The sequence below is a fragment of the Rhinolophus hipposideros genome (genome assembly GCF_964194185.1).
Source record: "Rhinolophus hipposideros genome assembly, chromosome: 21".
Taxonomy (NCBI): domain Eukaryota; kingdom Metazoa; phylum Chordata; class Mammalia; order Chiroptera; family Rhinolophidae; genus Rhinolophus; species Rhinolophus hipposideros.
This window is the reverse complement of record NC_138067.1, coordinates 173,706-453,319: the sequence shown is the minus strand read 5'-3', so window position 1 is coordinate 453,319 and position 279,614 is coordinate 173,706. Positions and strand designations below refer to the sequence as shown.

The following is a 279,614-nucleotide window of genomic DNA, read 5'->3' as shown; positions in this document are numbered from 1 at the left end:
GGTGGATGGTGGATGGATGGATGGATGGATGGATGGATGGATGGATGGATGGATGGATGGATGGATGATGGATGGGTGGTTGGATGGGTGGTTGGATGGATGGATGGATGGATGGATGGATGGATGGATGGATGATGGATGGGTGGTTGGATGGATGGATGGTGGATGGATGATGGATTAATGGAAGGATAGATAGATGAAGGATGGATGGATGGATGGATGGATGCTGGATGGATGATGGACAAAACAAGGAATGAACTGCTTAATTAACCAATGATTTATTAATGAAAAAATGAGTTAATTCATTAACAAATGAGTGAATTAATACAAAGAAATTGAAGGACTAATAAATAAATGCCTGTGAGAGAGTTTGGGGACAGTAGAGTTGAAAGCCTGCCAGCTTGCCCTCGGTCTTCCTGCTGCCCAGGTTGCAGGCAGCCCTCTGGAGGAAGAGGCAGAACCCTAAAGGGACCCCGGGGTGTGGATAGGTGCCCCCAGGACAGGAGCACCAAACAGCACCCATGATGCTTCCACACACAGAACAGCAGAGAGTTTTATGTTCTCTACAAAAATGTCAAAGAATTTTTGTATGTGCCCTACACAAAAATTAAACAATGATTTGGGGGGGAGTTTTCAACATCTGAAACAAAACAATACAGGCTGCTGAGAAAATGGATGCTTGCCTCCTCAGTGAGCAGAATAGATTTTCCAAATTCCCACCAGGGAGCAGAGACCTGTGCAGTGAGGGCACTGGCACCGCCTTCCATCTCACCTCTGCTCACATCCCCACCTCCTCGTAGCACTGGAGGAGAAAGCCGCTCACTGCTCCCCCCAACCCAGAACACCCCGACCCACTGCACACAGTGTGCAGGAGGCCAGCCTGCACCTCCCAGAGGTCAGAGGGACAGTGACATGTCTGGAGTCCCCAGACCGCTGGACAGGGACCCTGGTTGGGGTCTGTGCTATCCAGTTTGGAAGCTGTGCTCAAACCCTGTTCCCTGCTTTCTCAGGGTTCCATTGGCAATGGGTGGGACAAGCCCCTAGACCCAGTGGCAGAGAGAATACACCACAGTAAGTGGAGGTCTAGGCCACAGGCCACAAGCAGGGGACACCTCACTGTTGGGGAGCAGCGATCCCCACCTTCTCAGCAGCTCTAGTTACGGGTCAGCAGAAAACCCACAGCTGAAAATCCACAGAAAACCCACGAATTACACACTTTCATACATCATTCCTGCAACGTGAACACGAGTGGCCCAAAGCCTGGGCAGATTTCCTGAGGGTTTGCTCTGCTCCCAGCGCCTTTAGCACTCCCCACCTTACGGGCGGCTGCAGTGGTGCAGCCGCCTCCGACCTGCGTTTCCCTTGTAAGAGTCTGAGCACCGCCACCCCGTCATTTTCTCATTCTGCGGCACAGAAAGGCAGAAAGGGCTCCGGCTCACCTGCTCCGTCCCCACCCAGGAGGTGAGCAGGGCGGCCAAGAGGCTTCCTGCTGCTCCGCCTCAGCCCAGCGGCTGCCCAGCTGGTCCAGGGCTCTGCCCTTCCACCAGCTGGCCTGCGCCCTCGTCTTCTGTGACCTGTCCAGCCTGCTCCTCTCCCACCAATGTTACTTGAGCTTCTCATCATAAAACGAAATGATTCTGCTGTTTATCCTGCTGGCTACATTTATCTTTAAGAGCAAGATGTTGAGTTTAGTTTTAATGACGAAAAAAGCCTTTCTAAGGATAACTCATTGGAACTCATTATGTATATAAAGGCCACTGTTTAAAGATTCGGTAATTCCAGTGATGATCTTTTTAAAGCAGATTTATAGCAGAAAATAGTTAGATTCTTTCACTTCGGTTATAATTTTCCACTTTGTAATTTAATACTCCTTTAGTTTATATTTGCACATTAAAAATATAGCATCTAAAAGTCCATCATTAAATACTTTTAATAAGTGCAATAAATAAGTTTTACACTGTGCATAAATCTAAAAACAAAACCCAACATAAATTGTTAATCTTACACTTTTTCTCATTAATTGCAATACATAAACATATGTTTTATACAAAGATATTTGCTACAAAATAAGTATAATAAATACAGTTTACCACATGTATTAATCTTAATAGTTACAAGCTGTTAATCTTATATATTAGGTAATAATTTGCAATAAATAATTGTTTATTATCTTGATGTTTGCTTGTCTTGGGTTTTAGCAATATGCAATAAAGAAATTGCAATTTTGAGTAATGTGATTGTAAGAGTGCTGGGGAAATACTGGATGTTGTAATTAGCTCAGAGAGGTTCTGCTCACAAGAAGAACCATGGAGATGGGTGAAAACAAACCGTACATTGGTGAATCCATAAATAACTTATGAAGTTAGGTTCAGTGTCAAATAATACACAGTCTCTAAAATTTAAATGCAGGTACAAGTCGGGGGCATGTCCCATTCTTTAGTGCTGGCATCACTGAATGCTCAAAGGAGACCGAGAAACCAGGCACCCATTGGAACTGCAGTCCAGCAGCCCTCAGCCGAGCGGGCAGGCTCCTGGGCAGCAAGTGGCAGTGCACACAGAGCGCCCTCCACACCCAACCTTCAGGCACCGCTCGCCGAATTCCATGTGAAGACAGTGCATCCATTTTTCAGGGAGGGGTTGTCTCTTTACTGAACTTAATAGAAACTGTTAATCTTATATGTAAAGGTAATACTTTGTCATAAATAATTGTTCATTATCTGGGTATTTGCTTGTCTTGGAGTTTGGCAATATACAATAAAGCAGTGCAATTTGGAATAATTTGATTGTGGATGCTGGGGAAGTACAGTGGATTGTAATGAGCTGAGGGAGGGCCCTGTGGGCAAGAGCCACCAAGGCAGAGCCAGCCGCTGTCCACCAGACAGCATACAGCTGTGGTCCTCCTGGCGGTGCCATGGGCCTTGAAACACGCCCTCCAGGCACAGAGCCAACCAGCTTCCCTTCCTTCTGTTCCTGAACCTGGAAACCTCAGCCGGAGGAACCAGCTCTGGCTGAACTGGCTGGATTCCTCCTGACGCTGAGGTACCTTACTGCAGGGAGGCTCGGTCATAGGTGGGGGGCTGGATGTGCAGCCACAGAGGAGGGTCTTCATCAGGATGCCATGAGGCCCTGGTGCTGTCCAGCTGGCACCAAAGGCTCACTTGTTTGCCTGACACTTGCCAGTGCAGCAGCCACAGCCTGCAGGCCCAGAGTGGAGCAGTCCCCGCCAAGATGAGAGTATTGTATGCGAGCCTCATAGGGCACAGTCACTTTAGGAAAACCTCCTCCAGCCAACAAAGTTTTGAAAAGAGGGAGGGAGGGAGGGAGGGAGGGAGGGAGGGAGGGAAGGAAGGAAGGAAGGAAGGAAGGAAGGAAGGAAGGAAGGAAGGAAGGAAGGAAGGAAGGAAGGAAAGAGGAAAGGAAGCAAGGAAGGAAAAGGGAAGGAGGGAAGGAGGAAAGGAGGAAAGAGAGAGGGAAAGAAGGGAGGCAGAAGGGGAGGGAGGGACACGGCAGAGCCCGGACCCATTAGCAGCACAACCACTTCTCCTGCTGTAGGTAATACTGGCCGTCGTGCGCACTCACACACTGACGCCCGAGGAGCCGAGGTGTCCCCTGGAAGCACACGCCACTGCCCCCCCCACGGCCAGCCTGGCCTCCCCGGTCACGGTCGCGCACGACTCCTGGGACGGCCCTGCATCCCCCCCTGCCCTGGAAGCCCCGGCCCCGCTGTGCGCAGGCCGGGAGGGAGCTGCTCCCAAGGGCGACGGGCCGGCGCAGCGCGTGGGCGCTCCCGCGTGGCCTCGGGCTGGGCTCAGGCAGAGCGGCTGGGGGGGGGGGCGCAGGTTCCGGCCTGAAGACACCGGTGGCCCGGCTCCTGCGCCCCATGCGACCCCCGCCGCCGGGCAGGGACAGCCACGCAGGGCGCTCCGCGTCAGGCGCCCCCACCCGCCCGGAGCTCCAGGGCCGCCCTGGGTGTCAGGAGGCCCTGGTGCAGGGCCCGCGTGAAGTGGGGGCCTCACGCCCGGAAGGGGATCTGAGAGCCTCACAGGGCGCGCGGGGGGCTCTCGCCAAACTCCAGGGGAAGGAACACACGTCTGGGGACGCCGGCCGCCCGGAGGCAACTGCCAGGCAACCCGAGGCGGCGCCGCGGAGCGCGGGTGCGGACGCGCCACCCACGCGCAGCATCGGTCCCTGGGCGCGGCGACCGCGGGAACCTCGCGGCCAGATGAAGCCCGTAAATTTCCCCCATGAGCAATTGTTTTCATTTCCCTCCCATGCCACTAGATATTATAAGTGGAAAGCAAAACACAAGTGAATGTGTTCATTCCACTCTTGTGATCCGTGATGAACGAGAGGCTGCGGAGCGCGGGGTCAGCGCGCGGGTCTGCGGGAGCGCAGCGCCACCCTCCGGCCGCGCGCGGGACTGCACCCCGCCCCCCTGCACCAGGGCTCTGGTTCTGGGGTTGGGGCTCCGGGAGCGCAGCGCCACCCGCCGGCCGCGCGCGGGACTGCACCCCGCCCCCCTGCACCAGGGCTCTGGTTCTGGGGTTGGGGCTCCGGGAGCGCAGCGCCACCCGCCGGCCACGCGCGGGACTGCACCCCGCCCCCCTGCACCAGGGCTCTGGTTCTGGGGTTGGGGCTCCGGGAGCGCAGCGCCACCCGCCGGCCGCGCGCGGGACTGCACCCCGCCCCCCTGCCCCGGGGCTCTGGTTCTGGGGTTGGGGCTCCGGGAGCGCAGCGCCACCCTCCGGCCGCGCGCGGGACTGCACCCCGCCCCCCCTGCCCCGGGGCTCTGGTTCTGGGGTTGGGGCTCCGGGAGCGCAGCGCCACCCGCCGGCCGCGCGCGGGACTGCACCCCGCCCCCCTGCCCCGGGGCTCTGGTTCTGGGGTTGGGGCTCCGGGAGCGCAGCGCCACCCGCCGGCCGCGCGCGGGACTGCACCCCGCCCCCCTGCCCCGGGGCTCTGGTTCTGGGGTTGGGGCTCCGGGAGCGCAGAGCGGAAGCCTCGGAGCGGAAGCCTCGGAGCCCAAAGCCCCCAGCTCGCCGCAGCGCCCACCCCGGCACCGGCCCCCTCCGCAGACACACGTGCTGTGACGAACGGTTAGCACAGTCTCCTGCTGTCTGCGATGCGCAGGGGAGCTACACGCACAAAACGTAGGTTCAGGCAACGCTCAGTCCTGATTTTCTAGGGGACGTCGAAGCTATTGTCATAGGCACCTGCTGACTACCTTTTTAAGGGCTGCATAATATTTCAGCTGTGCATCAAAAGCGAGTTAACGGTCCCCCGGCTGCTGTGCGCGCTGCAGATGAGCGGGCGGGAGCCTCTGCAGGACGGCGACACATGGCGGGCGGGGGTCACTCAGGCGGGACTACTGCATGGCGGGGACCCGGTGGCACGACTGCGGCCCAGCCGTGTGAGGGACAGCGCAGGACAGTGCAGGAAGCAGGCTGAGCGGACGCGGTGACCGGCCAGGCACCCAGCGGACACCAGGACCCAGCCTGTCAGTCCCCCACCCAATTGCTCGGCCGACTGCAAGTCCAACCAAAATTCCATCACAACTTTTTATGTTTTCTCACGTGACTTCAAATTTCATTTCAAAGTATAAACAAGTTAAAAATATCCAAGGAACACTTTCTAAAGGGAAAAAGAAAGAATAGTGGGAAGGGGTTGCTCAATCAGATATTAAAATACATCGCAGAAAGCTACAATAGTTCAAACAAGGAGGCAGGAGACGGAGAGTGTGGGAACACACCGAAGCGTGCACACATCCCTACTTTTACACAAAGGCATTTTATCTCAGCGGGGAAGGATGGCCAATCAGTAAAGCAGAGGTACAGTCTGCCACTCGTCCAGAAAACAAACAAAATCAGTGTCCCACCTCATACCAGGTATTAAAATAAACTCTGTAGGAATTAAAATTTTAAATTTTTAAATGAAGCTATAAAAGCACCATTTACATAATGTAATACTAGGGAAGCTCTTTCTAAGTCCAATTCCAAAGGCAGAAACGGGGAAGAAAAAAAGATAGCTAGATTTGCATTGTACAAATTTAAATATCCATATATGAAAAATGGAATTTTGAAATTCAAAGGTAAACCAAAACCAGGAGAAAATATTTCCAACATACATAACAGAGGGGTTAATGTTCTACCAGTGAATAACGAACACAAACATTTCAGAGGAAAAAAATGTGTTGAGGCCATGAACAGCAATCCACAAAAGAATAAATACAAATGGTAAATACACATAAAAGGTGCCCAACCTTATTAGTAATCAAAGACATGCAAATCGAAACAAAAGGCAGAGGTGCTTTTTACCGTGTTGTGAAGATTGAAAACAAGGCTACTACACAGCATTGTCAGCACCACTGGTGGGGTAAGCGTCATGAAGGGGAATTTGGAAATATTATCAAAATCCTTAAAAATCAATCATGAATGTGTATAAAATTTCAACTGTAGTGTTGATCGCTATTGGAAACAAACCAAATGTCCAACAAAAGAAGAGTAGAAAATTACACATTTGTATATGTATATATATGAATTCTTCACACAATATATCCTTAAAAGTAATGTTACAGAAATGTACTTAATAGCAGTTAAGGATTTACCCTAAAATTCTGCTATGTAATAAAATGCAAGTTATGGACAATGTAACTAAGACGACATCTCCATGTACGAAGTAACAGCAGCTGAGGTTACAAGTAATTTGCAATATTCTTTTGCTGATTGGTGTTTTCTTTCTACATTCAATGATGTCTCATCAACTCTTAATGAGAAATATAATTTGGGGTGGTTTTCTAGAAATGTACTAACTTACATTCTCACCAGCAGTGCATTCCCAGGCTCGTTCATGTTTTCATTGAACACTCTCAGAACAAGGCACATTCCGGAAGCTGAGCTGTGCACAAACGTTATGGTGCTGGGAAGGCAGACTGTTGCGTGGGACACTCGGGGAGGGGCTCTAAGTGTGGTGTGTGGGGACAGCAAGGAGGCTGTGTGGCTGGAGGGGGCAAAGACGAGGTAGCAGAAGGTGGGGTCAGGGACACGGAAGGCAAGGGTGGTAGCAACATCCAGGAGAACCTTCTGGGCCATAGTAGAGAGTTTGGATTTTCTTCTGGGTGTAATGGGAGCCACTGGAGGGTTTTGTGCAGAATGACGTGATCCAATTTTGTTTTCCCGGGATTCCACGAGCTCCAGGTTGAGAACAGAGGGCAGTGGGCAAGGCCAGAAGCAAGGAGACCGGCCAGAGGGTCCCTGCTCATGCTGGGCCTGGACTCACGGGAACCTAGTGGCACTGGGCACGACACTTGTCAGTTTAGTGAACAACCATGAGGAGTACATCCTGGCTTTGCAATCCTGACACATTTCTGCTCAGGGCGCCAGTTGATTCAAACACCAGACAGCTCATCCCTCAATAGATCTGCACGTGCCCCCAAAGAGAGAGCAGCCTGAGGGGGTGTCAGCCCCACCCCCAGCCCCTAAGTCACCCTACAAAGCAGACTTGAGCCCAACCAAAGCATTGACCAGGGAGCTGCCAAGCCAAGAAAGCACATGAGTCACTGGGTCATCACTTCACCTGCCCCTGCACCTGCCCCAGCAAGAGGATTCATGTCTATCCGCACACAGACGGCACCTTTCCCCAAAGATCTCCTGCATCCAGTGTCCTGTGTCATGGAAGGGGAACCCTGTGCGAGTTATACACCTTTTCAGGGCTAGGAGATGACTAGTGGATTTCCACAATTTATTTCCTCCTGGGTTCCAGTGTAAGCACTCTGCATTTACATGGGGAAAAATTCTGGTTTTCCTACTAAGTAATTTTAAAATCATTATCATCATTTGTGGGATAAAAATTAACCTAATGTTTTCTTAAATTTATCCTTGTAAAATTGAGTTGTCTGTTTTAGAACTACGCATCTCATCTGCCACCAGTCACAGGAAGCCTTAGCCTCTCCTGGTGCCACGTTCTCACTTCCCTGTGCGTGGGGTCCCCAGTTACTGAAGAGGTCTGTCACACTCTTCTCTTGGGGAAGCTGTTCCTTTGTACCCAGAAAGCCCCAATGGGGTGGTGGACGATGGGGAAACTAGCTGCCAGGCCCTGGGGACAGTGTGAGGCTAGCTCTGCCTCCTGGGGCTCAGACTCCAGAGTCCAGCACCTCTGTGCAAACCCGTCGGGGATGAGCGTGTGACTCCATCATCGTCACCCAAAGGAAGATCTGGCTGCGCTGTGTGTAGCTTTCGGGCCACGTATTGAAGACGGCGGGCGGGGGCTCTTTTGGGCAAAGCAACTCGGGAGCTAAGTGAGTCCTGATGCCCAGGTCGCCTCCTGGTTGAGCAGGTACAAAGGCACCAGAGGCATAAGTACCTTGGGGTCCTCTCAGCCACTTTACTGAAAATCCATCTGTCCCCAGTGGGAAAAGAAGGGCATCCGCCTGAGGCCTTGGGCACGGTGCTACGTAGAAGCTGACCTGGACCCCTGCACTGGCAGCGAGAGGTCTCACAGAAGTGACACCAGGGCTGACCAAGGACAGCATAGAACCAGCAGTCTCCGGCCCCTGGAGCACCCCAGCTGGCTGAAAGCCACAGGCCAGCCCGAAACAAGTCACCACACCAAGGTGGCCACGGCACAAAGTCAGGAGGCCTTTCCACCTTTTGCTTCAACAAATGAGCTGTGAGAACATCCAGGGAGCATGCATGTACCTCGCCTCTGGACTTGAACCCCATCGCTCTGCCTGGTACTCAATATGAGGCCTGGCACACGCGGACACCTAACAGGGTGTTTCCCAAACGTGGGAAGGTGCGGGGACAGTGGAGGACGTGCGGGCACAGCCCAGCTTCTCACCCAGAAGGCAACGCGGCGTGTCCGGGTCCAGCTCCAGTGCAGTCACGGATTTCACTCTGAGCATCCGCTGTGGGGACGAGAAGTCCTAGCCACAGTCGGGTGGCTTTGCCTCTGTGACAGAGCACATTCCAGAAGATACTGCATGTCTGCTGAGCAGAACACCATGGTCAGAGCTGCCTCTGGTAGGGCTGCAGAGCCCTGGCCACCCACTTGGCAGCAGGAGAACCGGACAAAGCCGGGCCTGCTTCCCCATCTGTGAGACGATGCTGATGACCAGGCTCGTCCCAGGACTCCAGGGACAAAACCAACACAGAAGCCCCTGGTGAGCTGGGAACAAAGGCACCTCCTCACAGTGTCCAAGAGAAGTAGTTTGCTCCTGGCCAGAGCGGCCGGGGACGAGGGGATAAGTGTGTCCGACTCACAGCCTGTCAGCGTCACAGGCCTGGGGCTGTGACGTCACTGAGGCCCTGGGGCTCGAGTCCGCCCCCACCTATGGCGACCAGAGCAACTGGTGTATGAGACCTTCTGAGGGCTCAGGCCTCGAGACCCTTCCTCCACCTGGAGGAAAGGGAAGGCCACGGCTGGGGCCCAGTGGGGTCTGTGCTCCAAGAGAGCTCCTTCCTCCCAGTGCCAGCAGGTAAAGGGAGAAAAGGGCAGCGTGTGTGCCCAGCTCAGCTGGCCTCTGCACCGGCTCCGCGGTGGCCTGCCCAGGTCCTTATGGGGACGGGGAGGGGACCATGCCCCTCAGAGAGCAGCCAACCCCACGGCCAGGTGGCATGGCGACAGTCTCCATCAGGGGCACCTCAGCTCCTATCTCATATCTGTGACGGCCAAGAGGTGCTACCAGTCAGGGAACAGAGAGGCACATTTAACAGACACAGAGCTGATCCACTCACTTTTTCCCTGAGCATCACATTCCCAAGCAGACCCCCGCCACGCTCGCTGCACAGGTTAGCACCAGGAGCACCAGAAACGGGGTCACATGTGCCGCCCTCACTCTTTCTCCACCAGCCACCTGCTCCAGGAATGCCCTGTGTCACACACTGTCCACGACTGGGGCCCCCAGAGTGAGACCCACAGCACACTCTGCCTATGACAAAGGCATGGCCACCTCCTCAGCCACAGGCCTGCTGGGGGCTGACCCCATTCCAACGGAGGGCGTCCGGCTCAGTGACCTTCACCACACGCAGGCTTGCTGGAGAGACACCACATATTTTAACCGAGAACGCCGGCCCTCAAGCGGTTCCTGTAAGACAGCCAAGGGCAACCTGGGAAGCTGGAGGTGGTCGGGAGTGTCCTGAGTGGCTACCACACTCCCATCCACTCAGGCCTGATGAGGCCACCAGGGGCTCACAGTGAGTCTGGAGAAGCAGGACCCAAGCCAGGAGGGGATGATGGAGACGGCGGCATGCCTGGCGTCGCTGAGCGGCCCACACAGGCCCACACGGCTGGGCAGGCGGGCACGTCCTGGGCGCGGCCCTACGTTAGGCCCTGTACACACAGAGCTTCACTTTCAAGAGTGGCCTTGGAAGAATGTGGTTAGACTCCCGGCCCTGGACAGGTGGCCTGTTGAGCTGGCTTGGCTCCTCCAGGAGGCTCTTTGGAGAAAAGCCTAAGAACCCCCTGGAGACGCCCGCCGTGGGAGCACAGGCCCTGCACTGGCCCAGAGTCCGTCCTGTAAGGCCACCCTGCCATCCGGCAAGTTCCATTTTTGCCTCTGGAGACCAGGTTGCAAGGGACGATGGATGGCGTGCTGCTCACAGGACAGCACAGACTGGGGCAGGGCATTTTGCCGGGAGGCAACCTGTTTGAAAGCAACTGGCCTGCACCGGTGAGGCCCACGCAGCCCCTGCAGCTCTGGCCGGCCGTCCGGGGCACACCGTCTTCCTGGCCCACAGCGGAGCCTGCTCTGCCTGTCCTCCGGAATGGCCTCCCCTGGTGCCCGGCTCCTGAGCTCATGTATCAGCTCCAGGTCCTCAGGGCATCCTCTCCGCCCTCCCCACACCTGCCAGCCGTCCCAGTTCCCAGGCCAGGACCCGGATGAGGACAGCAGGGCACTCACCTCAAAAGTTCGGGGACCCAAAAACTCAACATTCGGGAAGTGCAGTGTTTTAAAAAGTCAAAAATAATGGGGTGGGCGGAACATGATTAGCAAAATCTCAAAATTTTAAATAAAGACGCTCTGACCTGGCCCAGCACAGCCCTCATCCAACATGCCACACCAACCCTGAGCACCTGTCCCAACTGTGTCACCACATCTGATGCAGTATTCAGGCACAGTCCCCTGTGCCTGGTACCTGGCTGAGAGCGTGGCACACCCTTGGGTAGAGAGTGTCCCAGGGACCCTGGAGTGGAAATCACAGGTGCTGTGAGTTCCACTCAGACGCCAGGACAGGCTGGAGGCTTGCACTCCCACCGTGGGGACGCCCCCACTGGACCCATGGCTGCCACCCAATAAGCCCCTACCTTCCTGCAGGTAGGACCCGGAGCTGGGCTCTGATAGCCCCCTTGCTGTCATTTATAAAGGGAGGTATCACATGCAGAGCTGACAGGATGAGTGAACACTCGCAAAACAGTCAGACAGACCCTGAGAAAATGTGTGACCAGCTGCCTTTGGTTCCTTTTCTCCACCTTTCTCACAAGGGCCACTGCCAAATGGCCATGGGGGGCTGTGCCCTGCTGTCCCAGCCACTTGGGTGCCAGGCTTTGCGACTGGAAAGCCAGCCTGGGTCCACTCCAGGGCGTCTCTCTCTGTCCCCTTCTGCACAGAGAGAGCGCCTATCTTGAGGAAGTGGGTCTTCAGTCTATGGGTTTGTCTGAAACGTGCTAACATGCAGGCAACCGCTAAATAAAACTCCCCAAATAACCACGCTCTCTGCTTGCATTTTTATAAATTCTTTAAAAGGAAAGGAGCAAAAGGGAGATTTAAAAAATGCATGATTTCCTCATTTTCTTACCTGATGTCCCAGTTGCAGGAGCAGCAGGAAGGGGACAGGTGGGCTCCACATGGCCGGCTGCCCTCCCGCTACCTTTCCGGGCACTCTGCTCCTGGGCGGGCATTGTCCCATCCTTGGCTGCACATGCCTTTCCCCGCCAGTTTGGACAGGTGGCTGGATGGAAAGGGGGACAGGCACCCCAATTTTCACCATTCATTCCCCCAATTCTGCTGGCTGCTGGGCACCCAGGCCCAGCCACAGCCCAGCCCGGGCGGGTGCACTGTTGAGGGAAGATGGATGAGGAGGGAGAAGCCACACGCTGCTGTGACTCTTTGTTACAACTCACCAGCCCTGCCAAAGGGTCAGTCTCCCTTTCAGAAAGGACATTAGGTGCTGTTTTCCTCCTGGAAGCGCCATAAATCCCCACGTCTCTTCGATATACAATTCAAAAAAGGCCTCAGAATGGCCACTGCTGTCATGCTAAGCACTGAAAGTTCTGCTTGACCTTTTATTAACATTTTTCTAAACCAATATGGGTTTTGTTTTGTTGGTGTGTTTTTTTTTTTTGCTACAAGCACCCTGAGGAATTATGAAAAATATTTTTTTCTGTAGTTTATCCCATATGCACTTAATAGGCTCACAAATATAATACCATTATAAAAAAGAAAAACTGCCAACTCTGCTAAAAAAATTGTCATAACACTAAATTATTATATAAATATAAAAGGAGTGTGTCTGTAAAATATTCAGTCAATGAGCATCCCAAGGTGACGGTTTTGCTATGTTGTTTTTATTCCTGAGAGATCCATAACGCGTGTGGGTATGCTACATGTCACCACATGAATCAGGCAGTTAATGCACGTGCTTCTCAAAAGCAGGGATGTCTCCCCCATAGAATGTGCTATAAAAAAATGTCCAGATCTGGCTGCTTTGTCTGATAGGCATAATTTAATGTCTTGCTCATAATACTGCATCTTAAGGAAAAATACACACTGTCCTGTGTAGTTATTTACAATATATTGCTAAGTCTATGCAAATATGTTTCCGGAGCCCGGGATTATACAACAAAGGTCAACAATGTTTGAAATATTTTGAAGCATATTCCCAATATGCTTAGTGCATGGTGCTAATGTCCAACGTATGCACATATATCTTAATATATTTCCAGATGCTGCAGCTCATTGTTCTCTGTAGCTTCCCTCAGAACACTAGTAGAGAAACGTTTCCTTCTGCCGGAAGCCAAACATTGCCTCCCACCTTGGAAAATCTCACCGAGGTGGGTAATGGTGTGGCCCTTAGCACTGCCGCACAGTGTTGGTGGCTCAAGGCCACGGCAGAAGAGGAGAAGGTGGGAGCTGTTCCCATGACACTGACCCAAGGTTCGAGCCATACAGAAACAGATGTACATCCACATGATGGTATTCTTCGGTCGCAGATTTCCAAATTGGGCAATTATACTTAGGCGTCACACACATGCACGCACACGCACGCACACATGGACACACATGGACACACATGCACACGGACATGCATGCATACACATGCAAAGACGTGTACGTGCACAGACATGTGTGTGCACGTATCTACACAAGTGTGTGCACACATGTACACACATGCACAGACATGTACACACTCCTGTGTGTGCACGCACATGCACCCACATACACATGTACACAGACATACATGCGGTCACACACCCATGTGCACACATGCACACATACACACATGCACACACAAGTACACACCACAGATACACAGACACACATGCATATGGGTTTGTGATTTGGTGTATGCAAAACAAAGATTACAAGCCACAGTTTCTACTTCTCATTTCCAAATATTGCACATTCTGTACCCAGTTTTCTGAGGGGAATTTTGTGATCACATGGAAATTTCATTTGGATCGCTTTCATTAAGGATGGGAGGTTTGGTTAGTGCCATGAGAACGAGGGAAAAGCCATAAGATCAGACTTCCAGTCTCCAAGCCCAGAGAGACCTGTGGGTACCAGACGGCCGAGCCCCTGCCCTCCCTTCCAATCACGCCGCTCTGCTCCATCCTCCAGGCTGCGCCTGGACCAAATGAGAGAAGACTGCAGTCACCCAGACACCAGAACAAGCACTGGTGCGTTAAGAAGACATCAACTCTAGGAAAGATACACATCCTGGAGTGTGGACCAGACTGGACTGATCAGCTGGCTTTTCATTTCTGTGCTGCTGTGACACCATGTGGCCATCACCAGCTCTGGGCCACAGCACCACTCCAGAGGGTCCCTCTGCCAGCTTCAGACCCCCCTGGTCTTTGGGGTCCTCAAAAACCCAAGGCAAAACCCTTCCAACCAATCCACTTTCCAAACACTGCAAATGTCGCCGCTTACCAGGACTGTGCGGTATGTCTGGAGCCGTTCCTTCTAGTAGAATCCTTTCCCTTCTTATGAATCCAGCCAAGCACACAGCCCACCCGCCAAGGCTGCCGAGAAGGGCCCATGGCCGTGAAGCCGGCCGTTCCCCAACCACTGCTCCACTTTCTCATCAGCAGACACGATGTCCAGTGCTACCCTGGTCCTGGCGCTCTCACAGGACAGCCGCCACACACACAGCATGCAGGGACCCGGGGACGGCCTGGTCCCCTTTTCCCCAGGAACAAACATCATCAACAGACCTTGCTCTGGGCGACCTTCCCACTGGACTCTGGCCATGGAGCTCCCTGAAGCCCAGTAATAATCCCATAATCCCACATGTGGGGGCAGACAGGATGACAGGCACACGCGTGTACACTGTTTCCTGCCAGCCACACACAGGCTTCGTGGAGCATTCCAGAAGGTTTTCACAAAGGCCAAGCGAGCTGTGAGCAATTGTTCTCCCCCTGGAGCCCCGACTGTGTATGAGGAAGAGCAAATGTTAAATCATTTAGAGAGTGATTTTTCATCGTTTCCAGCACATAAATGTGTTTCAGTTATTGTAAGATAGTGTTTCTACTTACGTCCTCACACATCTGTTGTTGTGTTTCCTCATCCTCTAGTTCTGACTTTCAGAAATAGCGATAAATCTATTTTTTAATCCCCTCTCCTGATGACTGATTATTCACAGCTAAAAGGAAGGGGCCCGGCAAGGAGCGCCCCACCTTCTAGAGCCCCCTCCAGAGTCTGGGCAGACGCCTCGCTGCTCCTGGGCCGTATACAAACTCAACAAGGGGTTGGTGGCAGCTCAGATAAATACGAGTCACCCTCAGTGGACACTCCCTCCACTTGTTACCGTCACTTTCAGCAAGGAGGAGCCCATGCTGACACGTCCTCACACCTCGTTTTTATACTGTGTGTGTTTCGTGGGGAGTCAGCCAGCACTGAGCCTAACAGGCAGGAGGAGAAGGAAGAGGAGCCCCCACTGCTGGGCCCTGGGGGGGTCACCACTGCAGGTGCCTGCAGAGGTGTTGAGCAGGTGGGTTGTGCCGCTGTGACCAACAGCCCCAAATCTCAGTGTTACTTTCTTGCTCTCATGACACCTGCTGGGAGTCTGGGAGACTCACAGGACAGATGTCTACACACCATGGGACTCAGCGAACTTGTGGCTCCTACATCACAGAGCAGAGGGGGCGCGAGGGGGCCACCACGACCCTCTTCTCTGCTCTCACCTGGAGAGCCCTTCGACTGGAATGAGGCAAACGCATGTGTGCAGGGCAGCTGGGAGAGTGGGGACCACAGAGGGAATGTCTGGTGGACATCGGCACCTTCGCCACTGGTGACAAAGCATCCCAGACAGTCATCACACAAGGAAGCAGAACACAATAAACTTTTGCTAAACACTGTTTTCTCCCTTTGTCTCCAACTAACTGGAGTCCTTGGACTGAGGGATCAAGGAAACATGATGTCCTCACCATTATGGGGGTGTCAATGCCAGTCTCACAGCTTACGATACAGACTGCAGCTTTGCAGACCACATGAGTTCCTGCAAGTCACAGCCGTAGCACCGCCAGCAGCTCAGCAGCTTGGGACGTGCCACCGTGCACTGGCTCCCGCCGTGGAGTCCAGTGTGGTCACCAAATGCTGACGCCCATCCATCCTGTCCGAGCCCAGCTGGTTGCTGTGGCGTTTCTGTGTCTAATGCCTTTGTCGGCTCGCAACCTTTAACAGCTCTGCCACCGACAGGCTCGTGCCTCTGCTGTGTGTGTGCATTTTTACCGAGCTTCCCAAGGTCCGCGTTGCACAGCCTGGAGCCACAGCAGGACGCCTCGGTCACTGGCTGCAATTCTGGTTCTCCATGAACCGCAGCTCTGCCCCGTAATACCTTGCAGCTGGGTTTCCTCTCCAGGTCTTAGATTTGCACTTGGCACAGGATTAGGTTGTAATCCCCAGCCCCAGAGAGTTAATTCTAATAGTACGTGAGAGGAACACAGCACCCCGCTGTGTCTCCAGTGGTCTAATGCTGATGTTCTTGGTTTTCTGATTACCGTATTGCAAAGCATTGTGCCTAACTCTTCCTAACGCTTTCCTATGATACCTTATCATCTCGGAGCAACATTAGAAACGATCAGCTGCAAACAAACCACCTTGAGACTCGACAACAGGAAAGGGATGAGGTGGGACCTTCCTCACTGGGTTCAGTGGAGGTGGCACAGCACAGCAGAGCGCAGGAATCTTGGCTTTGAACTTGAGTTCTGAGCTCGATGCTGCCATTCACGGACTGGGCCGTGAGCCCACGGTGTCCTCTGTTTGGCTCTCCTGGCAGGAGAGGACGCGCGGTGAGTACTGAGCACTCAGTGAGCCCACTCTCCAACTCAAAGCTCTGGTGACATGCTCCAGGCACCCAAAGTGCGATGAGACTCCACACAGGTGTCATGGGCACACTGGGTCAGGGTGTGCGTGTGAGTGGGTTTCTCTTTGTCACTGTTGGTGACATGGAGCCACTTCTAGAAAGGAGCCCGAGACCCTCCTTGTACCTTGAATTGTGGCCCCAGAAGCAGCCAACAGCAGGGCCGTGTGGCCCAGCACTCACAGGTCGGAGCCCGGCCTCTGCCGTTACCACATCTTCCAACACTATGTGCTGGCGTTTGTGCTAAAAGTATGGGTCCATTTCCAGGCTCTCCCAACCCCTTCCCATCTCAGCCTTTTTACCCATTTCAACCAAATACCCGAAACACAAAGATAAAATTAGAAGTGCTAACTTGTCACTGAAAGCCTGGCAAGCAGGACCTATATTTTGGAGCAGTTTTAATATTATACTTTTGTGCTTTCCTAAACTAATTTAGTCTACTAATTTTCTATAATTACCTGAATGCTCTTAGCTTCCGCTGGTCAGATGAGTTTGGAGACACTTATGTAACCAGCATTAAAAAGATGCATTTCGCAGCTCAATTGTTACAGTAACAAAGCCTATAGAATCAGGAGGTTATTGTATTCTCCCAAAAGTACTTAAATAATAGCCTAAAATCTGAAGAATTACTTTAATACTTCAATAAAAATAACCCAATTCAAAACATTTTCAAGGAAACAGAGCTCTTTGCTCTAGGCTACCACGTAATGGCTAAGAGAAAGTGGATAGCCTGTCACTTCTGATTAGAGAACTGTGCCTCTGTGCTTTGAATGAGGGCCACGTCTGGTAATAGGAAGTGCAGATATTAAAGTTAATAAAATAATGTGGAATGCAATAGATATGAAACTTGACCAAGTAGAGCACCGAATGTACCACACATTGCCCTGTTCAGTCACCTCCTGTGGCCCGGCACCTAACGACAAGCTTAATTTCTGTTTCCAATGCGAGTACCACTAAAAACACAATTTCCAGATTAGACAAATATTTTATCCAGCTCCCTAACAAATGTGACCAAGAATGGCTGTCATGTGTACCCGGATGCCCAGCAAACACAAGAGGGAATTACCAGGACTGCAAACCGCTCCTCCTGGAAGTCCATGCAACCTCGTCGTCTCTGAGGACAGCACCCGTAATTAGTGCAAGCACGGTGACGTGCAGCCTCAGCACGAGGACGGGGCACCTCCATCCCTCTCCCACCCTGAGCGGCTCACAGCCCCGCGGCGATCAGGCTCCCCAAACACCTGGGTGTCCAGCCCCGCACACCATTATTGCCTCTTTAATCTAAACCCAATGCCGACCGTAATGGTTTTGTTTTTCGATACATTAACCTTCAACTTATATTTTCACTATTAAATAACCAGCTTGAGAACCTCCTCGAATTTTTTCCCCAGTCACCTACAGGAAACCATACGGTACCCACGATGTGACCCTCTTAAGGGATTTAAAAGCAATTCTACGAGCTAATCTCAGTAAACCTAGAATTAAAGTTCTTGTTTCCATATTTCACTTTCAAAATATTTAGAACTTTGACAGATATGACATTATGTTTTCATTAAAACAGCTGATTTCAAAACGCTGCCCTGTGCAGGAACGCCATAAACAGTTTATGATGAACTGCCGTGCTCTTAATTAAAACAATAAATCCAGCGCACAGCGTTGGCTCAGCCTCGGGTCTGACCTTTGCCTCTTGCTATCCACAACCAAACCGCGGCTGCGTTCCAAACGCCAGACGTGGAGGGTTTTAAAACATGATCTGAGAGGCACTAAAGATAAAATAGGAGAAAACGTACCATTAGTCTTTGCAGTTATGATTAATTCAGTTCATATTTTACAATCTGGTTATGGAGTAAAACTGCAGACTTTACATCAAGTATTTGCCATTCACTATACCTAATGTATAAAAATGCCTGATATTTTAGAAAATGGCACCGAGCTAATTCTCCACAAGCCCATGAACGACAGGAATTGAAACCATGAGCAGAGAGCTATTCGCTTCCCACCGAGCAATGCACAGGGTGCAGTGGTCGGACCATCAGGCTCGGACGTCACCCATGTCAGCTGGAGCCCAGCCTCAGCCCCTCGCCGCCACGCTGGAGATTTCAGACCAAAACACTCCCCTGGACCTCTGGCACCTGCCACTGGGCAGCAAGGGGCGTGGTTAACAAGCAGGAGCAGCAGTATATTTGTCACACTGGCCCAGAGTCACCAAGTTGACCTGGGCCTGCCAGCTGCCAGGTGGGAACCATTCCGGGCTAGGTCTCACATGCAGCCATTGAGAGGCAGTGGGTGGCTGCGGGAGCCCATCCTGCAGCCTTGGACCCGATGGGTGGACAGAGAGCTGGCATCTGGGCCCCAGCGCGGGAGGAGAGGCTTCCCGCAGCAAAGCCTGGGGCTGTACCAGCCCCTCCGGGTGTCTGAGCAGGGACCCCACCGTGCCCACTGCAGGCTGGTCCCCAAGCACCTGCCCATCACACCTCACATGAGCACACGTTCCCATCCCCCACCCAACGTTGCACATTCATATGACAATAACATGCATGAAGCACAGAGACGTCCAGAGCAGAGGACAGCAGCGCCTCCAAGGCTAGACACCAGGCGCCACAGTGAGCTGGGCCGCCCTCTGCAGGTCTTTGTTGGAGCTGCAGGCAGAACCCTCAGAGTTCAGAAAGACTGAGGAGAGAGAGAGAAGCTGTGCTGGCCACAGGGGGCCATGCAGGCCCTCGGCCCAGGACCAGGGTCCATTCTGCGTACGCTGGGAAGATGGAATGCCAGGTGGGCCACCTCCTGTACTGAGGGCACGAGCCCGCTATCCGGGCCTGCCCTGCACCCAGCTCTGCAGCCCCATCTTGCCGGTCCTCTCCGGGGGCTGTCCCAACCCACGCAACACTGGGGTCTCACAGTTCCTGCCTGGAAGGGACCCGTGCTGCTGACCCTGCTTCTGGGGCCCCCAAGGGTGGTCTCAAGGGGGACACGCCGCAGCCCTTGTTTGGTCGGGGTGTTCTGTCCAGGGGTCTTAGCAGGAAAGGGTCCCCAGGAGGCTGAGCACCACGCAGGCCCCCATGCCCTCCTGGCCCTGCCCCTGGGTTGACATGGCATTTGGCAAGCACCAGCACCCAGCGTCCTCGCCCTCTGAGGCAGACACCATAGCTGGCCTGGGTCCCATCCACCACCCCCTCACAGAGCAGGTGCCACGACAGGAGTCAAGCCCCTTCCCACCAGTTGCCCCCAAGCCGACATTGGGCACCTGCAGTTCCCCCCACCAGTGCCATGCACCACCCTGGATGACAAAGGTCACACTGCATGTGTCCTTGTGGTCACACTGCACTCTGCCACCATTTTCAGAAAACTAAGGCCCAGATGAAGGAAGTGTGCATCTTAAAGTCCCAATGGAAATAAGTCCAGCCCCTGCCTCTGGGGGTCGCCCTCAGACGGAGACCCTTGGATAGATTTTCAGGGGTCCACAACTCCTTTTGGTAATTCTTAATTTTTTTTAGCATTTTCATGTCAGTGAAAATCCCCCTAAACGACAATGAGTGTAAACATATCTGGATCATCAGGTGACCGTCTGAGATTTCCATGCCAAGTGTGTTTCCATCGTGTTCCCTCCCCCAATTGTCAAAGTCTAGGGGGCAGAGTAAATGGGCCCTCAGGCGGAAGGAAGCCGAAAAGAATCACAGAATCCTGTTCACAGCAGCCTGAACCCTGAGTTACTTGAGACTCACAGTGCGGAGGGGGCACAAGTCCTAGACAATTGACCGGGACCAGCAGAGGCGGAAGGCAGAGCAGGCAACATGTGCTGGTTTTCTCCAGCATCACCTCCTGCCCCAGTGGGCACCTGGGACCTTTGCACACCTGGTTGCGCCGAGCCTGTGACCCCCCCACACACCCATGTCCCACATTGCAGGGGCAGAGGCAGAGCTTTCAGACCGTGTGCTTCTTTGAGATTTCAGAGACCTCAGATTCTCCACACTGTATCAACAACCTTTTCTTGCTAATCTTAGAGCATAACTTTCATGTGTTGTTATGCCAACAAATCATCTTGTGTTGATTGGTTCCTCATCCAGGAATGAGGAGGTCAAGACAACAGGCCTCGGTAACGTTTTCCCTGAGCTGTCTCCTGGGAAAGGGAAACAAAAGACAAACGGGTTGACATCAAACGAAAAAGTTTCTCACAGCAAAGGAAACCATCAACAAAGTACAAAGACAACTTATCGAATGAGAGAAGACATTTACCAATGATACATCTGATAAGGGGTTAATGGCCAAAATTTATTAAGAACTCATACAACTCAACACACAAAAAAACAAACAATCCGATTAAAAAATGGGAAGAGGACAAACATTTCTCCAAAGTGGACATACAAATGGCCAACAGACACATGAAAAGATGCTCAACCTCACTAATCATTAGAGAAATTGCAAATAAAAACCACAATGAGATACGACCTCACCCCAGTCAAAAGGGCATCATCAGTAAATCAACAAATAACAAGTGTAGGCGAAGACAAGGCTGTGGAGAAAAGGGAACCCCCGTGCACTGTTAGTGGGATTGCAGATTGGTGCAGCCCCTACGGAAAACAGTATGGACGTTCCTCAAAAAATTAAAACTAGAACTACCTTATCATCCCGCAATTCCATTTCCGGGTATTTATCCAAACAAATCTAAACCACTAATTCAAAAAAATATATGCACATCTATGTTCATTGCAGTGCTATTCACAATAGCTAAGGCATGGGAACAACCTGGGTGCCCATCAGTAGATGATTGGATAAAGGACATGTGGTACATTTATACAATGGAGTATTACTCGGCCATAAAAAAGAATGAAATGTTACCATTTGTGACAACATGGATGGACCTAGACGGTATTATGCTGAGTAAAATAAGTCAGACAGAGAAAGACAGATACCATATGTTCTCACTTATATGTGGATCTAAATAACAAAATAAATAAACAAAACAGAAACAGACTCATAGATACAGAGAACAAACTGATGGTTGCCGGAGGGGAGGGGAGTTGGGAGCTGGGTAAAAAGGTGAAGGGATTAAGAAGTACAATTGGCAGTTACAAAATAGTCACGGGGATGGAAAGCACAGCACAGGGAATGTAGACAATAATATTGTAATAATCTGTGTATAGCGCCAGGTGCTAGACTAATGGGGGGATCACTTCATAAGTTATATGAGTGTCTCCCCACTATGTTGTATGCATGAAACTAATATAAAATAATATTGAGTGTCAACCGTAACTGAAGAACGTGTTTTTAAAAGTGGGCAAGGAAAGAAGGAACCCCTGTGTTGTCAGTGATGCTTCAAACAGAACAAAAGCTGTGGGAGAATTGAGTCAACAGCCCCAGCCCACCCTGAGACGTGGAACCTCGGAGACATGGAGAGAACCTGGGCCACGTGTCAGGTCCAGAGTCGTATTGTGAGTCACGATTTAGTTTCAGTAAAACATCGTCCTTTCCACGACACAACTGCTGCTATTTGAAAATGCACTGGTTTTATAATTCTGTTTGTATTTAGTTTATGAGTGGGGCCTGGCTCTCCAGTTGTCTCACAGCTCTAAGCACAAGGAGGATAAACCAACTTCTGTAAGATTCGTCCGTGGTCAGGAATACCACTGAGTGGTTATAGGACAGATGGACGTCATGTGGAGAAATGCTGAGCCCATTTATTATGTTACAATAATAAATATCGTAGCAAAAATAACTGAAGTTCTTGTGGAGGGGCTGCAACATTTTTCATAAGCTACATTAATCAAGCTTGAGGGACACTGGGCTGAATCACACCCCTCTCAAAATTTACATGTTGAAGTTCGAACCCCCAGGACCTCAGCATGTGACTGTATTTGGAGACAGAGCCTTTAAAGAGGAAATTAAGTTAACACGAGCTCATGGGGAGGCCCTACCCGACTCTGACTGGGGTCCTTGTGAGAGGAGATTAGGACGCAGACACACCCAGGGGCCACATGAGGTCTACACGTCCAGGGGCCTCCCGAGCAGCAGCCCCGCCCCCACCTGCAGCCTGAACGTCCAGCCTCCAGGGCTGGGAGAAAACTAAATGTCTGTTGTTTAACCCCCTATTCTGTGGTGTTTTCTCATGACATCTCGAATTAACTGTAGGCCTTTGAACCCCAAAAGTAACGAAGTGACTCACATTTCCCAGTGTTCTCCATGTCATCCCTTCCACAGGTGAATCTGTCCCATTGGTGTGAGGAAGATGGTGGCAGCAGGGACAGGAGCGCCTCAGCCCTGCCCCCGCCGCAGTCCCCCCACCAGGGCGCTCAGCAGTCTGAGGCCCCTGGGCTGAGCCCTCAGTGTCAGTGACTGCATCAGGCTGGACATTTCTCAGCCTCCTGAGGGGACATTGTGTGACACTGGGGGCTGGCCTCTAGGGATGTGAACTCTTGCAGGTGGCCAGCCAGACCCTGAGCGTGCCCCTCACACTGCCCACCCACCCTGGGGGCATGGGCAGGGCGTGGGGCTCAGGGCTCAGCACGGCTTCATAAGGGGCACAGGGACCATTTCAGGTCCCTAAAGAGCCCTCCAGGGACACTCCCACACGAGGCGCAGGAGCAGGCTGAGAACTAGGAGCGTCTGCAGTGGCTTACGTCTGCAGCTGCCTGTCAAGTGTGCAGCCCTCCAGGGTCTCCGAGGCTGTGGGCAGGAAGGAGCGGGGGACAGCTAGACATGAGCTGGACTCGTCACCACCGGGTTTTGAGGTCATTCACTGAGAACCCCAAGTTTGCGCCTGGGTTCCCACTTGAGTGGACCAACTGTGGCGCCCTGTGACAGTAAGGGGCCTTCTGTGTCCCAGCCTGACCCCAGCTCAGCAGACAGGCCTGAGGGCCATGACAGGCAGGGACAGTGAAGGACAGCTCACCGCCAGACAGGGCATGCCCAGTGCCCTGAAGCAGAGCTGGCAGCCAGCTACGCGACGTACGGGGGCGGGCGGCCCCCTGCCTCTCGTCACCCGCTTTAGAACGTCCTGTCTGGGAGGCAGGAATCCCACTACCAGGCTTGGCCGGCCTGGAAAGACCAGCTGTGGGCTCCGAGCCCCGGGTTAGGGAGCACGGCCAACTTAGAGCGGCAGGGCAGGCCGAGCAGTCAGCAGGCCCGCAGGCCAGCCGCCCACCTGCTCAGTGTGTTGGTCACTCCCTTGGAGAAGCTAAGCCTCAGCAGTCTCATCTGGACAGTGGGGATGACCCCAGACCTGTGACAGCTTCACCGCCACATAAGCTCCAAGAAGAGAGCAGTGGTGTCCCAAAGTCTGTGTCCACAAGACTCAGAAATTGTCCAGACACCCTTCACTCTCCTGTGAAGACAGGTCCCTGCCAGACCTGGACCCACCTCCACGGCCCCCAACTGCCACCCAAAGCAAACCAGCAAATGCAGACTGTGGCTTTAAAGCCTGAGAGTAAGGAAGGGAGCGTGGTGAACTCCCACGGCAGCAGCGACTCGCTTGCTTGCACGCATGTGGGTTTGGAGCCCAGTGGGTCTTCTATTTATAACTCATACACAGTAGGTGCAATGGGGACAGTTAATGTTGCTATAGGAACATTTGGATCAAGGCTGACTTCCAGAGCGAAAAGAGAAAAAATAAGTTTTCCTCCTTAGTGTACTCTGCTTTGAGTTTCGAAGAGAGACGAGCAGTGTTCTCGAGTCAAATGAGGAGCAGGGGTTTCCCGGGGGGTTTGAGGAAGCATCTGGCTGGGGAGGGAGGCCCAGGGCCAACCCTGCCCAGGAGCCGGCCTGCAGGGTGGCTGTAGCCCTACCCCTGTGACCCCAGAACGTCCCGAAGACAGGCACAAGGCCCCGTGAACTCAGAGCACGATATGCTCAGCTCTCCAACACCACATCCATCCTTCCCAGGACAAGGTCAGGGTGGGGGAGGCCACGCAAGTCTAGTGGGCACTGGTTCCTGGGTGCGCATGTGGGGACCCACCTCCGGCTGAGGGCCAGAGCAGGTGACATGTTGGAAGTGTGTTTCCACGAGTCCCACTGCACCCGGCCGTGGGTCTGGGAGCAAAGGCCTGTGTCCACACGCGAATCCCCCGCACTGAACTCAGGCTTCTGGAGCTTTTCCTCACCAGTGAGTCTGGGTGCAGACTGAACCCCCATGTGCTTCCAAACGCAGAGGCCTTGTCTTCTTTGGGAGAGGTGGGGGTCCCCACTATCTGGGGGTCACAGCACCGCAGACATTTAGCCCATGAGAAGGGCCGCCCCAGGACACACGCAGGTTGACGGCAGCCCCCAGCCAGAGCCACGACATGCCCACAGGCTCACAGAGCAGGATGGCTGAAGAAGCGTGGGGAGCCCGAGATGGCAGCAGAGGGGAAGGAACTCCTCACATCAGTCCCCACGCAGCACTCCGGCCGCCACTGTGGTGCCCAGGGGACGCGTGGACATGTAAGACATTACCTTCGCCCACGCAGGGGAGGGGAAGGCGCAGCACGGACATGAAAACCAAGGACTGTGTCCTAGTCTGGCCCCCAGAAACTCAGTGCAGGCAGGTCCAGAATAAGCCACACGAGTGCCCGGAAATGAGCGTGGAGATGGTGGCACGGCAAGGACCTCCCAGGAAGAGGCGGCAAGTGTCTGGTGAGCGCAGAGTGGGGTATTCACTGCACACAAGGAGAGCCCGGCTCCCCCCAGCGGGGCGAGGGAAGTCGCATGTCCACGGGTGACCACGGCCTCCTCTCTCCATTAGGTATTTCGGACACGTCCCAAATACTGTGACGGGAAGAGGGGCTGCCATTCTGCATTTCATTTGAAGCTGTGTCTACTTTTAAGAGCACATATAACAGTGGAGTGGGGCATCTAAAGGCTCCCGGTGCACTGCGGGCGGGGGTGCTGGTTGCCTGGCGCCCTCCCAGGATGGGGGTGCCACGTGCCAGGCGCCCTCCCGGGATGGGGGTGCTGGTTGTCTGGCGCCCTCCCGGGATGGGGGTGCCGCGTGCCTGGCGCCCTCCCGGGATGGGGGTGCCGCGTGCCTGGCGCCCTCCCGGGATGGGGGTGCTGGTTGCCTGGCGCCCTCCCGGGATGGGGGTGCTGGTTGCCTGGCACCCTCCCAGGATGGGGGTGCTGGTTGCCTGGCGCCCTCCCAGGATGGGGGTGCTGGTTGCCTGGCACCCTCCCGGGATGGGGGTGCTGGTTGCCTGGCGCCCTCCCGGGATGGGGGTGCTGGTTGCCTGGCACCCTCCCGGGATGGGGGTGCTGGTTGCCTGGCGCCCTCCCGGGATGGGGGTGCTGGTTGCCTGGCACCCTCCCGGGATGGGGGTGCTGGTTGCCTGGCGCCCTCCCGGGATGGGGGTGCTGGTTGCCTGGCACCCTCCCGGGATGGGGGTGCTGGTTGCCTGGCGCCCTCCCGGGATGGGGGTGCCGCGTGCCTGGCGCCCTCCCGGGATGGGGGTGCCGCGTGCCTGGCGCCCTCCCGGGATGGGGGTGCTGGTTGCCTGGCGCCCTCCCGGGATGGGGGTGCTGGTTGCCTGGCACCCTCCCAGGATGGGGGTGCTGGTTGCCTGGCGCCCTCCCAGGATGGGGGTGCTGGTTGCCTGGCACCCTCCCGGGATGGGGGTGCTGGTTGCCTGGCGCCCTCCCGGGATGGGGGTGCTGGTTGCCTGGCACCCTCCCGGGATGGGGGTGCTGGTTGCCTGGCGCCCTCCCGGGATGGGGGTGCTGGTTGCCTGGCGCCCTCCCGGGATGGGGGTGCCGCGTGCCTGGCGCCCTCCCAGGATGGGGGTGCTGGTTGCCTGGTGCCCTCCCGGGATGGGGGTGCTGGTTGCCTGGCGCCCTCCCGGGATGGGGGTGCCGCGTGCCTGGTGCCCTCCCAGGATGGGGGTGCTGGTTGCCTGGTGCCCTCCCGGGATGGGGGTGCTGGTTGCCTGGCGCCCTCCCGGGATGGGGGTGCCGCGTGCCTGGTGCCCTCCCGGGATGGGGGTGCTGGTTGCCTGGTGCCCTCCCGGGATGGGGGTGCCGCGTGCCTGGCGTGGGGGCGTGCGGAGGGTGGAATCCTGGAGAGGGCCCGGAAGGCCAGCGCAGTGTTAGCACCCTTCCCACCCCAGACCCTCCCCACTGTGAAGATAAAGGTGTACGCAGCAGCCTTGAATCAACAATTTGTCAAATTTCACATGACGGGCCAGCAAGGGAAAACACGAGTCAAACATCCCCACGATGTTCATTGTTCTAAGACGGGGCCAGTGGTGAAGGGCTGTCTGCCCAATGGGCGTCCGGGCGTCCCTGAGACCCACTCGGGGCTCCCAGGACCCTACGTCAGCACTCTGCTCTGCGTCAGAAATCCTCCCCTTTGTTCCTTCAGCTCACTAACCCCAGTATGGTGCTTTTAGTTCTGTCTACCACACGATTTTGAAATTAAGCAGTTTGTGTGCTGACAGCTGGTACTACAAGTGGGTGGGTGCACAGGCCGGGAGGGACTCGCTCACCTTCCAGCCCCACATCTCCTGGGTGCAGGGGATGCAGGAGCAGGCGAGGGCACTGAGGGTGGGGGGCAGAGAGCTCTGGCTGCACTGGGAGCACCGCTAACACGTTACCCCCCTTTCCAACACACCTCGGAGACACGTCAGGGTCCAGACCACCTCTCACCTGGATGTGCCTCCCACGGGCGTTACAGATGAGGACTCTGGGCATGAGCAAGGCCTCAAGAGCCCTTTGATCCTTCACCCCATCTTGTCTCCACACAGCCCTGGCTGCCGTTAGCCTGGCGACCCCAGATGGGTGAGAGCAACCCCGGAGTCGGCTTACTCCAGGTGCTAAGATATGGCCCCAAACACAGAGGCAAGTTTGAGAAGGCGACTCCACAAGACGCAGTGACCAGTGCCCACCAGGGGCCAGCGCCAGCACACTCCCGCTCCGTCCTTCAGATGCCCTGCGTGCACAGCCCTGGAGAGCCTCGCAGAGGGACAGAGGCGTCCCCACTCAGCCTCAGGCTGCAGCGGTCCTGGTATCATCTGACTCATCACATCCAAGGGTGCCATCGCTGCTGCTTTGTTTCCTGTAGGCATTTGTATCTCTCTCAGAATTGAGACCATTTTGCATACTGTACACATAAAGTGGAAGTTTTTGAAATGATTTTTTTTAAGTACAGAATATTCTAGACTTCAGGATCTGTAAATAGATCAACAACCAATCTAAGGATCTAATTTCTTACTCATGTGAATGCAGAGTGGAGATTCTGAGTAACATTGCTCTTTGCAAAGTTCAGAAAACAGCGGGCCCGGCCCTTCATGCAATGAAACCTTTCACTGGCTCCATTGTTCTCAGGATAAAGTCCTGCCTGCCACTGAGGCCCAGGGAGCCGGATTGCTTGGTCTGAGCCTCCCTCCGGGCCTCCCCAGACCCCGCGCTGCCGAGCCCCCTCCCCTCCAAGGCTGGTCCCCAGGGCCCAGTCCCCTGCTCTGCTTGGTCTACCCTTGGTCCTCCCCATCCTACGTAAACGGTGCTCCTGCAGGGAGGCAGGCCGTCTCAGACTCTCACCCTCCAAAACCCCCACTCTTTTCTTTGACAGCATTTTTCACCAGCATATACCTACTTGGGAAATTATACGTTTCCTATTTGTCTAAGTTCATATGGGCAGGACGTATATACATTTTTCTCACCGTGGTATCTCCCACCCTGAGCAAGTGCTTGGTGCTTGGTAGGTCCTCGGGAAGTGTGTGTTTAATGGAGCTGGGTCCTCACCAGGCAGTCACACCCACAATCCGGCTCACAGGAGACTGAACCTCATTGGATTTGAAAACTTTTGCTCTGCAGAAGACTGTGTGAAGAGGGTGAACAGAACTACACACGAGAAAACAGCTGCACGGCTGAGTCCAAACATAGCCCTGCAGTAGACCAGCCTCTGTGACCCCTTTGGGCTCCAAGCCAGCCATCCCCCGGTGAGGGACACTGCCAGGGGGCAGCAGGAGGCCCAGAGACTGAGGGGGACACTAACCTTGGCCTGGCCCTGGGGGACTCAGCAGGTCACTCCTGGCTGGGCCGGGGGGCCTCCTACCACCCAGGGGAGAGGGAGAGCACGCATCTTCCCTCTTCGTAGCCAGAAAAGGTGTGAGGCGTGGTCCTCTGGGATGCTGGGCAGGAAGAAGTGCAGGGAGGCTTGCTCGTTACAGAACTGGGAGAACCGGACTTAGCAAGAGAGCTACGCAGCCCCGTCAGCCCTGCAAGCACCCACAGAAGTTATGGGGCCTCACATGCCTTTGCCCAGGACACTGTTCATTTCTGATCAGAAGTCCTATTACACATGAATTTAATTCTAAATAGTGCTACCAACAGATCCAAATGATTTACATTTTAAGCTATCTTCTTTCATTATCTCATACCTTGCTGAGTAGCAAAAGATGGATTTGTAAAGCCTTCCGTGATGAAAAATGTTTGACACCCCCCGAGGCGCCCTTCGTGACTCCAGCTGTGCTGGCGTGGGGGCCCACGCCTGCTGTGCCCGTGGGCACATCTGGGAGCTGGGAACAGAGATAGGGCATGCGGGACAAGCAATACCACTTCTCTGGAGTTGGATCTAAACAGGGTAAGTGTTTCCAGCCAGCGCACTGAGCCCCTTTTGGTACCAAACACTTTCTTCCATCCAGAGAGAAGCAAAGACAAAGAAAAAGAGAGAGGATGGCCACCCACTTATAATGACAAAAACTGTACGAAAGCTTGAATATGTGTCAAAGACATGGCCTAGCTTACCCTGGCAGGACAGGGGTGGGTGGGGAAAGTGGCCCTTGATGCCCAAACAGAAGCCAGTCTGCAATTCTGAATGCCCCGGTGCGCTAATGAGTCCTCCAGACCTGCAGCGACGTGAGGCACGCTGGGCCTCTCACTCGCTTTGTGTTTGCCTTTGGGTTCCTTCTTTCCAGGGACACCTGGAAAGCCACCCAGAAACATGAGAGAAATTGCTGGAGTAGCAGCTACCAGGATGCTTTCCCGGAAACCTCTGTCCACACACCACATTCCAATGAGACATCCTGGAGGGGTGGAGGCTCTTCTCCAGGTCCCTTCAGTTAATTTCCTCTCCACCTCTGGTCCAAAGAAGGGTCCTCAGGCTCGAAACGCCCTGACCTGAGGAGGTCTTTTGATTGAGGGGTTAGGTTACAGGCTGTATCACCTGCAAGGAAAACAGTGGGTGTGCCAGGACCACCCCACTTTAGGCTTCACCCTGGTCATAGCACAAGATCCCCACCCAAAACTTTAAAAAGCAAAAGAAAATGCATGAAACTCCAGACTTCCAAATTTTAGAAAACATGTCAAAACAGCTTCAGCATTGGGAACTGGCTGCCCTTTAGGTCTGTGTGGCCAGAGGTAGCCCTGAGGCACGACCCCAGATCGGGCATGACCCCACAGCACCAGCAGAGCACCGGGACAGGAAAGCAAAGGGCCTGTCCTGGGGGAGGGGCACGTCCTTGCTGCGGCCACCATGCTTGCCCTGAGCCCCCTGGAAAGCCTCTCCCTCCCCCAGTTCATGGGTCTTTAGAACCAAGGCTACAGACCACAGCAACAGTGAGTCATTCAATTAACTCCACGGTCTGAGCTGAGAAAGGGCCATTCTGCCAGCTCGAATGGAGCACAGGTTTAACCCTGGTGCTCAGGAATTCCCAGGCCAGACAGCATATTAAACCGGCTCTTCAACTTAAGAACAATTACTATCATTTATCAGCCTGAATAGCAATAATGCACAAATCGACAGCTTTCAGGAGGCCAAAAGCTAGCTAGGTGTAATGATATGCAAAGCCACAGTGCTCTGCATTCGGAACTGTCTCCATCTCATCAATACATCTTCTACTACCTACAATTTATCAATACAAATGGGGTGCCCAATGGAGGCGAGACCAAGAAATAAATATGGACGGGGTGAGGGGAAAAGGGCTCCAGAATGTTTGAATTTTAAAATGATGAAGTACAGATCACATTCCTAAAGCATTTTACATGCAATGACCTGATTACATCGAGTTCTCTCCTGAAGAAGGAACCAGAATATGGGGGTTTTTCTACCCAAGCTTGCAGGCAGCTGCAGCTTTATTTTCCATTCCCAGATCACGTCTTTAATGGAAGCGTGTGATGGTTCATGGCCCGAATAAAGGTGACAATGACACACACACACACCCACTCCCAGTGATAGCTTGGCAGAGCCTTTTTCCTAATTACTTTACATTTAATGTTTCGTTTTAATTTCATAATATCTGCAAGACATAAAAAGATAAATATTATTGTACCCATTTTGAAAGAAAGGGAAAGTGAGGCATGGTGTCACTTTGAGATTCCCTCCCTGTCAGTCAGGGTTGGCCCCAGGGTCTGCACTGCCAGCCCACCCCTGTGAATGCACAGCTCACTGGCACCAGATTGGGCTGCCCACAAGTGCTGGGGGGCTCGAGGACCCACACACACCAAGGGAGCGGGCTCCCATGGGAGTAGGCATGATGGAGGTGGGGCAGCATGGAGACAAACAATTTCAAGTTTCAAAACCAGACAAACGAATTTCAGGGCTGCAGCACTCAGGCACTGAGCCCCTGCTGTACGTGTGCCAGGGGTTGGGGACAATGCCACGGCTGACCCAGGCCCCGTGCGTGGGCCCTGCCACCCACACACCCACCACACATGGACATTTGGCTGAGCAGCACCATTAGGCTGGTCAAATAAATTGACTTCATGTGGAGGGCGCGGGGAGGCTGACAAGCAAGGTGGAAATCGTCCCCACAAGGCAGTGAGGCCCACAGCCCAACCCCCAAGAGCTCTTGACCAATCCAGGCAGACGAGGACCACCCAGCTGGTGCCAGGGGGCTCCTGGGGGTGTGGCCACTGTCGGGTGGTCAGCCCTCACCACCCAGTTATTTCTGCAGATCCAGCCAGGCCCCAGCCGGCCCATCACAGGTGCCCACCATCCCAGCCTGACACTGCACCGGCTCCAAATCTGGCAGGCAAACTCTTGGCCTTGAGCTAATGTTTTTAACCCATTTAAAAATGGAAATCATGATTGGTGATAAGATTTAGAGGATTTGCTTTCTTCATGCTTGTTTGAAAGGTTGGGGCTTTTTAATTCTGCTTATCTTTATTTCCAAATGTAATGCCTACTTAATTTAAAATCACCTGCACAAACAAAATGATCATATCTTATAAAACACTGAGATAATCATTTGGGGAAATGAAATCCTATGTCTTAATTTTTAAATGGATGGAAAAAGCCTTGAACAGATTCTTATTTTCTGACATCAAATAAGAATGTGCGTGCATTTCCCTGTCTTTGTAAGAAATTACACCTTGCTCCTACTATTCAATTAGCATCTCCTCTCCTCTTCTCTAAAATTTGGCTGCTTCACAATAAGTACACAAATCTAAGAGGCCTGGATCCAGACGCCAATTGGCAGACGGCGCTATGAAATCAGCACGGGGACACGAGAGTGTGGAAGTGTTACAACCTGTTCCAATCTGCTCCCGGTTCTCCTCCTAACAAAAGAGGAAGACAGTCCAAACCTCCCACACACATTCACAGAGCAAAGTTTGGGAGGTTTAAATAGAGCTGAAGCTGCCAGGAAGAGCCACCCAACTGCTTGGGACACGGGTTTCTCACTCTCACCGCTGAGCTGCCATATTTGCCACATCTTGCCAACAGAAGACCGTGCAAACTTGCCATGTGGTTGCTGAGAAGTTTGGGAAGAGCTGGGGTGTTGTCATCGCTGCCGTTGCCGTGGTCAGGCCAAAGGGACGCTGCAAGCCCTGGGCTAGGGCTTCTCCCAGCAGCCAGAAGAAGAGTGGTCGTGCCAATCACCTCCACTATTCATGCACAAGCAGGTCCAGACATAAAGGTGAGTCAGACACCAGATGGAGGGAGCAATTAGGACACTCTTGGTCTCCAGTGACAGAAAACCCAGCCCAAAGAGGCTTGAGGCAAAACAGAATGTATGGGCTCCCATTAGGGAAAAGTTCAAAGGGCACTGGCTTTGGGAGGGAATCAATCAGACTTACGTGCCGATCCCCGACTCTCCTCCCTGGAGTAACCCTAGCTTTGGCCAGGTGCCCTGGAAGTCTGAGGCTCCTGGCAACTCACGCCAGCAGGACATGAGTCCAAACCTGAGCTCAGCCTGGAACCAGTGGCCCAGGCTGCATTGACCTGGGTCGTGTGACATGGCTGAACCCATCACGACAGCCAGAGGGAGTGCACTGCCTGGCTTAGACTGAGTCACATGCCCTCCCTTGAGCAGAAAGGCAAAAGCTTCACCAAAGTCTGAGAAGCGGTGTGAAAGTCCCACCCAGTGAGTCCAGCTGCGGTGGTAGGATGTAAAATGCAACGAATGCCCACCTAGAGCATCACACGACCAGTCTGTGCTTGGACCACAACCTCCAATCCATTGAGAAGAGTCCACGCCCAGAGCTCAGTCACAGTGTGAGCAGAGAATATAGCCACTTAACTGGTGTCAGCCCTGTACTTTTCAGCAACAAACTGTGTGGCCCCTGATCTCCAGATTCAGATGGTTCCCAGACAGCATTCCTGGAGGTGACATTTTCATTCACTGCTGTCCAGAATTTTAATAGCTGTCACTCTTGAGTTATAAAGCTTGGGCCAGATAATTAAAAGCTCCCTAGTCAAGAACCAGAACGATGAGGGGAACCACAGGACTAAGTCACTGCTTTATATATTTTCTAAAATTTTAATTAAGATTACAAGTCAGATTAAGTAATTGCTTTCTATAAGATAGATAAACTCAGAAAGACAGCTATTCCAAGATTTTTTTAAAGAAGCCACTTAGTTTCAACTGTGATGTCTTTTTTTTGGTTTTGGTTTTCAGTACACTTCTTTGTTGAAATACAACATACATATGGACAAATGCACAAGTCGTTAAGTGTACACCTCAACTCATTATGCCAAAGTCAACATACTCGAGTAACTGCCATGGAGGTCAAGAAAACTCCAGCAGCCGCCCAGTCTGTGGTCATTTGTTTCAGCAGCAGAACAGACTACAACACTATGTATCCAGTCCATTCCTGAGACTATGACACTATGTAGCCAATCTATTCCTGATGGCCCTTTGGTTACGGTTGGGAACACTTGTATACACATGCAGACATTTCTCTTGGGTTTCTACCTAGGACAGCAACTCAGGTCACACGCTCACCTTCAGCAGACAGAGGCAGACTGTGCTCTGCAGCGATGTGCCAATTTACCCCCCAGCAGTCGTCCAGAACACCTTCACCACTAGTCTCGATTGGTTCAGCTCCGTTCCTAGTCATGACCCACCGGAAGAAGACCATGTACAAACCCTGGTTCCAGTCCTCACTTCACCACTTGCTAGCTCTGAGCGTTTCTTCAGAGAATTTCACTTAGCCTCAGATTCCTGCTCTGTAAAGGGACCACAATCATAACGGTCTTGTAAGAATCAAATTGGGTTTTCAACACTAAGTGCTCTGCAAACTGTAAGCTATACACCTATGTTAGGGGTTAGGACAAAGGCATGGGTTGCGTGGGCTGATACTACAGCCACCTGGTGTTCAGACAGAAGTCCCCCAGTAGTATTAGAAGTGCAGTGAGAGCCAGTCTGAGAAGCCCGGGCTCACATCCTATCCACAGCACTTAGGACATGACAAAGGACTCACTAAATCTCCCCGACCCTCAGTTTTTTTTATCTGTGAAAGAATAGTGAGACCTCCCTGATAGTTTTTGTGAGGGAAAAAAGAGTGAGAATGAGAGCAAGATTGAGAGGAGAGAAAGGGAGACTCTAAGTGTTGACTCCAGCTCCCAGAACACAACAGATGCTCTAAAAATGACCATCATTAGCACACGTCTGGAAAGCACGTACATGTCTGCCTCCATGAAATGTTTAGCTGATAGTCTTCTCTTTCATAATGAAGGTTGGCTTATGCAAAATCATCAGTTGATCAAATCTGGCCTTTCTTTATGACTCAAGATTTCCCTTTTTGGTTTTCTGCCTGTTCCAACCAGTCAGGGGCTCACACACCCAGGACTCTTCCATCGACCCTTCTAAGAAAATCTTGCTATCAGGAGAGAGTAAAAGGGCAGAATTTGATATGACAGTCCGAGAATATCAGAGCTACCATGTTTCCCCAAAAATAAGATCTACCCCGAAAATAAGCCCCAGTTAAGATTGTCAGCCAGATGGACGTATTTAGTATGTTATAACAATGTTCCAAAAGAAGATGACATGACTGTATTTGAATGAATATAGGCGGTTGTACATGAAAAATAAGACATCCCCTAAAAATACTCCCTAATGCGTCTCTTAGAGCAAAAAATAATATAAGAACCAGTCTTATTTTGGGGGAAACATGGTAGAATATCAGAGCTAGGAGAGACCTGAAGACACACACTCATTCAATTCACTTTCCGGATAAACAAGCTGAGGCCCAGCTCTCTTAACAGCTCAGTGTAACTGTTAGTATGTACCTGTAATTGTAAATAAAAGCCGGTTCTTTATTAAAAGCCTTTCATGTATCAGAGAAAGAGTTAAATCACATCTAATCTACCTGTAAATTAAATTAAATTCTAGTCCTACTAGAATTTAAAACACTAAAATAGACAAAAAACAGCAGCATTTATATTTTAAATAACATCTTCTCTTTTTAAAGAAGTTGGAGAACTTGTACTTCCAGCCATGACAGAATAACTGGTATGAGACTTGCCCTCCTGACAGAAACAACCATAAAACTAGACAAATATATGAGGCAACTGTTTTCAGACACTGAACAACATGACTGTAATTTTTAGAGAAGGCACATCCATGAGGGGACCCCATTAGTTCTCTGGCTTTCTGCCTGGGGTCACCCTTCGGCCATGCACAAGGATGAGATGTCCAATGAAACAGTTACGGTAAGCTAAAGATGTAGAGACCCGAGTTCCAGGCTGTTGAAGTGGCTGAATTGTGTGGAGCAGAACACCAGAAAGACGGGCCCTGTGAGTCCAGCTGGGGGTTCCCCAGAGGACCTCGGTTGAGGCTGGGAGGCGCACTCACAAAGTGCGATTCCAGGAAGCCTGGCAGATGTACCCTGGGGTGGAGCTGAACGTGGTGTAGTTGGTGAGGCTGAGGTCACGCTCTGCCACTGGATATGGTGGCTTCAGCCATGAGCAGGCAGTGACCACTGAACACGCCAAGTCTCCGGCTGAGATCTCCAAAAGGCCTTTAGAATAGCACCACAGTCCAAAGTGAAGGCAAGTTCAAAATTAAAATAGATGCTAACAACTAATAAAACCAACTCTAACAGGACAGAAAGGGTCCACTAGGAATGTTACTGCCGGGCAAAGCCAAAGCTCAAACTCTTTAAAGAAATGACTTAATCTGGAATCCCCACAGTGCACATTCACAATGTCCACTACCCACCCAAAACTTACTAGACATGAAATGAAGCATCAAAACATGATCCATAATTTTAAAAATCATTCAATAGAAACTGACCCCAAGATGACCCACATGTTGAAATTATCAGGAAAAGGTCTTTCAAGCAGCTGGAGAAATATATGTTCAAGGACTTAAAAACATCATCATGAGTGAATAGCAAGATACATTCCCCCCAAAAAATAAAGTCATATATATATATGTATATATATGAAAATTCTGGAACTGAAAAAAGTACAATGCCTGTACGGGGGGGGGCAAAAAATGTATACACATTTTAAGAAAGGAAAAAACTGTGTCAAAATTGTAATACTCAATATATACCAATAACAAAAGATGAATACAAATCACATTTGACTTCTGCAATGACAAGAGGTGCTCAGAGTGGTTCCCATCCGCGTCCAGACACTTCTGATTATGGTGAACTACTGCTTGAGTAAAGTTGACCAAAGTGCCCACTTGTCTACATTTTTTTGGCATCCTCAGTATACAGACTAAACAGAAAATTGGAGGCTGCAGACGAAACTTAGTGAATTTAAAGACAGATCAATAGAAATTATTCAATCTGAGAACAGAAAGAAAAAATATTGGGGCGGGGGCTGAATGAACAGAGCCTCAGGGACTTGTGGGAAAATGTCAAGCGGTCTAACACATATGTAACTGGATACAAGGATGGACAGGAAAGAGAGAAGATAGAAAATTAAGTGAAGGAATAACAACTGCATTTTCCACAAATTTCCTGGAAAGTATGAGTTTAGAGCCAAGAAGGTCAATGAATCCCAAATGGCATAAATACAAGGAGATCTACACCCCAATCATATCAAAGTCAAGCTGCCGAAAACTAAAGGTGAAGGAGCAGCTGCCTCCTAAGGCTGGTGGCACACAGGGCAATACCAGCGGGGAGGACGCAGACTTGTCATCAGAGAAGCAATCAGATCTACAGCAAGGAAAGGACAGCGTCAGAATGGTGACTACTTGTATGTGGATAAACCTAAAAGTCTTTGTTCCTCCCAATTTCTTTGTAAGACAGCTCTCTAAGCAAAAGAAAAAATATTAGCATGATGTTGTGGGTTAGTTAAGTATTATTAGAATTTGATACCAACAGCACAAAAGAAGGTAGGGTACATGGATTTCAGTGCCATAAACGTCTCACACTTTACGTGAAGTGGTACAATATTAACACACGTGGCACACTAACACAAAATAGACTGCGTTGATGCACGTCGTAATCCCTACACAATCAAGTAAAACAAAATACAAAGAGGTAGAATTATTTGTATTAAAATGTATAAAAAGAAGAATTAAAATGGAGTGCTGAAAACAGAACAGTATTGCAGGTGATCACTCTGAAATAGCCTTCTTTATCGGTGGTTTTAGTCTTTGTTCTGCGGTCTATTTGACAGATATTAATATGGTCTAACTAGCTTTCCTGTTTTCTTATTGTCATTTTTCCATCCTATCTATTTATTTTCGTTTGAAATGTCTCTTGTGGATAGCATATAGTTGGCAATTGATTTTTGAACTCCATCTGACTATCTGTGCTTTTTGATTGGAGAGTTTAGTTCACTGCACGTAATTTACTAACTGGTATCTACAAGTCTACCATCTTGCAATTTGTCCCTTCGTTCTTCGTTTCCTGGTCACTTTTGCAGGTCTGTACTGTTATTAGCAACCCATTTAATGCCCCAACTGTGAGCGCAGGTCTGCTGGCATTGGTGTGGCCCTGACACTGCCATTGCACCTGCCAGTCCACCTGGGAAGACTGCCGCAGCAGACCAAAGCTCATGATTGGAACTAGACGTGGGCTTGAACTTGGTCTGGGTTCTGGAACTATGATCAACAGTTGGGTTCCACTGACTGGCTGGGTGACCTGGGACAGGTTACGTCTCTAGGCCTCGATTTCCTCATCTGAAAAATGGGACAATATCGGGACCTACTTCATGGGACGGTGTGAGGATTAAGTGAGTTACCACTCGGAAAGGGCTTAGAACAGTGTCAGGAGCTGAGCACGTGCTGTCAAGTGCTCGTTAAATCCATTAGGAGCACTAGATAAAACTGTCTTCACGGACTTCAAAATGAGGACATTACCTAAGGGGAGAAAGTGAGTGGAAGAAGCCAAAATTCATGCGCTTCTTTGAAATACACCACTTGTGTGAACATTTTTAATTCAACTGAGCGGCAAATTAGATCCATACGTGAATGTACACACAGTTACTGTCAGTTTCGTCAACACAAGCAGAATCTTCAACGTGGCAACACAAATCACATCGACAACAATGCCCAAGGAAAGGTGAATGACAAAATGGGGGTCAAGTGGCCTTAAATTGAGGGCACTCTGTTGGCCCTACTTCTCCTCACAGTAAGAAATACAGCTGTGGACCCAGGGCTGCCTGCCTGGTCTGAGCAAAGACCTAGCAGGTGGGCTGTGGGCCGTGGAGGGACCGTCTTTGGAGTCGTCTTATGAGGCTGAGGGGCCCAGACTATCCACTACAGAGCCCTGATGCCTTAGCAGCATGAAGGTGTGAAGCCGGCTGCTGCCACTGGCTCACGTTCAGTAACCCCCACCTGACCCCCCAGGACAGAGGCCCTGGCTCCTCAGCTGGGCAGGGGCTTCCTGCAAATGGCCTCTCTGTCCTGCCCGCTTGGCCTGGCTACGGGCAGATTCACTCGTTCCACAGTACTGAGTACCTAGCATGTGTCACGCCCTGCGCTGGGCACCGCAGACGTCAGAGTCTAACTAGACGGGTCCCTGCCGCCGTGGTGCTGACCATCCTGAGAAGGGAGCCAAACAGCAGCAAGACACGTAACCAACCAACAGGCACACTGCACAGTGTGCTAAGTAAGGGGCTGGTGCTTCGGAAAACAGAGCAAGGAGAGCAGGACTGCGGCTGGAGGAGACAGCGGGCTGAAGAATCTAAAGGGACAAGCTCTCTCCCCAAAAGCTCAAGCCCCCAGCCCCCTCCCATGTAGCCCATGGGGCTGTTTTCTGGGCTGATAGGGCATCTCAGAGAAGCATTTCAGTCAGGACTGGCGGCATTTCCACTCAGGTGTAGGCCCAGCCCCAACGCAACATGCTCAGGACTCAGCAGAGCTTCTGCAGGGCCCCCGAGCCAGGCCTGACATTGCCCAAAACATCCCAGTTCCAGCCCATCCCAGGTGGTTCCGAGGTGGGCACAGAGTGGACACACGAGGACCCACGCTGCCATCACAGAGCTTCTGGATGCCGGCACCACCATGGCCCCAGGTCTTTCTGCATGAAGACCCCAGAAGCCCCTCTTCCCCAGTCCCGTGCTCCCCAGCCCGGCTGTGGTGCCACCAATTCTTTCCAGGCATCTGTGCCAATGGTATATTATCTAAGGATGCCGGGGACCCCATGAAGACAGTGACATGAAACAAGTCACCCGTTCCTCACAGGGGCCACCCCTCCTCCTGTCATGCGGGAGAAGCATGGCGGCTGGGAGACCACACGGCCCATGCAGTTCACAGCCACCAAGGCAGGCCCTGCTCCTGTGGGGCGTGTGCTGCTCTGGACGTTTGAAACCCTCAACCGAGCCCTCGCCATGTCTGTCGCCTTAAATGGAAACCAAACGGAAAGGGTCCTCACGACAGCCTGTCACTGACAATGCTACTTCCTCTCGGTGGTTCATGTCTTCTGTAATCAAGGTGACACTTTCGCAAAGGCCTACAGGTGACGGCCCCGCCTGTGGTGGGCTTGCCTGTGATGCCCCACCTGCGGCAGCACTTCTGTGCCCAGAAGTCACATGCAGAGTTCCCCAGCCTCTGTGCAGACAGTCATTTCAGACCCCACACTCTGGTAGCACTTTGTCTCCTTTGCTCCTCACCTGTGTTAATTAATTAATTAGTGCTATAAATACAACCAGCACACGGCTGTTCCAGAGCTCATCCATCACTGACTCAGTGAGGACCTGGAGCGAAATCGGGAAAATTGAATCTTTCCCAAGTTGGGCTGACTCTGTCCTGAGGGTCAGCAGGGGCTGCTTCAGCTCCCACTAGGCAGAAGAGCCATTTCCTTAACCATAAGCCAGGACCCTGCTTCAGGTGGCACAGACCTGTCCCAGGTGAATCGTGGGCGCTGGCATCTACGGGGCTGACTGCGCACCTCGGCCTGGGTAAGTGTCAGGGACAGGCCACGACACTGTTTTGCTGCGTTAAGTGAAGCCAGGGTGCAGCCTGCTCAGAAACTCCAACTCCCAAAACCAAGCAAAGGAAATCAGGGGACTAGGAGGTAAATTAAAAACAGTTACTGAACACCTACTGCTGTTCATGGCACAGATACCAGGAATGGTCTCTATGCCCGAAGGGCTTACGGCCACTGAGGAAGACAGACACGAGCCACGAGAGACGTGCCCATGGAGCCATGATGCCCAGAACCCAAGCAGGGGTGGCAAGTACAACAGAGGGTGTTTAACAGCCCAGTTTGCCCACTCCGGGGCCTGTCCAGAAAGAAGCTGAAAAACATGTGTCCTGTAGGTCAGCGGGGCCTCCACGGCTGCTAACTGCTGACCTGGAACCACTTCTGTTTGGTTCAGACCTTTCCTCAGACTTTCTGGGCCCCCATTTGCTTCTGATTCTGGGTTTGCCCCCACTGGGCCCTGCACACTGGGCCTTGGCCTCGTCCCGTCTGGGTCACAGGCAGATGGGGCCACATGGGCTGAGGCTGAGGAAGGGGCAGTGTAACTGACCCAGCATTACTTCTCCAGCTGTTTTCTTCCATTAACTGCAGAATAAAGAGCTCACCCAGCCAGGAGCTTCCGGCTGGTGTTTTCCTCAGGGAGTGCAAGCATTTCTTTGATCTCCTCTAGTCTGCTTCTGGCTTTGCCCACCTTGCCAATTAAATCCAGCAGTGCTGTGACACACAGGTGCTGGGCTGGGCCTGGGGGCACTGGGCTGCAAGGGCCCTGACAAAGGAGACAGACTGCCTGGGATCTGGCTGGGAGCTCCGGCCTCAGGGTGGGGTGCACTGACAGACAGCAACATCGAGCTCACAAGAAGCCCTGACGGTGCCGGTGGAAGAGTTAGGCTCGGCCTGCGTCAGGTGGGGAGTGGAGGAGGCACGTCGGAAGAGGGCCCCCCCGACAGGGAGGGTTAATGGGCGAGGGGACAGAAAAGCATCGCAAGGCCAGGGAGGCCTGTGGCCAGTGACAGGAAGGTGCAGGCGTGTGAGGTGCGACAGCTGGGAGCCCTCCATCGGGGCCCTCACCCTTCCTATCGGGCCTCTTCTGACAGCAAACATGTGGAGGCAGCCTCCCCCCGGCCCCCAGAGCCAGCCTGTGGAGAAGCAACCTCGTGTGGCGTGCTCCCCACCCTCCTTCAAGGAAAGGGGGTTTCCTTGGTGCTTCCTGAGAGCAACAAACCACCCCCAGACACTTGCTCCCCATCCTCCTGAAGAGTCCAAGGGTCTACATGCAGGTGTTTCACCTGCCCACATAGGAGGGGTAGGTCCTCGGACTGGGCAGAGTCTCTCAGCAGCTATAGGCTGAAGACTGTGACCCTGATAAAGTATCAGTGCTACTTTTTTCAAGTTTTTCACTAGCCTCAGGCTAGCAGGGGCCCTGGACAGCGTCTGGAGCCATGAGACTTGTGCTGAGACAGCCACGGACAGAGGCTGCCACCTCCAGTGGACACTGCCTCAAATTTCACCTGCCTGGTGAGAGCCACAGTGTTGTCGGCGCACAGCCAAGGTGGCTTTCCAGAGAGTGACTCGTCTGTGAGAGGTCTTCAGGAACACTGAGCCGTTGCCCTGGGCCAGGCAGAGACCCCCACATCCGCCAACAGGCAGAAATCCTGCTCGCCACTGCCTTTCATGGCCCAAGTCTCCTATGCCCTCCAGAGGTGCTTCTCCAGACCACCTACTCATGCCATCAGTGCCCTCCCATGGTGGAGGGCCTTTTCCAAAGACCACCCATGGCACACTGTTTGATCCCAGCTCCCCAAATGAAAGAATGAGTGAGTGAATGAATGAGCGAATCACCACACTGCAGCTCAGCCTGTGCTCTCAGAACAGCTCTAGAGGACTGGACACACGGGCTCGAAACCCAGCGTCCCGCAGCACTGCAGTAACGTCCACAGCTTCCAATTTACAAACCTACCTGTCTGCACCCAGCCTTCCATGAAACAGCAACTCAAAAAGGACTGAGCATGGGGGTCGGGGGGTTGAAACAGTGTGCGGCATGTAAATGATAAATGTCTAACTATTACATTGTTTTCTGCACCGGAAATTAATTTTTAAAAAAAGGACTGAGCAGCTCATCTCATGATGTGTGAGCAGAGGCCCAGGGACCACCTCTTCCAAACCAACGTTCGTCACCTTGCGCTCCCGCCGGTGCAGCCCCTGGACCGAATGCATCAGCTCCACCTGGCCCTGTTAGTGATGCAGAACCGTGTTGGAAATGCCCCCCGCGTCCGCTCAGTCACACTCTCGGCTTGATCAAGGTCCCCAGGGTGGCGTACGCACGTTGAAGCTCGAGAGGCATTGGTTCTCCTCCCCTTGCTGCCTGCAGAACCACCTGGGCAAGTTCAGTTTCCACATACCGACCCCTGGGCCCATCCCGACACCCACAGGACATGGTGAGGCCAAAAAGGAACCAAGCGAGCTGGATGCTCTGAGGCTGGGCCAGCCGCCTGTTTTTAAAAGTTCTCCAGGGCTGCAGTGTGGCAGAGTGAGCACACTGGCCTGGAGGAGCCCACAGCTCCTGTCCGCGGGGCGTGATGGCTTTTCTTACTCTTCCCTAGCATTTTTGTTCAAAACAGGAAACACATGAACATCATCTTTTAAAAGTCAGAGAATATCACGTTCCGGGTCAAGACAGCACAGTAGATGAACGTGATGCTCACCTCCTCCCAGGGCCACCTCAACATTACAGCTAAACGACAGAACAGCCAACACAGATCCGCCTGAAGTCTAGCTGATCAGAAGCCTTACAACTGCAGACATACAAAAGATGCCACGTCGAGACTGGTTGAGACACGGAACAGGCTGGCCCCACACCCACGTACGGCATTGAAAAATAAGGAGGGATATCTCAGCTGTTCCCCCGCCCCCAGGAGGGAGCACTCCCAGCCCCACACCAGCCTCCCCAGCCCAGGGTGCCAGTGCTGAGAAGGGAAGTCCCCACAACTTCTGGCTGTGAAAACCAGCGGAGATTGTGGCTGAGTGAGACGAGGGCTGCTGAGGCCCCAGACACCCCTCCTAAAGGGCCCGGGCACAGACTTACCTGCTGATAGACTCGCTGGCTCTGAGCTCCAGCATTAGGGCAGCAGCTCGAAGGTGCCAGGGACATACGGGGAGGAGCTGGTTGTGTCCAGGGTGAGGGCTGGAGGGGCAGCTTTCTCCTGGACGAACGAGCTGGTGGAAGCCACTTGTCATGCAGGGTGTCATGCGGGGTCTCTGCTCCCGCTCCCCACATTAGAACGCAGGACATGGTGAGGCCAAACAGGAACACCAGAGCCATAGATAGGGCAGTCATACCACTATATTCTCGCTGGTGGCCTGGTGAGACACACCAAGTAGGCTCCACACCATCTGCAATCCGCCACCACTTTTCTGCCTGGCAACCAGCCAACCAACCCACGCAGTCACAGCATTTACATCAGCAGCCAATTGGCCAACTGGCCACAGCCAGCAGCCAACCAGTCTCAGCTGACGGCCATCCAATCACAGGTGACGGCCATTTACTACCTGAGCCAGCACCTTTCCACGTGAGGACGAGAGCCTGGAAACTGCACTCCTGGCTCTGTCCCCACACCCCTGTTCCTTTCTTGAGCCCCCCCTCTCCTGGCGTGCTGACGCAGCTGGCCCTATATCTGAGTCTCCATCAACCTGGATGAAACCGTTTGCCCTGCCCTGGTAATTTCAAGACCCCGTTCCTCCCAACTTATAGGTCCACCCAAGCCACTTCCAGCAGCTTTTCCACACAAACAGTCTGTCTCAGCTTGGGCTCTGGAGTTTTCTAAAACCTCTCAAAGGTTCACAAACCTCAAACATGCAGCACCTGGCCTCAGCATATCCTGTACGTCTTGCTAAGCAGCCCCGAGCCCAGCACTGGTAGCAGCTGATCTCAATTGCAGTCAGTCTCTTCCAGGTGCCTCCAAGCTCAGAACAAGTGGCATCCACCTGCATGTCACTTTGGAGCTCATACCAAGTGGCCCCAGGCAGGGCACAGACAGCAGCAGAACTTGGCCTGCACCAGAGCCCCTCCCAAGAGGCCCCAGAACCAACACACCTGGTGGCCAGCTTCAGACCACACCACAGCACCAAGCAGCCACCTCTACAAGTAACACATGCAAAGAGAAGACTGGGTAGACACCAGAACCTCTCTAAAGTGAATCCTGCTCCATAGGGTCAGCCCCGGCACAACAGCTCCTCCCCTCTAGGCACGGCCAGTCCTTACAGCCAGTCAGCCTGAGGGTCAATCCCTCCCACTGATTTGCCAACAGCAATCAAGGCTCAACTATGACAGGAGAGCACACACATCCCACAAGGGACACACCTGGTGGTAGGGAGACGGCACCACTGGGCCCCACAGGACACCTAGTATATAAGGACAAGCTACTAAGACTGGAGACATAGCAGCTGAACCTAATAAATAGAAACAAACACAGGGAGGCAGACAAAATGGGGAGACAAAGAAACATGCCCCAAATGAAAGAACAGAACAAAGCTCCAGAAAAAGAACTAAAGAAAATGGAGACAAGCAACCTACCAGACACAGAGTTCAAGACACTGGTTATAAGGTCGCTCAGTGATCTCAGGGAGAACTTCAACAGAGAGACAGGAAATATAAAAAAGGAGATAAAAGACATTTAAAAAAAGAACCAGTCAGAAATAAAGAATACAGTAATTGAAGACTACATTAGAGGGAATCAAGAGTACATCAGATGAAGCAGAGACTGAATCAGTGATTTAGAAGATAAGGTAGCAGAACACCCAATCAGAACAGCAAAAATAAAAAAGAATCAAAAAAAAAAAAACCACATGAGGATAGTTTAAGGGACTTGTGGGACAATATCAAGCGTACCGACATTTGCATCATAAGGGTAACAGAGGAAGAAGAGAAAGAGCAAGGGATTGAAAACCTATTTGAAGAAATAATAACAGAAAACTTCCCTCACCTGGGGAAGGAAATGGACACACAAGCCCAGGAAGCACAGAGTCCCAAACAAGAGGAGCCCAAACAGGCCCACACCAAGACATGTCATAATTAAAACGTCAAAGGTTAAAGACAAAGAGAGAATCTTAAAAGCAACAAGAGAAAATCAATTAGTTACCTACAAGGAGCTCCCATAAGAATGTGAGCTGATTTCTCAATGAAACTTTGCAGGCCAGAAGGGATTGGCAGGAAATATTCAAAGTGATGAAAAGCAAGGACCTACAACCAGGATTACTCCATCCAGCAGGGCTATCATTTAGAATTGAAGGACAGATAAAGAGCTTCCCAGACAAGAAAAAGCTAAAGGAGTTCATCACCACCAAACCAGTATTACAAGGAATTTTAGAGGGACTTCTTTAAAATCAAGAAGGGGAAAAAAAAGATTAAAAATATGAATAAAATGGGAATGACTACATATCTATCAACAATTACTTTCAATGCAAATGGATTAAATGTGTCAATCAAAAGACACAGGATGGATGAATGGATAAGAAACAAGACCCTTTCATGTGCTGCCTACAAGAGACTCACTTCAGAGCAAACGACAAACACAGACTGAAAGTAAAGGGATGGGAAAAAGATATTTCATAAAAATGAAAAGAAAAAAAAAGCTGGGGTAGCAATATTTATACCAGACAAAATAAACTTTAAAACAAAGGCTATAACAAGAGACAAAGAAAGACCTGGGAATCTCACTTCTGGGTATTTATCTGAAGAAACCCAAATGCTACTTCCAGGGGACCTGTGCACCCATAAGTTCATTGCAGCCTTGGTTACAGTGGCCAAGATGTGGAGGCAGCCTGAGTGTCCAATGATGGAAGAATGGATAAAGAGGAGGTGGCACACATATACAATGGAATGTTGCTCGGCCATAGAAAAGGAATGAAATCTCACCATCTGTAACAACATGGATGGAGTTAGAGAGTATTGTGCTGAGTGGAGTAAGTCAGAGAAAGACAAATGCCATATGATGTCACTTATATGTGGAATCTAGAGAACAGGATAAATGAACAAAGAAAATAGAAACGAGCTCCTACATAGAGGGAACATTTTGATGTTTGCTGGATTGGGGTGGGGAATTTGGGAGGAATGGATGAAGGGGGAGCGGATTACAAAGTACAAATCGGTAACTACAAAATAGTCACAGGGAATATAGTCAACAATCTTGTAATAACTATGTACGGTATCAGATGAGGACTGATTTATCAGGCTGATCACTGCATAAGTTACATAAATGTCTAAGTTACATAAATGTGTTGTACACCTGTAGCGAATATAATACTGTTTGTCAACTATAACTGAAATTTTTTTTAATATTTTAATTTTTAGATAAAAGTCAGAGACTATAAATCAGTGTACAGTGGAAAGCAAGCCTTCCTCCTCCACTGACGGTCAGTATCCCAGTGTCCCTGTCCACACACCAGCACGGCTGCCAGATCTTCACGTGCGTTCAGAGCTTTGCTGGGCACACCACACGTGTGTCCACCTTCTTCTTCACGCTGAGCTGCACTCTTTACACGTCACACTGTCCCAGAAAGCATCCCAGAGTGGAACACAGGGCTCTGTCTCTCTTTCACAGCCACACAGATTCCAAGGCATGAATGTAACAACTTAGTAACCAGTCTCCAGTCCACGGACATTCAGGCTGTTTCTTTTTGTTTGTTTGGTTGGTTGGATTTTTGCTACTACAAGCTATCTGCAATGAAAAACACATAAAACAGAGCCCACTTCAGTCACTCCTTTCCTCTTTTTCTACTCTAGTGTCTTTTCATAGCACTTACCAGAACCACCTCAAAGCGACCATATGACTTATGGAGCAGACTGGGGCACCACCAACAAATATACCTAGGACATAAATGTGACTGTCCCAGGCAACCAGGATGCCTGGCCCCCACCTGCCTTCTGTGTGTGCATTCCTGTGTGTGTCTGTTCCTGCCCCCCCACCACATAAGTCCTGAGAGAGTAAGAACTAGTCTGTTTCTTTCACTACCGTTTCTCCAGTGCCTAGAAGAGCACCTGTGGCAGGAGCTCATTAAATATTTGATAAATGAATAAGTGAATGGGTAATGTGTCTGAATGTGCATCGTTGGTGTGGGTGTGTGAGTACAGCTTCAAGGTAAATGACTAAAAGTTGAATGGCTGTGTCAAAGGGTGCTTGTTTCTTATATTTCGGTAAACGTGACTATATCGTACTCCATGACTGTGCACTAATTAACATCCCAGAGACACAACAGTGGGACCTCTGCCCATCAACCCTTGTGCCCACACACATCCATGCTCAGTGTAGACCCACGGCCATGGCCAAGCTGTGAAACTCTGAGCCCCAAGGGCACCTGTTGTGGTGCAGGGGCAGGTGAGGGAGGAAGAGGCCCTCCTCACACCGACTGCCGAGGGTGTCTGGGGAGTCCTCTGCCCTCCCCAGGGCCCCTCACCAGCAGGGCCAACATTTGCAGATTACCTGCCAGGCGCCTGAGGATCAGACACAGCATGGCGGCCCCCAGCGCAGGCCTGGCTCAATAAATGTTTAATTAATTAATCCATCAAGCCAAATCAGAGACGAGGTTGATTATCTAGATCTTCTTATCTATACAGCACTACGCGACTGGGTAATTGCTTTTTCTTTTTTTAAGTTTTGTGCTCAAATGACAATATGCTTTAGAATGATGTAGATATAGCCTCAGAGGTCAAAAACCTGATAAGTACGAAACATTCCCAGGGTGCCCTCACGAGCAGATTGCCGCCCAAGCAACAGTCATTATCCCTAGAAGTCGATGCCTAATGGCAGCATAATGCTGAGGTCTCTACTCCCTGGCCTAGGACAGGATAACGGAAATCCAAAAACATGTTGTGCAAAAAATAAAAAGCCCACCTCAGAGTGTCCACCAGCACTGCCCCTCACTGTGGGCCCCGTACGTGTGCTGACACGCAGGACACAGGAGAGTTACTGCGCGAGAGCCTTCACTGTGGCCCGTGAGATGTGGCCAGATTCTCAGCGTGGCTCAGGAAGAAAACACCACGTTGGGTGAAACGTAGGGAAGAGAAAACCTGGTCCTCACGTAACCATAGTGGGAGGTGCCATGTGGCTCCTGTGTTTAATAAGCTTCCCAGGGAGAGTGGGCACCCCTCCTGGAGCCCCACATTCGCTTCCCCAAGTGTCTTCACACATTCACGTATGAGTCCGAAATTATCTGCCTTCGTTTCACTTACCCATCACAACTGCTGAGGATTTGGGGCTGTTGGTTTTCAGTTATAAATACCAGCCGAGGCCTTTCTGGCAGCCATGTGGTTGGAGCTGTGCTCTGGGTGGGTCTAGGCGTCCTGGGGGCCCTCTGTTCACATTCCTGAACCGAGCAGCCGGGACACGCCCAGGACCTGCCACTTCTGTGTCACAAGCAGCAGTGGGACTTCAGCAGGCCTCGATGGCAGGAAGGTGCAGGGAATCGTAGCCAGCTCCATCCAACCCAAAATTTCGGGTAACCTCTGAACAAAATGAACAAAACTACTCACAAAGGCATCTTTCCCTCACTTTCTAAAAATTTGTCTTTCTGTTCAACTGGAACAGCCACCATGCACTGGTCGGGAGTGGTGACCTGGCCACAACCCACACTGCCCATCCCCAGCCAGGGCCTGAACACAGAGACCGTGACCCACGGCGAGCCCTGCGGTGGGCGGCGGGCAGGCTCTCGGGGCTGTGAGCCCAGGGCAGCAAGCTGGAGGGCAGCTGCGCAGAAGCCACCCCCGCCACCCACAGCAGGGCCCACGCTCACAGGATCGCTGGCTGTCGCCGCGAGATCTTCCTCTTTTCCACATTGTCATCACAGAGTGAGGCCAGAGATACACATCAACACACACATTTGTCACATGTGGACCTTCATGGCCAACTCAGCCCCTTTAAATGGAGTGGGGACTTAGGCCTGGGCAGACACTGGTGCCCACTGGCTCTCAAGGGGTCCAGGGTCTAACCAAAATCCACTAAAGGCTTTGGGGACCGTGTCTAGGGCCTCGCAGGGACACCTGTCCTGGTCTCAAGTCTGGTCACCTGTGAGGGGACGTGACTGCTGGGCGGGAACAACAAATCACATGTCAGGAAGCACAGAAAGGGTGTCCAGCAGGGGGAGACTGAGGCACGAACCCCAGAGCTGGCATGACTCCTCCCGTGGGACCCACATTTCTACCTGCCACTCCTCTGCCATCAAGTGACCTCCTAACAGATGGCAGCTCTGGAACTAGTGGGTCCCAGACTCCCTGTGTCTGTCTGTTTTAGAATGAGGAAGAGCGGTCTGTCCTGGGGATTCTCACCAAGAGCCTTGAGGTGCTGTGGAAAGAACAAAACTGTGACAAAAGGCAGGCCTAGTGCCACGTGTCTGTTGTCAACGCCTGGGTGACCTCCAGCACATCTCAGAACCTCGGGTAACTTTGATTTCTTAATCTTTAAAACAGGGAATCATCCAATGTCCCGTTTGTTGTGAGGAGTAGAGACAATGTGTGAAGGACACTCAGCACCTCGTGGGGGGTGGTACCTGCACTGGGGACAGGAGGCCAAGGGCCACCCACCGAGTGAAGAAGCCAGCACACTGTGGCCTTGCCTCTGCTGCAGGGGACCCTCCTGGGACCCTCCAGGGAGCAGAGTTCAGGCCAGGGCACTTCTGTCAAGTGTCACAGCTTTGGGACCCACCACAGAGAAGGAGAGCCAGGAACACTCAGAGTGGGGTCAGGTGCTCAAGTGGCATGTGGGCAGGGAGCAGAGCATTCTCTGACCCGAAGGATGTTTTGTTTCACGGGGTTTGGGGCCATTGTTTCTTCACACCCCACTTAACCCTTAGCTATTCCTGCCCAACCCCGCCTCTCAGTTTCATCCCAGACCATCACTTACCAGGCACCTGTGAAACCCCCCGCAGTCTCCTGTTCATTGACCTTTGAGGTTAAGACTATGGAAAGGGCTGAGTGATTCGACGTAGGGGGAGAGTTTTGTGTCCCGCTGTGAGTAAAAGCCAGGTGTCTGAGCAGTGCTTACAGGACAGCAGGGGTGACCGACAAACAGCAGTCATTGGCAACCAGAACTTTCTACTGAGGATGCTATCGGGTCTTTGTGCTGTGATCGTCTCTGCCGCCCCAGTGCTCATGAGTGCCTCTGTGGGAGTGATGGGCAACGTCTAAACTGACACGTGAGCAAAATGCACACAGCACACCCAACACGGGAGCAGGGGCACAGGCAGCGCTGGGATGGGTGACAGAAAGAACACAAGGTGACAGACAGAGGCTTGGGGCAGGCCCGGCTCTGCAGCCAGTGATTTCTGAGACCCCTCCAAAAGTGCCCTGCCCCTCGAGGCTGTGATTACTCGACCCTGAAATGGGCTCCTGGCCCCCTCAGCCCTAACATGCCATGACTGTGACATTCGTGCGACACTTGCCACAACACAACGTGGGAGGTGGTGGCTATTAGCAGAGCGTTTGTGTGTTTACACGGAATATGTTTGCTACCGTCACAACATAATGAATTTTCTCACAGATTATACGTGCAAAGAGCTGCTCAGATTGAACTGGGGATCTCTTCAGATACACTATTGATTTCCATTGTTTCCATTTCCTCCATTGCTGAGTTCCCTGCAACCACCTTCCAGTTGGATTTCACCCAGCAGAATGGTCTCTGCCTGCTCCTTCTGGGAATCTGTCCATAAAAACCTCAGAACTGGAGACTCTGAGGACATTGGCTGGCTTGGACAGAACTTTATCCTTCCAGGGGAATGATGGTCTGGCCTCCGAGAGCCCGTGGGCATTTCTCAGGCTCGAGCAGCCAGCATCCTTCCATGGCCACCCACTCTTGTTATATTAATACAATAAAGAAAGAAACTTCAGCAAAGTTACCCCACTGAGGCACATGGTTGTCCTTCAGGGAGCAGTGAGCAGCGTGTCTCCACTGAGGCTCCTCCAGGGCCCACGTTCCCACCTTTCACCCCATTTCCTTGCAGTACCTGGGCCGCGCAGCGTCTGGGCAGCACTGGTTCCCCAGAAGGGCTGGCGAGCTCATTCCCTGCACAGGAGGCCTCTCCTGACTTTGCAAGGGCCGTTTGGGGGCTGGGGTCCGTCGAGGGTCCTTTTCAGCATTCCTCCTCTGACTCACTGTCACCCCAAGACAGATTAGCTCTACACAAGACCTGTGGTGTTAGTGTTGGACACCGCTCTGCCTGTGCTCTTGGGGAACAGTCACCAATGGATCTTCATGGAACGACTTCTGTGACACAGCAACGTCCCACAGCACGGCTGCTTCTCACAAAGAATAAGAAGTAATACTGGAAGGGCTGCTCACCTGACAACTTCCAGGAGAGTGGGAAGTAAGCAAAGAGACCATGATGGAGAAAAAGGTCACAAAGAGAGAGATTAAGGGCCCACTGGGTCTGAGACAGATGTCCGGGGCTGTTCATTCCTCCAACAGAGGCCCGGGCGCTGTCCTGGGTGCTGAATGCCCACCGCCGAGGACAGCTGACAAGAGGCCCCGGCACTTACATACTTGGAAGGGGAGACTGACAATTAAGTTATAAACATCACAGAGAAGACGAATCTGCACACTATAAATGCTGTGAAGAAAATAAAGCAGGGTGGCATGAGAGAGACAGCGGCAGGGTCCAAGAGCTATAGCCTGGCTGGTCAGGGAAGGCTTCTCTGAGGAGGTGACATTTAAATAGAGACCTGCAGGTTAGCTAAAACCAGCCATGCAAAGATCAGAGAAAGCATTCTGAGCACATGTAACAGCCCCTGCAAAGGCCCATCGGTGACTTCAGGGCAGAAAGCTCGTGGGGCTAAAGCCCAGTGGAGCAGGGTACTGGACAAGATCAGTAAGAGACAGGAGCCTTGGAAGAAGCTTGCATTTCATTCTAAGGGCATCAGGAAACCCTGCAGATTTTCAAGCACCGTGGCATGATCTGGCTGATGTTTTTTTAAAGATGACACTGGCCACTCTCAGAATGGATTGTAGGGGGCAGGTGTGTCAGCAGACAGACAGGAGGAGGTTTTCACAGATGCCAGGTAAGTGAGGGTGCCTGGGGTGATGGCGGTGGAGGTGGACAGAAGTAGCTGGACTTGGGTTGGTTGTTTGTTCATTTGTTTTGAGATGGAGCCAATAAGACCTGTGGGGTGTGAAGAAACAAAGAAACGGGCTAACTTCCAGAGTTTCTTGCCTTGAACAAGTTTCTGATGGAAATGAGTTGTCAGTGTGTCGGGAGTCCCAGCATTCTGGAGAGGGAGACAAGGGGTGTGCTTGTTTGTTGTTTCAGGAGTTTAGCAGCCAACCCATAAGAAATACAAGTGCTCATCACACTCAGCTCTGCAACAGGAGAAACGTTTTAGCTTTTATTTGCATAGGATGATTTCTCCCTGACTTCTTTAGAAAAACAAATGCTGAGCAGAGGTTAGGAACAAAACTTGGCATAACTGTAAACATCCATTCTGTGGAGATACCACCAAAGGCAGGTTCTTTCTGCCAGAAATGTGTTTGTTTCTGATCTGCAAGAGCAGGAGAGGCCTCAACTCAGCAGTGCGGTGGGGAACCCCACTTCACACCTCGCCCAGTGGGTCTTGAAGCAACGTAACAGAGCGTTTGTGCTAAGGACCCTAGTGTGTTTGGTGGGGCTCAGGGGAGGAGTCGTGAACACACTCACGAGGGTCGGTGGGCAGCCAGTAGCAAATATCACCTTGTGGGTCCTGGAAGGAGAGGACCATTCCCACGCTCACTCGCTTTACTGTGTGGACAGACTCTGAGAGACAGTTCCCAGCCAGTTGGTGTCATGTTGCTTGGTGCCAGTTTTGCATTAAACACTCTAGCCTGTTAACCTGCTGAGTTACGGTTCTGGGTGGGCAGCCAGAATCCATCACAGCACTTCAAACTCTTCTTAAAATAAAAAGAAGATGGTGATGGTGGTCGTGATGATAAGGACAATCAGCTCAATCTGGTTCCCATCTCGAAATCTTGAACTCATCAAACTAAAATGACCCAGATAATGGGCCTTTTTAAATCTTTTCTGGATTATTCCAAGGAAGAGCTCAATCCGTTTTTCAACCTTTCTCTGCCCTCTGCTCTGGAGAGAGGAACTAGGACCCTCCATTTCTTTCCTTTTAGGCTCAGGATCATTTAGAGCCCAGAGTGAACCAGACACTTTGGGAGTTTGGCCTGAGCCAGACTAGCCTGGGGAGGCTGTGGGGGGTAAAAATTTAGGAACAAAGGCACCAGACTTCTCTCATCTCAAATGTAAAAGTTCTCCTGTATGTGACACCCCCAGGAAAGTATAACTTGTCTGTAGGGGACAGAGAAAGCCATCCCCAGCAGAAGCAGTCGTTTGTGGACTCTCTAGATGGTCGCCATGAATTGAAGCCTTGGGTTGACCCAGGAGTCTGATCCCTGAGCCCGCTTCACTGAAGCTTCACTGCAGTCTGTGATTTACCCTGAAAAGTCTGTGGTCATGGTCCCCACATTCCTCCTCCTCTTTCCAGAACAGAAGGGAAGGTAGCAGGTTAGCTTTGATGCCAGGAAGTGTTCAGTACCGCCTGTCACTGCTCCTCCTACAATGGGACCCTTAGGGGAAGGAGGTCAGAGCCAGACAACTCTGGTAACAGTGTCTGTAGAAGGTGAACCTTGGCTTTCTGAGTTTCGGCTGCAAGTCAGACTCAGTGACAACAGCGCAGAGCTCAGTAGAATGAAGGCAATGCTCCACCAACGTGTGAAACTCGATGACAATAACGAAAGGTTTGGGTGGCAATAGTAAGAAGTGTTTTTGACTTACAATGGAAATGGCAGGCCTTCTTAGCTTAGAGAAGAAGTCAGGAAAGAACGTGTGCGCACTTACAGGCATATGTGTTTGTGAGTGTTGAGGGCATAAGTGTACATGTGTGTGTGACACTTTTGTACTGAAGCCAAATTATCCACTGATTTTCTGAAAAGCTGCATTGTCCCTTTCAGCTACCAAACCCAGAAAGATGACCTGAGCAGACAGATACTGCGGGGAGCTGAGGAAGCACCAGCAGGCAGCTCTGGGCACCCGACTCAACACCCATCGGCATCGATCACCGCGGAATTTCTGCTCCCAGCACAGGGCCCCACCACCCAGCCAAGAAGGTACAGAACTCGCTGGTCTACTCCAATGTGTGCACATTGGGAACTTGTGCCCTGGAAGTCCTGAGTTGTTCTGACGTGTTTGTGATTCAACATTTCAGGCAAATACAGCCACTTTCCAAAGGAGGATATTTCCCTATGTCTCCCGCAAAGAACCCAGTATTAGCAAGCCAAACTTACCTTTTGTTTGGTGATGTGTTTGTGAGATGGTTCCAGGACATGTCACCCAGGCAACATGTGGCTTTGGGAGAAGTGACAGACAAGAACTGCTCTCAACTCTGATGCAGATTGCCTCATGGCTGGATGCCCAGCTTCAGGAAGGTGACACGTACCAGCACACAAAGGAGCAGCCAGAGCAGGTCAATTCTGAAACACATACACACATGCAGTTGTTAGCATGTCACAGAACCTGTCGTATGAGACCATCCCACTCAAATTCTTTCCAACAGAGTCAACCAGCCCCTCCCATGGATGCTGTCATCAACATTAAATCAATACTTCTTGCAAGAGAGAGTATTTCATCTAATAATCAGCTTATCTGAGCCTCACAGTGCTGGCTGCTATCACCAAAAGGCATTTCTTCTGCATCCATTATTTACATTTAACTATCCATTCCGTTGATCTTTGTATCAGCTGCATTTGGATAAAATGTGAGCTTCTAATTTAATTTGGTTTGGATTTCCTTTGACGTATCTATTTATGCCAACTGCCCAAGATGAAAAGACCCTCAGTAATAATAACAGTCATGGAAACTACTGACACTTCTAGTTGCCGATTCTGGGCTCCAGCCACCAGTGGGGCTGTGTAATGTGACCTCCAGACAAGTCTACATGGAAGCCATGGGTGGAACCCTATTTGAGGGAGGATGGGCTGGAGCTGCGATGTTCGCTGGCCGTCTGGCTCGGCAGCCCGGTCCTGACCGCTATTGGCTCCCCTTCTTAGGGGCAAGAGAGATTCCAAGGGGAGACTCCCATAAGACTCCTTTGCACTCTGAGTCAGCAAATAACCAGAGGGCCAAGCTAGAGTGAACCTCACAGAGGACCTGGTCGTGCCTAAAGTCATGGTCACTTCTGTTTACTGTTCTCCAAGTTTAGCTTTCCTTCAGGTAAGCTGCCCCTTCTCCAGGAGTGTCACAGGACAGGTGGGGAAGCAGTCCATCACATCCATCAGAAAGGAGCATTTTCTTTGAGTGAGAATCAAAGGGAAGGAAAGAAGCCCATGGGTGTGGTGTGAAGAGCACCTGTGTGCAGACAGCAGCTCACCATCTGTTAACTCAGTGTTCCTAAAAGGGTGGCTCTCTGCACCTCACTTTGTTCACCTCTAACACACGGGTGGCCAAATTCCTCTGTGACATGGGGTTGAGGCAGGGCGTGCCCGATACAGGAAGGGCTCCTTCTGGTCACCCATCAGCCCACTGTGCCACGCATGGCACCTGCTCTGACGCTTACCTGCACAGCATCTTTCCCCACTGCCTTGCAGGTCCTTGTGGCCTGGTGTGGTCTCCATAGTCTCAGAACCCCAACCCCCAGCACAGTTCCCGGCCCACAGCTGGCACTCGTGAGTGCTGACTGCATATATGCACTTCTGTCAGTGGCAGCTCACTGCACAGACGCTCAGGGACCCCACGCCCCTCGTGGAGGCCACAGAACTGGATGGTGGCAGAGCTTCGTGGCTTCCAGTCTGTGCAGCACAGTAAAGAGCCTCAAGTTTGTATTTACTTTGAAAAGGTTAAAGACCAAGGCCAAGGTGACAACCAGAACCTCATTAATATTATCAAACTAGGGACACATTCAGAATCTATTTTTCCAACTTCCTATAACTTACATGTCAGCAATCCATCACAAAAAAATGAAAAAGAAAGTTGCAAAAATGTAAACATTGTTAGTGAAGAATAATTACACAGTAGCACCACAGTAGTATATTAGCAATTGACAGGACAAAAATGCATGCTAATCGTGAACTGTACCTGACGTGAGCATTACGTCACCTAATATCCTGCCGTTCACACAACTATGTCCCTACTTGGAAGGGGCCAGTAATGAATATGCTATCAAGCAGAGTTTTTTTTTCAATTCACGTATTTCTCTCACAGTGATTCTGCAATAAATTTTTCTGACTTCCTTCATAAATAAGTTACATTACGTCATATTATTAAAAAAACAACACATTCTCCTTCCCTGAAAGGATACCATATATTAGATGACCTTCCTATATAAAATCATAAATGAAAAAGGCCATGCAACCTGGAGGAAAATAAGTAATCAAACAATAAATAGGACACTAGCTACAGTTGGGTACACATGCTATAGTTAAAAGTCTGTAAAAAGAATACTTTACAATGCAAAGAATGAAAACAGAATGTAGTTTTATTACAGCATAAGATAAACCTCAGCTTTTGCACAATTCATCACCAATTTCTTCATTTTGTTGTTTTAATCACACTTTGAAGACATACTGAGTAACTAGTAAAAATTGTATCCAATGCAAATGACATTGCAGGTAAGTTTTATTGACTTAATGCTCTGACAATAAAATTATAACAATCAGTATTATTCTGATTGATGGCAATTTTTACTTTCACTTTGTAATGGACTTGGAGCGTCACAGACTTGTGTGTAGTGTTGCTGCCACCTCAAGGTCACTCACTGAAAATGAGGCGGCCCCCTTTAGTCTAAGGCACAAGCAAAGGCAAGTGAGTGGTGAAGGCTTCAGGGATGAAGATACCACATTGCGGTCACGTCACAGTAAATCTAAACTTTTCTTTGCAATGAAATAATGGGTTTTTATATGCAATTTGCAGTGAAAACACCCCAGCGATGCGCGTACCAGGTCTGTGAAGGAAAGCCTCATAGGGCAGAGTCTGGAGAGAAACATGGTTCGACAGCCATTTGTGCACAAGTGGGATGTTGACAGGGCACAGTCCAAACTCAGTGGCGTCTTTAGGAAAAGACATATTCCTTGAGTTTATTTTTCTTTCATAAAGCTCACTTGGCTTTTTTCCTCTCCTTCTCAAATCTTCCCTACTTGGTGACTTCTGTAAACCGGAGTCTCTTCCAAATGGATTTACCAAAACTGTCCATCACATGAGCAAACAGGTGACGGGAAAGGAAGTGCCAGTGAGCTGACTCCCTCGGAGACGCGGGCTGTGCCCAACAGATTGTCAGAGCGCCCCTCTGACTGCACTGGCGTGGCAAAGTGGCATTGTAAACCCAAAGGAGGGGATGTGGTGGCATTTTTCAAATTTTAAAGTGCATTTACCCTCTAACCAGCAATCCATTTCTAAAAATTTACTTTTCAGGTATATATATACGTATGCACAAGGATGTCTGTACAAGGAAATTTATTACATTGAAAACAAACTACATGTCCGTCAACAGAGGACTTGTTAGAAGTATGAAGAAAATTATAGTAAATCCCTCAGATGGAACCCTGCAGCCTGTGAGGTCAGCCAGGCAGCTGTCCACACACCAATAGGCCACAGCTGCCAATGTCATATGGTCAAGTGGGGGAAAGGAGTAACCGCAAAGCAATGTGTGCCGTACGTGTAGTGTGTGTGGCGTGTGTATGTGTGTGGGTGTGGGTGTGGTGCGTGTGGTGTGTGTGGCGTGTGTGTTTGGGTAGAACCTCATTGTGGAAAAGACGATGGGCCATTTACAATGGATCCTTTGTAGGAGAAGTGGGGGACTAGTAATGGGCCTGGCGAGACCATTTTCATCAGCTACCAGCTATGTGAGTCTTGATTTTTATACTGTGTATATGTATTAACAACTTGAAATGTGTAAACAAAAGTGAAATGTTCCTAAATCTGCTTTAGATTGTAATTCAAAGGCAAAGTCACGTTATGCAAACGAGACAAAGGAGGCCTGAGAGGTGGGGCAGGCTGGGAGCCGGCGGGTGCTGGCCCTCTGCCCAGGGCCCCCCCTCTGGTCCAGCCTCAACCCACGTCTTGGGGCCCCCTCATTCCATTCATTCTCCTGAGTCTTCTATTCATTGTTCTCATCCAGTTTCTCTGTAATTCCTGTGCTCTGCTTCTCTGGGGATCATCTCTCCGAGTCTCTGCTGTGAGGAGAGGCGCCAGCCCTCAGGCTCCTGCCGCCAGCACGTGGCCCCGCTGGCCAGGTACAAGCTGTGTGTGCTCAGGACGCACAGTGTGACCACGTGACGAAGAGGCCCCTCTAAGCGGCCCCAGCGGCCAACTGCCTTCTGCTGCAACTCCACGTTCAGCAGAGTTGTGCACACCTAGCTGTGTCTCCAAACCCGAATGACACAGCAGTGAATGCTGCCCAGCAAACAGCAGTGACAGGAGGCAGAGCAGTGCCTCTGGGCCACAGACCAGAGACCAGGACGTCTTCCCACTAGGGACAGGCAGCGGTGGGTTGCTGTTTTTACAGCTCCTTTCAATGACACATCACTACTAGTGAAGCCAGAGCTCTATCTGGCATTGCTTAAAAGTTCAAGTTCTGTCAAACATCCATCAGATACTTGGATAAGCCACCAATAAGCTGCATTTTAAAAGCACGTGCATTTCCCATCCAAACCCACGCAGGGATTGGCTGGATTTCTTCTGTTTTTAATTTGAAATGTTACAGTTCAAAAGACTATGAGTATTCCTCTATTGACCCAGCAAGTTTTACAAACTTTATCCATTTTGAAAAATCACCATCATCTTTATTATATTTGGAGTTATTGAAAAAGAGGCCACGCAATAAACAGAGGTTATTTCATTATAAAAGAATGCCTCTGTCAATTTCTGGCGTAGGGAAGTCCTTCCCCCTGTTTCTCAAGGATGTGTGAACAGAAGGTAATGGGAAGCCCTGCCACACCCTGTGAGCTGGTCTCCAGAAGGGAAGACGGTGCAGGCGCTGGGCGGTGTCGGGACCCCTGGGCCGTCGCCGCTGCTCTGTGGGCCCTGCAGCCCCACCACCTCAGAGCTCTTCCCACCCCCCCACCGCCAGACCTGCAGCTCTGAAATTCCGTAACATGCACCTGCCATGAACAAAGAAAGCAAGATGGAGAGCAATGAGAACAGGAATAGAGAATGCTGACATCAAGCCGCCCGCCGGGCCATTCGAGAAATAAGCCCCACTGTCTTGCCCTTTCTGGTGACGGCTTTCACACAGTTATGAATTGGGAGACAGTTTAACCCAGTGCTTCTGCCTACAGACCCCTGCTTCCACCTCTGCAAAACCGCCTGCCATCATCTCAGACGTACACAGACACGTTCTAAAACACCGCGCTGCACCAGGCGTTCCAAGCTCAGTTTTACGACGGCATTCTGGAAATCCAAGAGCTCCTAGGGACAGGTGTGTCCTGGGGAGGGGCCGGGGAGGGCCGGTCTGGTCGGTGGAGTGTGGGCGGCCGCCCTTAAGCGAACAAGCGGCCTGGCCGTGCAGGATGACGCCCCAGCAGAGGCGAGGGGCTCACACGGCAGGCTGGGGGTTCTCGAGCCGGGGGAACTGAAGACGCGCTCCACGTGCGGCCCCGACCTCCTCAGCCGGGGCCCGCGGGTGGGGCCCGCGGGTGGGGCCCGCCGTCCGACGCGGGCGCTCGCCGCTGACCAGTCCGGCATCGCACAGAAGTGGGAGGCCAGGATTAACGACGACAGCCGTTGGCTGGCAGGGTTTTGAAGGTTTTCATTCAGCATGTAAGAGATTCCCAGGACTCTCCAGGCAGTTAAGGCGACGGGCTCAGCTGGCTCAAAGCCAGCCGCGCGGAGGGCAGCGTCCATTCCTGGGACACGGAGTCCTGCCGTCGGAAGCAGGCTGACCCCAGTGAGGTCAGGGTCACGGCCCACTACCCTGGGCCCAATTTAGACACATAACTATGGCAATGACTGTGCCCAATCGGTGATTAGAGGAGATTTATTGACGGATATGCTTGAATAGCAGAGCCATTAATTGCAATTACCAGACAAGACACTGTGCACCTCGGGAACTGGATACCACAATGCCCTGCCAACTTTAAACCGCATTTGCTCTCAGGCGCTCGGCTGGCGTCACGCGGCTGCTTCAGCTCCCCACGCTGCGGGCCGGACGGGGGTGTAGCGGACTCCGCCCCAGCTGGAGAACGCGGCAGGTGCTGGGGGGGTGGGGGGCCGGGGCCGAGCCGTGGGAACGCACGCGGCCCGCACGCGGCTCACTGAGCGCACGAGGAGGCGGCAGTCCTCCCTGACGCCCCGCCCACGCCCCGCCCACGCCCCGCCCGCGCCCCGCCCACGCCCGCCGCGCCCCGCCCCAGTCCCGCCCGCGCCCCGCCCACGCCCGCCGCGCCCCGCCCCAGTCCCGCCCACTCCCCGCCCACGCCCCGCCCCGCCCCGCCCACCAGCAGAGCATCGCCTGCCGCCCCCGCTCTACCAGTCCACGCCGCCGGCTTCCTTCGCACACCCTCTGGGCCGCCTCCGGGCCTCCTGTCCGGGCCCAGCCCTGCCTGTGGTCCCCGAGCCTGAACGCTCCACTCCTGGCTTCGTCCTTCTGGTCTTCCTCGTGGCGGCCTCCCCTCGACACCCCCACTTCTCTACGACAGTGAAGACTCCGGGCTCCGCCTCCTGTCCCTGACCGCTGCCCGCCCTCCTTGCTTCCCTCCAGGTGTGAGGTTCACGGGTCTGCCTATCGGTGTCGCCCCCTCAGCAGATGTGGTCCGCCTCTGTCCGCCGCGCATGGCCCCTGACACACTGTCCATGTTCAAGAAACGTTTTCTGAGTGACTGGCTGGACCCAGTACATTCTGCAACTGTGCCACAGGGCACCTCTCTCCAGCTCCATCATGACCCTGAGCGCAGGGGTCCCCATGGCACCACGCCAGCACCACGCACACCACACGCACTTCACAACTCCTAACAAACCTGTGACAACTTGGGAACGCAAGTCCTGTCCACCCGCCCACTGCCAAGGGCACACCGCCCTCCCCTTCTCCCAGGACAGCAGCGGCCGGCACCAGTCATGCTTCCTACAGGGCCTCGTTCACAAAACCCGCCTGACAGGACAGTGAGGTCTGGACTGTTATTTTCCGCATGTTAAAGGTGACACGTTGGGGCACAGAGAGGTAAAGTGACATGCCCACGATCACACAGCTAGTAAGTAAGGAAGCCAAGAAATAGAGCCAGGCAACCCAGCCCGGACTCTGCGCCTTTAACCTCGAGGCTCTGCTATTTCCCTTCACTCTGAAATCTAGGATAAATGCAAAAGCCACTGGACAAATGCTCCACGAGAGGCCTTTGCGTGCTAGTGCTGTGTCCCCTGAGTCACTCTTATTTTCCTTTCAGAGTAGCTTACAAGTCACAAATCTCTGCTCCAAAGTAAGATGTCCCCTTGTAACCTTTCCCAGGTAGACAGAAAGGGCTACACTAGCCCGAGGTCAGTGAGGCCAATGATTTTTAGAAGTCCCTTCCATGTGGGGGAGGCAGCACTCCCCAGCGCTGCGAGAACACAGCCCCCACGCTGGGCCTCCTGGTCTGGGGGACAAGAATTCTGGGCCAACAGAAATGAGCATCCCTATCCATGCAAAGTTGGCCATTCCAGGGGCCTTTATTCTACACCGTCTCATTTTTAACATGCAGGAGGTCTTGGTTACTTAAGGCTGCTCAAGTAATTGCAATTATCCACACTCAACTCTGAGGCCCAGTGAGGTCACAAATTCATTGAAATCAGAATCTCCTCAGCGGGCCCCCGGGCCTCAGACATTTAACCCATGTTGTCTCTCATCTAGTTCTCTATCTCACACAATCGAATGGAGTCCTACAGACTGAATGCTGTACCCCCAAATTCCCATGTTGACACCTATCCCTTGTGACGGTATTTGGAGGTGGGGTCCTGGGAGGTGGTTAGGTCATGATGGTAGGACCCTCATAAATGGGACTGGTACCTTAATAGAGGACCCCAGAGAGCTCCCTTTATTGTCCCTCCCACAAAATGAGGACAATACAGTGAGAATACGGGTTTCTATGAACCAGGAAGAGGTCCTCACCCCACACCGAATCTGCCAGGGCCTTGACCTTGGAGCTCCCAGACTTCAGAACAGTGAGACGTAGATTTCTGTTGTTTACAAGCCCCCCAGTCTATGGTTTTCTGTTATAGCAGCCTGAACAGACGAAGTTGCAGAGTGATTTCATGCTGGGTTGATGAACCTGAAATACTACAAGAATCTCAGTCACCTAAGACAAATGCCACTGTATTTGTCATTCATTCACTCATTCATTGTTTGTTCCCCCATTAGCACGTACTGGTGCCCTTAGCGTGTACTGCTGCCCTTAGCGTGTACTGCTGCCATTAGCGTGTACTTGTGCCAAGCACGACATCAACAAAACTTGGTAGCCGGCCTCAAAGAACCCACCACTTATAGAGGGGCTTCACACTGCGGCAATAACCACGCACGAACTACAGTACTGCAAGAGCTGGGCCATACAAGGGCAAAGGGATTTGGCACATACGAGGGCAAAGGGATTTGGCACATACGAGGGCAAAGGGATTTGACGTGGTCACAGAGGGCAGGGAGGGGCTTCCCTGAGGATGTGAGGAAGAGGAAGAGGTGACCACATGTACAGGAGGGGACACCAGTTAGGCAGACACCAGTTATGCAGCTGGGAAACCATGAAGCACACCTGAGGGCAGGCAGGTGTGATGGGGCTGAAGCTGGCCAGTGCCAGGGACATTGGCCAGACTGGGAAGGCTAGACAAAGGTCTGGATCTTTATTAGAAGCCCCTGGAGACTTTTAGACACCATCAGAGAGGGGGAAATTCAAGGACAATTCAGAAGGTGACACTGACAGCTGGCAAGATATCAGCCCTGTATAGTCCACTTGTTAAGGCGGGAAACTGGACAAACACACCAAAGAGAGAAAAGGAAAGGTCAAGAGCGAGGGCTGAAACAAGCATTCCCCAGCCCACCTTAAGATGACGGGAAAGTCAAGTGGTCAGGGCGTGTGTCCCCAGAGCAGTACAGCGGGGCGTTAGCACTGCCCTGGGCTCAGCCTGCAAGCCAGAACGCAGGCCCACAGCCAAGGGTCAGTCGTGCTCAGCACGGACAGGTTCTGTTCCGCACTGTTCTCCCTAGGACATAAAAAGTCTACATCCCTGTGCTGACGACACCTTACAACCAGGATAACAGGGCACTCACTTTAATCCGCACAACAATCACAGAATTGAACGCTGAGAGGAACCCCAAATATCCTCTGACCATTTGCGAATTTTTCCAATATGTTCAGATATTTTCACGTATAATTTATTTCCCATTAACATGTGTGTTTGGTGTCCTCTAAATACACTATGTTTCTCATGGGCTTAACCCAAATGTATTGCCTTTCAGGTCCCTCTAATTCCCACCTGAACCTCAGTGGGGCACACACACACACAAGGCTGTGCCCAGAAGGTGCTCAATCTATACTGTTAGTTGACTGACTGAGTGACTGACAACAGACCAAAGGCTGCCTCTGAGTCTGATGGTCAAAGCCATTAAGTCAAGAGAATGATCCATCTAAAAGCATCTGGTAAGGGCAGATGGGTGGCTCAGTTGGTTAGAGGGCAAGCTCTGGGCAATGGGTCTGCCGGTTCAATTCCCACATGGGCCAGTGGACTCTCAACCACAAGGTTGCCAGTTTGATTCCTCGAGTCCCGCAGGAGATGGTGGGCTCTGCCCCCTGCAACTAAGATTGAACACGGCATCTTGAGCTGAGCTGCCGCTGAGCTCCCGGACAGCTCAGTTGGTTGGAGCGCGTCCTCTCAACCACAAGGTTGCCGGTTCAACTCCCGCAAGGGATGGTGGGCTGCACCCCCTGTAACTAGCAGCGGCAACTGGACCTGGAGCTGAGCTGCGCCCTCCACAACTAAGACAGAAAGGACAACAACTTGACTTGGAAAAAGGTCCTGGAATTATACACTGTTCCCCAATAAAGTCCTGTTCCCCTTCCCCAATAAAAAAAAAATCAACACTCATTAGTTATTAAAAAAGAAAGAAAGAAAGAAATAGAAAAAAAAGTGCTCTGAACTGTAACTTCCAGTTCACTTTCAAAAAAAAAGAAAAGGTCAGGGGCAGATGAGTGTACTCAGTAAACCGAGAGCTATTGCAATTTAGAAGCACGTCGCTCACAGACAATAGCAGGAGCCACTTCAGCCTTTTCCTCTCTTTGGTCCGTTGCCCTGGCCACCAACCAAGTTCACACGGTCGACATTCCGGGTGGAATTGACGTGCTAGCTTCCCTATTTCTCACAATGTAGAGGGTATATACGAAGCTTACACCTGTAGAAACTATCCCCCAGCTGTCATAGTCGCTGCTGAAATATCAAATCTTGAGTCTTTGAAATTTTAAATCTGAAGAGATGATGGAAGGGTTCACCTGAAGAAACCACTTAAATAATGCAAATTCAATTCACTTCCAATTTTTCAAAGCCAAGTCTAAAGGCTTCTGGACTTCTTAACCAACATGTAACTAAATCCTGGGTGTTAGCACAAATTCACTTGCCAACAAAAATCCGCAGTTAGGAAAAACAGGCTGAAACCCATGCAGTCACATGTGACATGACTAGCGGGTCTCACATCAAGTCTCGGGACTGGTGAGCGGGTTTCTGAGGGGTCAAGTGATGCTGGCCCTTCTGTGCGTGTCCTCTGCCTCCCATGCTCTCCTGGTCACTAGAGTGGGAGCCAGGGCCGTGCTGCTCACCGAGGGCACACGGAACGAACGGAGATGCTCGCTGGCCCTCCATCTCCCGTTCGGTATCACTCCAGTCTGAACTTTTGCAATAACAATAAACTGCTGTCTATAGACCGTTTACTACGAGCAAGTACACTGCTGCTTTGTAGGCATTATGTCCTTTACATTTTCAACAGCCGTAGGAGATAGATGTCACGAACCCCATTTTACAGATGAAGTAACAGAGCACAGAGAGGTTGAGTAACTTGGCTTGCATCACACAGCCAGTGGGTGCTAATAGGCTTTGAAGCTCGAGGTGAAATCCTGTCCACAGCCAGATCGTGAGGGCCTCCTCTCTGAGGCCAACCCCCAGGTCTCTAACAGGACGCCGTCTTTATCCTGTCTCCCAAGCCCCAGCTTTCACTCTGACACCCAATCTTCCAAAACAACTGCTTTCAAGTAGCTTCCCAAATAAAGTCCTTGCCTGGGAGTGCGTCTGCTGAGGAGGATCACTTTTTCACTCACTCACTGAGGATTTATTCTCTGTAGGTAACTCTCGGGCCGTGTTCTAGGCCGGAGGGTATATGGATGAACATGGCTGACAAGCTCGTGGATTCCTGGGGCTCAGGGCCACCAAGTAACGATCACAGAGCTAACTCCACAAAGACGTGTGACGTCATACAAGCAGAGCCCTAACAGAGCCCTGCCCCTGAAAGGCCGGCGACAGATGCTGGTGGCGGCCTCTGCCTGGGTCAGCCCCACCCCCACTCGCTTTTCTGGCTAGTGCTCTCCTGCTCCCCAACGCAGTGCCCTGTGCCCGGTGGTGTCCCCACCATGCCAACAAAAGTCCTGCCACCTCTTCATGTTGGTCCATTTCCCTCCACACACCAAGCCGATCAATCTATTTGTGAACTCAGGCTGCTCAGAATCTCCGTCCAGGTTGCCCAGAGGTGTGAGCTGAGAACAGGTGCTGGTGCAAGAGGGTAGATGACATGGGAGCCTAGCCACCTGTGCCTGCCTGGTCCTGGAGGTGCCACTTCCGTCTTACAGCAGATTTCTGCTGCACCTTCCCAACCTGTGGCCTGTTGGAGCTTATGACGAGCAGCTCTGGCCTCACAGGCAGAAAGCGTGTGGGGACAGAGCCCCAGAAAGCAGTTTCCAGGCTCTCGGCCTCACGTGGAAAGGTGCTGGCTCAGGTAGTAAATGGCCATCAACTGTGATCAGATGGCCATCAGCTGTGGCTAGTTGGCCGTCAGCTGTAACTCGTAAGCCATTGGCCACTAATATAACTGCTGTAGCTATGCTAGCAAAAGGATGGGGGCTAGCAAGAGCGGATTGCAGAGAGGCAGATGCCGCCGGTGAGAATATAGTGATATGACTCCCCTACTTACGGCTCTGTCGGTGTTCCTTTTTGGTATCACCATGTCCTGCGTTCTTATGTGGGGAGCGGGACCAGAGACTCCACAGGCCGCCCTGCAGGAGACCCCACACGATAAAGGGTATAAAAATTGCAGTGTGGCCCCATCTGCCTCTTCCCTACCCTTTCTCAGCCGTGTCTGCTTCTCATTGAAAGAAATGTCCCAGAAAGTCGAATACCACACCGTGGTCCACAGTACATGAGGAACTCAGAGCCGGGGATCTCAGGGGGTAGACAAATAGCTGTCTATGGTTACCCATTTACTGGCATTTTAAGGAAGCAGGACGTGGGACTCCCTGGCAGCTGGTGATGATGTTAGAGGCCTCTCCTAGTCTATCACCTCAAGAGGAGCTGTCAAAATAACAAATGACACATTTTTAGGTCACAGGATTACCCCTCAGCCAGGCCCTCCCGGTTTGATTAGCAGTTCCTTTTCCTTTTAGTGTCTTTTTTCATCTTCTTCTCCTTCTTTTCATTTTCTCCCTCTGCTCCTCTCATCAATAAAGGTCACCATGCTAAGGAAACTGCTTCTCAGCGAAGAATTTAACGGTCTCCTATTATCATCACGTTGTCTTGTTCAGAAGCAGGTGGTATTACCTGTCACCAGGGTTCTGGGCATAGCAAGCAGCTGCCACCCAACTCAGCTGAGGCTCCTAGGCAGACAGAGTGGCAAAGGACACAACCCTTTGGGAGCCTCAAAATCTCATTTCCATTCCCCTCCTGGAGGAAAAACTGTCTTTATTGACAAAAAAGACTGAAAACTGCTTGAGCGTTCCAGCAACCAGCTGTGCTGAAGCAGAGAGGCAGTCTGGCGGAGGCGAGCCCCCCGCACCAACGTGCATCTCCACCGAGCCTGGCTAAGCCACGCACAAGTCTGTGGCACATGCCAACCAGACTGAAAGCAGCCTGCTGGTGCCTTGCCTGGCTCCCAACCATAAAGCAACATGAATTCAGGGGATCTGTCTCTCCAGAAATCAAACTCAGGGGCTGGTTCAGGGGTCTGGGGTGCAGGCCTGGACAAGGCAATCGTGTGGCCATGCTTTCCAAGGGAGTGAGTGGCTCCATTGCATGTTCCAGGTAAGCCACTAGATGTCACCACCATGGATTCTTATTTTAATCCATTAGTAGTATTATTACATAAGTATCACCTGTTTTCTTTCTTTCTTTTTTTTTTACCACTATGGATTCTTGTCCCTGCTCCCAGAGTCCCAGGGGCTAAGGACCTCTACAGAATTCCATCCCAACCTGGCCAGCAGGGCTCTTTGAGAGGCCGTGACAATCTGAGCTCCTCTATGGGCCTTTTCTAAACCAGTTAACCGCTTAGACCCAAATAGCTGAGCTGAGAGTGAAGCAAGACCAATGTCTGCTGGAGCAAACCCCAGCCCTCAGAGCAAGCGCCCCCTCTTTCCCCAGCCCTTTCTAGTTGTCAGCGGTTGAGGTGTACCCTTCTCACACATACAGGTCCTCGATTAGAAACAAATTAATATGTGTGCCTCGTAGCATCAAACGTTTTAGATGTCGACGTGCTGCTGAAATAATGTGGGTCTCTGGCTTTTAGCAGACAATGAATGACAGATGGGTAATTTATGATGATTCCTGAGACCTGAAGTATAATTATGAAGTATTTCAGGCTGTATATTCAGGATGCAAAGTGTAAAGAACCCAGAGCTAATGTTAATGTATTACTGACAGCTGTACGTATAACAATATATCACGTCTTTTAATCTTACTTTCCTTCTGACTTACATCAAGCAATCTTTTCATTCATTAATGAAATCAAGCCTTGGCATTATTCTTAATGACCAAGTCTCATTTTGAACCCAGAAGATTCCTATAATTAAACTCCATATCTCCACATACTAGACATCTGAACCTCAGAAAAAGGAGAAATTGAATATCTTGTTTACAGGCAGGATGAAAACGTCAAAAAGATGGAGCCCACCTGCTCACAGCCCCACAGGACCTAAACAGGAAGTCAGGGAAAACGTCTGCATTTCTCTTCTCAGTTCACAACACCTCCTTTTTCACTCCCTTTTAGCCCTCCTGCCTCCTCTCACACTTCCACAATCTATCCGTTTTCGAGGCAGTATATTCAAAGTATATTTTTTAAAGGTCATAATAAAAATTACAATTAAAAGAAATACAGGCTAACATGCCTCCTCCAATTTTCTGTGCTGTGCCAAAGACTTACATGACTAATCCCTTCAAAAGAAACCTACTCTAATCTCATTACACCACAGACCAGGTATCCTGCATAAGGAACATTGCTGGGAACAAATTGGTTTTTCTCAAGTTTCAGTTGGTCCGGCATCTCATTCACCTTCCAACCAGTCATCTCCTGGCTGCTTACTCAGTGCACGCTTTAGTGTTCCCAAAAGTTAACCAGTGCTCTGCTGTAAGTTGTCGCGCAAACCACAGGTATCACCAGACTCCCTGGGCACTTTGGAAGATACAGACCTCTGATACTTGGAGAAGAAGCGAAACCTTTAACCTCATCAACCAATTAACGATCCCAAAGTGGAATAATGAGATGTGTGAAGATAGGAACTGTTATCTGGACAATTACCCATCCGGAGACAGAATCAGACTCCACGGAGTAGGTGCCAGATAACTGAATAAGCGAATTTCCTGTGACACTAAATCTTCCTATGAATGGTTAATTAAATCATGATAAGTAACGTTCAGTGGCAAGTGGAACGTGCTTAGGAGAGCTTCGCTGAGGTGGCCACAACTCCGGTGAGAGCACAGCTGAACGTCTTTGCATTCCTCTGACTTGAAAATGTTCACCGTGATTTTCTTAAGAGCTCTTGCATAGGAGACAGAAACACTCTGGTTTTGCTGCACTGGCTTTTGTAAGTAACCTAGGTTTTTCTGTTGGATTCTGTATCCTATAAGTTTGTCTTCAGGGAGGAAGGTCCTAATTCTTGCTTGAACAATCCTGTCTGGCTGGAATGGTCTCTTTCCCATGCTTCTGAACAGAGGAGTGTCGGTCCACAGTGGCTGTGTCACGCTGCAGTAACAAACGGCTCGGAAACCTAACTGACTTCCTCACTCTATTTATCCATTGTGGGTCAGCTGGGGGGCTCAGCCCCTCACTGTCACTCTGAAATGTAGGCTGACGGGGGCAGGGGGGCACTATTTCAAACATTACTGTCAACAGGCCAGCCGGGAAGAGTACTCTGGAAGGCCCTGCACTGGTGACTAAACGCCCCAGGATGGAAGTGGCTCCCCGCACTTCTGCACACAGTTCATCAGCCAACACCTGTCACAGGCCATACCTCCGAGCCGGGAGGACCAGGGAGTCCTATCAAACCCTGCGCTAGAAGGGGGACATCAGGGGCAGCTGGTGACCACCAGAAGAGACTGCACAGGAGTGTCAAGTATTCACTTACCTTCTTCCACTGGTTTTAGAATGCCCTTATTGTCCCTGGATTATAATCTCTGCACTTTGTTTCTGCACTCTCCCCTGATCAAAGCATTGTCTGACTTCTGTGTGTCCACTTTCAGATCCATAGACATCACGAAAGAAAAGCCTGCTTCAGGAGGTTGTGAACTATGATGTTTGTGTTGGTAGCAAAGAAAAGGGGAGGGAAGAGGCCTGCACATTCACTGTTTGGTCTCACTCTCTCCCTTTTATGTAGTTCTGGTTTTCCTTGGTTAGTTTTCCTTCTACCCATCCATGCTAGCCTCCTGCTCAGTCTTTTATTGGAAACAGTGACTGAGCCCTTTCTGTGTCCTTCTTAGCTATCTGGCGAAGGCTCCTGTGGAGTCACGGGCTGTAGCTTTGCCGGTTTGCGGCGCCAAGCTCAGCACGTGGACGCTGAGATCCTTCCTGGGCCCGAGGAACTCCGACCTGCGTGAAGGGCGACCGGCTGCGCTGGCGTCCCCCGGGCGCAGAGGCCGGCCCGCTGCACGCACTGTCTGCAAGTCCGGGCTGTCAGCGCCCCGCGCGCCCGGCCGACCGCCGCCCCCAGGCCCCACCCAAGCAGCCCCCGCGCGCTCCTCGGCGGCCCAGCCGGCGCGGCGGGGGTGCGCGCAGCCTCCCCCCGCGCTGCCCCGCGGGGCTGCCGGATCCCGGCGAGCGAGCCCCGGACGGGCGCGAACGCCGCCACCGGGGGCCCTCGGGCCGGGCCGCGCCACCGGGTGAAGCGGCGGCCGGGTGTGGCCGCAGCCCCAGGAGGCGCGGTCCGGCCGCCCTGCGCCCAGGCACACTGAGGCGGGGCCAGGAACCGCGCGGGCCCCCCGCGGGTCGGCCGCCGAGGCGCAGCGCAACCAGAGGCACCGCCGGATTCAGACCGCGCCCCCCGCGGAAAGGCCGCTGCGGAGGAGCGGGGGACGGCGCCGGGGCACAGCAGCCGCGGCGACGGGGAGACGCCGGGCGATGCGCTCTGACCGACCCAGGCGACCCCGAGGGCAGCGCGGCCACCTGGGGAGCCCACCCGCCGGCCCCTCGAGCCCCTCGGGCCCCTCGGGCCGTGGGCGGGGCCTGCGCGCGCCCCGCCTCTCGGTCACATGACCCGCCCGCCGCTCACGTGACTCGTCCCAGCGCCGCCATCTTGGAGCCCCTGAGGAGGAGGGGAAAGCGGGGGGAACCGGGGCGAAGAGGCGGCAGCCGGGTGGGAGAGGACGCGCGCCCGGGCACCGCGCGGCCCCTGGCCGGCCCGAGCAGGCCCGCGGGAGCAGCCGCCGCCGCCGACCGCAGGTACCGCGCCCCGGGGCCGCCCCTCCGCCCGCCGGCCATGTGCGCCGTCCCCTCGGGCCTCCGCCGGGCCAGCCGGGGCTCGCCCCACGTCCCCCGGCGGTGCCGCCACCCGGGGCCGCAGCTGACGACGGTCCCCGCCGCGCCTCCGCGCCGGGGTCACGCCCCGGCCCCTGGCCGCCGCTGGGACGGAGCGGCTGGCCCGGAGAAGCAGCCCCTGCCGTGCCCCCCGGGCGGTCCCTCCGCGGGAAGGCGGGTGTGCGGGCCCGGCTGCCTCTCGCCGGCCGCCTGCTGCCGCGGCCCCGCCGTCCCGCGCGGCGCCGCCTCGCTTCCCGCTCGCTGCGGGGGCCGCGTGCTTGTCCGCGCCGGCGGGGCCCCCCCGCGAGCCGAGCCGCGGCCCCTGTCCCGGGGGCTCGTTCCGGCGTCGAGCGGCGCTCGGACCCGGGCAGGAAGCGGCGGGCGGCGGGCGGGGGCGGCCGTGCGGCTCTCCGGGCCGGTGGGGCGGCTTCAAGTTCGCAGAGGCACCGTTTATGTTGTATTTTTGGTTGAGATTAAAATAGCAGTAGACAATTTTTGTTCCTAATTCATTAGACAGTGATATCGGTGAACAAGTACTATTTTGAGTCAATTCGATGGCTTCTGAGCTAAAACGTAAAATACACAATTATTGGACAACTTTCCACAGCTATTTTTTCTAACATGCAAAATCCTAACGTCTGCTTGTTAGATAAATTATGTAAATTTAAATCACATAATTGGGTTGCGTGAACATTTCCTCTGAAGTTGTTTTTGACATGTAAGACATTTTTCACTGCCCCCAAAAATCATGAGGTCGTTTCACCACGTAAGAGAAATGTTTGATACTACCTACCTCCCTTCTTGGCCACAGCTGGATTCTGACGATTGATCCAAGGGACTGTGTTAATTTCAGGAATTGATTTGAAAGACCCTGGCTCTGCCACTTAACAGCCATGTAACCTGGGGTAAGTCAAGTAAACACACTGAGTGTTTCCTTATTTATAAAGTTGTGTAACATCCACCTAGCCTGTCCCAAAGATCAATCACACTTGTTGATACAATGTAGCTGTTAGGGGCTGTTACTCTTTTCAATTTCGATACTTTATAATACTTTGTTCTCACTGAGAAATAAGAGGAAAATTCGTGAATTGACGAAGGATACATTTAGAATCAGGGAGGCTTGGAGTCCAGTTCTTACACAATTTATTACTTTATATATATGAGCCTACCAGGAATTATATGAGTAATGTACAGAATCTGCACAGGCCCTCCAGGGTGAGGACTCCCACTGGTCTTCCTACTCTCTAGCACAGTGTTTGGCAGTTATAGGTACATGTTCAGGGTAAATATTGGTTAACATTACTTAGACCTTACATCTTAATTGCAGCTGCCAAATTAGAATATTATCTCAGGCTACATGCCAGCTAAAAAATTTTATCCTATGAAATTCATATACTTGTGATGTTTATACTCAGTTTTTTCTCAGTGGCAATTAATAGCTACATTAACGAGATTTTAAGTCAACTGAATTGTAGCTGACATTAGGAAGGTAAATCTATAAATATAATATATAAGCATTTTCAGGGTGAATTTATAGACAGTTTATAATTCAGGGACATAAAAGTTTGTCCAGCACCATACTGTTTTACAGCTGAGGAATCAGAAACCCACAGAAACTGACTTGCCTAAGGTCGCCCAGCTCACTGAGGTTCCTCTGGGAGAGGAATCAGTGCGTTTATGTCCCCTGACTTTTGCTTGGAGCAAAATAAATGTTTTGTATTTTAGAATTACAATTATCTAAAAGAATGGGGTATTGCCATTACTTCTAAGAAGTTTATCTCTAGGAAAAGAACAAATTCTTAGTCTGAAAGAAAGTGTTCTTTATACATATTGAACTGTCTATACATACACAGAAAAATCACAGCCTTTCTCCAGGCCCATGTGATTTGTTCGACTTGATTTTACTTATGACAACCATACTGACCGACTAACTGAAAGGAACTAGTTAGATGTGCAAATAAACCAAACAGCAAATGATAAGGAGATAAAGACGGCTGAGCTTATTTGGCTCTTTTCTTGCAAAAGATGTTAATTATAAGCTTTTGCCTGTGGAATACTAATGTCTAAGAAAGACTTGAGACTCAGTGGAAAAGGTGGTAGAACTTTTCTGGTTGGGGATATACCGTTATTGCAACAATTTGATGTGTTTGATCTAATGTTGTTATGTCTGGCGACTGGAAACAAGACCCTTGTTTGGCTGATGCCTCTAGTCTTCTCCCAGGAAATCTTATCGGCCCTGCTGGTCTTTTCACCAAGCTCTAGACAGCGTGCTTGTTCTCACTTCTACAAGTAAAACACTGTTAGAGCTGCCTTCCTTGTCAGCCTTAGGCTTGTGTGACAGAGTTCCAAGAAAGCAAATGGTACACTCAAATTAGGAGAACTGAAGGGGATATGTCCGCAGATATGCTCGGAAAAAAGGCGCTGGGCTTGAACAGGCAACAACAGGGGCGGCAGCGTCGGAAGGAACCAGTGCCATGACCCAGAGCGTCTTGTAGAGCACCTACCTGGAGAATGGCTCTTCTGTTGGGGAACACGGCCAGTTCCAGCTGACCTGGAGGGAGGGGACCAGGGAAATGAATATGTTGACCTCGCTCAGCTGCCTCCTGATCTCCTGAGGGGGCTCCCTATTCGCATGAGCACTAGAGAATAGAGTGGAGAAGAGGAAACAGTGAGCCTAGAGGGGCATGGAGCCTGGCATGGTTGTCCTGGAATGCATGTATCTCTTGCCTCTTCAGGAAGCCTTTGCTTACCTTTCTAGACCAAAGAGCTTCAGTCTCTTAGGATCTGATCGCTGATGGAAGCCTTCTGGCTGTTTTACCTTGTGTACTGTTGCATTGTTTAAAAGCTGTTAATTTTTAACTTCTAAATATGTTTGTCTTATTCCGCTCAGTTTTACACTACAAGGTCTGACAATTAAGTTTGCTAATTGACAATGTTGCTAACGTTTTTTGATGTCAGAGGGATTATTCATTATGAATAACAAACAATTCACCAAGTTTACTAGTTGGAAGTGCTGAAAAGGCTGTGTGAAAAAGTTAGACGACATGAACTTTTCTCCAACAATTCATGGCTTTTGCATCATGACAACGCACCAGCTCACACGGCACTGTCTGTGAGGGAGTTTTTAGGCAGTAAACAAAATAACTATTGGAACATCCTCCCTACTCACCTGATCTGGCTCCCAATGACCTCTTTCTTTACCTGAAAATAAAGGAAATATTGAAAGGAGGACATTTTGGTGACATTCAGGACATCAAGGGTAATACAATGACAGCTGTAATGGCCACTTCAGAAAAAGAGTTCCAAAATTGCTTTGAAGGGTGGACTAGGTGCTGGGGTCGGTGCATAGCTTCCCAAGGGGAGTCCTTCGAAGGTGACCGTAGTGATATTCAACAATGAGGGATGCAGCACTTTTTCTAGGATGAGTTCGCGAACTTAATTGTCTGACGTTGTGTGAGTGCTATGAATTTAAATTTTTTCCTATTCCTGGTACTTTGCTTGCCTTGCACGTAACAGTTTGTAACTTTGATTTTTAAAAATGAAGCATTTACAGAAGTAGAAAGAATAGGGTAATGAACTCCTAAGTACTCATCACTCCAGTTACAAATTGGCCACTCTTCCTTCCTGCCCACTCTCTCCACCTGCTCCACTGTGGTAATTTTTTAAGGACATTTGCTTGGATCTCTTGGAGGCTGTGCACGGTATGCCCATTAGCACAGTCCATGTTGCCGTAATACTGAGCCAGTGGGACTGTGTTTATCCTCCTTGTTTTCATCTCTGTTATTCAAATAAATTTTACTTCACTTAACGTGCAATCCCATACATATGCACTCTGGTGGCCTCAGTGAAATTTTGTGAAAATTTGGAGTTGGCCTTCAGGTCAAGTTAACTCCCTCTCTGTGTTTGCTTTATCATGAGCTGTTCATCTAACCTGTTTAACTGAGACTTGTGCATCGATTTTTCCATGTGCACCTAAACTGGTTTTTCAAGTGTTTCTTGGTGTACTTTATGTTGTCACACTTTTGTAGCTGCCATTTCTGTACTTATCCCCAAATGTGTGCCGCCTCCATGATGAGACACTTACATTCATGTCCAGGGAGGATTGGGACATTGGCTGCAGATTTCCATCAGCTCTAAAACTCGAGGTGATTTGTCCAAGTCTTTTCCTTGAGGTGAAGTGAACTCCTTCCTACATTTTCCTTTCTTTTTAAGGTGTACACTGAAGTGCACGGTGAGCAGTTGGCCCCACTCTGCCTCCCTCCTGTTGTGTCGTGAAGTAAAGAAAGATAATGTGAGTCACCTTGGCAGTCAGTCTTGTGGGAGCCAGTCCGTTAACCTGCAGGGTATCAGTCAGCCTGCGGGGCGGGCAGGGGGTCTGAGCTTAGAACCACATCTGGTGCAAGAAAGTGAATGTTCAAGGATTCCTGTCCTTAACCCATTTGACATTGGCACGTAACCGTGAACTAGTGGGAACAGAGCTTTCAGGGACCGACCCCACAGGGGGTCAGAGTTCTCAGGAAGAGCCGCAGCTCCCCTGGGCCTAAAGATGTGGAATTCCTGGGCAGTAAGGTGACTTAAGTCACAAAGTGTTTTTCTAAAGAAACAGATTGTTCCGCCACTGATCCCCTCTGTAGTGACTTAGGGTTGAAGGTGGAGATTCCAAAGCACGTGTCCTTCCTACTCGAGACAGATTTAATGGGACTCCAAGCAGTCGTCGACTTAGGCTGTTTCAGCTTCACGGTGGTGCAAAAGCGAAACGCACCCAGGAGAAACCGTGCTTTGGACCCTGAGTACTGATCTTGCGCAGCTGGTGGTGTGTGGCTGGTCTCTTGTGGTTGTGGACAGTGCAGCTCCCAGGCAGCCATGTGGTCCGGAGCACAGACAACCGTGGTCTGCAATGTAGTAGTAAATGTATGTGCAAGGAGCCGCTGTCATCTTTTGAGAGGTGATGCCCTCAGGTTGTTTAGGGGAGAGAGTGGCCTCCGGGAGCTGGCTGGTGTCCTTGTTTAGGCTGTGGTGCTCATCTCCTGCTATGAGTTAATCAGGAAAGCAGAGAGGGCCGTATGTTAGGAAGGAGGGAGGAAGTGGTACTAAAGAAGCCACGTGTGAAGTGTTTGCACTTTTGCCTGATATGGACTTACGCATAGGGAGTTAGTGTGCCAGAAAGAGGAGGAAACCAAGCGGAGGAGGGTAACTGCTGTCGGGCTGGGAGGCAGTCGGTGCTGAGGCTGCTCCAAGCTCTTGGGGGGTCTAGTGGGAGTTTGGATGTGATCTTAGCAGGGCCTCCTAGGGGAAGGGGCTGTGACCCACCTGAAATAAGAGTGCAGATTCCGTGGCTGAGATTAAATGACAGCGTGGTCTTTGGTCTGCAGCCAGTGCCACTAAAACTTTACTGGCTTTTATTGAATGTTGAAGATTCTAAAATGCACCTAAAAATGTGGAAAAACAAAACTTGTTGCTGGAAGAAAGCCTAAACTTAAAAATGTGATCCAAGTCAAATTAATGTCACTTTAAGCCAAAGGAAATGTTTGAAATGAAAGGACTGCCAAGAAATAGAGTTTTAAGATTTAGACTGAAAGATACAAGTACTTTATGTTTCGTGACTTCCTTACCCATGACGTGTAACTGGGACCGCCACATAAACCGTGGTGAGAACTCTGCGTGTTTGGACCTGGACCACAACTAGCATGTCAGCTGTGTCCTTTGGCGCCCCTTTCCCTTTCAGAAAAAAGAAAATATGTGTGTATGAGTGATACTTGACCACTTATGTGACCTCTGGGAAAAACCGCAGCATAGTTTGTGGTTTATCTTCAAGAAGACGAACCAAAGGAAGTAAAAGGAGGAAGAGGATCATTGCTTTTATTTAGTTTCGTTAGCACAGTACTTCTCAAAATTAACTGTGCCCTTTAAAATAGGTTAATGACTATAGTTTCATAATTCCAAAGATTTGTGGAGAAAAGACCCGGAATATATGATTTTTGTAAACTACAGTTATATTGGTGGTAAGAAACTTTGTTAGTCATATTGGCTCGACGGGGTGGTACTTCGTAGAAACGAGGTGGTTCCCTAGGCTCTGGGAATGGCTGCGACCCTTTCATCAACTGTGCAGAGGACGGCGTACTGACTGGGCCTGGCTGGATGGCTAGGGGAAAGGAAGGGAAGAAAGGGAGAAGCAGAAGGTCAGTCTTTTCCAGAAAGAAATGAAGGATGGAAAGCTTTGTGCCCTCAGTCCTGACAGGAGACAGCGTTCCGAAGGGAAATTCCAAACAGTCTGCGTCTCCGTCAGGGCTGGTCAGGTGCACTGACGCCCCCCCATAGAGATTGTTGGGTGAGCTCACGCCGACTCGTGCAGGTTTCCTGAGCCACACACCTGCAGTTAGTCTTAACTGGTGTTTCTTTCTGTTGTGCATTGCCCCGTAGATATGGAAGAAAGCGGTGTTGCCATGTTGGTGCCAGATATCGGGGAACAGGAAGCAGTATTGACTGCTGAAACTGTCATCAGTTCACTGGAAATTGATGAGCCAAGAAAAGCTAAAACAGATCCATTAATCCATGTTATCCAGAAGTTAAGCAAGATCGTGGAACATGAAAAGTCACAAAAATGTCTTTTAATTGGGAAGAAACGCTCACGTTCCAGTGCTGCGACGCACTCGCCTGAAGCCCAAGAGCCCTGTGAGGTTCCAGCTAAGGTGGCCCAGCCGCCTGCTACCGCTGATGGGGGGGCCGAGGACCTGCAGGCCCCCGGCACCCCTAGTGCCCCCGCCCAGAGCGATGGGAAGCCCGTGTCCTACCAGTGCAGCCTCTGCCAGTTCCTGTCGCCGTCGTTCCCCGTGCTGAAGGACCACGTCCGGCAGCACGGCCAGCAGAACGAGGTGCTGCTCATGTGCTCTGAGTGCCACGTCACGTCCAAGAGCCAAGAAGAGCTGGAGGCTCACGTGGCAACGGACCATGAGGACAAGGCCGGCAGTCGTCCTCAGCCTGCACTCCCCCAGAGCGTGAGCCCCTCCAGCTCCGTGGGCCCCAGAGCCACAGAGACAAGCCGTGAAGCACCTCCTGACGTCCCGGTCGGGGTGAACAGTCCGCCGGCCCCCGGCCCCCGGGCATCCGTGGCAGCCGTGGGGCGGGGCAAGTGGTACGCGTACGAGCAGTACGGCCTGTACCGCTGCCTGTTCTGCAGCTACACGTGCGGCCAGCAGAGAATGCTTAAGACGCACGCATGGAAGCATGCCGGGCAAGTGGACTGCTCCTACCCGATATTTGAGAATGAAAACGAGCCCCTGGGCCTGCTGGAGTCCTCGGCAGCTGCCCCTGGCGGGCTAGACGCTGTGGTCATCGCCGTCGGAGACAGCGAGCTGAGCATCCACAACGGCCCCGCCCTGCAGGTGCAGATCTGCAGTTCAGATCCCCTGTCCCCTGCGTGTCCCCTAGCGCAGGGCGCTGACGTGGCTGTGGGTGTCGGGGGGGCGGCAGCCCTGGAGACCCATGAGGAGGAAGTGCTCGAGGTGATTTCCGAGGCGGAGGACAGCCTGGCGGCTGACAGCCTGCTCTCGTCAGCACAGAAGATTGTCAGCAGTTGCCCTAATCAGCAGGGCCACGTGAACGTGATCGTGGAGCGCCTGCCAAGCGCTGAGGAACCACTCTCTGGGCGGAGTTTCCTCGTGGGCGCTGACATGGACGAGGGGAGCAGCCCGACACCCACAGAGGCCCAGGGCGGGGACGCAGGAAGAGGTGACGGTCCCCATGCTGGGAAGTGCACTGTGGACATCGGGGGGCTGATCCTTGGCTGGAGCAGTGCGGAGGGGACAGACGGTGAATTCCTGCGGAAGGGGCTAGACCCCGATGAGAACGCGCCCCCGGGCCGCAGGAGGACCAATTCCGAGTCTCTCCGACTGCACTCGCTGGCTGCCGAGGCCCTGGTCACCATGCCCATAAGAGCTGCCGAGCGGGCGAGAGCCAGCCTCTTGGATCCAGACACCGGGCAGAGGCAGGTGGAGAGCACGTTGGCAGTGTATTCTAAAATGATGTCGCCGCTCAGAAACGCTCCCGGTGGATTAGCTGGTTTTAGCCAGAGCAGCTCTGCGCTGGTGGCACTTCCAGGGGGCAGGCAGGAGCTGTCAGGCGGGCAAGTGAAGACGGGCATCAGCACATCCTTGCTCACCGTGATTGAGAAGCTGCGGGAACGGACGGATCAGAATGCCTCGGATGACGACATCTTGAAGGAGCTGCAGGACAACGCGCAGTGCCAGCCCAGCAGCGACCCCAGCCTGCCGGGAGGCAGTGTCGTGGAGTACGTCCCCAGCGCAGAGCGGCCCTACCGCTGCCGCCTGTGCCACTACGCCAGCGGGAACAGGGGCTACATGAAGCAGCACCTGCGGGTGCACCGACAGAGGCAGCCCTACCAGTGTCCCATCTGCGAGCACGTCGCCGATAGCAGCAAGGCCCTGGAGAGTCACATGATCGGCCACTGCAAGGCCAGGCTGCACCAGTGCCGGCGCTGCGAGGGCGCATTCCATTACAAGGTGAGCACTGGAGAGCCGGGGTTAGAGCAGGGACGGGTCGGGACTCGGCACTCCAGCCCAGCCGCTCCCGTTACCAGTCAGCCAACAGGCCCAGAATCTTGGCGTGACCGGGGGCCCCAGGTGCTTAGCACCCAAGCTGGGGCTCAGACCTGGGGCAGCGGGTTTTGGGGTGGGACTCCCTGCCTGCACTCCCCCAGCCTGTGCCCATGCTTTGGTGTGTCAGTGCTTCGGTTCCCTGCTTGAGGGCTCGTACAAATGCAGGGCTTTCAAAGTACATGGGAGTGAATTGCACAGGAATGTGCCGTGGGCGACGGTACACACGCATGATCACATGTGTTTAATCCCACATCTTCCGTGGCCCCAAAATGCAGGCACTCCCTTCAGCTGCTGCCCCAGTGGCCATGGTGACTAATGGCATTGCAGAAAGGCTGAACCGTGTCACTGCGCTTGATGAAGACCATGCAGTGTAAATAGAGCCCTGTGGCTTATGTTCCGTGGGTGTTTCGAGGACTTTCAGGGATTACTCTGTGACGTTCATCGTCTGTACGACCTTAAAACCAACAGCCAGCAGGAAGTGCTGCTTTAGCAAAGGAAACTTGCATTCATTGAGTCACTGGTGTAGAACTTTTACTTTTCAACGTGCCAGTTGACTTTGAAAATTAATTTGGAGAAAAAAAAGGAGTGTCCTCATGGCTGACCGCAAAAACAGGCATGTAGCCTTTTCCTCTCAGATTACCCAGCGTTGGATCTAGCTGGTAATGAACAGGTAATCAGGAAAAGAAGCCTCCAAGTGACATTCACCCCATTCGATTATCCTCGTGAATTTCTGGACTGGCGTTGGGCCGCTGGACAGGCAGTGCACAGGCGAGTTCCAGGTGTTTCCAGGAGTTCCTTTGCTGCTGTACCCTTGACTTGAGGGGTGGGGGGGCAGGAAGGGGTCCTTGGAGCAGTGGTTCCTATGAGGCCTCCCCAACACTCTTAGTTGATATTTGAAGGCAAACTGGAGGGGACCAGCTGTCACCTGGGACTTGCTGCTTTGAGAGTGTTGCGTGTGACTCTGCTCTGGGCCTGTCGGGCTTCAGAAGCTGCACACGCCACGCACAGGCTCTGAGACAGCGGTGGCTTCCTTGTGGAGAACCTAAGAAGGGGACCTGCCTGCCTTTTGGGTGAGATCGTGATTTCCCTAGTGTATTTCTTTCCATCAACAGTCAAATGTGTCAAATAATCTTTAGCACATTTGATTTTAGACTTGGTGACGTGTTCTAGGTACCAGGCTGTGGAAGCAATTAACTCCTCCAGCCTCCTAGTGATGCGAGAGTGTGTACTGAAAATGGTATGTTCACTTCTCTTCATTTCAGAGTCAGCTGAGGAACCATGAGAGAGAGCAACACAGCCTTCCAGACACAGCCATGTTGACAGGGACCCCCAGTGAGCCAAGAGTGTCCAGCGAGCCAGCTGGGGGGACGCGTGCTCAGGAAGGTACCTGCACTGCCTGGCTTGTGCCGTGAAAAAGGCCCCTACCTGTCCTGTGGGTCACTTTGGGGACTAGAGCTGCATGTATTCTCCTGTCTTGTGCTGGCGTGGGAGGGAATCTTGTCTCTGTTGCCGAGGAACTTCCGAGCACTAAGTGAGGTACTGTGGTTGTAAGTACTCAGCCTCCACTATGGGCGTAGATACTATGGGGAAACTGCTGTCCCGTGAGAGCCAAGTGCAGCATAAACCCTGAGGTGACATGCCAGCGAGCCAGGGGAGCTGCAACCCAAAAACAGAGCCTCTCGCCCTCCCGAGTGCCAGCGGGCACACTGAGGACACAGCTTTGCAGGTGACAGGCCCCACTTCAAGCCTTAACTGAGGCTCCTGCTGTGATCCCACTCTTAACCAGCACGACTGCCAGTTTCACCTGCATTGTCTCCAAAAGCACCACCAGGTCTTTGTATGCGCTGGCTAGTAGCAATTGGCCGTGTTGCTGCTGACAGGAGGGAGTACTGGAATCAGAAGAGTGAGTTAGACTTCCGTGAAAAGGCAGGCGCCACGGATGGGGAGTTAGGGTCGAGTGTCATGAGCTGTGCATGCTGGCAACTGTGCCCTTAATTCGGCACACTTGAAATGTCTCGAGTGTGGTGCACAGTGTTTGTGGGAGATAAAACATACTGCGGTGGCGTTCCTATTTAGATTTCCTAGGAAGTAAAGTTAGAAACAACTGCAGAGCAAAAGGTTTCACCATAATGTTCATTAAATTATACCCCAGAAAGCATAACTGAGGCTGGAATGTTTCTGAAAGAACTGATTTGGACACCACTGCAGCACCAAAACCTGCTTGTCAAGCAGCTGTCCTCCCTGGGAAGCTCTCCCAGACAAAGGGACTTTATGACACAGCGTCTGCTTCTGCAATAGCTGGCTGAGCTCAGTTTGGTTCCCTGACTAGCCTCAGATGCCTCCCTTTATTGTAGCTCGTTGTGCTTGCACAGCCCCTGAAAGGAGGCGCTGAAACCTAAAACCTTGGCGTCTTTGCCAAGAATCCCTAAGAAGGAAGAAAGCAGCTGCTCAGTGGCGCCACCTGCAGTTGACAGCAGGCTGGAGTGACTCCAGCATTGTCTTCCAAAGCAGTGACATAAGACTGTCCACATAGGTTAACAAACTAACACAGTTTTAGTGAAAAGATTATAACGTCAGCTCAAAATTAAAATAATCCATTGGAGCTTTCCAGCCCTGTGTGGCCACCACCTTCCACTTGCAGCATCGTTTCCTGGTGGACCATACTCTCCCCTTGGGTCCAGTGTGTGCATTTGAAGTTTCATGCCACGCCTTCCCCCACCTGGCTCCACTCACTGTCATGGTGTGTGTGACCCTTCTGATGACGGCGACCCCCTGCGTACCTACACCTACGCTGATGCTTTATCAATTCAAGGTTAGATCTCTCAAAATCCATTTGTCAGGCCAAAGAACAAGTTTTAGTTCATAAAGAAGGTAGCAATAATTTGTGTTTCTTAAAACCTGTTTAACCATTTGGTAAACGTGCTCAGCCAGAGGGGAGACGTGTGCAATACACAGCACCAGTAACGGGGGGCAGTCTCCCCTACGAGGCGCAGGATAACGGTTCCTGGGACGTGCGTCCTGCCAGAGTCATGGAGCGGCCGGCTTGAGCTGGATCCTGGCTGCTGGGAGCACAGTGGGGGCTTCACTGTCTTTGTGACCAGGACAGCTGGCTGTGTCCATAAAGGTCTGCGTGTCACAGCGGCCCTGCCAAAGCCGGGGGTAGAGCACTCTCACGTGTAGTGAGATTGCCACGATTGCCAGCCCCGAGGACTCACTGTGAGCGCGGCAGGCATGGCCACCTCAGTGACCTGTGCAGGAGGACAGGGAGGCCCAGACAGGCAGGGAGTGGGGGGAGGCTTCTGACTCAGTGATGGCGCTGGGAGAGCTCCTGGTGCCCCCATTTTGGACGTGAGCAGACGAAGTCCTCCTGGGTAAAGGCATTTGCAGGTCACTTGTGCTGGTGGCAGGGCCGGGCCGAGGCCCGGGTTTGGAACTTTGCACCCAGTGTTCTTTCCGTTGGCACAGTTGCCCGAAGTAGCACAGGCTCAGGCTGTGCTACATCAAGTCTTTCCGTCTGTCATTTTCACTAATTGTCATTGATCTGTAATATTTCTCACACAAAACCATTATCCAATATTTCACACTTCATTTTTTTAGATTTTTTTTTAAACTGTATTTGGAATACTGCCACTTATAATCAAGTCCAAGTTTTTAACCTACCAATTAAGAGTAATCCTTAGATTATAATTATGATCGGTGTGTGTATTAATGTTATAAATTGATCCTGGAAATTAGGACGTTGTGTTGTGCCTGGCAAGAGAAAATTTCAGTGTTAAAGAGCTTACATTTAACTTACGGATTTCCTTTGTTTTGTTCAAATGTCAGTATGTGGGTTTCCTTTTGTACCCCCAGGTTACCTCCGTGCACTGAGCTAGTCAGGGTTCTCCCTGAGCTTTCTCCCTGCTCTGCCGTGTTCAGCATCTGTGCACGCTTCGTCCTGAGTATACAGCGCAGGCTTTGAGTGGCCTGTGGACTCGGTGCTGACACAGGAAATCAAGGGCGTGTGTTTAGGACTGCTTCATGTGGTCCCAGCTGTGTGGTCTCGAGCTCTCCCGGTTTCAGTTATAGGGTTAGCTTCCTGAGTCACAGAGCTGCATGTTCACGCTCCTCCCAGCATCTGTCCTAGTACCCTGTCAGGTTGTTAGATGCAGTGATGAGCGTTACATGGCACTTCACTGCGCCCTGGCTTTTCCCTTCGTTGTCACTGATAGCTGACAGGTTTACACAAAGGAAACTCAAGACTGAAACAGCGGGAGGCTTTTTAGATCGAGTTTGTTATATGTGCTCTGTGGCCATACTTTATAACATTGGATTATGGTATTAAATTACATCTCGCTGGCAGATCAGTGGTTCTCACGACGATATATCCAGTATTGATTAGACTAACACCTTTCAAATTAACCATGCATCTGCGGTTAATGCAGCTGCTACACAGTCAGCAGGGCAGCTGGCCTCCAGTTCACAACGTTAGACTTTTGTATGAGGTATGTCTAAACCAGCCCCGTGTGTCTGGCCACAAGTCAGATGATGTTCGGTTTATATTTGGTCCAGATGCAGGTGAGGCTGTGTTCAAACTTGGTAGCTTTATTAAACAGTGAGAAAGCCTTGATTGAATAATAATACTCAGTTAATAATACTGTGTGGTGTGACTATTCATTTACAATGGATTGTAAATGCAGCCATTTGAACCTAACCAGATCATATCACTAAAACTCTGAAATGCCTTGTCTAGAGAATAAGTCTTCAGTCCAGAAACAGTACAGATGTGATGTGTGTGATTATACAAGTACAACGTACGTTGGTGTCAGAAACCACAGACGGATCCACAACTCGGATAAGCCATACAGGTGAGTGTGATAGTCCTAGAGTCCTAATGCTTGTGAAAATACTGTAAGACCAAAGTAGAGGTAGTTACAAACTTCTGACTCTTGTTTGAACACAGCTTAAGCGCTAAGAAACCACTTAGTGGTTTCATGAGTATTGTTTAGTTTGTTTAAAAATAGGAATTTTAAGCTTGAGTCGTAGGACAATAGATATTTTGTCTAAATGAAATACAGGAAAATGCCTCAGCTCTGAGCTTTCAATTCCCTATAAGTGGTCGTAGCCATTTTCAGTGTTTAGAGGACCTTGCAGTAGGTCGGCAACTTGTCTCCATGTTCCACCAGAAGATCCTTAAAATTTAAAAGCAATGAAATTCCCTGTGAAAGATTCTATTTTTGAAAATTATCATGTGTAGTAGCATAAGGTCATTTAATTTGTTTTTATTACTTGATTTTTCACAGAAGCCAATTCTAATATACCGTTTCCTCGAAAATAGGCCCTAGCTGGACCATCACCTCTAATGCGTCTTTTGGAGCAAAATTTAATCTAAGACCCAGTCTTATATTATACCCAGTCTTATATTAAAATAAGAGCTTATATTATACCCGGTCTTGTATTAATTTTTGCTCCAAAAGACGCATTAGAGCTGATGGTCTGGCTAGGTCTTATTTTCGGAGAACCACGGTATGTTTTTAGAAAATATATGGGTTTTCAGTTATCAAGATAGGCTGGTAAATAGAAATCATTATTTCTTAAATACACTGCCTCTTGACAGTAAACTACTTGTTTATGCACATGTCGTCCATCTGTCACGGAGCAGCTTGGTCTCCTGTGGCCATGATGGGACACGGTTCCCATTCTGAGCTCAGCTGGGGAGAGCTAGGCCGTGGGCGTGAACTCTTTTAACCCCCTGTCAAAACTTGTTTCCTGTTTTAACTCTCTCCCCAGGTTTTATAGGTGTAACAAAGGTGAGTGTGGGAAAGTGACTGTATTACTGTCTAAGTGAAAACCTGACAGAAGACTATGCCTTAAAATGCCACTATTAGATCTTCTACATGTAGTTTTCAATATTTAACATGTGCTTAATTTGCTAACCGACAGACTTCTTTATAATCACTCTTCCGACAACATATCTGTTTGCTAAGGCTTCTGGCTCTGTGGAAGACGTCTGACCTTGCTGCCATGTCTGTTTTGTGGTTGTTCCCAGGGGAAGGACTTAGCTGTTTATCGATGTGGACTCAATCATTTGGATATAGAATGGGCTGGTATAAAAAGGCTATTTGTCTAGTTTTTTCATTGTGGTAGCAGTGATTAATAACCTTGTATAAGTTTTAGGTATGTGATGTTATAATTCCATATCTGTATACACTACAGCATACTCACCACCAAAAGCCTCATTTCCATCCATCATCATCTATTTGGTCCCCTTTACCCATTTCACTCTCCCCTACTCCCCTCCCCGTCTGGTAACCACCAATCTGTTGTGTTTTGTTTATGCATTTGTTTCTTTTTTGACTCATATTCCATATATGAGTGAAATTAACACAGTTTGGGGGTTTTTTCCATCTGACTTACTTCACTTAGCATAATTCCCTCAAGATTCATCCATGTTGTTGCAAATGGCAATATTCCATCTTTTTGTGCCTGAGTAGTATTCCATTGTGTGTATATATGCACCACATTTTCTTTATTTAAAACTAGGACCCCTAAGAAAGATTTTTCCCCCCAAATGTAATGAAGGTCCTTAACCATTATTTGCAATAATTCAATACCGTAAATTAAAGGTGGCAAGTAATAGATGGTATTTAACATGTATCCTTTGTGATTTACCCTAGGAAGTATTTAGGGGAATGTGATGGAAGCACTGGTTCATCTGATAGAAGGAGAAAGCTTTGCCTTTTTATTTTGGGTATCTTTATTCTTAAATTTGATGCCATGCCATGCCAAATTCATGCAATCTGGGCAAGAATAAAATGACATTCTCTGTGTCTAGAATTAGACTGTCCATTCAGTCATTGAGAAACATTTATTGAGCAAATATTATGTTCCAAGAGCTGTGCTAGGCTCTTAGGTTATTGCCATAATAAAAAAGATACCATACCTGGCTTCATGAAGCTTATAGACAAGCAGTGAACAAGTGAGCTGTCAAGTACATAGTAGTGGTAAACTTAGGAGAGAGGTTGATGACTGACCTGGGTTCTGGAGAGGAGTTTCACATCTACCTGGACAGATGAGTCTTGCAGCTTGACGACTCAATTTGATAGCTTTGGGTGTCTTGGGGACTGTGTTTTCCTCAGTTCTTAAAATAATTTACCGACTCAGGGTGGTTGCATTGTGCTGGTGTCTTCCTACCGGTGGGCAGCACCCATGAGAACCATCTTCCTTTTACATCAGAGAAGTCTCAGTGTGTGATCTCCAGATTTATTCACAGCTCACTTTGTCCTGAGTGCTTATGTGAGGGATGCTGTGCCCAGGCACAAAGTCTGTCACAGCTGAGGTCCCCAGGCGGTGTGACTGCCTTGGAGCACCCCAGTGATTGGGGGAGACTCATGCTTTAGAGTCTCTGGCCTGGGCCAGACACATCCTGTGCCCAGCTGGGGACCTTGGGCATGCTGGTCCCCAAATGTACCTGGGGGATGTACAGCCTGGCATATAAACCTTCGGGGGGATCGAAGGAGATTGTGTGTGCCAAGTATTCAGCACCCAGCCTGTCCCCGTCCTCTGCTCCTGAAGTCATGAGGTTGGGTCAGAGGCCCGCCCTCATTAAAGGAGGAGAACTGCTTTCCTCCCTGGGTCAGCTCAGGAGACATGAGGAGATGCAGTGCCATTCAGGCTTGCCACACGCAGCGCTTGTCTCCTCGTGCTTTATGAAAGAATGTTCCATGCAAAGCACACACCAGCTGTCGTAATGCCTGGTAGTTGCAGCATGGACCCCAGTTCCCAGCAGGTTCCCTTCAAAACTTCCAGATAGTACACTGTTCTTGGTTTAGTTTAACGTTGCAGGTCTAGAATTACCCTGGTTTACATCCCCAAATACCACTTTTCCTCAGGTGACCAGTATCCTTGTATGTGGCATTGAACCTGTCTTCCTTCAGAAACAATTATATTGGTATCGGTTCCAAAACCACAGCATGGCAGGTGGAGGGTGGGGGACAGTGTGACAGAGGGCGGCATGGGCTTGGGACGGAGAGCCCTCAGCACAGGACCAGGCTCCTAGGTGCCCAGTGAGGCGACTGGAAGCTCTCCGTACACCTCGGCAGTTCTCATCTATGAAGTGGCTCTGCTTCTGTAAGTTTATTGTATTTTGAAAATAAATGGATAGTGGTATCTGTGCCTTTTCTTCTCTAAATACAAGAGCTGCCCAGATATGTGTCTTGGTTTTTTAATAGCCAGTCCAAAATACCCAACGTTTTCTTAAATATTATAGTTCAAAACTATGCTTCACTGGCCTTGGACCTGACGTCTCAGGACGTGGAGTGAAAGATAATGGTGCCACAGCCACCGTAAAGGTCAAGGTGGCTCAGAATTCAGAGTTTAGTCCTTGCGGATTTCACTGTCATATTTGTTCTTAGGCCTTTTGATTTTTTTTTTAATTAAAATTTATTGGGGTGACAATGGTTAGTAAAATTAGGCCTTTTGATTTTGTGTTTCATTATCACTGGCCACGTCTCTTAACTGTTGTGCAGGAGAGTTAGTTCAGACAACTTACCTGATTTGTTAGGTTTGTAATTGTTCAACAAAAATGTCTTAAAAAGTACGTTTGCAGTTTTTTAAAAAAAAACAAATAAACATAATTTTACCCTACAATCCAGCAGTCATGCTCCTGGGTATTTACCTAAATGATGAAAAGTTATGTCCACACACAGCCCTGCACATGAATTTCTAGCAGCTTTATTCGTAATCGCCAACACCTGGGGGCTGCCATGTGCGCGTCAGGGGGCGATGGAGGAACACACTGGGAGCTCCAGACAGTGGGATCGTTCAGCAGCAGGAAGAGTTCTCAAAGCACGGAAAGGAAGACATGGAGCAACCTAAACACTTGTGCCTGAGGGAGAGAAAGCAGTCTGAAAGGCTGCATGCTGGACCACCCCAACTGGTGACACCCTCAGACGCGGTTGGGAATACGCGTCCAGCCCCCACACTTAGGGGTCACCTTGTGGACTGGCGTTAATAAATATGTGGGTGCTGCTTCTCTGTAACCGTGCCCCACGCTGACTGACACAGGCCGTCACTCGCAGCGATGACGCCGGAGGGGACACCCAAAAGTCCCTGGAAAGTGGAGTGTTTTTAAAGAACTTCAGACTTGACCAGTTGTGTGTGCCCAGTTATGGGAGACAATTCTTATTTTGAATAGAAGCTTTTTAAAGATTGCTAATGACCTGTTTTATTTATAAGCGCTAAAGCCTTGAAGCTTTTCAGGACTGCTCCTCCCATCTTCTGTGGATCTGTCAATAAGCACGTGGCTAGTGTTGGAAATTACCTAATTAGTTTTGCGTTCTAACGGAATAGAGTGGGGTAGCGCATTGATGTGTGTTTTTCCGTGTGTGCGTGGTTAAATATCTTAGAGCATAGATTTAGCATATTATTACTATGTCAGAAATGTACGCCCTAACAGCTGAATTATCTGGGTATGTGTCTTGGCACTCATAAGTTCTAAGCATAGAAGACTTTATTTCATTGTTTCTAGGCCATCCATTCTAGGACATCCTAACCTCTGAAGTCATATGTCTCTGAGGTTCAGTGACCCTTAGCCTCAGTGAAATACGATTCCTCACAGGCTTCAGAAGAGTTTCGTAGTTACAGAGTCATTGTCATTGTTAGAGGTGACACTGTGGGACCAGCTGACCCCCTCGTGCCTGCTTTCAGGTGCTCGTTGTGTGGCTATGTCTGCAGCCACCCCCCTTCCCTGAAGTCCCACATGTGGAAGCATGCGAGTGACCAGAACTACAACTACGAGCAAGTGAACAAGGCCATTAACGATGCCATTTCACAGAGTGGCAGGTACTTGACCCCGCCCCTTTTCAGTATAAGCAAATGAAAGTCCTCCATTCTAACCAACTCAAGGTTTGCTGTTTGTTGTTTGCTTCCTAAGAGTTCTAGGGAAATCCCCGGGAAAGCCTCCACTAAACAGCAGTGAGGAAATTGCTGGTCCCCTCTCTGGAACTCCAGAAAACTTGCAGTCACCCCTGGAGCTGGTCTCCCAGGCCCCCAGCGACAGTGAGAAACTGAGCCCCTCCAGCGATCCCACCGCTGACAGTTCAGAAAAACCCACGAGCACGGCTCCTGCTGGGATGGAGTATTGCGTTCTGCTCTTCTGTTGTTGTATTTGTGGTTTCGAATCGACCAGCAAAGAAAACCTGCTGGATCACATGAAAGAGCACGAGGGTGAGATTGTCAATATCATCCTCAGTAAGGAGCACGGCACAACCCTGGACACGAATTAGACACACAGTCCTGGAGACGCGCCCTTTAGAGGCGGTTCACCTAGGCCATCCAGTAACCCACTAGACACAGAAGAAGTAGTTGATGTGGTTTTTAAGGAAATGACACATGGCTTTGGAACCAAATCTGTAATGTACTAAAAGGGAGTCCAAATGGGTACGTGGTAGTAATATTATATTTAAACATTCTGAATGAGGGAAATGGGTTGAGGAGGGAGCAGAGATGTAATCCAGTATGAACCCTTTGCCACCTCTGCTCAGGGTTGAGCGTATTTGTTACCAAAAGCTTATTGGAGTGGAGCGGCACAGGCAAAGAGTTGAGGAAGGGTTTGCAGGAACTATTCTAAAACTTATCAGAGGGTCACAGTCTTAAGCAGAGCTCGGTTTTCTTCCTTCTCCATTCTGACGTGCCAGCTCTGGAATGACAGGCCTCCTGGGGGAAGTGGGAGGCAGTGGGAGGAAAAGAGGGTTTGGAGATAATCTGCCTAAATCCTTTCCCAAATGGATGGGAAGTAGTCATACACTCAATCTAAGAGATAACTGCTTTAGTCCTTAAGAAAAGACGTCTGCATCTAAATCTAGATTGTACATAGGCGTTTAAGGAGTAAATTTTTTGTCCTCACTTTACAGAGCATTTCCTGTGGGCACAGGAAGAAATAGGTGAATCCCCACCAGACACAAACCAAATCTCAAGGTTGAGGAAAACGGAACTGAGCAGTGCAGGTACTTCCCGAAGGTTCTGGTCAGTGTTTGACGGATCCCCACAGTTGTCTAGAAGGTTACACAAGCCTCCCAACCCTCTGTCCTGAACTAGAGCAGGCTTTTATCTGAAAGAGTCTAGGAAAGCAACAAAGTACGAAAATGTGCATTTGATCAGCAGAACTTGGAAATTGAGGCGTTTTAAATCGAAAATAAAATCAGTGGGGGAAGAGGGGCGAGGTCCAGAAGCCCCTGAAGGTGAGCGCTGCTACTGAGATTTTGCTTCCTGGGTTTAGTAAGTCGTTCCACTTAGCATAAGAGGAAAACCAAATGTGGCTAAAATCGAATGAGAATTCAGGTTGTTACAAACTTTTAGGAACAAACAGCATTTGGCAAGTCTCCGGAGTTTCTCCTGTCTAGGAAATGAGCTCCATTTTCTTGGCATGCAGGAGGGTCCGACATTAAAATGCCAGGAAGGAGGTATGATCTCATTAATTACACATTTGGTATTGTAATGTATCTCTGAGTGAAGAGAACAGGGTTTTTTGTTTTGGTTTTGTAGTTTGATCATTATTAATGCATCGTTTGTTGAATGCGTTGTGCCCACGGTCCGGTGGGTGCCACGGTGCCTGCCCTTCACGGTGCTGCTGTTTCTGAACCAGCGGCGGGAAGCTGGCAAACAGGAAACACAGAGCAGGGTTTTTAATGGGGTTCTCTGTGGACTCAGGGGAGACTTCTCGCCCCAAAGTCCAAGTGTGAATTGAATGAATTAACATTCTAAGGGAGCATTAGGAGTTATCTGAGCGGGGCCAGGCATCTTGAAGCACTGTCTGATTTGTTTTTCTAATCTCATTTTCATGATGATATTTAAACACAATGGATTGTAACTTTGCAGCTCTTTAATTTAGGTAGCTTTAATTTATTTATGAGAGTTCATCCATTTTCTGGTTTTTAAAAAGATAGGATGAATTTATGTGTAGTAAATTATATTCCCCAAATCCTTTACATATGGATATATATTCATTTTCTCCTGTTTTAAGAATTAAAACAATTATACTTCATTTCAAATTTAAATAAAATGTTTTAAATGGTTCCATTATTATCACTTACATTGTTGCCCCTCAGTCAGTCCTTTCATTGCTGGTAGCTGTGACTGTTTCTTTATAAAAATACTATTCTGAAAATTAACAACCTTAAAAAAAATTGTTTTATAAATGTTCTTGTCTTTAATTTTATATAATCATTTGGAAAATACTAATAACCAAAAAAATCCCCAAAATTCCAATGGTGAATTTTTTACATTACCTTTCTTCATTTTCTTAAACCACTTCCTCTGATTGTGACTTAAACTGTTTGGAATCATGAATTTAAATTTCCCCTGGCTCATGGGGAGAAAACTAACCCAGAAGTTCAGTCTTTAAACATTCGTGTGATTCTGGCCTGAAATGTCCTTACCAGCTTCCTCCCATCCTGCAGGAGGGCCCACGCGGCCGGGACAGTCTGCTCCCTCCCGGACCGCGTTGTGGCGAGCGTGAGGTTAGCAGCGCCTCTACCGAGAACAACTGAGTGCTTCTAAAAGTGAAAATGACTAAATTCACAATTTCAGTCGGAGAAGAGATAGGTATTGAAGTAGTCAGCAGGGACTCCCTTTTATAGGAGTAACATTTCATTTACGGGCCTTCGATCTTTTGCCATACACTATGGCCCATAGAATTTGTTTTCCACTCTGAACACTTACAACTCTACAATTTGATAGTGAAAATAGTTTTTTAAAGAAACTCACTGGGTAAGGCAAAGTTGGGGAGAAGGTAATGCTTCTGATCATTATAAATGATTCCTTTCAGGGCTTTGTCATTTCCTCTCTGGTGACCCATGGTGGTCTGTGTCCCCAGTGCCCTAACCATCCCAGAACTCTCTCCCATTGCTCTGTAGATTGAGCTCTGTGTCCAGCCCATGTGGTGTTGTGACACTTCCAAAGCCTTGGTTCTGCATCTGTCCTACATGAGGCAGCGATTGGTGGCTTCCTCATATTCTCTGTCTTTCAACACAAAGCAGGTGGCAGGCACCAAATGTTTACATTGTATCTTCCCGCGATGTACTAGGCTGACAAAGACAAGCAGGTTCTCTATTGAGACTTAATTGTATTTTTAGTTTTCATACACACTTATTTAATCTTTTTTATTGTACAGCAAGGTGCTCTAATATTCTATGAAATCTATTTAATAGAATTCTGAGTTTGATATTCATGGACATGATACATGTATTTTTTTAAGAAATAAGTATTGTGTAACACTATGGCATTGCTTCTGTAGCCAAAGTCTAGAAGTTTCTGGAACACTGACAGGTAAAGACTACCGTTATTCTGCCGCTGTATCCTGTTCCACCAGGCTGGTTTGCATTTTGTAAAGCCGTGTGGTCGAGCAGCGTGCCTAAGGCGGGCGCTACAGGGCTGTGTCCACGGGGCAGTGTGCCTGGTCGGCCAAGCTAGGTCTGCAGCGCTGCCTGAAGTACCTTTGGAAACACTGTGCAACGTTACAGTAACTTATTGTGCTTTATAGGAGTCTGTCATGTATTGACTCTAAGATTGTATTTTGGTAATAAATTTTTTGTTAAAAACACTTGCCTCTAAGTTATTAACAAGAGGGTATATCCATTCTTATCTTGGAAATGTTGATTTGATCACTTAGAAAGTTAAGTTTAGTTAATGAAGAACTTCCCACGGGTTAGATTAAGGTTTGCGATCACCCTTTGGTAACTTGTTCAACAACTGCTGACTAGCATCAAACTGTTACACAAACATAACCGAAAATGCGTTAGATTGTTTCGATTGGCTTAAAAATTCAATCTGATTTTGAAGCTTTTTTCCTTGTTACACAGTTCTTCATTTTATCTTCCAAATCACATCCTTACGTTACATGCTTTAAATTCTGGTATAGTCATGCTAAAGACTAGCTCTGTCAATGACAGGGACGCCAAAGGTGACATAATGTGGTCACGCCTGGGCATTTTGTGGTCTATAGCAGGTGTTTCTCACATTAGATTTGTTGGTTGGCAGGTGAAGCTAACATCATCTAACTGTAGCCTCGGTCTGTTTGTCCGCTTGTACCCTGGCAACCTGGGCCAGCTCATCTCAAAGCATCCGAGGCCACATGTTCCTTCCCAAACTGTAACCCCGTGTCCTGTTTCTCAAGCGGCAACACAATATGTCTCCTATCTTTTAAGAACCAAACCCCAACACGACACTGAACTTGAGGTCGGTTGTAGAAACCCCAGCATAGAAGGAAGACCCAGGGGATGTGGCCAGAGGCACGTGTGGCTGTTGGGTGCAGAAATAAAACACGAATGCTGAAAGCACATAGCTAACAGTTTCGAAGACTTAGCACAAAAATGTAACGTCTCGCTAATAGTTTTTTATATTGATTACATGTTGAAATGATATTTTAGATATTTTGGGTTAAATAAAACATTAAAATTAACTTCACTTGTTTCCATTGTTTTAGTGTAGCTACCATAAGATGTTAAGTTCCATCTGTGGCTCATGCTGTGTGTCTTGGACAGCGCTGGCATGGAAGGGGTTAGGTGACAGCCCTTCAAGTCTAGCTGCCCTCTGCTTTTGTAGACATCGTTCTGTTGGCATACAGCTATGCCCCTTCAACACTTATGGTCTGTGGTGATTTCTGCGGTACAACAGCAGCACTAAGAAGTGGCAGGTCACACGGCCCATGAGGCCCAGCTTATCAGCTACATATTTGATAGTAAGCAGTTTGATAGGGAAAGTCTGCAGCCCTCTGGAGTGCAGCAGTGCTGTGATGTGTGCCAGAAGCAACCAGGAAGGATGCTTTATATAGCCCCGTTTTATGACTGAATTATACCGTTTCTCTCTCTGTAATTTTATAAAGTCTTCCTGTTCTACAGGCCTCATCCGTAATCTGTAACGCACCGTTTCATCATCTCTGCTGCTTAAAGCCAAGCACAATTGGTTTAAAATAACAATGCACAATTAAGTAATAACACTGCTGTGAAATGTGTTATCTTGTTTTCCTCCTGACAGCGGTACACGCCAATGGCACTCTCGGGGCTCCCCCGTTGCAGTGCTAGAGACCTAGTCACACCGCTGGCATGGCCAACTGGTGCGAGGTGACCATCGTAGCCACTCCACTCATCTGGGGTGACAGTTCATTTGAATAATCCAGGACATAAAGAAAAGGGTTCTAGAGGCACCTTTCTATGGTGAATGGCTTGTTGACCTAGAGCCACATTCCTGGGTCGGGCCCAGGTGGCAGGTGGCTGTGGCAGAACCATTGGCCACACTGGTGGTGCTAGAAAAAGTCACAGCACTGCCTGCCCAGATTTCTTCCAAACCAATCAGCACAGATAGAAAATGAATATTGTGGCCTCATCGATTCTTAGAGAAGTTTCTGTGTTTAATCGTTGCTGTGCGATAGGTTTACTTAGCGTGCACTGGTTTGTATGTCAGAACCCACATGGCTGAGATGCCTGACCTGTGAGTGTCCTCTGCTGTGTGTGGGCCTCGCGGTGCTGGGGGCGCCCTAAGGAGCGCTGTCTAACCACGAAGCCTGGCGACAGCGACACACTGGGTGATTTCCTTGCTGATTTTTGTACAGTCTGGGTACTCACTGTTTAATTTGTTTCCTTACAAAAGTAGATTGTAGTAGGTCTTTCTTTGAATGAAGTTTCATTCTAAGCACCCCATATAAATTCTCACCATTACAGAAGAAAGTCACCAGCAGTGCTGTCTTCTGACTCCACAGTTCACCACATTCATACCAGTGTGTCACTTAATCCAGACAGCAGTAAGGCCGTTAAGTCCCACTTTGCAGAACTGAATGTCAGATGGGTACTTCATGGTCACTCTAAGGTCCAGGGGCCAGCAGAAAGGACATGTGAAGACAGAGCTTTGTTCACACAAACCGAGAATAATGAGTCCTTGACCGTGAGCTCAGAGCCAACTATTCCATCTCTCTGATTTCTCAGCTGTATCCTTTATTAAGGGAAAAATAATAACAACTGTCCATGTCATTGCCACTGGCATCAGGAGTAATGGTTTTTTAAACTGTTAGTAAAGTATGTCATCTTAAACATGTACACATGGAAAGTTGTGACTGGGAGAGACCCTCAGCCAAACAGGTTATTCACCCCTCGGGTCTTCCACGAGGTTTGGGACCCTCCAGTGCACATCTGCACATTTTCCTTTTTTCTATTTGTCATTTCACTAATTTCAGCGTCCATATTTCAGGAAGTGTGGCTGCATGTCCTGAAATAGGCACATCAATCCACGTCTTACTCTTTGTATCTGCAGTCCTATTTAAATTCATTATTTGCAACCACAAAGGTGTTAGAAAATACTGTTGCAGGCTTCTGAGAGGATGTACAGCCTCACCATTTCAGACTCAAGATTTCTTGAAGCTGCCATCACTGACAGCTGCCCTGGAGCTGGCAGAGCATCCTCCCAGGTGGGTCAGTCCTGTGGCGAGGTGTCTCTGGCTGCTGTCCATATCGCCTCCCCCATAGGCAGTTAGTGTCCTCTGGAACACGGTGGCTGGCATGCCCCTAAGTGAGCAACTCAAGAGCGGCCAAGGCTGAAGCTGGGACAACTTTTAGGACCTCGCCCCACAAGTCCCACAATCTCACTTCCACATGTTCTATCAGTCACACAGAACAGCTCTAAATGAGGGAGAGGGGAGTATATGAGGGTGTAAACCGGACAGCAGGGATCATTTAAGCTGAAATTCAAAAACTGAATAGTAGTTACATCAGGTAAACAGCACAGGGAGACCGCTTCTAAAACCTTTGAAGGACATTTATGAACAGGAAGAAGAGATGAGGTTGGAGAGGTGATGGAGCCTGGCTCCTGGCAGCACTTGGCAAGCACTCTTAAGGAGCTTAGTTTTTATACAAAGCTTGTAAGCTACCGAGAGTGTATTTAGATGTCTGGCTACTACATGGAAGGTGGGTTGGGCGGACAAGGACGAGTGCAGGAATGGAGTAAGGCAATCAGTCAGGAGGCTATTGAAAGGACCAGACAAGAAATGATAACTTGGATTAGGGTGGTGACAACAGAGATGGGAGAAAGTTGGGCATGTTCTGAGATATTTAGGAATAAACCCAACAGGACTCAATCTTTGACTGGACATATGTGGATTTGTCAAGGGCTCAAGTTTGGCTCCCAGGGCTGGGGGATTTGAAACAGTTCAATTTTTAACATTGCATTCAAGGTGCTTGCACACATGGAAATGTCCAATAGGCAGTGGACATATGGAACCTGGAGGTCTGGGGATAGGCCTGGACAAAAGAAAAACTATGAGTTATCAGAATATCAGTGAAAATTGGAGCCATGAGCCAGAGAATCATTGATTTCTAAGAGGAAGAGGAACTTGCAAGAGACTGACAAGGTCAGGCGGACAGGAGGAACACGGCCGAGTCTGCCGTTGCGGAAGACAGGATTTCAACTCGCACAACTGTTTCATGCCCGTCGTCTTCGTGTGAAAGGACTGTACCAAGCCACATCAGACAGGAACCGCCAGGGGAGAGCAGGAGCTGTGCCCCGCGGCCCCAAGGCGAGATGCCCCTGGAGGAAGGCGTGCGCAGCGTCAGTGGCCTCTCCAGGGGAGACGCACATACACCCCCGAGGACCCTGGCCCAGCGGGGTCGGGGCGAGCGTGGGAGCCCGTCTACCGCACAGGGAGGCCCCGGGGAAGGGCAACGCCGACGGCCGGTCGGCTGACCGCTGCTCCAGAGCAGCACGGCTTCCCTATTGCTGGAGGCCACGTGGGCTTCAGGACGTAGCGCAAACGAGCGTTCCCGTGCCCAGTCGGCGCCCGGGCGTGAGCAGGGCCCCCGTGCCCCGTGCCCCGTGCCTCCTACCAGCGCGGGCAGCGCGCAGGGAGTCGTCCGCCCCGGAGGGACCCACCCTAAGCACCGCGCGCACGGAGGGACCAGCTGGCGCACTGCTCGGGCAGCACGAAAGGTGTTTCGCGGGAGGCAGCTGCACGTGGAGGCGGCCGCCACGAAGCGCGTCCCGCTCCCAATCGGCCGAGGCGGGGCCGCGCCGTCCGGAGGCCAGCTCGTACTTCCTAGGGCCGCCCAGCTGACACCTCCCGGCGTGCGCGCAGAGCGCGTGCCTGTGGACAGCGACAGCCACAGAGGCCACCCACGGGGTGACCGGGAGCGCGTCCCGGGGAAGGACCTCCGTGCTGGGCGCGCGGATGCGCAGCGTTCTCGGGGCGGGGACGCGAGCGCCACGCCTGCTCCGCTGGGACCTCACACTTAAACGCCCTCAGCGTGGGGACGGGGGCCGCGGAGGCGACGAAGGACACGGCCCCAACACCAAGGGCTCTGCAGCCGCGATGGCGGCCGCGGCCTCTGCCACCGGCGGTCAGTGACCTCCCGCACGCACGCGCGGAAACCCGGGCACTGCGGCCCGGGCGGGGCCGCGGGGGACGTCCGTGTGCCCCGACAGCGCGGGGACAAGAGGGCCCGGGGCGCGGCCGAAGGAGCAGGCAGCCGCGCGTCCTCCCAGCGCCGCGCTCCCGCCCCTGCTGGGTGGTGAGCGGAAGCGCGCCGCTTCCTTCCGGCCGGGGCCGCACGAGACTGGGCGGGGAGTCGAGAGGGGCGGGCCCGCGCCGACGGACGGCTCCGCGAGCCTATGGGCGCGGCCGCAGCGGCCCGGCCTCCCCGGCGCGCCCCTTTCCGGGCCGCTGACGCCCCCAGGCCGCCTTTCCCGGACCCGCGCGAAGACGACCGAGCCGCAGGTCTGGGGCGGAGGGGCGGGCGCGGGCCGCTGGCGGAGGGCGGGCCTGCTGGGGTTCGGCCGCCCGGCCGCGCGTGTCCGGAGCTCGGCGCCGGCCGGGGGCGGAGGGTGGGCTGCGGGCCGAGTGCCGCGCCCGCTGCCCGGCCCCTTCGCGCGCACTGAACACGCAGGGCGTTCCGGTTTGACTGCGAGCCTGTGGCGCGGTCGGCGCGGGGCCCGCCGCGTGGGTGCCGGGGCGGCCGGGGACGCGGCTCTCAGGGCGCGCGCCTCCGCCTCTCGGGCGGCCCCCGCTCCGCGGGGAATGAATGAGCGACATGGCGGTGCTGGGCTCCTTGTCGCGGAGCGAGTTGTTTGCCTTTAGGACTTACGCCGCCCAAAGCGGCGGGGCCTTGTTCCCAGGAGGGGCCCGCCGCCCCGCCGCCCACGGCGCTGCTCCGTTACCACGCGGCTCCGGGCGCCGGCTGCCGTCCCCTCGGGCGTCCCCAAAGCTGCCATTCAAGGCCACGTGCCCGACGCAGCCGTATTCAGGTGCTCCCCGATCGGGCCATCAGCGCATCTGCTCCTGAAGACCTTTCCCGTGGCGTGGACCTGCAGAAAATAATGCAGAACCACAGAATGACAAAGTGCGCGGGGACGGATGGCTCAGGAAGGGGCACGCTCAGCAGGGGCTGCCCGTCCCGAGGGGCGGCTCCGCGGGCCGCGTGGCCCCGAGAGGAGCCTTGAGGCCGCGCGTGCTGAGCGAGGGGCCGCGCGGCCCACGCACGCTCCCTTCGCGGAGGGCGTGGGGAAGGCGCGGCCGGCACAGGACGGTGGTTCACTTCCGTGTTGTTCGCAGGACGGGTTGGAAGAGCAATGCTCGCGAGTCCCTGACATCATGAACACCATCAGGCAAAGAAAAGGAACACAAAACACAGAAGTTTCTGAGGATTATGCAGCACGAGAAGAAAATGTGAAGTTGGAACATAAATTGCCATCTGGTAGGTGATTTCAATGAAAGCACTTGCTATGCTTTTATTTCTGTGTATTAAAATATCACTCCCATAGGATAAAAATTCAGTGACATCTAACGGTTGAGGAAATTGTTCTCATACCCCAGTGTTTTAGTTTCACAGATGATTTTATTGTGATTTGATAATACTGGTTTTACAGTTACGATTAGATAGAGATGACAGAGCTCTGATTAGAAGCCCTTGCTTCTGAGCTGTTGTTGAGTGGCTGATGGTTGTAAATCTGATCCTTTCACTTTCTAGAATAGTGCTCTCCCCATTTTCTTTGTGTATGCTGTTCAGACAGACAGCCTTACTTCAGGGAGTCCCTCATTTCATCGAAATATTGAAAGGTGAATCAAACATTTTTTTATTTATTTTCATTCAAATCTTCTGAAATTTTATCCTTTTTCTTTTTTTTTTTTTTGGTGGGAAAAGTGGTCAGAATTTGGTTTTTAATATACTGCTGAAGACACCTGCTAAGCCATACATTCACATGTCATTAATTACCAACTTTTTGCCTCCAGAGTTCTTAACTAAACATGGTTAAGATTTTTAAAAGTGAGCATGAAAAACTACATTTATGTTAGTTGCAGCCATGTCGATTCTTACAGCCAGAGCTAGTAATCTTTTATAAAATAAAAGTAATCTGTGTTGAGAAGTCAGGCCATGCAACTCAGCCATTAACAATGTCAGACAAGACGGAGTACTTTCTGAAGACTTCATTCAATGCAGATTCAAGTTTGGTTTTCTTAAATTAAAACATAACTTTGAGGGTTGTTCATTTCACCAAGGCAGGATTTATTTACATCAGAAAAAAAAACCCTGAAAACTAAAGAAAAGCAAAAAAGAAGGAAAACGTAGCCATTCTGAGATGGTACCCAGAACACCTTATCTTGTCCTGTAAATGTTCTCCGCAGTGTGTCCCTTCCAGGCGTTCCTGTGTGGTTCTACACAGCTGCTGTGCTACGTGCTGTTGGTAACATCTGTGTTCCTCTCGTTATGTGATGAACATGTCAGTTGATGCATTTCAAAATATGGTCACCGTGTGGCTATCGCATGATTTATTTTACTAATTCCATGTTAAATAATTAGACATTTTCTTTTAACCTTTTATGTATACAAACAACTGTGGTAAATATTGTTGTGGCCAAGTGTTTGTTTAAAACTTTAATTATTTGGGAGGGAGTGTATGCCCCCCAAGATTTCAAGTTACTAGTCAAATGGTAACTGGACCACAAACTGTAAGTATATTGTTTATATCCAAGACACGCAGCCCATTTATTCTCCATGTAACAAACCTCGTAGTTACACTACAGTTACTTAACTGCAGACGCAGGCTCCAGGCATTAGATGAATGAGATGGCGAACATATGAAGAAACTCACTATCTATGAGTAATCGCAGTTTTGCCATTATTTTTAACCTTTTAAACCGCATTTACTTTTGCATCAACCTAATAGTTGGCAGGATGGACTCGTGAGAAGTAGGTCCAGTGGGAAAAGCTGTAGTAAGTGTATGAAAACGGGTCTGTGGGATCACAGACAGTGCCTCTGACTGTCTGCTGGGGACACAGACACTCCCCCAGTGATAGGCAGCTGGGACTTAGCTTACCTGAGAGTCTGGAGGAAGACTGTTAAATGCTTTACCAGCTTAGTTATAATATTTATCTGTTTCGTTTTTCTAAAAGGTGGTACCAGTAGAAGACTATGGGAGACTCTGTCATTTACACTTGGTGGAACCGTTGCCCTTTGTGTTGGAGTCCTTACGTCTGTCTACCTGGCCACCTTACATGAAAATGACTTATGGTTTTCTAACATTAAGGTATGGGGTTTTCACGACCATTGATGGTTTACTCATTGGGGTGTCCAGTCGGTAGCCACATAGGTGAATAACCAGCAGTTTTGCTATAAAGCTTCCACTCTTAAAAGATTCGGCTATGAAGTAAAAAGATTTAGTGAGTTTAAAGTAACATCAGAGTTATTATAATCAAGTGAGTTTCCTCATTTTCATTACGTAGCCCATTTATGCAGCAGTTACTCTTCAAACTGGGTTGTGAGATTGGTGCCAGAGGCCATGAGGAGTGTTTTTCTGAAAGAATCAGATACAAGAGAGTCCTACCACGTATATTGGGTGGAGAATTACTTGTGAGGCTTGATTATGTGTATGTATGTACAAATTTGGTCACAGTATAAACATTTTTCTTCTGTTGGTCACAGTAAAAACACAAAAAGGAGAGAAACTCGAAAGCCACTGCTCTAAAACGTGGAGTCGTAACCTGGTCCCACAGGTGACCGTTGTGTGTTCGCACCTTTCTAGCTGTACTGCAGCAGGTGGGGCGAGCTATAATTTTTCTGGACAAAGGAGCCATAATTTTCATCACATTTTCAAGAGGGTTTGTGACATTTTAAACATCAGTTTCCTGTTGTCTTCTTTTTCTCTCTCTCTTTAAACATATCTAGATATCTTTTAATTTGGCATTGTTTTTCACATCGAGTACAGCATGCAAGGAAACTTACACATGGCCAGTGTTTTTCATCTAAATATACCTTTTTTTTGATCTGAAATGCCATGGTCTTTAACCTTATCTACTACCATGGCTTATGACAGTAAAATTCACCTTGAAAGGTCAAAGATTTATCACCCATGAGAATATTCAAGAGGACCAGCGCAGCATCTAAGGACAATTCCCGGAAGGGTTTCCAGAGTTCCTGGACCTTTGGCTCCCTTGTTGGGCGAACTCTCCAAAGCAGACGATTTCAAATGGCAAACTTAATTTCTACAAATAACTTCTAGTTGCTTATTTTAAAAACCTGCCATATTACTTCAGAGGCATGGTATATATCTCTATATCTTTAAACAAATCATCATGATACCAAAGAATAATAATTCTTGTCCATCAGTGACAGTTGGTAGTTTTTCTTGTCAAGAAAAATTTTACTTACCTATGTCTCTTTAAAATGAGTGCTTATAAATAGATTCCCTAGAATTAAGCAATTTAATGCTTAGTTATTAACACAAGTATTTTCAACAAAGGCTCAAATATCCCTGTGTGGGCATGTAGCTGAAAATAAATGCTAGTGACTGTATAGCAGGAGACATGCTGAAAGAGATCACGCAACTTGATTTTAAACGATAAGTTTAGTTCTTTAACTTAAAGCTCACGAATGGCCTTGCTGCATCCTCAGATGGGAAAACACTCCCATCATCAGGGATCTGGGCATCCCTGAGCTTGACTCGTGCCAGGTGAAGGACGTCAGCATGCTTTTGCCTGGTGTTTATCGAGCACCTGTGCTGTGGGTAGCCCTGATTTAAACACTGTGGGGACATGGAAGAAATAACAGGCTCTGGCTGTGCCTGCAGACTTTCCACTATGATAAATTAATGCAGTAAATATGTGTTAAGCACCTGCAATGTGCCAGCAGGACTGTTCTCAGTGGGAGCTGTGCGCCCAGTAAGATAAGCCCCTGCCTCCCAGGAGCTCACCCTTGAGGACACAGGCCACTGCAGCACTTTTAAAGTCAGCACTGCGATGGGGTGAGAGTATTGAGGGAGCGGGCACATGGGAAGCGGGGCCTGACCCGGTGTTAGCGGACTAGGGAGTTTTATGGAGGACGTGATGGTCGATAAGACCTGGAGGATGAGAAGGGTGAACAGGGCAAATTGGGGAGGACAGGCGAGTGTCGTAGGGAGGGGACATGTACAGGAAATTCGGGAGGCGAGACAGTCTCCCTGACCTTACTAGCCGCCCCTCCTTTCCTCCCTCCCTCCACTCACACCGCACTGCCTCCTCACTGCTCTTCAGGGGGTGTGGGCTCTTCTGTCTGCCTAGCGGGCTCTTACCCGCAGCTCACTGCCTACCTCTCAGGTCTCTGTTCAGGTTGTCAGTGAGGCCCTCCCTGCTCACCTTCCCTCTTCTCCACTTTACCTGTTGTATTTCGCTTCTGGACTTTAGGTTATAAATTTCATGAAGGCACACACTTGTCTCTTGTTCCCTGCTGAACTTCCCAGCAGACAAGTGATTGTCCCTTGTTGGTCAGTAGTATTTGTTGAATGAATGAATGAATGAATGAATGAAGTGGATAGATTGGACGACAGAGAGACCAATTAGAAGCACAGAATCCAATGGAGAGACTAGTTGAATAGTTCAGGCAAAGGTTAATCATTGTTTCTAATTGATACCTGTCTTTCCTTGAAGTCATTTTCCTTTTTAACAAACGCATTATTCTTTCTCAGTGAACAAAAACCTGTTGGGATCTAGGTCTAAACCTTCACACCGTTTTGTCTGTCCAGCAAGTGAATGTTCGGTGGTATGGAAAGATGATTCTCATTTGGCTGAACACACCAAGCCGCTCGACTTTAGTGTTTTTTCCTTCTGCTGATATTGTCACTGCTACTCTCTTACTTATTTGACATTACAGAATTTGTACGTCTTCCCACTGAGTAGCCTGGCAATAGAGCTTTTAGAGTACGTGGCTTAGTCCACGAGTGGTAGCAATGACAGTAACAGGCTCAGTGGAAGACCTGTTACTCCAGCAGGGGTCTCAGCACTCATCTCGAGCTTGGCCACTCAGCCAAGCCGTGTCACAGCTCAGCCAAGTTGAGGACGTGACTCTAGCCGGCCAGTACACCATGTATGTGCCGCGGCCCCCAGAGCAGCATTATAGGACGGTGTCTCTTTGTGCACTGCTGTGTCTTCGTGAGCTGATGTGTCGGCCTAGTTCTGAAACAGACACATTTATAGTCAGCCTTTCTGTGGCTCCCTCACTACTACCCACAGCCTAGTTATTTTTCGGGCAGTTTTTACAAACAGAAGTTACGTACATGAGATTGGAAAAAATGGATGGCATGTTTCCTTTGCGCATTTGGTGTTATTTGTCTGACGGGCTTGTTACCCTTCGCGTTGCCAAAGACTGCAGTCGCTCACGTGAGCAGTCTTCTTTTCTTGGTGCTTTTCCTTTTGGCAGCGTGGTTCAATTACTACAAAACTACTGCTGATGTGGTTTAGCGGCGCAGTCCCTTAAAAGTGCAATTCTTTTGTCTTCCCACCTATTTTTGTCATTGTCTTTAGGGCTATTTTCACGGTTTGCATGGCCTTCGCTAGGGGACAACAGGAAGTGTCTGTCTGTTTTGAATTCAGACAGTAACTTCTCCTGGTGTACATTTTCATTGGCACCATCCACCAGGCAAAGTCTAAATTTCTGTAAAACTGGAAAAGTGTTTCAATGAGTAAAGCAGATGTTTTCTTAGCAGGAAGCAGATGTAAAACTCGCAAGTGTCTGTCTGATAAAGTACAGTGTTTGGTTCTGTCCAGCTGGTGCCGAGCTCAGCAGTTCATCGTGTCTACGCATATTTCTGTGCATAGTTTTACTAATTGGGACCCTGGGTCTGCACAGGCCGGGTATTAGGGGAGGGGGCACACAGCTCCTGCTGTGAGTTTTGGGGGCAGCACTCTTCTACTTGCCCGTCTGTGTGAAGTCGGCCTTTACTGATCAGAACTCGCTCCCTGTGAGTGACGGATGGCTCTCCAGTTCGGTTTGGGGGTGTAGGGTGGGAGTTAGAATGTCCAACTGAAGGCAGCCATGCTTTGAACACTTTCAGGCAGCTGGAGAGAAGAAAAGCAATGTAATTAAATGTAACATTTCTTCTTTATTTACACCACAGGAAGGAAGCTAATATTTGCTTGATGAATCTCAATTCGCAGCCTCTGTGGTTACTTGACCAAGTAGGAGTTTGAATATTCTAGAAAGGAGTGATACCAGTTTACTCTTATGTTATCAAAAGCAATAGAACCGTTTTTCTCAGAGGTTAAAGATGAATGGATTAACATGACTGCTAAGAGTTGCCTTTACTGCTGTGAAAGATATATCACAAGTCAGAAGCAAGTGTAAAAGCCAAAAGAGCAACGTGGTTTTGTATTGCCCTCTGTATGAGGCAAATGTATTGATGACATTAAATTTTAAAACCTGACGGGGCCTTCTTTTAATATTTAATTTTTCAGGATAAAGTTATTTTCTATGAAAGGAAGCTCATTCTATGAGATTTGCTACCCTACCTTACCTCCCGTTTGTTTGGCTTTTTTTTAAAAGATTTTATTGGGGAAGGAGAACAGGACTTTATTGGGGAACAGTGTGTACTTCCAGGACTTCTTTTTTTTTTCCAAGTCAAGTTGTTGTCCTTTCAGTCTTAGTTGTGGAGGGCGCAGCTCAGCTCCAGGTCCAGTTGCTAGTTGCAGGGGGCTCAGCCCACCATCCCTTGCGGGAGTCAAACCGGCAACCTTGTGGTTGAGAGGACGCGCTCCAACCAACTGAGCCATCGGGAACTCAGCGGCAGCTCAGCTCAAGGTGCCATGTTCAATCTTAGTTGCAGGGGGCGAATCCCACCATCTTTTGCGGGACTCGAGGAATTGAACTGGCAACCTTGTGGTTGAGAGCCCACTGGCCCACGTGGGAATCGAACCGGCAGCCTTTGGAGTTGGGAGCATGGAGCGCTAACCGCCTGAGCCACTGGGCTGGCCCGGTGCCTTTTTTTTTTTTTGAGTTAATGATAGAACATACTAGTTTGTTTTTCAAGGTCAAAATCGGATATTTATATTCGTAGATAATTGAATATTTCTTCAATGCCTTATTCATGTATTTATAATAACTTTTTTTAAGAATAGGAGAAATATTTAAAAAGTAAAAGAAAGAAATAATTTCCAGGTCTGATGATAAATAGCATGAGTGAATCTTTTAAGGAAAGATTTATTACTATTTGAAAAATACTTGGAGGCGGGGGAAATAAAGGATGTGCTAAAAGAAGTTTATCCGCCGGAAAGTAAGAAGGATGGTTTTATCGTCTACCCCCAGCAATGTTGTATTTGTGGAAGATGGATCTGCTGTCATAGGAAAAAAATAGATGGAAATACTTTTCCAACAGTGTGTTACAGATTCTAAGACCTGGTTTTTTTGTTGTTTATTTTAAAGATTTTATTGGGGAAGGGGAACAGGACTTTATTGGGGAACAGTGTGTACTTCCAGGCCTTTTTTTCCAAGTCAAGTTGTCCTTTCAGTCTTAGTTGTGGAGGGCACAGGTCAGTTCCAGGCCCAGTTGCCGTTGCTAGTTGCAGGGGGCACAGCCTACCATCCCTTGCAGGAGTCAAACCGGCAATCTTATGGTTGAGAGAACGCACTCCAACCAGCTGAGCTGTCAGGGAGCTCAGCGGCAGCTCAGCTCAGCTCAAGGTGCTATGTTCAATCTTAGCTGCAGGGGGCAGAGCCCACCATCCCTCGCGGGACTTGAGGAGTTGAACTGGCAACCTTGTGGTTGAGAGCCCACTGGCCCATGTCGGAATCAAACCGGCAGCCTTTGAAGTTAGGAGCATGGAGCTCTGACCGCCTGAGCCACCGGGCTTGCCCGGGACCTGGTTTTTTGAACATCGGTGTCAAGGCATCTGTGAGGACATAGGCCATAATTCTTTGTTCACCTGGACTGTTTTATGTGTGTGAGATTCTAGGTCTAAGAGTATTCACAGCATATGTCCAGAAGTCTGCCCCACCCCAGTACCAGTTGCCTGGTAACATATTTTACGTTAATGTTTTAAATTTTATAAAAGCAACTTACAACCAAATTGACTAATAGCTATTGCTTTAAATTTTCAATTCTTCTGGGGTAGCTTGTTAGCTCACTTGGTTAGAGTGTGGTGCTGGTAACACCAAGGTTGCCAATCCCCACATGGGCCACTGTGAGCTGCGCCCTCCTTAAAAAATAATAATAATAGTAATGATAATAAAACTAAAAGCATCTTTAAAAAATAATTTCTTTTCAGTTCTTCTAAAAGTTAATATTTGTGTAAAAGCAGTTTAAATTTCTTGTATCCATTTTCCTACCTGAAGATCTTTCCACTTATTGAAGTAAAAGCCACATGTAAAAGATGTACCGCATCTCACTAAGAATACCCTACGCTCTTACAATGGAAAAAAAATTATTCGTCCCGTATAATGTTGTTAGCTTTTAGGCAGGTATCTGATGCAGTTCTTTTCATGTGGGAGATTTTTTTTTATACCATTCCTATTTTCTTTCTCACTAATGTGTAAAAATGGTGGTGTGTTTTTAAGTTTTAATTTATGGGAAATAAGAGAAAAACTTTAACTCTGAAACATCAACTTAAAGGAAATTGTCTCCATGTATTTAAATGGTTTGTTATGCAAAATTTTACACATCCACAAAAGTGGAGAGAATAGTGTCATAAACCCCTGTAATATACCACCAACCTCTACAATTATCATCCTTCTATTGTTTTTATTTGCCAAGGTTTCTTAGGACTATGTGTTCAGAGCTTTTTTTCTCTTGCGTTGTAGTCTGTGCTGTGTTTCTATAGTGACAGCAGAAATTTAAACACAGCTAGGTCATGTATACCCATAGACCTAACTTCATTTCAGGAGGTGGAGCGGGAGATCTCCTTCCGAACAGAGTGTGGGCTGTATTACTCCTACTACAAGCAGATGCTACAAGCTCCAAGCCTCATGCAAGGTAATTAAACTCATTGTTGTTTTGGGGTCGGCTCATTCTTTTCAATATTTCAGCCAGAAAATACTTTGCACTAAAGCATTTTAAATGCTTTGCAGAACTTGTATAGTTTCTTCTCTGAACTTGTATCATTTTTCCTTCTAACATAGTCAATCCACGAAAATGTTTTCCTCTAGATAAAGTTATATAATACTTTATGTAACTCTCCTTTCTTTGCCTCTCAGCCCTCCTCCATCCCAAAATTAATCTGTACAATTACTTGGTTTCGCTGCCGATTTTTGTTGTAATCATTTGGAAGAGGTCTTTGCAGGTGAAAGGTATATGGTCCCAATGGAGGCATTTTGATAAGACAAGTGAAATGACAGTCGTCCCCAATGCCCCATCCGTTCCTTTAGTTTGCAGTTGTGGTTCCCCATATTTTCACTGTTCAGAAGTGGTTTCGAGCCATGGTCTTTACCTTTGCTCCAGCTAATGTGGGCCCCAAAAAAGGATCTCCCTTGCATGATACATGCTGATGAGCTTCACGTGATACGTGACCCAGAGTTGTCCTGTTCCAGACTTTGTTTGGATTCAGATCTACTTCTGGCAAGAATTCTTCATAGGTGATGTTTGGTGCTTCTGATTTTATCATAGTAAGCAACGTGAGATTTTGGTTATCTTTCTTTTTGTGCCATAAAAATTAATCGGTTGGTTCCTATGTAGATAGCCAGATTTGCCCATAATAAGGTTAAATAACCATCAGCCAAAACTTCAGGTTTTAGCAGCCATTTGATGATTACTGTCCATAGGCATCATTTCAGTAGAGCTACAAAAGTGACATTCCGGCACTTTCCCTGTGTTTTCTGCGTGGAACTCTGCTGTAGAAAACCTTTTACTCATCAGCCAATTGCCCCGAGGCACAGTTGATCCAAGAAGGCAGGATATGTGTTGATTTTTTTCTTCATGTAATGGCTCCTTGTGGTCCATGGATTCATATTTGCAAATTCACCCACTCACTGAAATTGATTTGTGACCCACAAAGCAGCATTTGTGGTGCTTTCACAGCCGTTAAGAGCTTTCTAGCGGTAACGGCACAGAGAAGACGTGTGTTAGACCAGCTTCCTCAGGCATGAGGTAGAGTGCTGTTGGCCGGGGTCAAATGTTCATGAATCGACAGTATCTATTCAAGAAGGTGCCTTTAAAGTAGAAACACACATAACACAAGGTCTTATGTTGATCCGTCGATGAAAAGCGTGACCAGAGGCTCGTAGGAACCTGTTTCCTACTAGCTCAGTGTTACAAATTCAGTTTTCACACCCACCATGAATGATGAGAACCAGCTATACTGACCAGTTCTCAAAAGTACCAGTCGCTTCTCCAGCATCCTCTAAGGCATTGGTTCTGACCGAAGGGCCCTTGTGTCCCTAGGGGACACCTGAAATGTCCAGAGACGTTCTTAGTTGTCACAGCGTGAGAAGGGGGTCTGCTCCTGGAGTTGAGTGCACAGAGTAAAGCCGTGCTGCTGAATGTCCTACAGTACGCAGGGCCGTCCCCACAACCGCAATCCTGGGCCCAAAGTGTCAAAATACCAGTAGTGTTGAAGTAGAGAAACTGCTGCAGAGGTGAACGGGGTGCCGCCTTTTTCAGGGTCACTGTGAACCCAGTGCACTTAAGTCATTTGTTAAGGTCATTCTTCTAGAAAGTTCACAGAAAGGTAGAGCGGCTCCCCTAGTGGAGTTCCACGTGTCACCAGCTACGACACTTGCCAGCTCTGTCCTCTTGCCCTCACCCTGGGTGGCCTGGGAGTAGCCCTAGACAGCAAGGACAGCCGCTGCTCCACCTGGGGACATCACCGTGTTTCTCTGAGGAACCAGCTGCCTTGTGTCACCAGAACCACATTGTCATTGTCACACTTTCCGTATCCAGTCAGCTGCACTGGCCAGTTGTCGCACAGATTTTTAACGTAGCTTTTGAGATGCAAACAAGGCCCATACCTTGCAGTCATCTGCCACATCTCTCTCTTCTTTAATCTATAGATTTCTTTCTACTTTGTTCTGGTAATTTTTTGATGAAAACACTGATTCATCTGTGTGATAGTTTCCACTTTCTGGGTTTTGCTGCAGCCCAAGGGTGCCACTGAATGGTTCCCTGCTGTCTGTTTCCTGTTAATTGGTGGTTAGACCTAGGGGCTCGCTGGGGTTAGTTTCCTTTTTTGGTAAGAACGCTTCCCAGATGGTACAGTACACTTCCATCGGGCACTTTATCTGGCACATACTAAAAAAATCTGAATAGTTTTGAATGAATTAATAATTTTAACTGGTTTTTTTTCCCGATTTTTCAAATATCAACCTTAGGTCTTCATGGCTTAATGTATGATAACAAAACTGAATCTATGAGGACAATTAACCTCCTTCAACGAATGAATATTTACCAAGAGGTTTTGCTCAGTATTTTGTATAGAGTTCTGCCCATACAGGTACGTTGTATTCTGTGCCATGGACTTATTGTAGCAGGTCAAAGTCAAAATCTGCCACTTTAAGCTCAAACTTTCCCATGTGGTTTGGTATAAAAACAGCAGTATCCTAATTTTCTTCATAAATATTGTGAACTTTGCTTTTTATTTATGTTTTATAAGATACTTTGTACATATAGATACTTCCGGGCTTATATATATGCAGTCTAGAAGTGGTATCACTCTTCACTTATCTTTGAAATAAAAAACTGGAAAATTCGCAAATCGCAGTGCTCACCTCTCGTGTGAATCAAGTAAAAGTGGACAAAGGGGGCTGTGAAGTGGCCTCAAGCCGGAAGCCGGAGCCGCCACAGCCCTGTCCTGCCCTTGAGTGCAGGTGGGGAGCAGGGCTGCTGGCCCGGGTACGAGGGATGTGCTGCTAGGAACGGGTGTCAGCTCTGAAACGTTCAGTGTCTGCTGCTGTATTTTAAACAGCAGTGGCCAGGGCTGGGGCTTCCCTAACAAACATGTTTTATTGTTCCCGTTTACAGACATATTTAGAGCCAGTTTATTTTTATATTTACACCTTATTTGGACTCCAAGCCATCTATGTCACTGCCCTTTACACAACCAGCTGGCTCCTTAGTGGGACGTGGCTCTCAGGCCTGCTAGCAGCCTTCTGGTATGTCACGAACAGGTGAGTGGGGATCGGTCGGCCCCTCTCCCCTTAGGAAGTATGAGCAGAAGCAAAGGGGCTCCGTTCCAGCTCAGAGGGAGCTGTCCTGCTGCGTGTGTTTGGATAGCAGTTTCCTCTTGGTTTACCTGTTGGGGTTTGCTGCTTAGTAAGGTAGGAAGTCCTGCTTGTGTATATTTCCAGCTGAGGGACAGAACAGGTGAAGAGATCATTCTCAACAACCCAGTTCTGTTCGCAGTTTGCTGTATGACCAGTGTTTCTCCAGCCATACATCTCGTCTCCGAGAAAGGTTTAGTGATGGCTTCACTGTCACCTTCAGAGGGCTGTGTGTAGCTAGCTCCTCCTCAGCCGAGTGCAAGGCCGCGCCGCGTGCAGATGCAAGGAGCTCATAATAGAAGCGTCTGTGGTTAGTCTCTAAGTGTGTGAAAGAGCACAGTTTGAAAAACACATTCAATAAAAACACGTTCAAGATACGTTGAATTATTGCCTGACCTACCATAGCGACACTAGTGCTGAGAAGGAGATCTAAGAGTTGAGCACAAGTTCTGATACTGATTCGATTTTATAACCCAAAACAAATTACTTTCATTAGAACCTTACTGAGTGCTTCCTGTATGCCAGGCACTTACAAGGTGCTTTACATGTACTCTTCTAACAGCCCTGCAGAAGAGATGCTCTCATTATCACATTGCAGAGGTGAGGAGATTCAGCTTCCCATGTTAACTTGCAGCCCTGAGGGGTGTGTATGTGTGTGCATATATACACAGGCACATACATTTATATACAGTTCAAGGCGTATATACGTATATAAATATACACACAACTAAGTCTCGGTCAGAATTCCAGCGTGGGCTATGAGACCACAGTGTTGTACTATCTCTGACCATTGTACTCTAACATAATATTCCTGCTAAGAGTAAATGAGACTCAAATTTACGGTTCACATTACGGTTACACAGATATTTGCTGACTGCCCAGTAGGTATGGTTCCTGGTCCTGGGTGTACAAAGAAGAAAGCGTAACTATAGTTGTCCTCTAGGGATTCACATTGAAGGGTGGGAAGGAGCTGTCAGCAATTCTCACGAGTGACAAACTTCAGACTCAGTATAAAGCCCCGAAGAATACAGAGGTCCCAGCAGGCACCAGTGACGTTAGAGCCAGAAGAGTGAGTCTGTCGGCACCAGTGCTTGTGGGTTCGAGTGCCATTTCTGCCACGTCGTTGTCTGCACACGTGTGGGCAGCTTCCCTCCATCCCCTTATGCTTGTTCTGTGTCACGGGTAACGGTGAGAAGGACATGTCCCTGAGAGCCAGTAGCCAGCATCTGAGTACACTTCATGTCACGTGTATTTTCATGTCAGGACATCTTGAGGTGAGTACAGTAGAGGTGACAGCTGGCCATTGTGTCCTCTGCAGAGTTGACACGACGAGAGTTGAGTTCACCGTTCCTCTGAGAGAGAACTGGGCATTGCCGTTCTTTGCAGTGCAGACAGCAGCGGTTACGTACTTCCTGCGGCCAAACTTACAGCCTCTTTCTGAAGTAAGCTTAATGCTTCACATGATCCTCGTGCCCCAGGTTTCCCTGCGAAGCCTCAGAAAGTGGGACCTGCCTAGTATCCCCGTGCACGTGAACCGTCCTTATCCTGGGACCGGTTTTTAACTTGAGTGAAACAAAGTCTTCTCTTTCTGTGCTTTTTCCTACTTGGCAAAGAAAACACTTTCATTTTTGTTGTTAAAAATATACTCCACATAATCTGACTCTAACTGGTTGCTGCAAACCACAGATGGTTCTGCAAACTGCCCACATTTCTAAGCCTTCGCTCCCGAGAAGTGATTTGGTGCCTTGTCGCCTGCACACACGTGTGGAGGACACACCAATGGGAATATTATGTCAGCATGGCACGGGAGGATGTTTAGGGCTTAAATGACAAGGGCAGGGTTTTTAGAGCAGCAGTTGATGGTTTCTCTGTTTGGTCGCAGAGATACTGGCTGCCCTAGAGAACACTTGTCTGTGGGGCTCTGTGCCACTCACTGGCAGCAGGTGGATCACACGAGGTCTTCTCTCCACAGAGGCTGGCGCTTCTTGCCATCTTTGTGTCCACGTTTCTCTTCAGTCTGACGTGGCAGTTCAATCAGTTTGTGGTGCTCCTGCAGGCGCTGGTGCTGTTCGCGCTGGACTCCCTGGACCTGCTGCCCGCCCTGAAGGTGAGTCCGCTGGCCCTCATTTGACACGCCCACTGCACATGTTATGTCCCGGCATGAGCTCAGAACACGCACATGCTACTTCCCTTGGTGGCAGTGCGCTGGGAAGCTGAGGGAGTCACGCGGCCACTTCCAGCTCCTTCACTTTTGTCCTGCTTACTGTGCATTAAAGGATGGAATTATTTGGTGGGAAATAAAACTGGAGGCAACAAACAAAAACTCACAGACAGCAATATGGTGGTTATCAGGGAAGCGGGGAGGTAGAAGAGGGCAAAGGGGGGCAAGTACATGGTGATGGAAGGAGAACTAACTGGGTGGCCAGCACACAATGTGATATATAGATGATGTATTACAGAATGTTACACTGGAAACCCATACAATTTTACTAACCATTGACACCCCAGTCAATTTAGTTTTTACAAAATGGATTTATTTGGAGCACAAATATCCTTTATAGAGATGGAGATAACTTAAATCTTAAAATACAACTCTTAAAATGGGTTGCTATGTATTGCTTTTCTTTCCCCCAAGATATTTAGTAGGTGTGTAACAAGTTTTCTGTGGCACTTCTTAAAATTTTTATGGTGACATGGAACTGCTCCCTGCTAATGAGAAGAAAGGCTAGGATAATTATTCATGACTTTGAAGTAGGCCAGGCCTTCTTAGATATAACACCAAAAGCACAAGTACCAAAAGAGAAAAATCGGTGAATTGGACTTTACTAAAATTAAAAACTTTTGTGCTTCAAAGTATACCACCAAGAAAATAAAAAGACAACTCACAGAAGAGAGAATATTTGCAAGTCATATATGAGGTCAGACATGTAAGTTCGAGAACTAATCCTAGACAAAGTGCTACATGCCTCAATGCTGAATATCACTACAGTCACCTTTGAAGTACTCCCCTTGGGAAACTATGCACCAATGCCAGCGCCTAGTCCACCCTTCAAAACAATTTTGGAACTCTTTGTGGAATGGCCATCAGAGCCATATTACCCTTGATGTCCTGAATGTCATTAAAATGTCTTCCTTTCAATATTTCCTTTATCTTCGGGTAAAGAAAGAAGTCATTGGGGGCCAGATCAGGTGAGTAGGGAGGGTGTTCCAATACAGTTATTTGTTTACTGGCTAAAAACTCCCTCAGAGACAGTGCCGTGTGAGCTGGTGCATTGTCGTGATGCAAGAGCCATGAATTGCTGGCGAAAAGTTCAGGTCGTCTAGCTTTTTCACTCGGCCTTTTTAGCACTTACAACTAGTAAACTTGGTTAACTGTTTGTCCAGTTGGTACAAATTCATAATGAATAATCCCTCTGATATCAAAAAAGGTTAGCCACATCGTTGCAACAAGTTCACGAACTTAATTGTCAGACCTCATAGCTGACAAGGGACTTCCAGAATACACAGAGAACGCTTACAGCTCTTTCAACAAAACATGGACAGAGGATTGGGATCGACATTTCTTCAAAGAAGATACATTAAAAAAAAGAAGAAGGAAATACATTAATGTCCCATGAGCACATGTAAAGATGCTTAATGTCATTGGTCATTAGGGAAACGCATATCAAAACCACAGTAAGATCACTTTCTAGCAGTTGGATGGTTAATATTTAAAAAACAAAAAGAAAGAAGCAAGGTAAATAATGACAAGTACTGGGGAGGATGTGAAGAAATTGGAACTCTCATACATTGCTGGGGGCTTTAAAGTGGTTTGGCCACTTTAGAACAGTTAGCATTTCCTCTGATGTTAAATGTGGAGTTGCCAGGTGACCCAGCAATTTCACTGCTAGGCACAAACCCAAAAAAATCAAAACAAGTGCAAGGATTTTCATGAATTTGTACATGAAATACTTTTTCACTTTTTTCCTAAAAATCTGTACATGAGTCTTCATAGCAGCATGATTCGTAATAGCCAAACATTGGAAGCCACCCAAACCCCCATCAGCAGATGAGCAGGTAAACAAAACATCCATTCATACAATGACGTGTCATTCAACAATAAAAAAAAAGAAGCACTGACAATCGCTACAACATGGGTGAACATTGTGCTTATAAAAGCCAGTCACAAAAAGCACATATTGTCTGAATCGTCTAGAATATGCAAATCTAGGGAAACAGAGTAGACTCGTGCTGGATGGGAACGAGGGGAGGGCAGAGAAGTAAGGGGTAATGGACGTGGGATTTCTTTGGGGGTGAGGAGACTCTCAGAATTAAATAGCGGTGATATTTGCACGACTCTTAAGTAAACTAGGCATCATGAATGAGGCACCTTAAATAGGTGAGTTTTACGCCAGAGCCAGCACTGTGTGACTGCTGGGAAACGGGTGGAAAGGCCCCCAGCAGTTTTCCATCTGATGGGAAGTTAGGTGCACACGTAGTTAAAACGAAGCAATATGTGAAATAGTCCTAAAGTGTGGAAAAATAGGAAATAATGGAACCCGATAAAATACTGAGGGTTGGCTGTCAGCAGTAACTGCAAAAATTTGGCAGACAATTGAAGGCTGCAACCTGCTTTTGCCTGTTTCCAGAATGTATTTATACCATATTGTTCGCTCTTTACTTCACATGATCTGTTCGTTTCCTGTTTCATGTTACAAAATTTTAAATGTTCTATAATCAGAAGTTAAGGAAACAGCGGTACATATGACTTAGTCTCCTTTTTAGTTTGTGTTAGTGGGAGCTGGATGTGTTTTCCGCGGGTCTGTAACTTGGGGTGTGCTGGCCCCGACACCCCTGCTCAGCGTCTGCCCTTGGCGTTGCAGGCATCCTGGCTGTACGGCATCCAGATAGCAGGTCTGCTCTTGGTCTGCGCTCTTCAGTTTCTTAATTCCATGATTCTCGGGTCGCTGCTGATCAGTTTTAACCTTTCAGTGTTAACTGCAAGGAGACTTCAGGTAGGATGTTTTTTGTCCTTAATCAAAGTGTGCTTGTTTTTTAATTGTGTGGTTTGTTGGACCTTGTTTTCATGCCACATACAAAGGAAAATGTATGACCAAGTTCACACTAAGAAGCACTAAGGGCATTATTTACTTTATTTGAAGTCCATGGCATAACATTTGTTTTCAAGCTCTCGGACGTGCCATCCCTTTGTTCTGAAATTTATTATTTCTTGGAGAATTAGAATCTTAGTTCCCATCAGGGATTAGAAACAGGCTTTTAGTTGACTCTCAAAAACGTTAGTTCTCGTTTATCATTTTAACCTTAATTATAAATAAACACCACTCATGTTTGAACTCTTTAGATATTACCTGTAAAGTTATCTGAGGGTTATAAGAAAACTAGTATGTATCAAAGAGCACAATTGACTGTTTTTATACTGATAGGTCTTTTATTTCATCGAGTTACAGCTGCGCCTGTGATATGTGAATTAGTGGACAAATGATCAAAACATCTGTTCAGTATATTTGCTGAGGACCTTCTAAGTGGCAGACTCCACATTCAGGTTGCAAAAGTCTTAGAAAAATAGAGTATGATACATTTTCCCATTTTACGGAGCTTCTTAATAAAGGATTTATTTACTTTTAGAAAATTAGACATTAAAACAGTGTAACCTCATGAAAATTAGTAGGTTATATTTTCCATGTATTCTCCCTACATGTTGCATGATCCAATGTTTTAATCCTTAAGTAATTCTTACATGTTTATGAAGTTATATTACAATTTAAGAAGTAAAACTCAACTCTTTTAATTTCTAGAAAAATCTGAAAACTGGAAACTTCCTTAATAGGCTTGGGAAACTGGTGTTACATTTATTTGTGGTTTTATGCTTGACGCTCTTTCTCAACAACATTATTAAGGTAGGTTAATAAAATGACATTTAATTTAGCATTACTAAAAAGTTACGAGTTTTACTTTTTAAAAGGCTCAGTTTTAACTTTGTTTCAGTAATAGGATTATCTTGATTTTAGTCATTGATTTCTCTTCACTCTTTAACATGTCCTACTTTGAACTCACCTTTTGAGGTATTAAATTTTTTAGAAGCTCAACTCTAAAAGCATTAAACAAGTATTTCTCTAAATTTAAAAAATTCTACCCTTTAGAAACCCTTTTCTGCACTATGGTACTAACGAGAAGACATGATTTTTAGTGGGATAAGGTAATAAGTAAATAAACTGGCTTTCCTGTGAGAACCACAGGATTTGTCGCGGTGGCTTTGCCCCTTCTGGAAGGCCAGCCTCAGGACAGCACAGACGTGCATGTACGGAGCAGACTCCTGCATAAGAGAGCGGCCGTCCCCCTTCCTATGTGTTGGCAGTCAAAGATTCACCTCCACCCCAGTTCCTTATTACTAGGTTCTTAAGCCCCACACAGTTCGGTGATTGTCACAACCTTCTCTGGGCAGAATAGTCAGCGTTCCTGAAAGCCTGGCTGGAAACGAGTGCACCCGTCTCCCTGCTCTGGGTGTGTGGGGTCTGCACCTGGCACACGCACAAGAGGGGACTGCATGCCTGGACCACTATCCTGACTCCCCAAAGAAGAGCATCCGTTGAATTGCTCTGATGTTTTGCCAGTGGTCCACAGTGGCAAGGATTAGGAAAAACAGTCGTGGGACTCCTTGCTTTTTGTCCGGTGCCCATGGGGGAAACCTCCCCTGACTCAGTTCTAGGACTGTCAGGCTCTCCCCTGAGCAACTGCTTTCTTTTTACCTGTGACCCCATGAGTACCGTGAATGCTTGTATGTCCTTCTTGCTTCTGTGCTGGAATATGTGAACCCAGGTTTGTGGCTCTTCTCTAGCGAATGTATTTCCTGTCCTAACCTCGGTTCTGGATTCATCTTATTTTTGTTCATATCTTCATTTTTCTTCTGATACAGTTTCTTCCCGATTTGTGTTAATGCAGGGTTTTGTGAGCCATAAATCAAAAATACAATTCTGTGAATTAAAACCTTAACCACTACTGGGAAACACTGGCATTTGTCCATTCGCCCTTCGGGGTGACCCCTGGGTGCTGACGTGTGTGTCCGGCTCACAGCGGCCATATCTGCTGGCAGAACCCAGAGCCAAGCAGGCCTGAGCATGGTGCTCCTTCTCCAGGTTTCAGGTCCCCCAGTGTTGGTTTTCGGAGCTAAAAACTGGTGCTAAGCGGGCTCCAGCCATCTCCCTCTCCATGAAGCCAAAGATGTATTGAACTTCGACACAAGATTCTGTTAGAAAAAAATAGTTCTGCTCAGAAAAAGGAATAGGGGCAACTGGAAAGTCCCGGCTTTCGAATTCCTGTTCTGAGAACCGTTGTGAACATGTATCGGTTTTGCACACTCACATGCGCACACACTCACACACACAGTCCTGTGAAACTGAACACTGAGTCTGTGTGTTCAGGGGAAGTATCAGGAAAGCATGCACGGCGGCGCTAATGGCCCCTTTCCTCTGTTCCCTCCCCACAGAGAACCCTGAACCTGAAGTCAGACGAGCACATATTTAAATTCCTGAAAGCCAAGTTTGGGTTTGGAGCAACAAGGTATGACTGAATTTAAAATCTATGCTTTTATGTTTTCTTAAAAAAATAAAATCTGTGTTTTCTTGTTCATATTAAATCAACAGGGACTTTAAAACTTAAGTTATCATTGTGCCTTCAGCTGTTAACTTCAGGCCCCTTTTGAGGGAATGACTCATTTACTTGTATTGAATTTCATACTTGACTTTGGCTTTCCTTTTGTTCCCTAGAGATTTTGATGCTAATCTGTATCTGTGTGAAGAAGCGTTTGGCCTCCTGCCTCTGAACACGTTTGAGAGGCTTTCCGACACTCTGCTCTTCTCTGCTTACCTGTTTGTCCTGTGTGTCACGGGAACCGCAGCACTGGCTGGCGCCCTCCACAACCTCAGGTACAGTGTGTCTCAGAGATCGATCTCTGCTGAAATGAAATGCAAAATGCTAAGCGCAGAAAAGAGCAGTACTGCTCAGCTTCAGGGGACACGGCCAGTGCGAGGGGCCTGCACTCTCAGTAGCTGTGGGGTCGTCAGGAGGCCACAGAAGGGAGTGGGTGCCACGCCCGTGAGTCTGGGCGTCAGTCCTGGCCTGCACACTTGGGAACCACGTGTCCTCTGGCCTCATGCACAGCCTTTCCATTTCCGTGCCTGTACAAGGGATGCTGAGACTACTTATCTGCAGGTTTGTGAAAAATAAGTGTATTAAAGAGACATGAAGGGGTCAAACCAGACTCGACAAGTATTCTGTAGGTTTCAACTGTCAGTCGCTAGCACTGTTACCATTGTTGTTGTTGACTCGGCTTCTATTTTGTTCCTGTTGGTAGGTGCCTGTGTTTTTTTCCTTTCTGCCTCTAGCTGCCGTTCTTATTTCTCATGAATTGTCAAGAGTTAGCTCTTGTTTGTTCTGTTGCATCTTGTTTAACGGCTTCTAAAGTCCGAGTGGACCATAATTATTAGCATCTCCTGAAATCCTTAAGAAAGAATTGACAGCTTTTTAAAACTTAGCGTGCCTACTGATCTACTGAGAGTAAAGGACGAGGTATAAACACTGAAAATTTGCAGAATGCCTGCCTGACACGCTGGTGGCAGTTTTTGCATTTATTGTCACTGTTAAGTGGAAAGGAAGTTAAGGGTAAGAAGTTGAAGCTACTGTGATTTGTGGAACCTTCCTAGAACTAAGAAGGAAGCCCTTTCTCGATGTGGGTGCCTTGCTACTTGAGATGCTGGTGAACTGAGATCCACGCCACAAGGGGCCAGGGTGGGGAAAGCCATCCAGAGAGGGCCTTGTGATTATTGAGAATGAAGTAACATGGAACCATGAAAATACTGCACTGACTAAACTATTTTAGCATCTATCAGAAGTGTTCTTTTTATATCTAGCCCAAGGTAAAACTTAGCCCTGTAAAGAAAGGTGGAGATGATTCTAGACAGTATCGCTGAGTAGTCCAGACACACCCAGTGTGGACAGGACCTGGCCTGGCGCAGGGCTTAGTGGGGAGCGAGACCCAAGCTGCTCCCGCAAGCCGATCTGGTTACGCTTACAGACCAAGAGCTTAGAGCGCGCGTCCTCACCTACCAGCTAGGGTGGTAGGACTTGTGCACTAAGGAAAGTCATTTAGGAATTACAGTATGAATTAGCTTTGAAGTAACTGGAGGGTGTTTCACCAGTGCCCAGTACTTAAAAACGTTTTGCCCCGTTAGTGCCGGGGAGGATGGTCTTAGTGTGTTCACACCACACTCCTGCGTTAGTGTGCAGAGCAGGAGTGAAGGGCATGTCGCCTCACTCATGGGACCAGTTGGCAGGGCCGCAGCACGTGTTCCAGAACACACTCCCCTTGCCAGAGTCACCTCCTGGCGTGGACGCAGAAGGCAGAGTTGGGCTGTAATCGATTCCCTTTAAGTGGAGATTATTACCGGTGGTGAAAATCACCTCAGAGAACCATTTTAATTTCCTTAGGAATCTAGACTAGTGAAGAGGATTTCCAGGAGATCATACTTCCCCCATTCCACAGAAGCATCACGCACCGGAGCTAGGTGGGGCCTTGCCGAAAGCGTTATTTTTATTTTAAACTGGCCGCCCTCAATGTTGTTTGTTCTTCCACCTGACAACTAGCTGCAGCATCCAAACCCACTCATCCATCTCCACCTCCCTGAATTGGGGACAGCCAGACAGCATGCAGAGCACATGATGTGATGTGTTCCTGCCAAATGAAGAACTTGACGCTAATAATTAACCCCAGGTCTAACTACACGTTTGTAATAAGCATGGAAATAGAGAAGTGTATTAACCACCACGGGCACAACCAGCCAACCCAGAAGATGGGAATGGTTATAGGGCAAACAGAACATTTTCCTTAACCCATAAGCGACCTGGGGTGGGGGTGGTACTTTTATTGATTGAGAGATGATTTTAAAGAGACATTGATGAAATGGGGTGTGAAAGATCTGGGTCCTGATCAAGGAGAGACCTGAGAAAAGCAACTGCAGAAAATGGAAAAGAGAATGTGAGCTGGGTGTTCGATGGCATTAAGGAATCACTATTTTATGGGTGTCATCATTTTAGGTAGCCACAATTGATAAAAAGGCATCTGTTAGACATACACATGAATATTGGAAGGTTAAAATGTGATCATTCATTCATAAAGGAACTTAATCCCAAGTGTATGGATACATTTTTACTTATTTCTAAAAACTTGAAAAATACTAGTAACTTGTAAAACATCTTTCAAGATTTTTTCTCACAAGGATTTTTTTGCTATTCTCTTATCATTTACTTAAATTCAAATGAAATTAGTTAAATTTTAGTTATTCTAATTATTAGTGCATTTATATTAGGACACTTTTAGCCTCAGAAATTAAAATGATCAGTGGTGGTTCATTTTATCGTAGGGAAATAACACGTTTCTAAATATACAAAACCATAAGTGTCTTGTATCATCTTCTTTAGAAAAGATTTAACTAAAATTATGTATCCAGCTTTCATTTTGTCTGTGTGCTATTTTGTCCAGTGATTCTACACGTCGGCAGCCCATGGGCAGCGTGGGAAAGGGCGCGGTCAGCCTGAGACCAGCAACTGCCTACAACTTCATGCACAGCGTTTTGTTTGGACTCTTGGCATTGAGCACAATGAGGTATTTTTGTCTGTCTGATTTAGTTTTATTTACAGCCCTTCACTGATGACATACTTTAGCAATAGAACTTGGAAATGGACAGTCACCTTCATTAACGAGTATGGGGCCCATGATGATGGTTCCATTGTCTACTGCCCTCTTCCAGGACAAAATCTCATTTATAACCACTTTTTTCCTAATGACCATCAGTTCTCTGTTTTTATTTATGTGATAGTTCTCAGGAGGCAATGAAGGTAAGAGCTAACCTTTGGCAGGTGTTTCCAAGACTCTCAGTAACATTTGACCTTCTCCCCCTCTGTCCTTACAGAATGAAGTACCTCTGGACGTCACACATGTGTGTGTTTGCGTCTTTCGGCTTATGCAGCCCTGAAACGTGGGAGTTACTTCTGAAGGCGATCCGTCTTTATAACCCAAAAAGGGTCAGTACTGTCCCTTTTGCCATTTCATTTTTATGACTTAGTATTTCTCTCAGTTGCCCTTACATCAGTCTGATAAAATGGATACTGAAATTTGAAGCTAAAAATACATAATTGATACATTATGATTTTATAAGGAATTATTTTTTAATTTTAATTTTTAATTTTACTTTTTAAATCATTTCTTTTTTCCCAGACCATAGTTAGATGTGCTCCTTATACAAAATTCAGAAACACTGAAAAGCACAAAAACACAAATTAACAAACATCAGTTCCATTATCTGGAGTTACCACTATTGTAATTATAATGTATCATCCTACAGGTAATTGCTAATAAGTGTATGGTAATGATCGATAGCCTGTCCATGCAGCTTGGGGTTGTCCTGCCCTGTAGGCTCCCGAGATGGCAGCATGGTGAGACTGCAAGCGTCTCGTGAGACTGGGCCCCTTACGTTGACCTGGTTGCTTTGCATGTCGAGACTCATGATCCATTACATTTCCTCCTTGTGTAGATGTGTGTGATGCGGTACTCAGTGCCGATACTAACACTGCTCTACGTGTCTTACAAGGTAAGGCAGTTTCCCTGTTCTCGTCTAGACTCTGTAGGGGAATGCTTGCCCTGATGATTGGCAAATAGAGTGGTTTGCGGAGGATGTAAATATCTCCTTAACTGCTTATGGCAACTGGCTTTAATAGCAAGCCTGATCTGTTTCCTAAATAGTATTTACGAAGTAAAAACATAGCAAAAACGACTATAGTTTAATCGTTCTAATTAATTTTGGGTTTGGCTTACTAGTCAGCTGATGCAAATTCTGAAAATAAAGATGTTTTCGGACCTATTTTGAGGTGAAGAAAGTGGACAAGTGATTTCCCCCCTTTTCCTGCCTTATGTAGAGTAAGGTTGCTATAGCCTACATGTTTATTAGATGATCACAGTCACTTGTGGACGAGGGCTGGGCACATGCAAATAAATGCAATCTGAGATGAGCCTTGTTATCTGTCACTCAGTTTCAATAGAAAATCATGAAATTCTTCATATTCTCAGTCGACTAATTTCAGAAATAACGTTAACTGTGCTTCAATTCTGAGAACCCCCATTAAGAGACTCAAGTCATTAGGTCAACTACTTTGTGGCTCTTTTGTCATATCTTTGATATTTAGAGGCTTGAATTGTGACTTGGGCAGATAGCCCAGAGCTCTCAGCCTCTCTATTTTAAAAAGCTGATGTATTTTGTAAGTTTAGATGTTTTTCTTCAAATTTTAAGTTAAAATAGTGGATTTCAAACTCTACTATGCCCTGACTTAAATCAGCCCCTGACTTAGGACGATGTCTGGGGGGGAGGGAGGACTCACCCACAGAGAGGATTGGCTATAGAAGCTCAACTTTGGGGTTTATTTGCTTATGTTTTCATGTAAGATTTTGTTTGAATCAAAGAGTTGAAGCTTAAAAAAAAAAAGAAGAAGATCGTCACTTTGTTGGATGATTTGATGTAAATGTTTCAAAGACTTAGGTTCTGTCATGTTCCTGTCTGACAAAACATTTACAGTTATAGGCAGGGCACTCTTAACTCCAGATACCAGAAAATATAGAAACAGATGGTTTCTACCACCCTGTCTCTGGAAATTTTATTACTCTAATATAAATAAATGAAACTTCTTAAAAACATCTGACCAGCCACAACTGAAGATTAAACAGAGTGCAGGTTTAATCATGAGGTGACTTGCTTCACTCCTTGTAACCCACTCCTGGAGGGAAAGCTCACCGTTCCTGTCGCACCTCTGACAGTGTCCACACACCACAGCAGTCGCCTACCCACTGTCTGTGTGTGGAGGCTGAGTTCTTTGAAAGTTTATTGATTTTTTTTTTGTAAGTTACGTGGAGACTTAAGTTGTTGATAAAACTGCGGAAGGACATAGGAGATGAAATAAACTGCACTCTGGAGCCGTTGCTCTCAGCGTGTGATCCCCACTAGCAGCCACCGTGCCACCTGGGAACTGCTGGAAACAGATGTCTGGGTCCCACCCAGACCTGAGCCCAAAGCTCAGGGCTGGGGTTCAGAAACTGTGCTCTGCCCAGCTGTCCTGGACAGTGCTGGTCATGGGGTGACCTGTGCACTGGGGGGGTCTTAACAGCACGCCCGCCTCTACCCACCTGATGCCAGGAGCACCTCCCTCCAGCCGTGACCATCAGAAATGTCTCTAGACATTGCCAAACATGCCCCAGGCTGGGGCGAATCCCTCCTCTCACCCCCTTTGAGAACCACTGCTATAGAAGAACCAGTGACAGCACTGAAAAGCCACCGTGCCCAGGCAGTCTTTGCAGATATTCCCCGAGTGAGAGACAGGATTGGAAAGAACCTGCCAAAGACCTCTGGCCCAGCCTCTCTCAGTATTGTACTGAGGAGAAACCACTGTGTAAAGTAGTTTGGCTCTTTGAGCTTCTCAACACTTGCGTGATATAAAATCACGCAGAAAATAAAGGTGTTACATATATTGGTATTTCAAAGCCTGGTTTGAGTTTTACATAGCAACTGTAATGAGGACTTCCGAATTTCTTGTTCATAATTCAAACTTCGTTGTACGACTCTCCAGGATAACCCTTTGTAACAGGGAAAAACATTTATTAGTGTGCACTCTAAAATCAGAAGTTGATGGTATTGGGACCCTCATGTTGATTGAATTATGTGGGTTGCTGAAGTCTCATATAAACTCTTGTTGACTATTTAGGAACAACATTTAGTTAATCCAACACTTACTTTCACATTGTTTTAGGAGTTCCCCACAAGACTGTTACTAAATTGTAACATTTTCAGAATTAACAACAGCAGCTTTCAAACTAGAATATCTAATACCCATTGAATGCACAGATGTAAAAATACGTTTTATACTAAAAGAGCTAGAGCATATCATTAAAGATGTTTCTATTGATTATCAAAATGAATAGAAATGCATCTGAAACTAATAAAAGTAATTGTTTACCAAAAAATTAATAGAAATAATGGATAATTGAAATGTTACAAGCTATCATTTGATCAGTAGCTTTCATGACATCCCTTCTAGGACTTAGAACTAGTGGTGCTGACCCTTGACTTTCCATCTCCACCCCCAGACGAGATGCGAGTGAGCAGTAAAAATGGCCAAAGATGAGATGACAAGATAAGAAAGTGATGGGGCTAAAACAGCCACAGGCCAGTCCTGTGCCACCTTGGTTCTAGTTGATGGTTCTTAAACAAAACAACTGCCCTTCCAGGGTCAGTGAAGCATGGGTACATTGTCCCTGGCCTTCCATTCCTGCACAGGAAGTGAATCCTGGGGTTCACCTTGGATGTGTGGAAATGCTTAGGTCTTTTTAGTCAGTTGTCATTCGATAAAACAATTACATTTAATTAGTTGTTGAATTAGACAGACAGACATGTTCTATTAGGAAAGCAGTGGATTCAGTAATTTTTATGTTGCACACAAGAATCTTAAGGACTCAAGCTGAATTGCAGGCTCCAGGGGCATAAATACAATATTGAAATGTACCAGATTTCCCTGGACAGTTCTACCTTCAAATCTTCTTTCCCATTGTACCTGTAATTCTGTTAGTATAGGTGAAACTATTTGTCCAGATTTCTAGGACAAAAAACAAATAGGGGCTGGATTTGGGGTCAGGTTTCAGGTTGTTGCTTTGCCACGCTGTGACCTGGTCATGTCTGGTTCTTCTGAGCTGAGGTCTGCAGACTAGTAGTAGGGAGATGCCTCATGATAGAGGTGATGCCGTCTCCCTAGGTGTGTGAGGGTGAGATGCTAAGTTCCAGAGCTCTCTTTGCTCGAGCGTGGTGCTGCCTGCTAAGGGCGCACTGGGCAGGAAGGCACACTGGGCGCCTCAGTGACACTTCCCTAGTGTACTGTCAAGTTGCTCATAGTCACTGTGGCTGTCATCTCCAAATGAATGTCTCATTAGACACTAACCACACATCCAGAGGCATTTTTATTGAATAAAACTAAAGCTCATCTTAAAAATTAGCTTCAGCTCAAATTCACTTTGGAAACTTCCCCGAGACTTGAGCTCACTAATGTCCCAGGAGGCTGAAGGCCGAGGCCAGGTGGTTCTGACGTTCCAGTTGCCGGGTGTGCCTAGTTCACGAGTTCTGGAGTTCTGCATGGTTTCTCCTGTTGCATTTTAATCTTAGTGATAGCTGTGGGTATGGGGGTGGATTTTGGTTCTGTTTTTTGTTGTTTTTAATTTCAGTTCTGGCCAGAAGTGATGGCTGAGCTCTCCGAGTTGAGAGAATTCCATGACCCAGATACTGTGGAGCTGATGAACTGGATTAAGTAAGAGGATTTTGTTTTTCCCTTTAAAGCTTTGAAGTGTTACTGTAGACCTCCTTTGGTTTTTTTTGGTTTTTGCTTTTTGCTGAATCTAATTGTGAAGATATGTTTGTTTTCAAATTTTTCTTTAAGACTATTTAGAAATAATTTCTTTCCATTCAAGAAACATTCTCTCAAACCACAATCCCATAAAGAAGGAGAAACACCCACATGGAGAGGGAGACAGGGTGGGAGGAGGCATTTCAAACCACTGACACAGTGGAAATGAAGGTCTATGCTCTCCCAATTGTATCTTTATCACTGCTTTCATTTTAATACCATTCATCTTTGTATTAATGCTGACACATGAAAGTATTCCTGTTAGTCATTTAAGTACACTGTAAGTACAGTTCATTGGAGTAATTCTAGCTCAGTGCAGATTTTCATTGTAACTAATCACGTTGTCCTCACCCAGGCCTAGAGAATGTTGAAAACACAAGCTAGAGCCTTTTCTCTTGAACATCTTAATGCTTTCAGCATTACGTTTGTTATTTCCACCTTCACTTTGTTGCTTTGCCTCAGCATTCAGCTGAGAATGAAACTCGTGTGTTTCAAAGCTTTGTTAATGACACCTGCATCCCACCAGCAAAAATAAACTTCTGCCCACAGCAGCATTCTCACGCCCTGTGCTACTACTGTTTCTCTACTTTATAACCCAAAACCAGCAGTATGATTATTCACACATAAATTGACGTTGCAAACCTGATCTGACACATTTTGAAAGCACTGTGATGTCATTGCTGTGGTTTAGAATTTTGGGGACATTGGCACCTGCTCATGACCACTGTTTACCACGCAGGTCAGATCAGTACCGTCCAGGTCAGGTCAGCACCGCCCAGTGTTAAGAGATAGTAACTGTAATAATGGTGTAGGTCTCTAGAGTGCAATCCGTGAATGTTACAGAGATTCGCATCTAAAGTATTTATGTGGCTTTGGTCCCACTGTTGGACTGGCTTTGACTACCTGCAGTGATGTAATTTTTCATACATTTCCAGTACTGAGAGTGCTAAGCACTCTTTATGTATTTCACTTTAAATCTTGGCAGACAGTTAAAGAGTAAGTAACCTCTTATTACTTAGTAAGTATTTATCGTGTATGGGAAAAGAGGACCAACTAGAGATTTCTAACACATGTATCTGAGGTGAGGCTGGCATTCTCTGTGGTTAAAATCGCTCTGTGGACGTGAATGGAGCAAGGTGCCAGCCCTGGTAGAATCCTGAAGGTGAAGGGTCTCCAGCATCTACCTGGGTTAGCATTCTAAACATCCTGCCTCCACTCCTCAGTCTTTTAGGAATTAATTATACATCACTAAAAGTTTATTCCAGCAGAGCCTAGGTGGTTTAGGGCTGTCAGACTGAGTGTACTTCTTGTAGTGCCTTTATTGTGATGCTTTTCCTCACAGAAAAGTATTTAAAGTAATGTTTCTGGTTCTGAAAAATCGTGGATAAGAGATTATTCCCAGGGTAAAGAAGTCGGTCTGTTAGTCTGGTATTTCTTCATTTGGGGATGTGTCTGTTCCTTACATTCTCTCACTAACAGTCCCTCTCCCTGTGTTTAGATGTCCTCTTTTCACTTTTTTAATTCTCAGCAACTAAAGGATTTGTATTGTTCCCAAAAAATCTTTCCCCTGTGATCTAATCTTGCCTGTTTTCTTTTAAAATTCTTCAAATCTAAATTACTGTTTTTGCAAAAATAGCTGCTCGGCCTGTTTGTGAAATAAGCTTAGGCGATGCTGATGCTGTGTGCCCAGACGGGATCTGTGTAGACACAAAGCGTGCTTTTTCAGTCAACATTTAAGTCAGTTCTGGTTTGTCAGCTTCGATCCCAAACCACAGTGAATGTGCTGAACATTCTCGGAACCCTCTGGTGTCTTCTGAAGCATGGAACATGGCGGCCGACCACAGTGTCTGCAGTCAGAAGGTCTGAGCTTCGTTGGAGGGAAGGTAGTGGGCTCAGCGTCCACAGATTGTATCTGAACGTCTGCTTGAAACTGTTTGTGGGGACCGGCGCTGTCAGTGACGGGTGCCGCCTTCCCCCATCCTGTCCGCTTCTGTTCCCAACAGCCAAAGTCCTTTGTCATGACAGTCATGCCAGCATCTACTGGGGTGGGGATGCAGCTCATTACAGTGTGAAGTGTGCTCCAGGATGAGTCAGGACGAGAAGCAGGACCAAAAGTGACACTCCGTACTGGCACAGGGCAGCTCCTATGTCAAGTGTCGAGAAGAAGCTTACCCTCACCCCCCAGTGTCTACTTCGTGTATGTGATGCTGAGGATGTAGGCATCACCTCTGCTGCAGGGACACAAGGCTTCCATTTGGGGACCCTGTCTTTCCAGGTGTTCACTGAGGCTAGATTGAAAGGTTCGTCTCCTCAGCGGGAGTTAGTTATTTTCTTTTCAAAGGGCCCAGTGATGGCCTTTTATAGACTACACAGACAGATCAAGGGGAAATACAGGATTTCACTGTAGGAAAACACTTATTAATATGAGAGGGTGATACCAAAGGGATTGTCTTTCAGTGGAAACAAAGCCTTAACACACAAAGCTTTGCGTGCTTATCTCATTGTGAAGTTGTATACCACTAACACCATTTAACAGACACTTACTGAGCACCAACGGTGTACATATAAAGTGGCAATCCGTTGTAACTGCCACTATTAGCGTTGGACCTCATCTCAGCACGACTGTCTTCATTCTTCCACAAACTTACTGGTGACTCCATTGTAAGATTTGTAGAGACTTAACAGGTTTTAGTGGAAAACATTTTTAGAGTCCTATTTTTTAGTAAGAGACAATGTTATGCTTTTCTGTCTTTAGTTCCTTAGAGGAGTAGAGGCTTAAATTTAAGTATAAAACCAAGACTATTTCAGGATTAAATTTCTCGTTAATCCACAAGGACATTTTGTTGCAATCAGGCCCCAGATTCTTCCTTCCAAGAACCCGGCGATCAGCTTGCCCATGCCCCCCACGACTGGCCCGTGTGTCCACCTGGTGCCCTTGTCTTCCAGCAGATTGAAAGGCAGGTGTTCCTGTTGACCCCTTTTTCCTGATAATGTTTCCTGGATACAAAGATTAAAAACCTGCGCTGGTTTGTTTGGTTTTTTTTAAATTTCTGGTACCGCTTTCAGCAAAACCCAGGTGATACTTTTATAGGTTTTATGTGTGACTAGAAAGCACATTACTTCAGTAAGGCTAGATGTCACAGCTTTTGGTGGTCCATACCTCATTACTTTGTGTTCTTGTAGCATTTCATTTTTGGTTCCTGAAATTCTTTTCTGATACTGCAATTAAGGTCAACCTGTAGATTTGAATATTTGGGGGTGTGACGTTCTAATTGGCCTTCGGAGATTTTCACCAGACACAGGGATGAAGCCTGCCTGTGCAGTCTTTCTCAGTGGGACAAAGTTGCCTTGCATTTCATCAAAGCAGAAAGAACTGCTCTATATTTTAAATATGCTGTAGCTGAAGTTCAGACCTTAAATGCCTATAGCCTCTTTTACATTTAATGAATCATTTTGTAGTATTTGCATAATTCTGTAAGTCTGAAGTATAGAGAAAGCAAATGTTCACACATCATAATGTTTGGTTTACCCATTAGTTCAACAGTCATTAGCTTGCTGAAGCTTAGAGCTTCAGAAATAAATGAGGATATTTGTTCCAAATGCCATCAGGTCTTCCTGGAATGACATTTAAATTATATAATGTAAATCCATTTGACCTGTGAGTCCTTGTCATTACTTAGTGACATTTCTTACAGAATAAATTATTTGCAGGTTGGGCAGCCTGCTATGGAGCTTGACAGAGATATAGAAACATATGGTCCTTTCATTGTAGACATCATTTGTTCAAACACTGGTGAAAATTGCTTTGTTTCTCTATAAGAGAGAAGTGTCGTTCAGTGGTTGAAAGCACATTGGCTGTTTTGGACAAGACCACAGACTGTCAGCAGACATAGCTGAAGGAAGAATCACCAGTCTGGTGTCTGTCACGCTGAGTATTTGGTGTGGGCACAATCCCTTCTCCTGTGCCTATAAAACCTACCACAGAAAATATAAAATACAGTGAATCTGGGCTTTTGAAGTTTAGGAGGGGTGTGTGTGTGTGTGTTTCATTTAGTTCCACTTTGCTTGTTTAATTTTGCATTTGCATTACGGGCAAAGTTAAATATTTAAAGCAGCAGTGAAATATCCCAGATTCATCGTGGGGCTGGTAGACAGAACCCGGTCAAACAAGCAGAGTGAATCATATCTGCTGTGCTTAGAGGTCAGTAGTGTTCAGAGCAGTTATTTCTGATCCATTGTCTAGGCTTTGGGGTACTTGTGTTTTCCTATTTGCAGCAAAACCAAGGACCTTAGTGAGGGCCGGTGAACACGCCAGAAGGCTGCTACGCTGGCAGTTTAAACAGATTATGTTTCTTCTAAACTGTAGACTCTGCTAATGAGGCCAAACCTTAACACAGTCACAGCTGAAGGCGCTTTGTCCTGTATTGTGCTCAACTTCCCCCATCACTTGTTTGCCTGCGACTGGGACACTCCGGTGCTGTCAGAGCACGCTGGGAGAGGCAGTGCTTTCCACGTCGGCACCACTCCCAGTGCATTGGCTTCTCAGCACACCTACAGCCCCCAGCAAGCGTCAGTAAATATGTGATAGGCTGACTGCTGACTTGTTTTCAGTGTTTGCCTGTAATGGGAGCTGAGTCTGGCTCTGCTAGCTGGTAAGCTTCTTGAAGACAGGTTATCATACCACGTTGGCCAGTCTAGCACGTAGTAGGTCCTCAGGAGTCTCTCTCTGCCAGCTATCACATGCACCAGGAACAGCTCCGTGCACCTCCCTAGCTGATCCTAGTGTATGTTAAGAACAGTAACAGCAGGGCAGCCTTGCAGGCTGAATGGACATCACCAGCTCAGATGCTGGGTTTGTCGTTTGTGTGGGAAGACCAGCCGGGCACCCCTTGGGCAGTAAGAGTATGGACCGGGCGAGTTCACCCCGCAGCTCTTGCCTGTCTCACACTCTGCCCGACATGTGCTCGTCCTGCGTCCTTATCTGTTCAGTTCGGAGGACCCAAAGACAGCACAGTACGTTGGGGCGCTAACAGGTAATGCTGTGGTGCCAGTGGTGAGGATCCGGCAGGAAGCAAGCCGGCAGGAGAACGTGACGCCGTCTTCTGTGTTTGCTCTCCGTGGCACTACAAGGACCTTAGTGATGGCACGCTGTGACTGAGAGCCGCCCAGGACGGCAGAGACTGTCGAGCAAGCATTCATTGAATTAACTGAAATTCTATAAACCTTTCCCTGAGGAACCCCGCACCTTCTCACATTGTCATTGAAACCCTCCTAGTCCCCTGACCACCTGGGGCACATGGCAGGAACTCCCTGGAAACTGCTGGTTCTGGTGACAGAGCAAACACCTCCTTGTCTTGTGTTCCTGGGTCAGCTTGTCAGAATGATGACAACTGTCAGCACAGCCAAGCTTACGTCACACGTTCTCCTGTTGGAATCCACATTCTGGGCTCCAACACCAGTAGGTCAGTTCCTGTTTGCTCATAGTAACTCTGTGCACTTTTTCATCACTTCAGAAAGCTTATTGGAACTTAAGTGACTGAGAATGCCATTGTTGGGAAGAAAATCTAGGGCTTTTCAAAAGTAAATTATTCGCAAATGTTGCAGATCGAACTGTGGGGTGTGCTGCTCATCTACGGACACCCTCGGGCCTTTGTGGGGTGGCTCAAGCTGTGGCCTTGGCATTAACTGGAATAAACAGGACGTCCTCCCGGGACAGATGAATGAACGGGGCTTCTCTTGTGAATGTCAGCCCCAAGGCGCCCTTCAGGCCTGTCCTCCAGCGTGAGAACAGTCCACTGCAGCTTCCTCTGTGGGGTGTGCTGTTTTAATGATTTCAGGTAGACTGCTCCCCAAAAGTCCACATGACATGCGTCGCCCGAGCAGACAGACTCCTCTTTCTTAACATGACATGGACATGTGTCTCAGTGCCCTAGGGGCCTATGTAGGCAGCTCTGCGCTGGGGACAGTGCATGGGGGGAAACAGGGTTGTGGTTGGGTCCTTCACAGTCAGTGGCATGCAGGTTCCACGGAATAGAAGGGAATTAAATTGGCTGCTGAGATTCTTCAGCGAGGGAAGGAAAATTGCTCCACTGGCACCGGGGAGCCCTTGGCCTCTGCCATGCCCCTCCCGCCGTGGGGACTCAGCGACACAGCTTGGTGGCATTTGGAAAGTGAGGTCGTGCTTTATCCCTAGAGCGTCCTGTGTTCCTTACGGTACATCCGTGGAGTTTTTCCTGACCAGGACTCCAGGAAGAGAATGTGGCGACACTGCTTCCACCACCCCACATTGAGTACTGGTGGCTGTTATGGACTCTTCCTGTGTTCTTTTGTTTTTACTAATTCTTTTCTTCTGAAAAGGAACCTGTAGTAATTTCTGTGGTCTCTTGCTTGTTTGAAACAAAAACCTTTGGAATTGACTCACGATCAGCTGCAGTCCTGGCTGTTAGCTAAGTTTATACAGTGAGCATGGCAGTACGGTGCGTCCTCTGTGTGAGTCTGCCCCTCTGGAACCAGGCGGGCGGGTGTGGGCTCCGGGCAGGAAGACTGAGGCCAGGCGACGCCGCCTCCCAAGACAGCTCGTTATGCAGCAGACCCAGCGAAACAGTCATCGGGAGCCTCCCAGCCTCGTCAGGTGGGCAGTGCCAATCAGGGTCTTGAGCGGCCTCATGTCTCCCGCCCTTCATGCACTCCCTGCCCTCGCAGGGTGGTCCCGAGACCCATGGGTGTGGTGCTACTTGTGCCAGGAAACCTGCGTGGCTCACCACACCCCTCCATGAATCTTTTAGCTCTAATACCCCGAGGACGGCTGTGTTTGCGGGGAGCATGCAGCTGCTGGCCGGAGTCAAGCTGTGCACGGGAAGAACGCTGACCAACCACCCACACTTCGAGGACAGCAGCCTGAGGGAGCGAACCAAAGCGGTGAGGCCCTCCGGCCTGGCGCGTGCCAGGGTGGGGCGGGTGAGGCTGCAGAGCGGACGTGCGCAGGGCTTGTGTCCCCTCATCCAGACAAGCTGCTGAGCCGTCCAGTCCTCAGTTAGAGGGACTAAGAGGAAAAATACCTTGAGATGCACAGAACGCAGCATTTGAGGACATCTCAGAGACCAGGAGGGAAAAAGCTCACTGGTTACATGTCTGTGGACCTTCCTGCTTGGTTGCGAGTGTGCGTGTGCGTGCATAGGTGATGCAGCCACATTGTTCCCAGTTCAGAACGTACAGAAGGGGATGTAGTGAAGGGGTCCCTCCCCCTCCTCCTTCACCCTTCCTCCCCCACCCCCGTCTGCCCTCCCAGGCCCCTGTCCCCCTTTCCACAGCGCTGTCCACACACACCAGCGCAGCGCATTTACGTGGACTCATCTTCCCCTCTGGGTTTCCTGAAGCCGTAACTGACTTATCGGAGCGATGATCACATATCGGCACCCTAACATGCTCCTTGTTTTCCAAGATGCATAGTATTTTCTTAGGTGGGTGTAGCATGTTTCCCTTGACCATTTAGGTTGTCCCACTGATTTTCAGGATCGTAGAAACAGTTCCAAACAGGAACCGTGTGCACACCAGTTTGCACAGCAGATATCAGGAGGTGGGGTTCTGGGGGGAGGCCAGGGCCCTAGGGGGCGGGGCCACCGCACCATCGGGCACCTGCACACAGACCACAGCGGGCCGCACCCCAGTCGTCCCCCTTGGTCCTCACCGGCCATTCAGTGCTTTAAGACTGTATGATGTTTTACGTCAGTCACTTTGTAATCTTGGCAGCTGCAAATTAGTTGAAAAGCCTTGTTTGCGGTGTTTTAACTAGCCTAAAAGCAACGGATTTTTACTAAATCCCATGTTTCTTATGAGAATTGTCTGAACCTAGATTCTGCCCAAATGGGAAGTTTTCAGGTGGCCCCAAATGTTCCTTATCGCCTGCGTTAGCCAGAGGAAGCAGGAAGGACGTGGCTCCCAGCTGGGGTGCAGCGGGAGGTGGCTGGGGACGGAAGACATGCATCACGTACAGCAAATCCTGTGCCTCGTGCTCTGACTGACGCCCTGAGGGCCCTGGTGCCGCTGTGCGGGCTGTCGGGGGGAGGGGGCAGCATCAGGCCTGGCAGCAGGAGCAGATAAGCTCCTCGGGCAGACACAGGCTCTCAGGACCAGCCCCCTACGCCAGGGACATAGCATTAGACCCAAGCGGGCAGCAAAGCAAGCCTCTCCTCTCTTCACAGCACACGCATGACTGCCCAGGGCCAAGTCCCAGCATAGGCCACACTGTTCACTCAGGGCAGGTGCCACCAGGCGAGTGGGAACCCAGTACCTCCTGACCTGCCTGGGCACCAGACCTTGTGGGTCTGCCCCACAAGGGGTCCCTACTGCCCTTACCAGAAGCTGAGTCTCCTTAGATGTGTATGTGACCCCAGCTGCCGTCAGCCCAGTGCACCCTCTTAGTCTAAAGGTCCCCTTTTGAAAGGTAGCGACTGTGTCTTACTTGCTCGGCCCTGGTGCTAGGACACTGGGAGCATCAGGTTGGCGTCTGCTGGTGAACATGGTGACAACTCAAAACAATCGGATCTGGCTCCAGATGGATTCAGCATGGCTCACTCACCATCCCCAACTGTCCTGACAGACAGTGTTCCTTTGGCATTTCCCCCACACGCTCCCGGACTGCAGGGGGTGGCCTGCGTGGGACAGGGCGGGGCTGAGGTTCGAGCGCCGTGGGCGCGGCCTCACTGGCGGGCTGCTGAGTGCTGTCCACCCTGCCCCATTCTGAAGGTTTACCAGATCTATGCGAAGAGGCCTGCCGAGCACGTGCACAGCCTGCTGCGCTCCTTCGGCACCGACTACGTCATCCTGGAGGACAGCATCTGCTACGAGCGGAGGCACCGCCCTGGCTGTCGGCTTCGCGACCTCTTGGACCTGGCCAACGGCCATGTAAGCGTCCCCCACCATATAGTGACGACCAAGCCCACCTGCACGGCCTTCCCTGGGACTCCCCACCTTTAGTGTCACTTTAGTGACAGCCCCAGGCTGGGCGGGGCAGGGGAGCTCCAGGTCCCCAAGCTCAGGTCAGCACGCTTCCGTTCAGTGGCTGCGTCAGGCTCTGCATGCGGCGTATGTTAACGTTCTGCTGCTGGTAAGAAAGCGAACCCTGGACCATCCAGGCAGGCCTTGGTCTAAAGCATCGCCCTGCTAATGCAGGAGTGACAGCAGCCCCATCTCTGCTCTGCCAGCTCCCATTGGTGTCCCCTTCTGTCCACGGCCACACTTCCACAAAGGTGGCTTTCTCTGGCCAAGTTTATATTCCAGAGCAGGTAAACCTAGCCTAAATTGGAGGAAAATGACTGTACAGAATTTGAGGTTCACGTAAAATCTAATCTCTTAGCAAAGTTCAAGGGTACAGCGTGTTGTTCACTCTCGTCACCGTGCTGTGCGCTACACCCCCAGAACTTACTTCCCTTAGAACCGCAGGTGTGTCCCTTTCACCCACACGGTGCTCTAATTAACTGATAGTGGTCACTGCACCTGTGTGTGTCAGACCAGCTGGTGTGACTCTTTAGTACGTACAGCTTTTCAGTCAGGCCTCCATAAAGCTGGGGAGGAAGCATCTGAGATGCACGTTTGGGCCCAGAGCACAGAACTGCCCAGAACTGCCTTGAATTCAGAGGAGGTATAGTCCCAAGACGTGCATTTAAATTGTGCTTCGTGTTTAACTTTTAACTGGGCAGCTCATGGACTGTCACGTGATTGTTTGAATTTTGTTTTTGTCAAGGAACAGTGCCGGACGTTGCTAACAACAAGGACACCGAGTCCATTCCCAGTTTTGACAGTGGTCAGTGACCACTGACCACTCTCCTCCTCAGCCTGTGCTGAAACTTAGGGGGACGTGGACCAGCTGATGTCCACGTAGCCACTGACCTTGAAATCATATCATTCACATTCACTAACATCGTTCTTAAACCCAACCCCTATTTCTACTTCTGTTGTCTCATAAATGTGTTTGGGTTTTTGTTTTCTTATTGTTGTTTTTTAACCAAATTACACTCTGTTTCATTTTGGCTTAGACGATGGATGGGCCAGTACAAAATGATCCGGGTCTGAAGCCTGCAGACCACCCCCGCTTCTGTGAGGAGGTGAAGAGAGACCTGCCTCCCTACACAGCGTTCTTCACAAGAGTATTTCAGAACAAAACGTTCCATGTTTACAAGCTCTCCAGAAACAAGTAACAAAGCTCTCTGTTTGTCTCTATTTTTGATATGTGAAACTCCATCATAATGAAACTGCATAGATAACGTTTCACGTGTAACTAGGTAGCTGTACCCTAAAGCTGTGAGAGGAGTAAGTTCTATAGATGTTTACACGAGTGTTACCATCTTTGAAAGCATCTTGTACCAGCGGTGTCTTCCGTCTTGTCTCTGCCTTTCCCGCTGATGTTCTCTGGCCTGAGAGTAACCCACACGGGTTCCCCATGGGGCCTGAACCACACGTGTCTTGTGAACCCAGAGCGTGGTCAGGATTTCAAGTACTATTAATTTTCAGTTGACTTAAGACATGATGGTTGAGTTGAATTGAGGGGATGCATAATTAAATTATTTAATGTGATTTCACTAGTCAAGACCAACTAGTGGCTTTTTAAAAGCTCTTTATTGTCCTGTTTCACCTAAAAATTTTATAATATTTTCCAATTATCATGCTTTTAATATTTCAAAAAATCATGTTAGGTCTTTGTATATGACTAATACTTGTTGTGCTCTGTCTGAAATGTAATGTGTAACACTTCAGCAATATGTGTCATGTATTAACTGTGTGTGCATGTGTGTGCGCATGTGTACACGCATGTGCGTGCATGTTTTAGTGCTGGACACAGAAAGTTGTTTCAAGTTCCAGATTGTATGTCTTTAAAAGGCGGAAATGTCGTGTACATGTCACTGTTTAGTGTCCTTATTGTAACACCTGTTGATACTGTTTAACCTGTCCTGCAAGAAAGATAATTTGTCTTTATTTCTTACTCGTTTAAATTTACTGTGTTTGCAAGATTTTGTAAAGTTTTTGTTTCTAGCCTTTGTATTTTTTTACAGTCTAGAACCTTACAAAGTCTGAATATTTTTAAAATATTGTATCTTAACAGTTTCACTAATACGGTATTTTTGGCCGAGAGCGTTTTCGTACCCAGTTCGATTGCGGTCTCCAGTCTCACTGTGAGGGCTTTTCCTCGCTAAAGGCAGCAAGTGCCTCTGAGTCACGCTTACTCGTAAATGGCCACAGAGGGTGATGTGTAGCTGCTCAGAATTTTTGATAATTGCTTTTATAATTAATTTCTAATCATGGGGATGTGTAAAAGTTGCTGGTAAAAGCATGTTGTGTATTTAATTAAATCAAGGTGGCTAATGAAAATAACTTTCTCCCCTGTTCTTACCAGTCTGGAATGATTTAATGTTTCTCCTTGCAGTTGGACTGAAGTAAATTACCACAGGTATCATGTGTTCAAATGATTCTATATTCACTTACTACTTATTAAGCAGCATTCTAAGAGAAATATTACGCTGTCACGTTGGACTCAAGGGTACTCGGCTTTTATGAAAACTTAAATACAAATTGACGATGGCTGGGTTTATTAAATTATGCAACTGAAACTCCCGAATTATATCTTTCCTGTGTCCCTTAATAAGGTTGGAGACCACTGCAGTTAAGGATAATACAGTAATGAAACATTTTAGTCGGCCCCACAACTTAAGGAAGCAGCCGTGCTCACGTCTGTGGTAGCCGCAGCTTGCGAGTGCCTTACTCTAACGGGAACCAAGCACACGGAAGGTTCGACACGTTAGACTATGTACTTTTGTGTTTAAATGCTCTGTTACTTTCCCAGATATATTTCAACTTATTTTAAATATTCCTTTATTCATTAATGTAAGTGTTTGGGTATTTGGAGTCTCAATATACAAGACACGTGTATTGAAATTTTTAGGCTTATCATCACCATCTTGATGACATGCAGTAATCTTTCCTCATAGTTTAAGTGCCATGTGGCCAACACGTTTAGTATTCAGTCTTTGGTGAAAAATAAAAAGTGCCAAAAACAACTTTGCAAGACAGAATCCACACTGTGACCATGTAGAGCAGACATTTTTATTTCCCATGACCAAATCCCGTTAAGTATGTGTAGTGCCCATGAGTGTTCCCTTTTATGACCTTCTCACAGAGCACGTGGAGGAAAAGGACTGACCACTGGCACCCCACCAGGTGATGGGCGGCTTCAGCTACGTGCCACCCAGACCTCGGTGGCTGTTATGCTTGGGTCAGAACCTCAGATTGTAGCTGTGTTTTATGGATAGAGTAACCACTTGGTTTTGCTTCAGAGCCAGCATTGAGAAGACCGTCTGAGTGCAGTGAGTGCACTCACCCCCACTACACGGCTCCCAGGTCCCTGACAGACTGTGTCCCCTGTGAGGTGACGGCGCCGGGACCACAGGGCCTGCCCCTCAGTATTCTCACAGCTCCTGCTCCCCCTCAGTCCTCTGTGTGTCCCACTGCTTATTGCAAGTACTCCACTCACTGTAAACCTAGCAAACAGGGGTAAAAAGAAAGGAGTACTTCTGAAAACATTTACTTGAGTGCTTTGATAAGATTTGATAAAGGTTGAGTTACTGATAAAAATTTCTTTTTAATTAGGTGTGGTTGAGAAAATTAGAAAATTTTGGGAAAACATAAAACTCAAGAAAATTCCTGAGCTTAGATTGCTTCATAGATTCCTTCAAGTACTTATTCTACTTTTTAAAAATCTAGACAGGGAGGTGTTAAAGGGCACCAACGTCGTATCCTTGGTGTGATTTATGCCAGAATAGAGCTGAGTCATAGGCTCCCTGGGGCTCTCGGGTGAGCGTGCAGAGACACCCTCGGTGTTGGGGGCCGACTGTAACCTGCCTGCTTCGTGAAATGACAACTGATGCTGATCACAGTGACCAGCAGAGATTCCACTGTAGTTGAAAGATTCTGTCACTTTTATTACAGACTTTTAGGAAATAAGAATTTGTTCCAGGTACATTAGTCAGGAGCAGAACTGAGTGTGATTGAGGCCATTTCTTATGTATTTGAAGATGATTTTCTTGACCTTAGTGACATCCACTGGGTGTATGTGTGGGGGGGGGATATGTGTGGGGGTTGTGTGCATGTGTGTGGATGTACCTGTGTGTGTGTGCATACATGCGTGTGGTGTGTGTGCGTGCATGTGTGTGCACAGGCCCACGTGTGCATGTGGTCTGATGGCAAGTACAGATGTCAATATTCTGTGTGGTTTGCATATTTCCTCCACAACTAACTAAAAATGTTTATTGTGATTGCATGTGAACTTTGTCACATAACACTTTTATCTTTGGCCCAAACCTACCTGAACTTACATTAAAACAGCCCACTTCTTAAACCCTGGAATTAATAGGAAGATATTGAAGTGTTCTCAGATCATGTCTCCTGGTTAATATGCTCACAAATGCTTGGCCTGTGAGAACCTTTGGCCTAAAGTAGAGTGTTGTCTGTTGATGGAGAAAAGCTCTTAGGCTTTCTTTCTTGTGACAATTGATTTTCTGTATTTAACATCCTGTGAGTAACATCTTACAAAGAGCTTTTATAATTTGTTGCACTGAATTGTATGGAGATTATATACTAAATAAAGCTCTTTTAAATTACTACACAAGATATGCCTTTCATTTCTTTGAAGGTCAAAAATCAAGGCACCACCTCATTGAAGTGTGTTTAGTCTGCGCTAAAGGAGTGTCATCGTGACTCTGGGTGTTCACCCCACTTGCTAGTGTTGAAGCGTTTTCCTCACAGACTTGGTTTGACAGCTGCTTGTCGGTCCTACTTGAACCTCAAGGTTGTGTGTAGGTCCCCGAGGAGCCCGTCAGCAATTTATCCTCAGAGAGGTGAGTGCTGTTTGTTGGACCTTTGGACTTGTTTCTACTTCCTGCCTCAATCCTCAGCCTTCAGTAATTCTGGAAGATGGGTGGTAGCCCACATTTCCGGTAAGAGTGTGTTGATAACAAATGTGCTTGTTGGGTTTGAAATTTCAAGGAGAAATACTCAGAGATGATAGGACCTGGCAGTGGGACAGCAAGTACTTTGTGCCGAGTGTATGAGTTTATTTGACCCAAACTGACAACTTGTCTGAAAGCAAGATCTCAGATGAATGCTCTAGCGGGTGACAGTTTGCCGTTTCTTTTACACATTTGGAATTAGGGAGGGGACCTAAGGAAAATCACATGGAGGTAGGAGAGCAAGGCAGGGGTGGGTCACAGGGCAGCTGACAAGATTGTGTGCGCTCCTGAGGGTCAGTCCCCCCTTAGAAGGGGTTACTTCTGGCATTTCGAAGGTGTGTGAGCCTAGACGCAGAGGCCTGGCTTAAAGCTTTCACTGAAGAAGTTCCAGGCCTGGGGTGTGACCGCCCACCCTGAGCTGCCCAGGTGGGAATTTATGATCAATCACCCTGTGAGGTCACCTTCCTTAGAACCCCTTTTTTCATCCACAGTTCCCCCTTTTGGTCATAAATCACTCTAAAGGATGCATTGATGGCCAGCCTTGAGGTCGAATAGTGTGGTCTCACAGGGCTGGGAAGGCTCTTTCCTAGGAGGGCCCAGTGTGGACGTCGTCTTGTTGACCATTGCGGGTGGGGCAGCACCCGGACCATGGGCTGTGCTTTAAGTCCGAGCTTTCCCAAAAGGGGAAGGATGGCTAAGTGGAAGGGGCTTTATGGCCTTCGTTGCAAGAAAAACACCACGGTACCATTTCTATCTGTGTGCCACTGTGATCCGAGTTGTGCCCTGCCTCATTTTCCTGTATTTTCATCTATAGAACATTTACATGAGCCATGAGAAGAATTAATAGTCGTCTTATACATGTTCATCATGTTCAGCAGTTAGACCATAGAGAAACCCAAGGAACAAGAACATAGCATTGGCAGACAGGTAAAGACAAACCACGGGGTCCGGGTTTAACCTCACTCTGGGGGCACACAGGCCTATCCTGTCTTGGGACAGTCATCTACCTCTGCTGTCCACGACTCCTCATCCTGGAGGAGCCTTTGACATCTGTGGATGGGGACAGATGTCCACTCACGGTTAGGTGCCTGACAAGTCCCCTTCTGACGAAGCTGGGGAGTGCCTTTGATTTGGTGTCCTTTCCAGTGACAGGTCCCCAGGTGCAGTCCATGGTCTTCAAGGCTTTTGTCTCCTAGGAGCTCATTGTGAAGGGAAGCGGTTACCTGTTTGGCATCTTCCTGGCAATAATGTAAGGTGTTTCCTTTCAGTAATGTCAGCTCGTAAGTTCCTTTATCTAATTTCAGTCTAGCTAAATGCACTGATGCATGAAGAAACGCAAAGACTGAGAATGGGGTTTGCCAGGGAGCTGGGAGAACCAAGCGGCCATCTCGGGCAAATGTGACCCAAGACTGGCCATGAGTTGATAGTTTAAACTAGCTTAGAATTTTTTATAATGAAATAAGAGAAAACAGAACCGACAAAATAAGGCAGGAAGCTAGGAAGTTTAAAATGGAAAAGATAGCACTGAAATCAATCGACTCGGGAAATAGTAGAAAGGATAAATACATCTCCCCAAACAGCTAGTTTTTAAAAGCTAGTTCTTTATAAAAGATAACGTAAACACCTGATAAACCTGACCAAGAAAAATATACAAGATTTAGGAACGTGAAGGAAGACAATCCCAGAATGAAGATTGGTGAAAAGAATTATGTGAAATAATATATGTAATTCTGTGGCGAAAAACAACACAAACTGAAACCCTATAGGAAATGGATGATTTCCCAACAAAATAGAAATTGTCAAAATGGCCCCAAAAAGAAATAGAAAACTTAAATAGACAAGAACCATAGAAGCTCTGGAAAGATACCCAAAGATGCAAAGGACACTTGGACAAGAAGGGTCCAGAGCCAAATTCTGACTTTTAAAGAAGGAGTAACTCCATATTTATCTAATTTGGGCCATAAAAAAAATAAGGAAGACTCCCCAATTTGTTTCAGGAAACTAGTCCAGTTTCTTTTTAACTTTTTTTAAACTTTTAAAAATTTATTTTAAAGTGTGTGTTTTCTAGGACCCATTAGCTCCAAGTCAAGTAGTCATTTCAATCTAGTTGTGGAGGGCGCAGCTCACAGTGGCCCACGTGGGGAGCGAAACTTGTTAAGAGCATTGCACTCTAACCAACTGAGCTGACTGGCTGCCCCAAAACTCCAATTTTAACACCAGAACGCAACACAGTGTGTTAGTTTTCTATTGCTACATAATAAATTACCACAAACTTGTAAGCTGAAAACAGCATACCTTTATTATCTCAAAGTGTCCTTGGGTCACTTTGACCCATGGGTCAGGAGTCAGCACAATTTGACCGGGTCTCACGAGGCTTCAGTCAAGGTGTCAGCCAGGCTTCCTGCTCATCTGGAGTTAGGGGTCCTCTTCCAAGGTCGGTGGCAGGACTCAGTTACTTGTGCTTGTAGGGCTGAGGCCAGCCATCGCTCTCCACAGGTACTTCACAGCATGGGGTTTGCCTCAAGGCCAGCAGGAGGGCATCTCCCTCTTCAAGAAAGTTCCTGGTCCTCTTTGAAGTGCTTTTCACCTGAGTAAGTCAGACCCACCTGATCTAATCTGCATTTTTATTAACTAGGAATCTACTGACTCAGGTCCTGAATTGCTTCAGCAAAACCCCTTCACCTTTGCCATATAATTATGGGAGTGAATCCCATCATACTTACAGGGCCCACCCGTACTCAAGGGGAGGGGATTTGGGGGCCATCTCAGAACTCTGCCTACCACAGACTGGTTAAAAAGAAATGAGGGTCTGGCCAAAATGAAGTATCTGGCAGCAACTAACACAGGGCTGGAAGCTTTGAGAGAACGGTAGCACCCAAGGTGAGCCCCAGTTTCACCCTCACTTTGTCCCTTAGTCTCCTCCAATCCATGACATCAGGAAATGGAGCTCAAGCAGAGCATGCCTCACTAAAGGGAATGGAGTGGAACTCATGGGTGGCCAGGATGGGCACTGGGGAGGAGGGAGGTGCTGAAAAGAAAACCTGACAAGTTCCTGTGGGTCTTTGGCCAGTTCCTAACCTGCACATGTACAGCTTAGCAGTGGACAGGTTTCTGAGGTTACACATGCTGAGGAGACACTGGAATTGGGGTCCAGCCAGAGTGAAGAGACCATGGTGAAACTCCCCATCCCCCAGCCATTCAATTGAGAGCCCAGAAAAGCTACACCTTATCCTAGGAGTAGAGGCTGTTAGTCTAACTGCCAGTGAAAAGCAAACATCAATCTGCCATTAAGGAGGACAGCCTCATCTGTGGCCTCAAATTATCTCTACAGTTGTATATACAATGTCTAACACTCAATGAAAAATATCTAGGAACAATAAACAGCAAGACTAAAACAAGTGAAATAGAAGCAGCCACGGTCTCATCAGATATTAGAGGGTAAAGATAGACTTTAAAATAACTGCTTATATTTAAGAAATTAAGATGGAGAATTTAGGTGAACTGAAAACTATAAAAAAAGAACAAATGGAAATACTAGAACTAAAAAATATAATAAGTACTTATTGATGTTAAATAGCAAATTAGATATAGCCAAAGAGAGAATTGGTCAACTGGACAATAGGTTAGAAGAAAATATCCAGACTAAAACATAGAGTGGGGAAGAGATGAAAAAAGGAAAGAGCAGGAGACATATGAATCAAAACATTTAGCTTTATCTTATACGTGTAACTGAAGTCCCATAGGAAAGGAGAGAACGGGCCTATATGACTTTGGACAAGCAACTTATACTCTAGCTTCAGTTTCTTTTTTTATACATGTAGGTGTAATAATAACCTGTCTATAGAGCACTGAGTGGATTGACTGAGATAATATTTAAAGCACCAGACCCAATGCCTGACATGTGGTAGGTACAGTAAGTGGAAGTATAGGGTTATCGTCGTTGTCATAAAAGATTAGAATGTCAGGGAGAAAAGAATGAAGAACAGTTATGTGACACACACATTAAAGAGCCCTTAATAATTTTATGTGAACTAGTCTTGCTGTAGGAAATACTTTAAAAAATAAAAAATAAATTAACTCTAGGGACTTAGAAGGAGATTGACAAGAACAGTTTGCAAGGAAACGAACTTGTTAGTGATCTCTGAGGTGTGTATTTGTACCCCAAGGAGAGGGTGTGTGTGTGTCTGTAGAGCCATGAACAGACCAAGAGTCTGATTGATGGCATGTTTTTGGAGGAGAGAATTGTTGAAGACAAATGTTGGAGCCCTGCCAAGATGCACGTAAAACAGGAAGAGTCTGACTATAAATGTAAGCGAGAGGAGTGCAGGAGTGGGATTTCGGGACTAGCACAGTCATTAGGACAGCAGTGTGCTGATTAAGGTTCATAAATTTAATGAAACTATGAGCGTTTTTCTTGTAAGAAAAGGTGGATTTTCCCCCCAGGAAATGCCACTTGTGAACAATTATATCTCTTGTCATTGCTACTAGATTATTTGCATAAGTTGTGCTCACTTAGCTTTCCCTGCCATAATACTTTGACTACCTCACCTGGTCTCACCCAGGATTCACTGTCTAGGAACACACTTTGAGATTATTGATAATGGTTTAGTACAACTAGGCCATGTTTGGGAGCCTCCTGTGCTGTGGTTTTTCTCTGCATGTGTGGGCAGCATCTGCGTGTGTAGAAGATGGTTCAGAACTGAGCATCTACAAGAGCCTGAGGGGCACGAACGCCATGAAGACAGCTTCCATGTGCCATGCGTCATCGGCTCCACATCCCATCCATGAGGACTTACTGCTCACAGGGAAGGCCCTCGCACGTAAAGATCCTGTAACTGCTGAATAAAAATGGTTTTGACAACACGCTTTAGACAGAGCTGGAAAACTCTTAAGAGAAAAAGAAGGATGTGCCAGTTAGAAAGTTTCATGTTGGGAGCTACAGAAAAATCTAGCTCAGATCGCCTCAAACTATAAGAGGAATGTATTAGCACATTTAACTGCTTTTTAGGCCTTTTACGTAAAGGCTTCATCTAATGTCCCAGTGATTAAATGTATTCAGGTAACATTTGCTGAGACCTGCAGGCCCAGGGAGCACGTGAGTACACACAAGAGACAAGGCCCATACTCTCAGTGCGCTGACATGTTAGTGGAAGATCCAGACAACAGATAAGAAAAATGCCAAATGTTTAAAGAGAACTAAAATAACGTGCTTACTTGGTTTGAAGAGCTCAGGAAGGCTTCTCTGATGAGATGACAGTGAGGCCAGGATTTGACTGACAGGGAGGCCACCACACTGGGACTGGGGGAGACGTAGGACGCAGGGGTGGCCACAGTCTCAGGAGAAAAGGCACATTGCCACTGTGAAGGGGTTGAATTTTACTCGGAATGTGACAGAAAAACTGGAAGACGGAGGTCAGTGACGTTATCTCATTCATGTTTCAGAAAAGACATGTATGGACCCTGTGTTTGTTCCTGGTGCTACCGTATCGAATCACCGAGAACTTGTGTGCTTAAAACAGTCACAAACACCTCATCTCCCTTTTAGTCAGAAGCCAGCAGAGGGCAGCTCATGGTGTCACAGGATGAAACCTAGGGCCCACCCCGAGTGCTCCAGGGTGCGGCCATTTCGAGGCTCCGTCAGGAAGGGACAGAATTCAGGTCTCTGCGTTCTCTCAGCCCTGGGCTCCAGAGGCCTCTCTCAGGACCAGCAGCAAGACGTCGGGTCACCACCTGCCATACCCCTTCTGCCTCTTCTCTGTGGCATCTTGTGACCTCATCTGGGAAAAGTTCTCCCCTTGTAGGGCTCGTGGCATTAGATTGGACCCACCAGAAAATACAAGATACCCTCCGCATCTCAAGGTTTGTAACTTGCCAAGTAATGAGATATTCCTGGGTCTGGGGATTAGGACGTGGACATCTTTGCGGGAGCTGTGTGGAAATGAGACTTGAGTGGGCAGAAGGTAGAACTGGAAGGAGGGAGGCAGCAGTGAGGGCTTGTCAGCTCCGAGCAAGAGATATTTGGAGACATAATAGTGCTGGAGAAGGAAGAGAGACAGGGTGACAAGGACAGGCCGGGGATTAGAGAGGCCTGCAAGGGGTGACGGGCGTACGATGCAGCCGTTTCCCAGAAGAGCGGTGTGGTAGGGGCGACCTGACCAGTCCTCACAGGCTGGGCGGCCAGGGGTCAGGTGAATGTGCAAAGGGGAGGCCTGGCGTGGGACCCTGGTAGATTCAGCCCTTTGTCCACATTTCTGTGCAGCAGCCCTCACCTAGCAGGCCCAGTGGTGGTGGCAGAATCACTGTGGCATCTGAGGAAGCTGCTTCTCCCGGCCATTGTCCGCCCTCTCCATGCTTCCACTCTTGTCTCAGGGCTGCAGGTGCCCCAGTGGGTAAGCTGCACGTGCCACCTGGTGAGGCTAGGCATGAAATGGGCCTGATCCTGCGACCGAGGACTTGGAGAGGCCAATAGGCATCGTTTAGAGGGGCTCCGAGGGTGCTGGGGCGTGAGCAGCTCCTGTCGCCTGCGGCCTGCAGTGCTCTTGGCAGTGGGTCCCGGAGCTGTTCAGAAGGTGATGTGGGCTGGCCAGCTCTGCCCTGTCCTGGCATGGAAGCAGTGAGGTGAGCACGCTCCCGAAGACGGGGCTCGGGGCCTGGGAGGCGGGCCGCACTGTCAGTCCCCAGGGAGGCCTGCAGCTTGTCACCGAGACCTTGCAGGTGGGGATGCATGAGGGACAGCGCACACATGCTTGGTGGGGTGTAGGTCCTGCAGGAGGGCGGCCTGTGTCTGTGGCCACTCCATGGCCGTGGGGTCCTTTGTCCACCGGCCATCCCTGGCAGTGGGGTGGCAGGATCTAGATGACCCCCAGATTCTGCCTGGAGGACATGCGGGATGTCCCCTGAGTGTGGGCAGGCAGGACTGGAGCAGGAGAGACCCCTGGGAACTCTGGGACCCCAGGGCAGGGCAGAGGCCTCTCCTGGCCTCGCGGGGCATGAAGCCCTGTGAAGCCATGTGTCCATCTCCTGCTGTGCATGTGCCCGCGTGTTGCTTTAGCAGCTCTGCGTGTGGTCATTTGTCACATGGAAAACCAACAGGAGGATGCGCACTGACATGTGACCCTTGCTGTAGCCCGGTGGCAGTCCATCCGGGGTCGCGCTTCCTCTCGCCGGCTCCAAGCGCGTTTGGCGGCCTGATGGGCGTGCGGCTCGCGGGCACCACGACGGGCAGGTGCGCGTCGGGCAAGACTCCCGGAGTGTCCGGCAACGCGCGCGGTGGCCGCCAGGGCGTGCGGGGCTCGTGCAGATGTGCGGCCGCTCTGTCCCCTCGCAGGGGAGCGTGTCTGGGACGAGTTTCAGATCTCTCTCGGTTTATTATGTGCGTACTGCTCTTCTTTGGCCAGACATTAGGGATTTTGCTCGCTCCCCAGGCTCTGTTTTTCCTCTTTTGATCATTTTTCGTTACTGCTTCTGACTTCGGAGGGAAGCGGCTGCTGTGACTTGCAGCGTCCGCGAGGTCACGTCTCAGGATGGCGTCTACTCCGACCCTGCGGTGCTGTAGCTGTGCTACCTGTGACCTGCTACCTTTAGCAGGAAGCATCAAACAACAGTCATTCGCGGCTCCTTTGAATTGTCGTTCTCGAGGGAAACTACTCGTCAGTAGGCGGTTCGGCTTTTCCCCACTGGGCGGCCCCCTGCTCGTGGGCTCCACACTCTCGTTTCTTTATAGGTGCTTTCACTGACCGTTGTTTTCTTCCGTGGTTCGGAGTGTTGCCGTTTTCTTTTTTAACCTGCAAAGGAAATCGGTGCCCCTGTTGAGAAGAGCAGAGAGGAAGGCGCAGGCCCCGCGCCCCGCGCCCCCCGGGACTGACCGCGCCCGCGAGCGCCCGCGAGCTCGCGTGGGTTGCAGCGCCCGTGGGTCTCCGGCCCACGCAGGACCCCGCCTTTCCCTGTGCTCTGTGCTCGGTGGGTGGGGGCCGGGACGCCTGTTTCCCTGCGCCCCCCCGCGGGGCTGCGGGCCGCCCGCCTTCTTCGGGCTCACCTGTCCTGTCCTTGGTCCTTGGCCACGTCTCCCCTGGGATATTCGCCCTCTGCCTCAATCCTAGCAGCTTTGCACGTTAAGGAAACATGTTGCCAGCTTTTCCCCAGTTTGCTCTTTTTCCTTTCTAGCCTTGCTTAGGTCCTGGGGAGACGGACTGGAGCGGGGTCACGTTCTCTCAGGGGACAGTGCGCTGTAATAGACAGCTTGGCCTGGAGTGCATATTGTTACTGTTTTTGGCTTTCCAGCCTCAGGACCCGCCTTGGGGGCTTCTCCTTGAATCGTGTGAGACCTGGCTCTGGCGGGCATGTCTAGGGTGCGAGCTTCTCTCTCTGAAACCCTCTGGTCCTGGGGTGGCTCCCCCATAGCCCACTGTCCCTTGTCATCCCCCAACCCAGCCGGGTCGGTCCAAGGAAAGGGCTGGTGGTGGCAACAGCTCTGGGCACTCTGTGCTATACAAAGTGCTTTTTCGGTCACAATCTCACATCGAAAGGGCGAGAAAGGATGTTCAGGGGAGATTGGTGCTTGAAGCCACGGCCGGCCGGCAGGGGTGGGGGGCAGGGGGCCCCTGGTGTTGGCCTCAGGAACCTGGGTGTGGGCTGTGGGCTGTGGAGCAGGACATGTGCTAAGTGGGCTGGGGTCCCCCAGGCTGCACTGGGCCGGCTTCGGGTAAATGGAGATGCTGCGCACCCTGTGAGCTTTGGGGTCTCTTGTCAGCTCCGGACCACCGGCCACCGACCTTGGGGGTGAAGGGTGGCCCCCAGCCCAGTGTCTGCCTGGCATGAGCATTGGAGAAGATGTGCCCAAGCCCCTTTAGCCTTGCTGCTTGTTCTGAGCACTGCCTGATGCAGACGGCCCATTTGGGGGTGCGGGAGTTTGTGGGACCCTGGAGAGTGGCACAGAAACCTGTCTGCCCAGCTGGGATTGTGCTTTGGAGGGCAGGGGCTACGATGGAGGAGAGAGCTGGAGCCTCTGCCCCCAGCCTCCCTGCCCGCCCAGCCCAGCGCTTTGGGTTTACCCAGCCCCAGCTTCCAGGGTCTGTCCCTGACTCAGAGCCACTCAGAGAGCTGAGCCTCGTCTCCCCATCCATGATGTGGGGACAGAGCAGCCGAGGTGAGCATGAGACTACAAGAGGCAGAGAAGCGGCACCCCATGTCCGCCAGGTGGGGCGGGGTGCGCACCTCTATTTCCAGGAGGCAGGTGCCCAGGGTTTCTGGGAGTGTGCTGGGTGGAGAGCAGGTCAGCTGGGGGTCGTCCCACGCCCGGCCTGGAGAGAGTCCTCCAGGAGAGAGGAGCCTCAGGGCTGGGGTCTGTTTCTGGCTGCTGCAGGTGGGCAGGACGGAGGTGGCCCTGAGCTGCCTGCACCCCCTGTTCTCCAAGGTCTTCACGCTGGACTACTACTTTGAGCTGCGTTTTGAGGTCTATGATGACCATGGGCCTAGCAGCCACAGCTGCCAGCATGACGACTTCCTGGGGGGCATGGAGTGCCCCTTGGGGCAGGTGGGTCCCGTCGCCTTGGGAGAGAAGAGGGCAGGAGAGAGCCAGGGGGGCAGAAAGGTGCCTGGGCTGGTCCTGAGATCTGGTGTGATAGCCGTGGTTGCAGGGGACGTGATTAGATGCCACCTGTGTGCCAGGCACCATGGGGGCCCCTCTGGGTGAGCACCCAGCTCTGCCCATCTCTCTAGCTCCTTCCCTTGAAAAAGTCCTCATTAGTTATTTTTTAAATATGTAATTTTGAACTGGGAGTACATTCCTATGGTTCAGCCTTCAGGAAGTATAAAAGACACGCTGGCCCTTCTTCCTCCTGCCCTGTCCCCAGTTGGGTACAGCTGACCAGAAAGACGTGTACTCACACGAGGAAATGAACATAGGATTCTTCCTCTAAGTATTTTTTAAAACGCCAATTCCTTACACTGTTGTGCAGCCTGCTCTTTTCACCTCCGCAACAGGAGGAGCCCTTCCACGTGGGCACACGAGGTTTCCTTGTCCCTCCATGCGCTTGGCCGGCCCATCATGGCTGTTTATCCAGCTGCCACCAGGGACACTGTGTGCAGTCCTCGTCCGTCATCCATGTAACAAGAGCGTTTGCTGGTCACCGACCAGACCGCCCCCACGTGCCCCGGGCACTGCTTGTCCTGAGGTTTTATTTACAAACAGTGAGATGGGTGCATGTAGGCGGCTGTGCACACGTGGGCGTCACACACCTCACAGGGCCGTTTCGTCAGCCGCCTCCAGCCTGTTCTGGAATCCCATGTCCGTGAGTCACACAGTGTGCTCTTATTGCTGCTGGGCACCCTTTACCCAACAGACGTCTGGATGTCTCCTTGGAGCTGGGTTAGGGCAGATCGTTCTGCCATCCCCATTTGTCCCCATTTCACAGATAAAAGGACTGAGAATTAGGAAGGACACAGCCTGCGAGAAAGCAGGGCACAGTGCCACCCACCTGCCATTGTTGGCACAGAAGAGGACAGCACACACACGGGCACATGGGGACACATGCACGCACATGTGGGCATATGTATGACACACGAACACGTGTACACACACGCAGGCACGCAGATCCACGTACAGATACACACATGGGCACATGGGCACACGTGTGGACACACATGCCTACATGTACACGTAAACTTCAGACAACAACAAGGCCCCTCGCTGACGCGCTCCGCAGCCACCTGGCCAGCTCCCCACGTCTGCACGGCCATCACAGGCACCGCAGTAGAGGTCAACGGTGTGGACACTGGTTTCAAATCCCCGTGCTGTGACCTTGAGCCAGCTCCTGACCTCTGCCTGAACCTCCTCATTTGATAAACAGAGACAATGACAACACGGCCACCTCAGCGGCTGCTGAAGGTGTTGAGCTTAACAAAACAGCTTGCCCGGCCCAGAGTCACACGCAGGAAGCACTATCAGTTACCACAGCAGCCGTCCATTTGTCCACATAGGAGAGCCCAGAATGAAGCCTACAGATGGGGGCGTCTGGGCCGCACGAGCCCCCCGCACCTGCAGGGAGCTTCCCCACCTCCCACCTGGGGTGTGTGTTCTCTTCCATACAGAATGTCCCCTTGTAGGCTGTTAGCCAGGCAGCCCCTGATGGGCAGTGGGTGGGGAATATCCTGTCTGCACGCAGCTCACTTTGCCTCAGCCCCCCTTCCTGCAGACAGGAGCGGTGGGGGGGCCAGGTGAGCGCTAGCCCGTGACCACAGCGATAGCTGAGGACTCGGAGTCTCCGCCAGCCAGTGCAGCATGGGGTCCCCTCGTGGCGGTGGTCAGCACTTATCTGACCAGGACACCCAGCAGCCTGGGCTCTGCCCTCTGATGAGCCGCACCGCTGGCTGCATGCAGTGTCCCTGCATCCACCCACTGGCCCCAGGTCAGGCTTGCAGGGGACCTGGCAAGGAGGGGGAGGCCCAGGCGAGGGGACAGGACCCCAGGACGGTGCACACCTGGTGCCCACATTGCAGAATGTCCTGTGCTAATGGCCAGCAGGGTGGAGAGATGGGCTGTGCCTGGCTCCTGCCCCCTGTGCCACCCCTCACACCAGCCATGGGTCTGTGGACGCCCAACACAGGCCCGGCCCCCGGGCTGGCAAAGCACAGATGGTGTGGGACAGAACTGGCCGTGTTCTGACTGCTGCAAGCTCCACTGAGCCCTTCCTGTGTTGGGGGGCGGGGAGCAGCAGGGGTACTGGCTGCGGGTATGCCAGTGAGGCCAGAGAGAGGCTGGGAGTTACAGCGAGGGTGCTGGGGCGCAGGGAAGGCTCTGGAGGGGAGGGCTGGGCCCTCATTCCACAGCTGAGAGACAGGGGCTCCAAGGACACGGGGACACGGTCGGGACAGGGCACAGCTCTGCCCTGGCCTCCCTACCGTGCCCACACACCGTCTGGCCCTCCTGTAGGACCTCTTAGTAAGTCAGACCCCTCCCTGGAAATGTACCGGGTCAGTGATGAATGACCACAGTGAGCAGCGAGTGTACAGGACGGAGGTGAGGCTCCCTGCCCAGGCCCTGGGCACACAGGATCCTCGGAGCTGTGGCTCTGACCTACGGCGCTCCCATCCCGGCAGTGGTTTAGAGACAGCAGAGCCCTGCCACGCCCCCGTGTCCCCCAGACCCTATGGCTGTAGGGGTCTTCAGCTCTAACACCCCCACTTCCCATTGGACAGAAAGCCAGCAGGCAGGCTTGCAGCGACTGTCACTGGAATTCAGCAATTCTGTTTCTTTGTCACTACCTGTATGTGAAATGCCACTGAGAGACTGTTTCCTTCTTAGGGAAATTAATTTCAGTTAAAGAAAAAAGACTCTAATTAAGGAAAAGGAGTCCAGGGGCAGAAGTTATGAGGGTGGTGTCCAAAGGGATGAGGTCGGGAAAGGCAGCTCTGGGCAGGGTCCTGCCTGGCACCTGAGGCCCCTCCCACTCCCAGGTGTTGAAGAACAACCTGAGCCCCACATGGGAGCCCTTCAAGGTGTTGCTGAACTGCCTGTGCAGCTGTGAGGAGACACGGCCTCTGAAGGTGGAGACAGGCCTGTGGGGTCCCGGTGGGGCCGCCTGAGGGCCTGGGCTGTTGGTGTCAGGTGGTGGGGGGGGGGGCACCAGCTGAGGGGCCTGGGCTCCTGGGCTCCACCTGGGTATCTCGTCTGGGACCACAACTCCCAGGGGAAGTACGACTTCATTGGAGAGTTCACCACCTAAGCAGAGATGCAGAAAGCCTTTCGGGAGGGCCAGGTGAGCTGGGGAGCAGCCACAGGTGTGGGGTGCTGGGCGCTGGCCCTCTGGTGGGGCTCTCTGCATGTCCCTGTCCCCCAGGCCCAGGGGACTGTGTGAACACCAAGTACAAGCAGAAGAAGCGAAATTACAAGAACTCTGGGGTGGCCATCCTGGTGGAGCTGAAGGTGAGCGGGGCCCCTGCCACACACCCTCCCTGGAACCCTGTTGTCAGATGGACCCTCCAAGCCCTGTGTCCGATGCCTGGCAGTCCCTCTGTTTCCCCAAAAATAAGACCTCGCTGCACATTCAGCTCTAATGCGTCTTTTGGAGCAAAAATTAACATAAGACCCAGTATTATATATATTATATTTTATATTATATTTTATATTATATTATATTATATATTATATTATGTATTATATATTATATACCAGGTCTGATATTATAGTAAAATAAGACCGGGTCTTATATTAATTATTGCTCCAAAAGACACATTAGAGCCGATTGTGCAGCGAGGTCTTATTTTCGGGGAAACATGGTACGTGGGGGAGGAAGGTGGGAAGAGCAGGGTGGGGGGCAGAGAAGGAAAATGGAGGAGGGGGTGCTGGCACTCAGGTGGCCTGAGGGCCTGAGAAGAGGGCTCTGGTCAGCACAGCCACGCAGCTCGGCCTGTTTCCTGTGGTGGGGGCTCCTGGGCGGGCCGTGCTGTCCCTGCTGTCTAGAAGCTCCACAGGGTGTCTTCTTTCCTGGACTACATCATGGGCGGCTGCCAGATTCGCTGCACTGTGAGTTCTTGGGCTGCACTCTCCACCCAGCCGCCCAGGTGCTCCACGCAGCCAGTCACCAGGACGGTCACCTGGGCCGTGGCTCCTGGTGGTCCCCCCACCCCGGACACAGCATGTTGGTTTGGCACCCGGGCCGTGTACAGAGAGCTGGGGACACTGAGGCTGGGTCTGGAGGCCCTTGCCCTGGTGCTAAGCCCTTCCTGTGCCTTTTCCTGAGGGGTCGTGCCCTGTGCAGAGCAGCTGGGCACCTGGGGGAGAGGAGACAGGACTCACCCTCGTCAAAAACACAGTCACAGGGAAAACACGTAAGGGAAGAATATAGTGGGGCCTTTGCCAGCTGGGAGCAGCACACTGACAGGACCAAGCTGGTGTGGCCCAGGCCGGGACCCACGGGCTCAAGTGGGGCTGGACAGGCAGCGTGTGTGCCTTCTGTGTCCCCTCCCGCTCCTTCTCCGTCAGACTCAGCTGATGGAAATGACCAGGCCAGTGCACAGAACCCTCAGCTGCGCTCCCCAGGGCACTCGCTCCCTCCTGGGGCTCCCAGGAGCTTGGGGTTGCTGGGTCTTGGTTTGCTGGCCAGCCCGGACATCTCTTCTCCTCAACTCACCTTCTGACCCCACCCAACCTCGAGGCGAGCCAGCCCGCTGGCCCAGGGGTTCCTCACCAGGCTGCGGGAGCTACTCAGAGGCCCCCTGTTGCTGAGCAGCTTCCCAAGCCTCGGTTTCCCTTACCTGTCAAGTGGAAGGTGTGGGGCCCACCTCAGGCCAGGTGGGAGCCGACTCGGGATCATTGTGGGGGTCTCCACAGGTGGCCATTGACTTCACAGCTTCTACTGGGGACCCCGGAACAGCTGCTCCCTGCGTTACATCAACCCCTTGCAGCCCAATGAATTCCTGCAGGCCCTGATAGCCATGGCGAGGTCTGCCAGGACTACGACAGATGCGCCCCTCCCCACTCCCGACCCCACCCCGACCCCCATGGCGCTCAGGGACCTGCCCAAGGCCAGGAGTGCAGGGGACGCGGGGTGACCGCTGGGTGGCGGAGCCTGTGGGTGGGATGGAGCAGGTCAGAGCCCATGTGTCTGGGTGGGACTGGCCTTCACCACAGGGCCCTTTCAGCCTTCACACAAACATGCAGGTGTGCATGCCACCTCACAGAGCAGTAAACTGAGGCCGTGGAGGCTTGAGCCCTCTCTCTCTGAGGTGCTGCTGGGGGCCACGGTCCCACAGGCAGAAGGCTGACCATTCCGAGGTCAGGCTGCCCCCCAGCGGGTACCCGCTGGGCCTGGAGCAGAAGCAGGAGGAGGTGGGCTGGGGAGCAGCTCAGAGCCATCGGTGGGCTCAGCCTCATCTCCCTGCTCACGCTGTGCCTCGCTCCCCCTGTGGCTCAGAGCAGGGCATGGGCTGGGCCACACAGGGTGGCACAGAGTGCTGTCAGTGTCCCCTGAAGTGACCCCACCCCTCCCTACGCCCACCCAGGAACCAGGGACACTGCGTGACGGGCAACCTCTCTTCCAGTGACAAGAGGTTCTCTGCTTTGGGGTTTGGAGCCTGAGTCCCTCTCAACTTTGAGGTAGGAGAGCCGGGAGCCACCTCCCTATGTGCCCCTCCCCAGCAGAGGTCATCCTGGGTCCCTTTGTGCTGGGAACCGCTATTATGTGACCCTGTCTTTCCAGCCAGAGGGGCTAACCTCTGCCCCGAGATCTCTGGAGACAAGGAGAAGCAGGAACATTAGTCCAGAATCTCCCAGTTACAAATAACAGTTCAACTGGCTTAAGCAGAAAACATGGTGGTGGGGGTATTTATTGAGAATGCAGCTGAGAAGCTTCAGGTCCCGCTGGATCCAGGGGCTGAAGTAGTGCCCAGGACATGCCTGTGTCCCCGTGACTCCCTCCTACAGGGTCCATTTCCACACTGTGGCCCCAGGGACTCCAAACTGACCTCTCCCAGTAAGTGAGGCCCTGGGGTCCCGGGAGGCTGAGCAGCTGACAGGTCCCTTTTGTGCCCACACAGGTGTCCCATGACTTTGCCATCAATTTCAACCCTGAGGACGATGAGTGCGAAGGTAGGAACACAAGGGGGGCTGGGGCAGGACTGCAGCAGCCACACTCCCTCCTCCCCCCACAGGAATCCAGGGTGTGGTGGATGCCTACCAGAACTGCCTGCCCAGGGTCCAGCTCTACGGCCCCACCAACGTGGCACCCATCCTCTCCAAGCTGGCCCGCATGGCCGCGGGGGAGGAGCGCACCGGGGAGGCTTCTGTACGTGCCTGGCACGGGCAGCACAGTGGGCCTGGGTGTGCCAAAGGTGTGGGTGCCCTGGAGAGATGAGGGCAGGAGACAGGGTCAGCTGTGTGTGAGGTGGGGTTGTGGAGGGCACAGAGGCCCAGGGAACCGCTAGTGCAAAGGCCCTGAGGCAGGAAGGAGGAGACCATAGTGGTTGGAAGGGAGTGGAGACACGGGCCCAAAGCCTCCGGGCTCACTTCTGATCTGGAAAATTGTGCCCTGGTGGGGCCGTGATTCTCTCCACCCGTCCACACCACCCACGGCGTCTGTGTATTGTTCTGTTGCACATATATTGTCATTTTGTTTGCATGCGTTTCGTTTGCACAAATAATACTGTGCTAAGGGACGCGTGCTGCTCCGCTTGTCTCTGTGTTTTGTAGACCTCATTATGCTGCTGTGTGTGCTGCTGCGTTAAGTTTTATTTTGGAAAAAAAAAACATCGAATTTAGAGGAGAATGCTAAGAAGAGCAGCATGGTTTCAGCATGTCATTCCCCTGGATGTGCCAATCGCTGATGTCTTCTCCTGGTCCCCCACGCCTCGTATCACTATTGTCTTCTTTCTGAACCAACTGAGAGCTGGCTGCCTCCCCCCTGACACCCCCCAATTCTCCCTGTAGATCTGCTAACAGCAAAGGCATACTGCATGTGACAATGGCCACACTGTGCGTGACAAAGGGCACACTGTGTGTGACCAGGGACACACTGCGCGTGGCCAGGGACACACTGCGCGTGGCCAGGGACACACACTATGTGACTACAGCTCAACCCTCAAGACCCAGCCATTGAAAGCAGCTCTCTCCTATTCTCAGCCTGCTCCCCCTGTGTCCACATCCACCATTCCTCTCAGGACCTGTCCTGTCTAAATTCTCAGGTCTCAGTGTCCCTTCAGGGTATGGGGAGCCCCTCCTCACCTGGGACCCACAGATCTCTCCTTCTCTGGCCTCAGACCTGAGTTCAAATGCTGGCTCCTCCAGCCTCAGCCTGCCCACCTGTAAGCTGCGGGCATGGCAGCGTGTGCCTTGGCGTCAGGGAAGCCAGAGTCTCAGGCTCAGGCGTTGGGCAGCATGAGCCGCGGAGCATGGGCTCAGGGATGCCTGCAGTCACTCCCAGGCCCTGGGGGAGGCCGTGGGGGAGATGCAGCTGCCCAGCAGGGTCTCCCAGACCCCTCCTCCTCTGTGCCCAGCAATACTGCGCTCTGCTAATCCTGACAGACGGCGTGGTGAGCTACGTGGCGGACACGCGGGAGGCCACGTCTGTCATCATCGTGGGTGTGGGCAATGCTGACTTCACGGATATGCAGGCCCTGGGTGGGGCGGGGCCACCGGCGTCCTGCACTGTCCCAGGGGCGAGCCCTCAGCCCAAGACATCGTGCAGTTTGCACCCTTTCGGGAGCTCAAGAAGGAGAGTGCTCAGGCGTCCGGCCTGGGGAGTCGCTGTCCCAGCAACTGTGTGCCAGGCTCTGGGTCCAGCAGCCGATCCCACCTCAGCCCCAGAGTAGGAGGGAGACACAGGTGCTGAGCAGACGGAGCCCGAGCCACCCCCTCTCCTCCCTTTTGTGACTGGGACCCCAGAAGCTTTCAAACACCCAAAACCCTTTCTATTATGAAAAACATCAGACCCACACAAAGGAGAGAATGGGCCCTGGGACTCCACCATGCAGTTTTCCACAATCACTTCCAAACCTCTTTGTGACACAGTAAGAAAAGCACGTCACATGAACACACACGAAGGAAATTTGTGTCACGTGGACATACACTCGGGCTTTACTGGGGGACTGTGGGGGCGGGAGCCTGGGCCATAGGGCGGCTGGGGTCACATGAGCATGCACGCCACTCAGAACAGTGTCGCAGCCCGTCAGATGCCACTCGCTTGCCAGCTGCTGTCTGCACTGCTGGGGGCATTGCCGTCCATATTTTCAGGTCTAAATGCCACCAGGTCAACTCCGGATTTCATGACCCCAGGGTTGGAGACCACCGTGTGACAGGTGGGGCTGTAGAGGATGAAGCTGGTGTGACCAGTGTGAGCAGGGGATAAGCACCTTGTCGCCCCCCCCACAGGCATGTGCTGGCCAAGGTGCCCAAGCAGCTGGTGGAATATTACAGCCCCAAGGAGCTGCCTCCACGAGGCCGCCCTGCCCGTGCCCAAGACGGTGGACCAGGCTGCGTGCCGTCTGGTCGCCAAGAAAGAGTTGGGTGGCCAGGGGAACACCCCATCTCCAGCAGCCCTGGGGTCCCTCAAGTCGCCCCACGCCCGACCTCCCAGAGGCCTCTGGTCCCCCAGTGCAGGCCCATCCCCACCTCTCATCCTGTGATCCTGCTCTCTGCGGCCCCCAAGGCCAAAGGATGAAGAAATCCAGGCCCTGGGAAGCCCAGCAGCCTGAGCTGACGCTGTGACCCAGCCCCAGGAGAGAGCAGGAGAGGGCTGGCGGGGGCAGGGGGAGCTTCCTGCTTTGCAGCTGGTCTTCATGGGGAGGGACCAGCAGGCTGCATCACAGTCCTGAGCAAACCCGGGCGCCCCAGGCCCGTCCCCACAGTCAGGTTGTCCATGTGCCAGCTTGCACCCCGTTCTCTCCCCTTGCTGCCCCTCAGTCTGGGCTCAGGACTAGTAAAGTGTCACCTTTCCCTTGCAGCAGTTTGTGCCTTTACTGCCCTCACCCTTCCTCCCCACCCATGCAGCAAAGGAGGGGTGGGGCTGGAAGAATCTGCCCTCCCAGCCTCCACCCTGAAACTGGGAATCTTCTAGATTCGGACTCACTGGCACCTTCCTGGACTGAATGCAGGGCCCTCCCAGGAACGCAGCGCTGGACCCGGGGAGGGCCAGAGGGCACAATGGTGCCCCACTACCAAGTGGCCTCCCCTCAGCCTCCCGTGACCCTGGGCCAGGATCAGGTGGGGACAGGCTGCCAGGCAGGGCCTCCGTGTGACTCCAGCCTGCCTTACTTGGCTTTACATCCTGTGTGCTCAGTCACAGGTGGTGAGGGGCACCAGCTCCCAGAGCCCCCAGCCTGTGTGTGGGCTTCCAGTTGAGATTTCCCCTGATTTCCTTGTCTAGGAAAAACAAATTAATCCTGACCCTGAATCCAGGCCCAACCCCTCATCCAATCCATCCACGATCCATCTATCCATCATCCAACCACCATCCATCCGTCCGTCCATCCTCTGTCCATCCATCCGTCCACCTCTCTACCTTCCCCCCCCTTTCCTCCATCTATCATTTATCATCAATCTGTCACCCTGGGGCTCTATTTTTAGCTCCTGATTCATCTCCTGTTAAGCAGGGACCATGGGTGTTGCCATGGTAACCTGGCTACTGCTGGATTCCAGAAGGGCCAATGTTAGTCTTTTGGGGAGTGGAGAGGACATCAGAGAAGCAGCCCCTCCATGCTTATCTGGGAGGCAGCAGAGCGTGCGGGGGAGGGGGCTACAGGGGGGAGAGGTTGGGGTCTCAAGGTGACAAGGCAAGTGCCAGCTACGTCCTGACCCAGCCACTGAGTCCTGGGACTGGATTCAGCCACAGGACTCAGGGGCACAGCACTGAGGTTGGTCAGTGGAGATCCTGGGGTGGCAGAAGGCTCAGAGGGGTCAGCTGAGAAGAATGGGAGCGATCCAGGCACAGCACAGAGACAACAGTGGTGGCCCTAGGGAGCAGCCCTCAGGCAGGGCAGGGCAGGGACCACTGAGCTGGGTGTGGAGGGAGGGAGGGTCTTCCAGGGGCTGTTGCCCCAGTGGGTTGTAGCCACTCCCAGACACATCAGGCAGGCAGGGAGTAGAGGGCAGCCAGGGGCAGCCAAAGAGGACGTCCCCGGGGACAGCAGGCTTGGACGGGAGGACAACAGAGGCAGTAGCTGTGGGGTCCGGCCCGTGGGCTGGCTAGGCTGGGCATATGCAGGTGTGTGAGGGGCTGCTTGGGGTGGGCGGTCAGGCAGGCATCCCCCAGCTCAGCTGGAAGGATGCCCAGCCTGACAAGGCAACCCGCCTGTGCCCAGAGGCACGTAGAATACTAAGTGGTCACTACCCCAGAGCATGGGCGGGCACACACCCTGCTTTGGCTTGCGCAGCATTCACTCCTGCCTCCTCTGCAGCAGCAGCCCAGTTTCCCTTTGGGGACCCCCCACTGCTTGGTTGGTCCATGTACTTAGCGGGCCTACTGTCCAGGTCCCAGGGTGGACACCAACCTGGCCAATCAGAGAACACTCTGTCCCCTGGCCACAGTGACTGGCTCAGGGTGGGCATGTAACCTAAGCTGACCAATGATACTCAGTTCTGGGTTTTTGTTGACCTTTGACCTTTCCTCCAGTTGCTAAGCTGGTGGGATGGGAGCCAGGAGCTGCTGGTGACAACTCTGCCACCACATGGGTAGGACTCACCTGGGAATGAAGCCGACACAGAGGAAGCAGACCAGAGGAACGGGCCTAAGAGGCACCAGAATCAGGGTCCTGAGCCCAGACTTCCCATTAAGGGAGCCATGTGTCCAATTTCTGCTCAGGCCAGCAGGGGTGGGTTTCTGTTGCTTGCCACCCAGAGTCTGGCCCAGGAGGATAACCAATACTCCCATTTCACAGACAAGAAAAGCAAGGCTCAACTGTTAAGTGACCTGCCCAGGGTCACACACAGGTAGTCAGTGGCAGAAGCAGGACCCACCAGCTCCCTGGATTTATAACTTTTGCTACAATATCTTCCATTAAGGGACATGACACACAGCCCTGAAATCCAGAGTGGCCCCAGGCCTGGGCGGTCAGAAATCCCACTAGCTGGTGTGGGGAGCTACACGTGAGCCAACGGGTCCCCAGTTTTTCAGCACGACTCGGGACCTCAGTCCAGCTCATTACAGCACCAGACGTGGGTTTTCTCAGAAAGTGTGTGCTGGGCGAGGACCCCACAGCCACAGCGGGAGCCACCGGGACCGGCTTGCTCTCCAGAAGGTGGCCCCGTCCAGAGTCAGGCTGGACACCAGCACCAGCTTTCAACAGCTGCGCCACCTTGGACACGTCACCGCAGTCCGAGCCTCATTCCTCTTCTGTCACCTGGGCGTCGGGCAGCTTTAAATCCTTGATCACCTGTCCCATGGAGAGGTGTGGGCTGGATGTGGCGTCTCCCTGACTCTGGGCAGATGTGGGTCCTTTGTGACTTCCATGGCTTGGTAGTGGAATGCCACCCTGCGCCTTGCTCACTCGAGATGCTGGCTCTCGAGCCTCAGGCCACGCGGCAAGGAGGCCCCAAACAGCCGCCCTGACTCGCTGCCCTGAGTAGCCTCACCCACTGACATCTTCCTGCCTTTCAGGAGAGACGTGGCCCCAGAACCTCCGGCTCAGCCCTCCTGCACCGGGCCCGCAGAAGGGTGGGGGTCCACGGGGCTGGCCTTCACTGTAAGCACCACATTTCAGACTGATTTGTTAGACAGCAGCAGACAACAGACACGCCGTCCTCACAGGGCCTTGTGAGGGCCAATGGGTGCCTCTCGGGTGCTGGCACTAACGCATGTTTGGCAAGTAAATACCAGCTGTGCAAACACCCCTTGGCTGCAAACCTGCCTGCTGTGCTGCCTTACTCCGCAGGGGAGCCAAGGAGTCTGGGTGCATGTCCCCACCCCCAGGGCCTGTGCTACCATCCTGAGTCAGCCGTGGGGGGGATGGGGGGGCGGGACGGGCAGATCTGTGCAGAGGCTGTTCTTTCTTCTGCTGCCCAGAGGAAGCAATAGTGACTAAGCACTTATAATTGGTGCAGGGGCCGCAGGGCTGCTGACTGACGCACAGCCCTTGGCTCAGGGGCCGGGGGTGGAAGCTGTGTTCCTTGCCACCCCCCCCACCTCTCCCCACCGCTGCACCCAGGGCCCTTGCCCAGTGTGGACCCCTCTCCCCCGTCCAGAGATACAGCAGCTTCCAAGCCCCCACGTGTGAGGACTTCCTGTGATGGGGGGCCTGCCAAGCTTGGCGCAAACATGACTCACTGCCTTGAGTCCTCACAACAGCCCCACATGGCCGCCCGCTGTGAGCGGCATTTCACAGAAGGGGTTGGGCCAGGACACAGCTGGGAGGGCAGGGAGGGGTCCTGAGCTGGGCCTTGCAGCCTGGTTCCCAGGACTCAACACCCAGAGCTAGCAGGCCTTTGCCGTATGAGTGTGTGTGCACGTGTGTGTGTGTGCACGTGTGTGTGTATGTGTGTGTGCATGTATGTATGTGCACGTGGGGAATCCTTGTCGTCAGCTGCTTTTCTGAGGCTTCTTTCCAACCCCCAGCCACTCTGGGGCCGGCCACACTCAGCTCCCTTTAGGTGGCTCTCTCTGGACACTGGGAGTCAGCCAGACCAGGTGTGTGGGCCACAGTGGGTCATGGGAGACCTCGTGTCCTGCCCAGGATGGACGTTTCCTGGGGCCACTCAGTGCTGCCCGGCACGTCCCTGAGAATATGCGATGTGCACATATCAGACCAGCAAGACCTCCCCGCCTGGGAGGCCATGAGCAAATTAGCCCATGCAGCCAGGTCAGGGAGGGCCCGGGAGCAGGTCCCTGGCCTGTGGTGGCACGAGACTCGTCCTGGGCTCCCTGGCTGAGGCTGGGGAGGGCGAGAGGCAGTGGGCCTCTCAGAGCCTCCTTCGTGGCCCAAATGCTGACTGTGTGGCTGTCCCTCAGGCCAGATGGCCCAGTGGCCTGTCTGGCTCTGGCCACTGGACATGTTATGCTGAGGAATGACACATGGAGACTCAAGGTGTCTGCGAGGAGAACATGGGCTCTTTGTCCCCGTCCGGCCCAGCTGACCCAGCTGACCGCGAGAGGAGAGGACAGCCGGGCAGGAGACGGCAGTGGGGACAGCGCCAACATGCGACCTCGCCTTCATCAGACTCTGCGCCAGTCTGTGGCCTAGCATGTCCCGTGTCTCCTCCTGGGAGTGGAAAGTGCGGCCACCCTGCTGTGTTTGAGCAGGAGGAAGTGCGTAGGACGGGACCCTCTGCCCAGCTACCCAGCCGGGGGTCTCAGGTGTGAGCGGAGCCCCTGCCTGGCCTCAGCTCACCCTCAGGAGCCGGTGCGGTGCGCTCGCCTTCAGAAAAGGAGAAGTGCTGGCATGCTGTCCAAAGCCGCCCCTTCTCACCACAGCCAGGGCCTCGCCAGAGGGCAGCCAGAGGACCTGGGACACAAACAGGTGCTCAGTGCCCTTCCTCACACAGGGCATCATCATCGGCGCGGCCGGGGGCAACCAGGGCCTCCATGGCTGCTGGGCGAGCGCTGCTGCTGCTGTGGACAGCTGCCTGCAGACCCCGTCCGGCCACACAGGACAAGGGCTGCATCGCACCCACCTGAGGGACTGGCTCAGTGTGGGATGGGCTGAGTGGCCCACAGCCACGTCCTGTCGGGGGGCCGGCCAGTCCTTTATGTGGCCAAACCTAGACCCGTGTAAGCCTGGGGCAGAGGCCGATGGAAGTACCAGGCCCAACGCCACACACACAGAGACAGACAGAGAGACACACAGACACACAAGGCTGGGAGCCCCATCAGCACAGGGCCCTGGGAGACGGGCAGGATGCTGAGCGGAAAAGAGGGCTTCCGGGGCAAGACAGCCCACCCGCCCCTTCCTTCCTCAGCCCCTTCCCCTCGACCCACTCCTTTTCATCTGCAGCCCCTCTTTCCCCACAGTCAGAGAACACAGGGCTTCTGCAGGCTGAAACGGGGCATTTTCACCTCCCGGGGATAGGCGGCTGGGGTGGGGCCGGTGCAGCTGTGAGGTTGGTGAAGAGCCTGCCCAGGCCAGGCGTGCCTGGCTGGGGACAAGTGCATCGCGAGGCCACGGTGAGTGGGCTGGGGGTCAGTGGGCCAGGGCTCGGGGTGCTGCCGCCCAGGGAGGTGCTGTCCTGAGGGGAGATGACCTGAGAATCCAGGCTGAGCCACACCACCCATAGATGAGGACCAGGAAACATGGGATTCCGGGTGGTGAGGGGCTGTGGGCCACCCCCTCACAGGTGGGGAGCAATGTGTCCTGGCTCAGTGCCCCTCCTGGCACCGTCTTTGAATCAAGAGCCCCTCTGTCCTCAGGCCGCGGGCCGCACCTGCGAGGCCCCTGAGAATGCCCTCCCACAGCTCCGCGACCCTCCGCCTGGATGCAGCTCCCGTGCTAGCTTGTGTCGGTGGGGGACGTGGGGGTCCCATCACTTATGCAGCCGTTTTCCCAGGAGAAGTGTTGTTGGCCTGTGTCCAGCAGCAGGAAGGAGGCAGTTTGGGGTCCAAATGGGAGGGGTGCCCTGTGCCCCATACGTGTCCTCTCCGGGCCTGTCTGCTGTCCATCAAAGGACAGATTTCCTGGTGAGTCCTGGTGTATCTGCAACCACTCGGGACTGAGGGGGCAGGTGCGGGGCCAGGAGAGTCCCCTCTGTCCAGGTTGTGACACTGGGGTGGGGTCAGCAGAGGCAGGTCGGAGAGGTCTCCTAGGGTGGAACCAAGGTCACCCAGGCTCCTCAAGGAACACGGCAAGGAGGCCTTGGGCCCCCTTCTCCCACTGTCCTGGGTGTTTCAACAACATAAAAAGAGTAGCAGTGGTTGCCATGCTACTGGAACCTCTGGAAGCCTGTAGCCGGGGGCACAATCTGTGCCTCAGTGTCCAGGCTAAGAGCTCCTGGGCAGCTCTCGGGACGATCAGAGTCTGCAGAGTGCTGGCCCCACAGGGAAGTAAGTGACCTCCGTGGTCACCCCCCCCAGGAACCTGGCCAGCCACCAGAGGGCAGCCGTGGGGACATCCATGGGGGGAGAAGAGCCACAGGGTCACCGGAGGCCACCTGGGGATGGGATGCGGGTCTGAGGAGGACAAGCAGCCCCGAGGGGGACCGACCCCGAGCTCCTGGCCTCAGCCCGAGTGTCCACCAGCCTCAAGCCGAGTCTCAAGCTCTTGGCCCATTTCACAGACAGGACACTGAGGCTCCCACCCAGCCCTCAAGAGTCCCGGAGCATTTTCACACGTGTGTGTCCTTCAAATCCAGAGTGTCCCCACTCTACACTCCAGAGGACAGGGCTGGCTGCAGTGGGAGGCCCCTGCTTGGCCCAGCGACTTTGGTGCCCCGTGTGGGCAGCTGGCCAGGCTTCTGAGGTCATGACCAGAATCCCTGTCTCTGAGCTAAATAAGGGGCTGTACATGCAGGGCAGCGCCCCAGGACAGCAGGGGGCTCTCAGCAGAGAAATCTGCGGATGGAGCCGTGACGCCCCAGATCTCAGAGCCCCTGGGCCAAGGCGGCCCCCCGACAGGACACAAGGGACTCTCAGAATTTACGCTCAGATGTGTCCAAGTCCAACGACCAAAGTTCACGTGGGGACGCCCGGCGGGCTGTCTGTCCACACACACTGCGCGCCAGGTCTGGTCTGGACGCTGAGGACGGCGGGAGTTGGACAAGGGGGGCTCCCGCAAGGCAGTAGACCAGACAGCGAGGAACCCAGGGAAGGGGGTGGAGGGCACGGGGTGTGTGCTACCCCACCAGACGTCCCTACAAAACACGCCAAAGGTAAAGGCCAGAATTCCAAGCCTGCGCAGCAGAGCTTTACGCCACAGGGAGACTTCCCGGGGCCTCGCCCAGGAAGCCGGCCCTGCCAACCGACCTGAGCCACACCAGCCCCATCCTGGTGGCCCCCGTCAGGCCTGGCTGCCACACTGGGGCCGTTTCCTTCCTGCCTTTCCCTACAGGCACAGAACTCGCATGTGACAATCTGGGGAACCCAGGGCCCCTCAGCCACAGAAAGAATGCAGATGCCACCTCCTGGCGGCTGTGAGCTCCTCTGGAAGCCTCGCCGAGGGGGCCCGACACCTGGGGCTGGTGGACACTGCCCACCATGGAGGCGTCCTCATTAAGCTGGCCATCCGGTCCCTCCCTTAACCTCACTCAGTGTTTTCTCTCGGGGACTTTCTTTCCCCTAGGGCCACACAGATGAGGCAGGTCCCCCTGCAACCTGCCGGGCCCCTTGTCCTGGATCCCATCAGGAGTCCTGGCCCCCAGGTGGGGGTGGGGCACGAGCCCTTGAAGCAGACCAGCGCTAAACGAGGGCTCAGGATGGGACGCCCAGGGGCCATGCAGCCCCTCCTCTGGCCTCTGGGATCATGGCCCTGACTCAGCTGCTTCCTGGGTCTTGGCTCCATGCTCTGTTCCCAGCTGGCCCTGCCCGGGCAGAGGGTTAGGGAGCTGATTTGCTCCCGGTCACAGTGGGCGGCCCCCACAGCTCTGCCTGGATCCCCTCCTCCATTGCAGCCCCATCTCTCACTCCAGACCCCCTGAGCTCTGAACATCATTGTGTCCCCACCCCCCACATCAGGCTTCTGAACCCCTCGTGGCAGCATTCCGACTGGGACCTCTCCCCTGCTGAGACTGGGCAGAGGCTGGGCCTGCGGCGTGGCGGGCTGTGCGTCCCCGCAGTGACCCCACTGGGCGGCTGGGACCCCGGGTGGGAACAGGACAGCCTGCTGCCCACCAGAGCCCACCAAGGTGTGCCCCGCACCCCAACTTCTGGAAGCACTTGGTGAGGTCAGCCCCAAGCTGGGCCAAGTCCCCACGCAGACCTTCCCTGGATTTCGAAAGTCCCTGTGGCTCTGCCAGCGGACATTCCGATCCATGACCGCTCTTGATCCTTCATAGCTGGGAATGTGGGGAGAACGGCCCCCACCTCCATTGCATGCATGGACACCAGAGCCCCCAGCGCCTGGGCCAGGCTGCAGGCAACACGTTCCGAGATCGGGAATGAGGGTGGTGGGCAGGGGGCAGGGCACTAGAAAAAAATACCTGCTTGGAACCCCTGTAGCCTTAGGCTGACAGCTGTCGGGTGCGGTGGGGGCCCCAGCACATAGCCCCCTCCTCCCATCTCCTAACTCAGTCCTCGCACCTGATGCCAGCAGCTGGCCTGAGACAGCCCCCATGTCGCTGCCTGGGGGACCCCAATTCCTTGTCCCCAGCACAGCTTGTCCAGTCCTGTGTGGCCCGGACCCAGAAGGGCCAAGCACACGCATGCCCATTGAGGCCTCATTTGCGTCTGAAAGAACTCGAGCCAGCTGACATGTGTGGGGCATTAGCCCCTATCCTGCCTCTGCCTTCGGTGACGGGGCACTGCGAAGGCCCCGGGGGACATTTTTTTAAGAGGTGGTTTTCTTTTGTGCAAGGGAAGCTGGAAAATTCAGGGGAGGGATGGAATTTGAGAAAAACAGCAACAAACCCCCAAGCATCGTGACCTGAGAGCAGAGCAGCCCTGAGGCAGGTTTCGCCGGCACTCAGCACCCCTTCCTGCTCTTGGTAAGTCTTGGGGGGCCGGATGGGCTGAGGGCCTGGCACTGTGACCATCCCAGCACTGGGGGGGCCACTTGGCTAGTGGGCACCTGCTGTGTGCCTAGGGAGACCTCTGAGTTTGGACGGGGGCACAGGGCCAGAGAGGGGAGGGCCCAGCAGGCTGGAGTCCTGGCTCTTGGGTGATGGAGGGAGGGAGACGGAGCGAGGCAGACAGAGCGAGGGGCGCTGTTTCTGGCAGAGGGTAAGCCGGTGGCTTCTGGGGTGGGAGAGGCAGGGACATAAGGTGGAGCCACCTCCTCTCCGGCAGTCCCTGAGGGAGGGACCCCCCGCTGTGCAAATGGGGCCACAAGGCAGGCAGCCATTCTGGGGAGACTGGGGGATGGGGTACGACCCCAGGAGGGACATGGAGAAGCCACCAGTCTGTCAGCTGCAAATTCATCAGGGTCTAGGGCTCAGCTGGAAGAGCCGAAGGCGGGGCTGGGTCACCTGAAGGCCCCCGTCTGCTGGGGCCTAGCAGGGCTGTTGGGAAGAACAGCGTTGCCAGGTTCCCAGGGGACGTTTCAGGAGCCAGAGCCAGATGCACAGAGGTCATACCTGCCACCGCCTGTGGATAGAGAGCTCAGCGTCATACTGCCAAGAGCACAGGTGGAGTGAGAGGGGCTCCTGTGGCCACCTGCAGGAAACTCAGCTTACCGCAGCCGAACCCAGGGCTGCCAAGGCGCTAGCCCCTCCCGACTGCTCCCCTGAGGGTGAAAGGTGAGTGCCCCACACAGTGATGTGACAGGTGAGGAAACGGGCATTGGAAACAGCACCAAGATCGGATGTCGGGCTCATGTTGTCCTCTGACATCAGGCACCATCTGTCTGTCCAAGTTCGGCCCTTTGCTCCTTCTCCACAGAGGCTGAGGTGGGGGCTGCCACACACAGCTAGCCATCCATGCCGTCACTGCGGGACCCCAAACACTGAACCCAGGTGATAGAGGTCTCCAGGTGGTTGAGGACCAAACGCCAAAGGTCCAGATAAATGAACAAAGAAAAGTGAGTCAGGGGCTGGCCTGGTGGCTCAGGTGGTTGGAGCGCCGAGGTCACTGGTTCGATTCCCACATGGGCCGGTGAGCTGTGCCCTCTACAGCTAAGATTGTGAACAACAGCTGCTCTCAGCCGGAGCTCCTTGTGAGCTGCCGGGAGCTGCCGTGTGTAGCCATGAGTGGCTGGTGGCCAGCGTGAGTGGCCGGCAGCTGCCATGAGCTGCTGTGAGCGGCCAACTGACGACTGGCGACCGACTGCCTCAGCCAGGGGGAGCGCAAGGCTCATAACACCAGCATGGCCCAGGGAGCTGTGACCTACACAACTAGACTGAGAGACAACGGCTTGAACCGGATGCCGGGGGAGGCGGAAGAAGGGGGTAAAAAAAAGTGAGTTGGGGAGACGGGCTGTCCGGTCAGCAGAAGACAAAAAACGCCTAACTGACATCGTTTCTGTAAAAGAACTGGTGCCAAGGGCAGGGCAACACCAGAAACCACTCCAGAGACATGAAATACAGAATTCCCAAAAGGAAGTGTGAGGAGCAAGAACCGGGAGACAGGCGGAGGCCACCTCTCCCCTCCTAGCGCATAGAATAAAGCGGAAGGAAACGTCAGCAGGAGAGAAACCCCGGCTGACCCTGGGCATCCAGCCTGAGGGGCAGCAGTGCCAGGCAGGACGCAGGAGGAGCTCGGGGACGTGGCCCTGGACAGAGGCACAGGACCCTTTGGCTGAGCCGGCCACCTGACAAATGGAGCTTGAAGCCGAGGCTCATCCCCAAGAAGGTACAGAGCCTGCGGCTGGTGTGGTCACACCTGTGTCACCAACAAGGAAGTGGGACTCAGAGCAAGTCTGGACTCGGCACACACCACGCGACACCAGACCACTGGGCCCTCCAGAGCCGAGGGGACCGGCCTGCAGCCCAGGCGTGAGCGTCCGGCTCTACTGCTGGTCAGCCACAAGGGCTGAGCAAGGACACGCAGACACTCGTGCACTCAGAGGTTTAGTCCTCATGTGCCACTGCTGGGGACACGTGACAGCCAGAAGCCGAAGAGGCGGGAGACTTGGAGCTGGAAGTGACTGGGACCCGCAGAGCAGAGCACAGAGTGGGGAGCTGTGCACAGAAAGGGGAGGCGACAGAAAGGCGGGCGAGCGACCCCGGGGCCGGGCGCTGCCCTGTGGGCTGGGGGGGCCGTTGTGCAGCAGGACCCCAGTGGCTTCCGTTTTACACACTGAGGCTGAGACATGGGACCAGCCCACTGGGCACTCACCTGGCCACCCCACAGGGTACGAGTCCAAGAGAAATGACATGAGGCGAGCACACAGGGCTCCCAGCTGCACTGGGCCCTGCTCTGACCGTGTCAGCCCACCATCCCCAGCTGGATTTCTGTCATGTCTAAACAGGGTGCTCTGCGCCCCCCACATGGTGTGGCTTAGTGGCCGTGAGCCCTCTCCAGGTAGCACCTAAGGACACATGGTCACGACCCCAGCTTAGCTCCCAGAAATGCTGTCCTATGAGCAACTTGGAGAACCATCCAGCCACTGTGAATGTGCCGGTGAGACCATAGCCGTGGGGTGCAGTGTGGGAGCCGGGGGCAAAAAGACTCTCAGAGTACTAGCCCTTTATTTAAAAGTTGTGTAATTTGTTCATCTGCGCAGTTTTACTTTTTCAAATATTGCATTAAAGTACTAACTGCTGCGATGACTGAGGTTCTGGCAGCCCCACTTTGAAACTGGTACCTGAAGGCGGGGCTTTGCTCTCCCCACGCTCGTCCAGCCAGTGCCACCTGACATTGCACAGGTGCAAGGGCTATGCCCGTATGCAGGCTGGGAGCTGAGTGGACGCAGCCCAAGCCTGTTAGGGCTAAGGGAGGTGGGCAGGGAAGCCAGGCATCAGGAAGCCGGGTATCTGCAACCCGGTGTCAGGCTCTCAGACCCCAGAGCCTGCCTGGCGTGTGGGGCCCAGCCGGATAAGGACCCCAGCTCCATGGGAACGCTGGCACCCCAGGTTTCTGACCCAAGCCCCAAAGTCCAGCCTGCTCGGTCAGAAGCCTGTAGTGGGAACATGGGTCCCAGTGAGGCCAGGAACCTGGCTGCAGACCCCCAGCTCTGGGGAGGTGTATGGAGCAGCTTCTGAACAACTTTCAGTTCTTGTTTGCAGACCTCAGGCAGATTCCGTCCCGAGGGAGGCTGAGCTGGCCACCTCTGAGCCTCATCCTTCCTCTGAACCCTGGCGCCTCCCCGGGCCGACGGCCTCTTACTAGCCCTCCGCCTGGCGCCTCCCGGGGCCGACGGCCTCTTACTAGCCCTCCGCCTGGCGCCTCCCGGGGCCGACGGTCTCTTACTAGCCCTCCGCCTGGCGCCTCCCGGGGCCGACGGCCTCTTACTAGCCCTCCGCCTGGCGCCTCCCGGGGCCGACGGCCTCTTACTAGCCCTCCGCCTGGCCCAGACAGCAACGCCCAGCCCTGGACCTCGGACTTCCTCCTACCCACCCTCGCCGGGAATGTGCTGACGGCTGATAAATGGGCAGCTTCTGACAGCAGTCTTCTGAGCAAAGGCCTCTGCGTTCCCTCTCCAGCCCAGCTCGTCCTCTGGTGCACAGGTCAGCCAGGCCGGTAGCAGCAGCAGAAGCAAGCTCCTGGGGACTGTGTCATGTGGACCAGCTGGTGGCTCTTGCCCCTGGTGGCCGTCTGCACTGCAGACCAGTTCCGGGAGGAGGCCGAGAGAATTATGCGGAGCACACCTGTCATTGATGGGTAAGCGGCCACTTGAGGGGCAGGGCCTGGGCCAGGGCCGGGGCTGGGGGGATGTAGGAGCAAATGCCCCTAAGCTGAGGCAGGCGCTGGCCTGTCTCTGCCTGGACGCAGGTTCTCCAACTGTAACACGGGCTGCGGTTCTTTGCGGGGTCTGTAGGGAATGCAGCTGGGAGGAGGCACATGCCAGAGCCCCCAGGGTGCTCCACAACCTGGCCCCACCCGTACCCAGGGGCCAGACCCCAGCTCACAGTGGTAGCTGGGGCTGGGGGAGGTTGGGGGCCTGGCCATGGTCAGACCTTCCAGCAGCCACAGCATTTGCACAGTGGAAGCTGCAGATGAGGTGGCATCTGGCACAGGCCCCTGAGGCCCCTCTCGGCCCTCCTCCTAGAGACACTTTCCCATGTCCACCCCCCTGTATGCACCTGGGTGTGACCCATCAGCGGCATGGTCAGCTTGACCTCACTGCAATGCTTGGGGGTGTCTCACACTTCAAGGCCCCAACTTCCAGCCAAGACCCAGGTGACACCTTGTCGCTCCTTCTCTGAGGTCTCAGCCAACCTGGTAATGCCTGTCTCCTCCATGTCCCAAAGCATCTGCACTGAATGCTATTCCACCCTATACTGGGCACCTTGTGAGCTGCTGAGTCTCCAGCCCTGACAGAGTGGGTCTTGGAGACATAAACCCCTCTCTCCTTCCGGCTCAGGGACCCTGCCCAAGGCTCCCGGGCAGCTCCCGGGGCCCTCCCTGCCGCCCACAGTCCTCGTTGCTGCAGCCAGGCCTCACCTCACACTGTCCACTCTTGGGCCTTCCAGGACCCGTGTGGAGCCTGTGTGCACCTGCCTGGGAATGGCGCTGGCACACACGGTGCTCTCGGGGTTGGGGTACTAAGGAGAGCTCTGCCTGGGAATGGCGCTGGCACACACGGTGCTCTCGGGGTTGGGGTTCTAAGGAGAGCTCTGCCTGGGAATGGCGCTGGCACACACGGTGCTCTCGGGGTTGGGGTACTAAGGAGAGCTCTGCCTGGGAATGGCGCTGGCACACACGGTGCTCTCGGGGTTGGGGTACTAAGGAGAGCTCTGCCTGGGAATGGCGCTGGCACACACGGTGCTCTCGGGGTTGGGGTTCTAAGGAGAGCTCTGCCTGGGAATGGCGCTGGCACACACGGTGCTCTCGGGGTTGGGGTTCTAAGGAGAGCTCTGTGCGTGCTGGGTGCAGTCAGGCTCATATGTATGTAGTCATCACTATTTTTGTTGGACAAAAAGCTCTTCAAGGAAAGCAGAAAAAACAGGGAGCTGCAGGGGTTGGGGGAGGATGGGGAAGGGGGCAGGGCGCACCTGGACCCTCTGTCCCCCGTCGTCCTCTCTGCTTCCAAGGGTGCTTCATGGTCTCCATACACATGCTCAGGGGGCCGGCAGTGGGAGCCAGGGCAGCTGCTCCTCATTCTGGGGGCTCAGGCATCTGGGCACAAAGAAGGGGTCCGAGTTCAGGTGTTGGGGCTGTCCAGAGGACCACGTGAGCAGCAAGACGGTTCAAAGAGCCCAGGCAGTCGGAAATCCTCAGGGAGCTGCGATTGTCCAAAGAGCGAGGAAGCGAAGACTAGGCTGACGGAATGCAAACCCACAACGGGTCAGTTAGTATTGGTTACCCTTTTAGGTAAGAGACCCAACTAAGTAGCTTCAGTAACAAAGACATGCAGAGGGCGTCCTGGCACGGTGTTCATAGTGCCAGGAACTCTGTGGTCCCCATTCCCACAGCCACCTCATGGTTTAAAGTGGCTGCACCAGCTCCAGCCATCACATCAGCATGCCACCTAGCAGGAATGAGGAAGGGATATAGAAAGGGCAAAGGATGAGCAACAGCTGTCTGTCAAAGACAGCCTTAGGAAGCTGCCACAGGGTGGACGTAGTCACACGGCCACACACAGCTATAAAGGGGCAGGAAGTGTCTTTATTTCCAATGGCTAAAAAAGGGGGAGGTGCTACCAAGGAGAAGGGGGAGAAGGGGGAACAGGCAAGCAGCAGTGGCTCCCACAACAGCTGTTGTGTTTGTGCTCAGCACTTGCCAGCCCTTGGACATTCGCCTCTCCCCTTGAGTAGGGAGGCTGTCACCACCGAGGACACTCAGATAAGGAAGGGAGACCCGGCAGACTGCAGGACAGCGGCGTTGACCCCAGGGCTGAGGGGCCTCTGTCCCCCACTTTGGGTTCCAGGAAGGGAGGAAGGAAGAGCAAGTACTCCTCCCTCCTGGAGGGGCCCTGGGTGGCAGCTGAAAGGTGGGGCTGGATTTGCTAGACAGGCTGGGGGTCCTCGGGCAAAGGTGTCAAGTCCCTTCCAGGGGCCCTGCTCAGCCCTGCCCCAGGGACAGCGCCCACCCCTGTAGTGACACGGTGACCTTGTCCCCCTGGAGCTCACCCACTGGCTATCACTCAGGCAGCAAAGGTGTCCTAACCCCCAGCCCAATCCCTGTCATGTCAATCACATCTCACAATTCACAGAACACCTCCCTTCCCAGAGATCAGGGACGGCTTCTGGGGTCTGAGATGCAGGTCAGAAAGACAGGGGTGGCATGGCTGGGGTTGGCACCCGTAGTCCCCAGGCATTCCCAGGACAAACCCCCTCCAGGCCCAGGCCATCCACAGCCCCTTTGTCATCAGATTAGGGACTGACCCAGAGAGTGCCTGCTGAGATGTCCCATCTGTGTGCATGTGCCTGTGTGTGCGTGCATATGTGTGCGTGTGTGTGCATACGTGTGCGTATGTGTGCATGTGTGGGCCTGTGTGCATGTGTGTGCGTGCATGTGTGCACGTTTGTGCATACGCGTGCGTATGTGTGCATGTGTGTGCATGTGTGCGCATGCATGTGTGTGCATACGTGTGCATGTGTGTGCGTGTGTGTGCCTGTGTGCATGTGTGCGCATTGACTGGTTAAAGCTCAGATTCCAACTGGTGGGTCTACCTGGGCCTGAGACCATGCATTTCTCATCAGCCCAGGGCCCGAGCTGCTTCTACACATGCACAGGAAGTGGACAGAGGCCAGGGAGGGAGTCTGTGGGCCCAGGTCCACGTGGCCCTCCTGACCTGCTCTGACCCTCCTCCCGGCTCCCCCAGGCACAACGACCTGCCCTGGCAGCTGCTGACCCAGTTCAACAATCGGCTTCAGGATCAGAGGGCCAACCTGACCAGTCTGGCCCACACGAAAACCAGCATCCCCAAGCTGAAGGCTGGGTTTGTGGGGGGCCAGGTACAGTCTGCCAGCCCTGCACTCTCCTATGTCGGGGTCCATCCTTCTCCCCTGGGTCCTGGCTCAGGTGCAGCTCCTCCCTGGTGGCGGTGTACCCCATCCCCTTGGGGCTACAGGTCATTGGCGATGACTCCAATAGCCACCCAGGCTGTGGGGACGACTTCCAAGATGGGAGGGCATGCAGGGGTCAGGGCCTGGGGCCCCAGGTCCTAGCTCCTATCCTTACGGCCCCAGTTCTGGTCTGCGTACATACCCTGCAACACCCAGAACAAAGATGCCGTGAGGAGGACGCTGGAGCAGATAGACGTCATCCATCGCATGTGCCAGATGTACCCTGAGACCTTCATGTGTGTCACCGACAGCCAAGGTGGGTCCCGCACCCCGCTGGCCCTGCCCCAGCAGATGAGCTAAGCAGCCCCTGGGCCCAGGTGCTCACCGCCTGGCCGGGCTCTGCTCATAGGCATCCGACAAGCCTTCCAGGAGGGGAAGGTGGCCAGTCTGGTGGGTGTGGAGGGCGGCCACTCCATCGACAGCAGCCTGGGCGTCCTGCGGGCACTCTACCACCTGGGCATGCGGTACCTCACCCTCACGCACAGCTGCAACACGCCCTGGTGAGTGACCTCAGGGAGGCCCAGGCCTGGCCAAGGCCCTGGTGGTGGCGGGGGAGGTGAGGGGCTCAGGCAGAGCCCTGAGGGTCCGGCACCCTACTCTCCTGGTGCGTCCCCAGTGGGGGGATGACCACTCTGACCCCTGCTGCCTGCTCTCCTCTCCCAGGGCCGACAACTGGCTGGTGGACACAGGGGATGATGTGGCCCAGAGCCAAGGCCTGTCGTCCTTTGGGCAGGTGAGTGGGGGGCGGGGCCAGGACCACGGTAACCCTCAGAGGACAGTGTCTCAACTCCCAGGACCTGTTTCCTCACCTGCAAAATGGAGCTCGCAGGGGTGGCCCCACGGTGGGACCCACTGGTCATTAGCATGGCCCCAACTTTCTGGCCACTGCCCAGCAAGAGGCCCTCGCCCAAGTGCCCTCCCCCCAAGCCCAGACCTCTGGGCGGGGGCTGCAGTGAACCCCGGAAGGCCTCGGGACACAAGTGTGCACAGGGCAGCGCACAGGGCAGCCCGCAGGGCCCAGGGTGCCAGCCGTCACGCTCCGTGCCCCCGGGCTGGGCTCTCCTGGCCCCTGAGCCCCGTGTCCCCTCAGAGTGTGGTGAGGGAGATGAACCGGCTGGGTGTCATCGTGGACTTGGCCCACGTGTCCTTGGCCACCATGAAGGCCGTTCTGCGGCTGTCCAAGGCCCCCGTCATCTTCAGCCACTCCTCGGCCTACGCGCTCTGCGCGCACCGGCGCAACGTGCCCGACGACGTGCTGCGGCTGGTGGTGAGTGGCCCGCTCTGCCCGCCGCCCCGCGCTCCTGGGCGCCTTGCTCCCTCCGGGACCCACAGCGCCACCCTCCTCCCCGAGCAGAACCGGACAGGCAGCCTGGTGATGGTGAACTTCTACAATGACTATGTTTCCTGCAAACCGGACGCCACCCTGTCCCAAGTCGCGGGTAGGTGGCCGTGAGCAGCCCAGCGGCTGAGCGGGGAGGGCCTGTCGCAGGGCCCACACCTGTTGCCTCCCCAACCAGACCACCTGGACCACATCAAGGCGGTGGCGGGAGCCGGAGCCGTGGGCTTTGGTGGGGACTTCGACGGTGTTTCAAGGTGAGGGCCGCAGGGGACGGCGGTGCAGACGCGCTGGGGGAGCCAGGACCCCGCGACGTGTTATGAGGGCTGGAGGAGGGAGGTGTGTACCGAGTGTGTCGCTCAGAAGGCCACTCCACCGGACCCCCAGTGCCTCAGGACGGGGGGTGTGGGCAGATCAGTGGCTTTTGGGGAGGTGGACAGCCCCTGGGCCTCCAACCCATGGGCTGCAGAGCCCGTTTCTCTGTGCCCTCATCTCAGGCTCCCCTCGGGGCTCGAGGACGTGTCCAAGTACCCAGACCTGGTCGCTGAGCTGCTCAGGAGGCAGTGGACGGAGGCGGAGGTCAGGGGCGCCCTGGCTGCCAACCTGCTGAGGGTCTTTGAGGCCGTGGAGCAGGTGAGGGGGCTGCTGCGCTCACCTCCCCTTCTGACCCCCCCGACCCCCCGCAGGCAGGCAGCCAACCTGTATCTGTCCCCAGGCGAGCAATCACACACAGAGTCCTGAGGAGGAGCCCATCCCACTGAGCAAGCTGGAGACTTCCTGCAGGACAAAGTACGGCTACTCAGAGGCCCCCAGCCTCCGCCAGCAGCCAGGGGCTCTGCTGGCCTCCCTCGCTCCCCTCCTCCTCAGCCTGTGTCTTCTGTGACACGCTGGGGACCAAAACCCCTCGGGCTCCTGGAGCCTGGGGGAGACTGTGGCCATCAGAGCAGCCAAGACTCCAGGAACACTGCCCCACCCTGCACAAGTGCTGGCCCATTATGAGCAGGCACATGGGCTCACCTGGACAGCACCCTGTGGGAGGTCAGCTACAGGCCCCGTGACCCTCAATAAAGACAGTGACGCCTTTGAGTCCTGAGGGTGTGTCATCGGCATCCTGGCCCTCAAGGGGGCTCCTGAGCACCCAGTACAAAGTGTGAGAAGTGGACCTGGCTGGACATCTGGACAGGAGTCCTGGGTCTAGGGAGGGCGGTGCCAGAAAGGGCTCCGGGTCTGAAACAGGCTTGGCATGGATATCGTGGGAGGGCCTTCAAAATCACGTGGTCCAGGCTCCAGCACCACCCCCACAGGTGTACACGTGTGTACAGACATGTACACCTTCACACCCACAGATCGTGACACCTGTACACACCTGCACACGCACACCTACACACACACCCAGCTTTGGAACAGGGAGGGCTCTGTGGGGCCCATTCCTGCAGTCTCCTCCCACATGAGCACGCAGACCGGCAGGGCAAGAGGGCTTCATGGAGCAGGCAGGCACAGCACCCCCTCTGGACATTCGGTGATGTGTCTTGAGATGAAAGGGCTGGTGGGTGAGACCCAGGGTGGGACTCAGCACATCACTGCAGCCCCCTTTCCAGGCCCCCTAAGAATTCTGCCCCTGGACAGCGCAGGCTGCTGGCTTCGGCACTGGGGGTGGGTCGGCCTGACAGGGCAGGAATTCCTCTGCCCAACTTCTCCATGCGGTGTGAATCCCCATGGGGGGCTGTCTCATGGGAGGCAGAGGCCCACCTATAGGTGCCTATGGGTCCTCCAGGCCCTGGCAGCCAGCAGGGGCCTGAGTGGGCTAGGAACCCTGCATAGGCTGGGGCCGTCTTTGGTCCTGTGCCCCGTCCCCAGCAGGCACCGTCCAGGCAGATTGAAAGTGACCAGAAGGGGCATATGGGGGCATCTGCTGATCACCTGGGCTTCAATACTAGTCCTGAGATAGTCTTAACCACATTAAAAGCACACCAGAGCGTGCCCAAGAATACACTTGGCTCCCAGAGTTCTGCTGTCCCATGGCAACTCTTCACACTCACTAGTTCTCTCATTCCCTCACGCCCACCTCGAGGCAGAAACACACAGGCTTTTCCCGGGGATGGTCTGGGAGTCCTGGTAACCCAGGCCCAAAGCTGGAGCCCCACTGCAGCATGGAGCCCCATCTTGGGGTGCACATTCCCTAGGCAGACAGGCCACCCTCCCAGCCCATTTCCCCTAGAAGGACGCATACCAGTACCTTCCAAGACCAGTGCCCAAGCAGTCTGAGAGCTCTGGTGTGAGGGGCAGCAGAGGGCACCCCGGAGCTGGAGATGGTGGCTGGCCAGGTACGAATGACGGGGGGCCAGGCTGAAACCTGCCATCGGTGCTCACTGGTGTTTTTCAGGGCGCACAGAGCATGTGCAGACATGGCTTCCGGTGCACAAAAGAATAACTCATACCCACCAGTCCATGTCCATGTGTATAATGGAATAAGTAGGGAACAGAACTGCAGATACAAAACCACCACCAGCGTTACCAGAAGACTAGATGACATAGAAGTCAAGGGCGTCACATGACATTTACATGTTTGTAATCTTCAAATCTCTCCCCACATAACACTCAATAGAGAAGAAATGCAAGTTTTGGGGGAGCAGTCTGGATACCTGCCCCATGTGAGCGACAAGACTGCCGTGTGCTGAGACACGGAGGACACTATGCCACTTCCGTGGGATTCCCGTCAACAGCTGGGACCTGAATGTCCTCATGTGAAAAGGTCACACCAACCCCAATGGAGGGGCAGCCTGCAAAGGAAGTGGCCAGCACATCCTGAGACCGTCCAGGTCATGCAGACAAAGAAAGAGGAGGGGCGTCCCAGATGGGGGGACGCGGGTGTGACAAGTTCGTAATGTTGGGTGGTTAGGGATGTAGGGTCGAGCAGGAAGAGGATACGGAGAACGCTGGTCCACGTGAGTACAGACACTATGTACTTCACAGCTTTTATGAAGTTCAAAATTATTCCAAGGTGGAAACTTAGAAAATTCCAATTCCAGGTCTGACTCCATCTGTCTGGGTGGGGCCTGCCCTCCTCCAGGTACCCCCAGCCTCCTGTGTGGGGAGCTGCATGGCCAGAGAGTCCCACCTGTCGCTTCCCCGACCCCAAGGCCACCAAAGCAAACCTGGAGAAATTTCTCAAGGATCAATCTGTTTACTTACAGCAGCATTTTAGGAAAAGGGAAACACACCTAGTGCCCTTTGATGAGCAGCAGCCTGCCCCCCACCAGGGACCAGGACCCCAACCCCCAGTGTGTGGATGCCCCGAGGGTCCCAGCCAGGGAGTAAGGCCACGCAGCGCCCCAGCCCCACTCCCGCCAAGGCTGCCGCCCCCCGCAGCTTATCACACAGGACACCCTGGGCTCCCAAGTCCAGGAAGAACCAAATGCAGAAGTCCACGTAAGGTGTCCAACGCTCTGTTCTCAAGAACCGTCGCTGTGAGGACAGATGGGACAGCAGGAGCCTGGGAAGGGCTGGTCGGGGTGGGCAGCAGTGCACGGAGCAGGCCTGGTCAGTACCACCATGCAGCTCCCACCAGCTCATGCCCAGGACGGGGCTCAGACCCAACGCTCCCCACCTGCCGTCTGCTCCTATTTTGGCAAAACAAAAACCCAACCCCAAACCCTCAAAACAAAAACCAAAACAGCTTCATGAAAACCAAGTAAACATCGGAAATTAGAAATAGAAACTGCAGCCTGTCCCTCAGCCAGCCCAGGTCGTCAGGCTGCACCTGCTGCTCTCTCCTGGACGCAGGGCCACTGCTGGCCCCGTCGAGGGCAGCTCTCCTGAGCTTCCAGCAGCCAACGTGGCTTCCAAGGTCAACGGTGTGAGCACACAAGGCAGGAGACGCCAGTCTGGGGACCGCCCCCATAATTACAGTGCCAGGAGACAGTGACACAGGGAACCCAGGAGGCTGCCTGCTCTGTGGCTGGATGGGGCTTGGCACAGACTGGGTTCCGAGACGTCACACAGCACACACCCAGGGACCCTCCGGAGGTGGCAGTGGAGGGAGAACATGGCCCCCCAGAGTGGGCACCCCCGTGGGGCGCAGCAAACTGGCAGGAGTGCAGGTCCAGGTTGGAGGGACCAAGACTCTGTCCCCCAGGACATTCTGCAAGGTCCACAGGCGGAGTATCTGCTGGGTGGCCCTGGAGGATGTTCTACATACGTCCTGGGTATGGAGACCCCTGCCCGCTGCTGTCTGGCACCAGGGCCCCCAACCCCCCCTCGCCTGGCTGACTTCCCTCACACGGCGTCTAATGGCCAGTCTCGGGCAACTCCTGGGGGGACAGGGGAACAGAAGAGAGCTGCAGGTCCTCCAGCTGGTTGGCCCAGTTACAGAAATTACTCACAAAAGTCAGAAGTTTCTGCAAACTCACCCACCAAGACAGACGCACACCCAGCCGAAGGGAACAAGACGGTTCCCAGGCTGGCAGATGAGGGGTAAGCAGTGAAGGTGATGGCTGCCGCTGCAGTCAGCAGAAAGGCAAGACGCAGTGTGTGGGGGGGTCGGGCCTCCCTCGCGGCGTCCCCGCACCCCAGGGAGAGGTGGCACGCTGCAGTGGCCACTAGTTCCTCAGGGCAGCCAACCTGCAAACCATCACAAGCTCGGTGAGGCAGGGTGAGGGCTACGCCAGGGTGCCCCTCTGCCCCCCGCCGGCTACTCCAGTCTGCTCGCTCTCAGCTTCCCAGGTGATTCTGAGATGACACCCTAGTTGGCCGTGAACTGTCCATTCTTATTCCTCACAGCAGGAAGAGCACGCTTCCCTTTCTAAAGCGAACTGCAGGTAGATGGGGGGAGGGGAACCAGTGGTGCCAGGGTGACAGAGTCGCCCTCCCTCGGCCTCGGGAGTGCGAGCTGTGGGTGGGCTGGGGGTTCTGAGTTGGGAGTGTCCTCGGAAGGACGGAGCCCCTGGGTGTAAGCACCATGTCACACGCACCCCTGGCCACCCCCAGCGTCAGGGCGTGGGGTGCCCACCTGCGGGACAGCTGGTCTTCCTGGCTGTGCACGGAGCTCTCGCCCAGCGCGGAGGCGCCCTCGGGCAGCTGGCTGAGCTGGTCCAGGACCTCTAGGCCGTTCTCCTCGGCAATCTGCACGATGAGACTGTCCACCTGCTCCTGCGGCGTGCTCAGAGTGGTGGCCGAGCTCATGGAGTCCTCCATCACCTAGGGGCAGTTCTGGGCAGTTGGGCCCAGCCTCAGAGGGCCAGCGGCCCCTGCTGCAGCCACCCATCTCGACTCCCTTTCACGTGTGCTCCCTCCACACACACTAGCTGCCCTCATGCCACTTGCCAAGCCTCGGGGTGCCAAGCGTTCCTGGCCCCCACACCTAGAGGTACTGCCATCCCAGCCCCAGGCCCTCATCTGCTAGAGCTGCGTCCGGCCTGGACCACAAGGACTCAGGGGCACAGCTCAGAGGACATCTGGTGACGCTGGCGGGCACACGTGTGGGCCCACACGCCAGGCCCATGGCCACCTACCGACGTGTGCACGTCCAGGCTCTGCGTCTGCTGCTCAAACCTGTCCACCACCGCGGACACCTTCTGCAGGTCCATGCTGCCCAGCGCCCTGTCCAGCGCCTTGGTCACCTGCGCCATGTTCTTGGTCACCTGATACACGAGGAAGCAGGGAGGCAAGAGAACTGAGCAAGGAATGGCCCCCGCCGGGGACAGGCCCCTGCGCTCTCCGAGGGCAGAACTGGGACCGTCCCACCTCAGGCACGGAGCGCCCGGCCAACAAGACCCCAGACCTGGCCGGGCGAGCAGCACTTAGGCCCCCTCCTGGCAGGCCCCTGGGAAATGCCGTCAACTACAGGATGGGTAGAAGCTGCTGTGGGTCTTGCGCCCCGCACCTGCTGTGTGGAGCGAATCCCACCAGACCTGAGGGGTCTGGCATGACCGCCCCGCCCTGGCCCCGCCTCCACTGCATCAGCCTGGCTGAGACTCACCCCCTTCATGGTCATGGCCGTCTGCACCTTGGAGGCCACCGCGTCCACCCGGGACGCCATGCGCAGCCAGCTCACGCCTTCATTCTTCTTGCGGATGGCATTCTCAGCGTACACACGGGCACACTCCACATTCTTCTGCTGAAGGGCCTGGAATTCGGGGAGAAGCCAGCTGGGAGAGTGCTGCCCTGCTCAGAGGCCGGGGGCGGCGCTTTCTGGGTGACCGCCTGCGTGCCCCCTTCACAGCCCTCTGCAGGTATTGTCACCGGAAGCGACCGTGAGCTTCATGAAAACGCAGAAGGGCCCAGGGTGTACAGGGCAGGGCTGGCAGGCCAGCCCGCAGAGGGGCTTAGGCAGAGCCCTGGGAAACACGGCCACCATCCTGGCCTCACACTACCACCCGCACCCTAGAGGTGACAACGCCGACTGCAAAGGGACCACAGCTACGGCTGAAGATGGGACTCAGACCCCTGCTGGGCTGTCCGGCTGCCCTTCTGCCCCGGGTGCCATAGTTCGTGAGAGATCACCAAATCCAACACCAGCCACCAGGGCAGCAGACCCCTCCCTGGAGAGGCCCCGCCCGGGCACGGGGCCCCGGGGAGCCTCCAGCTTCACAGGGAACACAGAGCAGAGGGTGACAGGGTCAGGGAGTGGCATGAGGAAGGCTGCTTCCTACACCATCACAATTTGTGAAAAGGGTGGGGTCAGAACACAGGGAAGGAACTGAGCGTGGCCAATCAGAGGCAGCACAGGTGGGGCAGGGTCCTGCCCGGAGGCCTGGGGGCGGGGTCTGCGGGCCTTGGAGGTCCTGCAGGATGGATCCTGCTGATGATCTCACCTTCTTCACCTTGGCCTGCTCCGCTTTCGAGTCCTTCTCCGCCTTCTTGGCCAGTTTCTCCAGCTGCTTGGCCGTGAACTGGAGAGGCAGGTGGCCGAGTCGGACACGCACGAAGCCAAAACGCACATCCGGCCACGTCCCTCCGACACACAGAGCCTCTGGCAGCTCCCACTGTCTGTCCACAGTCCACTCCTGGGCCAGGGGCCCTGGGGCCCTCCAGCCAGTGGAAGCAGTAGCAGCAACCCTCTGGCATGACCTCGCATACCCCAGCCGCCTCCTGCCTCAACACTGTGCACTAGCCCCTGCATCCCGGAGAGCCCCCCCTGCCGGAGGGCCCCACCCCAGCCCTGGTCACAGGGGCCCCTGGAGCCCCCCAGAATAGGCCTCACTTGACCAGCAAGCCAGCAGGGGAGAATGCTCTGGTGACCCGTCAATAAGCAAGCTCCCCAAGACCCAGTCTCCTGACTCCCGCCCTTCTGGGGTATGGCCTCAGCCTGCAACACCCAGCTGCCTGGGAGGATGGCCCCCCGTACAACCCCCGCATGCCCACACACTCAGCACTGGCACTTTCTGTGATAGAGAAAGGCCTCCTTGTCTGTCTACCTCACACTCCTTCATTCCTTAAGGGAAAAAGCAACATTTTTTGCCCTGGGAATCCAGTCCTGACGACCTAACGGCAGAGTCCACAGCACAGGCTTGTGAACACAGCGCCGCAGGCTCAGACGCTCCCTGCCCTTCCCCTCTGGGCAAAGCCAGGCCGATGAGCACGTCAGCAGCTTGTGCCTGGCACTGCTGCCCAGTCCCTCAGAACCAAGCACGGATGGTTAACCATGAGGGCACGCGCTGGGTTAATTAGGAAGCACAGGACCACCCCAGACAGGAGGGACTCTCAGATGCCACAACATCCTCCTCCAGCAATTTCAAAGGACTCAAAGTCACAGTTGTAAATGCCGATGGAACATCGGGGGGCACCAAACAGCTCAGTTGTGTTCCTTAAAGAGAACACAGCTGCTCTGTCGTGGATGAACCCAAACGACCTGATTCTGCTCAGCCCAAGACGAGGAAAGAATTACCATGTAGCCAACTGAGTGATTCCGTCTGTCATCATTCTGCCTGAGCACTGTGCAGAGGTCACCCAATTAATAATCTGTCCCCCTGAGTGCGACTTACACCACTGTAGCCATTCGCTGACCAGGAGGACAGGGTTGGGGTGAAGGCTCATTCAGTACATACCTTCAACTGGAACAGCGTATCTGCAGAGAGAGAAGATGGTTTGAGGACTTCAAGAATGACAAGCAGCACTTGCAAGAAGCAGATGGAGTCACCAAGACCCTTCTAGAAATGCACGGCTGCCACAGAATGCAGGCAGGTGGCACTGACTGGGGCCTTCAGGAAGACGGACGGGCACACCGGGCCACCTGAGCCTGTGATTCCTCACAGGTGACCCCAGGGTGGCGCTAGGTGACCAGGCAGGTGAGGTCAAGGTTGCAGCATGTGGCCCACGATTAAAAGTCAGGACGCGGTGTGTAATTAATGCAACTTTACAAAGGACCCTTGGAGTTGTCTCCCAACCTAACAGGGCTCAGATCTTGACCGTCTATTGTTTCCGTACTTTCCTCAAAAGTCGATGGGTAAGCACAGCAGGGTGATGGCTCTCACGCCTCCAGGGGCCAGCACTAGGACGGCGGCTGCCACCCCCGGGCCGCCATCCGGCTGCGGTGCCTCGGGGGCCGGGGCACACGGTTCCCCGACACGTGCACTGGCCACGCGCTCACCAAAGCGCGAGAGCCCCCCGAAAACTATGCCGTGCACCGGCTCGCTGGGCGCGGAGGAGTGCTGGGGGCTTAGCCACGGGCCCGCAGGGGGAGGACGCAGGGCGGGCGCGGCGCGTGCCCAGGAGCGGCCGGCGCGGGACCACAGCGGCGCGCGGGCGCCCGCCGGCAGGGCCCTCGGTGGCCGGCGGCGGCACAGGCTCACGGAGCGCGGGGCTCACCCGCCGCCCGGCAGCCCCGCCACCGCCCGTCCCCCGGCCTTCAGCGGCCGCGCTCTCCGCGCTCTCCTCCGGGCGCCGCGGCCCGACGCCCCCGAGCCGCCAACGCGCACGTCCCCCGCAGGCCCCGGCGGAGGGTGGGGCGGCCCGGCGCCGCCGACGGCCGGGAGCCGGGTCCCGCCCGAGCCCCGCGCGCGCCCCGGAGGGCGGCCGCCTCTCACCGTCCATGGCCCGTCCCGGAGCGGCAGCCGTCGCGCAGGCGGACGCACGGGGCCTTCGGGCGGCGTCGACCGCACACACCGCTCGGCCGGGCGGCACCTTCCGGGTCGGCCCCCACTTCCGGCGGCCGCCCTTCTCGCGAGACCACGGCGGCCCGGCCCGCGAGCGGAGGCGTCGCCATGGCGACAGCGCGGGCGCCGCCCGGTGGCGGCCTCTGTGAGGCGGTGGGGCCGCGCGCCCGCCGAGGGCCGGTGCCGGCTGAGCACGCGGGGCGGCCGGCCCAGCCATGGGCCTCGGCAGGAGCCGGCACGAAGCCGGCAGAGCGGCAGGTAACGGGCCGCGCGGGGCTCGGGGCGCGGCGTCCCGCCCCGGCCCGTCCTCTCCGGTGGCCGTGCCTCTGTGAGCGTGGAAACACCCGTGAGCCGGGAAATGCAGTCAGCCTAGTCTTTCCCGCTCTCTTATCCCGCTCCGGGCCAAAGCACAGAGCTAAAGGACGCCCTGGATCTGGTAGATCCCCGTTGTAATTATTCCCGTGTTCCAGGTGAGGAGCAAAAGACGGGGTGCGCCTGTTCAGCGCCCCCGCCCAAGGCCGGGCCGACGGACAGGCAGCCCCAGGAGCCTGAGGGGCCTGCAGACGGCTTCCCGCCTAAGAAAGGGGCGGCCAAGCAGCAGCGGCGTCCGTGCCAAGTGCAAGGTAGGACACGCCCCGAAGGGGACCCCCGGCTCTCAGCTTCCAGGCGTGTGCGCTGGGCACAGGGCGGGGCGCCCTGCCGGCCAAGGGTGTCAGGACCTGTGTATGGGAGGCAGCACCCCGGAGCCCCGGGGGGAAATGTGCGTTCCCCGAGGGGTTAGGGGGGCTGCGTAATGACAGCTGCAGAAGGACAGGCCACGGCGCCCTAGCGGCGGGCAGACACAGGCCCTCCGCTGCTGTCGCGGACGGTGCACATCTTTTGACACCGCTGTGGTCCCTTCCACATCCTGAGACGGGAACAGAAGCTTGGCAGGAAGGCTGCTCCAGTCTGCAGAACAGCCCTGGGTGACAAGGGCCGGGGAGCTCTGCCCGGCCACAGGAGTCAAGGAGGGGACGTAGGTGCGGCAAAGGGGTGAAATGGTTGCCAAATGCACTCACTTGCTAACAGCCCGGTGTGGCCACAACTTTCCCTGGGGCCATAGAATATGAAGTCTTTTATCAGTTCTAGCATGTGGATTGTGGACATGAAACTGTTAATTAAAACAAGGGAGGTGCCATGGGGTTTGTGCCTTGGAAAAACCCTTCTGTCTCCACAATAGAGGCTATTCGGGTCAGCCAGGACACCTGTCTTAGGCCTGTTGCTATTAAGGAGGAACTAACGAGGCAGTGGCAGCAGGAATTACAAAGACTCCAGGAAGTGGAAGCAGTGGGACCTGCCCGTGAGACGAGATGTGGGGACATGGGGGAGCCAGGAAGGTGCGTTTGGGTGCCCAGAAGATTGAGTAGTTGGTGGGTCAGACAGGGAAAAGGCAGGAGGAATACTGGCCTGGCGGGGAGAGAGGAACTGGGCACAGGCAGGTGTTGGGCTTGGGAGCAGGACCTGGACTTCAGATCCCAAGATATTTATTTATTTATTTATTTATTTTTAAATAAACTTTATTTATTTTTTTATTGGGGAACAGTGTGCGTCTCCAGGGCCCATCAGCTCCAAGTCATTGTCCTTCAATCTAGTTGTGGAGGGCGCAGCTCAGCTCCCAGTCCAGTCGCCGTTTTCAATCTTACTTGCAGGGGGCGCAGCCCAGCATCGCATGCGGTAATCGAACCTGCAACCTTGTTGTTGAGAGCTCGCGCTCTAACCAACTGAGCCATCCAGCCGCCCCTTCAGATCCCAATTTAGAAATCTCGCTTGAGGGAGGAAGACTGCAGGAAGGGCCAGAGTCCTAGGGAGGAGGTTTGGAGAGTGCTCCCTGTCTGTCAGGAGGTTTTTGGGTGCAAGTCACAGAAAAGCAGACAGACATGGCTTTGCGGCCAAGGGGTTCTATGTCTCCCAAATAAAGAGGGTATGTGCGCCCACACTTCACCACCCTCAGTATCCATGGTCCCCAGATTGCTGGACAGCTCCAGGGGTCACAGCAGCCAGGACTGTGCCAAGCAAGACCCTGAGAGGCGTTTCTCCTTGCTCTGTGTCCGCAAGGAGAGCCTTTCCCCGGCAGGCTCACCTGCCCGCCCTCTCCAGGATGCATGAACCTGAATTCCTGGGCGGAGCCTGTGCCAGCAAGGGGAGGTGTGGGCAGGGGATGGCCTGCTACAAAGGCGCCAACGGTGTCTGTCGCACCCTCATTTCAGAGGGCTGGAGAAAGGACGGGTATAGACGGCAGGGGCAGAGAGCAAGAGCGAGGATGGAGTTTCAAGAAAGAAGGTGAAGAGTGCTTTCTCCACATAATGGAGCATCTTAGCAATAACAGGGACAAGCTACTGACACATGCAGCACCTTTGGAGGTGAAGGAACCTCCAAAGCTTAATACTGAGTGAAAGAAGTCACGTGTAAAGACCACATGTATTATATTCCATTTATATAAAATTTCCAGAAAAGGGAAATTTATATAGCGGGAAGACTGGGCTAAGGGTGGGAACAGGAGCTGGCCACAAGGGGCATAGGAGGCCTTTAAGGGTGATGGAAATATTGTTAAAACTGGGTCAATGGTTTCCCATCTCTGAAAGTTCACTAAAAATCATTGAACTGTATGCTTTAAACAGGTGAATTTCATGGTATGTAAATTATACCGCAATAAAGCTATTAAAAAAGAAAGAAGGGGGACTCCTGGAGAGTGTTAGATGCTGCACAGAGGGCGTGACCTGGAAAAGGCTCCATGGAATCCTGTGAGGAGCTGTCCTCCGGGGCCTTGCAGAGAACAGCGTCCAGAATCAGAAGTGCAGACGGGGGCCGGCCCGGTGTTCTCAGGCGGTTAGAGCTCCATGCTCCTAACTCCGAAGGCTGCCGGTTCGATTCCAACATGGGCCAGTGGGCTCTCAACCACAAGGTTGCTGGTTCAATTCCTCAGTGGGCAGCGCCCCCTGCAACTAAGATTGAACACGGCACCTTGAGCTGAGCTCCCGGATGGCTCAGTTGGTTGGAGCACGTCCTCTCAACCACAAGGTTGCCGGTCGGACTCCCGCACAAGGGATGGTGGGCTGTGCCTCCTGCAACTAGCAACAGCAACTGGACCTGGAGCTGAGCTGCGCCCTCCACAACTAAGACTGAAAGGACAACAACTTGAAGCTGAACAGCACCCTCCACAACTAAGATTAAAAGGACAACTTGACTTGGAAAAAAGTCCTGGAAGTACACGCTGTTCCCCAATAAAGTCATGTTCCCCTTCCCCAATAAAATCTTTAAAAAAGAAGAAGTGCAGACCGTCTGCCAGGAGGACATCTAAACCAGGACACAGCACCTTTTCTTCTCTTACGTCTGTGTTCTGACTCTAAGGAATTTCCCTGTCAGATTTGGAAAAGTTGCGTCTTTTGGAAGTCAGTTTCTTTACTTAATCTAATACCATAAAAGCTTTAGGGATATGGAGAGTTCCAACAAGAATTCTGTGTGTAACTGTGGGGACAGAGGCAGGAGTGCAGTTTCCAGGCTCTTGGCCTCACGTGGAAAGGTGCTCACTCGGGTAGTAAATGGCCATCAACTGTGATTGGATGGCCATCAGCTGTGGCTAGTTGGCCGTCAGCTGTAACCAGTGAGCCATTGGCCACTAATATGGGGGCTAGCAAGAAGATGGTGGCTGGCAAGCGCGGATTGCAGTTAGCAGGGGGTTGGTTGGCTGGCAGAGAAGCAGATGGCAGGTTGCAGATCATGTGGCTCCTGCTTCCTGTGTCTCTAACCCAGCCACTAGCGAGACTATAGTGGTGTGACTCCCCTATCTATGGCTCCGTGGGTGTTCCTTTTTGGCCTCACCATGTCCTAAGTTGTTATGCGAGGAGAGCTGAGATGTCACCTGACACTACCCTGCATGACAGTGACACACGAATTAAAAGTAAGCTTTACTACCATGGGATAGGAATCAGAAAGTGACTGGTGGACTGGGCTTTGGGGGAGTCTGGCTCACTGGAAAGGGGCCTGTGGGAACTTTGTGGGCTGTTGGAAAGTTCTGCGCTGTGTCTGGGTGGTTACACAGTTGTATACAACTGTGAAAAACTCGTCCAGCTGAGCACCGAAGACTGCATTTTATCTTGTGTGAATTATTCCTCAAAAAGAAAGCATATCCATGGGTCCTTGTCTCTCAGAGCTGCACCCAGATTCTTTCAGTGTAAATGGGTGGGATAGATAGAGATGGTGCTTGAGGTTTGCTGCAAAGTCAAGGAGTCTGCCTGTGGCTGTGGGTGTTTCCCAAAGACAGCACAACACCTCTCCTCGGTGTTGTCTGGTGTGTCCTCGACGCTCCTCCCACCTGGGGGGTTGTCTGTGTTCCCTCCTTAAATCTCTGCAGGCTTGACATCCTCTTGTAACCCACAGAATGTGGCGGAAGTGACTTCTGATTCTGGGCCACAACAGGCCACGCAGTCCTGCCTTTCTCACTGGAGCCCTCATCTGTCCCCTGTGGAGGTCTCCTGGTCTCCTTCCAGCCTAAGGGCCAGCCCTGTGAGTGGATAAGCCTTCAGATGGTCCAGCCTCGGCTGCGCCACCACACACCACGCAGAAGCGGCATCAGTTAGCAGCCCTGTGCGTGGCCAACATGCGTGTCCTGCACATCAGCTCAGTTGAGCCTTCAGATGATGAGCTGCAGACACCAGACTGCGTCACCTGGTGAATCCACAGGTGACAACTGCCCAGTCGAACCTGTTCTGACTCCTGACCCATAAAGTTCTGAGGAAATAAAATGGTGCCTGCAGGCTGCTGAAGTTTGGGGCAGGCTGTCATGCAGGATCAAGTAGCGAGCAGGATAAGGCTCAGTGCTGGAGCAGAGATGAAGTCTGACTGTGAGTTTATAACTGGCAGCCATAGGATGGCACATATTATACTTTTTTGGCTCCTTCTGTATATGCTTAAATTTTCATATTACAAAATCCACAAACGGGGCCCGCCCAGTGGCTCAGGCAGTTAAAGCTCCGTGCTCCTAACTCCGAAGTCTGTCAGTTCGATTCCCACATGGGCCAGTGGGCTCTCAACCACAAGGTTGCCTGTTCAACTCCTCGAGTCCCACAAGGGATGGTGGGCTGTGCCCCCTGCAACTAACAACAGCAACTGGACCTGGAGCTGAGCTGCGCCCTCCACAACTAAGACTGAAAGGACAACAACTTGACTTGGAAAAACGTCCTGGAAATACACCCTGTTCCCCAATAAAGTCCTGTTCCCCTTCCCCAATAAAATCTTAAGAAAAAAGTCCACAAACATACACACATTATAGAGGTTAAATACCACAAATTTGCAATCAGCCAAATCCAAATCCAAAATACTGGATATCTACTGAAAAAAGGACCCCAATTTTTCTACAAATAAATAACATGGGGAAAAAGAGGATGTGTTAGTGGGTTCCAGCTGCTGTAACGAAGTTCTGTAGGCTCGGGGCTTAACAAACATTTCCCATAACTCTGGCGGCTGGGCAGTCCCATGATGTAGGTGCCACTGAGTCGCTTCCTATGAGGATCCCTCCCCGGCCTGCAGACAGCCATCTAATTGCTGTGTCCTCACATGAGCAGAGAAAGAGGGCTCTGTCTCCCCTTTTATGAGGCACTAATCCATCGTGGGGGCTCTGCTGTCGTGACTTCATTTAAACTTAACATCCCAAAGGCCCCACCTCCAAGTCCAATCACATTGGGGTTAGGCCCTCAACATGGGAATTTGGGGGACACAGACATCCAGACCATGACAGGGAGGACTGTTCTAAGGAGACTTGAGAGGCTGTCGTGCAGGGCGGCCTGTGGGGTCTCAGCTTCCGCTCCCCACATAAGAACGCAGGACATGGTGAGGCCAAAAAGGGGCACCCACAGAGCCATAGGTAGGGAAGTCATACCACTATGGTCTCACTGTAGGCTGGGTTTGCACGACGTACGACCTGCTGTCCGCTTTGCTGCCAACTGACCGACTCGCCTTGACTCTCCTCGACTCTTCTTCACTCTCCTCCATAGCCGCGGCAGTTATATCAGTGGCCAATGGCTCAACGGTTACAGCTGACGGCCATCTACTACCCGAGCCAGCACCTTCCCACATGAGGCTGAGAGCCTGGAAACTGCTCTCTGGGGCTCTGTCCCCACAGAGGCCTATGAGCCAAATGCAGTGTGTGGACCTGGACTAAGTCATTGATGAGATAATAAAATTGGGTCTTAGATGGTGATAAAGAATGAATGATAATTTTCTTTGATGTGACAATGGCATTGTGCTTACGCTTTAAAAGTCTTTCTCTGATTGCGATATAGACTCCATGATTTATGGGCAAAAATTGCATGTGTGGAATTTGCTTGAAACTACTCAGGGAAAACAACTGAGGAAGAACAACCAAACAAGATGACAAGACGTTTGTTGAAGCTGCAGGATGCATAAGTGGGGCTCCTACAATTGTTTTACGTGCGTCTGAATGTTTCCCCAAGTTAGCTTAATGAAGGTAGGGAATTTGAAAAAGAAGAGGACCTTGAGCATTTATTTATCAGCTATTAGAAATATGCTGGGTGAAAAAAGCCTCAATTTCTTCCCTGTAAAACATAGATTAAAAGGGGCCCTATTTGAGAAGCTTGCCATGGGTTGTGGGTCGTTACTGTCATTAGGGCTCAGAACACTGTCCCCTGTGTGGCTGGTCCACGAGGTGTTCAGTATGGAACAGAGCTCGCTGCAAAGCAGTAGGACCAGTGTGAGCCGTTTGGTAACAAGTACGTGACAATGTGAGCATTCTAACTAAGCACATGTGCACAGACACCTCTAGTGCTTTAACAGAGGCCTGAAGGGACGTGCCTCAAACTTGTCACTTCCAGGGGGCAGGCCGTGAAGGAACTTGTGCTTTTGTATTTAGGAACATTTGACAAACTCAGGTCTCCCCACTTGTGTGCATTCCTTTAATTAAGAAAATGCGGCCAACTGAGCAGTGTCGTCCCTACAGCAGCATTCCTGCCCGAGGGCACACAGCTCTGGTCCCCCGGCAGTCGTGCGGTGGAGCCTTGGGTTAGGCAGGCCTGCCTTTGCGCTCTTCCCTGCGTGCTGCCTGGGCCTTCAGGCAGCTGTCGCCCCACGTGGCTGGCACAAGTGGCTCCTGTCTTCTTCCCAGAAAGAGGCGTTTACTCTAAGTTTCGGAGTGCTCCTGTATGGTTTGGACTGCTTTCAACCTCACCCATTTCTCTTTCCGGAACCACGAATCTAATCCTGCGCTGTGACCCAACACAGACGTCTGCTTTACAGCAGAGGCCCCACAGACTCACTCAATGCCTGAGTGTTTTCTTCCTTCTAGAGAAACCTGATGCAAAGGTAAAGGCGAGCAAGGGGCACGTTGTTCCACAGATCGTCGTCACCAGGGCCTCAAACGAGAGCTACAGTTCCGTCAGAAGTGAGGAGCAGAGAACCATTGAGGAGCGGGCTGTGTGGGGCCCCTACTCCCGACACAGGAACCCCAGCACGGTAGACGCTTATCATTTACAGAACAATGAATAAATGGCCGCCCTGCTTTGTTCACTGTGCTCTGAGCCTCAGTCAGGAGGGCAGATGGGCACCCTGCCCTGTGGGAAGCTGCAGGTGCCCCTTCAGGAAATGAGGTTGCCCCTGTGACCACCTTCGTCTCACCCCACCCCAGAGCTGCTGGCGGCTTGGTCGAGGGCAAGAGTGACTCTTAGATGAATTTGAATAAATAGATTAGGATTCCCCTGTTGGAAGTGGCTGGCCGTGCAGGGGAATGACAGACGGCAGGCAGCATCTCGCTGACTCTTGGGGGCCAGTTGCCTCTGGAGCATGCAGTGAGTCCTGAGCGGTTGTAGTGAATGAGATGTCCCCACTCTTGGAACAAAGGTGGGACTCTGAGGACTGTTTCAGGTATCACGTTCCAGAACAGGGACGTGCAGTCAGCACAGAGGCCCGCAGGCTCCTCTTGGCCTGGCCATAATGTGATCCAAGGTGTCCGAGTCCAACAGGAGAATGGAGAGGGAGGGCAGCTGTGGCACTTACAACTGCAAGTGGCCTTGTCAGAGCTGTCCTGGGAAGAGGGGCGTTGAGCTGACAACTTGCCATGTTTCTGGCTGTGAATGAACGCTCCCTATGGCGAGGTGCCGTCCAGGGGACCTCCCGTACGGTCCCCGTCACCAGCAGTGCTCAGGCCCGGCTGGAGAGTGGCCTGCCCTGTGTGGCCCCACACGTTTAGTCCGGCGACGGTGTGTCAGCTCCTTTAGTTCCAGCTTGCTCAGCAGGCTTTACACGGTCCCTGTCAATCTCTGTGGGGAATATACTCTTTCAGCATGAAACAGTACAAGTAGTTTCGGTGTAAACCGGAAAGAATCGTAAATCTCCTCTTTACGTTGTTCACTAACGCTTTAGAAGCATCGTTATGTTTGTGCACTTATTTACGTATTCTGACTGGCCACAACCACGTATTAAACAGAAAAATGAAGCCCATGCAAACGTGGGTTTGACCCCGTGTGGTCAGCACGCCTACCCTGCTCCACAAAATTAGCAGCCGTTACGTTTCCGTCATTTGCCCTAGAAAGTGGCGGCCTCCTCCCCTCTTCCTGAGCATCTCCATGTGGAAGCCGTCTTCGCCATGGCACCCGAGCTTAGCTTACGAGGGATTGGAACAGGCCGGAGTCCTGACCTGAGGGTCGCCGCGGCGGGAGCTGGACGCGGTGAAGACGGGGAGGGACTAAGGGCCAGTCGTCGCTGGCGAACGAGTCACAGGGACGTAAGGCCGGGCCGGGGAGGCGGCCACCCACATCGCGAGGACGGTGCGGTGCCAGGCGGCTGCCAGGCCCACCGGGGTCACCGGTGAGACGGGGACATGTCACCCCCGTGCGTGCGCGTGGCGCTCACTCGTGTTCACGCTGAAGGGCGAGCGGAACTGAGGACCGAGAACAGTCTAAAGGCTCGAATGTACCGACTACCATTAGTCTAAAGGGAAACAAGTCACTTTGGGTCGTTAAACCATGACGCAGCTCGTAATGACACGTCCCTGACTCGTCACGTCGGAATCCACGGCCGCCCGCCCGGCGCCCCGCCCGCTGACCCCGCGGCCAGACGGCGGAGGACCCCCGAGGACCCCCGAGGGGCGCCCGGCACGCTCAGCCAGGTGGCCTGCCCCGCACCCACGTGCCCGCACGCCGCGGGCCGCCCCGAGCTCCGCGTCCCCGTAGGCCCCGCCCAAGCGTCACAGCACAGCTCCCGCGGCCCCGCCTCCGGCGGCCGCTCCTCAGCGCCCGTCCTGCTGAGATGCCGCGCTTCAGGTAAAACACGGCGGCCAGCTCAGTGGTCGCAGCGCCTCGTACCAACCGACGTCCTCGCCGCCTCCGGTCCCCTCGAGAACGGCCGCCGGCGGGGAACGCCCCGGAAGCAGGCAGCGCGCCTGCGCCGAGGGAGCCCGCTGCGCCTGCGCCTGCGCCTGCGCACACGGGGGGCGGCGCCTGCGCACACGGGGGGCGGCGCCTGCGCACACCGGGGGCGGCGCCTGCGCACACCGGGGGCGGCGCCCGCTCGGCATGGGGGAGCCGGAGCCTGCTTCGGAGCAGATCCGCCTGAAGTGTATCCGTGAGGACGGCTTCTTCACGGTGCCTCCGGAACACAGGGTGCGGCGGGGGGCGCGGGGGTCCTTCCGCAGCGCGCGGTCCTCAGTGCGGCGCCGAAGCGCCGAGGTTTCCGGCCCGGGCGGGAACGAGGGTCCCCGAGCGCCCGGCGCCTGCAGCGGCCGCCGGGCCGGGGGCCGGCGTGTGGGCTCGGGCGCGTGGCGCTCGCCGGAAGGGGCGGGCCGGCTGGGAAGCCGCCGGCGCCCTCGGGAGGAGCGGGTCCCGGGCCCCCACGCGGGCGGTCCGCAGTTTTGCGCGCGGCGCGGGCTCTGCGGGAGGCCGTGGAGGCGCGCTGTCCCGCGGGGCTGCGGATGGGCCGGGCCCCTGCTGTCGCGGGCCGCCGTGTAGTCCCCTCGGCGACCGCTGCCGCGCGCCCCGTCCCGCTCCCTTGGTGGAGATGCCGGAGGGGCACCTCGGGGACGTGGCGTGGCGTTCCCGGAGCGCAGCGCTCGCGCGGGCACAGCTGTGCACCCTGCGGCCGGAGTGCGTCGGGACTGACCCCGGACTGACCGCCTGACGGGCCGGCCGCGGGGGGGCACGTAGACGCCCCCACGTGAGGACAGCCAGCTGCCCGGTACGAGGGCCTCGAAGGCAGGAGCCGTCGGCACTTCAGAGGAAGAATTGTTTCCATCGGGGGCCACGAAGGACTTGTGGCATTTCTGTGGCATTTCTGCCGGACCGGGAAGCGGGACTCGGACGTGGACGCGCAGGAAGTAGAGGAGCCGCGGGACCAACGGCGTGGAGGACGCACCGTGCGGGGGGGAGCAGGCGGGAAGGGAGGTTGAGATGAGCTCACCGAAGGGCTTCAGTCCGGGCCCGACGACTACGTCTTGGTCTCCCAGGTGCCGGGGAGAAATGAGATGGAAGGCCAGGGTTGCTAACGAAACAGGCAGAGAGGCCAGAGGGACTGTTGGAATTCAAACCTTGCTGCACGGCTTCTTAGACCCAAGGAGAACTGCTCATTCGGTCTACAAATGCATGTTGGGGTACCAGCTCTCCACTAGGATGGGACCCGAAACACAGTGCCAGAAGTACAGGACTGTTTCTCGCTCCCCTGATATCCCAGAGAGAGGCAGCTACCTTCCATAAGGTACGCCAGGTTCTCAGATTATGCCTTGTTGCTCCACCTGTACCTTATCCAAATCTCAGCCTGCTTCAGGTGGGCAGCAACCAGCTCCCTTTGATCAAGAAGTCACACCGGTGTCTTCCACTCATGTCCCATTGGCCAGAATTTAGTCACATAATCATACCAGAGGCGACAGGGAGGCTAGAAAGTATGGCCACCAGCTGTGTGGCTGCCTGCCACTAGGCAGTGTTTCATAATGCAAAGTAACGTATGGATGTTGGGGACAGTTAGTCTCTGCCATAGAAACATTGCCACTGTGTTTGGTAGATACTTTATGAAGATCTTCAAGCTTTTTCCACCTCCAGAGCATAAGAGACCAGTGCTGCTCAGCTGACTTTCTATCATGGTGGAAATGTTCTGTTTTGAGAGTCATCCATACGGTCACCGTGAGCCACATGGGGCCTTATGTTTTTAGACAGCATACATCTGGACCATGAGATTGAAAGGGTGTGGCGAGGCCATCTTTTGATACCACATTCCAAGTGTCCAGCCGAGTGTCATCATCCCCTTTACTCATCTGAAAAGCCCAAGTGTATGGTTACCTTTGGTGAGCAAGGCATGAGTGGGCTCCCTGCTTCAAAAGAAGTGAAATATCCCCCTTCTGTCCACCAGCTGCCATATCCCCACACTGCCAGAACCTTTCTCTTTCAGCTGGGACGGTGCCGGAGCGTGAAGGAGTTTGAGAAGCTGAACCGCATCGGGGAGGGCACCTATGGCATCGTGTGTGAGTGGCCAAATGGGGAGGCCTGGTACCTGGGAATGTCCCACAGCAGCTGTGTCAGGGCTGGAAGGAGGCCACTAGCCCTGCTCCCACCAGGGCAAAAGCTTGTACGAGTGAATACTTGCCCGGGTAACTAAGCATCAGGTGGCTAACATGTAGCCGTGCATGGCCGTGACCCAAAAGCGTCCAGAGCTGCAGCTGCAGCTGCAGCTGGGGTGGTGTCGGCCTGCCCTTCCTGCCGAGTATCTGGGAGCTGCAGAAATCAGCACGATGCATTGGGAGCCATTTTTGCATAAAATCAGGGTCTGTTTTTCTAGATAAAGCGCCTTATAAAGGGTCCCTGTCAGGACACAAAGCAGTGGTCTGCATACTGTACTGTAAGACAGAAACTTACAGGGTGCTGTTACCACTAGGCCCCCTCTCCCTAGCTCAAACATGACAACTCTCCTGGAGCACTTGTCTCGTGGCCCAGGGTGTTAGCTTGCAGAGAGTGAGGAACAAGTATCACTGGGCATCTGGTTGTCAAAGAAGAAAGGGAACCTCCAGATTTCAGGAAGAGGCCCTGTGTGGCACACGGATCTACAAGTGGGGAGTGGGTTGCCGTCCATCACAGATGACTCTCCATTCCAGACCGAGCCCGGGACACCCAGACAGACGAGATTGTTGCCCTGAAGAAAGTGCGGATGGACAAGGAGAAGGATGGTGAGCGGGGCCCCGGCACCACTGAGCTCAGAGTGGAAGGGGTTGCCTGAGAAGCGGCCCCTCAGAACCGAGTGTGTGCCTCCCTGCCCTCGACAGCATCTGCATGGTGGTCACAGGGCTGGTCTCCGGGGCTCCCCACCACACTCCAGGCCGCAGCTCCCCTGAGCCCAGGATGTTCTCCATCTGCCTCCCTCCCGGGTGCTGATGGCCTTGTCTTCTCTCGGCCTTCCCCACCAAGGCCTGGCCGGCAGCCGCCATGTGCTCCACACATCCCCTGTGCACCAGCCCGCAGCACCTCCCTGGCTGCCTCTGTGGGCAGAGCTCTGCCATGCCCTCTGTGGACCCGTCGTACACAGTGTCAGTACAGAGAGCTGCCTTGCATTGGATGCAGGAAAGGCTAAAGGGGCTTGTTAGGATGGCCTCGATTTTCCCTGAGGTAGCAGGCAGAGCCCTGACAGTGGCAGGGGTGGGGGACACAGAGCTGACGTGGGCCTGGGTAAGGGGGCTCACTGAGGTGGTGGGCTGCAGGGGTCCCTGTCTTCAGGGGTGGGGGCTCCCTGAGACTGTGAGGGATCCCATCAGCAGGCTTGCTGTAGGCTTGCTGAGGCCACGTCCGGTTGCAGGGGTCCCTGTCAGCAGCCTTCGTGAGATCACACTACTCCTGCGCCTTCGCCATCCAAATATCGTAGAGCTGAAGGAAGTGGTTGTGGGGAACCACCTGGAGAGGTGAGCCATGTGCCCTGGGGCCTGCTGAGCCCACGCTGCCCAACCCCGACCTGGGAGGAGCTGAGAGGTGATGTGTGTCTTCTTCCCATTTTTTCTTCTAGCATCTTCCTGGTGATGGGTTACTGTGAGCAAGACCTGGCCAGCCTTCTGGAGAATATGCCGGCACCCTTCTCTGAGGCTCAGGTGTGAGGCTGGGGCCTGGGGGCCTTCACGGGTCCTTGTGCAGCACATTTGTGCTGGACAGCTGGCCCTGACTGTCCGGCCTCTGCACAGGTCAAGTGCATTGTGCTACAGGTGTTCCGCGGCCTCCAGTACCTGCACCGGAACTTCATCATCCACAGGTGGGTGGGGTCTCGGGGCATTTGTGTTGGTTCATGACATGGCGGCAGGGTGACCGCCAGTACTGACCTCTGGTTCCCTGTATCCAGGAGAGGAGCAGAAGCAGACAGCCTCAGTGCAAGTGGCGGTCCTCTGACTGCTCCTTGAGGAAGGTCCAGGACCAAATAATAGGTGCTCTCCCCTCTGGGGAGGTGGCGATATGAGTGTAGTCAAGGCTCTGAGAAGTCCTGCAGTGGAGAGCCTGCCTGGAGTCTTGTGACACATGCCGGGCAAGGCCGGGCCCTGGGGGCTGAGTGTGGGGCCAGCGCAGGACTCTGCAGGCAGCGGCTCCCTGTGCCCAGGGGCAGCTCGTACGACCCTGGGTGGGGAAGCCAGGCAAGGCCGGGCTTGGGGCCTGGCTCTGCTGCTGCTTCAGTCCCTGAGAGCTCTGGGGTCCCAGCCTAGTGCCTTACACGCCCTGCCCTCCTCATTTGTAAGAAGTTCAAATAGATGTGTGGGAAAGCGTTCTGAGTGTCACTGGTGGTGCCAACCTGGCTGCCCCTGGGGCTCACTTCCTGGGGCCGCTCATTTTCTTTCCTTCCCAGGGACCTAAAGGTGTCCAACTTGCTCATGACCGATAAGGGCTGCGTGAAGACAGGTGGGTGTGGGGACTGGCTCAGGTGGGGGTCTCCGTGCGCAGCACCTTGCAGGGGTGGGGGTACAGAGCTGTCCTTATAAGCCCCTGGAGGCTAAGAGCTGTTCCCACACGGCAGCTCGTTAGCCCTCACAGGCTGACACACTCTCCCTCTTTCTCTGCCTTTGTCACAGCGGATTTCGGCCTGGCCCGAGCCTATGGCATCCCAGTGAAGCCAATGACCCCCAAGGTGGTCACACTGTGGTGAGTCCCTCAGGACCCGGTGTGCCTGGTGGAGGGGGTTTGGGGTATCACACTGAATCCGCAAAAAGGTTTTGGGGATCTTGAAGGGCTATGCACACTAGTAGAGGCTGTTATAAGACGGCTTCCCGACAGCAGGGCTGTCATGGGGAAGGACCACAGCAAGGACGGTGGCACAGGACCTGCCTCGTGCACATGGCTGCCCACCCTGCCCGATCCTTAGCCTGGCTCTGAGCTGGCTCTGGGAGGGGAGGTCACTGCACTAACAAGGGCAGGGGCGGTGGTTCTCCGAGCTTTCTGTGTAAGTCCTCACTGCGTTTTTCAAACGCAGAGCTCACTTGAAATTGGGGTAGAACGTTCAAGGCATGCTTTCTGCCATGTCACTCAGGCCCATCTATAAAATGGGCTGACAGGAGACCCGTGCCTAGGACACTATTGTCTGCCACGCATTGGACACCGCCGCACCCAGTAGCCAGCCGTCCAGCGAAGGCAGCTGTCACCGGCTATGCTGCCTGTGTTTGTCCGAGCTGTCGTCCAGGGCATCTCGGACTCCCAGGAAGGCTGGTGGCTGGTGGTAGGCTGGCGCACATCTGTTGTGCCTTGTGGAGGCCCAGGCTGGAGGAGAGGAAGTGCCCGACATGAGGTGGCATACTTCTCTTGGCAGGTACCGAGCCCCTGAACTGCTGCTGGGGACCACCACACAGACCACCAGCATTGACATGTGGTGAGGGAAGCTGCTGGTCCGGGGCTTCGGGAAGGGCAGGTCACATGGGAGCTGGCAGGGGCAGGAGTGGGGCTGGGATCAGGTCCCAGGTGGGCCTAAGCCTGGGGCCCCAAAGGAGTGTGAGAACTTAGCTACAGCCTTCACAGGCCCCTAGCACTGAGGTCCCTGGGAGGCAGGCCCTGTCACCCGGTCACGGGGCCAGTCCATTGTGGCCTCTGACCCCAGCATATGGGAGAACGGGGCTGTGCACGCCCTCAAGTAGTATCGCAGGAGTGGTGCTCACCAGGTGTGTGGCGACAGAGCAGGTACAGAGGTGAGGGCCTGCCGTCCTCTGCAGGGCCGCCGGCTGCGTCCTGGCTGAGCTGCTGGCCCACAAGCCCCTCCTGCCCGGCACTTCTGAGATTCACCAGGTGGACCTGATAGTGCAGCTGCTGGGGACGCCCAGTGAGAACATCTGGCCGGTGCGTGCCCAGCAGAGACCCCACCTTTGCCCGTTCGGTGCAGGCCCTGGCTTCAGCTCCCCTCCCCTCCCTCTCTGCTCCTGCAGGGCTTCTCCAAGCTGCCGCTCGTCAGCCAGTACAGCCTGCGGAGACAGCCATACAACAACCTGAAGCACAGGTTCCCGTGGCTGTCAGAGGCTGGCCTGCGCCTGCTCAACCTCCTCTTCATGTACGACCCGAAGAAAAGGTGCCCGCCCTCATGCGCAGTCCCCCCAACCCGCCCTTAGAGGGCCGTGCTCCACCAGGATGGGCCTCCCCAGACACATGCGTGGCCTCTGCCCACAGGGTCACGGAGCCCATTCTGAGGTTCCCATCAGTTTCCAGGCCCCAGAACCCTACTTCGCACCCACCCGTGTGTCATTGGGAAATCGGAACCGGGCTGCTGCTTGGGGCCCAGGACCATGCTAACTGTGGGCCTCCTCTCTAGGGCGACAGCCGGGGACTGCCTGGAGAGCTCCTACTTCAAAGAGAAGCCCCTGCGTGAGTCCCCCAGACCCTGTGGGCCCCGCTCTGCAGAGCTCTTGGCGAGTGGCCTTTCGGTGGGGGGGAGGGAGGCTAATAAGGACAAGCCCCCTTCACTCCTGAGGTGAAGTGAACTCCGCGCAGGCCCGTCCAGGCACTCCGGCCACACCCTGTCCACCGTCATGGGAGGGGAGCAGAGGGAGGCGCAGGGGTGGCCCCAGGGGCCCCGCCCACTGCTGACAGCCCCTCCCCGCAGCCTGCGAGCCGGAGCTCATGCCCACCTTCCCCCACCACCGCAACAAGCGGGCCGCCCCGGCCACGGCTGAAAGCCAGAGCAAGCGCGGCAGGCCCTGACGGCTGCGTGGACTGCCCCTCCGCTCCCTGCCACGGCGGCCCACCACTGCGCGGGAATACAGGTGTGCACCCTGCAGGCCGGGAGGCTGGACACCTGGGCTGTGGTGGCGCCGTCTGGTGGCCGAGCTGCCGAGAAGCTCAGGAAGCACTACTGGGCCGCGTCGGTGTCGCTGGCTTGGGAGGTGTGGGCTCTGCTGGCTGCTTGTGTCCTCTTAGTCACCAAGGCCTTTCTGGGGCAGGGAGAGGCCAGGCAGGCAGGACTCGGTGGGAAGGAGGGATGGAGTGGGGGGTACAGGCAGCCCAGTCGAGCTGGGGGCTGAGCCCTGTACTCACCCCACACTGAGGCCCCCAGGTGGGTGGGCACATGGCTGGGGCCGACAGGACCTCAGAGATAAAAGGCTTTCCTGACAGACGTGGCGAGTTCCGAGTCCTTTAATGTGCTTTGAGGTCTGTCTTGTGACGCATGTGCTGGGAAGGATGGAGGTGGGATGGACAGACTGGGGCAGGACACCCGGTGAGAACAGCACAGGAGATGGCACCTGCCCCGAGGGCCCAGGCAGACACACCCACCTTTCCAGTATGAGCTAGTGGTCCCTGGGACGCGACCCCCCAGGGAGGAGGGGCTGCAGCTGCCTGCCGTGGCCTTGGGGGTGGCTGTTTGGGAGTTCGGCCAGTTTTCCCCACTGGACCTGGGGTGGGTAGGCTGTGATGGGCAGCCTTCGAGAACAGCCCCCTGCCCTCCAAAGCTGGCACATCGGGAAGGACAGGGAGGTTGTGGGGTGGGGGCCTGGAGTGCAGTGACACTCGGCTGCCCAGGCGCCGCCTCCCGCTGGTTTGCCTTCAGACCATCCCTCTGTCCAGGGGGCCGGTCTCAGCCAGTAGGCCTTCAGGGCTGGCCTGTGACAGCTCAGCCATGCACCTGGCAGAGCCCAGGGGCTCAGTGTCACCGCCAGGTCCCCCTGCACACGTGGGAAGAGGGGCAGACAGCGTGTCCCCAAGCACAACCTACAGGGAGCAGTTCAGGAGCTACAGGCAGACGCTGGGTGCCACAAGGGGTGGGGAAAGGGTAGGAGGCTGAGGGTCCTTCCTGGGGACAGGCTCAGGTGCCTTGACACGGACACAGGCTGATCCCCTCCACCCAGCACATTCTGGCGTGGTTCTAGGTGCCGAGGGCGGGGCTTTGCACGGAAGGCGAGACCTTGTGTGGGGCCTGGCCGCCGCCTGTGGCCAGTGCCCCAGGAGGGACGAGGCCCAGAAAAGCACCACGGAAACGGACAAATCCCCGGCTGGGGGCCTGGCTGGGCCTAGGGTCGGGCCCCCGGGCTGTCGTAGAGCAGGGTGTCCACCTGTGCCCGCCGCAGCCATAGGCGCTGCTGGGTGTCTCCAAGCAGTGCACGCAGCACGTGGCCCAGACGGCAGGTACGCAAGGTGGTACAGTGGGTGGCATGCAGCTGGCGGCAAGTGTCACAGCTGAGGGTGGGCAGGGCCCCAGGGGCCAGGCAGCTGTGCGTCTGGTAACCTGGGGGCTCAGGGGGAGGACCGTGCGCGTGCTGGGGGCTGGCCCGCCCAGGGCTCCCGGGGGTCTTGGGAGCAGTCAGGTCCCCAGGCCGACTCAGCAGCTCTCGGTGCAGCGAGAGGAAGGAGAAGGCCTCGGGCTCCAGCTCCTCCTCCAGGGCCGTGTAGGGCGGGCTGCTGGCCTGTGACACCGCAGCCTCCCTCAGGGGCTCCCAGGCCTCGGCCCCTGCACCCCACAGTTTGGCGCTCTGCTCCCACGGCAGAGGCCGGCAGGCCAGCTCCGAGGGGGGTGAGCCTGGGCCTGGACACGGCTCTCCGTACAAGCTGGGCTCCTCCGGGCCCTCGTCCTCCTGCAGGCCCCGGTACAGGTCCAGCTGGGCCCTGAACAGAGCCGGGGGGCCCCGGGGCGGCAGGGCCAGCCGCTGCTGCAGCCAGGCCACACAGGAGGCCACGTCCACGCTGCCTCGCCTGGCCTGCAGCAGCTCCTCAGCTGGAAGCACACTGGTGCCCAGCTGGGCCAGCACCTCACCCAGGATGTCACACTCCAGCCGCAGGGCGAAGCAGCCCAGGGCCACCTGCAGCAGCTGGCCGGCGGGGGGCGGGGCAGTCATCATGAGGCAGTGGTTGTCCCTGGGCACGTAGCCCATCTTCTGGAAGCTCTGGATGAGGAGGTCCTCCGACAGCGCACCCTTCAGCACGTGCACGTAGCCCCCGGAGAAGGTCTGCAAGGGAGGGGCCCGCTCAGAGGCCGCCCTGCCTCCGAGGCCTGAGCAAGCCAAGCTCCTCTCCAGCCCGGGCCACCCCCTCACTATAGATGGCAGTGTGGTGCCGACTGACCAGACTGTCCCTGGCTGTGCTGACGCTGCCTCCAGAAGAGCTTCTGAAAAACATAGATGCTCAGGGCCAGCCCATCATCACCGTTTAAAAATGACATTCATCTGGCTGAAATAAAGAGCCCTACACTGAGGGAGGTCACTGCCTCTGGGTCCCTCCACCTGCTCTCAGCCCTGGGGTTTGCGGCTGTGATTAGTTTCTGAGGTACCTGCTGACTGTTTTGTTACGCACGCGCACACAGGTGCGTATCTGACCAGGTAGCCTCCTTAACGTGCTGAGCTCTGCATTCTCAGTTAACTCTGGAGGGCTTTCCCTGCCAGCAGGGGCTCAGCCACTCACTCTTTCCAGCTGGGTAGCATTCCACCATGTGGACAAAACAGGTGCATTCTGGAGGCTCTCCTGTGCACCTGGGCTGAGAGCCCTGGAATAACATGGGTAAGTGCTTCCTAGACTGTGACGTTACGTGAGGAACTAGAAGAGTGATCAGAATGATGATGGTGTGTCTCTCCCAGCTCTCAAATTCAATTAGCCTGGGGACCTGTGAGTGTTCTGCTTAGGATAGCCCCCCACCCCCCAGCACTGCTGTATGCAAGCATTGTACTCGGGGCTTTGCCTCCCCCCACAACAGACCTTAAACTGGACTCTTTTTGTGTCCATTTGGCAAAGGAGGAAATGGGTTCAGAAAGCCACACAGCCAGGAGGAGGTAGAACCAGACCCCATGCAGGTAGGCCCAGCACCAATGCCCAGGAGCGCCCAAGGGCAGTCCTGTGTTCTGCTTCCAGCCCCACAGCCCTTGCCCTCTTGTCTTGATGGATGAGTGAAAGCCCTAGAGGCTTGGACCAGCAGGGGTCCTCCAGGAGCAGTGGGCTCTGGAGCTCACCTCCCCAGAGAGGCTACTGCTGCCATGGCAACTGGTGGAGACAGCTCGCCCACGTGCTCAGTGACATCATCTTCCCCCTCTTCCAAATTAGCTCAGAGGCTAGGCGGCCTGCCCCTCCTGCTGCCCCCCTCGCGTACCTAGAGGAGTCTGGCAGCCCTGGGCACAACCTCTGTACCTGGGCAGAGAGGTGAACTAGGTTCGTGCCCACCCTGGCCCCCAGCGTCTGTCTGCTTCATAGGGGTACACCCACCTGGCATCCTCTGTAAGTGGGATGGGAACTTCAAGTCCCTCCCCAGCGCCTGTCCTGTGATTTTTACAGCAACTGGGACCTCAAGGCCACTTCGGGGAGCACAGTGATGAAAGCTTTAAGGGGCAGGAGGCAGGCAGCGGGGAGGGACTGGCCTCCCCCCAACCCATGATCTCCGCCCCAAACTGCCCCAACACAGCCCCGAGCTCCACCAGGCTAAGGACAGCTGACCCCCCATTCCCCGACGCCTGGGCAGGGGGGCCCCGCGGCCCGCGCCTTACCTTGATGGTGGCGAACTCCTTCCTCCAGGGCAACAGGTACAGGTGCACGGCGGCCAGCTCCAGCAGCTCGAAGGCTCGGGCCAAGCCGCGCAGCGCGGGGGCCAGGTCGGCACGGCCCCACAGGCCGTCGGTGAGCAGCGCCAGCGCGTCGTCCTGCAGCGCCCCGTGCAGGGCGAAGTCTTCCACCAGGATCTGCCAGAGCACCGCGCGCAGCGACGGGTCCCCGCACACGCCCGCGCGGCCGCGCCGCAACTCGCGCTCCAGGCACTGGCGGTAGTCCTCCGACAGGGAGGTGCTGCCCATCCTGGGGGGGTGGGGGTAGGATTTTAGGAACCAGAGACCCCTCCCCGCTAGCTGCGTTCTGGAGCCCCCCACACGCGTTCTTGTCGCGTGTGCAGGATCCCCCACTCAGCGTCCACAGGTCCAGCCTGGCAGCCCTGTCCTTGCCAGCTGAGCCCACCCCGAATCTACAGCGACCCCCCTTCCTAGAGACCCGCCCTCCAGCTGAGGACCCCACCCCGAACAGCGACCCCTTCGCCTTCCAATCGTTCTGAGCCCCACGGGCGACCCCTCTACCTGTGTGTCCCCAGCGGCGACTGAGCGCCCAACTCCACTCCGGCCTCTTCCCCCGCAGCGCGCTTCCGCCGTGTGCCGGCTGCGCCGTGGCCTCGGCCGTGACGCCCGGGGCGGGTCTGGCACAGGCACCGCCCTCTCGGCTCCCGCCGCCCGGCCCGAAGGGGGCGGGGCCTGGGGACGCCAGGGAGACGCCCGCGGCCCCGCCTCGCCGAGCACCTGCGTGCGGCACCTGCGCGCTCACCTGTCCCGGCGTCGCCCGTCTCCTCTCGGCGCCGGCGCAGTGCACGGCCAATACCCCGCCCACGCGTGCGGACACGGCGGGCGCTCGGGGCACGGTCGTGTCCCCGCAGCCCCTCCCACCGAGGCTCCTGCAACACCCTCGGGAGCACCGGGCCCCCGGAGCAGCAGGAGCCGACGCTCCTGGGGGGTCCGCGGGCGGGAGCCGGGACGCGGGGCGGGGCCAGCACTCAAGGCGGGCACACGACCGCGAGTGGTCGTGGGTCAGAACGAACACCTCGGTGTCGGCCGGCCGACCCCGAGGTCTGTTCCTTCGGGCTCCGCTTCCCGGACGCCTGCCGCTCTCCGTCGCCGGTCCCTGGGCGTCACCAGGGCGGGTCTTTGAGGTGGGACGAGGCACCTTCCTGCCTACTGCGCAGGATTGTGCGTTGACATGCACCCCCCATACGCGTTCTTGTTGCGTGTGCAGGAGCGTGTTTCCCACTCCGCGTGGATGGTGTTTTGCTCTGTACCTCAGATCTTCTTCACTCCTGCACTCCGTGGTGTGACATCCATCCCGTGTCTGTGTGGCCCAGGCAGTTGCTCCCGTTGTGTGCTGCCCCAGTGCTCAGGGCCCTTCCTCGGTGTGACGCTTGAACCTGCGCAGATCTTTACACCTGCCTCCACCCATAGGATGGAAGTGACAGTGAGTAGCTTCTCAGGGTGAGGGAAAAACTCCTCGTTATCTCGAGATGACGCTCTTGGAAACCAGCCACCATACGGTCAGGAAGGCAGCAGCTGAGTGGGGAGGCCTTCCGCTCAGCTGAACAAATGTCCCCCCAATTCCTATCCACCTGGAACCTGGGAATGTTAACGTCTTTGGAAGTAGGGTCTTTGCAGATGGGAGCGAGTGAGCATGAAGTCATACTGGATTAGGGTGGCCCCAAATCCAATGTGAGCGGTGTCCTTATGAGAGGGGACTTCAGACACAGAAGCACAGGGGAGAAGGCATGAGGACTGACCCAGCTATGAGCCAGGCAGGAGCTGTGAGAAGCTGGACCAGGCAGAGGATTCTGTTCCAGCATTTCCAGGGGCACGACTCTGTCAGCACCTTGGTCTCTGACTTCTGGCCTCTAAAGACATTTCTGCTCTTTTAAGCCTCCTGATTGGCGGTAGTTTGTGACAACTGCCACCGGAAGCTGAGGCAGGCCTCCCATAATCCACCTGATAGCCCTGAGGTCCTAGCTGACAAGCACCCACTGCAAACGTGGACAAATGTCCAGATGATCCCAACCCCTGGACATAGGGTCACCCCACTCTGGAAGCTGATGTGGGGGTGGGGGTGCAGCTGTCCCCACTGGGCCCCGCCCAAGTGGAAGATTCACGAGAAAGTGAGTAACTGTTGCGTGCTCAAGCCAGTGAGTTTGGGTGGCTTGTCACTCAGCTGTGGACAGAGGGGATGGTCTCATTTGCCACCTCCTCTCCACTCTCCTCCACTCCATCTGTGTACATGTCCTCCTATGACCTGGGGCTACAGACAGGAGCAGAGATGGGTCAGAGGGTCAGTCGGTACTTAGCCTGGCCCAGATCTGCAGTCCACCGTGTATGAAGTTCTAGCTTGTTCTTGTTTTGAGTTTCTTGGTTTTTTATGACTTCTTACGCTGATTTGTTTTTTTTATTTCATCCTCTGTTGATAGCCTGTTCATAGCATTTCCTATTTTTCTAATTGGGGCTCCTGCCTTTTTCTTGTTGACTTGCAGCCTTTCCAATGTGAAGAATCAATTATTCATCCTTGTTTCATGCAGGAGCCACAGGCTCAGCCCCAGGTCGCACTCAAGCAGTGGCCTGAGCACAAGCGCATCTCACCGCAGTGCACTGGGCAGGGTGCCAAGGAGACAGCCCCACAGGTGTGGCCCCCGGCACAGAGCCAATAGGCGGCCCGTTACCAGGCTTGGCTCCAGGCACACTTCATCCCCCACCCATCCTTGCACCATCAATGTCAAGGCCTAGAGAAGAGGCATTGATCCCACCCCGCCCACAGCTCCACGGCTGCCTGTGATTCATGTCCAGTTTGGGGGACTCAGAACTCCACATTCACAAAAGTACAAGCAGAATACCAGAAGATTGAGGGCAGGGCCGTAGGCCTTCCTCTGGAGAGGGTGGGGGTGGGAAGACAGGAATGGGGACCCAGGGCTCACCTCTGACCCTGCAGAGCGCCCTGTCCCAGGGGGTGCAGCCCCAGGGCAACCCCACTCCTGAGCAGACGATCTGGGGGGCAGGCCTGCTATGGTGAAGCTCAGTGGTCTCTGGGAGCTGGCTCTTCCTGGTCAGTAGAGGGGGTGGCTGTGCTGCTTAGGTCTCCGCCCAGCCAGGGAGAGGGGAGCCAGCAGCTATGTGGAAGGAGACATCAGTGATCTCTTTATTCTCAGCCAGGTCAGTGGCTGCCAGGGGCATGGAGGGTCAGAGCAGGCAATGGGCTGCTGGCACAGCCTCGGGTTCACAGCGACCCAGAAGGGGCTGTCCAATGCCCTCTGCCAAGGGTGGGAGAATGGCTCAGAGCCCCCAGACACGGCAGATGCCTGGGTACACCTGGGCCTACAGGGGAGAGTGGCCTGGTCAGTGCTCAATAAACAAGCAGTACAGCCTCAAACCACCTGGGCCTCAGGACTCTGGGGGCAGGGGGCTGACAGACTGGCTCAGGGAGTTCTGCCTGTCACAGGGGAAGAAGGGAGCGGCACCAGTCCTGCCCTCAGCCAGGCCCATGCCCCCTCTCTGCCCTGGGGACAGGAAAGGGCAGGGCCTGGTGCTGGGGGCTGATTCAGCTGAGGCCCATCCAGTCAGCAACAGAGCGGCCTCTTCCAGCCCCTGGGAGCAGATGCTGCGGCGGGAGCTGCCGTGCCCCCCGTGCCGCTGACTCCTGGCAGTCCACAGGTTACAATCCACAGGGTCCCATCCTCCACTACTTGCCCAGGGCCCCCCGGGGCAGCAGTTCCACGTAGCTCAAGGCGCTCTGCAGTGACGTCAGGCAGTAGCCCTCCTCTCCAATCAGATACCTGTGGGGGCAGTGCATGTCACCTGGAGGGGATGTGAGGAGGCCCCTGGCATTCTGGAAGGGGCCTCCGCCCTCAGTGGGCAGGACCCGGATGCTGAGGTCCCAAGGGGGCTGTCAGGAAGGCTGGGTGGGCGACAGCCTACTCTCCAGGCAGACGCTGCTCAGGGCTTGGTCCTCCAGCTCAGGCAGAGTGCTGACGAGGGGTGTGCAAGGGGCTGGGAGAGGGGGCCGTGGACCACATGCACACCCCCCCCCCACCCGGGGCCCTACCCCTCGTGGATGAATTCCTCCAGGGCAGCACACTCTGACACCAGCTGGGGAAGCCTGCTCCTCAGCACCACGAAAGACAGGATGGGTAACAGGTCATCAGCGCCGCTGGTGGACAGAGGCACAGCGGCCGGTCAGCTCCAGGGCCCAGCGCGGCTGCTCAAGCCCCAAACCGCGGAGCCCCCAGCTCAGTCCCTGGAGTGGTCTGGAGCTTGCTGGCTGCTCTCCCTGAACAGACTACCTAGGAGTAGCCAGACCATCCCTGAATGGGGCCTCTGTGCTACTGGACTCAGGAAGGCCCCATGGTGGAGGGGCGGGGGGCAGCTGCAACCTCACAAACCTGCCCCATCCTAGGGGACAGACTGATGGAGGGGATGACCCATGACCCGGGCAGCCTGCTCACTCCTGAGATCGGCTGTCACTCAGCTCAGCACAGCAGGCACCCCAGACCCTCTGCAAGAGGCGTTTAAGTGAGCTCATGGGAGTGAGTGAGTGACTCCAACCCAAAGGCCCCATGGCCGTGGTCTCTGGGAAGAGCAAGGAGGCAAAGATTACGGCTTGAGTCTGACTGGGGAGGCCTCACACAGCATGAGCTCCTGCTCATGGCCTGGTCCCCATGCACCCGCCAGGTACCCCACACCTGCAGGCACACAGACCCAAAGGAAGGAGCTAGTGAGTGGCTGCGACTGGACTGGGAAACACTTTCAGTTCCAGAGCGCTTGCTGAGAAGCCAAATGGTAAACTGGTGAAGGCGCTGCTGGGAGCCAGGCTGGACCGCCCTCTGCCCAAGCCTGCAGCTGAGGCCCAGCACCCTGGCCCTGGGGAGTGGCATCTCTCACTTTCTTGGGTGGAGCTCCTCCCTGCCGACCTCACACTCAGCTCTGACTCCTACCTGCAGACCCCTGGGCGTGGGTGTGAGCCACAGCCCATCCACCAGGCTGCAATGACAGGTGCCTTCAAGATGACCTTTGGTCCCTGAGATAAGGAGGCAGGAGGCAGAGCCCCTACAGGTACTGAGGGAAGCCAGCCCCAGGTGGGCACCTGCACCCTCACCACAGGGAGATCCAGGTGAAACTGAGGCAGAGCTGAGAACCAGGCATCAGAGCCCCCGGCTGCAGCATCCTGGTGGAAAAGAGCCGCACCCCACCTCGGGAGGGTGGGGCAAGGACAGTGCAGGAACCCCAGGGCTGGGGGCTCGGTGCAGGGAATAGGCTTGGCACTGGGCTGGGGTGGCTTCCCAGGTGTACAACTGAGGGACCAAGCATGGAATTCTGGGATGAGTAAGTCTAAATTTCATCAGATTAGCCAGGGGGTCCCTGACCCCTAAGAGACCCAGACAAGTGGAAATGGGCTGTGCTCTCCTGGATGATGAACTGCTTGCGGGTAAAAAAAACTGGTCCCAGTGTTGTGGGGCAGGCGGGACGGTTCTCTCTCCCCCCAGGCCTGTGAGCAGCTCTCACGCACCCAGCGCCCACCCTAGGCCATGCCCTCTTAGTACTCACATGGCAGCAGCACCCTGCTGTGGTCCAGCCTCAAGCGCAGGCCCCTGGGCCCGGTAGTAACCCTCAGCACAGGCACAGATGACCCGCAGAGCACGTACTAGCACAGAGCAAGGAGTGGGGTAGGGCGGGACGTCGGCCCCGGTCTTGGCCGGCCTCACCCGTCAGTGGACCATCCCTTCCTAGGCCATCGCTCTGCCCCACACCACTTATGTCCCATGGACCCCCTCCCCCATTGATTGAGAACCTGCAGCTGAGAGACAAGGCATACAGTCCCAGGCCACCCTCTGGGACAGGATCCTGTCCTGACATTCCCTTTCCCTCCTCGCAAACTCCGCCCCTCACCGATGCACTCCAGCTTCTTCTGGGGGCAGCTCTCCAGCACCAGCAGCCCCAGCTCCTGGGCTGCGGCACAGTAGGGGTAGGCGCTGGTCCCCGCGGCCTCGGGGTCCTGGGGCAGCAGCTTGGTGGGGATGCCCACGGCAGCTGGGGGTGCGTTCCTGTAGAGCTCCATGCTCCTGCTCAGGGCGGCCTCGCGGGGCCGGTGCACACTCCTGGGCAGAGAGGCCAGACTCAGGGGACCCAGGCAGGGCTGCCCCGAATCATGGGAGGGCTGGTGTGGCAAATGGCTTCAGAGTAGAGCAGCTGCTGGGAACAGTCACACGTATACCCTGGGGATGGAGCCCGGCCAGGGATGCGAGTGGGGAACGCCCTGAGGGGACTGGAGCACCTGTAGAGGGTCAGCAGCAGGGGCCACAGTGGGGAGAAGAAGGGCTCCTCGATGCAGGCCAGGCAGCGGTCCTTGGAGATGGCCGTGTTCAGGCCTTCAAAGGCCAGGAGCGTCAGCGAGAGCAGCCTGTCTGCCGGGGGGCAGAGCCGGCACAATGGTACTGTGGGGCCAGCGGGCAGCCCCTGGAGCTCACCCCTAGCCAGCCTGCGGTGCCCAGACAGGCCTCACCCAGAGCCAGGCTCAGTGTGGGCAGGGCCACAGCTAGCACTCTGGTCAGTGCGGAGGGGGCTCTGCCTGGCCCTCCCTCCACTCCTCTCTACACCCCGTGCCCCGTCTGTGTGGCCTAGGGTCACAGTAAGGAGTCTGGACCCTTACCCCTGGGTGCTCACACGGTCACACACAGCTCCTAAGGGGCCAAGGAAACAGGCCTGGGAAGGAGAGCACAGAATGGGCTCTTTCTGAAAAGGGTTTGTACCCCAAAGTGCGGGAACCCCGAGAAACTTTGGACAAGAAATCTCAGGCCCAGAGAGATGGGGGCCCGACCTGAGGAGGAGACGGACCTGCCACAGGGCTCTGGGACCCAAGGTGAGAATGAAGGTCCTGGACTACTGTCAGGCCTCCCTCGCTGGTTCTTAGAAAATCCTTGGAAGGGATCTGGAAGTCACCTGCCATTCTGGGCTCCAACCCTTAGGGAACCCACACATTGTTCTCAAAATGGAAAAAGTTGGAGGATGAGCCAGCGTCACTACCAGGCTGCACACATCTGGCAGTCCTTAGGAGGATGGTGAGTCCGACCAACGAGACAGCCAGGAGCACGTGGCGCCCAGAGGCTCTGAACACAAGACTGCCCCGACCAGACTGGCGTCCGGTGCAGCCCAGTGAGGAGGCAGCGAGGGATGGAGGGAGACCCCCCCAGCTGAGGCGGGGAGTCTGGGTACCAGCCTGTCTGCTACGCAGGGGGTTTGGCCACTGGATGCGGGCGCGGAGGGGAGGGCTCTGCGGGTCAGGGCCGGCTGGTTGCCACGCAGACAGCCTCCGCCCGGGGCCCACCCGCCCACCTGTACTGCGGGGGCACGGCCTGCCCTCACCGATGGCGTTGTGTATGTCCTCCACGGTGCTCCTCAGCTGCTCCAGCAACGGCTCGTCCTTCAGCCCCGGGGTCTGAGGCTCAGGCCGCCCCCCAGGGCCGAGGCCCCACCTCTCAGAAGTAGCCAAGAACTGTTCCAAGTCTTCAAAGGAGCTGTCCTTGCCCGCCAGGGGTGAGGGAGGCCCCTTAGGGCTGCCGTCCGCCCCTCCGTCTGGGGCGCCTGGGTGGAGCGGGGGTGTGGGGGGACTGGCAGGGGGGCCGTCCGCGGGCCGCTGGGCCGGGCTGGGCTCCGGGGGGCACAGCATGCAGTAGAGGCTCTGCGACGGCCGCAGCCGCCGGCTTCCAGGTGCCAGCAGCCCGTCGGCGTCCGGGGGCAGGGAGCAGCAGCCGGGGGCCGAGGCGGCCGCAGCGCCCCTGCTCACGACGGGGTACAGCGCCCGGTACACCGCACACTGGAGCTTCTTCAGGAGCTGCGAGATGGGGTGGTCCGGCACACTGCGGGCGGAAGAGAGGCACGTGCGTGGGGCCGCCCGCCGGGCTGCAGGGGCTGCAGCGGGCGGGGTCTAGGGACTGAGGACCAAGCCCCCACCTCACCTCCACCCGTCCAGAGAAGCGTCCACGTATGCTTCCCTCGCGAGCGAACGTTGCAAAGAGAGTCTGACCCACCCCTTCCAGAAGGCAGAGGAAGGCCCGTGCAAGACCCTCGGTGCGAAGCGGGCGGGCCCGGGGGCAGCCAGCGCTCCTCATTCACCTCTTCCCATTCTAGTCCTCTCAGCCAGCAACTGGGGGGCTGGGGGGGTTGCTGAGGTCGCCCGGTACCTGAGCAGGTGGGTCACCAGGCTGGTCACCAGCGACAGGTCCCCAGGGCTCCTCTTGAGCTTGGCCTTCCAGTGTTTCGGCCAGTCCTGCAGGACAGGAGCCCTTGGAGGGGAGCGCGGCAGGACCTCCACGATGGGATGCCCCCTCCCCGCCCTGCCCCTGGCTCACCGCCGCCAAGGCTGCACCCCAGCGGACCCCGCCCCTCCCGCTGGAACCACACGTGACCCTAGCCCCGCCCCTGGAGCTGCAGCACGTAGCCCCGGCCCCGCACCCGCGCGACTCACGTGGTCTTGCTCGTACTCCAGGATGGCAGCGTAGAGCGCTCGCTGCTCCCGCTCCTCCGGGGTCAGGGCGACCTGACTGCAGAACCTCCTGGGGAGGAAGGACGGGACTGGGGGCCTCAGGCTGTACCGGCGGAAGCGGGTGCCCCCACCCATCCTCAACTGCCCTGAGACCCAGACCGACGGGAGGAGACGCACCTGTTGGCGGCTTCCTGGAGCCGCAGCCGGCGCTCCTCCATCTTCCTGTGCAGCTGGGGCGGTAGAGTTAAGGCCGTGTCTGGTTGGGTCCCCTTCCCCATCCCTGGCCGTCCCAGCGCGCCGTGCCAGACACAGGGTCCACCGGGCAGGAGCGCTGCCTCGGCCCCCCAGGAGGTACTGTCCAGAGGGGAGGGTTGAAGGAGGCGGGAGGGCCGGAGGACGGACACCCACTCAGAGAGGGAAGGCAAGTCCTAGGGGACTTGAAGGGTGGAGGAGTCCGTGCAAAGGGTGGCCTTGAGGGGCCGGCCTGTACAAAGGCCCGGAGCGCGAGAAGAAGACGGCTGTGCAGGAACCATCCCCTGCGGACATGCCTCACCCGAAGTGGAAGAATTCTGTCCCCACACACCGACCCTGTCACCGTTACTCCCTCCCTTCTCTCTCAGCTCAAGGTCACATTCTGAATTTCCCCTCAGGACAAGAATGGATGGGCAGAAAGGATACTGTCTCCTCCCGAGCTTTAGCGATCACCAGGTTCTCCATCATCTGCCGCTGAAGGGACAGAGTCTAGGAAGGGGAGGAGGGAATAAGGCCTGCTTCCTTCCCCCACCAACACAGAGCCTCCCGGGGGCCGCTCACCAGCGATGTCTTCTGCGTGGCCTGGCTGGGGTCCAGGCGGGCCATCCGGGCCTCATATGTGGCTTTCAGCTTCTGATTCTGTAGGGAGGCCTCCTCCAGGGGTGTCAGCTCCCTGGAAATGGTTACAAGCTGCTGTCCAGGCCCCAGGAACCCCAGCATGCTCTGGTGACCTGGGGACCCTTCCTGACCTAGCCCTGAGAACAGAGGTGAGGAGGCTGGGATGGGGTCAGGCAGGAACTGTAAAGGAGGGAGGAGGTCTGGGCTGGACTGGAGGCCACTGCCCTGCTGATAGGTGAATGTACTGTTGCCAGGACTCCTGACTTCAAGGGAAGCTGGACATCAGACCTTTACGCAAATCACTCCTATATGCCAACGACTTGAAACTTTATAAAGACACTATCTGAGCCAGACAGATTAGTTTGCAACCCACAAAAGGGAGGGAGAACCATGTCCAATGGATAACAGCTACCCACACCCGCCCACCACCAAAGCTCTGGGTTCCACCTATCTTCCTGCTCTCATGGAAGGGAGAAGGAAGGTTTGTCCTGGGGTGGAAGTCGTGTGCGCGGCCCTGTCCTGAAGCTGCACGTGCAGAAAGGAGATGCCTGGAACCTACTGAGTAGCAGTGACTCATGAGGCCTGGCAGCTGCGTGGCCGGGATTCGGGCCTCCTTGTTTATCCCACTTGGGATGCTTGCGTCTGTGTCTTCATGTCTTTCATCAGTTCTAGAAAATTGCTGTTATGACTTCAAAAAATGTGCCTGTCGTGTTTTCTTTCTTTTTCTGGAACTCCAATAACCTTATGTTAGACATTCCACCTTCCTTTCAAATTTTCTGTCTTTTTTTCTTCCTGTGAGTCATTTTGGATGTCTTTTGACTTCTTATCCAATTCACTAATTCTCTCTTCAGCTATGTCTTCTCTGCTGTTATAAACTTGTCCACTCATTTTGTGCACTTGTATGGATTTTTACTGGAGCATATACAGTTGACTGTTGAACAACACGGGTTTGAATTGCACAGGTCCACTCTTACATGGGTTTTACTTAAAATTAAAAATTTACTTAAAATCTCATATAAATGGACTCATACAGTTCAAATCTGTGTTGCTTAAGGGTCAACTGTATTTTTGCTCTGCAGAGGACTAACTTAAGGTATACTTGGATTTTCGACTGCGTGGGTTAACTGCATGGGCACTCCTAACCCCCCTGTTGTTCAAGGGCCAACTGTAATTTGTTGTTATTGTCTCCACTTAGTTTTTAAAAATAATTTTTATTTATTTTTTTAATTTTTAATTTCATTTCTACTTGGTTCTTTATTTGCTAGGTCAGATATTTTAGTTTGTTTCCTACAGGTATTTTCATTCTTTTTTTATTTCTCTAAATATGGATAGCATGGTTGTTTCATGTGTCTGTTAACTGTATTTGAAGACTCTGTAGGTATTTTTCTGCTGGCATTCCTTCATTGTTTATTTTTGTGCTTGGTTATCTCTGTGTGCCACTTATTTTATGAAAGTTGAAAGTGCTTTTCTCCAAAGCCAATTTGCATTTGTTTCTGCCAGGCACGTGGGTATTTCCACTCTTGGACCCATTTTAACTAAATTCACTGTTGCCTGGCCTCCAAACCCAGACTCCTTCCACCTTCCATTTTGCCCCGTCTTACTTCTTAGAGCTTTGCGACTCGACCACCTGAAGCCTCTGGAAGATCTCAGGTGGCAGAAATGGGAGGAGCTTCCCCCCTTCATCTGAGTACACCCGACGGTGTCGACTGGTAGGCAAGGACACAGGAGCAGCCACGGGCATGGCTGGCTTCAGGCATGCTTTCCCTGCAAGACAGAGAGCCAGGAGTCAGCACAGGGCCCCACATTCCACAGAGGAGGCACAGACTTGGGGGTATGCCCCAGGAAAACCTGCTGGAGACCCACCAAGCTTGGCAGCTGTCGACTGGGCCCTCTCCAGACACTGCTCTGCCAGCTTCAGCATCTTCAAGGTGTCTGGGGGCATGGTTTCCCCACCTTCTGGGGAGTAAGAAATAAAAGGCTGGTCACCATCACCTCAATCACTAATCAGTTTCTTGCTGAGATAAAAATGGGCAAATTTGCCCCTCCTAACCTCTGACCCCTGGGCAAGCCCACCTTCTCCTCATCTCTGACCAGCTGCCCTGCGTTAGCTCGTCTCCCTGCTCATCTCTGACCTTGGGTGACCCCACAACTTCTCCGATCCCCAGGGAACCCATCCCCTCTCCGACCCCTAAGCAAGCCCACCCCCTCTTCATTACTGACTACTTGCCCTGGGTTTGCCGCCTGACGCTGTGTGCGCTCTGAGAGCTTGGCCGGCCCAGCATCTGACTGACTGTCCCGTTGTCTTGGCTGGGTCATCAGAGCCCTCTCTCTACCCAACTGCGTCTTTTCTCCTCCCTGAGGGCTTCACTTGCACCTGTTGCCTCTCCTCCAGGTGGGCCTTGCAGTCGACATGGGCCATCTCACAGAGACAGCTTCGTCCCCCATCTCCCTGCCTCTGGCTGTGCTCAGCCCTACCCCCGGCGTTCTGCATCCCGTCCTCATGAGATTGCTCCTATCAGCAGACACGTGCAGTAGGAGCTGCCACCTGAGGCCCTCCTGCCCCTTACCCTCTCCAGCCTGCCTGCCCTTTCTCACAGGTTGTACCTGCTCTCACCTCAGGGCTTCTGTAGGTCCCTCTGTGGGGAATGCTCAGCTAACTCCTACCTGGGCTGGGATCTGACTTCTGGTCTCTGGTCATGCCCCACCCTATCTCCTTCCCTTTACAGCACCCGCTCCTTTCTGCTCCCACAGCACAGCACAATAGGTCATGTTAACTGAGTGCCTACCCGTACGATACAGGACACCCCCAGACCTGGGACCCACCAAGGACTAAGATGTCCAAAATTTGCCCAGTACAGGAGTAGCGATGAGGCTGAGAGCTGTACCTTTGGTGATTTCCACTTCTTCCAGCAACACCTGAGAGATGTAGTGGACACTCCTCAGGTATTCTGTATACGCCTCCTGTGCCCAGGGAAGAGAAATGGCAGGGATCAGGCCAGGAGAGGCGAAGGATTCCCTCACTGGCGCCCTCGCGGCAGACACAGGAGCAGTGGTGTCTGCTTATCCTGAGACACGTGGGCTAGCCTGAGGTGGTCACTGACGGGCGAGTCTAACCGGTGACGTTCTGCCTGGGGCGCAGTGTCCCTCTTCTGCAGATTTGAAGGCGAAGCTGCCCGGCTGGTACCCATCCCACCACCCACTACCCTTTTTCCCAGCACAGGAGGAACTGATTGTCATTCCGGGGCCAGGGAAGCAACTTAGACAGTTGCTGTCATTTTTCATTATGTAACAAGTTTCCTTCCTGTGCAACTCGGAGGCCATTCAGCCACTGGCTTTAAAATCTTCCCTGGGGGTGGGGGAGTTAACGAACGAGCGCCGCTGCACATCTTAGAAGCACCTTCCTGCGAGGCCCAGGGCGCGAGCCGTCTGTGCAGGGCGCCCTGGCGGCTCTAGGCGTTGGGGCCACAGTCCACACCTCCGAGCTGAGGCTCAAGTGGGTCGGGAATCACGCGGCTCGTGGCACTTGCCTCCCCGGAAAGCCGCCTGGAGGAAAGCCGGGCTCCAGGCCCGGGATGCGCGCCCCGGGCCGCCCGGGGGGCTCGGCGGCTCTCCAGCCGCCGCCCCCTCGTCCTCCGCACCCGATCTGGGCACCGAGGCGCCGCCGCCCCGCCCGCAGCTGCTTCCCCGCGAGCTCCCAGGCGCCGGGCGGGCACCGCACGCACGGGCCGCACGCGACCCTTCCTGGAGTCGCTCCGCCGCGCGAGGCCGATGAAATGCAGCGTCTGCCCGGAAAAGGCCCACGCACCGAAGGCTCCGCCGCGGCAACCCGCAGGCTGCTCGCACCCCTATCGCATCGCGTCCCGCCTCAAACGACCGCGGCTCCGGCCCGGCTCGCGGACGGACGGCGACTGACGGAGGCCTGGGAGCTGTCCGAGGTCACCGCCCCGGAGCCGCCGAGGGGTCCTGGCCGGCGCCCACCCCGCGGCCCCGCCCGCGCCCACGCCCACCGGGCTGGCCTCGGTCGGGGCCGTGCCCGCCTCGCCTCGCCTCACCCGGGGCTGGTTGCCGGTGTCCAGCTCGATGGCCCCGTTGGCTAGCTTCATGGCGCACTGCAGCGGCTTCACCGCGCCGTCCCCGGCCGCAGCGGCCATGGCGCCGGGCGGGGGCGCGGTGGCGGCGGCCAAGGGGCGGGGCGGCCGGCCTGAAGCCCGGAACAAAGACTGCGCGGGAGCAGGCGCCGGCGGAGCAGCGGACCGCAGGAACAGACGGAACAGGCACGCGTGCACTTCCGGCTGCCCCGCCCACGCCGCGCGCTCAGCCCCCGAGGCTGAAGGGGCGGAGCTGTCAAATAACCTCTTCACGCAGTTGCTACGAACCGACGCCCTCACTCCACGTCTGCGACACACCATCTATGCGGATCCCGCCGCGCCCCTCCTCGCTCAGCCCCTCGTTCTCCTCACTCCGCCCCCGCCACCCGGTTTTTCGCCCTTATCGCCACGCCCCTCCGGCCTCTCCCCGCTCCTCTCCCTCTTCACGAAGCCCCGCCCCTCTCATCGCTCCTCACCCCTCCCGTCGCCCCGCCCTTTCGCCCCGCCCCTCGCCGTTCTCGCCGGCCCCTCCCCTCCTTGCTCCGCTCCGCTCCGCTTCCAGGGAGCCGAGCGGAGCCGAACGGCGGAGTCGGGCGGAAACGAGCGAGCGCAGTCCAGCCGAGCAGACGAGAGCTCCGGGCAGGGCGGGACCGAGCTGGGCCAAGCCGCCGGGCCCAACGAGCCGAGCGCAGCCGAGCGAGACCGAGCAAGGCCGATCAGAGCCGAACGGAGCGGGGCCGAGCCGAGCCGGGTGGGAGCAAGGCCGAGCGGGGCGGAGCGCCGGGGCCGCCGCCATGAAACGCGACCGGCTCGGGCGCTTCCTGTCGCCTGTGGCGGCGGGGCAGCGCGGGGGCTCGGGCGCCGGCGGCTTTGGCGGCGGCCGGGCCCGGGGCCGCCCCGCCCGCACTGGGCCCAGCACGGATGCGGCGGCGGCCTTGGTGGCGGCGCGGCTGGGTTGGGGAGCGGCGCGGGCCTGCGGGGACGCGGGCGAGGACGGCGCCAACGAGGCAGGTGGGTCGGCCTGCCCCCAGTGACCACGTCCCCCTAAGTGGCCACGTCCCCAGGGCCTCTCTCCCTCGGCGACCTCGGGCCACCAGGAAGGCAAGCGAGGCCTCCCAGGTGTCCGTCACCCGCGCGGGGTGGTGTTTCGCGAGACAGCTGAGCCTGCCGCCTCTGAGCACGTTTAGCAATTCGTGCTCAAGTTTTGCAGTCGGACAGCCTGAACCGTGACCCAGGTTTCGCACTGTGCTGTGCAGCCTTGAGCTGATGGCTGAACCTCCCTGAGCCTCCGCCGCCCTTGGCTAAAACAGGAGGCGTAAGTGTGAGAGTGCCTGGTGCGCGCCCGGCCGCGGGTGTGAGCCGGAGCCTGCACCCCGCCGCTGGCTCCTCCTGTAATCCCCCCGGGGCGCCGCGGGGCGCTGCCAGCAGTGGTTTGGCAGCCAGGAGACCCAGGGAGGAGGGGAGCGTGCACACTGCCCCTTCGTTTCTGGTCCCCGGAGCTGCGTGCCAGGGAAGGAAGCTTCCACTCTGCTTCCAAACTTACCTCGTGGTGGAGGCATTTATTCAAACAATTTTTAGAGTTTTTTTGAACAAGTTTTTACTGAACTGTAATTGATATATTTCATTACATTGGTTTCAGGCATACAACATAATGATTCAGTATCAACACAGTAAACCTAGTTAGCCACACATATTAATAGTCACCACACACATTAATAGTTACAGAATGTTTTGCCTGTAATGAAAACTTTAAAGATTTGCTCTCAGAAACTTTTAAAAATTATTATTAGTGTCAGGTGTACAAAACAACATAATGATTATACATTCACACTCCTCACAAAGTGATAACCCCAAGAAGTCTGCTACCACTCTGACATTGTACAGCTATTACAATACCACTGATTGTATTCCCTATGCTGTGCTTTACATTCTGACTATTTTTTAAAGTATAGTTGATATTCAATATTTTATATTAATTTCAGGTGTACAGCACAGTGGTGAGGCATTTGTATAGTTTAAGTGATCCAGTAAGTGCAGTACCCACCTGACACCTTGCACCCTTTTTACGCTGTTCGCCACATTCCCCAAACTGTTCCACGGCCTGTGACTGCCGTAACTACCAATGTGTTCTTCTTAATCCCTTCACCTTTCTCACCCAGCTCCCCAATCCCCCTCCCATATGGCAACTATCAGTTTGTTCTCTGTGTCTATGAGTATTTCTGTTTTGTTTATTGGGTTCTTTAGATTCCGCATACAAGTGAGATCATATGGTATTTGTCTTTCTCAAATTGACATATTTCATTTAGCATAATATCTTCTAGGTACATCCACCTTGTTGCAAATGGTAAGATTTCATTCTTTTTTATGGCAGAGCAATATTCCATTGTATAAATGTACCACACTTTCTTTATCCATCGTCTATTGATGGGCATTTCAGTTGTTTTCATATCTTGGCTATTATGAGTAGTGCCGCAGTAAACAGGGGTACCTATATTTTTTCAAATTGGTGTTTTGGGTTTCTTTGGGTAGATACCCAGGAGGGAATTGCTGGACGATAAGGTAGTTCTAGTTTTAATTTTTTGAGGAACCTCCATACTGTTTTCCATAGTGGCTGCACCAATTTGCAATCCCAGTAACAGTGCACGAGGGTTTCCTTTTCTCCACATCCTCACCAACACTTGTGGTTTGTTGATTTATTGATGATGGCCCTTCTGACAGGAATGAGGTGGTATTCCGTTGTGGTTTTTATTTGCTTTTCTCTGGTGTTTAGTGACATTGAGCATCTTTTCATATGTCTATTGGCCATCTGTCTATCACCTTTGGAGAAATGTCTATTCAGACCCTCTTTCCATTTCTTAAGTGTGAATTGTTTGTTTTTTTGGTGTTGAGTTCTATTAGTTTTTTTTGGATAGTAACCCCTTACCAGATGTATCATCGGTAAATATCTTCTCCCATTCAGTAGGATGTCTTTTTGTTTTGTTGATGGTTTCCTTTGCTGTGAAAAAAATTTTTAGTTGGATGTAGTCCCATTTGTTTCTTTTTTCTTTTGTTTCTCTTGCCTGAGTGGATATATCAGTAAAAATATTACTAAGGGTAATGTCTGCAAATTTACTTCCTATATTTTCTTCAAGGGGTTTTATGATTTCGGGTCTTACATTTAAGTCTTTAATCCATTTTGTTTATTCGTATATATGGCATAAGAAGGTGGTCCAGTTTCATTTTTTTTTTGCATGTATCTGTCCAGTTTTCTGAGCATCATTTATTGAATAGACTGTCTTTACCCCAGTGTAAATTTTTGCTTCCTTGTCATAGATTAAATGGCCACAGAGGCATAGACTTATTTTGGGGCTCTCTATTCTATTCCATTGATCTATGTATCTGTTTTTATGCCAATACGATGCTATTTCGATTACTATGACCTTATAATGTAATTTGATATCTGGTAGTTTGATACCTCCCACTTTGTTCTTCTTTCTCAGGATTGCCGTGGCTATTTGGAGTCTTTTATGGTTCCACATAAATTTTAGGGTTATTTGTTCTAATTCTGTGAAAAATGCCACCGGTATTTTGATAGGGATCGCATTGAATGTATAGATTACTTAGGGTAGTATGGACATTTTAGCTATGTTAACTCTTCCTTTTAATGAACGTAGTATATGTTTCCATTTATTTCTATCTTCTTCAATTTCTCTTTACAATGTCTTATAATTTTATGAGTACATGTCTTTTACTTACTTGATTAAATTTAGTCCTAAGTATTTTTTGATGCAATTATAAATGATTGTTTTCTTAATTTCTCTTTCTGACAGTTTGTTATTGATGTATAAAAATGCAACCAATTTCTGAATATTAATTTTGTATCTTGCTACTTCACTAAATTCATTTATAAGCTATAATAGATTTTTTGTGGAATCTTTGGGGTTCTGTATATAGATTATCATGTCATCTGCAAATAATGACAATTTTACTTTTTTCTTTCCCATTTGGATACCTTTTATTTCTTTTCTTGTCTGATTGCTGTGGCGAGGACTTCCAGTACTATGTTGAATAGAAGTGGTGAAAGTGGATCTCCTCTTGTTTCTGACCTGAGAGGAAAGTTTTTATCTTTTCACCACTGAGTATGATGTTAGCTAAGGGTTTGTCATATATGGCCTTTATTATGTTGAGTATGTTCCCTCTGTTCCCACTTTGAGAGTTTTTAGCATGAATGGATGTTGAACTTTGTCAAATACATTTTCTGCATCTAGTGAGATGATCAAATGATTTTTACCCGTTTTGTTAATGTGGGAAATCACACTCATTGATTGGCACATGTTTAGCCATCGTTGCATCCCTGGAATAACTCCCACTGGAGCTCAGTGGTATGCATTGTTGAATTTGGTTTGCTAATGTTTTATGGAGGATTTTTGCATTTACGTTCATCAGGATATGGCCTGTAATTCTCTTTTCTTATAGTGCCCTTGTCTGGTTTTGGTCTCAGAGTAACGATGGCCTTGTTGTGGAGGCGTTTAGAAGTCTTTAAACACCACCTACCCTCCCCACCCCACTGGCCATCTCTTCCAAAGGCTGTGTGTCCAGCAGGGAGACCAGAGCCAGAACCCCGCCTTTGGCCGGGACACAGGCTTGTGTTGGGGGCAAGTGGGGAGGCTGGTGGAGCGTGGGCCTTACTTTCCCTGGGCCGTCACTCGCCTCCTGGGAGCCTGTGCAGCGATCAGCCTTGCAGGCTGACCTCATATCTCCTGTGCTTGCCCAGGAGCAGGCCGAGCTCTTGCCATGGGGCATTGTCGCCTGTGCCATGGGAAGTTCTCCTCGCGGAGTCTGCGTAGCATCTCCGGCAGGGCACCTGGGGGGCGCTCAGACAGACTGCCGCCAGGGGCGCCAGGGGAGCGTGTCTTCGCCCGCGACTTCCAGCGCCTGTTGGGGGTGGCCATCCACCAGGACCCAGCTCTGTCTCAGTTTGTGTGTAAGAACTGCCACACTCAGTTCTACCAGTGCCACAGCCTCCTCAGGTCCTTCTTGCAGAGAGTCAACGTCTCCCCGTCGGGCCAGCAGAAGCCTAGCACAAGGTGGGCGCTCCCTTCTTCGTTCATTTGGGAGGTATTCAGGGGCTGTACTAGGCAGAGATGAGGGCCGGGAATGGCTGAGTGTACAGAGCCGGCCACTGGGAGAGAGGGGTCAGCCCACATGTGTGGACAGCCAACCCTGCTTGCTGCCTGGCCCAGCTCATGGCCACGCTGACCCTTTGCAGGGTTGGTGCCCAGCCCCCAACAGGGGCCGAGGACGGAACGTGTCTGGGTGAGTGTGCCCCCGCCCCGTGTTGTGTGTGGTGCGTGGGTGGGCTTGCTGGGGCTGACCCGCCACGGGGTTGACGTCTGCCTTTCCTCAGTGGACCTGATCCCTTCCAGCCCTCAAGGCCTGCGCGGCCTGGTGGGGTGGGTGCACGGACACGCAGCCAGCTGCGGGGCCCTACCCAGCCTGCAGAGGACGCTGTCCTCCGAGTACTGCGGTGTCATCCAGGCCGTGTGGGGCTGTGACCAAGGCCACAACTACACCGTGGACACTGACTCCAGCTGTGGAGCTCTGTTGCTGGACAGCGCATTGGCGGCCAAGTGGACGTGGGACAAGGAGATGGTCCCACGGCTGACCCAGCACTGGGGCTGCGACCCCACTGGGGTTGCCCCGAAGAACTCCCAGGGCAGAGTGATCACCGCCCGGGCTGAGACCCAGACGCTGCCCAGCACAGACGCGGCCCAGCCTCCTGCGGATGGCAGCCCTGTGGGGCCTGTGCCGGGCCCCCTGCCTCAGCCAAGCCTCCCCCCAAGTGGGGCCCCAGGTAGGAGCTCCCCAGGCCCGGAGGACCGGGCTCCTCAGCCCGAGCCAGGTGGCAGGAAGTGGATGTCTGCACTGTTGGGGGCAGTTGCGGTGGAGTCGTGTGCAGAGGCTGGGGGAGATGACAGGAGCCGGTTCAGTGCCTCCTCCCGGGCAGGCTGAGAACCCTGCTCCACAGTTTCGGTAACGGCACGCCCCTCTGCTGTCGGGCCCAAGGGACTGAGGGAGAGAAGAATGGGGCCCTTGTTGTGGGGCGTGAGGACAGCTGGTGCCTTTGAGGCTGTTTCGGGTCATTCCCTGGGCCTCAGCCAGTGCCCTGGTGACACCCCAGTAGGACCAGTGTGGCCGAAGGGAAACAGAGGGCCCTTGTTTGGGGCCGGGTCCCACGGCGCTGTGGGTGGGGTGCAGCTGTTCACCACGTCGGGTTCGGAGGGCCCGGCGCCCGCCTGCTCTGCCAGCCCCCCATGTACCTGTTTGGGCGCTGGGTGGCTCGTGGGCTCGGGGGTGCTCTCAGAACACACAGCTCCCAGGCCGGCCCGGGAGGTAGCGGCGCCCAACGCCAGGAGTGCGGGGCCTGTTGGAGGGCTCATGCAGTGCTTTGAGGACGGTGCCTTTCTCAGATGTCCAGAAACATCCCTGAGGGCTGAGCCTTCCCACCCTGAAACGGCTGGACAGAGGTTCTGGGGAGGGGCCGGGCTGGCTTATGTCAACTGCCAGCTGGGGCTTCCAGTGCCCAGCGATGCTGGTGCCTGCTCTGAACTTCGGGGCAGCCCAGTGGGCAGGCTGCGCTGTGCGGGGTCCTTGTAGTGGGTGAAGGTGAAGCCGCCCCCATAAGGAAGGCTGTGTGGTCACAGGCCATGCCTCCTTGCCGGGGCCCCTGCCTGCACGCTGTTTTGGTGACAGCCACCTTCTTTGTTTCTTAGGGCAGTTGGGTGAGAAGCAGGTCCCATCTTCAACCTCGGATGATCGGGTAAAAGACGAGTTCAGTGACCTTTCTGAGGGGTGAGAGAAGAGTGGGTTTAAACAGCCTAAAATTTATCCTTGGAATACCAAATTCCGCCATCCCAGGGGCTCGCTGCCTGTGTCCTGGCCTGGGGTGCCTCCAGGCTTCTCGGTCCCAACTGGGCCCCCTGGGTCCCAGAGGGTGCCCCACCCTGGAGCAGCTACAGCGGAGCTCCTGGGACAGTCTCCTCCTTCAAGGCTTCAGTTGTGTGCTGACCCCACATGTTCCTAGAGTATAGGAAGCCTGTCTCTGGCCCTTTTTCCTGACATGAGTGTGACTTGGGGCTGTCTGCTGTGCTGCTGGGCCACCTGCTGCCTCTAACCCAGGAACCACTCACACCCTTCTAGCCGACCCCCATAAGCTGTGGCTGGAATGCAGTTGCGTCCCCCTTCCCCCCACCCCAATCCATGCAAGGACATGGTTTTTAGTGCAGCTCTCATGGGGTGCCAATTACTGTGTGCATGTGCAGACATACCCCTGGAACCAGGAGTGGTCATGGGCTGCCCTGCAGGCCACCAGCCAGCTTCGAGCCTTTCTCTGGATGGATGGTGGCCTGCAGGGATAGGCCATGGCGTGCCAGCCTGGCTGCTGCCCCGCAGTTCATACTTCAATGTGAAGGGTACAGAGCTCTTTCTGGCCTTTATGACCTTTGAAATGGCTGACAGCTCAATGGCTCCCAGTTACGGGGTGGGATGACATCTGAACCTCTGCTTACTCAGCCCACCTCCTGGGAGGGTCTTTACACTCTGCCTGGGGCCCCCACACAGACTCCTTCAGAGTTTGGGGTCCCGGTGTGAGGAGTGTGTGGCTTACGGGGGATGTCAGCTTGTTGGACTTCAGTGACCCTGGCTTCAGTGACCCGGGATCAGACATTTGGGGGTTTCAGGTTTCTTACGACCTTTTCAGGAGAACTAAAACGTGGACTCTGGGGATCGTATGGTGTCTTCAGACAGGAAGTCGCATTGGATCTGCCACTCACCCCAGGACTCTGCTAAAGTGTTCTCTTCTTCCCTAGAGACTTCGTGAGTGAAGACGACAGTGACAAGAAGCAGAATACCCAGTCCTCAGACGAGTCCTTTGAGCCTTACCCGGAAAAGAAGTAAGGGGGACAGTCTTGCTGCACGTGCACAGGGTTGCGGGTGGTGTCCCTTGGGGAACCTGGCCTGCACTGGCCCCCACTCAGCACACGCTTTTTGCATCATCATGCCAAGCCTGGTGCAGAGTGGCTTCTGAGTGAGCAGAGGCCTTTCTCAGGTCAGCTCTGGGACCTGGCCTCAGTGTCACTCCCTGAGGTGGCAGACAGCCCTGTAAGGATGGCAGGAGCCCTGTGGGCACGACCCAGCCTCACTCTGGGAGCTCCTTGCCTTCCTCGTGCCCATCCTGTCCCCAGCCCGGTGTCTACCATGTCAGCCTGACTTCCTGTAGGAACCCCCACCCTGCCTTCTGCCTGCTCTGTGTGCCGAGGTCTTTGGGGACTTGGAGACCCAGCCCTGCAGTTGCTCTTAGCTCTCTGTCTCTGCCACCGATTTCTATGCCACTCCTTGTCGAGTCACTTCTATGGCCATGTCTGAACCTTCCCTTTTCAGGGATTTGTTTTGTCTCCAGTTAGAACACAGGGTCCTGGCAAGTAGATTCTGACTTGTGTCACTTTCCTCCCAAGCCTGGACCCAGGTACCCAAAGCCTTGCAATAATTAGGCCATACTTAACCTGGGCACCGTCCTTGAGCACCATACCATCAGGCAAGAGAACACAAAGTAAAGCCCGAGAAGCAGACACGACTCTCTTTTTCCTTTAAGTTCTGACACGGGTCACGGAGAAACGGGAGATCAAACTCAGGATGCTGGCACGGCCCTCTCATGTCTGTAGGGACCCCAGCCCCACACCCTCCAAGGACTCACCTGAGAAACCCAGGGCTCCCTCACGCGTGTGGCCTCATGTGGGAAGCAGACAGCAAATCATTGGTCCCAGTGTGGCTGACGGGGAGCCTGTGCCACACAGGAGAGGGGACAGACCAGCGAAGAGGGGACATGGGGCCAGGTTTTAAAGAACGGTGGTAAAGAGACAGGAGAGGAGAGGCCTGTACACTCATCAAAAAGGTTCTTTAGATACACTCTTCAAGGAGGAGGACAATTGTTTATAATCCCTTTCTTAAACTGGGTAAGATACAGATAACAGAGTCCACCACGTTTTAAGTGCACAGCTCAGAGGCATCAGGCACATTCACACTTGGGCACCCCCCACCACTTTCCAAACCTCCTCGTCCCAGACGCAAACTACCATTAAGCAGTGACGTCCCCTTCCCCTTCCCCCATGCCCTGACAATCTCTAGTCTGAGGACCCACTTTAGGGACCTCATAGAAGTGGACTCGTACAGTATCTGTCCTTTGGTGACTGGCTTCTTTCACTCAGCCTGGTTTTCCATCATCCATGCTGTAACGTTTCAGAACGTGACTGCTTTCTGTGGCTGAAGAACATTCTATCGTGTGGACAGAGCACATTTCGTTGATCCATTCATCTGTCGTTTTGGGTCGTTTCCACCTTTTGGTTTTCGTGCATAATGCTCTGAATGCTGCTGTACGAGTATCTATTTGAGTCCCTGCTTTCAACTCTTTGGATCTGGTCTGTACCCAGCACTAGGGTGACTGGGTCACACGGTAAGTCTGTGTTGACTGAGGAACTGCACACTTTCCCACAGCGGCCGCACTGTCCCGGTCCCACCAGCAGTGCACAGGATTCCGGCTTCTCCATGTCCTCCCCACACTGTCACTGTCTGTGTTTTCAGTCACCCAGTGGGGGTGAGGCGGTCTCATCGAGGTTGATTTGCATTTCTCTAATGACTGGTGATGCTGTACACCTTCTCACATGCTCACATCTTCTTTGGAGAAATGTCTTTCAAGTCCTTCGCCCGTTTTTTAATTGGGTTGTTTGTCTTTCACTATTGAGTCATAGGATACATTTTCTCCTATTCAGTGGGTTATCACTCTCTTGACAGTGGCTTTTGGTGCATAGAATTTTTAATTTTGAAGTCCAATTTCCCTATTTTTTACTTTTTTTTCATAATTAAGAAACCATTGTCAGATCCAAGATCACAAAGCTTTACCCCTGTGTTTTCTTCTAAGAGTTTTGCAGTTTCAGCTCCTACATTTAGGCCTTTGATCTATTTGCATTAACTTTTGTATGTGGTGTACGTTCGGGATCCAACGTCACTCTTCTGTCCCAGCACCTTTTGTTGGACTGTCCTTTGTCCACTGAATGGTCTTCACCGTGTCAAAAGTCACTTGATTGTACTTGGGAGGATTTATTCATTTCTGTTCTCTCAATTCTGTTCAACTGGTCTGCATGCTTGTCTTTATGCTAGCATCACACCGTTTTGATGACTGTAGCTTTACATTTTGGAAGCAGGACGTGTGAGGCCTCCAGCAGTGCTTTTTGAAATTGTTCAGCAGCCCTTGAAATTCCACTTGAAATTTAGGGTTTTTTTTCCAATTTCTGCAAAAAACACCATTGGGATTTCGATAGGGAATGAATGTAGATTGCTTTGGGGAAAGCATTGCCAGATCAACAATATGAAGTCTTTTAATCCGTGAACGCGGCATGTCTTTCTGTTTAAGTCTTTAATTTCTTTCATCAGTGTTTTGCAGTTTTCCGTGTACAAGTCTTTCATCTCTTTGGTTAAGTTTATTTCTAAGTATTTTATTCTATTTGATGCTATTGCAAACAAATTGTTTTCTTAATTTCCCTTTTGGATTGTTCATTGTTAGCATATAGAAATAGAACTGGTTTGTGTATGTTGATTTTATATCCTGTAACTTTGCTGAATTTGTTTATTTTGTGTATGGATTCTTTAGGGTTTTCTACATATAAGATCATGTCATCTGTGAAGAGAGGTAATTTTCCTTCCTTTCTAATTGAGATGGCTTTTTTTCCTTGACTGTTTTTTTCTGGCTGGGATACCCAGTACTATTTTGAATAGCAGTGATGAAAATGGGCATCTTTGTCTTGTTCCTGATCTCAGAGGGAAGCTTTCAGTCTCTAACCGTTGAAGATGAGGTCAGCTGTGGGCTTGTCCTAGGTGGCCCTAGATGCTCCCTTCTGTTCCTGACAGATTTCCTTAAATGTCTGGGTCCAAAAAGGAAAAAAAAATGTGTGCATGTCTCTTTAAATCTCTGCTAGACACTACAGGAGGAAGTTGCTTCATCTGGGCTGGTCCCTACAATGCACAGCCCCACACTGCTGGAGGGCACGGTCTCCACTGCCCGCCCAGGCCCCCACAGCAGCGCTGAGGCGGGGGGATGGCAGCGCTTTGAGACAGCACCTCCCCCTTCAGGGCTTCCCTGGGAGCTGAGTCTCCCACTGGGTTCCGAGCTCCCCTACTGCTGAGTCTGATCTTTTCTAGCTCAATGGTTGTTTTGGGGGGAAGGACTGACCCCTCAAGCTTCCCTCCTCTACCATTTCCCAGATATCTCCAAACAGTGTTAGGTTATGATGTCTGGAATGGGGAGTGAGACTTCCAGCCTGAACCCCTCTTCGCGCAGTTGCTGCGGTCCTCGTCCCTGCAATGGGCCCTCCCGAGAGTCGTCCTGACTGAGGTCCATATCAGGCCCCATTAGCATGGAGGCAGAAGGGTAGCCGCGGAAGCTTGAGAAAAGCCCTGCCTCATACTCGAGGGGAGAGCGTGAAGAAAATGAGTGCAGTGGATGAAGGTCAGAAATGTTCCTGCATCTGATTTCGCCTTTTTTTTCTTTCAGGGTCTCTGGTAAGAAGAGTGAAGGCAAAGAGGCCAAGAAGTCTGAAGAACCAAAACTGCGGAAGAAGCCAGGACCGAAGCCCGGCTGGAAGGCCAAGCTGCGCTGCGAGAGGTGAGGCGGGAGGCGGGGCTTACTGCTGGGGCGGCAGCTCCACGCACGTACTCTGTTGCAGGGAGGAGCTGCCCACCATCTACAAGTGTCCCCACCAGGGCTGCACGGCGGTGTACCGAGGGGCCGACGGCATGAAGGTGAGGCCGCTGAAGCAGCCTGGCGGTGTTCATGGGGAGGGTGTTCCTTCCAGGGTGCTGAGCAGGGCCCAGGGGCAGCCGCAGGTGCCATCAGGCCGAGCTGGGCGCTCAGGGTCACTGTCCCCTACAGAAGCACATAAAGGAGCACCACGAGGAGGTCCGTGAAAGGCCCTGTCCCCACCCAGGCTGCAACAAGGTGTTCATGGTTGACCGCTACCTGCAGCGCCACGTGAAGCTCATCCACACAGGTGCGTTGCTGCCCAACTGGGCAGGCCTCCGGGCTGCGTCCTGGGGCCTCCTGCGTCCCTGCTGTACAGTGTGGCCCATCAGCACTACGGGTCAGAGTGTGCACTGGCCACACATACATCCCATTGCTTTTCTGGAGTTTATCGTGCTGGGATTTCATCATTGCTTTACATAAATGACATGCCTTTTGGCTTAGAGAAGTAACCATGTGCATTGTTGGAATGGTGACAGTAAGAAAGCACGAAAGTACACTGCCACCGTCAGCACTTGCGGGGGACTTCTCTGCACACACGTTTCAATCCCGGGCTCAGAGATTCATCACAAGTTCATGATTTCCCTCGTTTTAATGACACGATCCACATATGTCAGGAAACAGCACCACACAACACACCTGCCGCGCGTGCAGTCGCCCTCCCTAATCAGCTCCCTCTTCAAAAGGCACATCTGTGGTGGCCGGATGGCTCAGTTGGTTGGAGCACAAGCTCCTAACAGGGTAGCCAGTTCGATTCCCACATGGGCCAGTGAGCTGCGCCCTCCACAACTAGATTGAAGGACAATGACATGGAGCTGATGGGCCCTGGAAGAAAACACACTATTCCCTACTTTAAAAAACACAACAAAAAACGGCACATCTGTTATACTGCATTTATTCTCAAATAACAGTTTTGCTCATTCTTGATCTGTGTAAAAGCAATTACTTTTTTCATTCAGATTTGTCCACTTTATTGCTGGGTCACATTTACTTGTTAGTTTCACAGTGAAACCATCTTCCTGTGCCTTGCTCTTAATCATTCTTGTCTGTGTTGTGTCTCCTGACACAATAATTCTCTTTGGTGGGGCCTTCAGACTGGGTCTCAGTGCAGACACCAGTGCTCACAAACACTAGATGTTTTCAAAACACAACAGATGATAGGCAGTAAGGTCTCGGCTGGGCTGCATCTCCTCAAGGGGCAGCCTATCGGGGGTGGTTCCGTATTTTCAGGTGGGACATGCGGGAAGCTGCCCAGGTGCACAGAATCGCTGGTCGAGTTTCATCTGTGAATTTTTGTAAGAAACTGATTTCCAAAGGAGGTCCCACATGGTGGGTCCTACATGCGGGTGACTTCTCCAGTGGCAGAAGTTGTGGTTACTGGTCTGAGAACTTACTGAATGGGCGTCCTGGTACAGAGATGGTCTTCTCGCTTCTGTATGAAGGCCCAGCCAGGCAGCACCGTCAGTCTGGGCGGCGGGCTCAGATTTGTCCTTCACCGAATACCATTACGTAGTGAGGTCCCTGCTTGGGCAGGGAGCAGGCTGCCGCGCTGCTGGGAGGGTGGGTGTTTTCGGGGTGCTCATCCCATGTCCTCTTCCTTCAGAGGTGCGGAACTACATCTGTGATGAGTGTGGACAGACCTTCAAGCAGCGGAAGCACCTTCTCGTACACCAGATGCGCCACTCGGGGGCAAAGCCACTGCAGTAAGTACACCCGGGGCCCCTGGCGTCATGCTAGGGCCGTGCCCTCGCTCACCTGCCCATGTCCCCCAGGTGTGAGGTCTGTGGGTTCCAGTGCCGGCAGCGGGCGTCCCTCAAGTACCATATGACCAAACACAAGGCCGAGACCGAACTGGACTTCGCATGTGACCAGTGTGGCCGGCGGTTTGAGAAGGCTCACAACCGCAATGTGCACATGTCCATGGTCCACCCGCTGACACAGGCGCAGGACAAGACGCTGCTGCCGCCGCCTGGGCCTGCCGACGGGCGGGCAGTGAAGCCGGAGCCCACCTGACCCCGCTGGGTGCCCACAAGGGGAGGGCTAACCATTCCGCCTCCATCTTGGACCAGAGTTTATTTTCCTACAAACTGCGCAGCTTGGGGCCAGGTGCCATTTTAAATGACTGATCCTCTTTCCCACTAAAGCAGTCAGGATTTGTAGCCCATCTTCGTGCAGCAAGGGCGGCAGGGGTGTGCCTAATAAATTATTCAGAGGAGCGGGATGTGCACTGCGCAGGCGCCGAGTAACAGGAGGCGGGTCTCCTGGGAGAGGCCAGTCAGGTGTAGCCTGCTGCCCGCAGGAGGGCAGCTCTCAATTCTGGGTCACGGTCCCCATGAGTGGCCAGCAGCTGCAAGGGAACACGGTTCTCAGCACCGACCCTGCCACCAGCGGCGAGGGCAAGGCAAGGCATCCCTGACAGCCACAATGCCCAGTGCTAGATGCCGGCATCCTCGTTTTACCTAAGACGTGGGACCTCTGCATTTAAGGAGTGAATCGGTCTAAAAGGGAGAGGTGAGCGTCTGGGACTTACCTCTGCCATATTGGAGAAGCTCTTTCTCGGGCACTGAGGTATCGACTGCAGCAGAAAAAGACGGGCTTTTGTTACCAGACCCACAGGGTCGTCCTAGAGGGGACAAGCAGGGCACAGTCAGGGGGGGCTATCACTGGCCTCAGGCCCCAGACAACTTGCCGTCGGGCTGAAGGTGGCCCACCCCTGGCACCTGCCTGGCCCTGGAGCTCCTGGCTCCTGTCAGACAGCATTGAAAGCGCACTCGTGTCCCCAGCCACAAAGAGGCACAGCAGCTGCAGGTACAGGTCCACAGCGACAGGCAGGAAGTCATCCTCCCGGATGAGGGCATCTCCATCGAAGTAGGGGAGGAGTCTGAAGGCAGAGCCCTCCCACAGGTAAGTGCAGGCAGCGCAAGCAGGTATGGGCCGCCTGCCCCCCTGGAGACCACTGCAGCCTGGGGCCCTTACCTGTAGAAGGCCACCGGCAGCAGGCTGATGTGCTGGTCGGGGACCAGGCGGAGGAGGATGCATCCTAGGCCAGCATCTGTAACCCGAGGAGCTCAGTGTCTCCAGGGGACCTCGTATGCCTCGGGGCCAGGAGGGAGACCCACCAGTGACGTGCTACAGCACCGGGGGCGCACTGTGTTCTTTTGTTGTTTAAACAAGCTCACACCGCATTTGTCCTGACCAAAATGGGGTTCATATGCTTTGCCAGGAGATAACCCTTGGAAAGTTGCTTCTGAAGCACATGGCTGGTAACCAGGACAGACTCGGGCCACCCATGTGCTGTCAAGTTTCCATGCACTTACCCGTCTCTGTTAACTGGAAGAGCTGCAGCCAGGACGCTGTCCTCTTCTGCAGGCAGCCCAGGACCTCGGCACAAAGGTCTAAGGCCCGCTGGGCGTCCACAGCCTGTGGCCCACACAAGGGGGGAGTGACTCAGACAGCAGATGTCTGGGTTCAGAGCTGGACACATGTCGGGCAGAGGGACACTCCCCCCTTAACAGAGTCATCACGGACGGTAGCCTTTCCTAAGTCTCAGTGGTGACGACTTATAGAAAACATCACCCTGGGGCCTCTGGATGGAGGGAGCTAAGCAGGAGGTGGTGGCCAAGGACCTTTGGCGCCCAAGTTTTAAACAAAGGCCCATGGCCGAGGAGTTCCCACTTCGGTGAGCACAGGACTCCCCTGAGAAACTTTCAAAACAAAGGTTCCAGACACCCCTTGCCCTGCCCCGATCCTGATTCAAGTGGGGTCGCTGGGACCTGCAGTCCCAGACTGACTTACGTGTGGGGTCAGATGCGAAGACACGAGGCCCATCAAGGAAAAGAAAAACAGGAAAACCAACACCTGCAAATACCAGCAGGGATCCTTACAACATGACATCACCTGTGCTCTGCAGCGGTCCCTGCCAAGCAGTTCTAAGTAAGGAATGCACACACTTGTCTATCAACGTTTATAGGTCTGGGGAGAAGTCTTTAAGCAGATCTCCTCAGAAAGACAAATTTCCCACCACTTTTAAACAGAATTTAATTAAGAATAAATTAGTACTGACTGGGTCATTTTATGCTTGTATTTCAATAACATGAAAAAGTGACAGAAGTAAGGAACTGAGGTCTGCCTGGCGTGAGTGCCCCAGCCACAGGGACGGCCACCTATGCAATGATCTGCCAGCCCAGCCTCGCTCCCAGGCCTCCCGTCCAGAAGTGTTTGTAAAACCCTGGAGATAAACCCACAGGCAGTACTGACTAGGGGCTGGGACATACCTCGTCAGGGCAGGGTGGGGACTCTGGGGACCCTGTCTCTTCACCACACCCAGGCCTGGAGGCTCTGGAGCCACTCACATCCCTTCCAACAAAAACAACTTGAAAACAAACTTGGAAAGATTTGTAGGTTTCTTTAAATTATAATTACTAATACCTTGGCTGGGCAATTGATTTAGTTGTCAGGCAGACGCTATCTGCTGAGCACACAGGTGGACCCTCCTGTTTACAGAACCAGCAGCTTAGCTGGGGGAAAGGCTGGTGGGAGCGCCGTGGGGCTGATTCTCCACCAACTCAGACAACCCTCCTCTCTGGGTGAGGGGCTCTGTGCACCAAGCCTTGAGGGGCAGAGTCCAGCCTGGTCCCATGGCTCCCAGAAGGGACGGTTCAAGGTGTCCACCTGGAACTTTGAGCAACCTTCTCGCCACCACCTTCCCTCACACCTGCCCTGTCTTTCCTACACGCCTAACTGGGTGAGCATGTGAATCGAGGCTATGGGAACAGGAACACAAAGGTTCTGCTGGACAGCTGGCAGCCCTGCCTTGGGTTGTGGCGAGCGTAAAAATAGGCTAATAAAAACATTTCAAACATGAAACATAAGCTATTCTTTTTGCCAGTAAACCTAAGTCAAAATCTTAGTAAACCAGTAAACCCAGTTAAGTTTTACTTCCAAATAATCACAACAACTGCCGACTTTCTGTCTGTCCTTGGCAAAGCTCAGCTTTTAGGTGAACCCTGAGGAATACTACTGCCCAGAACACTGACAGTGAGCTTGCTAGAAAAGAGGAAAGCGGGAGACCCGCTCCTTGCCTCCTCCCTCAGGCTGCCCAGCTCCTCCAGGCCTCTGCTTTCGGTCCCGGCTCGTTGAATGGTGAAGTACAGCGCAGCAGCAGACACCCAGGCCAGGCCTGGTGCAGGGTGCGTGACGTCAGGGGAAATGAAGCTGCGAGGCAGAGACAAATTGTCACAGGAGCCTAGAAACCATGTCTCACCACGGAAAACCTAAGGTCCTTGTTCCCAGAACTGTCACAACATGGGCCCTGCCCACCTTGGAGCTGAGCTGCCGAAACAAGTCTGCAGAGCCCAAACCTGTGTCATGGGCTTGCCCTTGGCTTAGCGTCCAGCTTCCCGTCTCATTAGGCACTCTCTGCCATGGACACGAGGAAGCATGGGGGCCTGACGGTGTCGTGAACACTGCAGCCGTCACCGAGTGCACTGCTGGGACCCTTGCGTGCCTGTGGTTGCCCTCCTGCTAATAACTCAGCCCCTGCTGACTGCACTGTGATGCTCAGAAAGGTTCTCTGGCGAGTTAAGAATGACTGGAGATTACTAATGGAATGTATACAGTGAGCCTTAAACATCCGCTCTGTCTTCATAGAGCCAGGGGTGCTGTGTGTAACTTGCTTTGTTTTCTGAGATTTTGAGCACCATGACCCTGCAGGGAGACACCGGTGGACAGCAGGGGTGCAAACGTTAGTCACAAAGATGGAAAGAGGCTTCATGGGGACTAGTGGTCCCTTCTGATGACCTCGGAGCACAGCAGTCCCATGGGGGGTGGTGGTGACCCACATCATGGGCCCAGGCCCACACCCAGGGCCTGCTCTGCAAGTGAGAGGAGATGGGCAGACGGGCAGGACACCTAGGCAGGGCTGAACTCGGTAACAAGGCTAGAATCAGTCTTTCCCAAAACCTCCAGCAAGTTTTCACTCAGACAGGAGCCCTGTTAGCTCAGCTCTGCTGCCCTTCACATGGGTCTTGCAGTCCTGCACACAAGGCCCCTCTCGTGCACCCCGAGATGTCCGTGGAGATGACCCAGGGCATTCCTCCCTCCATGAGTCTGGCTGCCGACACTTACCTCCTGGCAAACTGCTGGGCCTTTTGCAGCATCTGCAGCCCTCGGGGAGTTGGGCCCGCGAAGCTCCTCCAGCGACAGTGGAGCTCAGTCTCCAGGCGGGGCCACCACAACTCCCCGAGAGAAAGGTCACAAACAGGTCAGGGGCCATTGAAGATGGGCATCCTTCAGGCCATTGCCCCACCCCCACAGCCAGCCCACACTCATCTAACGCTTCAGGACGCCAAGGGCAGGCTCTCATGTGCCTGGTTTAAGACTCAGAGCCGTTGCATGAGGCACTCCTGTCCCCATGTACAGAGGACATGCATTGCAGAGGGGGTCTTGCCTAAGGAGCCACCCTGTATGGAGTCGGCCACTGCCCAGAGCTGGGCCGGGTTCCCCGACATCCTGCCGAGAGCTGGTGTTTTAAACACAGGGTAGCTCACTCACTTCCAGTGAATTTCACCCAACTGAGCTACAGGCTCGGGGAGGCCCGAGTGTGCTGTGAGAAGGCGCCACACGCTCCAATGTCCGGTCACACAAGGGCTGGCTGGCCAGGGTGCAGGGGCCGCCCCCTGTTCTCAAGTCCTGAGACCGCAGCCAGGACTGCGGATGAGCGAGCACAATTATATCCTTGGGAGAGCACAGGGACTGTGTCCACTTCTGCTACTGCAGAGCCAGAGCGAGTGGCTGCCGAAACACTGACACACCGATGCAGCCTGCTCATTTCCACGCTTACACATCTTTGTGCTGCTGAGATGGGCATGGGGACACAGGCAGGGGGCCTGTCACCCCACCTGCGTTCAGACATGTCCTCCTTACCCCCACTGCTCCCAAAGGACAGTAACTAAGAGGAGGTTTTAGTGAGGGACAGAGGAGCCCGGCGGCTGCGCGGGCGGCTAGACCTACCAGAGCAGAGGTGAGAAGCAAGGGGCACTGGGTCTGGCACGAGCTCAGGACCAGGTCGGCCGCCAGGGAGGGGTCGGTGCTTCGCGAGCAGGCACTGAGGAGCCCCTGCAGAAAGGACGAGCCAAGTTCAGCCGTTCGCATGTTAGAGCTGAAAGGACCACTGGACACGCGCACCCAGCCCAGCTGGTGTGAGCTACAACGTGCAAGGTAGAGGAAAAGAATTACCCGGAAGAAGTGGACAGTGATGTCGTAGGTCAGGGCACCTCCGGGGAAGCACGAGTTTCTCTGCAAAACAGTTCAGGTCAGTGAGAAAGGGACTGATAAGGTGGGAGAGCAGGAACCATGTCTGCTCAGAGGGCTGAGCTGTGGGAGGAGACACGCTGTGATGGCAGTGGCACCGCTGACCATGGAGATGGCCTCGGGCCCTCCCACCATGCCAGACCTTCCGCGCTCACCACCGCTGCACACTCTTGAGCACGGCCAGACCCCCGCCCACCTGCTATGGCGCTGGCACAGGGCTGCAGGGAAGCAGGGGCAGCCTGGTGGCGCTTCCCTGCTAGCCTTAGACTTCCTCAGCTGACCACTTCCACAGCACATCTGGGACCACCAAGGAAATAGCCTTTGGTATACATGTCAACAAAATCAGCTGCCATTTCCTCTGCTTTCCAAGTCCCCTTTCCAGGCTCTGCCTGACTGCTGCCTCTGGCGGGGAAGCTGTCCTGTGTGTGAGTGCATGCTTGTTCCGGTGCCTCGCCAACCCCGCCTGATACAATCAGAGCCCCTGACACTGAGCCCTTGCCCAAGGACAGGACACAGGGCTGCCTGGGGGCACGGTGGTCATCACCACTGGATGGAGAGGGAGGGAATGAAGTGCATGGTATGCAAACGGTCGGCAACATTCATGGGTCCAAACTACGAAAATCCTTGGAAGTTCCTGGAGGAGCTGGGCTGGGGAGCAAGAAGCAGCCGCTGGTCTCTGCACCCTCCTCGCTGGCCCGTACGGCTGTGGCTGAAGGGAGGCTGCGCACGCTCCTGTTCTCACACTCGCTGACCACCCTCCCACACTTCCCATATGCCCACATAGCCAGGACCCGCCCAAGGCACTGAGCTCAATGTGACCACAGACACGCGCAGGAATTTTCAAGGACCAGCCCTCAGTGACCAGATAGCTCTGACCATGTGCCGAGGCCACACACCCCGCACCTACCAGCTCAGAGTTGACGAAGTGGAAAAACTCATTGCAGTCGGGGGCGGTCGGCTGTTCCAATCTGGGGCTGCTGACGAGAACAGACGGAGGCAGGACGAGCAGGATCCTTGGAGAGAAGGCAGTGCATCCACGGTATCAAGGACGAGACTCCGTCTGCAGCCCTCACTGTCCCCACCTGGGACTGTGTGCTGAGCGAGCACCTGGGCCCCACTGCACACACTCTGAATGTGTTACCCAAAACATAAGTTTAAGTTGCCTAAGAACCAATGGAGGGTGTGCCCCCCAGTCTAATAGAGCAGTTCCCGGCACCTGGAAAACATGTCACACTTATTTGTACGTACAGCTACATACTATCTTTGAACACATGGTTCTTATTTTGACACGAGTTCTTTTAAGCTACCTCTTTCAGCAGGCGGATCCCCAAGTCTGAGCAGGAAGGCTTTATTCCAACATGCTTTTCATACCCAGGCCCTGCTCTCTGTGCCAGCACAGGATGGGGAGCAGAAGGGCAGGTGGTGCTGTTACCGTTTGTACATGAGTAGCTCCCGTTGTCTCTGGAGACGGGAGGCCAAGTCCCACCCGCTTGCCACAGCCTGGAGCCGTCTGCAGAAGACCCCAAAAAGGAGGTGCCCTCCAGAGGGAGGGCAGCCATGGGGCACCGTTGAGCCCTGCTCCAGGTCGACTGCCATCTCCTGGAAAAAGGAAAGGACCAGCCACTCACACATTTCCATCTCTGTCCCCAAATGTGAAGGCAGAGAGTCCTTGGGGCTGCCAGCCCCACCAGGGACCCTGAGGTGGGCTTGGAAGAGAGGTCTCTGCCAGGGTTGGAAAGAGCAAGTGGGACAAGACCTTGGATATCACAAAAATATGAATAGTACAAAGAACACCTCTACCCAGGTTAACCTCCAGCTAGCATTTCAGCCCGCTTATCAGTTGCTCTTTCCGATGTGTATAGTGCATGCATGCACATGCGGGTGAGTTACCTATAAGGCACGCACACAGCTGGACTAAATGCCTGACACATGCGCATAGCTCTCCTGGTCACCCTGCCTTCCACATCATGATGGGTGTGGAGGACAAGAGGTCAAGACAAGGGGCAGGGGACGTGGGTCTGTTCTTTGTGGTTTTAACACCTTTGCACGTTTCTCCGGTGCCCTAAACCACACTCTCCATGGCTTCCCTTCCAGTCCCCACATTTGCCAAAGACAGGCAGCAGGAGTGCCACCAGGAAGCCTGCACTTCCAGAGGTGGGCCCCAGAGCTGACCCTCAGAGCCTAATCTTCTGCCCTCAAAAGGACTGAGGAGAGCAGGCATGCTGCCCGGCCTAGTGACACCGCGGCAGCCTGTGCAGGTGCCAAACGACCTTGTGAAACAGGGTCTCCTGGCCTCCAAACATGGCAGACTCTTGACCCGCCACCAGGTGGAGGGTCATTTACATTACTTCTCAGAGCCCGACATCCAAATGGAATGGATAGGGGAGTGACCACCATCTTATTCCCAAAGTGGGTATTTTCTAATTCCTCTATTTTCAGATTTAAATATCTCCAAGCCTAGAGATGATTCCAGCATTCCAGCTGCTGACTTCTTATTTTTATGTGCACTGGGCACATTCACAGAGCACACTGTCACACTGCATCTGGGCCACTGTGTGTGTGTGATGTGTGTTTTCATGCTTTTTAGTTGCCTTAGGACCCATTACAGATACTCACAATAAATATTTAATAGAAGATGGCTTAATGCAGCGAACACAGTGAGTTTTGCATCTTCTAACTCACCTGCAATCTGGAAAAAATATCCCGATTTCCCATGCAGCCACTGAGAACCAAATCAGAATTCTCTGAGTGCTCGTAACTCCTTGAACTGAAATGAAAACACAGTGAAGGACACCTAAGCATGTCTTGACAGCACTGAGGTTCCCGCTTCTCCTCCTGCCTCCAGAGTGGTATGTGGTCACAGAGCCAGGAGGACCCTGGGGACTGTGTGAAACACACAGTAATCAACACACAAAACCTGTAACAAAATACTAGCATCCCAAATCCATCAACATATAAAAACAATTATGTACCATAACCTGGTGGGACTTACCCCGAGAATGCAAGGTTGATTCAACATCCAAAAATCAGTTAATGTGATATATACATAGATAGGATAAAAAACAACAACCACGTAATATATCTCAACAGATGCCCATAAAGCATTAGACAAAATTCAATGCCCTTTTATGATTAAAAACAATAAACTAGGAGTAGAAGGGAACTTCCTGAACCCGATAAAGGGCGTCTGTGAAAAACCCACAGATGACATCACACCTACTGATGAAATTCCTCCTAAGATCAGGAACAAGACAAAGATGTCCCCTCTCGCCACTTCCATTCAACACTGCAGCAAAACTGCCAACCAGGACAGCTCAGCCAGAAAAAGAAAGAAAAGGCATCCCGATGTACAGGAAACTTAAAACATTTCTGTCCAAAGATGACATGATCTTATATATAGAAAACACTAAAGAATGCACAATAAAAAACTACAAGAGCAAATACATGAGTTCAGTGAAGTTGCAGGATAGGAAATCAAAATACAAAAATGAGTTGTATTTCTATACCCTAGCAAAGGATAATCCAAAATGAAACCAGGACAATTAATTCCATTTAGAATGGTGTAAAAAAGAATACTTAAGAATAAGTTTAACCAAGGAGGTGCAAGACTTGTACTACAACACATTGCTGAAAAACATTAAAGACCTAAATAAAGGTAAAGACATCCCATGTTCATGGAGTGGAAGACTCAGTATTGTTAAGATGGCAACACCACCCAAGCTGATCTACAGACAGTGTAATCCCTTTCAGAATCCTAGGTAATCTACACACATTGACAAGCTGATCCTTAACTTCAGATGGAATTGCAGAGGACCCAGAATAGTCAAAACCACTTTGAAAAAGAACAAAGTTGGAAGACTCACATTTTCCAATTTGAAACTGAACTACAAAACTACAGCAATCAAAACAGTGTGGAACAGACAGGTAGACCACCACAATAGAGTCTAGAAACATACCCTCGCACATATGATTAATTGATTTTCAACAAGGGTGAAGACCATTCAATTCAAAGGAAAGGAGTCTCTCCAACAAAATGTGCCAGGATAGCTGGATATCCACACACAGAAGAGTGAGACGTTTAATCCCAAATGTACACCACATACAAAAGTTAACTCAAATGGATCAAAGGCCTAAATACAAGGTCTAAAAATAGATGAATTGAGATTCATGAAAATTTAAAACTTTTGTGCATCAAAGTACTCCACTGAGGGAGTGAAAAGATGACTCAGAATGGGAGAAAATGTGTGCAACTCAAGTATGTGACAAGGATCTGGAATCTAGAATATATAAAGAACTCCTACCACTCAAAAGAACCAATAACTCAATTTTAAAATGGGCAAAGGATCTGAATAGACATTTCTCCAAAGAAGACACATGAATGGTCAACAAGCAAATGACAAGATGGCTCAACGTCATTAGCCATCCAGGCAAAACAAATCAAAATCACGATGAAATATACTACTGCACACCCACTAGGATAAATATTACAAAAATCAGATAAGAGCAACAGTGTTAGTGATGACATGGAGAGATTGGAACATTCCCAGCCTGCTGGTGGGAGTGGAAAGGGTGTGGTTTCAGAAAACAACCTAGTAGCTCCACAGAAAGTGAAATATTGCGTACATAGGACCAAGTAGTTCCATTCCTAGGCATACATCCAAGAAAAAGGAAAAGTGCAGGACCACACAGGGCCTGCACACAAATGTGCACAGCACAATTATTCACAAGAGACAAAAAGTGGAAACCCACATTCCATCAACCGATGAACGGATAAACAAACTGTGGTCTGCCCTTCCATGGGATACTGTTCAGTCATAAAAAGGAACGAAGTTCTGACACACATGACTGCACGACGAATCTTGAAAACATTATTGAGTGAGCCCAGACATCAAGGACATACTGTGTGATTCCAACTACCAAATCCGTAGACAGAAAATACTCGTCCCCAAGTGAACACTGGGTGACAGCACACTGGCCAACGTCAGAGCTGCCCCGGCCACTAAGTGCCGGGAAGAGCACCTTAGTGCCACTGGTTGTACTTAAATGTAATGGGAGTGACCTCTGTGCCAACAGGATGCTTTGTTTCAAGCCTTGTGGAGGAGAGGGGCACGGGGAAAAATAACGGCGTCTGTCCTGTGTGTGTCTTCACTAACCATTTGCCTAGACAGTGTAACAGGATGTTTTCCCTATGACTGAAGTAATAGGACGTATCACCTTGACACAGCAATTGTGGGGATGAAGAGACAAAAGCAGACTCCCACGGCCAGAGCACATGCGCAGCACAGCCTAGCCGAGACAGAGACCCTTGCCTGTGGTGGCTGGCAGTCCACATCGGTGCTGCACACCCCGGGGGTGACACTGCAGTGCTCACTGTTTGTTCCACTCTTCACACTTGCTGACCCTGAACTCCAGGTGACAAAGCAGAAAGACAAAACTCTCCCCCAGAGAACAGTGATTCAGGGCGCTGGCCTTTACTCCCAATAGACTACACTTGCCAGCAAAGTGTGTGCAGCTGTGCTCTGTACCGCACCAACCGCACTGAGAAAGCGATGCATGTCCCTAGAGCCGCCAGCACTGAGGGGGAGGTGCCCAGGTGCCAGAACGCCTCACCTGTGGCAGAAATCCAGCAACGCGTCGACAAGACCAGTGAACGCCACTCCCAGGTCTCCGTCACAGCCACCGGTGGTGCGCGGCTCGGGGAGGAAATGCTCGTAGATGGCCCACTGTTGGAAGTCCCGCCTGCACAGCGAACACCAGGGTCTGTGCTGAGAGGGGCTGCCAGCCAGTGCTTGCCAGAGTGGGGCAGAGAAGGCAGCCCACAGCAAGGGCGCAGCATGGCAGGGGGAAGGGTGGTCGTCAGGGGGCCCGTCAGGGCTGCGGTAAGTCGCTCTACGACCGATCCAGGGGATCAAGGTCCCCTCAGGAGCCACACAGCTAGGTGACAGCCACCAGTGCTCGCCTGCTGAGCTGGGGAACGGAAGCTGAGGGGTCCTCCCGGCTGTGTGAACTGCCCAGGTCCACCAGTAAAGGCGTCCTGATCAGGACAAACTCACTGAAACCACCATCAATACTGCAGTCCACGAGGAAGTGAGCCACCTCCATACACACACGAGTGGGTGAAGGGGCAGAGGTGTCAGGGGCTCGTGCTGCCCGCCTGGAACCCGTACAGAATGCATCTTGGTTACCCATCATTAAGGAAAGGAAGGAGATCCCAGAATAGGTCTAAACAAAACTTCCCCAGACAGGGAGCTCAGGGTGAGTTCAGTGGTCATGGGCCCTCACACCAGAAAACTGTTCCTTCTTTCCCGCCAGAAAGAGAGAAGGTCGGGAAGGGAAGAAACCTCAGGACATATGAGTGTGTGCACAAAGCACCCCAAAGCGGGTGTGGCGCAAACCAGAAAAGGAACTAAAACCCCATTTCCTTGGAGAAAGCAGTTGCTCTTTTCATCACCACAGCTTTTCCCTTTTTTCATTATTTCTGTTTGTTACGTCCAGAATCTAACACCAGACAAGAATGTGGAGACAGCATCCCACATGTGCGGGAGGGCCAGGGCTCAAGGTCGGCCAGTGCTGACCCTTGGGCTCTGAGCCCCACGGGCTCTCAATACCACATTTCCCTCCCTGACCTCCATCCTGACCTCCACCCTGAAGCCCGGGCCCCAAATCCAGGGCCCCATGAGCATCCCACTTGCATGATGGTCTCAGTAATATGCCCGGGGACCTGAAGGGGCTCAGACGTTGGCTTACCCACTGCTGGTGCCACTTCAAGGCCAGCGCTCCACGTGGCATGTGCCCAGTCCTGTGCCTCTCGGCGGGCTGGGTGCGCTCTTCCCACATGGAGGACAGGGGCATGGCCAGCTGACACTAGTAGAAGCCACTCACAGGCCCCATAGCAAGACTCCGCAAGGCAGACATTTCTGTTCCCACCATGGGGACGTGCACTTGCTGCTCCGCTGCCCCTCCCTGGGGAACTTGCTCTCAGAGCACATGTCCCGTCCTAACTCTAATCCACTTTCTCTCCCTGCTTGTCCCCAGCCCACACAGGGGTCCTGTTCTGTGCCATCCTCGGAGAAGAGGGCCTAGTCAGGAGTATCGGGGATGGAAGTGCCAGTGGGGAGCGTTGTGTGTCTCAAAGGCGCCTGTCTGCACAAAGGTGCCACATAGGCAGGCTGATGTCATTTATGCTGCATCCCAGCTTCTAGAACATTCTAGAAGTTTCTAGCAAACAGGAGTTCAATAAATGTTTCTTGAGTGTAGGAGTGAATGAAATTGTGCTCGTAGGTAATACCTTAAACTAAACATTAAATTCAGGATGTAATGACAAAGCTCAAGACTTGAAGACCATGTAGAAAACTGTAACATTTTAAAGAGCAGAACCCTTTAAACACTTACCTTTCTGTGTCTGAAAGAGAATCCACCTCAGGTTGAATTTCTAGCTCCAGCTGTAACCAGTCTCTGTAAGTTAACTGAGGGAAAAGGACCAGCTTGATACCACACCAAGGACAGCACACAGAACCCGCAGGCGGAGTGTGCAAGTCTGTTGTTTCGTGTCACTGTTATGTGACATCCCAGCTGAAAGCAAGTCCCACAGGACGACAGGAAGCAGCCTCGCTCGTGTGTCAGAATCTCCATTCTCACGCCATGTCCCCTGCTGGCCTGAGGTATTGGCACCCGGCCCTGCTCCATTCAACCCTGAGTGTGAAGCTAACTAAAATGGGTCACTCTGGCACCTTAAAACAGTTCTCCAGCATCCTGCTGGATTGAACGATTGCCCTATGGGCATACACCTCTCAAGTAACTGCTCACTTCCTAGTTTCCTGGGGCTGGGTGAATAACTGAATAAACTTGATATACAAACATGCTTCAAATATTCATGGTGGCTGGCGTAGTTCTTGTTTTAAAATTCTTTGAACAATTTCACGTATCGATACAAACTAACCTCAGAACCTCATGCGTATAAAAAAGCACGTCACAGCAACATGCATGCAGCAGGTTTCAGCTGTGGAAGGGCCAAAGCTAGGCGGCATGAAACAGCACGCTGCTCTGGGAAACGTGCACTCAGCCAAACCAGAGGCAAGGCTGCGAGACGCAGAGCGAAGGCCCAGGTGAGACACCTGCTGGGTAACCAGTGAGCACAGCCACGCCCTGTGTCACTGCTCCCCACCCCAAGCAGACCGCCAGACCTACTCGCATGTAACTGATGGTTAACAGTAAAAGAATTGAACAAAATAAAACAATTGAGAACATTTTCTCTAAATACCAACACAAGCAGGCCAACATCCAAGATGAGTGAACAGCTATGAAAAGGCGCAGAGACGAGCAGTGTGGGCACGCTGACTGGACTGGCCCAAGGCTCCCTCCCAGGGGCCCTGCCCCAAACCACAGCCTGGCAGACAGGCTTAAAGCATGTTGTTACCCATCCCTAAAATTCTCTGCAAAATGGTACTGTCGGGGGAACAGGCAAAGTAGAAAGCACCTTTCTGTCTGGTTTCTCACGCCTGCGTGGGAGTCAACACCAATCCCTGTAAGTTTCAAGCACAGCCATGTCTGTGCTGCTCGAGCGTCGCTGGGCCAGGCCCGCCCACCACGTCCCCAGGTCTGTACCCGCAAGCCCGCGAGTCAGAACGAGGCCAGAAGCAAGGGAAGGGACAGTGGGACTTACATGAAATTCCTTCTCCTTCGAGAGTTCCTGGAAGGTTGTGTGTCTCCACAGACAGAGGGCGGTTTGCTGCCAGTCTGTGGGGGACAGGTACAGGGGCCTCCAGGGAAGGCCGGCTGCGTCCTCCCGAGAGAGGGGATCTCGGGCTTCTGAGAACAACCTGAGCACAACGAACTGGAACTGGAGAGAGAGGAACGCGTTTGCTATGACAGGCTCACAAAATATCCGCGTAACATGGTTGGCGCAGCAGGGCAGCATGGAGACCCTGTGTCACCTGCAGGGGCCTCGCCTGCAGGGGCCTCACCAAGCCCTCACAGGGCACCCACGGTCCACTTACAGGTGGTGCTACAGTGAGCAGCCCTGTAGGGAAATCTCAGCCCACACTGGAAGGTGTCCTTGGGCTGGACGCTGCGTCTGAATGGCCTCCACAGCGTAGCACCGCCCACCCAGGCTGCTGCTGGCACTGGAGCTTTCACTAGAACGTGTGTCCACTGGATGGCAAAACATGTCAGTGATGTGTTCACTGTATACCCTCATTTATTGAGGGGTGGTGGGGAGACCGCGGGATCACACTGGGTAGTGGACATGCACAGGGGAAGGCGATGTGCCTTCTGGGCCCCCACTGTCTATTCGTGCTTTAACACTTGGGCACCTAGGACGAAGCTCCTCGACACCAATGCCAATTTAACTGCCAGACCCAGGAGTCTGTGCCTTAAAAGCTTCTCAGGTGATTCTACTGTGGAGCCTGGAACTGAGAACCAGGTGCAAACCTCACGAGGGACATTCCCTAAAACTCTGCAAAAAGAGCACACCATCACTTGCAACGTTTCAGGTTTCTAACATGCACCTTTAAATCCCTCGTCTTCTAACAAATGGAACGAGCACTCAGGAAACAAGGGAACTATAGTGGAAACGTGGAATCCCTTCGTTCAAAGGGAGATACTTTTTATGAATTATCTTTTAATTTACATGTCTTATACATACCAGTATGTGTTTCTTTAAAAAAAGGGAGGGACATCTGTAGTTGACATCTTACACCCCCTCCGGTTAACGCAGCGAACAGAAGGAAAAGGCAGTGTTCACCCAAGCAGACAATTGTGGCTGCTCCCAAGAAACAGCCCGATAAATATGGAGCCAAGGCCTCGGACACACAGGAGAACGTAAAACAGGACTCTAACAGACCTACCTTTTTCATAAGGCCTGGAGATAAACAGCTGTACATAGCATCACGTGACTGACAAGAAAACTTACACAGACAGTAAGAAATTGCTGCTGTACAAAATCTGAAAATAGAAAACAAATTATAACACAGAAATGTGACCCTGGCAAAATAACGGACGAAAGAAAAGAAAGTTTGGATCTCCCAAAAGTGAACTGAGGGCATTTAAAACCAGGGGGCGTGAGGGCCAGTCCTCTGCCTCAGCTCCTTGCAACACTGGGTAAGTGGCCCATGTCACAGCCAAGTGGCCTGGCTCTGTCCACGCTGAAGGCAGAGACTCAGGAAACACATGGATACGGGGACTCTGCAGACACGGGGCCATGATGACAAGAGTGACGTCAGGAGAAGCAGGAAGGGAAAGGGCCTTCATGACCCGGAGTGTTAGCAAATCCTCCCTGTTCCTTCCTAAAAGGGGTCTATGGGACCGGAGCACGCTCCGTTTCATATGCAGCCTTAGGGGCAGCCTCTGCCTGCCCATATAGGTTGTCAGGTATAAGGAGGACAAGGCCGAGCAAGACAGACTGACCCGGGGGCCCTGAGAAAGTCAGGAAGGTGGCAGAGAAGAAAGTGGGGGGACCGGGGACTGACTCCCAATAGGGATGTTCAGTGTTGCCAAACGCCCACAGGAGGGGGGAAGGGAGGCCATTGGCCTCCCGGTGTGGACAGTGGCCGGACCGGCTTTCCTGTGCCGCCTCTCCCGCTCCTGCATGCTTTTTGTCACTTCAGTCCGTGAACTGTGACCCCAGCCCCAGCCAGCAATTCCCAGTCTACACTCCGTTGCACAGGACCTCGGGCTGTGCCCTGCCCAGGCAGCACTCCCCCCCGGGGTCCCGCACACAAGGGCCCGACCAGGAAGGGACTGGTGGGGTGTAAATGGCAGGCTGACAGGACAATGGGCCTCTGAACACTTCAAGGTGAGTTCACCTCTGCACAGGGGAGTTCCATGCGTCGGAATCTGCCCTAGAGAAACAGCTGCAGCACAGGACCCCGAGACAGAGCAGACCAACCCCCCCAACTCTGAAGAGCGCGGGGCAGGACACAGAGTCTGCAGTCTGCGGTCAACAACTTCCATGGCAGTTTAGCAAAGTGGTACAATCTCATTTTTATAAACCAAAACAAGTCCACATGTAAATACACGCCAACAAGGTTCTGTGAGGCTGCACACCGAAACGTGAGTGATTATCTGGGGCATATCTGTTCCTTCTGCCAGAGGGGACAAGCGACCACGGGTCAAGGAAGAGCAGCCCACCTGAGGCAGAAGAGCAGGGACTCCCGGGTCCCACACGGCAGGAGGCTGCTGAAGAACTCGGGGATGGACAGGCCCCCAGCTGGGAAAGGGGGGCCCACGAGCACCTCCAGGAGCGCGGGCCGGGCCTCGCTGAGGTGGACTGCCAGCGCAGCCAACCCTAGCACGTGCGCCGCACCAAGGCTGGGGCCCTAAACAGGAAAGGAAAGTGGTCCTACTGGTGGGGTGCAGAGCCCACCTCCCAGCTGTAGGGGGCAGGGCCCTACCTGGTAACGCAGCAGTTGGCATAGCCTGGTGAGTACAGCGGGAAGGAGCGTGCGAGCACAGGTGGCCGTCACAAAGCGGGTGGCCCAGCAGCCCTGCCTACAGAAACAGTGGCCAGTGCCAGTGTGGTCCCACCCACTGAGTCTGGGGGACTCAGTCCTGGCCTCCGAGAGAACCAGGCTGTTCCCCCAACAGCGGGATCTCCTGTAGCAACGCTCAACGGTTGCTACATCCCTGCTGTGTAAATGTCCGCACTGCCCCTCTGCCAGCACAGCAGGAACCAGGGGACTAGGGCTGACGCCACTGTCCTCGTGGAGAGCAGGGAAGCTCCACTCCACGAGGGAGGCTGCCCCGGGACAGCACCAAACCACCCAGCGACGCATCCCAGCTCTACCTGTCTGGTGGGGCAAAGCTGGAGGCTACCATTAGGTTCTGACAGAAAGACGTCAGCAGGAGATCCACAACCTGAGAGGAGATGTCACAAAGGGCAGTGTGAGCCTGACCTTGTGTTGTTGACACAAATGACATGGGCAGGGCCACAGCTGAGCTAACAAAGCTGCAAACTATGCTTGCATTTGGAGAGGAAACACCAATGCCGACTGGTAGAAGACTCCCCATTCTCAAATCCTGGGACCGTGACAAGCCAACTATCATCCCACCATGTCCAGTTCTGAAATTTTACAGCAGAGAGCAAAGCCAAAGACTAAATGTTTTACGTCCTGGGGCCAGACAGCCTCTGCTCGTATTATCGGCTGGGCCGCCGACTGTGGCCGTCTTGTGTCCACAGACACACTTGATGTAGGAAAACAAGTGCCGAGAAGGGCCTGGGGCCCAACTCTTCCCACGCAAGCCAGCAGATGCGACATTGAGCCCCCAGACACCCCCATACACCTTCTGTTCCCGCTGCTCCAGTTCTGGAGCGCAGACGCTGAGCTGGATCTTGGAAGCCTCACGGATGCTGTCGTCCTCGCTGAGGCCCAAGGTGGAGCAGAGCCTTTCGGAAACCACAGCAACCTGAGCAGATACATCTGTGGACAGGAGCTCAGTGAGCGGCAAGGGGACAGCACTGAGTGGAGACTGTACCCCAGGGCTGGCTCACCGCAGCCACCTCTTGGTTATGACTGCCCACTGACCCTGAGCTGCTGTGTCGCCACTGCAGGTGGCCGAGGACACTGCTGAGTGTGTGACATGGGCAGACTGGGGCCTTTCCCTGTGTTGTGGGGGGCTGACACATTCCTTTGCCATCATGAACCGCGCTTTTTATCTATAACCTCTAACTCTCACACACACTGTAACACACGTTGGAGGCTTGCATCCCAGCCATCACCGCGTCGGCCCACACGAAGAGCCATGGCTTCTGTGTGCCAGAGGTCTGATGACAAGTGGGCTGACCTCACTCATGGAGGGGGAGCTGTGCGGCCTTTACACACAAGCACGGCCTGACTGGTCAGCTGTCCTGCAGCAGCGCCAAGAACTGCCAGGCACCGGGGCCACAGATGCCACGTGTGCAGGAGCCCAGTTCTGAGGCCGCGCTGGGTTCCAGGGGCAGCAGAACTCAGGCGGTTTTGTTGGCATGTCCTCCGTGAGGCTCTCACAGGGTATTCTGGGGTGAGATGAGTTCATGTGCATCAATCTATCGCAGCGGCTAGGTAAACACAAGGCCTGTGGGCTGTGGACTCTGTGCTGGTCATGACAAGAATCTGAGAGCACTGCTACTGAGTCTCTCGCTCTGTGGGCCACTGCACAGCACGTGCTGTTACTCCATACAAGCACTCAGTCACACAGACGCAGAAGGTGACAGCTACTCGGGCAGGTCCGACAGGAAGGAGACCCACACCTAGTAACATCAGCCAGCCTCCTCTCCATCACCTGGCTTATGGGGAAGCCAAATAGCAGAATACTTATCTTCTGCCAGGGATCAGTCTACCATCCTGTCTGAAAGGGTGCCGTGCGCTAGACACCGGCCAGTGCGTGGCCAGGTAACTACCAAACGCCAAATTGCAGGAAATGGACCAGCCACTGGAACCCAACGCACACCCACCGCCCATGCTCACCGTCATACTGGGCAGGGTCTGTCAAGGTGGCCCTGAGCTCTCGCAGTGCGGCTGTGAGCAGTCCCAGCGTTCCTTCAGCACAGCCAGAGTCCACCTTCATTTCCTGGGCTGCATCTGAGGGGGTGGGGGGGTGGGCGGGTAATTTGAACAATTAGGGCAGACAGGTCCATATTCACATACAGCTGAATATGGACCTCCAGCCTAAGGCTGGATGCTGTCATTAAAAGTCAAAACTTTTGTAAGTAAGTTCAAGAAAAAACATGGTTCTAGGCACCCTACACCACAAGTGTGAAAAGTATGTGCCTCGTGAAAAAAGACAAGCACAGCGAGGGAGATGAGTTAGGGATGGATGATGTCTGAGTCCCTATTTCTCAGACTTTTAAGAAACATTGCTGTTTACTATAGGATGTAAAAAAATAAAACAAAGACTGAAAATTAAGTGTTTGAAAGCAGAACAAATTCAAGTTCTGGTGACACCGGGCATGTGCAGTACACCACACAGATTTCACAGTGACACCAGGGACACAGAACCCAAGAATTCTGTCTGTGTGAGACATCACATGATGTTCTAGAGTAGGAAACTCTAAGAACCCCCAAAAAGGCGGTTCTGTGTGGTTGGGTGAGGAGCTAGGCTGTTTCAACAAAGGCACACGTTAGGTTGGGTTCCTGCACGTGATGCCCACTCAGGTTTCTGGGTCTCCATGGCCACGAGAGGAGGGTTCTGGCAACAGAACTAGAAAACAAAACTGCCTCGTTGAGCCTGTCTGGCCCTGCGGACGTCACAGGTTGGAAGCAGCAAACACCAGCTGCTTACCAACTGACATTGCTGAGAACCAGGCCTGCTGGCGTCTACCACTGTCTCCTTGCTAGTGGCCAGAATGGGGGTGGGGGCAGGGGCAGGAGCACGCTGATGCGCCTGTGCAGGTGCTCCAGGCACGGCCATGTCATTCCTGCAGCCTTTCCAATTTGACTTCATTCCACGTCGCTGTCCCCTAGAAGCAGAACGATCTCCAAGCCACCACAGAAGAACACAGCCATCCAAATAGTCAGAAAGCTGTCACAGGCCCCCATCACCACACACTTCACAAACAGCCTGGCTGCGGGGTCTGACAGGCCATTGAATTTAAAGCTTGAATTCACTCAGGACAGGCAAAGAGAAACCATGTCACACCCATAGGGGGCGCAGAGCAGTGACAAACAGTAGGGTTAATACTGAATGGCAGGCGCTCCTCCAGGCCACGTCGGGGCCTCCAGGCTGAACACCTGGGAGCTGGTGGCATCTGTTTGGCTCTGCCATCTGTGCAGCACTGGCCGGACCAGCACTGAGAGGACAGGACACAGCTCGTGATCAGGGAGATGGGAGGTGCTCGTCTAGGCGACCTTACTTGTTGGCTTCTTTTCTTCAACCATAGAACAGGCTTGGCGGTAGGCAGAGTACAGCGACGGAGGAATTTTATCCGCTCTGGGTTAGAAGAAAACAGTTAAGATCATGTCAACTGCGACTCAAGTTAATTCTCAAGCTTACAATTTCAAAAACCATCATAAAACAAAAATATGACACAATAAGTCTAAATTATACAACACTGTGCACAGCAAAACCCTGTTTTAAAGAAAAAGAATATCACATGTATGGATTTAAATGGTCCTTCCTGTCCCTCAATGACATGTCATTTAAACATCTGCCAGTAGCGGCTTTCATTGAGTAGAGAGGTTATAAATAATTTTTACTTCTCTCATTCAAGTTTTGGTAATTTCCAAATTTTTACAGTGGACTTATATTATTTTTAATAAATAATAGTAACAAAAACACCCAATTAACATCATTAAAAATACCAAGAATTATAGATCAAGTCCTGTGATTATGACATAGGACTTTGTCAGGGCATAGTGACAAGTCCACGAGTGGCAGCTCAGGTACGGGACACATGGACAGTGGCCCGGCCTGCAGGACACGAAGCCTGCACATGAGTGGTCAAGCAGGTGGGCACCCCAACCAAGTGCTGCAAACTGTGACAACAACACCAACAGAAGGAAGACAGCTGTGCTCCAGAGTGAGACACAGTCATGGGAACCCCAAGTGAGGCAGGGGAAAAAGCCTGGAGAGTAGGAACCAAAGGGGACCACCTACTGCCCCGGGTACTGGAGGCCGTCAGCTTAAAAAATAGAAACCAATGTAAGTGAAAAGAAAGAGCAAATTCAAGGAAATGGAGAAATTCACAGGGGGGTGGCCAATTGGTTCAGGTGGTTACAGCACAGTGCTCATAACACCGAGGTCGCAGGTTCGATTCTTACATGGGCCAGTGAGCTGAGCCCTCCACAACTAGACTGAAAACAACAACTTGACTTGCAGCTGATGGGTCCTGGAAAAACATACTGTTCCCCAATATTCCCCAATAAAAATTGGAGAAAAAAAAAAAAGAAATTCACAGAAAAGAAAGCTTCAGACATCAGTACCGTTAATGATCTCAGAGATGAAAGATGAAACACCGAAGCTAGGAAACGAGGATAGATTACCATAAAAGAGAGCATCTAGTACCAGAAACGAAACACTCACTGAAAGGATAGGGAGGTAAACTTGAAGAGAGGAAAAAAACCCAAGTAATCAGATACGTAAAATAAGACAGAAGGGAAAAGAACATCAGAAGACAATCCAGCCGTTCAGCGGTCATTGCGTACCAGTGCCTGGTCCTCAGCAACAACCAATGAAAAATTCAACAGGAAATAATACACTGTTCATAATATCAAAACAATCTAGACAAAAAAATGTGTAAGTTCTTTATAAAGAAAAATCCAAAACACTACAAATGGATGTGAATAAATAAAGATGTACTCGTGTGTTCATGGGAGGGAAACTCAGTATCGTAATGAAGTCAACTGTCCTCAAATCAATCTATAAAATCAATGAAATTCCACTCAAAAGTCTAGGACTTTTCCTGGAGATACACTCAAGGCTGCTCACTGAAGCACTGTTAGAAGAGCACAAAACTGGAGGTCACCTAAGATTCCTATTGTCAACCCCTCCAGCAGTCACAGCCCTACTGCGTTTACTCCGTGGTGTGTGACCTGCACCCCAGGTAGTGCAGGCGGCAGTTCACAGCCAAACACCTGAGTTCTGCACAGCAGTCAAATAAATTAACCAGGGCACGTGACCAACAGGGTGGGTGAAAGTAGACACACTATCAATCCCACTTTAAACACACGCAAAACCATACTGTGTGATGTGTATGTACACAATTTATAGCTATAAACATTTGCAATCAAACAAGAAATAAAAAAATTATACACCAACTTCAGGATAATGGTTTCTTTGGAAAGAAATGGGAGGACAAGATAGCTGGACTAAGAGACTTCAATGGTGTCTGTACTAGTTTACTCTGAAAAAGAAAAGGAGGGCCGCCCCACTAGCCCAGGTGGTTGGAGCACAGTACTCCTAACACCAAAGGTCGCCGGTTCGATTCCCACATGGGCCAGTGAGCTGCGCCCCCTGCAGCTAAGATTGTGAACAACAGCTCTCCCTGGAGCTGGGCTGAGCTGCAGTGTGCTGCCAGGAGCAGCCGGTGGCAAGTGTGGGTGGCCGTGGCAAGTGTGAGTGGCCGGCAGCCAGCGAGAGCTGCCATGAGCTGCTGTGAGCAGCCGACCGGCTGCCTCAGCTACAGGGAGCGCAAGGCTCATAATACCAGCATGGGCCAGGGAGCTGGGTCCTACACAATTAGACTAAGAAACAACGGCTTGAGCTGGCGGGGGGTGGGGGGGGGTAGGCAGAAGAAGGGAAAAAAGAGAGAAAGAAAAGGAAAGATAGTAAAGTATTAATGTGTGGGGGGCATATGGGTGTTTTGTTAATCGCCCTCAGTACTTCTGGAATATTGTGTATCAAAAATAAATAAAAATAAGGGTCCCAGAGAATGGTCTTATTCTGAGATGAAACACTGATTTTCTCTTTCTAGGCTCTTTCTCTTTCTTCTTATAGGTCCCATCACTTTATGAGAGTTCCACTAGAAAACAGGATTTATAGTTTTCTATTTCTCCCAAGGATGACCTTTCGGAAACCAACCAACTCTGTGCCACTGAAGGCCTCCATGGATCTGGGCGGGTCCGAGCCCACCCATAGCCCTGTAGCCGAGGCTTCCACGTCTCCCGTTTCTTTTCCTTCTTTGCTTGAAGTCTCCTCCTTTCACAATGATTATATACCAGTAACACTTGCTTTAATTCACAGACCAATTTTCTACATGTTCATTGAAAAAAGATGCTAAGTGGTGATACTCAGAATCAAAGAAATTTTAAAATCAAACCAACTAATTTTGAGCCAATATTTTATAAATAAAACATCCATGTGCTAAAACACGTTTCTAAAGAAGAACCGGAACTCTGCATTGTCCCAAACCCTACTACAAACAGATATCGGTGCACACCTCTTCAGGGACTCTATAAAGGCCGCTCGGCTATCAGGGTGTCTCGGGAGCTGCGAGAGGAAAGACGAGGCTCAGTGACACGCTGCACAGGAACACCTTGCTAATTGCTGCCTCGGTCCCAAGTTCGTGAAGGAGTGTACTGACCACTTGCGGTGTGAGCAGGGCGGGGAGGAAGTGGGCCACATAGTAGGACCTCCTGAATATGCTGCAACACAGAAGCACAGGCTCAGACGAGAGGACATCAGGACGCTTCAGTGAGGACAACAAAACGTCAACTCGCACTCACTCACTGCAGGTAAGGGGTGGCACCAGGTGGGTTGTCTCATTTAATGGTTATCCTTTGGATCACATTTCTAAGTCCCTTTTCACTGTGCTTGGGACATTTCATGCAAAGGGTGGTCTGTGCTGGTGGCAACCCCGTGTCCCAGGGAACCAGACAATGCTCTGCCACGGGCTTGGCCGTGAAACCTGGGTTAATCAAGGCCACAAAGACCACTCCCAGTCAAATGTGAGCCTTCTCCCTGGAGGTGACCTAGAAATCCATGGAGCTGAGGGTCACATTTCTCAGAAGCAATACCTTCAGAAAGCTACCCCATGACGGCAATAACCAGAATTCCATACATTTGGGTGCACACCAAATTCAACAAGCTTCTGCTATTCAATTCTCTCCCCATCTTGGCTTTACACTGTTACCAATGACCATTAACAGAAACCATGCTTATGAAACCTAACCAAGGGCCTGCCCATTCCCATCCCTCTGAATAGGGCAGGCTGCACGCAGCTCCACCTGCCAGCTGTTTGGGGTGTCACATGCGGTTGGGTGTCACGGTTTAGATGCATTCTTAAAGAAAATGCATGCCTGGCATGGGCTCAGCACCAGCCAGCTGCAGGACCCTCGCTGGGATGTCACTTGGCCGCATCGGTCTCCCCACCGCACGTAGCTGAGAGCGGCATGGCCTACCTGGCCTCCATGACGGCGACAGGAATCCTTCCTGTGTGTTCAAACACCGTGACAGCCTTCTCAACATCCTGGGATGCCTGGCTGTGGGGCTGGATGCACAGGGACACTGAGACAAACTCCCTCGTGCTGGCAGAACCGTGGGAAGGGGCTGACAGCTCCCTGCCCCAGCAAGTCAGACCAACGCGCAGCCTGGGACAGCTCAGCAGCTCTGGGAAGCCACTGCCACCCCTCCTGCCCCTCGAGGACCACAAAGGGTTCTAGCTAGAGTTCCGGGGGGTGGGGAGGTGACAGCAGACTAAACTCTTGATATTTAAAAAAACTATGAAATGGCTACTCATGAACAGCAATAAATCTTAAATGGAAAAGTGCACTAAATGTTTTTAAATATTCACTTTAACAGCATCTAGAAGAGCTCTCCAGCAATTCACAACTGTTAAGTATGAGGGTCTTAAAAATACACACTGGCCACATGGACATATGGCAGTGGTTTATACAAACGGCACCTTTTCCTGTAACTCCAGTAAAATGTGAGCCTCGGCCCGGTCCCACACCCACCTCTCCCATCAAGCCCATGAGGACAGAGGTCTCCTCTCCTACAAACAGATGCCCCTGCTCTGAGCAGCATAGGCCAGGTATCACAGAAGCAACACTGCTGCGTAACCGTCACACTCCCACTGCACCAGACGCGCCAAGTCGTGGACAGAAAAGGCTCACACGCTCAGCCCAGCGCCACAAAGACCCGACTGTGCTTGCTGAGCACCGCAGGGATACCTCCGTGGCGTTCCCGGTTGCAGAGAAGTCCTCATACAGCCCCAGGTTTTCAATAGGAAACTGCAGAGGAGATACGACGAGAGGTGAGGGCCCAGACAGGTGCTGGCGGCTGCGGAGGTCGGAGGGAAGGGCGGCCTGGACTCACCTTCAGGTCAGCCAGCCGTGTCCTGGCCAGCGAGACGTAGTCCGTGAGGAGGGAGCGGTACTTGCTGGGGATGAGTGGCGGGTGGAGAATGTGCACCTGCAGGTGGACAACGGAGCAGGACATCAGTCTGCCAACTGCTGGTGACTTTTGGGGAGGTACTTATATTGAGGCCAGGAAAATCAAAGAATTAGCCAAAGAGCACGAGGACAAAAGCTGGAGGTGGGACCAACGGAATCCTGAGTGGGTGGGCTGGGGGACAGCACTGTCCCCTCAGCCACCAAACCCCAGGGCCTCCTTGGCATGCCTTTCCTCATTCCTCCAAAGGGAGGCACCCATCGCTGCAGGTGGCGTTCATGCCTCCAATCATGAGGCACCTTTCCATCTTAAAGGCTGCCAGTTGCAGCCACAAATAGTGGTGCCCGGGAGGAGGTGCCCAGGAAGACGGTGCCTGAGAGGGGGTGCCCAGGTAGGAGGTACCTGGGGAGGAGGTTCCCGGGGAGGAGGTTCCTGGGGAGACGGTGCCCAGGTAGGTGAGGCTCAAGCATTCAGGGTAGGTGAGGAGGGAAGGCCCAGAGGCTTGAGGGCAGCGCTCTGTGCTTCTCCTGTGCTGGGCATGACTCATTCTACCTTCCATCCTAGTACTACATAGGTAGTCTTTGGAATGTAACAGAAACTTCTTAATCAAAAAAAGGTGAGAATCAGTTTCCAGGTACCCTGCACCCTAAAACGACAGCACCCTAAAACGAATGCTGGGTATAGTTGTCTGATTAAAAAAAAAAGCTAGGAGAACTGATTCTGGGTAGTGAACACACAATGGGATATATAGATGATGTAATACAGAATTGTACCCCTGAAATCTATTTAATTTTACTAACAAATATCACCCCAATAAACTAAAAAAAAAAAAAAAATGCTTTCAGAAAGGTGTACTTTCATCATGAGATTAATACAGGCTTGTTATAAAAATGTGAAGTTTTTCACACCCGGAATTAACAGTCACTGGCAATTTGGGGTGTATTCTACCAGATTATTCTCCTTCAATGTAAAAACAGCATTTGTAAAAAGTGACAATGGGACCGCACACACTTAAGTCTACACCTTGCTCTTCCTGCACGAGCGCTCAGGGTTGCTCCACAAAGGGCTGACACAGGCCTGCAGGCCACCTCCCAGGGATGATCGAGTGCTGACTGCTGGGACTTTACTATCACAAACACTGTCATTGAACACATACGGACATCTTGGTTGTACTGTCACCTGCTCAGGGAAGACCCGGGGACGCCCTAGGGACCTTCCTTGGCCTGAGGAGAAAGGGAGAGGAAGGTGCCAGCAGTCGGCTTCTCACCTGCAGGTAGCGGGGAGCCTCAAAGGGCACGAGGTCTGACAGGAACTTGAAGAAGAAGACCAGTGACTTTTTGCTGCAGCTGTGGGGGCCCCTTGCGCTCCCGAAAGAAGCCTGAAGGGTAGAGGGGCACGAGGCATGGGTGGCGGGCGTTCCGCTGTGTGTGTGCCTCAAAAACAGAGAAACCACAGAGCCATTTCGGTTTAGATCATTCCAATGTCATGGCCACACTTCGACTAAAGAAATAGGCTGAAATGGTAGCTGCGGTGTCTTTTGTGCCCTAACAAAGACCGACCCTTCCGTGAGATGAAGCCACTCCAAACAGTGAACGCACAATTTCCAGACTCGCCCCAGGGCATGACATCACTATAGGAGAGTCAGCCAAAGAGGGTAGGCCCTCAGGTCACTGAAAGCAGCAGCAGAAGCAGCAGACCTTCCAGGAACCAAGGGCGCCTGAGGGGAGGCTGGGGAGACGGAGATTCTTACAGGCCTTGGCCCCGAATACACAGCCAAAGAGGCCCAAACAGAACCAGCTACACACCCCAACAACCTGGAGTCCTGGCGCTGGGCCGGTCACAGACCCTCATATGCTGCGGGTCGCTGTTTAATCACCGGAAGGCCCCGGCTGCAGCAGTTCTCTCAGAGAGAACACAATTCTTTTGAACACTACGATGGTGTGGGCAGACGCAAACACCATCTGATAAAAAGGGAGCCCCCCCCACATAGCCAGTCAGCTCCCAGTTATACCCTCCCACCCCAGTACAAGGGGGTCATTTCCCTCCATATAATCCATCTACACAGAGGCTTCCTGAGTCTTACCAACACCTACACAACCGAGAGAGAGCCTCGGTGTTATACTGAAACCCGAGAGCAGAAACGAGCCGCACAGAACACCCACCGTTCACTTGTTGTGTGTGAAGTGTCTAAAGTAACACAATCCCAGAGTGGGGTTACAAAGTATTTACTGTCACTACACAGAGAAAGGCCGTTCTTTCCCTCATTAGAAAAACGACACCCAAGTGCATACTGTGATGAACTATGAACCACAGATGAACTACATCCCCGACCCCAGGGGCTCCAATTTGCAAACGTCACACTGTTCTGTTTAGTTCTAACAGCCCTGAAAATAAAGATGACAACAGATCTACAAACACTGAACATACGTCTAACGCCTGTCAAAACTCATGTAACCATTCAATGAAACTGAGTACGTTTTATTCTGTTTAAATTATACCTTGATAAAAGTGATCACAAAAGGCAAAACAAAGAAAACGAAAAAAACACCCTCAACACCACACAAAAGCAGCATTCCTCTCCCACGTGTGTTGCCTTGACAACTGAAAAACAAGGCTTGGGGACACTGGTCATGACGGAGTCACCTGGGCTAAGTGGTCAGCAGATGCAGACGTGCAAACACGGAAATGAGGCCAACTGAGTCTGACCCGCCGCCTCGAGTGTGGAGTGGGTTCTGGGGCTAGTCCCTCAGCAGCCTGAGGGTGCAGCCATCGACCTTGCTCATGTCCGGTGGGAGCCCCTGGGCCAACTGCCCAGGGCTGGGGCAGCACAAGTTGACGGGAAGGAACTTCGGCAAGTAAAAGAAAAAAGGAGGAACCCCGTGACCACCATCCTCTACCAAAGCAGCCGCAGACAGCGGCTGGCCTCCCATGGAACCAGGAAGGTGAGCTCTCCACAAAGAGGCACAGCTACCACCCAAAGCTTCTGTGAATGACAGACTTGCACGTGCCAGACCTCAGAGCTGGCATCCAGAAGTCACCCCCCACGCATGGCCTGGGTTCTCATGGAGCCTCAGAAACCTGGACTGAGCAGCCAGGGACAGCTGCAGAGACATAGTGGGGACAGAAAGGAAGACACCAGGGAACCTCCGAACACCTTCTCCAAGACTGACCAACAAACAGCTGACGTCACCACACTCTGCAATAGCAGAACCTTGGGCTCTCACTCCTGACTGTCTGACCGTGTTTTCCCAGAAGGGAGGGAAGAGGCCGGCCAGGCAGGAGAGGGGGCACCCTGGGAAGGGGCAGGTCCCCAGGGGAGGCCAAGAGGTACGTGTGGTTGTGAGGTCACCCCTGCAGAGCTGACACCCGGAACGCATTCATTCTTACGACGGTGAGTCGGGGGGACATGCTGACAACCTGCTGGGAGCACCTGCCCGCCAGCAAAGGTAACCCACCTGGAACCAGTCTGCGTAGGACAGGAACACGGAGGGGCCCTCCAGCGCAGCCTGACGCACAACCAGGAACACGGTGACCATGCAGTCCAGGTCGAAGCTCTCAAAGGCTCGGGCCAGCAGACGGGCTGCCCAGTCTAGGCAAGAGTGGCCAGTCACAGCTGGTAGACGAGCCGTCCAGGAGAAACAGCCACTTTCTGGTTAGGGCTGGCACACCCAGCACCAATTTCATGGGACAGGATAACGATCAAAGGAAGCCAAACATCAACTATGCGAGGCAGAGGGCAGAGCCAGGGACAGCACGGCACAGCGCAGCCCCCAGGACACAGGGCACCTTCTGGGCAGCTGAGGACTTTCATCCTCGCTGAGACAGACACTGCGACGGGTTCATCCGCAAACACTAGGGTCTTGCCGACAATACGAGTGGCGCACACATGCCACAGGACCCCACCAGAGCGCACCGATTACCAGCTGCTGTGCCTCCTGGAAGCAGGTCACCAGTGCAGACACGCAGGACAGCACATGCTGCCAGTTCACCTCGTGTGTTTCCAGAACATCTTGTAAATGGCCAACCAGCTCCTCTGGACTCAGAATCACGAAGAGCTGAAACCAAAGGTCCCCTCAGCTGTGCAAGCAAAACGCTGGCTGGGCAGGAGCCGGACACTCCCCTCCCTCCCACTTCCTGCCCGACACAACATGCAGCTGCAACAGTGGACACCGTGTCTGTCTCTGCAGCGGTCAGCTCTGGTGGCCCAGATGTGGATGGCTGTACCTGTGAGCGTCTCAGCCCCACAGAGCTTTCCGGAAGCAGATCTCAGATGGCCCCGGTGCATGCCACCTTGACACTCACCCTGCGGTATAGGCTGGTCAGCAGGGGGTGGGTCCTCGCAAAGCTCCACTCTCTTTGCCTTTGAACAGCATCAGAAACTTCATCCAGGAGGAAAACAGACAAAAAAGTTAAGTCAGCAATCACCAGAGTGCTGTTTCAGAGCTTGCGTGTCTGAGAACTGCTTTGTGTTCATTTGTATTTTTTCAGTTAGCGAGGTCCCCCATTTCCATTTCGTAACCATGTTCTATATTATGAAAAGCCTACGTCTTGGTCCAGTTACCTGCTGGTAATTCTCTATCATATTTGCTGTAAATGTTTTCTTATCCTTCGATTACATTTTAGTTTTGCTGCTTTTAAATTCTAACCATCAATAAGAAATCAGTGAGGATACTGTTGAAAAGCCCTCAAGAAGCGCAGCACAGCCTGTCGGGGGGTCCATGACGCACTCGAGGACCCACCAGGGATGTGCCACTGCACAGGGACAGCTCGGACGGCAAGGTGCTCAGCCTTATTAGTAACAGAAACTTGGAGACAGTGTGTCACTGATGGGTTGGTGACATCAGCCAAAGGACACTCACTGGTAGATGACATGAGTAGGAAATACTTTTAAAGAACGCCAGGCAACTACATTAAGAAAATGCTTATAACATATGACACATGGAAACAGAACACTGAAATTTGAAGCATAACTATGTTTTCAGAAATCTATTTAGAAAAGACCAGAAGAAAGACTTCGTGTTAAAGATTTTTCTACTTTGGTGATGGGAGGAGGGACAATTTCTTTCCACACTTCTTTAATTCTAAATTTTCTTTATGAGAACGCATTACTTTCAAGTGAAAGGACAGTTAATAATAGTGTCCTTCACAGCCACAAAGTGTTTTACAGCATTAACACGGGGCCCAAACTCCCATCAAGGGAGGCCATGGTCCCCAAGCAAACTGGGCCCTGGACCCACCTTTCAGCACAGGCTTGTGAGTGAGTATCTGAGTCAGACTGTGCCTGACAAACCTCTTTGGACAGTCTGTCGGGATCATACTGTGGTACATGCGTCCACTGAACACGCTGACCCTGCAAACACAGCAGAAAGAGGCTCTCAGGAAAGGAGGTGCCGCTGGGCTCCAAGACGTCACCACCTCAGCTGACGGCATCAGACACACTTCTGTCCAGCAAAGCAGCCATGGACCTGAAGGTCCCAGCCCCCAGCTCACAGCCTTGCCCTTTCCATAATCCTGAAACGCTGTCTCTACCAGACTTGAAATAGAATTGAAGGAAGTGTAGTTTCAACCAGAAAGAAAACCACAAGCAAGCAACAGAGATGCCGTCGAGCCCAGGAGATAGAGGTCAGATGGGTCAGGAAGGGCCGGGCCTGTGCAGAACCAGTGGCATGCAGACCCAAGGGGGCCCAGGTCCTAGTAAACTGCCAAGCCTCCATCTCCCCATCTGTGAGATGGGAACCAGGGACAGCGGGGTTATGCCAAGCCTTGCGCAGAGCCTCTGGTGCAGTGCCTGGCACACACAGCAACTGTTCCTGGAGCCAATGATGTCCTGTGACAAGAGTGGGAGGGGGGAGGGAGGACCGTCCGTCAGAGAGAGCAGGGCATCACTGACAGGTCAGAAGGGACGAAGGGTGACCAGGACTGGTAGTGGGGAGTGCACCAGGGTCGGCCCTACCTCAAGGGTCCCAGCAGAGATGTGAACTGCCTCAAGGTCACACATGCAACGAGGACACGGAACTCATAGCCCTGCTCCTTTGGGCAGGGACAGGGTCCCAGTCTGCCACCCAGACTGTTACAGGATGTCTGATTTTGTTCAAGTACTGGCAACTAATTACGAAGTTCAAACCGAAACAAGCAGATCCAGGATCATCATCTGACTCATAGGATGTAAGTTTGAACAATGTCGTCAGCACATCACAAAAATGCATAAAATTGAGAGAACAAAACAGTGTTGTCACTGTTTAAATAAAGTACTAAATTATGGAGCATGGTTGAGGACTAGAACGTATTGTGGAGTACAGAAACAAAACCACAGAGATTCACTAAGTCAGGAAATGCGGGAAAATTCTCCTGCTTTCCCGGACCAGAGCCATCCTCCAGGACGGCCTCACCCCTGTGACTCTGAAGCGAACCCCGACACCCCCATGTCCACCCCACAGTGTGTCCATGTGCGCCTCCGGAGCCTTGGAGAGAAAGCAAGCGCAGTAAAACCAGGGCCACGGCAGGTCTGGGCAGGAGCCCGGGAGAGGTGGGCTCAGCAGGAAGGTGACTGCAGCTGTGCTGTAGAAAACCCTGCAGACAGCCGAGAGGGCAGAGCCAAGACAGTGAGGAGGTCAACCTGGGTGGGGAGAGGAATGTGTCTGACACGCAGGAGCTGGGCTTGGAGGGATGGGGGGTGGGGGAGACCACAGGAAGGGCACCCGGCCTCCTGCCTCATCTCCAAGGGGTTTGCAGTGCTTCTCAGCTGCTATTGCTCCTGCCGCTGACACAATGGCAGAGGAAGTGAGCTCAGGAGTCACTTGTTGGTATTTCCAGAGTATCTAAAATACCCAGGACCTCTAACCTAGCAGGAACCACCCCCAAGACGCCCCAGAAACATACCAACACTTCACTGCCTTGTGTACTGAGGACTCTTCCTGCACGCCAGCAGCCAACGCTTCCAGTGCGACTGATGCAGAACGTGGGAGCAGAAACACACGTCGTCAGCATACCATCACAGTGCATCAAAAACAATGCAAATGTTTTTCAACAAGTCAGGTAGTGGGTCTTTGATAAGAGCCCTTCATTTCCACGTTACACACCTCCCAGGCTGCCTAAACCCCCAGATGACACAAGTCCTTCAGGCTTCCAAGCGTCTCAGTGAAGCGTTTAAAAAGTCAAAACATGTAGACAGTAAAATGTCCCCTAATGAACAGTCAAATGTGGTCGTACACAGCTCTGGAGATTAACTGTGAAGCCAGCAGGTACTGGGCCAGGAGAGAAAGTGGACAGTCGGTTTATACTAAATTACAGACAAAAAAGGGGTTTTCCAGTACTGGGACTATAGGGAGAAGTGTACAAACAGGTAAAACACTTGAAATAGAAAGGCAGAAAACTGAGCTTAATCATGAGCAAACTCAGTCATTTACAGTGTGCGGCACCCAGCAGTTGACTCACAAGCCAGCATTCTCTGAAGCACGGCCACGGCGATCTGTAACGACAGTGGGGCCACCATCACCACAGGAACCACGTGTACCGCTCCAGAAAACTGTGGTTCCTCTACAGTAAAGGAGGAAACTGACTTTTCAAAGAAGTGCACTTTTAAGATTTCCTCTTAGGTCTACATATCATCCCAATACTGATAATGAGACCAGACAGTGAAAAGGCAGACTTTCTGGAAGTGTCTGTCGTGACACCCCGAGACTGCCCAGGGCCCTGGCAGCATCCTGCCGGCCTCCCAGCCCCACTTCCTCTGGCATCTGGCTCGTACGGGCTCGGTCAACATCAGTGCAGAGTTCTCAAACCCCGTGAAGTGCTCTCTCATCTAAACGCACAGGCTGTGTTGTGGGCCATAGTGAAGACCTTCAGCCCCGAGAGCCTCGGAAACCAGAAGACATGGGGGCAGCTATCACTGCTGTCTCCACCCCCCACATCTGTTGGACTAGGGAGTAACACCACCCGGGGAGCATCTCATGATCAAAGCATAAAAAGGCCAGCCACTGGTTCAGGAGGTTCCAAAAGGTACAACATGGGACGGGGCCACCCTTTATGCCGCACAATTTCCTAACGAGTCCAGTTCTGTGCATTCTGCACTTGGCTTTTCCTCCTACCTGGGGCGTCCGTTCAGGCTCCACATTTCTTCTCAGACCTGAGTTCTCCTGAAATCCCCTCAAAATAAACATCTGCACAAAATCTGAAAACCGCAAAACCAAAGTATTTACATACACTGTGGTCTCTGTGCAGCCCCAAGTCCCACATACCATGCACTTCAGAGGGGCCTGGCGGGGAGTGCCCACATGCAGTGTCAGGACACCTGCCCCTGGCCCCAGGGAGCCCTGTGGGTCCCTGCCCGACAGATGCCGTGCAAAAATGTTCACCAAACCCAACCGAGCAAAGCTGACTAAACCGGACCCTTCTCCTTGCCGTGCTATTTGAAAAGGAAACACGGCTGACCCTTGAGCAACACAGGTCTGAACTGCTGGTCCATGCACACGTGGGTTTTTCTCAATAAGTAAATAGTCAGCTTTCCCAGGAGTCACATCTGCAGTCAACCAACTTCGGGTCAAAACCAGTATTTTCGATCCAAGGTTGGGCATCCATGTATGCAGAGGGCCAACTTAAGGTTTTGCAGATTTTTGACTGTGTGAGCAGTCGATGCCCCTAACCCCCGCATTATTCAAGGGGGAACTGTACTTGCAATCAAGTTTTTAAGTAAGATTTTTCTCTCTTAAACAAAAAGGAGCTTCTAAGGATTTATTGTGGACTACCTCTCCAGCCAATCTCCTACACCAATGATGCAAGAGCCTTTACAGAAGGACCTGCAAGCATTACCTTCTGGGGAATGAGGCAGCAAATGGACATACCTTCTGGAAAGACTAGAATCAAGAGGGATAAAATTAAAAAGAATTTCTGTCTAATCTCCAATTTTAACTTAAATTATCTGAGGCCCAATTACAGGAATCAGGAATCGTGAGTAGCTCACACCACCAAGACAGTTTTTAGGAAAAAGGAATAATCATCTGCAAAGGAAAAAAATCCACATGGAACACTCTACTTCTCATCTCATTTTTCATTTCCTTGTAGATTTCACTCTTCAGGGATCACTGGTGATGGACGGGGCCGCTGGCTCAGAGAGCCACAGGGGCCCGGGCCCACTCAAAGGGAAAGGTGCCTATGGCGAACCCACGTCTGGGCTCAGATCAGGTCCAAGCTTGCAAGTCCCACCCCAAGTCCCCACTCTGCTTTTCCTCGGGCACATTTTAAAATAACCTGCGAAAAGCCGGTGACCTCCGTTCCCAACCACACTGCATGGCAGGGAAGCCTGTTCTGCTTCCCACTGATGATCACAGCAAAAGCTGATCTCAACGGACTCTATCCAGAACCCCCATCAAGAACTCACCAGAAAGCACAGCCCTGGCGGTGTCGGCATGCTGACTGGATGCTTCTGTCTGCTCACTCTGCTCACACAGACACTGGAGGCTCCTGGACAGCCATGCCACCATGGCCTGCACGTCGGCGTGGCTGGGGACACAGCACACAGCACACAGATCCCATCACTCCGTCACCATCAGGCCCCTTTCTTTCCCACTCACTTCAGGAGGAAGCTTAGGCCACTGACAATGACCTAGCAACCATCTGCACCGTCCTACACCAAGAAGTCACAGCTGCATAGAAGGGTTGTCAGGGACGGCTGCTAGGGGCGTTAAAAATCATCATGAAAATAATTTATTTGGACTAGCTTACTATTCCTGGGGGGAAAAGACCGTTCCATAGTAATAATACAGACAGTTCTATAATCAGACAGCAGCAGTGATCGGCTATCAGTTGTCACCACCGGCGCGAGCCATGAGAACGACCCGTGTGGTTGGCAACGCCCTGATGTGGGAGAACCCTCACCTGTCTCTCCTGTCAGGTTTACATTTCCCTCATGACTAGTGATGCTGAGCATCTTCTCATGTGCTTACTGGCCACTGGGATGTCTTCTTTCGAGAAATGTCTACTGAAATCCTTCGTCCATTTTTAAACTGGATTATCTGGGCCTTCCCACTTCAAGATTATAAAAACATTCTTCCATGATTTCTTCTAGCACTTTTATAATTTCATTTTTTTTCCTTCTTTGAATCATCAAGAATGTTTTTGGTATGAAAAGCCAACTTTTTAAATCCAGATGTGACTCCCATGGAACACCACCAGTGGGTTCAATAGGGAATTTTCAAGTCTGCTTGACAACCCTCCAAACTGGATGCCCTCTGCTTTTCCCAACAAGGGAATAAATAACATGAGCCTCTAGTCTTCTGTTCAGCTAGGGAGGGGCACCTGCCTGGCTGCCTAGAGCAAGGCAAGCGATCCAAGGTTCCAAATCCTTCTGAAATATGCTTTCCATCAATTCTACTTTGGTCACTGTCTCCTTCACCCTGACATCAAAGGCACCTGGTGCCATCAACACTTGAGTCTTTAATAGAAAGAACGAACACACTGGACTGGCTCCCTTGTCTCCACGGTGCTTGCTCAGGACAGGTCTGCCCTCAGGGTGCTGAGTCCTCTACCACTGGTCCAGCCGCCTCCTGCTCCCAAACGCTGTTGCTGCCGTCTCCTCTCCCACGCCCCATCTTTATGGGTTACACCTTTTTATAAAATCCCCTTTCTGATTCTTGGTGAGATTTCAGGAGGGAATAAAAGTCTGTGCACACAGACTATCAACCACATTTACCCGAAAGCTTCTTTCTTAGTTTTCAAAAGTATTGTATCATATGATATATCGTATACAAAGAAAACATTACTAAATCTGTGCATGATATGACTTCAATTACAAAATAACGTTCTCTTTAAATAATAAAGTACAGCTGACCCTTGAACAACACGGGGTTGAAAATGTGCGTCAAGCTTCTGAGTGCCCTTAACTGCAGTCATCCGAGGTATGTGGAAGGCCCTGGCCCCACGGGCACCAAACTCTTCCGACGCTCAAGTCCCTCATGTAAAATGCCACAGATCGAAGAACACTGTTGGCCCCCACATCCGCAGACCCCCAAATGCAAATCCAAAATGCTGTGTTTGATCCTCAGTTGGCTGAGTCCACAGACGTGAAACCCATGGATACAGAGGGCCAACCCTACTTACTGAAACCATCCATGTGAAGTGGACTCACACAGTTCGCCCGTGTTGTTCATGGGTGACCGTGATAGTTTCTCCAGGTGACTTTTGGCTTTGACGTATAAACAAGTCACACTAGACTAAGTCACAAAAAATAAATTATGGAACATTAAGGCCATGTTAAATTATCACACCTTTCCAGCAGCTCTTGGAGGCTCACAATGTTTTGTGTATGAAGATGCCACACAGCTTCAAGCAGCAAGGAATCCTGAAGAAAATGACAGTACCGTGAGTCCCTCAGGACGCATTCGCCTATAGAATGTTCAGCCTGTGTTCTTAACGCCCATGCTCTATGGTAAACTAGAGTGGAGTAACAAGCACAGTCTAAAATAAATGTTTTACCCACCGTGGTTACAAAACTCACCAAGCTTTCAGACACGCCCCATCCCCACTTTTCATCCATCCCTCCCCTTCCCCCTACCCAACACATGTCCTGCAGGCTCAGACATGAGCCCTGCCCAGTCTCCAGCTTCACCCACTTCTAGAACTTTCTCTCCTATGGCCAATACAAGATTCCTAAACATAAACCGGACACATCAACCTCTTCTTTAGAACCCTTCAGTGGTTCCCAGAGCCTTCAGGACAAGGTTCAGACTCTTGGACGTGGCACAGGCCCTTTGCGGTCAGGCCTCCGTCTCTCATTCCAGCCTCTCCCAGCGAGGCCTCCCTCCTGCCGCATAGACACCCTAGCCCCCAGTCGTCCTGCTCATCTGTCCCCATTGCCTTTTTCAGCCAGGAACCCATACTCTCCCTTCACTCCACGCCCCTTCTAGCTCTCCTAGGAAACCCTTCCCAACTGTCCAATCAGACCATCGCCCACTCTCCTCTGCATCCCTGGGAGCGCCTGTATTTCAGCCGCCTTCCCCCACCGAGGTAGGTGCCCGTAGGTGCAGGGACGGTACCCACACCTGACAGATCAACTGCACTCCGGGGTGGATGCTAAGTAAAACAATGGGGAAAAACCAGGAAGGTACCATCACCTGGGGTTTTTCTTTCCTCTTTTCAACTTACTGATTTCATTAAATAACCAAGCATTTTGAGTTCAACTGTTCAAAAAGCTATAAGCCTAATGAATTCAAAATGTTTCCAAAAAGGACAGGTAAGAATAATGTTTAGAATTCTATCTTTCTAGTTGACTACACTGCCCTGGAAAATTGTTCACAATTATTTAAGAAGGCAGAACTTGTTTCTGTGCTATATTCTATTCGAAACAGTATTACTAATGCTGGGTGAATATTAACAAATACGGTGACTAAGGGTACTTCTTTCCCATCCAGGGGCACTTGCTCAATGCTTTCGCCCACTCTCCATAATTAAGGAGATGTGTGGTGGGATTCTTAAGGAAACTAGGATTCTGATGGCTTCACAATACTTGAGAACCCATAGCCAAGTCAGAGTTACAATCTCAAATTTACCTGTACTTTCCATAATTCTTGACAGAAGGACAGACGGGAGAACATACTGTGTGTTAATAAATACCGAGTGATCTCTAGCAAGGAAGACAGTTTATTCTGAAAAGAGAGGTTAAATCTTTTTTTAAAAAAAAATAAGCAAATACCTGAAACAATATTACAGAAATATCCTATTTTCCCAAGCAGCTTAAAAGTAATGAGCAGTAGTTTCCCCAGCAGTGCTGCGTCTTACTCTTTGCTCTGAGTCCAACAGCATCCCCTGGGAGGCCTCTGCACCTGCCTCACAGATCTGCACGAGGCTAGAGGCGACCATCTGGCTGGACAGCACGGCCACTGGAACCCCCAGCCGCGAGGCTTGATCCCGCAACGCAGAGCCTTAAAGACAACACAGGACACAGGAGGTACACTACAACGAAATCTACAACAGAAGACCTGTGGTTTAAAATGCCTTCTTTACATTGCAGCACCACAGAAAATGGCCTTTTCAAGGATAGATCTACGGGGAAAGACACAAGGTATAAAATTAAGACAATTCCATGACTGAAGCAGCTCTTGAGACCATCAGAGACAGCATCTGAAGCCCACAGTTCACACACATATTTGTGTATCCCATGGGACACAAATGAGGGAGCTTGGCAGATATATTCTGATTAACAATTTTATCAACTTTTCCTGAAGGAGCACAACACACTGGGAACAACAGCAGGCTCATAATGAATTCCTGTTTTTCTAATTACCGCAGTGTCAAAGACTGGCTCCCACCATCTTTACAATGATGTCTGAGTGGAAACTGGGTCTGCTTTCCCAATGCTGGGCCACCCACCTGGGGGGCAGTGTAGGCACAAGTGGGCTGCCAGAGGGAAGCAAGGTGCTGGGCCCACAGGCAGCCACCAGCCTCCTCACAGATCAGCCTCCGGTCTGCACTCAATAAAGTGAGAGATGCTAGGCAGCCTGGAAAATGATAGTGCCTATAAGTACATTGTTTTCTAATTCATTTGACTTCCAAACCTAATTTTTTTAAAAAATAGGAAAATGTAGCACATGCCAATTTATCTTCAAGGCTCTGAAAACACAGATCAATATGTGAGTGAAAATACTTACAGTAGTTATAAAGGTTCCGAATGACAGTATTAGAAATTATCAACTGCTATGGTCAAGAACTAATTTATGGTAGAAAGACAAAAACTGCTCATTTCTAGCCATTTATTTCCATTGTGTATCCATGGGAAAATAATTTGTTTTTATTTACAAGGTTTTTATCTTTTCTATATAAGTACAAATAAAAAGGATAACCACTACCTCAGCAGGAAAAACTAAAAAGTTAATGAATTAAGGGTCTATTTATATCTCTGTGGTCAAGGTTAAAAGCTTCTTATGTAAGTTCTTATGCCTTCATCCAAAAGTCCACATAAGAAAGTGGCTGAGCTTGGTTCCCTGGGACGACGATGCATAATTTGTGTAATTCAAATACAATAATGGCAGAGAAAATCAACATATTTTGCCAAGCTAATCATTTAAGGTCATTTCAATGGAAATTTAAAACAAATTAATGAATTAGCAAATATCTCTTTCTGAAATGACAATCACTACGTCATAAAAATGTGAATGACCAGAAAATAACTTATTTTTTGTTATTCCCACAGAACTTTCCCTATCTCATATTCTCCAATGGAAAGGTGGGCACCTAGAAACACATTTCTGGTTTCCTGCATGCTGCCCGCGCAGTACAACCTGTTTCCACCACTTCCGTGAAGGTGCACATACTGTCCCACATTTTCCCAGGGATACGTTGGGTCCTACTGCTTCTAAGCCCCACGTTGAGCAAACAGTTTTTAAATAACAGCCTGAAGACAAACCCCAATGAAGTCACAAAACCATGACTTGTCCGTGACTACACATATAAGCAGAAAACCATTATCTGGGGGAATTTCAATTTCTGCTTATAAGTAAGTCAAGATCCCTTTATAAAGCTCTTCCATGACTCAATACAGCAAGAAAATGAAGCTCTAACTCACCTATGAATGAACTAGAAGGATCAGCGCAGGCCTCACGATCAGTCAATTGGCTGAGACACAATTTGTTACGTGGTGGGCCTTCTACCTAGGAACCAAAGAAAAGCTCCTTTTTTAAAATTCAAGCCGTGTGCGCACAAAAACCTGTGTGTACGTAACGCTTGCCTACTGTCTTACTCTCAAATATTTCGAGCTAAAACGTTTTTTAAAAGTGAAACGTACTCAGCCTTTTTGAGAAGTACTAAATTCACTTTTGAACTTCCTTTACCTCCGAAAGGATAAACGCCCCCCATTTTTTCTCACCTGGCCGACATTTAATGGGTGCGTCTCCCCAAGACTCGTGAGGCTCTGCAGCCCACGCCCCTGGCCCCTTACCTCCAGCAGCAGGAGCTTCACGCTCAGGTGGCTTCTCAGGAGGCGCAGCGCCGACTCCCGCAACCTCCGGCCCCTCTCAGGATCCAGCTCCTGCGTCCTGGCCCTTCCCGCTACGGGACAACATCGGCCTTAAGAAACCGCAGCGCTGTCCCAGACTCCCGGGACAACCGCTCCCGACGTGGGTGCCCCTCACAGGAGGCGGTTCCGCGGGGATCCCCGCCCGAAAGGCAGAACCGCCACCCACCCCGGGGAAAGCGTCGGCACGCGCGACTGAAGGAGTTCCCACAACCGACGGACGCGAGGCCTGCAAACGTCTAGGTAGAAAAGACCGGCAAACACAGGCACGGTCCCCCCGGGGGCGATGGAGAGGACGGGCGCCTGAGCGCCACGTGGGATCCCGCACAGAAGCGGACGTTCACGGGGAAACCGCCGAACTCCGGGCCGTCCGGGGCCGTCGGCGGGACGGCGCGAGCGCTCGTTTCCTGGGATTGACTCCTGCCCAGTGACGTCATGTGGTCCTGGCGCCAAGCTCACTGAACGTCAGTCGCCCCGCGCTCCCGGACCCACGCGTGGGGTAAAGCTTACATCCCCACTTCGCAGAACAGTCTTTCTCAACCGCACGTCTGACAAAGAGCGACGCTGGGAGGGGACGACGAGGGGATAGGGACGCGGGTCGGGAGGACCGGGGGCCTGGGGACAGGAGGTGGCGGGGACGAGAAGGGCCCGCGGACCGGAGCTGGGAGGGTCAGGGGTCGGAGCCCAGCGGGCTGAAGGCAGCCTGCACGCCGAGGAGCCGGGCCTCCCCGCGTCAGGCCGGGACGTGGTCTGGGAGCCCAGAGCCGCCCACTCCCGCGGCCCCCGCGGCCCCCTACCCAGCAGTTCAGCCCAGGATCGTCTGCGGCCCCGGGGCCCCGGGACTGAGGGGCCGTCCGACGCGCGGGAGTCCGACATAGCAAGAACGCAGCACTGCAGCAGCGGTTCCCGGCGTCCAGCCCGCGCTGCCTTCCCATTGGCTGCGGACGGCGCTGCCTTCCCATTGGCTGCGGCCGGACGCGCACGCCCATTGGCTGCCGGCTGCCCGGCCACACCCCTCTGAGGCGGGCGCCATCTTGGTGGAGGCGTGTGGCCCCCAGTTTGCTGGCGGCGAGAGCGAAGGCAGCCCTGACGCGTGGGCAAGGCGGAGCTTGGTTTGGAGTTGACGATTAGCCGGGCGGATTGCAAACGGCATCACGTTTGCGAAAACTGTGGCATCCCTGAGGCAGTATTCCTGCCCACAGTGATGCATAGCTGGTCATGAAGAAACAGCCTGCCAAACCCAAACCCAGAGAGACGCTGAAAACCGCGGGCAGCGTCGTCAGAGCCGTCCTGTGCAAAGCTGAGCACGGGAACGGGCGTGTCGTCACTGCCCAGTAAGACCCGCAATGACAGAAGTCGTCCGTGTGCCTCTGTCCACTGCGGCAGCCGCGGAGCCCGCGGAGCGGCCGCTGAGACGGAGGAGCGGACGCTGCCTTTCCCCGCCTGCGGCGGGGCCACCGTGCTGGGCGGCGCGGAAGTCGGCCCCGCGCACAGGCGTCTAAGCCACAGTGACGCGGTCTCCGCGTGGGGTCCCCTGCGCCCGGGGCCGTGGTGCCTTTCCGTCGGCACTGTGTCCCCAACGCCCGTCCGCGCTGCGCGGAGCCCTAGCGCGTTCACTTCCCTGGCTGTACAGTACCCCACTGCATGAGCACACATTTCTGTGTTTGATGTGTTTCTGTCGGACGTATTTTAGTTTCTGTATACGTACTGTATGGTGATGGTTTGACATCTTACAAAGACGTTCTGGCTGGGAGAGACCGAGCCCGCCTGTCTTAGACACAGCAGAGGCCCGGGGGGGGGCCTGTGGGCCGCCAACGAGCCGGTGCAGAGCCAGACGCCTCGCGCGGCCCCAACCCAGCAGGCAGCCCTCCTCGGCCTTGGTTGTCCCACAGCCTGGTGCCTGGCTTCGCGGGACCACGGCGACAGCCCAAGGCCTCTGGAATGAGGCAAACTGGCCAGTGCCAGCTTTTCACCCTGCCCAGCCCTGCCTCTCGGGGGAAAGCCCAAAAAAGGCAAGGACCTCAACCTGCCACCTCTGTCTTCTGCCTCCGGGTCACCTGGAGCTTCCCGGTGCGGCCCTAAGACTTGTGAGTGTAATCAACTATCTTTCCCCCTGAGCTTCTTCTGTGTCTCCTCTTGTGACCACCTCATAGAAGTACACAAAGCATTTTTTTTTTTAAAGTGAGGACAGATCAGGGTGGGAAGGGCTGAGGCCTCCAAGCTGGTTTCCGCACCACCAGGGGCTGGGAGGGCGGTGGGGCAAGGACCGCAGACTGCTGCTGGCTCACTCTGTTGGGAATAAGTCGAAGAAGGCCGATCAAATAACAGCACAGGCTTTCTTATCACCTCGAAAGAGCTCTCTTAGATTTGTTTCGACAGGTCTTACCATGTGTCACTTTTACGCACACATGAAACGACAAACAGGTAACAACTATATGGAAGGTGTGCTGAGTCCTCTGCTCTTCTGAAGAGGTGAGTTAGAAAAACCACCCAGTTTTCCTTCCCATGTGAGTCTACCGCCTGTGACTCTTCTTCACTCTTCTTCTTGCACACAGAACACTTCACTTCTGACACTTCTGGGCACCAAATGTGTGGAGGTTTTTCCCCATAACAAGCAATTTCCTGTGACATCATCTGGGTGTTCTACCATTTAACTCAATTCTGACAGTGGCAGCCCGAAATCACGTCAGATCCCACAGGTTGAGATCTCAGCCACACAGGACTGGCCCCCACTTCAGATGCCAAGTCTAAGTCAGGGGTCCCCAAATTACCCACAACCTCTGCCTGATTTGGCAACAAATTGGGGATCTCCACGACCCCTCCTCGGTTTCAATTAATTTGTTAGAGTGGCTCATGGGACTCAGGGAAATACATTTACCAGGGTTTTTTTTTGTGGTTTTGTTTTTTTGAGGATATGACACAGGATACAGATGACCAGGCAGATGGAGAGAGAGGTGAGGGGTGGGAGGGTCCCGAACGCAGGAGCTTGTGTCCCCATGTAACTGGGATGTGTCACCCTCCCGCTGTGGACGTGCTCACTGATGTGGTAGCTCGCCCAACACTGTGTCTCCAGGGTTTTTATGGAGGCTTCACTGCATAGGCATACTTGGTAGTTAACTCCATTCCCAGCCTGTCTCCATCCTGACTATGGGAGTGGGGCTGAGAATTCTACTCATCGCTTGGTCGTTGTGGTGACAGCCCCCGTCCAGAGCCATTCGGAGCCACCCAGAGTCTCCCCCACTAGAATAAGAGATGCTCACTTAGGAAATGACAAGCGTTTCAGGAGCCCTGTGGCAGAAACAGGGGGGACACCAATATGTATTTCTATTATCTCACACAGGGCTGAAAGAGTCAAATCACCTTTAACTCAGTCTCAATGTCCAGGTCTTCACAAAACATCGTCCATTGGCCATGAAGACCTTTGTGATGCAGGATGATCAAAGAGCTCTCTCTCCACTGTCGCCTCCTGAATTGCCTTCCAGGTCGCTGGAAATGGCAACTTTTCAAGTTTGTGCACTGGCCACTGTCACCCTATACCACTGCTGCTGGGCCTGGCCCAGAGCCGGAGCTGCTAAGCCTGGGTGGGTGCAGCTGGGTGGGAAGTGACTGTACGTGCTGCATACCATTCAGCCTGTGTGGACTGCGAGCATGGCCACCCCAACAAGAGCTGGTCCTGTTTCTCCATCCTTCCACTTTGGGCTTGCCGATGAGATGCACATATCCTGATACAAGCAGAAGCTTGAAAAGACCTTGTGTTTCAGAGCTTGGAACTCTGAGCCCCCCAAAGAACACACCTGAGCCAGCCTGCCTGGAGACCCAGCCACACACAGGAAAAGCAGGGCGCCCAGCCAAATGTCCCAGGCCCTGGCCAGCTGCCTGCCCCCACCAGAACCTGGGAATGAAGCCATCGTAGGCCATGCAGCTGCCAGCAACCCAGCAGTGATGCAAACGGGGGAGTGAGGCTGGCCAAGCCCAGAGTAACTGCCACAGACCCACAGAATCATGTGCTAAGCAAATGGCTGTCGCTTTAACCCACTAAGTCTTGGGATGATCTGTCACAGAGCAACAGAAAACTGATGTAGCCCTTTACACATGGTTCATTATAGGAGTGGAGCCATTAGTATCAGTCCACGTTACACACGAGGAAATGCACGCACCGGTTAAGGAATTCGCTCAAGGACACACAGCTAATAAACAGCAAATACAGGGAAAGACCCAAGGCCTGTCTGACCCCCAACCCAAGCTCTTAAACATTACGCCCTTTTGGAACCACATACCTGGGCACTTGGGGCTGAAGCCCTGTGATGGACAGGACAGAGAGCCTCCTGGATTTCCAATCTAGAGAAATTTCCTCCACGCCCTATGCCCTCCCCAAACATCGGGAGAAACAGATAAGCCTGGGGAAGGGTGACCCAGCAGGCCGGCTCCCCTTCATCTTACCTCTGCCTCAGCTGCTTCACACCTGGGTTTCTCCTCTCTTTCTGACTCTGCTGCCCAGCGCATGGGAACGCCAGCTTTATTCATGATGGTCTCTATATGGAAGTGGCCAAGAACAAGGACAGAATGTGAAGATGAATTTCTCCTTGACATTGCTCGAGGTACCAGGAAATACTGGGGACAAGAGTGAGTCCCTTGCAGACTCTGACTCCCGTGCCCAGCCTGGGTGGGAAATGAGTGAAAGCCTTTTGTATCTCGAAAGTCCATGAAAGCAAGTGCCTCATGGATGCCCTTCAAAGCCCTGACAGCAGGAGTGGCTGCTGGGCGCTCCATTGCCACCTGGCTGGCAGCGGCTCAGAGCAGTAAGGAGTCTGCCCTCAGGGATGGCTGCCCCATCTCAGGACAGTGCTCCTTCTGGACCTCAAAGCAGAGTCCCGTCCGTGGGCCGTGCTGACTGCTCCCATCTAGTAAGACGCTCTTCTTTGTGACTGAAACACAGTACGGGCGGGACCTGTGTGCCAGGTCTGGGAGGGAACAGGAATTCAGAACCCATGAGGTCCCCACAAGGATTTCAGAGCCTCTGCACTCTGCTGGCTGAGTGTGACAGCGTGAGTCACTGTGCCTGGGAAACTGCAGGGAATAAGCCATAAAAACACTGCAGCTCTCAAGGCAGACACTCTGGGCAGCCTGGCGGTGACAACGGGGTCCTGTTAGGAGTCTGGTTCCAGCAGCTCTGCCCCTTCCCACCTCCCACTCAAGCCATGCATCTGACAGAGACCCCAGACCACACCAACAGCTGCCTGTGTCAAGCACCTTTTAAGTTACTTGAGGGGGAGTTTATTAAGCTTTGGGGAACACTGTTTCCACTTGGCCATGAGTCACTCTCACAAAAGGTTTTCTCTCTTAATTTCCCCAAGCTCCTGACTGGGATGGAGCCCTGATTATTGTAATTATTTTAATTAGCAATAAATTCAGACTTACGTTGTCCTGATGCTTGCCAAATTCCAGAGCATAGACACAATAGGTCCATATTCTTAGAAACCACTAAACAGATTTCTCTAACCAGGTGAAGTTATAAAAGTCACCAGCACACAGAAGCAGCTTGCAGGGGGCTGTGCTCTGACACACCAGACGGTGCCAGACCCCTAGGAGCCAGGCCTGCCACCACTATGCTCTGCCTGGCTCAGGCTCATGCCATGGGTGACACCATCTGCGGCTGTGCAGGGCGGGCACATGTGGCGTCAATGCCTGCCTCCGTTTCCTGTGCCAACACCAGTATTCCCCACCTCCACCCTCAGAGGTTCTTGTGTTCCAGGAAGAGGTAGGTGGCCAAAGGTGCTTTGTGCCCTCCTCATCAGGTGTGACCTCATCAGGAAGTGAAGGCATTAGAATTGGAGGAGTAGAGTTCACGAGACCCTCCTGTAAGCACCCAGACCGCTCAGGAAGGAAAAGAAGCCCAAGAAAACCTTGGAGCCTCAGTTTCTCCATCCGTAAAGCCTGACAGAGGCTGGTGAGCTTCCCTGGGAAGGGCGTGGGCTCTGCTGCTGTCTGCACTCTAGAGTGAAGGCCAGTGCTATGTCCAGGGTACTGGACATAGACCTTCAGTGTTTCATCTGGGCTGAGGGCCTGCGAGACCCACTGAGGCGACACGGAAGTGAGGACACCCCCCACCTGAAATGCCCCTTCCACAAGGCCAGCATCTCGACAGCCCACCATTTGGCAGCAGCCAACATCTGTGCCTCCACGCACACTTCCTAGAAAGATCGATGTCTGGGGATGATGTGGGTGGATCCCACACACTCACAGCCATGTTGGAAGACACACTGGCCTGGTTCCTGGAGGGCAGTTTATGAAAAGGGGGATGGAAATGGGAAGGGGAGAAAATGCAAGGAGGGGTGCGAGCAGGAATGTGAATCCACTGACATCCACTTGTAGTGGCTGCCACACATCTCAACTTGAGAAAGCCAAACCAAAGCTTAGCATGTGTGGGCACAAACACTCTCACACGCACACACACATGCTCTCACACACACTCATACATGCACCCATATACACATGCTCACATACACACATGTACCCATGTATACACACATACCATGTTTCCCCGAGAATAAGATGTAGCCAGACAATCATGTCTAATGGGTCTTTTGGAGTAAAAATCAATATAAGACCCGATCTTATTTTACTATAAGACCAGTCTTACATAATGTAATGTAATGTAATGTAATATAATATAATATAATATGATAATATAACACCGGGTCTTATATTAATTTTTGCTCCAAAAGACGCATTTGAGCTGATTGTCTGGCCAGGTCTTATTTTCGGGGAAACATAATATACACACACGCACACTCACACATGTATTCTTACCTGCACACATGCACACATTCAAGTACTCTCTCACAGAACGCACACACACATACTCGCACATTTACATGCACACATAGCACACACACTCAAATGTGTACTCTCACCAGCACATGTCCACTGTCCACATATACATGTGCGTGCACACTCATACACCTGCACACACTCACGCTGGTTCTCAGTCAGCACACAGTGAATGACACCCCCATCCCTCTGTCCTGCGCTCTTCCCGGCTCTGACAATGCACCAGTGAGAAAAGCACGC

General features: G+C 52.7%; 10 protein-coding genes across 41 annotated transcripts; 6 read left to right on the top strand and 4 right to left on the bottom strand.

The window, feature by feature from the left end:
- The first annotated feature begins 70,800 nt into the window (after positions 1-70,800).
- ZNF507 (zinc finger protein 507) lies at positions 70,801-94,064 on the top strand. Of its 5 annotated transcripts, XM_081030487.1 has the most exons (8): positions 70,815-70,944; positions 71,831-71,924; positions 75,232-75,310; positions 77,440-79,538; positions 80,897-81,017; positions 84,367-84,481; positions 89,322-89,456; positions 89,548-94,064. In XM_081030487.1, exons 4-8 carry the CDS (start codon positions 77,442-77,444, stop codon positions 89,897-89,899), a joined length of 2,820 nt encoding a protein of 939 aa, XP_080886613.1. In that variant the 5' UTR covers positions 70,815-70,944; positions 71,831-71,924; positions 75,232-75,310; positions 77,440-77,441; the 3' UTR covers positions 89,900-94,064. The 5 variants fall into 5 exon arrangements, with proteins under 5 accessions (XP_080886612.1, XP_080886616.1, XP_080886613.1 ...); XM_081030488.1 differs by lacking the exon at positions 75,232-75,310; XM_081030489.1 differs by lacking the exon at positions 71,831-71,924 and having other exon boundaries at positions 70,837-70,944.
- A 3,671-nt stretch (positions 94,065-97,735) lies between these two features.
- On the top strand, positions 97,736-145,426 carry DPY19L3 (dpy-19 like C-mannosyltransferase 3). 3 transcript variants are annotated; one of them, XM_081030349.1, is made up of 21 exons: positions 98,028-98,367; positions 99,202-99,343; positions 101,042-101,175; positions 107,772-107,862; positions 110,193-110,314; positions 110,842-110,987; positions 112,399-112,522; positions 113,053-113,187; positions 115,943-116,074; positions 116,876-116,977; positions 118,564-118,637; positions 118,844-119,002; positions 121,615-121,737; positions 122,045-122,156; positions 122,666-122,722; positions 126,388-126,470; positions 133,352-133,484; positions 135,312-135,470; positions 136,601-136,758; positions 140,248-143,154; positions 145,234-145,426. In XM_081030349.1, exons 2-20 carry the CDS (start codon positions 99,241-99,243, stop codon positions 140,273-140,275), a joined length of 2,175 nt encoding a protein of 724 aa, XP_080886475.1. In that variant the 5' UTR covers positions 98,028-98,367; positions 99,202-99,240; the 3' UTR covers positions 140,276-143,154; positions 145,234-145,426. The 3 variants fall into 3 exon arrangements, with proteins under 3 accessions (XP_080886473.1, XP_080886474.1, XP_080886475.1); XM_081030347.1 differs by lacking the exons at positions 140,248-143,154; positions 145,234-145,426 and having other exon boundaries at positions 97,736-98,367; positions 136,601-140,221; XM_081030348.1 differs by lacking the exons at positions 98,028-98,367; positions 140,248-143,154; positions 145,234-145,426 and adding an exon at positions 97,742-97,990 and having other exon boundaries at positions 136,601-140,221.
- Positions 145,299-161,891, top strand: CPNE7 (copine 7; the record flags this gene model as incomplete). Its single annotated transcript, XM_081030912.1, is given in 22 exon segments — positions 145,299-145,383; positions 147,701-147,846; positions 149,925-150,095; positions 151,756-151,777; positions 152,493-152,545; positions 152,547-152,579; positions 153,017-153,106; positions 153,190-153,282; positions 153,286-153,340; positions 153,406-153,485; positions 154,026-154,085; positions 154,893-154,926; positions 154,929-154,994; positions 154,997-155,024; positions 155,603-155,636; positions 155,640-155,657; positions 156,098-156,149; positions 156,212-156,345; positions 157,553-157,678; positions 157,681-158,556; positions 159,112-159,257; positions 160,666-161,891. Coding segments are annotated over 20 exon segments (1,587 nt in total). The 3' UTR covers positions 157,888-158,556; positions 159,112-159,257; positions 160,666-161,891.
- A 5,479-nt stretch (positions 161,892-167,370) lies between these two features.
- DPEP1 (dipeptidase 1) lies at positions 167,371-177,216 on the top strand. 6 transcript variants are annotated; one of them, XM_081031914.1, is made up of 11 exons: positions 167,371-167,615; positions 171,210-171,387; positions 174,494-174,626; positions 174,861-174,993; positions 175,087-175,237; positions 175,401-175,470; positions 175,828-176,004; positions 176,092-176,176; positions 176,255-176,330; positions 176,571-176,706; positions 176,789-177,216. In XM_081031914.1, the coding sequence occupies exons 2-11, from the start codon at positions 171,284-171,286 to the stop codon at positions 176,954-176,956; spliced, it is 1,233 nt and encodes a 410-aa protein (XP_080888040.1). In that variant the 5' UTR covers positions 167,371-167,615; positions 171,210-171,283; the 3' UTR covers positions 176,957-177,216. The 6 variants fall into 6 exon arrangements, with proteins under 6 accessions (XP_080888040.1, XP_080888038.1, XP_080888041.1 ...); XM_081031915.1 differs by lacking the exon at positions 167,371-167,615 and adding an exon at positions 167,799-167,850; XM_081031916.1 differs by lacking the exon at positions 167,371-167,615 and adding an exon at positions 167,801-167,850 and having other exon boundaries at positions 176,571-176,652; positions 176,760-177,160.
- A 1,304-nt stretch (positions 177,217-178,520) lies between these two features.
- On the bottom strand, positions 178,521-185,217 carry CHMP1A (charged multivesicular body protein 1A). 2 transcript variants are annotated; one of them, XR_013992160.1, is made up of 8 exons: positions 185,097-185,217; positions 184,119-184,138; positions 182,886-182,963; positions 182,051-182,197; positions 181,584-181,712; positions 181,082-181,269; positions 179,002-180,693; positions 178,521-178,595 (listed from the first exon to the last, which is right to left on the bottom strand). XR_013992160.1 is itself a non-coding variant. In XM_081031910.1 (7 exons), exons 1-7 carry the CDS (start codon positions 185,101-185,103, stop codon positions 180,672-180,674), a joined length of 591 nt encoding a protein of 196 aa, XP_080888036.1. In that variant the 5' UTR covers positions 185,104-185,217; the 3' UTR covers positions 178,521-180,671. The 2 variants fall into 2 exon arrangements, 1 of the variants encoding a protein (XP_080888036.1); XM_081031910.1 differs by having other exon boundaries at positions 178,521-180,693.
- A 46-nt stretch (positions 185,218-185,263) lies between these two features.
- CDK10 (cyclin dependent kinase 10) lies at positions 185,264-201,747 on the top strand. Of its 10 annotated transcripts, XM_081031630.1 has the most exons (15): positions 194,681-194,812; positions 195,652-195,899; positions 196,351-196,482; positions 196,587-196,659; positions 197,287-197,358; positions 197,982-198,084; positions 198,186-198,267; positions 198,358-198,425; positions 199,008-199,060; positions 199,231-199,300; positions 199,962-200,021; positions 200,359-200,482; positions 200,569-200,708; positions 200,949-201,001; positions 201,240-201,747. In XM_081031630.1, exons 5-15 carry the CDS (start codon positions 197,340-197,342, stop codon positions 201,335-201,337), a joined length of 870 nt encoding a protein of 289 aa, XP_080887756.1. In that variant the 5' UTR covers positions 194,681-194,812; positions 195,652-195,899; positions 196,351-196,482; positions 196,587-196,659; positions 197,287-197,339; the 3' UTR covers positions 201,338-201,747. The 10 variants fall into 10 exon arrangements, with proteins under 10 accessions (XP_080887751.1, XP_080887749.1, XP_080887750.1 ...); XM_081031625.1 differs by lacking the exons at positions 194,681-194,812; positions 195,652-195,899; positions 196,351-196,482 and adding exons at positions 185,264-185,423; positions 185,636-185,788 and having other exon boundaries at positions 200,569-200,690; XM_081031623.1 differs by lacking the exons at positions 194,681-194,812; positions 195,652-195,899; positions 196,351-196,482 and adding exons at positions 185,264-185,423; positions 185,636-185,788.
- An 8-nt stretch (positions 201,748-201,755) lies between these two features.
- Positions 201,756-206,554, bottom strand: SPATA2L (spermatogenesis associated 2 like). 4 transcript variants are annotated; one of them, XM_081031619.1, is made up of 4 exons: positions 205,672-205,774; positions 205,096-205,399; positions 203,690-203,732; positions 201,756-203,574 (listed from the first exon to the last, which is right to left on the bottom strand). In XM_081031619.1, the coding sequence occupies exon 4, from the start codon at positions 203,497-203,499 to the stop codon at positions 202,642-202,644; it is 858 nt and encodes a 285-aa protein (XP_080887745.1). In that variant the 5' UTR covers positions 203,500-203,574; positions 203,690-203,732; positions 205,096-205,399; positions 205,672-205,774; the 3' UTR covers positions 201,756-202,641. The 4 variants fall into 4 exon arrangements, with proteins under 4 accessions (XP_080887745.1, XP_080887748.1, XP_080887747.1 ...); XM_081031622.1 differs by lacking the exons at positions 203,690-203,732; positions 205,672-205,774 and adding an exon at positions 206,421-206,554; XM_081031621.1 differs by lacking the exons at positions 203,690-203,732; positions 205,672-205,774 and adding an exon at positions 205,913-206,036.
- Positions 206,555-208,280: 1,726 nt separating this feature from the next.
- Positions 208,281-218,922, bottom strand: VPS9D1 (VPS9 domain containing 1; the record flags this gene model as incomplete). 7 transcript variants are annotated; one of them, XM_081031616.1, is made up of 15 exons in its annotated part: positions 208,281-208,940; positions 209,210-209,314; positions 210,709-210,805; positions 211,051-211,259; positions 211,436-211,565; positions 212,524-213,017; positions 213,342-213,427; positions 213,626-213,713; positions 213,821-213,873; positions 214,322-214,384; positions 214,457-214,568; positions 216,115-216,277; positions 216,377-216,469; positions 217,399-217,474; positions 218,566-218,922. In XM_081031616.1, the coding sequence occupies 15 exons, from the start codon at positions 218,920-218,922 to the stop codon at positions 208,847-208,849; spliced, it is 2,220 nt and encodes a 739-aa protein (XP_080887742.1). In that variant the 3' UTR covers positions 208,281-208,846. The 7 variants fall into 7 exon arrangements, 6 of the variants coding, with proteins under 6 accessions (XP_080887742.1, XP_080887739.1, XP_080887741.1 ...); XM_081031613.1 differs by having other exon boundaries at positions 208,802-208,940; positions 212,494-213,017; XM_081031615.1 differs by having other exon boundaries at positions 208,802-208,940; positions 212,494-213,017; positions 214,322-214,369.
- A 2-nt stretch (positions 218,923-218,924) lies between these two features.
- ZNF276 (zinc finger protein 276) lies at positions 218,925-235,492 on the top strand (the record flags this gene model as incomplete). Of its 2 annotated transcripts, XM_081031611.1 has the most annotated exons (11): positions 218,925-219,612; positions 223,355-223,667; positions 223,850-223,896; positions 223,988-224,434; positions 225,354-225,432; positions 226,449-226,532; positions 230,183-230,293; positions 230,355-230,430; positions 230,561-230,678; positions 232,032-232,131; positions 232,201-235,492. In XM_081031611.1, 11 exons carry the CDS (start codon positions 218,925-218,927, stop codon positions 232,439-232,441), a joined length of 2,304 nt encoding a protein of 767 aa, XP_080887737.1. In that variant the 3' UTR covers positions 232,442-235,492. The 2 variants fall into 2 exon arrangements, with proteins under 2 accessions (XP_080887737.1, XP_080887738.1); XM_081031612.1 differs by lacking the exon at positions 225,354-225,432 and having other exon boundaries at positions 226,451-226,532.
- FANCA (FA complementation group A) lies at positions 232,641-273,454 on the bottom strand. The gene is made up of 43 exons (XM_081031633.1): positions 273,341-273,454; positions 272,469-272,578; positions 272,097-272,181; positions 270,314-270,456; positions 270,085-270,180; positions 268,804-268,877; positions 266,919-267,040; positions 265,630-265,712; positions 264,977-265,010; positions 264,422-264,488; positions 262,780-262,892; positions 261,845-261,921; positions 261,456-261,597; positions 260,998-261,131; positions 258,810-258,920; positions 257,468-257,563; positions 257,323-257,382; positions 256,552-256,640; positions 255,735-255,795; positions 255,591-255,640; positions 252,567-252,643; positions 251,182-251,295; positions 250,019-250,155; positions 249,522-249,592; positions 249,130-249,226; positions 248,867-249,054; positions 247,585-247,681; positions 246,402-246,578; positions 245,132-245,205; positions 243,350-243,478; positions 240,422-240,506; positions 239,172-239,338; positions 238,647-238,752; positions 237,665-237,724; positions 237,440-237,544; positions 236,555-236,664; positions 235,510-235,642; positions 234,224-234,286; positions 233,746-233,848; positions 233,405-233,480; positions 233,153-233,309; positions 232,959-233,051; positions 232,641-232,775 (listed from the first exon to the last, which is right to left on the bottom strand). The coding sequence occupies exons 1-43, from the start codon at positions 273,417-273,419 to the stop codon at positions 232,704-232,706; spliced, it is 4,317 nt and encodes a 1,438-aa protein (XP_080887759.1). The 5' UTR covers positions 273,420-273,454; the 3' UTR covers positions 232,641-232,703.
- Between the last annotated feature and the right edge of the window lie 6,160 nt (positions 273,455-279,614).

Excerpts from the sequence above, each read along its gene's own strand:
- FANCA (XM_081031633.1), bottom strand. The coding sequence starts at position 273,419 with ATGTCGGACTCCCGCGCGTCGGACGGCCCCTCAGTCCCGGGGCCCCGG. Across the intron at positions 265,011-265,629 it reads AGCCTGAACGGACGCCCCAG|ATCGCCGTGGCCGTGCTTCA; the intron begins GTAGGAGGAAAA and ends CTGTCGTTACAG. Across the intron at positions 251,296-252,566 it reads TGAAGAAAAGAAGCCAACAA|ATGCAGCCCAGGAAATGAAG; the intron begins GTAAGGTCGCCT and ends CCACCCCCTCAG.
- CHMP1A (XM_081031910.1), bottom strand. Across the intron at positions 182,964-184,118 it reads ATACGCTGTTCCAGTTGAAG|TTCACGGCCAAGCAGCTGGA; the intron begins GTATGTACTGAA and ends CTGCCTCTCCAG. Across the intron at positions 181,713-182,050 it reads CGGCCATGACCATGAAGGGG|GTGACCAAGAACATGGCGCA; the intron begins GTGAGTCTCAGC and ends CTCGTGTATCAG.
- CDK10 (XM_081031623.1), top strand. The coding sequence starts at position 185,274 with ATGGCGACAGCGCGGGCGCCGCCCGGTGGCGGCCTCTGTGAGGCGGTG. Across the intron at positions 185,789-196,586 it reads GCGTCCGTGCCAAGTGCAAG|CTGGGACGGTGCCGGAGCGT; the intron begins GTAGGACACGCC and ends TTTCTCTTTCAG. Across the intron at positions 200,022-200,358 it reads ACCACCAGCATTGACATGTG|GGCCGCCGGCTGCGTCCTGG; the intron begins GTGAGGGAAGCT and ends CGTCCTCTGCAG.
- ZNF507 (XM_081030486.1), top strand. The coding sequence starts at position 77,442 with ATGGAAGAAAGCGGTGTTGCCATGTTGGTGCCAGATATCGGGGAACAG. Across the intron at positions 81,018-84,366 it reads GGGGACGCGTGCTCAGGAAG|AGAATAAGTCTTCAGTCCAG; the intron begins GTACCTGCACTG and ends TGCCTTGTCTAG. Across the intron at positions 89,457-89,547 it reads GCCATTTCACAGAGTGGCAG|AGTTCTAGGGAAATCCCCGG; the intron begins GTACTTGACCCC and ends TTGCTTCCTAAG.
- SPATA2L (XM_081031622.1), bottom strand. The coding sequence starts at position 205,398 with ATGGGCAGCACCTCCCTGTCGGAGGACTACCGCCAGTGCCTGGAGCGC. Across the intron at positions 203,575-205,095 it reads AGGAGTTCGCCACCATCAAG|ACCTTCTCCGGGGGCTACGT; the intron begins GTAAGGCGCGGG and ends CCTCCCTTGCAG.
- DPEP1 (XM_081031912.1), top strand. The coding sequence starts at position 171,284 with ATGTGGACCAGCTGGTGGCTCTTGCCCCTGGTGGCCGTCTGCACTGCA. Across the intron at positions 171,388-174,493 it reads AGCACACCTGTCATTGATGG|GCACAACGACCTGCCCTGGC; the intron begins GTAAGCGGCCAC and ends CGGCTCCCCCAG. Across the intron at positions 174,994-175,086 it reads GTGTGTCACCGACAGCCAAG|GCATCCGACAAGCCTTCCAG; the intron begins GTGGGTCCCGCA and ends CTCTGCTCATAG.
- DPY19L3 (XM_081030349.1), top strand. The coding sequence starts at position 99,241 with ATGAACACCATCAGGCAAAGAAAAGGAACACAAAACACAGAAGTTTCT. Across the intron at positions 110,988-112,398 it reads TTCTGGTATGTCACGAACAG|AGTTGACACGACGAGAGTTG; the intron begins GTGAGTGGGGAT and ends TGTCCTCTGCAG. Across the intron at positions 122,157-122,665 it reads GTCTTTATAACCCAAAAAGG|ATGTGTGTGATGCGGTACTC; the intron begins GTCAGTACTGTC and ends CTCCTTGTGTAG.